Source organism: Drosophila sulfurigaster, chromosome 2L (genome assembly GCF_023558435.1).
Source record: "Drosophila sulfurigaster albostrigata strain 15112-1811.04 chromosome 2L, ASM2355843v2, whole genome shotgun sequence".
NCBI lineage: Eukaryota > Metazoa > Arthropoda > Insecta > Diptera > Drosophilidae > Drosophila > Drosophila sulfurigaster.
The window spans coordinates 13,335,171-13,578,963 of NC_084881.1; the positions used below are offsets into that span (position 1 = coordinate 13,335,171).

Consider the following 243,793-nt stretch of genomic DNA (forward strand, 5'->3'; position numbering starts at 1 on the left):
CCACTATGTACAACAACAACGAAGGCTTCAAAAGCAGCAGCAGCAACAGCAGCAGAAGAAGAAATGGCAGCTCAATGAGCTAATGGCATGCAACTGCAACTGCTGTGAGAGTTGTTTACTACACATAACATTATATGAGTACTATGTATGTATGTTAAGCTGGCAGCTACTTTTCGTAATGACCTCTCTTCACAGATCAGACTCCTAGTAGCACATTATAAGTAGAAATGTTTTGATACCCACTACTATTTTAAGTTTAATAGTATACAAAAACCAAATATAGCCTTCGGTAAATTTTAGTTTTTTTTATATATTATTTTGGTAAAAATAATACCGAAAAGGCTAGCAATCTGGTATATTTTAAATGTATTATTATCTCGATTTACCAAATGGAGCCTTCGGTATATTTTTATTTTAGTATTTTTTGGCATATTCATTTGGTTATAATCATACCGCACTGTGTTGCTTTTATTTAACAATGGGAAACTTTCTTACTTGATAAAAATACCCGCTACAATCTAGTATATTTTAAACGTAATAGTACATCAATATTCCAAGTATAGCCTTCGGTACATTTTAGTATTTTTTGGTACATTCATTTAGTAAGAATAATAGCAATTTCTTACTTGATTAAAACAAGTTTTTGTTTAAAATAGGTTTTTTGCAAAAATTAACAATTCTTTTAATCGGCAAATTCCTAAATTTGCAATATAAATTTAATTCGTTGGCAACGTGCCGATGTCACAGCAAATTTGCCCAAACTTTTTCAAGGCTAACGAGCAAGGTGAGTATTAGCTATTGTTGTCTTTTTGTATTTCTTTTTGGGTTGGTATTGCAAGCAAATGACTTTTCCTGCCACTTGCCAAATGGTCAACATTATACTTGCTTCACCAGCTCACAAAACCAGCTGGCTTTTGTGCATTTTGTGTGTCTCTATTTCACTACATTTCTTTTTATTTTTTTTTGGGTGCTCTCTTTTTGTGTTGCATGCAGTTTCCGGTTCCGTTTGGCTTCCACTTGACTTCCGTTGTGCTTGTCACTTGTTTTGCATGTCGTCACGCGCTCGTTCACTGCACTTTAACTGCACTTATCTTTCAGTCCTCAGTCCAGTTGCTTGGACATTGTGTAGCTGCTTTGTCGAAAATGTCAACAAAATGCGAACTGAACCCATAAGATAGCACACATTAGCCAACATCTACACGTATTAAGGAAAGATGGTGGCGAGGGCGAAGGAGTGTTGGCCTTTTTTTATGTGCTCTTGCCACATCATCAATTACACATTTTACAACTTCTGACTAACTGTCTGGGGACGGCAGAGCGACGTGCTGGGCCACTGACAAAACAGACATAAATCAAACATTTCCCACGTTGCGAAACAATTTCCGGCTGCATGGCAACTCAAGACTGCCACCATGTGTAGCACGCTCTCGCTCTGTGTGTGTGTGTGTGTGTATGTCTATCTTTTTGCTGAATTTTATTTATGGCATCCGCCAAAACACAGACAGCAAGAGACAGACACACAGAGGCAGACAGACAGACATATGATATATAGACAAAATGACTTCAGTTAGAAAATTTACAATTGCTTTTACTTGATACATAATTGTTGTTGTTGCTGTTTGATGTTGTTGTTGTTGTTGTTGTTGCTGCTTTTTGCTGTTGCTGGTTTTGGCGCTTTTGTATTGCATTTTGATTTGTGGTTTACAAGCTTTTGTCTGGTTCATAAATTTGGCTTATAACATTTTGCATGACGTTGTATGGTTGGTTTAATGGCAACTGATAGCAGTCCAAAATGTTGCAATTCTAAATGAAAATCTCTCGAAACTTTTGTTACTTCTGCTGCTGCTGCTGCTGCTGATGCTCAACATTGCGTATACGCAACGTAATTTAATTCAGCTGAATTGATATTCAATTACATTTTGTGCAGCAGCAGGAATTGTTGAGAAATTGAATTTGTGTTGAATTTACTATGATAAATTTATGTTTTTGTTTCAGGCACGAGCGCACAGCTCAACAATTGCTGCCATTTGTGGCAAGTTGAAGCCACAGAAAGTTGCTCAATTTGTCACACAGAAAAGCGAGGAAACTTTAACTTCTCGTCTTCTCGCCCCTCCTTAATAACAAAGTTGTGTGCGTATATATTGCAAGGAGTTGTGTAGAGTGAGCTCAAAGAATTCTTTAGTTTGGCCACCTTTCGCATTGCCAATTTACGCTTTATATACGAGTCTCGTTCGGGCCATTTGCGACAGAGCAACGCAGTGGGCAAAGGCAAAGGCAAAGGACCACAAACTGAACCTGAACCCAATTCAATCCGCCCCAGGACCTAGAGCAACTCACAGCTGCCGCTAATAGCAATGTGGTGTACTTTCAGTACGGGCTTGTCACTTAGGCAGATACCCTGTAATAACCAGACTCCTTCCTAAATTTTCGTTTGTTAAAGTAACTTAATTTCACGGAATTAAATATTTTATTTCCCCAATTTTATTGCCACTTTTGTGCAGGGTATTCAAGTCACATTTCATTTGATTTGTTCATTATTTTCATTATTGGTCACATTTTATGATTGTTTTTGTTGTTGTTGTTGTCGTTGCCTTTTTGCTTTCTTCGATGCTCAAAATACTGACGGACTGCCGTGGCTGAGGCATTTGTGGCATGCAACATAATTTAATATGTCTTCCTCTCTCCACTCGAACCTTGAGCTGCTGTTTTTATGTGCTACCTTGGCGTTCACTTTATTGTCCCGCTTTATGTGTTTATTTGGCTTGAAAGGGTTTTGCTCTGGGATTCTCCACTTTGCACGTGTAGCATTCCAATCCAGAGTGCTTAAATTATTTATTAGACATATTTTGCGACAGCTTACACACAGCCTTGACTACGTCGAGCATTATTATGATTTCCAGAACGAGCACATGGCCAGGGTCAGCACATAAATTATGAGCACTTTATCTGACCCTTGGACCCAAAGCATCTAATCAGCAACATGAAACACACAGCCTGTGCCCAAGTGTTCTGCAAACCACTTTCTTTCGCCAGACAGTAAATTGGCGAAATGGCCGGGAAACTGTTTCACTATTTAGTTTATAATTTAATTATTCATTGACCCAATTATTTGCACATTTTTGCCAATTAAGTTGACAGCAAACAGGTGCAATTGATATGCTATCTATCAATATTTAATACCTTTAAACACATTGCATGTAACAATATGAAAATGTCATAAATTGCAAAAAGCAACGAGTGGTTGGCATAATTGACAATCGAATTTGTCATAAATAAAAGCAAATCAAGTTTTACGTGAAATTATTTTTCCCCCCTTCCTCTCTCTCTCGGTATGTTTTTCTGCAGTTGATTTTAATCAAAAAGGGACGGAGTGAAAGAGATGTTGTTTATGAGTCGAAAACAAATTGTGGCAGTAAATTGCAAGTTGATTTCATGAAATTTATTTGCTTTGTAAAAAGCAAACTCAATGCACACAAACAGACAGAGCAAAGGATTGCACTAAGGCAGAGGAAAATTCATTGTCTGACTATGTACGAGAAATTTAACATATCTTAATGCACACACATAGAGAGTCAGACAGATATATGAATGAAGCTAACTTCGCAGTGAGCTGCACTGACTTAACTGGCAAATTGAGCAAATATTTATTTGCATTTTTGTGAGGGCCCGTGAGAGTGCCTCAAGGCTGGCTGAGGGCCGAGTGAATTCTCCAGACAATCTGAATGTGAATCTGCCAGATACGAATATGTACGAATGCGAGCAGCAGTACTAGAAGTAGAAGTAGTCCGTGTTTTCTTCCATTTGCACCTGCACTCCGGCACTTAATGTTTATTTTAATTGAATTGCCAACTCAAGGCTCTTTGCCCAAGGACACTGGCAAGGTTATCTAGCCCAGTTTAGTTGAGAGTTCAGTCGAGTTTGTCGGTATCCAACTAGCACCAGATATTTACTGTCCAGCATAAATTAGCAGCTGCTCTGGTAATTTCGTATGCAAATTGAATTTTATATGCCATGACAAATGGCATTTAAATCATAATTTAAATACATTAACTATTTATTTAGTTTGACCACACTGCATTACCTTGTTAAATCATTAAAGCGCACGAAAACAAAATATTCAATAGAAGCGAAATTAAATACAGGGCACTTGATTATCAAATTTAAATTGAAAACAATTCTCTTTCAAATTGTACAACTTTCATATGTTATATAGATAGAATATTTATATGTATTTAACTCCCCAGTTTAGATTTAATCTATTTCTTAATTTAGTTCTATAATAAAGACTTAATTAACTTTAGGTTCCATAAGTCTACAAATTAACAACTACATCAAATAATTGATAGTAAGAATATCAAAACCCAAATGGACAAACATAACTAGCTGCTGTTAGGTGCAAGATATTTCTACTGCAGTTAAGTAAAATATTATAAAGCTGAGGCAATTTCCGCTCTGTGATGCTGGCCAGCTGCTCACTTCGACCCAACTAAGGGAGGCCTCAAAATGTCCATCAAAACGTCAGCAGGCATAACTGTGGCCGGCGCAGTCAAACTGATAAGATATGAAAAGCAATTTACGTAAACTGTCAACGACAAATTCGCTTTGGCAATGGCCAGTCAGGCATCCTGGTATCCTGGCAGGAAGAACGTACAGGACACAGCCCAGAGCAGACCGCAGTCAATGGAATTAAATTACAATACCCTTCAAATTGGGGGTATATGGAGTAAATAATCACCATGTCATATATTGCCCTTTATAATTATGACAACTTAAGGCCGCATGACTGTCATGACAGCCATCGCGTAAACCCGGCTAATTGAAGCGTCTGACAACATGATCGAAGAAAATGCATTGACCATAAATGCTGGAGGTGAATGTGCTGCGCGTAGCATTTCTCGTGTGGCTGCAATGGCAACCGGCGTTGACACAGAGGATCTTGTGATCGCCGCGATGCATCATCAGCAAACTGTGCGCTCCCTCTGCAAACACCTGAAAGTTGTCGCTGTCGTTGATAAGTATTCGATTCTTGTTCCAATCAAAGAAACTCAGATGATGCGCTTGTGGCATTAACTTGGCTTTGCCCTCGAATATGGCGGGCCAATTGACATAGTGCTGTGACATTTTAAAGCGTGACTCTCTAAAAGTCTGCTCCAAGTCAATAAACCCCGACACTTCAAGGCCCTTCTTCGAACGCATCAAAAGAAAGATAATCGTCTAATGAGGAGGTAAATCAATGACAAATTCAACGTATATTTTATACTTGCCGCCAACTGTTTGCTGAGCAGTGAGAACTCCCGTTTGGCGAACTGCTGCAGAACATGATCGTTGCCATTGTAGGCTTGACCAAACAGCGTATCCTCGCTGATGGCCCTTGGGTGCATAATATTGTCCAATTTCTTGCGCTGGTCCGTGAACTCATTGCGACTCAGCAAGCGTCCCATACAGTTCTTGCCACAGGCGTTCTTTATGAAAGTCCTGCTGACATTCAAGTTGCGAAGATAGCGCACATCGTTAATGGTGATAAAGTGATCCAAGTACTCCTCATACGACGCAAAATCCAGCACATTCATGATCAAAATATTACAACATAAAAATCGAGAACAAAGAAAACAAAAATCAATTCATATGTAAGTGTGTTTGCGTGTGGAAAACAATCTGAAAACTTTAAACTGCCAGCTGACAACAAAATCATTGCTGAAGGGTCCAAAATTTTGTGTGAGCCTTTATGGCATTTTTGCTTCGTGTGGCACAAAATAATAATTAAATACTATTGAGCACACACACATATACACACACAGATGCACACATGCAACATTTTGCTCGTGTTGCAAATTTAATAAATGGAAAAACTTTACAATGCCCCTCGCCGAAAAGTTGTGCATATTTTCAATTACAGTTTTCTATGTGCGGCACGAAGCGACGACAATTGATGTAAGCACACACACACACACACACACACACACACACACAGAAACATATATTCACGTACACACTCACACATTTGCGCACTTTGGCGCATATGAAACTAATTACTTCATCAACATTTTAAAAGAGTGCGCCATGCGAAAATTTCATGTTCAGCCTGAAAGTATGCAATATTTTTTTATCAAATCATTTTTCGCCATTTTGCACAGATTCCGCACACTTCCGGCAAATAAAGGGCGTATAAACTGTTTATTCAACTGCTAATATTGCGCAGATAATCGCGCTTTCAATTAATTGAATTATATTTATTTAACTTCAATTTAAATTAATTCCACTGTTTCATTTGTGCAACTGGTTAGTTGCACCTAGTGTTCCAAGTACTCCTCATTAGAGTAGTCACTTTCTCTCTGACTGATTTGTGGTTACAAAGAGAGAGAAAGTGACTACTCTAGGCAACACTAGGCACATTATTTTGTGCACTGAGCTAGACACAATCAATTGAGTAATCAAAATTAGCATATAAATTGAGGGATGCTTTAACACAGGTATTAGAAATTGGAGTTTTTATTATTTAAAACACAATTCAGTTTTTCACATAAACGCATGAATATATTATATCTACTATTAATATCTTTGATGCTTGTTTTCATAAATTTTCTCAAACTATTTTGATGTACAATTAATTAATACTCTAGTATTAATTATTGGGAATACCCTTACTTCATCCTTTGTTGTTGTTTTTTATAATTTTATTTACATTTTCAGGGAATGAATTGTATAAACTCTTTGCTATAGTTATTGCAAATATCCTTATTAAATTGTTCAACTAAAGCTTTCATACACTTACACAAATGTAATACAAGTTTATTAAAGCATTTTTATTATCTTATTGCTAAGTACCTAACTCTAGTCTACCTCATTTATTGCACAAATTTACAGGGTAATTCATAGTGCAGTTTTATTATGCTTGCGCGCTTACTTGTTTTCAATTTGAGAACAATACAAAAATGCTGGCATGCTTTTTCAATTGTGTGTGCGAGTGTGCATGTGTGTGTGTATAAGTGTGAGCTGGGTTCTGAGTTTGTGTGCGTGTGTGGGTGTGATTGTGCGAGAGTGTGCGTGTACTTTTGCGCTATTTAAACACGATTCCCCACTGTTTGCTGTTGTTGCCGTCGCTGCTGCAATTAACATGCTGCTGCTGCCATTACAACTGCTGCTGCTGATGCTGCTGCTGCTGTTGCCTCTTCTCAACACTTGAAGCTGACTCTGTAACCGTTTCAGTGTTGCTCCTGCCTGCTCTTCCTGCTGCTGTAGTTGCTCTGTTTTGCGTGCTTTGTCACCATCTTGCAGTTAGCCGCCGCCTTGAGCGCGTAAATTGCTACTTCGCGGCGCCCCCCAAATCCCCCTGGACATTTTCCTCCCCCTTCTTCCAACTCTCTGACATTCTATGCTGCTGCAGTTTTCACTTTACTTCAGTTTACTGCGACTTCCCCTCGTTGAGGAGACGCCATTGTTTGACTTGGTCATTAGTAAATGTACTTTGTCGCAGCGTAAAAAGGAGTTAAGTGTGCACTCTAAGGATTTATGCGACTCTCAGCGTGTGTGTGCAACTGTATGAGTGAGTACGTATGTATGTATGTGTATCCAAGAACTGTTGAGCATCCAGTGCTCAGCAGTCGCCTTTACACTGCGTTAAGTGCGCATTTGTGATGAATGGACCAAAATGCTTGCTGTTTAGCCATTTTGCAGGAGTTTGAGTCCTGTGGACTCAACTTGAGGTTGCTGCTGCTGCTGGTCACTGTTTCAATTATTCTCATTGGTTTATGGTCATCATAAGCTTTATGAATACACTCACTCAACCAGCAGCTGAGCACACAAATAGCGAGCTGGTTGCAAATCTTTTAGTCAGCAAACTGAAACGAGAGTGGCGAATGTTTTAGTTTGCGTTTATGATTTAATTTTAAAGAAATGAATGTTGCATTTGAAATGAAGTTGGTTATAGAAAAGTGGAACTTTAATTCTAGTTTCATTCTGCCAATTTCCCTTAGAGACTCACTTCGCTTACACTAGAAACGCAGCTCTGAGTGGTGCTAACTCTTATGTCACAAGTAATTTATGGCAATTTTGTACCCTTCTCTCACATTCTTCGCTTTGTTCTTTACTGCATCTTGTCCGACACAAATTATGAACTAGTCGTAAATTGCATTCTACGTCTGTTGCCTGAATTCTCTGGCCCTTCATTGAAATCAAAGTCACATAAATTGTACAAATAATTCAGCACATTGTCTGTAGGCTCCTCCCCTCAATCCCGCCCAGCCTCGAGCAGTAAATATATGGATGGACTCAAGTAAGTGCAGTGGCTGAAGAAAACAAAAGCACAGGAAGGAGACAAAGCCAAAAGAATCATCACTTGGAGCTGACCGCAATGCCAATAGGATGGAGTGAGGGGAGAGAATGGGTGAAGAAGCATTTGCTGGAGTTGTAGTCCGCAATCGATCAAAAGGAATTATGTCTCAACACAATTGTAAATAAATCTTTGCGGCCATGTGGACATTATGTGCATGCTGAGGCCAAAAGGCTTGGTCATATCGCTGTTCTAACCACAGACACCGCAGAGCGAGCAAAATAGAGAAAGATGGAGAAAGAGAGAGAGAGAGAGAGAGAGAGAGAGAGAATAGAAGATGGGGAGCTTGGCATGTGGATAAATCCTGCATATCACATATATGAAGATTGAGTGGTAATGTGTGCAAATCTAAACCTCTCTGCTGAGGCTTTTGCCTGCTCCAGCTATCGCTTCTCTTGTTGCCGTTCCTGCTCTAGCTGCTGCTGTTAGCGTGTCCTTGTGCTTGGCCGTTGACATGTTGGTAAATTGGTCCTTAGCCGATTGCATCGATTGCTGCCACACATACAACGCTGTCTACCTCCCTCCCGCCCCTTTGTCTATGTCAATGCATGTTCGGTTTTGGCCCGAACAGTGTTCAACATTTTGCAAACTGGGGAATTAAGTCTAAATGCCGGAAATTAATCTGCCCAAAAGACACAAATACAATATTATTGAATGGTGATTTTACAAGTGTCGTTGTCATTAGGAAATTGCCTCTCGCAGTCCGTTTTTGTCGGCGACATCCAATAGCCTGCGGTTGTGTCTTCGCAGTTCAAGGCGAAATTTATAATGCGCATCGATAATGATTTGTTATTTAAAGCTCAAACAAATATCCGGCACTTTTAATGGCCAAAAGGAAAAACCGGGAGAGACGCGCATAAAAAAAGTACAATTTCGAAATGAAATAAAACACGCGCCAAAGATTCTCGAGTTGCTGTTGCTGTGTCTGTGTTTATTTATCATGCGGCACGCGAAACCACAAGAAACTTATCGGCACATAATCACAAGTCTGTGCCTCAGTCTCACACTCAAATCTGGGGATGAGGATGAGAGCGAGTCTGGGACTAAGGCTGAAAAAACATTGAAGCATTTTGTGTTCTTTTCAACATTAATTTGTTTCTTCTGCAAATGCCAAGGGCTTTGTGCAATCAGCGTGAACATGAGCTGAACGACGACGAAACGATGTCTTGGCAGCTCAGGCTGACGCTGGAGTCGAAGCCTTTTGATGCTGTCGAGGGAAATTTGGAAATTCGATAGCAGGAAATGAGATGGCCGACAACGTGGCGTATGTGCAATGTGGTAGCAAAGGCAACAGTCGAAAAAAAAACAGAGTTCAAACAGCAGCTGATAAGCGACTCTTGGTACACGTACTCACATGTAATCAATTTTCAAAATGTTATGCAAAGCCCACTCTTGGGGCTTTGCTTTCGAATTTCATTTAAATTCATCTCGACAATAATGGAAAATTGCCTCAAAACCAAATGTGAAAATGTTATTGTTGTTCTTTTTTAATTAAATTTGCATCAATACTATTGTCAATTTTTGGTTTTACAATTGAGAGTTATGTACAAAAATAACCAATCCAAATGTGAAATATCTTTGGCAATTTGAAATTCGATACAGAGCTGAAGTATAAGCTTACAGCTGTTGAAATACGATTCGAAATAATCGAAACTGTTGCTTTTCTTTTTATTCAATAAATTCGTTTGCACTTTGCAAGCGGCTGGCAACTTATGCGTATGAAAAGTTATTACGAATAAATGGAATTTTTATTTTGCATTTTATTTGTATTGAGTTGCTCTTTGATATCAATTGAATGCTCGACTCAATTGCAATTTATTTATTTGTGGAATTTTGTTGCTCAACTGTAAATTGCATAAAAATTGATCGCATTTTCGATAGTTTATAAGCGATACTCAAAATTGTCAATTTTCGGAATGCTCCATTATAATATGCTCGGTTGGCTAACAGTACTCAGCTTTAAGTACATTGAAGGTATAGCAAGGGAAGAGTAGAGAGGGAGGAAGAGAATCTTAGTTGGCAGCTGCTGGTTGTCAATTCTATTGTTTGGCAACGGCTGCCTGTTGTGTTGCCTCGTGATGTTGGCCATTAAAATGGCCTTGCCTTATGTCGGCCATATTAATTTTTGTTCCACATTGAAGAGCGGAAGTGGGGAAGGGGCAAGGGCAGGATCGGGTCGGGTCGGTCGGTGGCATGTTATGTGCTGCACATTAAACCCCCTTCGGATGCTGTAACGTGACACGTGAGCATCGCTTACGTGGTTATGGTTATCGCTTTTACGTAATTTGCTCGTTTATAGCACGCATCATTGTTGGAGCAATTGTTGTTGTTGTTGTTGCCGATGTTGATGCTGCTGCTGCTGCTGTGGCTGCTGTCTCTGTGGCTGTTGCATGCCCAATTAGCACATGCGGCATCGTGAAAAGCTGCTTAAGGCTTAATAGAAAATGATGTGAAGGCACTTTTGATTGCTAATTTGCTGCAATATTAATTTAGTTTAATACAACTGTGAGCTGGTTATTGATGCTCCTTACATTTATCTCAGATTAAATTAAATTCTAGCTTTAGATATGAGCATCAAAAGGAAGATAAATGGTATGAAATTAGGTGCTTAGTTTAAGTAACTCAATCGTTGCAAGAATGTTTGGTACAAATTGCAACTATATATCTAATTTAATTGTGAGAATACAAACTTTATACAAATTAAACTGGCAGTTGTGAATATATTCTAAATAATTGTCTGCTCACCTAAAATTATTTTCGATAAAATCTAAATTTTATCAGAGCAATTAAAGCATACAAAATGCTAATGACAATAAATGAAAACTAAATATATATGAGACTAGATAACTAGTAAATACTCTGTGATATGTTTCAATTGAGTTGCAGAGTTTTAAAGCATGCTTTTCTTAGACAAAACTTTTCATGTTTCCATTTGATTAGAAATTGCAAGAGACAGAGAGAGAGAGAGAGAGAGAGAACAGAAAGTGCGAAACAAAAGGCAGTTAGCCGCTTAAACTAACCACAAAAGTTTTGGCAAGCAGTTTGGCTTATAATTATTTACAAATGGCCAACGAAGTCAAACGAAACGAACGAAGAGAGAAGGCGCCAGGAGCAGGCAAATCCTTGCAGCTAACCGCACAATTCTGTTATTTCTGTGGTGTACTAAATTTATCTAACTTGCTGCAAAAGCCGCAGCAGCAAGAACAGCAAAAGAACGAAAGGAGCATTTTTCGTTTGCTGTCAGTGCTCATTTGGTTTAGTTTTGCGACTGGACAACCAAGAGCTGCTGCAGCTAGGGACATATATGAGAGAGAGAAGCCGAAGATAGACTAGGACAGGGAGTACTCAAGGGAGCAAAAGAAACGTCAAGAGGAAGGAAGCGAAGCACATCCGTTTGCCAGTTTATTTTGGGGCATTTGCGGACTATCAAAACAAAAGTGAATAAGTTGTTGCCTGTGCAATTTATGTTGTGTTTACTTAAAACTGCAGGACACAGTCACCAGAGGCAGCGACATAGGACACTCCGGCCATAGACCAGAGTTTTCCATTTTCTTGCTGTTGTTCTTGTTGTTGGCGTTGAGACAACACATACATAGATACGGATGTAAAGTGGGATTTGGGGTTAGTTTTGATGTCAGTTTAGGGGCCAAAAAGAGCACAAGCGATGAACATATTTGCTTTTAAACTACATTACATTACATTTTGCCTCCTCTTCTATCTACTCTTCCATTATCTCTACACTTGCTTTGGCGTCACTTAATTTACTTTGCTCAAGTCGATCCTAAGCTGAGTTCAAGTTTTTGGCTGGCGCCGTCAAATGTCATTTTAATCATATTTCTTGATACACCCAACTTCGCCTTTGTGGCCTAATAATGCCCCAAAGCGTTTTACCAAAATTGAAAACTCGTGCAAATAATTTGCATAATGTGCGATGCCACACACACACATTCACCGACATATATACTTAGAATAAGCCGCACTCAGACAACGAGCAAAGTCTTTGTACTTGACAACAAGACGGCGAAATAAAAGAACGAAAAATATACAACAAAAACACACACGAAAGAGAAAGTAAAACTGAGAAACTGGGCTGTCAACACGCTCACAGCATTGGCTCGCCAGCTTAGCTTAGCTCATATTTATATTTTGTATTATTTATGCATATATAATACGTTTCAAACGATGTACCATGGGCGCAACCAACTACTATTTCAATAAAATTTACAAGTTATTCTTAGTTTTCATAATTATTTTCATAAAATACTTTTATATATAGTACACATTTCTTTAACAAAAATAAGACTACTTTCCAAAGTTATTATATTGTCATAAGTAAGCTTCAGTTTTTGTTCTATGCAAATGGTACGTTAAATTTGGGTTTCCAGCATATAAAAACATCCCTCAGCTCTAGGGTATTAAAGGAATAAATTACAGGTAACATTTGGGCTGTCAAACAATATCATGAATACATCTCCTGCATATGCAACGGATTTTCTCTACATTTCCTCCACTCTTCAATTAAAATAATGATTATTGATATTTGCATAGGATAAATTAACGCATTGCAGAAAGTGTGTCACAGACTCTGCTATAGGGGAAACTACTATGGGAGTTGACTTACCAATACATTCATTAAATACTCAGCATTATCAGCAACTGTTCCACCGTCCACCCCTTCAAATTATTCTGTCTGCAGCTGATGATAATTTAAATTCTTCTTTTACTATATTATTCCTTCTTCACTCTTTGCTATACAGTGTTGTATTTCAACCCCATTTTTAAATTATGAATATGAAATTGACGCACAATTTTTATCGACAATGGCATCGATTTGTGCCATAGTGCGTGGCAAGAGGCCTCGCATTAAATATGCAAGCGACGGCATATTTCACTGGGAAAACGAAATTAGCCTTAAATTGTTCCCCGCCAAGCGACATGGTTATTAAGTGCTCCACATGCACTTTATACACACACACACACACACTGACACTCGTATACATGCACGCATACGTAAAGTTTGATATACTTACGCGTATAGATATGGATACTTTATTTATGGCAACGGGTCGTATTAATGAACATGTCCCAAGCAGGCAGTTTGTTCGAGTCCTTGCCGGTGTTGTTGCCTTGCCAGTCTTGTCATTATTGTTGTTGGGATTGCTGTTGTTGTTGCTGTTGTCATTAACCTCAATTTATTTATGTGTGGGGTAAAAGCTGTTTCTATCTCTGCCTCCTTCGACGTCGCTCGCTGCGACTCTTGACTCTTTGGCATTGGCAAGCTGCAATAATTGCTGCCAAATTGCAGACAACCTTCGGACCTCTGCCTCCAGTACTCCGTCCGACTGTCTTCCGTATCCGGTGTCCTGTCTTCTGTCTTCGCTGCCTCCTGGCTTGGGCAAATGGCCAAGCAGCCTTAAATGGTCTCGAGAAGCTGGTCAAGCGGGAAGGGGCAGGCTGCCGGCAAACTTAATTGAAGTGTAAGCCGTTGAAGTTGAAAACTACGACCATCTTTCCATTGGCACAGCCCCTTTTCGGGGTCTTCTATAGCTTCGACTGCTGCAATGGCTGAAGCCATTGCCAAGTCACGTCAACGTCACTAACAAAAAACTAAAGTTGATAACTGAAAGCGAGGAACTTGGAGGGGGGAAGGTGGCCCAGAGATCGAGGGAGTCTGCTTCTTAATGGATTAATTTACTTTGTCGCCGCTGCCAAAGCACTTGAAGTTGAAGCCCCTGCGCTGTGAGGCAGCGGACCGTGTAAAAGGTTTTTGCGGCATGCCACGCCCGACTTTCACGCTTGCTTTACGGCGCCCATTAGAGAGGTGAATAGCAAGAGAGAACGAGCGGAGGGACGTGGAGAAGGAGCTTTGGGTAAATGGTGCATGCCGCATCGAACCTAATTGAAATGCTGATGAAAAGAAAATTGTTGTTTCGAAAACAATAATGAAAAGTGAAATAACAATAAAACGTTTGCCAGAGACACACACAATTCTCACACACATACATATGCACACACACACACACACAGGCTTACACTTTCAACCATGTGCTGATAAAAAAGAGAAGCGAAACTGAAACGGAAACTGGAACTAAACAAAACAAAGCCAAACAACAGCAAAGCGGAAACAATGTTGCCCGTGTTTCTGACACCCTGTATTGTTCATTGAATTAAAAGGGGTAGACGAAGCTGCTGTTATAGTGCAGAAAGGCTGTCGCTTCACACTTCCTAACAGAGTTTAATTGTTTACTGCCGATATTGTGTATATTAGAAATTTTCAGAGCTCAAACTAAAGCTAAAATATTTTATACATTTTTATATAAAAATAAAAATAAAATATATTTTTGACTTTAATTTTAACTTTAAAATATTAATAAATATTTTGATTATTTTATAAGCTTTATTATACATATTTCTTCTTCGAATTCTCTATCTAATCAGAGTTATTTTGTTGTGTTATGGTATTGATTACCGGTTTCATTTAGAACTTCGACTCCAATTGTTTGTTAAAGTTTTACTATAATCCCCCTTGGAATCTTAGTGACTTTATTGTGTGGTAACCTGAAGCCGAGCATAGTGTCACCTTTACAGCAAAACGCTTATGCTTTGCCAGCGTGTGTGCCCACTGCTGTTGCCGTTGCTGTTGCTGATGTTGTTGTTTGTGCTAGCGTCAGCTAGCTAACCAAGGCAGACACCCTCAGCCTCATATCCGGCCTTCTTCTCCTGCTCAGGCATGGCAGTCTGTTGGCTGAGTAGCAACAAAAAGTGGCCCCCGGTTTGGTCCCGTTGCCATATGTTGGTCAAAAATAAATTGAAGTGGTTTCCCCCCAGTCGACCTACATAAACATATTTTAGCCACTCAGCCAGCGAGTTGTGTATCTGTGTGGGTCTCGTTCGCTCGGTTTCTGTCTCTCTGTTTGTGTGTGTGTGTGGTGGAAACATTTAGCAAGCGGCGCCTTAACGTATGCAACATTATTTCAAACACTGAAATAAAAAGCCCAACACTATGGCCACAAAGCGAAAGAGAATGTGAAGGGAACGGGAATGGGAATGGGAATGGGAATGGAACTGTGGTGATGCCGTTTTAGCATTAAATTAGGTGGTTGTCTGGCAATGTGATGGCCAGGTGCGAGAGCTTAGCCGTCGTCGTTACATGTTGCCCGCATGTAAAGTAGTTTTTATGCGACCCTCTTGTCTCTGTCTGTCTTTCTCTCTGTGTGTGTGTGTGTGTGTGTCTGGGTCTCCATTGCCCGCCGCTTGTTGTGAGTGCATCATTAATTTTAATTTGTATAGCCCAAGTCCGCCAACAACATGGCCATCAACCAAGCAGGCAGTCAGGCAAACAGCCAGTCTGCCCGTGCGTTGCAGGCAGAGCAAGGACACCCAGGACACTTAGCCAATTCGAAAGCATTGCCGCCGCAACCGCAATCCGACAACGTCACTTGCAACGCTGTTTAGTTTCACTTAAAGTGCCTCGTTGTTGTCTCCCTGTCACGTTTTCCCTATCTCTCTCTCTCTCTCTCTGTCTCTGTCTCTCCTCTATCTATCTTTCTCTGTGGCCTGCAGCTGCTGTTGGCCTTTTTGCCGCCGCTTCGTTTGCAATGCGTTTTGCGGTTTGCTAAATTATGAATTGTGATGAAAATATGTAGCTCAAGTTTTTGGTCAGTAAATTATTATTATTTTTCTGCTCTTGCTCTTTTTTTTTGTTTGCTTGAGTTTTCACCAGTTGCACAACACATTTTTGTGCAATATTTATTGCACTTTATTTGGCCGCAAGCTGGAAGCAGAAAAACACAAATATTTGGCTAATATTGCTCTATGCAATAAATTTTATGATTGCTTTTTAACAGCAGATTAGTTATTGTGCATGACAAAAAGATGCCCTGCAGTTAAGTGCAAAAAATAATAATATCAAAAAGTTCTTTGTGAACAATAATTAAATAGTGACAGCATTTAGAAAGCAAGTGGTAAATTAAAGTTTTATAATTTCTTTGTACACGTTTTTTTATGCATATGATACCCACTTATAACTTTTTAGCTAGAGTATATTAAATGCACATTTTTTGTGTGTGCTTTAATTAAACTATACGCAATGCTCCAATGAATAAATAAACTGCCCAGAGAACTCCATAACTTGTAGCCTCTTAATTATTTGTGTGTGTGTGCAACCACAGCTATTTATATTAGGCAAATGCCAAACTAAATATTCATATACTCGTTCTCGTATTATTTGCTTGCTAAAACTAGCAATTAAAATAATGCTCAGTCGTAGACATAAAAATTAGTTGTAACACCTTTTATCGTCACAGCTTCGCACCAGTTTCGCAGGCAGCAATTAGCTTTGGTTCCACTGCCAAATATTTAACAGCAATTTCGCACATTTTGGCCCACTAATTAGCCGAGTTCCACTTCCACTTCCACTCTTCCTCCTGCTCACAACTCTCCAGTGGCCTCAGTCAACCGTATCCACTTGACGTTGCTAATGCTCATGAAGTTTTTTCCCCGTTCTCCCCGCTTTTTCTTTTTTGTTTTACTTTTTGGAGCGGTGTTTTAGGGGATGTGGAATGCGAACTACTTAACTACCTTGTATTCAAGCCTATCCTTGGAGCATAAAAATCCGCAACTAATCACCGCATAAACACAGCCGAAAAACTTTTGCTAATGTTAACTGCCTGGCGCATCACCGACAGCTGCATAAAAAGGATACATTCAGAGAGCGAGAGGCTCTCATGTTGTGCCCAGCCAATTAGTGTAGACTGCTGCTCATATACATAAAGTACGCACTTCTCATATACCCTACATTATACGGATAAGTATCAATAAAAACTAGAAATTTATGTGACTGTAGCAGACTTCTTTTATAGAGTTTGCTTTCGGGAATACAATTTATTTATTTTACAATATAGAATTTCAACAACAAGGCTCATTACAAATAAGAATTATTTATTTAATTTTGCTTTATTATTCAAGCTTATAATATGGTCTTCTAATCACGTTGCTTCTTTAGCAGGGTATTCATCAAGCTGTGCTCTTTACATATCCTTCGACAGCCCACAGAATGAAGGCGGTGCTTGGTGGGAAGGAAGAGCAACTGGATGAGGGGACTTGAACATGAACTGCGCGGATATAAACTTGCAATCAGCGGTTATGTAGAGCGAGGCAGCCCAACCCACACACATGCAAGTACACACACACACACAGACGCTTACACAACACAGCAACATAATTACACTTGTCAGTTCATTGTGCCACAATGAGCAAGGCAACACGAGAGCAAAAGGAAGAGGAGAGTAGAGAGGGGCACACGCATTGTTGGCATTCATGTATAGCGAGTGGCAGGCAGAGGCAGAGGTCAGTGTCCGAGAATGGATTTTCAAAAAGGAAACGCATACTCATACGCATGTTGCACGTGCCGCATGGTCAGCAGCGAGACGACATCATCATGATGATGATGTTGCTTCTGCTGTTGCAACATGATGGTCATTTGTTGTGGCTAATTGCGTTAAAACCGCATGGCCAGCCATTGAAACGTGACACATTTTTGTGTCATTTTCGGTTCACGACAACAGCAGCAACAACAACAATAGCTTGCAACGAAATAAACAACAATAAAATGTCAAAATATGCATAAATCACTGACCAGCAAAACACGCAACACATACACATGCCACGCACACACAAATTGTTGCCACAATATTATGAATACTATGTGCGCCAACAAGCCAACAAAGTTGGGCTGATGTGGCTGACTAGATAGTCTGATAGACAGACGAACGCAATTGCTAAACGCTTTCAGCTTTTGGCCACCTTTAGGCAGCTTTGAACACCTCTTTGGCTTTCCTATTTCCATGTCCCTCACCAGTCAGCTAAATGTCGGCTTCAATCAGCTGTGCAGTCAGTTGTCGACATCGCACATCCGCCCTGTGTTCGCATTGCAACAATTGCGACCGGCAATAAATTTATCAATTTTTTTACGTTTTGCTTTTTATTTATTACCCACGTTTTTCTTTCATACGCTTTACGCGACTTTTGCCAATAACGAAATGTAAAAGCCAAGGCAAAACAAAAAGAGGGTAAACAAAAGCAAAAAGATTTGTGGCAAATACAAAGTTGAAATGCTCTGCTCGGCAGTTGAAGCAATTTTGATAACGTTATTAAATATAAATATTAATGACTTTTATCAAATTTGAAATATTTTATACGGAATACAACTGCTGTATGCCCTCTCATTAATAAAGTTTTCATTTAAAGTATGCTTCAAATTTTGTATTGGGAAACCGCTTAGATTTCTCACTTTATCACGAACTATTTCGTTGCAAACGGTTCAACAATTCCGTAATTCTTTATGCCATTATGGCTTCGCTCAGACAATGGATAATAGAAACAACAACAAGCCATGTTTTTGGGTTCGATGTGCTGCATGTTGATAGACACAAAACTTTATTCACTGCCAATGTGCCGCCTGTGAGGCATGCCATGATTCAAATACCCTGTCTAAAAATGAGACAGCGTATTTAAATTCTCAAAATAAATTGCATGTATTTTCATAATAATTTGGCATAAGTTTTTATATCAAGCAAACCTTAAAACTGTATATATTTAATTGCTTGCTATGGAGAATAATGATAAATTAATTTTACAATTCTACGAACTTTTTTTGAAAATGTTTATTATTAATATATTTAATTAAAACGTAGTATGCATTCTTATCATTATGAATCAAATAAAATAAATGAATATTTAATTGGGTATCTTGTAGTTGATCTTATTCAAAGTTGGCACAAGCCAAAGCGATTTTTCTTGCACGCGTGTGTTAGCATGTTAGGCTCACATATTCACACACTAACACACCCACACACACACTATATTGGAGCAGGAACAGTTTGTGCCATAAATAAAATTTAAGCTACACGATGACGACGACAGCCACCGCTATGTGTGTGTGTGTGTGTGCGTGCGTATATATATGAGCACTCAAGCAACAAAAGGTAGCGCAGTGGCATTTGATTTATGATTGCTCAGCCAGTGAGGTTAAGACTTTGAAAATATTTTCACAGACACACAAAATACGGAGCACAGCAACAAGAGGCCGAGGGGCAGGAGACGGGCCTATAGAATACCACAGTACAGCATGAAGAATATAAGAGGGAGTAGAGACGATGGAGAGTCAGAGTGGAGCCCGCATTGTGCTCATGGCAAGCTCAAAGGACATACAACGTCACCCGAGTCTCCATGTCCTTGGCAGTTTTGTGTGTGGCTGGCATAAAGCTTTTATTAGTTGCGGCTTCAGCTAACGCTTAGCATAATGAAAGGCCACACACATACACACACACATCCCGACACACACTCATATGCTGGTGTTCAATCTAATATCGCACATGTCAAAAACTGTGGAAATTTGCTTAAGAATTTCGCACGTTTCACAAACATAGACACAGACTTGCAGCCGGCCTGCATTTCCAGCCCCAACTACGAGGAGCTGACAGTTCGTGCCTGTTCGCCTTATCGGGCCAATAGCAATAACAACACCAGCAGCAGCAGCTGTAAGTTGAACTACTGCGACTTTTGTGCCATAAGTTTTGGACTTCGAGACTGCAGCAGTTGTTATACCCGATACTTAAAAGGTAAAAGGGTTATAACTTTGTAGAGGCAACTCAAAACCCATGATATTATATAATATATAAACATATATGTATATATTAGAGGTGGAGAACTATCGATGGCACTATCGGGACTATCGATGGTTGGCCACTATCGACACGCTTTCGATAGCGGCGCCAACTCTCGATAGTGGTCAATCGCTATCGTCGATAGTGGTCGATACTCTTTCATATATCTTTGTATACCCGCAACCTCGGTAGAGTCGGAAAGGGACTTCAGCAAAGGGGGACAAATCATTTCAAATAGGCGTTCAAAATTATTGGTCGAAATAAATATATAAATAGCAGTTAAGGTAAACCTAAAAAATAAAAAATCATATTATTCACATAATTATTCTTTATTATTTTCAGATAAAGATTGGAAAACCATTTCATAGTCTCGTATTTGAAATAAATATGGATTACTTCAAAAACTAATTAAATTATGTTCTTTTACTGCACTATCGACAACTATCGACGATTGATGTCCCTTGCTATCGTCGATCGTTTATGGAAACTATCAAGCACAAATTAATAATGATTTATTGATAGCACTTGTTATTATTACGCGCAGAACAAATTTGTTTTATTGCACTTCCGCAAATCGAAAGCAACCTATAGCAAACTCTTGATATATTTTTGTAAATTTTTTTTCAGAAAAATAAAATGGATAGCGGGTAACTCATAGTCGATCACACTTGACTGTAGCTTTCTTCCTTGCTCTTGTTGTGTGATACTGGCCAAATAAACTTGCATGTGCTCTGCTCCACATCAAGTTGTGGTGCCTTTGTGCCTGTTCATTCGGCATATTACCAACTTTTCGCTTTCGCTTCGTATCGCTTCGTTTTAACTGCCAGCATACCAAAAATAAGGCATTTTAGCTATGCGACACACACATACACACATAAAAGTACTTTGCCAGAAGTGCAATCCAGAGGGGAAACCTTTGGTAAAACAATTAAAGTTCTATTAGGCGGCAAATGCAAATGCAGCATTGTTTTTCTCAGTTTTCTCTGGCATTTTAAGCTGTCACACACATAACTGGCGCCTAAATGTTTTTGCCAGTTTAGTGCATAAGCCGTTTTAATTGTTTCGTTAAATGAACCAAATGCCGCCGCAAGCAGCTGCAAATAAAACAACTGAAAATTCCAAAATCTCTTTAGAGTAAATGAAATGCAGGCACTCTTTAAATTTTAAAACAGATTAAACAACATTTCTTTACTCAGTATAAACCCCTTGCAACACTTTCTGCCAAATCCAGGGTATGCACAGAAAGTCGTCAAGCAGCATTAAAAGTTGTTGCATAAAGCGTTGTGCATGTTCTTTTATTAGAGCAGATATAAACGGCTTTGCAGAGTGAAATTGAGAAAGAGCACGATTGCGTTTTATTTAGTCTTCAGCTAAATTGTAATTGCAATCGGAATACTTGCATAATTAAAGAGAAGCTTTACCGAATGAATACTTAGAATATGTACTTGAGTATAAGATAGTAATTCAATAAGTTTGAAATTAAATTAAATGTTCTAAACTAAAACTCCATTAAAATCCCTAATTAAATTTTCTGAGCAAAAATTCCATTTCAATCCGTAAATTAAATTTTCGAGACTAAAAATCCATTTCAATATCAAAATCAAAAGACAGTTAATATAATTTTAAAGTGCATAGTTTTTACCCTTTGACAATTTGTCACATCAATTTCTGTTGTTAGCCTCTTAAAGAAGTTCAACAACTTCGACCCTGTCAAAAATTGACTCAATCAAGCAGGAGGACACACAGACAGACAAGCAGACAATCAATCAATGATAATGCAAATATGTATTCATTGTATTTAATTCAGCATTTAACATGGCATGTGAATATAAACAGCTGCTACTCATTCATATTCATATTCACATTCTTATTCTTATTCATTGATATTTGCACAAAGGAAACGTTGTCAAATGTTGTGTCTCCGCTCGAGTTATTGCCACTTGTGAATCGCAAGTCAAGGAAAAAGACTTCTCCGAAATACTTTTGACCAATGTGAAGCCGTGTGGCACATAGCAATTGTGCTGCAGCAACAACAATAACAGTAGCCTCAACATATCGGGACAATGGAAATTGAACGTTGCCAAATGTAACGCAATTTGTTTAGAGTTCAATTCGGCAAATGTTTGTCAATATGTTTTATCTAATGCCAACAATATTTACACATGCATAAATTTAACTATTCCAAGAATGCCAAGTTAGACGATAAAGTAAGAAAGAGTAATATAGAGAGAGAGAGAGAGAGAGGCAGAAAAGAAGACTCGTCCATTCGGGAGTTTTATGTTTGTGTCAATAAAGTTTTATTTTATTATTTGCTTGTTTGTGGAGTGAGCTGGGGGGGGAAAAGAGGCAGAAGGGAAGGAGATGGGTGTCTGTTGCCAAGGGGCCTGACAACAGCAGTCGCATGTTTGCGCTATTGAATTTATGTTTCTCACTGCAAACACACACACACTCACACACACACCAATACACCCCACATTCACTTACTTAAACACACACACACACACACACACTTATACGCACATTGAGCGAGCAAATAAAACATGTTGCTCTCTCGGTCTGCTGCCCGAATTCAAACTTATCGAATTTATGTTTGGCTGTGTATTGAATTTTAATGCTCCCTGGTATTTCCAATTGTGCTCCCTCTCAGGCCCCTCTCTCTGTCCCTGCCACCCTGTTCGGCCACCCGCACTCGCATTGAACTGCCACAGTTATCAACATGTACGCACAAAATGCTTGAGGGAATTCACTGCAAAACTACTTAAAATAAACTCATCCTCAAGCTTCGTTCCTTAAATTGGATTTTGTGTAGCGCATTAAAAATGGAAAAAAGAAGAGAGAACAAGAGAGAAGGAAAATCTGGAAAATCCAGCAGGCAAATGGAAGTGAAACGAAGTTGTGCCAAGTTGCTTTGGAGTAAATACATTTTGTAAAAAATATGTTTACAAATTTTTTGCAATTGCAACCGCAATCAAAACGGACTGCAGAGCTGATAGAAAGGATTTTGCTTCAACTAGCGAGATGCAGGTGGCGAGGAGAGGAGAGAAGAGTTCCAAGCAAGGGTGAGTTGCAATGATTGCAACTTTGCCTGGGTGACATTTACATGAAAAGGGAAGCATCAAATGCAGCCACGCCCCGCCCTTAGCAGCCACCACATTGCCATTAATGCAAGAATTTATGGATGGCAACTAACAACAGCAGCAGCAACAGCATCAGAGGCAACAACAACAGCAACATCAACAACGACAGCAATAGCAGATCTGACAGAGGACAACAACAATGCACAATGTTAACGCCATCGTGCGTTGTTAGCAGTTTCAAGTGTCTGCTCTGCCTTTGGAGGGGGCGGCGGTGTGGGAAGTAGCAAGGCGAACGGAAGCAGCAACAACAAAGCAACAAGACAACAACTGTGCTGATAACCATAACACTGAGTGATATACAGCACCCCAGCACCCAACTCAATTTTCAAGCTGGAAAAATCCACAGCCATGAGCAGGAAACTAATCCAGACTGTCCTTTGACTTCACAGGCACTTATGCTAATCTATATTTTTTACGGTCACAATTGTTGAACCTTGCAAATACTATTAATAAAAAGTATTATTATTATTATATATATATATATATATATATATATATATATATATTATTATTATTATATATTATTATATATATATATATATATATATATATATATTATTATTATATTATTATTATTATTATTATTATTATTATTATTATTATTATTATTATTATTATTATTATTATTATTATTATTATTATTATTATTATTATTATTATTATTATTATTATTATTATTATTATTATTATTATTATGATTTTAAGTATTATTTATTACAAAATATTATTTATTTTTCTCATTACTCAAATATTTCCATTATATTCTCTATTTCTTTCATTTCCTCCATTTAGCCACATGCTAGTTACCATTTTCAGGTTCATAACTTATGTTAAAGGGTTCGTAACTATATACAAATTGCAACTGGGATGTTATGAGCATAAGTGCATGAGTGTGCGTACTTGTTGGGCATGTGCATGTGCTTGTTGCCTTATTGCTTAACGCAGCAAAAGCATGGGCGCAGGCATTGCAGCGGAACATGTGATGCATCCCTACTAATTTCTGCTGCACTTGCAGTTTTTCCCCTTTTTTTCATTCTCTTTCTTTTTTTTTTTTGTTGTCGCTGTCTCAGTCACGCATGCATACACATATCTCAGCACCTAGATCTCCTGCCTGCTTGTCTGCACTTGTGACAGTTTTTTAATACGCTTTCCGGTTCATAGGCAGCTCTTGCATTACGTTGAGTTACGGCTTGCATGAAAAGTGTTGATTGAAAATGAAGGAGTTGATAATTGAGATGGAATTCCACAACATACGAGTATATGCCATTGGTTGTACATAGACATCATATAGTATTCTTAATATAGTAATGTAAAGGATGATTGATTCAGGATTGAAATAAGCTTAACTTCGTTGCTAGCATTTTTATTATTGTCTCAAGTAGGCGACGAAATTGTAAATTTTTCAACTAACACTTTAGTTACGAGCTCTAGCTCGTAGTTGCTAGAATTTTTATTATTGTCTCAAGTAGGCCATGAAATTGTAAATTTTTCAACTAACACTTTAGTTACGAGCTCGCATTAATAGACTCTCAATTACCGAAAGACTTTTGATTGGCAACAAAAACTGAGAAATGGCAAATTTCATACACAATCCCATCCAGCAGCGATGCTACTTCAAGAAGGACGTTGCGTACACTGAGGATCACATTGTGGTGAAGAAGCTCTTTCTGTACAACGTAGACACTAAGGTAAATGCATATTTATTATTACTCCAAATGTTTTTTCAATTTGACAACTGCTTCTCCATCTTAGCTAACCATTCCAGATTTGCAAAAGTATTTCGAGGACTTTGGACAAGTGCTGCGCTTGCAAATATTTCCGAGCAGATCTCGAATAGGCAGCAACTGGAAGCGAAGCAAGAGCCTGCGCTTGATGACTGGCTACGTCTTCTTTGCCCAAGCCAAAGATGCAGCTGAAGTATTGCGCAACACATCTCACACAATCAACAAGCTGCGACTGTCGGTGAAGCCCAACGATAGTTGGCATCAGCCCGATGCATATGCAAAGCCGGATAATCTGAACGAAGAGAAGAGCGAACAATCGGCTGTACTCTTGACTCTTAATGATCATTGTCTGGAGCACATAATGCGGCAACTGGAGCTCCCCGATCGCATTCGCTTTGCACGCACCTGCAATCGCCTTCGCAGTGTCTACGTGCAGGCTTCGCCGGCGTTGAATCGCTCAATAAGCTTCGATTCATTTGATGGCGCAACCGACTGGGATATGCGTGACTTCTTTACGCTCTCGGGTGCGCATGTACAGGACATCGAGGGCAATGTGCCGCCGGCTCGCTGCCAGCGACTCTGCGAATACCTGGGACAGCACTGCAGCAACTTGCGTTCAATGCGCGCCACGGCCAGCTATCTGAGCACTCGGAACATGCACAAGCTGTTCGCTCGCACCCATAAGCTGGAGGAGCTGCAGCTGCGTGCTTGCCAGCTGCTCAACGATGGACTATTGGCGCTCAGGCACTTGCGGCAGTTGCAACGTTTGGATCTATCGGACAATCGAAGGTTGACGGGCGTCAACATGAACTTGCTTCCTCCCTCGATTGTGTCTCTCACTCTGGTCAACTGCAATGGCTTTCAGTCGAAGTACATGGCAAAGATTTGTCGGGCGCTGCCCAAACTGAGACAGCTAAACCTGCATGCCGTGTACACGATCACCACGGGCTTCCAGCAGTTAGTGAGCAGCAAATGCGGCAATGCCATCGAGGAGGTGATCATTAGCAGCAATCCAATGCATGAATACGAGTACATAGCCAAGTTGCCGCGCCTCAAGAAACTCGTGCTCTATTACGTCGAGCCTGGCATTACTTTCCGACGCATGCTACTCACATGGCTGGTACAGCACAAGGCGCAGCAGCTGCAACACTTTGAGATACGTGGCCAGAACTGCATTGACGGCGAGCTGTTAGCCGAGATTGGCAAACTTGTTGCGTTGCGGACACTCGCCTTACCACACAACAGTGTGATTGGAGAGCGTGAACTGGAGTCACTCAAATTGCCGCAATTGGAGCAACTGAATCTCAAGTATTGGCTAAATTTAACCGATGCAGCGGTGTTGCGTCTGCTCGTTGCCTGCCCCAAGCTGCAGCTGCTACACGTCGAGGAGTGTCCACGCCTCACCGATAATTTGCTCCACGATATCATTTTCAAGTTGCGTCTGCAGCAGAGAGCCAAAGAACTGCAACGTCAACTGCCCGTTGAGTTGCACGTCCATGGCAGCCGGATCAACGGGCTTAATGTGCATCATCCTGATGTGATGGCAGCCAAAGATGTTCTCGATGTTACGCTGGCACCTCCATCGTCCTCTGATTTGTACTTGGTAAGAACGCCCAATCTTTTCCAATTCGATTTCTATCCCATTGACGAGGATAGTTTTGGATCTGAAGATGAATTTGGTCCCGACTATGATCGCTACAGGTATAATGCTGGTTTTTTCAGTGACTTTGACGATTTCGATGAATGGGAATATCTAGCAGACTTTTGATCAAAAGAATTCCTATTCCTATTTCTGTTATTTTAATAAATAAAACATAAATAATAATTCCGCAAGCATAATATTAAAACTAGAGCATTTAATAATAAATGCAGTCTATGATTTTTGGTTGATTGGATGCTTCAGTCGAGTCTTGATTGCCTTAGTTGTAATGGTATATCGATATACTAAATTTCTTATCTTTCAGTAGTTTTTCGGTATATTAATTTGGTCTATTTTAATAATAAGACCGCATTGCTGGGCTTGTTATTATTTTAAGTGAAATTAAATGCAACATTTTTTTACTTTGTTTATTATTTAAGCTCTTAATAAATGTCGACTTTATTGGAGGTGTGACGTCAATTGATATTCATGTAAGCACTTTCCACCCTTGTAATTATTGATAAAGAATGTTCTCCCTATTCAAATATTACAGCTTAAAATCAACCATATCAAAGTTGTATCATTATAATTTATTTACTTCCTCCGTTGATTTCAACAACTATCGATATAACTCAGCAAGTTGGCGCTTCTGCTGATGGCTCCTGCTGTGAACTGTCAAAAAAATTTAAGTCAAGTCATATAGCAAAACGTAGTATATATACTTACGATTATAGTAATATATAAAGTAAATGTGTATGGACATTATAAACAGTGTGTGTGGAGACATTGTGCAGTTCACTCGATTGCTGCACTCGCATGTAACTGGTTGTTATTTTGTATTGCTTTTGGCATTTTTGCCAACCAGCCAGCCAGCAAGCAAGCCTTGTGGTAAAAGCAACTACAGCTGCAGCTGCCAAATGTCTGCCAAATATATAGAAGTCTATTAAGTTAATGTCGCGTAATTTAACAAACTGTCAAAATCGCTGGCAGAGTAACGGCAAAAAAGCACACGATACCAAGTCGCATTCAATAAGTCTGCTGCATTTTCTTTTGCTTTTCCCCTCTTTATTTTTGGCATGACAGCATTTTCCATTCCTTTCTTCTTTTGCTCGTAGTCTGTGCTGTCACATATTGGAGACAACGCCAAATTGTATGCTCGTTTCTTGTGTGCTTCTGCAGCAACTCGAATGGAGTTTTGCGTCAAGGTTTTTATTGCCACGTTTGACAAGTAAATCAAATGTTGGCCCTCCGGCTTTAAGTTAACAAATCTTAAAGCCAACTTGCAGCAGCAGCAGCGGAAAAATATACATGAGTGTGGTATTCCATTAGACCACGAACACACACCGCGAAATGTTAACCGCAGCAGAAAGTTCAGACCGGAAAATAACACGACTTGCAGTTGTTATTATATTCGCATTTTCCCCGACAACTTTAACGCGGAAGTTGCGACGTTGCGTGAATTACATAAATGTCGACCCGACAAACACACACACACACACTCACAGTTCTAGTTGCCAAATTATACACACAGCTCCCACACACATCGTATATGAACACCCAATGCTTAAAATTGTCCCATGACATTTATAATTTGTTTTGTCACAAACAAAAAAGAACACGAAAGACGCAAAAAGTAACATTTTGTTTGAGTGAAACTTGAAATATCCTGGATATTTTTTTAACATCCAGCAACAGAAAACAATGACAAACTCCATTTGAAAAAGTAAATCATTTTAAAAGCGGCTTACAACTGATGCCAATGTGAATGAATGAATATGCTCGCCTTTTTGCCAACTGTCATTTGAGTGTGTGACTGATGCCCCGTATAGCTGTCTACCTGTTATATGAGGTATCAGGCAAAAGAAAGCACAGCACAGTCATCAGATAGTCCGAAATGTATGCAAAACATTTGAATTATTTACCATAAAGTTTTTTCCAACTTAACCGACAGCAACAAAAAAAGAGGAGTGTGGGAGAAACAGACAACAACAAAAAATAAAAAGCCTTTGTGCATGTTTTTCGGCATTCGTTTACGTTTTTCTCTTTTATTTTTTTTTTTTTTGAAGAAGAAGAAGTTTTGTGTTTTGTGCTTTGTTTTGTTTCATTCACAACGCTCAATTGCCGTTGATGCGTTCAAAGCCGTCGTCGAAGCTACGCTCGCGCTATACAAATTTCATAGCATACTTTACGGGCGCTTCCGTTTTGTAAACAAGCAGCAAACGGAAGGCAACGACGACGACGGCAAAGCGAAGCGACGCAACGGTCGGAAAGCGGCAAATAGCAAAACGAATGGCACGCAAAACTTTATGCGATTTTTATTTGAAAAATACTAAATTGATTTTATGCTTTTTTTTCTCTCCTTTCTGACACACGTAGCAATAGCATGTGTTGCAGCAGCAGCAGCAGGATCAGTTTGCTCACATTACTTTACTGTTTCAGTGCATGTAAATTGCCGGCAAGGACATGTGTATCTGCATTTGCATTTGCACTTGCACTTGATGTCCTCTACTTTGTTGTCCTTGCCAAATCAGCTACTGAATGCGCTGAGTGCAATTCGTAACCATGTTCATTTACTATTAACATTATTATTAATAAATCGCATTAGGCTATTTATTTGCTTTTGCTATACTATGCAAATGGATTTGTTGTCAACTCTGATTTTACATTTGTCATTATATTGTTAATTGCAAATGCGCGCTAACAAATTTATGCCATCAGTTTCTATGTATTACTTTCAAGTAAATGCATTTATGTCGAGTGCTTAGATGCATTGAAAATGTTGTTTATCATTATCGCTCAATTGGCAAATGTGTTCGAATATTACATTAATTCGCCCCAAATTATGCTAATCACATCAATGCTAATTTTCGTTGTTGTTCTGATTATGCGCTTTTGCATGCCAAAATATATGCACAAAATATCATCAAATTCAACCGGAGAGTGCTTTAGGATAAGCCATAATTGAAGCACAACTTTAATTTCATTAGAAACTCCGACAAGTTATTAAAGACAGATACAAAATTTGAAGCAAAATTAATTGAAAAGCAAAACACAGAATACATGTCGAACTGAGCGCATTAGCGTAGCTAGCTTTAATAAGGACATGAGGAAACTTGGTATCATTGACTGGGAAACCTCATGCTACAACAGAACAATTGACTTTAACCGTTGAACTATGCCTTAACGACAATCAATTGTTTAATTTACTCACAATACTTGGAAATATTTCAATATTCTTATGCACACCTATTATCTTCTTTTCGAAATTGCTTCAATTATTGTAATTAATGTGACAACTCTTTGTGTAGCTGCAAGGTTTCATCTTTTGAGCTTAACCTGCTGAGTGCTATTTACATCGAGTCTGTTGTGTCTGTCACGCCTAATCCGTACACCGCCCATCGTCCACATCCTTTGTTTAGCGCCCAAGACGCTGCAGTGCATTGTCTGCGATAAGGAAGGAAGGAGTGAGAGCAGCACACTATTGTTGCACATGCTAATTAGCTTTGGCTCTAATGCCTGAGCTCTGCCCTCGAAACAGTTGGCCAACAGCTTTGTTAATCAGACAGCCACAAGAGAGGCAACACCACACCTGACTTGGATTTGAATATCCAAATAGCCGCAAGTTGCAATTGTAGCGAATGCTGTGGCAATACGAAAGGACAACATTATAGGAGTTGCTTTGTCTTGGCGTTCGCTAACATTCGATAAAGTTTGCGGTCGACGAGTGAATTGAACTAATTAAATATTGACAATAGTCCAGACACTTGCCAAAGTCAGAGTACACCTATTTTGAACTTGGTGAGTTGCAAGTAAATGCGATCGCCAAATTATAAGTCAAATTTTGTTGACTTTAAATCATGCGGCCAGTCGCAAAAGGTAGTTAAAGTTCGCTATGATAAATGTTATGGGGCAATAGCCAGTGGAGCAACAAATCACGAAAAACTAGCGAAAGTTTAATTTGACTTTCAAGTTGCGCGAAAGTTTGTCGCAGTTCGCTGCAGTTGCCTGTCTGTTTTCTTTCTTTTTCATTCGTGGCCTTTGTCTGTCGCATGTTATGCGACAAATGCGTGGCAATTACTTTTTAAAACCCAAAAACAAATTGATTGCCACTCGACGTAGACGTGCCGAAAAACGTGTAAGAGACGAGAGAGAAGCGGCAAGCCTTAAAATAATTCACATCGATAATGGCGCTTTAATCGCACAAAAACTTCCGGCAATTTCCCAAAGAGTGTTGAGTGCTCAGCGCTGAGTGTTCCCCGCTCTCCCTCCGCTTCCCTTTCTTCAGCTTGACTCGATTTGTTGATTTGCCTGAGGCATTGGGGTGCTCTTTATGCTGTTTACATGCTGACGAACATGGCTGGAAGACTGAATGCCTCCACTTGACTCTACTTGACTGCGCTCCTGTTCTAGCTCCCGGTTGAACGCCTTGCTGCGCTAATTTTGTTAATGTATCCTGTGTGCACACACCCACACACACACACAGTTACACGCCCACATGCACACACACAGGCACGCACACATTTGTAAAGAGTGTTTTGTGCCTTCTTAATTTCGTGTTTTGCTTAACTTTTTTACTGTGCAATGGTCTACAAATCCGGCGGCTTTGTGCAATCAGCGTTAACTTGTTTTTCCCTATTTCAATTTTTCCCATTCGTTACTTTTTTCTCTCTGTTCCTCTTTCCATTTGGTGCAGCTCGCTTTCTCGATTTCTCGACCAGACCAGACCATTGAGATAAGCAAAATCCCTGCCAGCTGCGCGACGAGATATGCAAATGTTTATTTAGAATTTCGTTTAACACCGGCGGTAATGGGAGTCGCACACGCTGCGTATGCGTAATACCTTGAACACTTCATTAGCACAAATGCTGTGTGTTAATGTGTGTATATATATTTCGGGCATATATTTCAAGTTGTTGCACAAATTTAAACGACTCGCAGGACTCTTGAATCTATTTCAATAGCCCACCAACTGAGCGCATTAGCGTAGCTAGCTTTATTGAGGACATAAGGAAACTTGGTATCAATTGACTTTAACCGTAGAATTATGCCTTAACGACAAAGTCATTGCAATTGCATGACAATCAATTGTTCAATTTACTCACAAAGGACCGTCATCGTCACCGTCGTCGTCGTCGTCGTCGTGCTCGCCAGCAATTAAGTAATTGAGAGCTGCATAAATCAAGGCGAACGACTTATACATATAGAAAGAGAAAGGGAATGCGAGAGAGAGATAGAGTGAGATGGCATCAAAATCAATATCAATATTGTGCTTGCCAAGTGGTCGGCGTAATGCAAATTTCATAATTGAAAACTAAGTGCTGAACAAAAAGTTTGGCATAAAGCACTTTCGGCTATAAAGCCGGCAAACCCGTTCCCCACCCCACGACACCCCCCTTTTCTCGATCATGCTCTATCTCACTCAGTGCCTTTTCGACTTTCTCGCTCTCGCCGTAGTCGAATTATAATTTGGCCCATTGGCGTGAAAAAATGAAAATAAGCTCAACTTTAGCGCTGAGCAAAACTTTGCCGCACTTACACACACACACACATACAAACAATTGACTTTGAAAGCATTCGATTTGCTGTTAGCAGTTGAAGGGAAGAAGGGGAGTAGGTTAACAGCAGGTTGGGGGATTGCCCCTCACCCTTTAAAACCTTTGGCGCAGCCATTCAATTAAACTGAGTGTAGTTTTCAATAAACTGCGCGCTGCTTGAAAAATAGCAAATAAATGCGAGCGTTTCGCACACAAGTCAATGAAAGTAAGAAAATGGGGAAATAAGAAAATAAATAGATATTGCAATTGCAAAGTGCGTGATCGAAAGATACTCTGTAAAAAGATGTGATATTATTTACAATTAAATGAGGCATTATCTGTAAATTTAGAGTGAATTATTAGACTTACAAAAGCGCTGTTTATTATTCTCGTTCATTTTTAATGGAATCCATTTTAGTACGATAAAATAACTTAACTCTATTATCACATTTGTGGCATTAGCCGCGCTTTCACTTGCAGCTTAGCATACCCCGTTTTGGTTTTTATCTCAGATTGTTATAAAGTGAACTTAAGTAGCCAAGAGGTGAGCAGAAGGGCAAAGGGGTCGCCAGCAGTTGATACCAACATGCTGAATGCAATTTGTGCTCGAGTTACAGTTAAGCGGATTGCAAAGCACTAAAGCACTGGGCACACATCGAATATTTATGTATAGTACGATATACTCGTATGTATTCTGCAGCTTACCAAGACCGAGTCCGAGACGGTGTGTGTGTGCGTGTGTGTGGACAGTGGCTACTAAGCAGTGTACAATTGTATTTGTGTTGTGTGTGGTGTATTGTGAAGTAGATTCGCAAACACAAGACAATGGATTGGGTAATTGTGACTGCCAGAAAAAGCGAAACGCATAAAGTATATGTAGGATACCCATGGCTGCTGCACTGAGAGAAATAAACGTGAAAAAAAACGAACCGCTCTGTAAATTTCAAGTTCATATTTTGCTGCAGGAAGTAGTGTATTTATGGAAGCCACTGTCACAACTGGTTTTCTATCTGAAAAGTGACTTGTATTTTTCTTATCTGTTATTTGACTCACTTTCTTTTACCGAGCTGTTGTTTATCCAATTGTCTTTTGTATCTCGCTGTCTTACATGTGTTTTCTACGTTATCTACTTTGCTTCGGGGATAAGCTCAATGTTGCGTGCTCTCCGCTGTGCGTTGGGTCGCTGTCGCTGTCGTTTTAGCTGCCCCACGTCCATGTCGCCAAAGTTGATGTCAGACCACGTTGAATAAGCGATGTTGCGTTCTTATCGCAAAAGAAGCTAAAAAAAAAAAAAAGAAAACTTTGTTAACAAAGTTTAGGGTAGAAGAAAAAATAGAACTGAAACTAATTGTTTGGCAAAGTTAGTTGGGGCACGTGACTAAAATAAAGCTTCAAGCGATATCAATTACCCGTCGGCAATGAGGCGTCAAAAAATCGTTATACACGCCCCCCTGAAAAGTATTGCAGCAACAATTGGCAAACGATTGAAATGCCGAAACAATCGCTCGTCACACATCATCAATAAAAGATTTTGTGAATAAAAACGTAAACCCAAAAATTGTGGCCAATTGTTGGCTGCATGATCACGTTGTGGCCACAGCAAAGCTGAAAGGCACAAAATGGGAAATGGTATTGAATTTGAGAGGAGGTAAGTGGATATAGCATAAATCAATCACTTCCTGTGGCTCGAGCAATTGCCCTGTTGCCTCTGCCTCTGCCTGTTGCCTGTGTGTGAACCAATGTCTGTTAAATTTTATTTATGGCTTGCCAAAGTACACACACACACACACGCACACAATCAAACGCACAGACGTGCATGCGAAAACAAGTAATTGTTTTTTGGTGACTATGGTTGAATTTGTTGCATTTTGTGGTCGCCTTTCCAACAACAATTGTTCTAATAAATGTGATTTATGTATGCGGGAATCATGTCGAAAACGGAAGCACATTGTCAACACTGCCAAAAATGCAGCAAAGTTTTGCGACTCCATAATGAGCTGCAACAGCCCAAAAATTTTAATGTGACTTTTCAAAACAGCCAAAAAAAAAATAAAAAATGGAAATTTCATGAACTTCCGCGAGTCGGCAGTGAGTACATCAAATTTCTGGCGTGAAAAGTTTCAAGTTGTTTCACATTTTTGATAGACTTTAGCTGATTGATGGGCGGCATTCGATGGCTCATTGATTGACATTGATTTATAGCCATAAAACAATGGCCAACATGCATCGTATATGTCATTTTCCTCTTTTAAAAGACTTGTATTTGTATGTTCGTATTCTCTGAAGGGAACTTCACGCTTTTAATACGTTTGTTACTCTGAGTTAAGCATACGAACATTAACTTTGCTTTAATTCTATGCTGATCATTTTGCGCTTAGATTACCCTATGTTTTTTTGATGCAAATCGATAGATTTGCTTCTTTCGACTATGGGTCCTTGAAAATGCGGTAGGATAAGACTAAGAGGCTAAGATATGACAGGTTTTCATATGGTGGAAATACTTTGCATGTGTGTCCCTAAAAGTGTGCAATACAAATAAATAAAGCGGTGGTGAACAAAGTACACTTTAGAATGGAATTTAAATTTAAATAAACGTTGGTTCATGACACTTCAAAATAAAGCTGATTTATTTATTTATTTATTTAAGGCAAAGACTATAAATTAATATATAACCTAGCGTAAATTTACTAGCGCTGGCTGCTTTGGCCTTTGGCTAGAAATTCTGATTATTTAGTTAAACACTTAGTAATGATTGTTGTTGGACAATTGTAGTCGACGAAAATGGGGAAACAGCCCCAAATGCTGAAGTGCAATACCAGGCGAACAGAATTTAGCAGCAAGCAGTAACACAGAAAATCAATTGCACAACGTGCTCTGAGAAGATCATAGTATTAAAAGCAGCTACGATTTAAATCCATTTGCTGCTTAAGTATGTTCGCCTGGTACTTTAGCTGCTTCACGTGTCATTTTACCAGAACTTCGGTAATTTTCTTTCATTCTACTAGGCCAACAGAAGTGCTTAAGGAGGTGAATGTAAACGAAATTAATTGCATCGCGTGTTTTAATTCTGAGTAGTCAGATGCTCCCGTTCTCCCGCTCTTAGGATCCACATTCAAGAGCACACGTCCTGAGAAACTGGCCAATGGCAGCAAGGCATATTTCTAGGCATTTCTAGATTAATCCACTTACTACTCTATTATGTTGGCCTGGTATTTCAGTTCCTCCATGTTGTATTTTAAAGATAATCTTGTAAATATTTTTATTGTTGGTTGTTTATGACTTCAACTCGTTACGAACACCGATAAGTGCCAAGTCATCATGGAAAATACCAGGCGAACATAAATCAGCAGCAAGCAATAATAAAGAAATTCAAATCAAATTCAGGATCAAATGCAAAATCGCAAACTATTGCTCCTACTCTCCTCATACGTCGTGAGAAACTGGCCAATAGCAGCAATGCATATTTAGCGGCATTTCTAATTAATTAATTAATTATTTTCGCCTGCTATTTCAGTTCCACTACGTGGCATTGTGCAAGGAATCTCGTCGAAAATAAGTATTACAGTAGTTGTTTGGACTTCAACTCGCCACAAATGCGAAAAATTTATAAATCATTTACAGAAATACCAGGCGAACATAAATCAGTAGCAAGCAATAATACAGAAAATCAATTTCACAAAGTGCTTCCGCTCTGAGAGGATCACAGCAAACTCTAATGCTCCCGCTCTTAGGATCCACATACAAGAGCACATCGTAAGAGAAATTGACCAATCGAATCAAAGCATATTTGGCTGCATTTCTAGATTAATCCACTTTCTACTCAATTATATTCGCCTGGTACATCAGTTGCTCCAAGTGGAATTTTACAGGGGATTCCGTCGAAATTGTTGTAGTTCTTTTTGCAAACTGAACGCCTGCAACCAAATGTGCATGATGAAGGCAACAGGATGGTGGGGGGTTCACCTACCAATTATGCCAAGTATTTCCCTAAGTCCAACACCAGTTCCCTATAGAGTTTTTGTGACACAGTTTCTTAAATGCGCATACTTTTCCCATGCAAGAGTTTTTAATATAGCTTAATTAGTTCTAATACTACTTCTTACTATAATCTAAAAAAATGGACATTATGTATTCTTAGTCAGTAAGGCGATATAGTCCAAATGTAGGTTATGTAATAAAAACTATATAAACTAGTTACACGAAACTTTGTGGAAATATTCGCGTTAGTTATAGGCAGATAAAATGAATTTCGACTTTAGCCACAACACATTTCACCCTCAAACGAAGTTATGTAAATTTTTTTTATAATTGTCTTTAATTTTTTTTTTTTTTTTTTTTTGTAGATACTATTTTTTATGTTATCATTTTAGTATTGTTAACTTTATTGTATCAGTTAACACGATTATATTTTATTTAAAATTGCATAGAAACACATTTCAGTATTTAATTTCATTCTTTAATATTTGAATTTATTTAAGGCTTAAATAAAATTGCATTCAACTGTTTATTTTAGGGTGGCCCTCTTTAGTCTTGATTAAAGGTGCATTTAAAACATGTTACGGGAATCTAAGCTAAACATTGCAAGGCATTCGTCCTTTTAGCGTCCCCTTTCCTGGTTTTTGCACCGCATTTTACTATATTATGCACTTTCAACACTCTGCAGCTCATTCATTTTATTTATTCTGCACTTCAAAGCCGTATGTTCTCAGTTCTCTCGCTCTCTGTTTTTCTCTCTGTCCCCATCCAAACAGCGAACCAGAAAGCTCAGCTCAGTTGAACTGTGGCAAAGGTGAAGTAAGGTGAGGAGAGCAGACGGCATTTGCATAAAACACAAGCATGCAAAAACTTGGCACTAATTCATTTCAGTTGTTGTCACTCGCTCGCATGGGACTATCACACCAAACTGGGTGAGGATTTCTAAATGGAAAAAAAAAAACAAATGTTACAAACAAAAAGCATTAACATTGAGCTCACAGAATAAAGGAAATCATTTGTAAGAAATTTGACACTTTTATGAATAGAGTATTAAGAGAAGAGTATTAAGATTTTGATGTGTGCAGTGCACTTGTTTTCATTTTAAGTATTTTATTGCGTGTGTTGAAGACTCGCGACATTTGGCATCCACAAAACACTGTTTAAAAGCGCATTAAAGCCGTATGTTTGAAGGCCAACATTATTAATAGCCAAGCAGACGCTGCGGTGCATTTAAACGGAAATTTAATTTCATTTAGCAGCTGCTTTCGCCGTTACTGCCATTGCTGCTCATGGCTTGGGCTGCAACTATTTTTCGATTTACCACAAAGTCGTTTCACTTGTCGGCCGTTTTGGGCTACATTGCAACATTTCTAGTTCATTTCCGGCTAAAAATGAGCTGCTGTCCGGCTCCGGCACGTTGTGTGTTTCTTGCCCCAGCCAGAGCCCAGAACCAGAACCAGACCCAGACTGCCTCGTATGTGGCCCCGTTTCTGGGTGTTGCCATTGAACCATTAGATGGAATACATTACGAGTCTCTTGGCAAACTATCTGTGTCTGTGTATGTGTCTGTGTATGTGTTTGGGCAATTTTGGCTATTTTCTGCACGCCTTTGTGCATAATTTTCCAATTACTATCAATAAATTCGAACGTTACCAGCTGCCAGAAAAAATAATTGAGAAATTATTACGCTGTCCGTAAGTTTGTTTTTTGAACGTAAATTGTCAATTTTGGCCATCAGCTACAGTTACGCTTTAATTACCGTTTAGCATTTCACATTTTGGCCAATTTGGTGAGCAGCTGCTTCGATCAGGATAATGCTGCCTGCTGCCTGCTGTCTGCTGCTGCTGCCAGCACATTGCATAAATCGCACCGGCAATGGCAAATAAAATGTCCCCATGGAATGGCAATCATTGCCTCCATAACTTGGCTTTGGCTTGGCCATAAGCCAGACATCCACCAACTCTTTTCGTTCTTTTTCGATAGCTGGACGGAGATGTGATTGTGTGAGCTGCAATTGCTCCAATTTGCAGGTTGAATCTGTGACACATTTCATGGCTTCAAATTTGTCATCCGCTTTGGCACATAAAACAATCAGAGATGTCGAGAAATATTCTATATTATTTATGCGGCGACGAAGGCAGAGATGCAAAGTGTTGCAATTAGAATGGATGAATTTATAAATATAGATTGAGAGTTTGTTCATCGATAGATGGAATACATTGAGGACGATGATTACCATTGAAAGCTTAACTAAAACTTACTTTAGTATTCTTTATTATACTCAGCATGTAATCACTGTAGATTAGATATTGTATTTAATGTTGTTCTACCTTATTCAGTTGCATTGCAATTCTCATCATTAAGGTGCTTAGTTTCCATATTCAGCAGCTTCAACGAGCGATTAAAACTGATTTTGCTGAGTTTATGGTAAAACCGGTGGCCATTAGCATTTACCAGCACAACTGTCGCTTCAATGAGCTACGTGACATGGAAACATGCAGCAGCATTCGGTTTCCCCCTTCAGTCGCTTTGTCATGCTCAAGTCAGGCAACTTTGATGGAGCCCTTCTGCAAAGCGCGCAGCCTGCATAAAATCAAATCACAATCGTCAACAGCATGCATCTCTCTCTCTCTACCTTTCTCTCTATTCACTATGCTCTTTTACTCTTTGTTTCACCTTCTCTTAGCTTTTTTTTTGTTTGTTATGCAGCACAAAAGTGCAATATGCATTTTGTTACCGTTTCGTCTTTGACATGCACATGAAATGAATGCACAATGAGATACAATCCACACACACATGTCTGTCATGCACGCACACCTGCGTCACCTGTTGCCGCTTAGTACAGCCACAAAATGCCGCCCACTAATTGGCCAGGTCAAAGCGAAAGGAAGGCAACGCCAGCTGCAGCCGCATGGCAATTAAAAACTTGCCACAACACCGCCACCCGAAAAAGTAGGCAACACTTAAATTGTAATTTCAATGCGAAAGCTAGAAAAGTCAATAAAGAACACAACTTAAAACTTAAATGCAACTAACAAACGAAGCTGTCGCGCTTTCTCTCTTTTCCGCTTTCTCCATCCTTAAGTTTGGTGTGTTTTTCTCACTCAACTTTTCATCGAAGTTTGACTTGCAGCCAAAGTTTGGATCTGCTTTTGGCATGCTTTACTCTTGGTAAAAGTATTATAAATGTTGCTCAATGTTCGCTGCAATGCTGCTTAATATCTATAAAATGAAAATCTGAAGAAACAAGCAAATTTATTTATTGGCTTTTGCAAAACTAAGTTTTGATTAGTTTGGTTAAACGAAATATGTTTTTTGAAAGCCAAAAGCCAACATACAAATAAATATTTCAAATTTTAATTATAAGTCAATACGTAATTACTTACGCATCTTATAAAATTGAAGTATAGTAATCCTTTATTATGAAAACACACTTTATTTAAAAAAAAAACTGAGCTGTGAACATATTTAATATCCAGCAGCCAGAGCATCGAAGCTTCGATGTACTTAGACATTTTTGCAATGTTTTTCTACTACTTTCCTCTTGGTCATTGCTCTTTTTGTCGTGTTGTTGCGACAACGACAACAAACAACAGCTACAGCAAGAGCATAACAATCGCATTTGCCAACTTCATTTATTGTTTTGTTAAGCTGCTAACTTTAGTTTATTGCAGCCCATCAGCACCAGCCAGAGCAGCAGCAGCAGCAGCATCAAGTGAAAAAGTTGGCTTATTGTTGTTCTTGCAGTTACCTACAACTTTTATTCCTCACTTTGCTGCCCCTTTTCTGCACTCTGTGCCCCGCCTGTGCTCTGCCTGCATATAATTTGTCATATTTTTAATGACTTTGCAAGTGAGCATGGTGTGCACAGTAATTGCAAAGAGAGAGAAGCAAAACGAAGCGAAATGAAAGTCAAATAGCGCAACAGTCACACAATAATAACAACAACAACAACAATAACAAACAAAAATAAGTTCACCTTTTTGTTTCAGCTAATCTCTCGTTCATTTAAATGTCTCTTTCAGTTGCACACGTGGCGTATGTGTAATTTGCGGTTACCTCTGCTGCACGAACTCTGCTTTTTCTATTTGCATATCATATTTTTTGTTACTGTTGTTGCTGTTGTTGTATTACTCTTGTTTGCCTTTATTGTTTTGTCTTCTGTTTGTAATTTATTTGAAGCTGGCGCATTGCATGACCATTTATTATGCAAATTGCCGCTGGTGTGGCCAAATAATTTTGGGGACAAACACACACAAATCATTTTCATTATTTCGCTACCCGATATCAAAAACCACAAAATGTATATTTATCGAACAACATTTGGTAGCAAATCAACCGCAAGGCATCAAAATAATTCCAAAATTATCACAATTGTTTTAATTTGATTATTATTGATTTTGTAACCGAAATTTGTTGATTTATTTGTGCAAGTTATTCATTATTTTTAATTGAGACACACAATAATGATGCACTGCTTTGTGTGTTGAGTAATTGAAACTAATCGTATTTTAAATTTATATAAATAAAACAAAATCATTAAAAGCAAATGTATATAATTTAATACCAAATTAAATATAATTGCATTTTAATTTATAGACTATTTCAATTCAATTACTCGACGTGTTAATTTCAGCTGGTATCAAAAAGTGAAAAACTATCAAAAATAGAGGTCATCGGTTTGCAGAGTTGTATTTGAACTGTGACTTAACCCAAGCAAAACCAAACAATTTTCTGAGCTTTGCGGCAAACACTTGCATTTGATATTTGATTTATTTCGTTGTTGTTGTTTTCTTTTTCAGGCTAACCGCTGTGTGAGCACGTCAAAGACAATCCCACAAAACTGAAACTCAAGCTCAGTCTCAGTTCAGAGCACATTAATGCAGCAATCATACACACACACACACACACAGAGCAGAGTCAGAGTCAAGCAGAGAGAACATTTATTTGTTGCTCTCACAGCCCGCGGCTTGCCAGCAATGTCAACGCAATGGATATGAACAAGTAGAAATGAAATAGTTGCGTTAGACAGTGCGAGAGGGGGCCAGAGAGAGAGAGAGAGAGAACGTGACATTGCTGGCGCCACAAAGTATGCTACACTTTCTGCGGCGACCATTCTGACGCCCATTCGCACATTTCTCTGCATGCTCCAAGTGATTCTCTGCTTAACTTGTGTGATACTCCTGTCTGTCTGACTGCGGCATTTGGCATACTAATTTTATCTTTAGCTTTTAATTTCCCGCACAAAGGGAAGAGAGCGTGGGAGAGAAGACAGCCCATAGCAATATTCAATTAAAATTCCAACTGTAACTCATTATGAAACTCAAGCAGGCATAAAGTTCCAACAGCTCTGCACATATCCGATAACGATACAGAGACAGACACGAGCGCCGCACGGAGACATTACGCATACGTAATATTCTTTGAAATTGCGCTCAATTGGTTTTTGAAGTTGAGCCTGGGGCGCAGTTAAGATGTCTGCAGCTCTTGTCGGGGGCCAACAGCCACTTGAAGCACCTTCAGCACTCACATCTTTATTGATAATATTGTCGCTTGGCAATTTGAACAGCTCTGCCACACACACCTTTTGCCACTGTGTAACATGTGTGTGATTGTGTGAGTGTGGGTGGGAGAAGAACACACCGCACTTGCTGCGAGGCAACCCTTGCATGTCTGTCGAACTTTGGCACCCAGGCCAGGCAATTTCTGTAAAGTTTCACTCACTCGCTCCCTGTGGCATTTGGGTTTTTCCTTTTTTTTATATATATATTTTGTAATAGGGCAAAATCCCAACAATTTTGTCGTTGAACTTATCGAAATAGTTTTTCGAACATGACGGCAAACTTGCGTGTCGACACGGACCAGGAACCGAAGCCGCAGAGGCAGGCGAAGAATGGCAACGAGAACCACTCAGACATGCTTGTAACTGTAGTTTTGATAGCTATATTAGTTTATATGTAGCATAGTAGGTGGGAATGGTGGGAACCTCCTCTTATATCCGCTTATCGACGTGCTTACACATCGAATGACGCCCAATTTTCGAATCGCGCTGCCAACAATAATTACCAAATGCTTTTATTAGTGCGTCAACTTGATAACGAGGCCGACACACGCCTCCCTCAATACGAGTATGCAATGTAAAATGTATGCTAATGGGTTTCTTTTTGTAGACTAGACTTGACCCTTTTTGGCCTTTTATCATCTGTTATTTATAACGCCTGTAAATAAAGTACGATAATAATTTTATAGTGTTAAATGGTGCACAACATCTGAAAACAGTCGAAAAATGTTAAGGAAACCCTTTGAAAGCCCCGTCACAGTACATTAACTTTGCCAGCGACACATTTCGCCTGTCGAGCACATTTTCTTATCTAAGCATAACACACACACACACACACACATCCGCAGCCCTCACACACATACTCACACTTGTGCGCTTTGGCCGCTTTCCGGTAACATATTTCATTACACACAGCGCATAAATCATCAGAAGCCAGCCAAAAATTAAAAAATAAAATGAGAGAAAATGCTAATTAACCATTCCCTCTCTTGGGAAGAAAATCTCACTCAGATTGCAGCTTACTTTACAGTTGGCAGAAACGTCGCTTTGTCGACAATTCTCTTCGCTTTACTTCTCTTCTTTTTTTTTTCTTTTTTTGGTAATTTCATTTGGCAGCAATAATTTGCGATGTGTCCCAACAGCAGCCAGAGCAGCCAGTTGGGGAAAGGCGAAAGTTAATCGTTTAAAATTGTTTTATGTACAAATAATGAAGGGGAAGCTACAGCCGTTGGCGTCTGCACTGTGGTCTGAAATATATTCGCATAAATTAGAAAAGTTTGCTTAGCTGCAGCATTAAGTTAAAGCAATTCTATTGAGCAAAATAAACTCATAAAGTTATTTTTATAAAAAGCACAATGGATATATTTAGCAAAAGAAAATGGAAACCACAAATTGTGCAGAGTTCCTCAAATTATTATTAAGTATTTTACTGTGATATTTTTAGCTATCTATTCTATTGCCTTAAACCATATTTTATGCTAAAAATGAAGTACTTTGCTTTATTTTTATAAAAAGTCTATTCTTAGTCGGTTTATCTATAGCTCTGTATTCTAACCACAAATTGATCAGATTGCCCTTGAAGTCCAATTTATATTTCCGATTTGGCGAGTGTGGAAACAATTTCACCATTATCGCCGGCTGCCGCACATTGATCACTTTGTGGTCACAGTGGGCGCTATTTAAATTGGCACCAGCTGTCTGTAGTCTCTCTCTCTCTCTCTCTCTGGACGTTAGCTTATTTAATGGATGTCCACGTTGGCAGCGATTGCAGTTTGTTTGCGGAGCTCATTAAGAAACCATCAGGCAGCCCCCAAAATGGTAACTGAAAATCTTTGCTGGCCAGGTTCCGCTGCAGGGCGGAAAGAAGGGGGAGGGCAACGAAAGCATGATTGCCGTCGGCGTTGGCGTTGAAGTTGAAGTTGCCAATGCAGTTGAGTCTATGTATAGTATAAATGAAATCGGTGCATGCAAAAACTGCGAAATGCCATTGGAAATGGTCATGCGCTTGTGTTTTATGCAAATTCAATTGTTTCCTGTTGCATTGCAAATGGCAGGCACTGTAGTTATGGCCTGCCCAGGCAACAAACAGCCCATCTCCCACTCGGACCTCACTGCCAAAATGCCAAATTCATACAGCCTGTCGATGCGATAGGGATATCTCCCTGCGTATGCGATATGCATATGTATGCCAAGTGCTTGAGGCTTTCGAACTTTCAACGCTGGCCTCCAAATGCACAGGACAAGCGATGGACTCTGCACTCGAGCTTAAGTCAAACAATGAAGAGGAATTGATGGCTTCAATCAACATGCAGCACTCAGTTTGTTATTGACTACTGAAAGGGGGCTGATGCTTTCATTGCGTGAATGAAAAACCTTAAGTCTTAAATGAATGTACCTGTCTACTTTATTAAATATTATTATATAACTTCTTTATATTAATAAAGTAATAAACTGAGTAGTATTTAAGTAATGAACTGAGAACATTAATTAGCTAAGTAAAGTGCTGCCAAATAAAGAAATTTAAATATATTTACACTTGACAGCTTATTTAAGTTAGAGAGCGCATTAAGTTTGCTTTCAGCTAGTGTCATTGCGGCCTTAACTTTTGGACCAACTGTCGCAGCGCGGAGTTTGCACTAATTGTTCAGTCATTACATCTGCAACTCACGCAACCGCAAAATCTGTGTGTTCCAACACCAGGAACAACAAAAGCGACAGCAACGAGAGAACCACAAACACAAACAAAAGCTAAGCAAACAAATTAAGCGTCAATGACATGCAAGTTTAGGCGCGCCTCAGAACCGCAAACACACACCACACACACACATTTACATACACACACACATTGACACACACTTCGCACACTTGAATTTATAGGTATTTCTTTCTCTTTTGCGCCTGCGACTCTCGGTTGCGTGAGTTTGATAATTTGCATAGAAATGTGCACACAAAATAATAATACCTGCCAATAAAAATAATTGACAACTGACAGTAAAAGCAAACAAAACGTATACACACAGAACTACACACACACACTCCTTCGAAAGTCCGTGACACGTAAACGTACTTGGGTATGCGGAAGACGCTTAAGCAAACAAATATTAAATAAAATATGTGCTTTCTACAACGACAACGACAACGACAACGAGAACGCGCATAATACGCAAGTAAACTTTAAGCTTACGAACAACAGCTGTCAAATGATTAGGGAATTGCTGGAGTAAACGCGCGGGAAGCACACGCGGCGTATGCTTAATAAAGTTTACACCTCACCTTGATTTGCAGTACGTGTTCGCTAAGGGTGTGTCCGCTTTTCCGCTACAACTCAGTCTCTGTGTGTGTGTGCGAATGTGTGTGGGAGTGTGTGTGTTGCTCTCGCACGTGATATTCATTTTAAATCACGTTTAAATGCTGCAATTCCATGTATACCTGACATGCCCTATAAACAGCTTCAAGTTCATGCACCCGAAACACAGAATTTGGCATTAAGATTAATTAAATAAGCCGATAAAGCTCGATTGATGGCTAGATTATGATACAACCGTGATGAACATGACCTCAAGTTAAATGGATATTGGAAGTTAGTTAATAATCGATTCGGAAATAGCTTCAAGGCATTTGCTCTCTGCTGCTCCAAAAGAAAGTCAGCAAATCCACTTAAGCCGTAAATGATTATTAATATTGTTATGCTCTTCAGTTCAAGTTCTTAGCGAACTCGAAGCCAAGCCTTTAACACACTGATTTGTCCGCTATAATTGCATGTGCTGAACTCTATGTATTTCATTTTAACGGCAGCTTTGCCTTTTGCCCGACAAGCGAAGGCGGCAATGCGAAGGCATGCATTAGCGGCGGCTAACCTCATGCCTCATAAACGCGCATAACCCAGCTACATCCGTATCCGCAACCACACTCGCATCTATATCTACATCTATATCTGCAATCTGCATCTAGATCTACTTTTGCACACTTGCAGCCAACTCTGGCATAATTTCACTGCGCTTTCTCAACGCGCACAGCGACCACCACCATGGTCATGGTGCACTCCATTTGCTGTGCACTCACACTCCCAGTCACTCCCTTGTTCCCTTGCTCCCTTCCTCCCTTGACTATCCCTTCACGGTGATTTTCCAGTGGCATCAACTTGTGTTATCCTTATGACGTGGCATTCTCACTGGCTCACACCCGCGCTGTGGCATTAAAGTTAACAAATAGAGCTTAAAAACTTGCTGCGTGTGCGCCACAATCCTGGTTGCAATCCCTCTCCTCTCCTCTTCTTCCCCCCTCTGCTTACCATACGTCTCATGTGTGTGCGCTCTCAACTCCCTGGCGACTATATATATATTGGTTTAATTAGTTTACGCGCTGTATAATTAAAATATGTATTGTAAATCTGCTTAAGCTGCTTTGGCTTTGGCAAAATTGTTAACTTAATTTTATTAACTTGCTCCGCTTTAGTCGCAGTTGCTATTACACAAGCACTGCTTTTATATTCACTTTATGCGTACTTTTATTTATTATTTAATTATATGCTAGCTGGCGCAAACTAAACGCATTTAATGCCACTCGGATAATTAATTAGCTGGGTGTCCTCGGCAAAAAGTGTCACAGTGTCACAGCTTTTGTAATTGACATGCCATTATTGTAATTAAAATAACTCATACGCCGCGTGGCCCGCCCGCACTTTGCGCCCTCATGTGATCAATTTCAGCTTTCGGTTCCGTTCAGTTTTTGGCTTTCATTGTTGAACCCAGAATTTGTTGTTGTCTGCATATAAGCATTTCACTGGGTCATAAATCAAGCCGCTCTGCCTTATGCCGCATGCCGCATGCCACATGCCACCAACCGCCGCACGCCGTGTGTGTCCCTGTCACGTGTAACCTCACATTTATTTATAAACCTTCTACAACAAAAAAATATGCCAAATAATGTTTAATATTCTAGTTAAATACCCTACGACGATTAATGAATATTTTAAGCATTTTCTCATTAGTGAATTCCTCACCAAAGTTTTGTGAATATATAATTAAATATTGTACCTGATACTAGCAAGCGTATTATACCCCTTTTGTTGAATTTATCCTCCTGCAGGGTATTACAAATAGCAACAATCTCTGCTCTGCTGCTAGCGCTGTCATTTGTTTTGACTCTCGTTTTGATTTTTGTGGCAAAATAATTGTCGTTTAGGTAATAAAATTTGATTTATGTGCTGTGCATTTCACACACACTTTCATTCGCATTTCTCTCTGATTTTAATGACACACAACAAGCGCAGGACACGCCTCCCGAAAACGAATCGCAGTTTTATATCATGCACAACAAAATAACGAAATAAATTAAATATATAAAACATTTTCACTCGCCCTAACGAATGCAAAGCTTGTATTACGTTTCACAAAATGGTCCCAAAACAACAATAATAATCATGGCGGCAGCCACAACAACAACGAGACGGAGACGACACTTAACGGCGACAACATAACAAGCCTGAAGTGTCAGGTGTGGGTTCTTTGCTCTTCATTTTTTATGCCTGCTGTGTTCATTGGCTATTTTAATTATGGCCAGCGAGGCGTCTAATTGCCGTAAAATATGAACTTGCCGCTGCCGTTGGCAATGATTAATGCGTGCCATCGTATGCGTAATATGTCATGCGTATACGTAATATTCTTAGTTACTTTGCCTGACCAAACATACAAGTGCTTAAATATGCAAAAGGAATCGGTCATGTGATCTACTTGAATATTGATTTTCAATTGAGAGCCACCAAGAATGTAATTGTGTGTTTGATTTTGATGTTACCCTATAAAAAAAGAATAATAAATGCAGTCTTTATTTGATATCCTTTTCTTGGTAGAGGGTATCAATTGAGTGAAGCAAATTTACACGCATTCACAAACCACAGTTTGAAATTTGCAATGTGTTTGCCATGTGAGCAGCACTTGATTGCAGTTCAAGTAAGTTAGCTCAGCGGTTTGGCCGACAAACTCAATTCAATTTACTTTGTCAAATTTCATCAAACTAATTAATTGGATTTGGGGATTTGTGAGATACGAAAGAAAGAAAGAAGACCACGACGAGGACAACGATATCAATAACTGTCCGGCTGATAAATTGTGACGCAATGTGGGTAATGCAATAAACTTGTAGCAAGCGAAAGAAATTCAATTAAAAAATAGTTGACGCTGTTATTTAATGGGCTACAATTTGTTATCGAATGACTGAACGAGCCAAGAGAAATCAGAGCAAACAAACTTGGCCTCAATTTGTGCGCGGAACCAAACAAATTGGTTAAAAGCAAAGCAAGAGACTGCTGCTGCTGCTGCCAACGGATTGCGGCCGGACTGATTGCCATTCCCCTCTCTATTTAACCCCTACCCGCCACCCCCTTTCATAGTCACGTGCCGTGCACAAAAAATCGTATTAAAAGCTGCCCGACGGCAGCTGCACAAACAAAAACAATGTCCTCAACCACTCAGTAAGCCACCAGCAAACCGTCCAAACGCCACCCAACCATCCAACCATCCAACTATCCAACAACCCATTCATCCGCCGTCGCCAACAATGACAACATTTGCTGCGGCACACAATTTTTCACTTAGTTTGCAGAAATTGCAGTTTGCTGGCATCGTCGCATCCTCTTTAGCGCGCTTTTTGCTCACTTTTTCTTTTTCTATTGCTTTTGATTTTCCTTTGCTTTGCTTTGTTTTGTTTTGTTATGTTCTGTCTGCTCTGTTTGTTGTTTCGGTTCAGCTGTGTTTTGCCTCGTTTCACGCCCGTTCTGGCCAATCACGCATTCGGCCGCAACGAACATCAGCGCAGAGACAAAAGACATGAAGCGCCATTCTGCGACTAAAAACAGGGAGACGAGAGTGCATCGACGGATTTTTAAGGCCGGAACACAAAAAGCATAACGAAAATGAAAATGAAAACGAACAAAAAGCCGGCAAAGCCAAAGCGCGTCAACAAAACGAACATAAAGCGTGCGATAACAAATACATATATTTGATAAGTGTCTCTGATGGAATGCAGAATACTCATTAAAATAGTAAAATAAATGGAATTAGTATAACAAACTTGGAAAGTGAAAACTTCATCATATATATATATTTTATTTGAAATCAGATAATTTCTTTTTTTTAAATTTAAACATTATATGATAAATTGTATCATTTAATTATTGGTTGGTTGGCATAACAAACTTGGAAAGTGCAAAGTTCTTCATATATATATTTTATTTGGAATCAGATCATTTCTTTTTTTAACAATTTAAACATTATATGATAAATTGTTTCATTTATTTATTGATTAAATTTATCAAATGCTCAATACAATTACAATGACAATGTTTTCGTTTTTATTATTTCATAATGTAACACAATAATAATGAAATTCACAAAAAACTAAACTCAATGCTCCACCTTCCACAATCATCTTTCGATAGAAATCGTAAGAAAAATAAAGTAATGTATACATATTTCGGTATACTACAATACATATTTTGAAATATCTATTTTTTATATAGGTTATAATAAAATTGGTAATTTGATTCAATTTCGAAATTTCTTCCATACTGTTATCAATCTAAATGAATTTAGTGTCCATAAAATAAAAAAAAAAAGTATACATTTATTTAAAACAAAATACAGTACGCTTATACCTTTAACCCAATTTGTTGCAGAGTATTTTAGTGGGAGAAAAACCAAATCGAATGCAATTTATTTTCTAGTTACTGTTAAGCTGATTGCAACGACGATGACGATGACGATGAAGCTGGCGGTGCACAGAACGGAGCCGTGGGAGGGCAGAGAGAAGGGCAACGGCGCTGTTGTTCGGAAATGCTGGCCAACCAGCCGATGGCAATGGCTAAAACCTTTGAGCTCTAAGTCCCAGAGCCAGTGCAAGCAGCCCTGACCCTTACTCCCCCTCCCCCTCCCCCACCCACTCCCACTCAATAAAAAAAAAGATGAAAAATAAATAAAGGCGAGCCGCGAGATTGTAGTCGAAAAGGGGGAACGAGACGCTTAAAAACCATATCAACAGCGCATAACTTTGATTGTATTTGCCATTGCAAATACCATAGCTGTTACTATTATTGCTGTTGTTATTGTGTAGACACGAATAGAGGGGAATTTGCAGTGCTGAAAACGAAAAAAATTCCAATTTAAAAGGCGCGTCACAATTGCAAATCAAAGTTTAGAAAGCGTCACTTTGAGTGTTTGAATGTTTGTATGAGTTGCTTGATTGAATGCATGATTGACTGAGTGTCGACTAACTGTAACGACCAGTGAGTGGGCAATTGACAAATCGTCACGACTATTCCCTAACTGACCCTCTCCCCCTTCGTTCGCTACCCTTTAAAATGGGACAACGGAATTGCAAAACGGTCGGTTAATTTGAGGCAATCACAAACCAAATTGAACCTACAGCTAAACTACCAACGTTTCCACTTCCATTTGCTGCTGTTGTTCCAATTGTTGTTGCTGTTGTTGTTGTTGTTGTTGTCTCTCTAACCGTTGCCCCGGAGCAGTTTTATAGTTTAGGCCAGCATTTTGAAAGGATCAATCAATGCTGGCAACTGTGCCGACATCGCTAGCTCTTTTACCAACCTCTCTCTTTCTCTCATCTGGCTAAATGAGCTTTTGAATGTTGACTACAAATGTCCCAATACATTGTCAGATAGAGCATCAATGGCTGACATAAAAGGGGCACACACATCAAAAGAGCATTGCGAGACTTCAGCATACTGATGGTCAGCAAACAATGGACAATTTAAGATGATTTTCAAGTCAGAAGAAGTGTGAAGAGTCATGTTTTGCATAATTTCAAACTCCTATCAGCATTTAACAAAATGGAGTTTCTATTAAAAATGCCCAAAAAGCGTAAAATTTGTTGATTAAAAATTAAATTGAATCAAATAGCTAATCACCAAAAAACAGGAACTCAAAAGCTTTAGAATCGTTGATGCCTACTCAAAATCATATTTTATCAAATCTAAAACGAAGTTTACTTTCAGTTGGGAGTATACTTTTTCATTAGTCAGCGCAAACAAGTAAATAAATAGGAAAATAATTGTTTTCATTCAGCAAACACTTGCGTTTGTTTTCAGTTTCCGTAAAAACTTCCACAATTGCCGGCGACTGATAAATCTCTTTGCTGCTGTTGCTCTTGCGCTGGCCACACAAATTGTTTACTAATTTTGAAAGCAGTCAACAAAGGGAAACAAAAAAAATATAGGTTAGCTGGCGAATGAATGTCCTTTTCCCTGTTCCGAGAGTCGGCAATCGAGAGTTGAGAGTTGAGAGTTGAGAATGAGCATTGAGCGGGCCAACGAAAACTGGCCATTAGCACGTGCTGTCCATGTCAATGGCTAAGCCATTTTATTTGAGCAGACAGAAATGGAGCGAATTTTTGGGGGACAGCGAGGTCGTAACGTGCATGTAATTGTGTGTCGCAGGGGACTGCAGAGCCTAAGCCGGAAAGTTAAGCTGAAGCTGGCCCGTGGCCACTTTTGCTGCTGCCACTTAAAAATCCACTTAATCCCGACGTCTTAAAAAAAAAGCCAAGCAAAGCAAAAGCAAAGAACTTGTCAAAATGCGAAGGAAGATGGAGAGGGGAGCGAGGGCAAAATCCTCATTCAACTCCATCGCCGAGTCTATGATGTATTCAAACTGCAAGTCGATTGTTATTTTTACGCCCGAGGCGGATGTCCCCCCGCGCCTTACCCCTGAGTGACTTCGACTCAAGAAACTTGCAAGACAACTTTGTCGATGGCGATGGCGAGGGCAAGTCAAAGTCCTGTTCGGAAGTCTCAAGGAACAGCGAACGAGCAGCGAACAAGGCGAACAAGTAAGCAAGAAAAGAGTAGAGATTTTTGTGCCAGCGTTTGCAAAAGTTTTGCTGCCTAAAAGTCTCGGTACTAAGTCGTGTACTGCCACGAATACGAAGGGCAGCAGCAGGTAGAGGTAGAGGGCTGCTATTATTGAAAGTGCCCGCTGAGTAATTTAAAAGTTTAGCAAACAATCGACCTTCTCCTCCTCTTTCTTAGTCCTCCCTATTTGTAAAACTTGTGTAGTTGCATTAAGGTCAAATTGATTCTTTATAATAAGTATGGATTGTAGTCGACTTTAAATCACTTTTTATTAAATGTAATGGCCGAGTGACCTGGTTTTGTTGTTGCGACTACCACTGCCAGTGCCAGCGATGCATGCAACTGATTGGCGCCTTAAGTACAAAATTCTTCAATGCTTTCGACTGCTATAAAGTTCCAGCGCAACTTTCGTACTTCATAAAAGAGCAATGGGCCATGTTTCTAAAGTCAGTCTGTCCCCCAATCCGAAGCCCAATTTCGACCGTCCGCCAGCGGCCAGCTCATCCAGGCAGAACCCAAACAAGATTTGTGAGCGCCTCCCTAAAAGAAATCCGCTTTTATTGCCCAACGAGAGCAACACATTAAATATTCCTGCGTCATTGCACAGTTCGACTCAAAAAAGGGGAAAGCGATTGGAGGGGATTTGTTTTATAATTTAGTCACGCGTTTGTCGCGTTTCGTTTTTGTATTTTGTCTACCTTTTTTAATTAATTTTACTTTGGCTGCGAGCAAGCAGCATTTATGCGCTTCAAAGGATAATGACTGAGGCTGTCTCAGACTCGAATAAGCATGCAAATCAAAATGGCGACACGTGCGCTTCCGCTTCGCCTGCAAATTTGTCGCATGCGTTAATTTATGTTTACTTTCCATTTCCACTTAATTAGCCTAAATAACTGTTATTGTTATAGTCCTCGTTGTTGTTGTCCGCTATTCGATAAGTCAGAAATTGAACTTTGACTTTTGAATTGCTTGTCCTAGGCACGTTTCTCTCTTCTTTTCGACTACGCATATTCGATTAACGATTACTATTCGAAACTATGGTGAAATGATGCAAATTTTATGGTTCTATTATGAAATTGACAGCTTCAGGGGTTGAGGCAACTCAGGGATGGAAAAGCTGTCGAGGTGCCGAGCTGCCATTAAGCGCTGTGTCTGCTCCCTAAGGAATTGGGTATTGGCATTTTACGGTTATTGTGAGTATTAATGCACATCTGAGCTGTCGAAGAGATCAAATAATTCCCATTTTAGTTTGTTTACAGTAAATCTTTAAAACCCTATTACTTATTTAAGTGTAACTTGAACAAAAAAGGTGAAAAGTATAAATGCAAATGTGTTTTAAGACTTTATTTTCTAAGCAATAAAAAATAATGAAAAAATACCAAATGAATTTTAAACGAATATTTAATAATTCAAAAGAAACATACGAGTTTTTAATCGTGATATATGGATGGCCTTTTTACCACATAAATTAATTGGACAGATTCCGCAATCCTTAGCTGCATAACTATATGCAAATATTGAATAAGAATTTGTTATATTTTTTAATACTCTTTAAAATGGATAATGCTTGAAAAGTCCAAAACATATTAAATTCTTAGCCAGTCACAAAATACTTGCTAGCAAAAAAGCCAACGCTGCCTCATAAAGTACTCAACTTTAATGCAACATTCATTAACTGCTCAGAAAGCTAGTTTTTCTGGTCCACAGCCTATTGCGGTAATATTATCAACACAGACACACACACAAGAGCAAGAAATACTTGTAGTGGCTGCCAAGCAAAAAAAGTTTAGTGCTTCTCGACAGGAAGTTATTGACAAAGCCCAAGTCGGTTGCACTTTGGCCAAAAGTTGCCACAATTTTTGATAACTTAAGTCGTTGAGTAGTTGCATTCAGAACTTGAGAAGCTTTTCCTTTTGGCCATTTCACAACATACTCATACTTACTCATACTTACTCTTATTCGTTAGACACGCATTCAATTAGAGATAGCCAAAAGAAAGTTTGCCAAAGTTGAATAGAGGAAATAAAGGAAAATTGTGTGTGGGTTTTGATAAAAGATTGCATCAATATTAAAAGTGAATAAATCTCTCTTCAGAGAACAAATACCACACAAAAAAAAGAAAAACAACAAATAGAGAAAACTAAATGAAACGCTTGTCAGCTCTGCCATCAAATTTACCCCTTTTGGCCAACTGCAAAAGTTCTGCCAAAAGGTGGGAGAGGGGAGAAACTAGTAGCCAGCCAGCTGTGCAATTTGCTGGCAAAACTCGACAATTTGTGTGTCTCAAAAGCATAAGGCGTCGCAAGTTGTTGTTCAACATTCGCTTGTCCTCATCCTCATCCTCGTCGTCGTCCTAGTTGTTGTTCTAGTTCTTGTTTGGTTCTGTTGCAGCTCCAGCTGTGAAGTGAGCGTTGCCAGTTGTTGAAACTTTGCAATGCGAATTGCACAAGTTGCCAGCAACTGCAACAGCAACAGCAGGCAGCAATCCAAGTGCTACTCTGATTGATAATTTATGCCTCTGACGCGACTGTTGTTGCTGTCCCACCGTCAGAGACTTCTCCATCCTCTGGGCTATCATCCTCTTGACCAAGGGCCAAGCGTCGCTTCAGGCGATTCCTTCTCATCAGTTGCTTGCTGAGCGGATAATTCATTCGACGCCCCACAAATTGCACATCCTTCTCGTCGTCCTGATCTTGATCGTTTGTTAGATCAATAGCAGGCAACGGCGGTGTCTGCGGTGTCGGCGGTGTCGGCGGTGTCGACGGTGTTGGCTCCCTTGACTTCTCCACAAACTCATACTGACCGTTGGCCTTGGGCAGCCAGAAGACGGTCATCACATCGCTGCTGACAAACATCGCCATGTTGGGATGGAATTGCAGACAACGCACCGGATGCAGACTGTTGCTCATTAGCACAGCCATCAGCTTGCCCGAGCTGGCGTCCCACGCATAGATGCGACCCGCATCTGCGCCAGACAACACCAACTGCGAGTCGGATGTGTAGCAGGCGGGCAGTGGCAACTGCTGCTCGTTGGAGTAGCCCGAATAGCTCTGCTGGAAATCGCCGCTAAAGGCATCCACGCTGAAGCACCACGAGTGATCGGTGCTTATCAGAATGGAGTCGCCATTGGGTGCAAATTGCAGCTGCGTCCAATTGGCAGTGCTTTTCAGTTTATAGTTGAACTTGTGACACGGCTTCTCGCTCAGCATGCGCACGTCGTGGATCTCAATGCGATTTGTTTTATTCGAGGTAGCAAACACCAGACCAGTGGGATCGTATGCCAACAATGGATTCTCCAGATGATGAAATCGCTGAGTGTACTCCCTAGTGCGCAGATCCCAGATCAGCAGCTTATGATCCCGACCAGCACTGATGAACTGCTGCTCGTGGCCAGGCCGAAAGCTGAGGCAACGCACGCAATCCGTGTGTCCTTTAAAGTGACGCACATGCTGACGGGTTGTGAGATCCAGGCAGCGGATAGCGAGGTCGCTCTGAAAGAAAAGAGAAATCAATTTGTAATGCTCCTCAATTTAATTGATTTATTATGGATTTTCTATTGTCATTGTATTCATTAGTCAATTAATAATAATAACAATAATAACTCTAAATAAACAGTAATAAAAAATGTATACATCAAACGATTCCAAATGTGATGTGTGCATTATTAGTTTTATAATGAATTTATTTATAATTGAAATCTGTTATTCAAAGAACTGCAATTAACAAATAAATTGTTATAGCATATTGAGTTAAATTAAGTTGAATAATAATGGTTTTTTTTTTGTAAATGCCCTTTCCCCCAAGAAAATCGATTACATTATCTTTCAGACATTGCTTTACATTCATTTTTGTGTAAGTAAAAAAAAGTTATATTGGCCTGTAATTTAACTTTTGTGGTACAACATTTTTACTACAAATTTCAAATCTTGTGACATATTTATATTTTTCTAAAAGTAATTCTTATTGACTTTGAATAATTAAGTACATTTCCTGCTCCTACATAACTCTTTCCTCAAACAGAATTTCTTAAATTTATATAAATAAAATTTGTGTTAACTTACCTTGGTACAGCTGTGCAGCAATCGGTCGGTCCGTGAGGTGAAGCACACCACTTCAGGATTAAACTGATGCATCAGCACCTGGCATCGTTGCGTCATCGCGGTGCAATCGTAGACAACCAGATTGTGATGATCGCAGACCAGCAAACGTTGGCCATCGGCTGAGAAGCACAGCGATTGCTTGTGCTCATTTGATTCCCGAAAGATTTTGGCCGCCGTGAACTGTTGCAATGCCTCGCCGGTAAGTTTAATTTCCTTGCTGATTTCCACAGCCATTTCTCAATTGCTTCTCAACTCGTCACAATATTAAATCATAAGAAATAATGAAAGCGAAGTCAACGCCAACTTGCTGCTAGAAAACTTTCTACTCGTTCCGCCTACTTCGACTTAATTAAATCAAATATATCCAGAGACAACCACGCCCACTTCGCCGCCCACTGTCACAGCTGCTAGTCTATGGTGCATTTCACTTAATTTCCATTTTGTGGTCTCGTTGTTACTCTCCATTGCGTCTCATTAGTGCGCCCAATGGGGCAAAAAGCAGTCAGCAGGCAGAAGAAGGCAGGCGAAAGGACTTTAAAAAAATCGACTGTTGAGTTGGCAACACAGTTGGCAACAGCTTCAGTTACAGTTTGTGCTCCATTCTACATAGCTCTGTGTGTTTGTGTTGTTGACCAACTGCCAGCAGCTTGTTATTTAGGCCGACTCGCGTCATTAGCGTCACAACCGAATGCAACCAAATGTTTCCATCGCCATCGCCATCGCCATTGCATTGTTTCTGATCCCCAGCAACAGACACAGAGCCAAGTGCATATAAATTTCACTGGTCTGGTCTGAAAAGTTGTGTCTTGTGGCAACAACTGTCTGGCATTTGATTGAGCATTAAGCTGGTGCAACATCTGTGGGCAAATAATGAAGACTCCTTCCTTCCTTTCTCGCTCTAATTACTGCAGCTCGCTTGCTTGAGCCAGAGATGAGCTGACAGTCTGCAAGCTGTTTAGTTTGTTGCCCAACTTCAACTGCAACTGCAATTAAAAGAGAAATTCAATTAAAAGTCAGATAAGTATCGGCATCAAGGTAAATTTGTTTATTTTTAACAAAGTTTATTTAAATAACGTAATGGGTTATGTGCAGAGTATCAATTTACAAACTTATATAGTACATAATCTATTCACTTATATGCCCAAAAAGTCAATTCGATAAAGTTGATATACACCAAAAACATATATTTTTATTTGTACATTAAATTTTATCAATTATTGTTATTTAAATTTATCATTTTTCGATGACCTTCAATTAAATAAAAAATAAAATAAAAATTCTTTAATGCACTGAGAAATAAAAAGAAAAGTCATAATAATAGTAAGTTTATTTCTTCATTGGCTAAAATATTTAAGCAAGATAAACATGTTATTCTTTGCCTTGTATTTAATAAATAGTTATTGTTAGTTAGTTAGTCGCTCCGTTTCATCTCTTTGCAATAAGGTATTGTATTCGATATTATAATAAAAAATTAATAATAATAGTATCTAATAAATTGATTCACAATACGCTGTTTATTTATTTGCACAATTAATAATGTCAATATTTGCAATTTAATACTCCAAAAATACCAATTAGATGCATTTTTATCTACATATTTCAATTAAATAAAGCTAGTAGTAAAATAAGCCGTAGCTTTATAAGTAAAATATATATATTTATGAATAAGTAAATTCGATTTCCAAAACTCATTCAGCTAAATAGATTAAATGCAAATTTGAGCAGAAGTAGATCAGGTGTTAAGACGCCAGCTAAACGCTCAACCCCAACGAATAGCCTTGCTTTGAAGCCTGGGCCTGCACCTGGCTCATGCCACTTGCCACTTGCCACTTGCCCCACAGTTTGGTTCCGCTGGGCAAAATGAATGTAATTGTAATGTAAGCGGAAATAAGCGCGGCTGTCGCTGTCGTTGACGTTGCTTTTGCTTTTGCTGGGCGAGAGCTGTGCGCATTTTAATTAAAATTTATAAGCCTTGGCCGGGGACTTGGCATCAGGCTCGGCATCCGATACCGCGGAGCCAGGATACCAGGATCCCACACCCACACACCCACACACACACACAGCTTACAGTTGTGTGTGCTCTTCCTGCTCCTCTGCTGTTGTGGCGTTTTAAGCTTTTAAGTTGCGGTGGATTTGCGAAGCTATGTGTTGGATTTTATGTGAAAATCAACTGCGGTGCGCATAAATTAAAAATCAAGCCGCAAAAAACCAAAAACAAACTCTCCCACACACACATACGAATGGGGATGGAGGGGGGACAGAAAGAAGCTCCTTTGTGCGCATCATTTGTAATTAATTTGCAACATTAGCTTTTGGGCCAGACAGATATGCAAGTTACCCAAGGGGCAAGGGGAGCGGAGGGGGCGGCATTTGCATTATCCTGCCCCAGCAATATATATATGAAAAGTTTCCACAATTTGCGCCATTTGCGGTTCTGGCCTGTCAAATTTAATTATTTTATTTCAGCGCAAAACAATTTCCGTATTATTATTATTTATTTTAATGGATTCGCACAATCGTAATTGTTTTAGATTAATAAAATTTTAATAAAATCAATTAGAATTTTTTGTTCACACAGCACAACAAAAACAACAGCAACAAAAGTAGATTATAACTGACGCTAAACATATTTGTATAAACAGCAAATAAATTAGCGAGATAAACCCAAAAGTGGGAAGTATTCAACACGAAGTTACGCTGTATTCCACAAAGGGTTGAGCTATTGAAATCTCTTCTAAAATGTTTACAGAGTGTGTTTTCAGTCTGTAATTTAGCATGGCAATTATGAGGTTGAATAGATTAAACCACACTTTTACTATGACAATAAATGCAATCAATTCAATTCAAATTATTTGCAATTTCCTTGAAATTGGATAATTCTTTAAATTGTTGTGACCAAAACACGCGTGAAATTTAATTCAAATCGAAATTAAAATTAAATTATTAAAGCTTTTAGTTGTAACACAAAAGCAGGCATTAAGAAACTATCAAATATAATCGTTATTTAATTTAATCATAGTTTTGCATTCGTACTTAAAACTAATATAAAATTAGTAATATTTGCAGTTCACTATTTCTTATTTTTGAATATTTCACCATTTTTAATCTTTTGCTATACAAAAGTGCTCGAACCAATTTAAAATTGTCATATTAAAACTGACTTTGATAATTTAAAATTACTCAATTTTGTGTTCGTATTTATATCCACTTATTTCGCATTTTAATGCAATCATATTTATTCTGGCCCCGCAACGAGCTGGTAAAATTAAATTGCCTCGATTGCATTTATGGTTCTGCAGCTGTCTGCATTTTGCATCTGTATCTGGCGCTGTAGCTATAGCTGTAGCTGTAAATGTATCTGCGTCTCTGTTGACCACTTGGCTGAGCATCGTTTTTGGCCGATTTGTTTGCCAACTGTTTATTGATATTTTATGTGCCATTTTACGCTGCAAATTGTCCTAATTGCAATTTTAGGCACGTCCACTGCACTCGACATTTGCATAACACGAATTGCCTATTTGATTGTTGCCAGACGACGACGACCCATAAAAACCAGATTTCACTCATTGCATGCAACCCACAAAAAAAAAAACAAGTAAGAAAGCTACAGTCGAGTGTACTCGACTCTGAGATACCCGCTACCCATTTTGAATAAAAGCAAAATATTGCGGTATTATTTTCAAAATATACCAAAAATACAAATGTACCAAAAATATACCAAACCATATACCACATTCAAAATATACCATAGACGGCACAATATACCAGATTGTCGGCCAAAGTAGGCGTTTTTGTCTATACAAAAGTATTTCTTTAATAACTCCACAATTTTTATCTGATCACAATCAAATTTTCAGAAATCATAAATGAAAAAAAATTAGAGCTCTATCTCTTATAGTCTCTGAGATCTAGGTGTTCCTACGGACGGACGGACAGACGGACAGACACACAGACAGACAGACGGACATGGCTAGATCGTTTCGGCTGTTCATGCTGATCAAGAATATATATACCTTATAAGGTCGGATATGCCTCCTTCTTCGTGTTAGATACATTTCCTGCCGGCACAAAGTTATAATACCCTTCTACCCTATGTATACCGGGTATAAAAAGGGGACAGATATATAAAAAAAAACTGAATTTTTTTCAATTTGTTGATGCAGAATAAATTTGCTTCAATTTTGTGTGTATGTCTTGAAAATATCGGAATATGCTGATAAAAATTTAATAGTTTTTGACTTCAACTTTCATTATTCGTAGGCGGTAAATAAAAATTGTTGTAAGTGTTATTCGTTTTCGTGCAGACTTAAATTGAAACATGTTTCTTGCTAAAACTACATATTAGATATTTTTGGCAACAATTTGCATTATTTTCAGGCGGTAATCAAAAAATTGTTGTCGATGTTATTCGTTTTCCTGCAGACTTCAATTGAAACATGTTTTATGTTAAAACTAAAATCGATTGATTAAACATTGTGCTTGAGACTGCTACTAAAATTGTGCTTGTGGCAAATGCAAACAACTGTCACATGATTTCTGTTGTCCTTGTTGTTTTTATCACTGAGCCAAAGTGCAATTTGTTGTCAAGTTTTGTATGAATTTCTTAAAAGCGAATAAATTTTACAAGCACTCCGCAATGGTGTGAGGAGGGAGGGCGGATGGTTTTGGCTTTTTCGGGTACGAGTTCAAGTGTCAAGTTTATTACGGACAAGACATGCAAAGAATCAGTCAAGTTGTCTGCACGACACAATCAGTAGATGGAGGAGCAAGCGAAGGAGGAGGGGAGGAGGGGGAACAACTTAAAACGGTAGCACAGCTAAAAATTTGTGCAAATTTTTCAATCAGCGTGAGAGACGTTCATGTCAAGTATGTCGAAAGGGGGGGACAAGGGTTTAGGGGAGTGTTGGCAAATCGTAGGTTTTGCATTTGACAACTGCAACAACAACAACAAAACGAAGATGGTGAGGACGACGGCAACCAACGGACAACAGTAGCAACAAACAACAAGAACAAGAAGAGCAGGCAGTCGATTGCAGTTCACACGAAAGCAAAGTGAGTCAAACCAAAGCCAAAGTTCAAACACAATTTCTCAAATATGCACAAGCATGTGCCTTCATGTATATGTGTATGTGTGTGTGTGTGCGTGTCTTGTGCGTTGCTCAGGCAGCTGCCTGGCACCTTTGAAATTGAATGGGTCTCTCTCATGCCGTAAAAGAAGATAAATGACACAAGTGAGCCGTATCAGCCACAGTCAGCAGCCGAGTCGCAACTGGCAGCTGCTTTGCATTTGCATTTGCCACATGCAACCCAATCCAACCACCCAGAGAAGTGCTATCAGTGGAACAGAAATAATGGCAACCGAGAGAGAGAGAGAGAGAGAGAAACCCACGTTAGACACATATACATACACATACACAGACAGACAGAGTGCCATCTTGAGGCCTGCAATCGTCAGTTGACAGGCTTTGGTCCTCGCTTCCTATCTCTGTCTTTTTCGTCCTTCGTCTCAGCTATGCATTTGATTAAAAACGAATGACCCTTCTGATGAATCGCACATGAAAACGAACACTGAGCGAGCATAACAATGAAATGTATCCAACTGCACTTTACCATCACCTTTAAGCATGCATATCATCTCATATGCACATGTCTTCGAAAGAGTTTTTCACCAAACCTGACACCAAAGGACTCAAACGGCGCTCGTTAAATAAATGAAAAAATACTTCAAATGCAGCCAAGCAAAAGGGCCGAAAAAGCTGCACAACGAAAATAAGAAAGACAGCATACAAATTTTCAACAGCTAGCCAAAAGATACCCTAATGAAAAATTGTGAAATATTGAAATATTATTATTAAATAAAATTGGTAATCAGTTATAGGAAGTTGCTTAAAGAATATATCATCATTAACAAATAATAAATTTAATAAATAATAATAACTTTATTTAAATATTAAAGTTACTCAATTCAAAAAATAAAATAAGATTCAGCTAACATTATCTAAGTAAATTTCGAACTGACAGAGAAAATTAAAATGTGCTCAACTGCAATATGCTAAACAAGAATAAATAAATATTCCATTATTATTAAATAAATAATACACATATAATGTGCAGTGAAATATTTTACATACTTGGAGAAGACTTCGCGACTTATTCAACTACTAATCCCCTCAGCTTATCGCCAATTACGATTCACCAAGATTCACAATGCTCTGACTGGGTTCAGAGTTGAGAACTCTCTTTCTCTCTGCTGGCTGCTGGTTGCTGGTTTGTTCGCATTTCCACCGCGAAACGTCGTCAGACAGAAGCAGCAACACGATGCGCGCCCAACTGACGGTGGAGCATGAAAATTTATTACTTTTGTCGAGTCTCGTTCTGAGTGCGATGCCGTTTTCAAGTCCGAATCCATTGCGCATTAAATTTGGTGGCGTCGGTGGCGTTGTTGGCGTTGCTCTGGCATTGGATGGCGTCATGGATGCCATCTCGGTGCCATCCAGCATAAAACTGACAAAAGTTGTGTGTGCCAAGGCAAAAGTTTCGCTGGCGCCATGGCAACAATGTCCAATACTCGGCAAATAAAAATTATACGTACCGAAAAAAACAACAACAAAAAGTGAGCCACACAAGAGGAATGCAACGCATGGACTGAAGTGCATATGATGGTGATGCAGCAGTCTGTGTGTCCAATATTTATATGTATGTCTGTATGTGTGTGTGTACCGAGTAAGTGTGTAACTCGAAATATATAGTTTTTAATATTCATAAATTGCACACTTATTTTATTTCGTTTCATTTTCAAGCACTCTACAAAAGAGATTAAAGAACGGTGACGATCCCCCGAGCACATATAACAGTTAAAACTAAAAGATTCTTAATGAAAAATAATAACTGAAATTTAATATTTGCTATAAGAAACATTATTTTGACTTTTTGAAAAACTTATTGCACAATTTATTGCATTTTGAATTAAACAAATATTTCAAGTTTCATTACGAAGTAATATATTCAAAATAATAACTGAAACTTAATACTTGCTTTGACTTTTTGAGAAATTTATTGTATTTATTGCATTTTGAATTAAGCAAATAATTAAAGTTTCATTACCAAGTATATTCGATATATCAAAATCTCCTTCCTTCTTTGTTATAAGTAACTTTATATAGCATTTTCAAAACATTAAATCTTCAAGACTTGACCGATACATATTTTTCAAGTTACACCATAATTATTATTTGTATGCTCCAGTTTTGTATTTAAATATTAAAAATTAAATTATTCTAATTCTAATCCAAGAAACCAAGAATTTTATTCTGGATGTTTGTATATCAAAATCTGTTTAGACTCAAACTAAATATAATCAGTAAATCTTTTAACACATTTGTATTTACTTCAAGCTTCGGAGACCTTATCTTTAAGTTTTTGCAAGTTATGACTAAAATGTAAATTCTATTTTTCGGTCACAGTTAGTACACATTCAAAGGTTTTTTTAGGTCTTGTGATTGACCTCGTTCTCCAACGCGAATCTCAGTCAACTGAGTGCAACGATGCCGCAACGCAAAGCGGCGCCAGTGACAAGAACTGCTTTAAGTGTAGCGCTTATCATGTATGGCCATGACCATTTTTGCAAGTGCAACATGATTCATATTTAAACAAAAAAACAAAAAAGGAAAAAAATATATCTTTATGAATTTTCAGCAGAGCTGAAATGAAAAAGCAAAGCTGACAAAAGTTAAGAAGTAAAGCGGCTTGTGTCCCCGAGTCCAAAAGCGAATGCGAATGTGAATGTTTGTGTGTGAATGTGAATGTGAATACGTTGGTCGTTGGTAACAGTCGCCTATTCCCGTCCTGACCTCCTCCCTTCCTCCCTCCGTGTGCTCTGCAATGTCCCTTTGGCCTGATGCCTCTGTCCGTCGTGACAGTTGGAAAAACGCTTGATAGCTTTGCCTCCAATGATAGTGCACACCCATGTGTCAGTGTCTGGCTATGAATGAGTGTATGAGTGTATGTGTGTGTGTGTTGGTGTGTGTGTGTGTGGGAGTGCATGTGACAGCTACTCCCGCGAAGCGTTGACAGTTGTCAATGTTATTAGCGACATGTGCGGCGGCGAGCAGAAATTGATGACAGTGGAGCAAAGTCAGCAGCTTTCCCCACGGCACTTCAAAATTTTTCGTCAACTTTGCAAGGAATGCACACTAATTGAGTTGCACAAGGCAGACAAGGGTCGATACAGAAGTCGATACATTGTCATCTGGCAAGTCGAGCTCCATAGCTATAGCTTCATTTATTTGTACACCAACCAAGTCTTAGCTCTTGCTGCAAACTGTTCGTATTTGCTGATTTTGTAACAAATATTGACAACAACCGAACCAGGCTCTGTACCTCTTCCCCTCTGCCCCACTTCTCACTTCCCACTCATGGCTCAGCTGAACTGTTGGCTAGTTGTCCAGTCGAGTCCGCTTGGTCAGTCCATGGGGACATTTGTGCCATATCATGTTCCATGTTGACGCACCAGCACAAAAGCTGAAATTATATTTAAAAGTTCGTTTTTTTTTTGTACTCTTCTCCCTCCTCTTCCGTCCCTCACACACACACACACACAAGTCTGTGTCGTCGAGTTTTCTCTGCTGCTATGTTCCAGTATCTGTTGTCTCCTGCTCCTGCTCTCTCAGTTGTGGTATGTGGCACGTTATTTACTTTTGTGGTCATTGTGCGACATTTGGGGCTCCTAAAATCCCCAAAGTTATAATTCTTAAAGTTTTTATCTGCCACACAGACACAGAGACATAGACGTAGTCATAGAAATAGACAGTAAAGAATTCTGTCTGGCTAGCTGGCTGCTCAAGTGGGCGTATACGTAATATTTAAGTTGTATATTCAAGTATATACTATACAATGGCTCTCGCACTTTTGCATATTAATGATTTATGAATGGCTCGACATGACACAACAACAACAACAGCAACAACAACAACAGCAAATTGTGTAGAAGAAATGAGGGAAATAAGCTACAACGTTTTGCTGTCTATTTTCATTTAGAATTCGCTTAATATTCATTTGCTTCTCGAGCGAAGCGCTAATGAAAATCTTAATGTGCCACAAGTCAATAGCACAGCAAGGGGGCAGGAGGCGGGGAGGCCGTAGGCATTACGAAAGGGAATTACGAAACAAAATTCCAATGACTTTTGGGTATTTTCAATTTTAATTAAGAGCTGACGCCTATCGAAAAGGAACGACAACGACATCAAAAGCTGAACTGACTCTGACTGAGCTGCCTACATACTTATTGCCTACTTTTAGGCGATTTACGAGCAACAACAAAATGGCAATTTGTTAAGCTAATGATGCCATTTTTCGAAGCAAATTACCTGACCATGAGCAACGCTCACATAACAAGCAAATAAACAAACAAACTGCCAACACACACCGCACAACACCCTCAGGCACATGTGTGTGAGAAAGTGTGTGTTCAGCTAAGCTAAGCAAAGCAAAGCTTGAACTTTGAACCAGTTCAATTGATCAGAAATCAGAACACTTACCAACAGACTGAGAGCTTGATAAATGCTCGACAATTTACATATAATAAATTCTTTATGACTCAATTTATGATGATATTATATAAAATAAAGGAGAACGATTTAAGTATTGCCTGCAAATATTCGTACGTGAATTATTTATTTCTAAGGACAACTTTAAACGAAGTAAAGTTCTTATTACCATTTGAAATTTTTATTTTAATTGCATTAAAATTCAATAAATTAAAAAAATAAACTATTTTAAAAGCAATTCTTAAATTTAAACTTCACTTCGTTTAAAGTTGTTATCACTATTCATGTTTTTCAGTTTATTTGCATTTAAATTTAATGTTATATGCAATTCAAATTAAATTAAAAATAAACTATTTTTAAAGCAATTCTTAAACGTTCCGGGTATTGTATTGCTCGTAAACCAAAGTAAAAGCAACTTTAGCGATAAATGGCAATCGTTAAGTCCGACGTCTGTTTTCGCACAGCAGCAATAAACTGAACTGATTGAGCTAGTTCTGGCAAAATGAACCACTTAACGGGAATGGTCAGCACTCACATTACGTATACGTGCAGTGGGTCAACAAGTTTTTGTTGCAAGTCAGCAAAAATTTGGTTTGCTTACACACACAAATACCCACCTGTCATAAAGGCAAAGTACTTTAATGCTTATACACAAGGCTTAAGCTTACTGAACATTGCCTTTGACTTTGGCGAAGATGCTTACGCTTAAAGTAGCTAGAGTCGGGAGACTTTGCCTTAAGCTTAAGGATGAAATTTCATTTTAATTAGCGCAGCGTTGCAGAATGCAAGCAATGCGAAATCAACGCTTGGACATCGGGGCTGCCATCGGGCTGGTTGCCAACTGTTGCCGGCAATAAAACCCCAAAGTCTATTAAGCATTGTGAAGCCAAAATGGCAGCGTAACGTTTTGGGGGGGATTTAATGCCAATAAACGGCGTGAGGTAGACAGACAGCAGGGAGAGAGAGAAGTGCAGTAGTAGAGATAGATAGTGAGCTAGATAGAGAGACTGTGTATAGGGGAGGTACTTGTATCTAAGCTAACCAAGCAGAAACACAGACAGCACCCCAACACACGCACACACGCGCACACGCACACCGTACAGAGTAATCGCCAAATGCCCAATGCTGCATGCAACGAACTGCTGCTGCCGCTGCTGCAGCTGTGTGTACTCTGAATCCGTTCTCGCCCTTTCGGTAAAGTGCAACATGCCAATGCACATGATGTGTTTAATGGTTAAATTGTTGCTAATTCCATTAGCCGTTTCCTGGCTACATTTTGCGTTTGCTATTTGTGGCCAAAGTGTTGCAATGCCAACAACAACAACAACGCAATCACCAACTTTAGCTGCAACTACTGTTTCTGCTGTTACTGTTGCCAACGAAATTCCAGGCCGTCACAGACACGAGCAACCCGCTGGCAAATGGAACGTGCGCAAATTAATGTTGGGTTGACGCAACGCCAGCATCCACAAAATATCGTCGCTTGCCACCCGCCCCCCGCCCGCTCAACCTGCTGTGACACACACTATCGAGTGCACCTCCAGCTAGGCTACAAATTGGCACATTGTTTGCCCTCTCAACTGGTCTGTCAAACGTTTGTTTTTGCCTCGAGGCGACCAACTGCTGACTATCTTCCAACCAACTGCCAACTGTAAACTGTAAACTGGCAACTGCAACTGCAACTGTGCTAATTCGTTGTCCCGAATGTGTTTAACTGAAAAACATTAGTCTCATATAACGGCTAATAGACGAGGGCGTCAATTGGCGTAGTCATTTAGCCTAGAAACAAAGTGTGAGTAGACAGAACAAATGAAAACTGATAGAAACTCTATCTGGTGTTCAAATGTTTCTACTTCGAGCAATGTCCGAGTAATATAAGTACTATAAATAGTAAAATGAAGCCACAATTGAATTCGATTGATTGCCATAATAAACATTATATTACGTATACGTAACGTATATATAATTTAATAGAAAATTTTCTTGAAAAAAGTTGGTATAATTGGTATTGAAATTAGTATATTTAATACATGTGTATTACGTATGCGTAACGTATGTTGTTAATGTCATAGACAAATACTTGATGAAACATTTTAAGTAATCCAATTACATATTTGTACTTAATAATCGGCTTTAGAATTAGAATTCCTAAGATACTTATACGCATTGGTATATTGTAAAACAAAAAATAATGAAATACATTTAATATAAATAATCAAAAACTATATTAAATACATATAAAATAAATAAAATAAAATATTATATAAATATATTATATTTAATTATCTGAGAATAATATTCTGCTTAAGAGTTCAAATCCCAAAATTAATTGTATCCATTGTAGTATATTAAATACATTTACATTACGTATACGCAACGTATGTTACATTGCCAAAGAAAAATTACCTTAAAAGAGATTTAAAATAAATCAATTATTATACCTTAAAAGAGATTTAAAATAAATCAATTATTTGAGCATAATATTCTTCTTAAGAGTTAAAATCCCAACAATAAATTGAATCTCTTGTGGTATATTACATTTATATGACGTATACGTAACGTATATTTTAACTTAACGTGTATTTCAAAGGAAGATGACTTGATGGTAGATTTAAAGTAGATCAATTATATATAAAAATAAAGATATCTATTGGTACATAAAATAATTATGCTACATACCTAATGGTGTAACATCTGCTGGCTTGCGTCTGACAAAAACTTGTGTCATTCCTAGAAATATTAAAACGAGATTTCTTATAATGTAAGCTTTCACTCCAATGTCACGCATTCGTACTTACACTGCTTAAAGGGTTAAGCACAAATTCTGATGTCTGTCATATATACTAGACTAGATTACTTTGCTCAAATTACAGGCCATAAATTCTTTAATTTTGTGCGCTATCATTCTTTGAAGAGCTCCTCCCCCTGCAATTTGCACTAATGCAACTTTGGTAAATGAAATGGCACTTTGGCGCTGGCTGAGACGGGAGCTCAAGTGTTTTAGAGTGAATATTAAGCGGCGTCGCTTTAATCGACATACTGATGGCTTTTTATGAGTCGCCATCTAAATTTATCACCAGAGATTTCCCACATTTCCACACCGCTTGGCAAACAAATGCCTCCAAGTGACACGCTCTTACACGCTGCCTGCAACCCGACTGCGAGTGCGAGTGCGGGTAAACGCATTAAATTTGTTTAGTAAATGTACTAAATATACAGCGACAGCGACTGTGAAAGGCGTCCCAGATGACAATATAACCGTATAGCTTTAGAGTGTGGGATTTGAAGTGGAGCGCGGGGGGGACGTTTGCTTTCTCTCTCATTCAGTTAACGCGACAGCAGCGATGGCGGCGTCGTAGTTGCCACTTTTCTATTTATTTGCCCATTAACGCTCATTTGTGGTTATCAGGTAAATTGGATAAAAGCCAACGTAGCATGAAGCCTGCCACATGCCACAAGCCAGGCTACACCAGGTACAACCTCTGCCACGGGCTGCGGCATGTCCTTGCCACTGTTGCTGCTGCTTATCTTCAAGTGTTGTTGCAACATAGCATGAAGGCTTCGGTTTCGGTTTTTGCCTTCATCTCCAGACTTCGACTTTTCCCTCGTTTTCGGCTGTATTCATTTCGCTTCGTGTTAACTGCGACAGTCATTAACTTTTTATGACCCTGGGCTGTGTTCGCGGTAGGCGTGGCTGCTTTGTAGTGTCTCCTCCCGCCTCCCGCTTCCTCTACCTCCATCCTCTGCCATCTCCGCTTGCATTCGCATTCGCATTCAAATCGAATTCAAATATTTGCGGTTATGTGAGCTTCAAATTTATTTAAGCCACAATTTGTTTAGGTTAATAAATAAAACGGCGACGATGCCGTCATAAAATTTAATTTCCACTCCCACAAACACATACATATGCATATGTTTATTTACTTTTATTTTTGCGATGCAAAAACTTTTTTTTGCATTTTCTGCTGGTTTTAAAAATAAAACACAATAGAGAAGACTAAACCGATGTTAAACACTGCAATACAAGCAAATCCCCTGTAGCTATATAACTCTAATAATTGATATTTCTTGTTTAGTTTTTGATTTCAGAAAATTATTTAAATATGGCAAATATTCAATTTTAATTGTAAGCTGCTTTTAGCTTCTAGCAATAAAATGTTACCGCATGTCATAAATGAAAATTGTGTTTACCCACTGCACATGCTTTTGCTTAAATGTTTACAGGGTATACAAAAACGAAATTTAAATGCGCCATATTGCAAGCTCAAATGAAATTTTGTGGCTTGTTACAAAACAAAGGCAACAAAAAAATACAAAAGAATCCAATGTAAATAGCAAAAACTGTAACTAACATATGATTGAGTGTGATTGATTGTCGCATACCCTATGCTTAAGTAAAAACTATAAAATATGTACCAAAATGTGGAAATAGTAAATATTGTAGATATTTAAACTACTAAGTAATTCAATTAAAATACCAATGGAAATGTTTAACTGTGCTATTAAAAGCAATTACATAAATATTTGCTTATTAAGGTGTTTATTCATGTTGTTAAGGTACTTATTAAGTTTGCACAGATTCTACAGTTAATATATATTTAAAGAAATTATATTTATTTTGATTTCGATTTATATTGATGCTCTATTTACAGTAATTTATTTATATTATATTTTTAAATTTATTAATTTCGATTGGGACTTTTATTTTCATTTACATTTATGTTTATTCTTTATTTATTTATTTTATAATTTTAATTATAATTGTAGTGCTTTGAATGATTTGAAAGTTAACATAGTAAAGGAGCAATATCGTAGTTATACAAATTTGGTAAGAACTTGATGTTCTTCAGGTGTTCTGTTAATTCATTTGCAACTGTTCTAAAGATCAAACAAAACACTTTAAACAACCCTTTTGACTACAATTCTACAGGGTATTTTGAAATGCAGCCTCTGCAGCACAACACAATACGAGTCCAACATAAATACACACACACACACACACACACACACACACTCACACTGTATGCACATGCTGCTGAACAGAGTTGCATTGGCGATGCGACGTCCACTGCATGCGGTCGCTCAATATGAATATACATGCACACACACACAGACACAACACACTACCACATGCACAGTGAGCATTAAGTTCGGCGGGTTTTGTGCCCAGTTGAGGGTCACAGCGTTATTTTGGAAAAGTGGCAGCCCAGTGGCAAGTGTTTGAAACAGACCCAGCAGCAGAAGGGGAGCAAGGGGTCAAAGAGGCAAAGAGGCAAAGGCACATGGGGCACATTGTGTCGCCTTGGTGTCAGTTGGTCTGCGGTTGGTTTGCGCTAAATTAAATTTTGCTGCGGTTGCCCCCAAAAAGTCGGACACATTCGAGAACACAGTGGCAAGTGTCGAACCCAAAAACTACTGCAAGCAAACACTTACAATTGAGATACCGAGTGTTGTTAGTGTTTTATTAATTACAATTTTGTATACTTCAAATTGACATCACCGTTCAAAAACATTCCCATGCCCGTGTCCGAGTTGTACTCCAATTTGTTGGTCTGCTCCACTTTGTATTGCGAAAGAATTCGCAGCACGCCCATTTTCACACTAAGCAAACCAACTCGCATACCTGGGAAAAGATTGTAAAGCGGTTTACGATTAATCAGAATATGTTATTATATTACATTTTGATTATAGATTATAGGAGAGATTGTTTCAGATCAAAGATGTGAGGTGAAGAGCACAAAAATACTTGAATTCAAAGCAAGCGAAATCCATTTAAAAAAAATAATAATAAATAAGCTATGTGTAAGAAATTCTTACTAAGAATGGATAATATTATTTATGATTATAATTCAATGTAAGCAATGAAATCGTTTTGTGATTCACTTTTCATCCTTAGAATTCAACACCACAACTCGAGACAGAACACGATAATTTCTTCAACCCAATTTTACCTTTAACAATATGAATTATTAAAGCACATTTTGTTTCTTGATTATAGAAGAGATTGTTTTACATCAAAGATTTAATATATAAAGAACGAAAATATAAAATTTTCTACATCAGCTCAACTTCCAATATAATTAATAAGAATTGTAATTTGCTTCGTTTTCTATTCTTGTTTGCCTCTTTAAAGTTAAAGCAAGTCTGTTGTTCTTTTATTATTAATGAATCGTTGTAGAAAGGTCTTCTTTATTCTTCCATTATCCTTCTAATTTTTGATTGATTTATATATATTTTTGAGATTGGTTATTGATATAGATTGAAAAGAATAATCCCTCAGCTTAGGAAAATGTAATTTAACTAATTCCTTCCCTAACATATTTATGACAAACAAGCCAACACTAAAGGCATATTTTCTAGATATCTGATAACTTATTCAGAACTGAAAATACTCTTCAAAATAAATCTCTCAACTCACCTAAGCAAATGCGTGGTCCGTCGCCAAAAGGCAGCAAACAGCCGCGCTTGTTAAACTCGCTGGCAGCGCCATTATCGAAGCGTTCCGGATTGAATGCCATTGGATCGGGATAGTAGCGCTCATCGTGATGAATCTGATAGGCGGGAATGGCCACCGTGATGCCCGGTTTCACATTCACACTTTTGCCTTCACCTAAATCAATTGTTGTGGGTTTCGTGCAGATCTTGATGAAGAAACCTATTGCGCTGGTCATGCGCAATGATTCTACGAAGCGAAGCAATAAAAAGTGTTAATTAGGAAGTAATATTTTCAAGTGTATTATCTTGCACTCACCATTGACACACTGATCGAGATAAGGCAGGGCATTGAGTTGCTCATAGGTGATATTCTTATCAGCGGCCAAAGCATTCAATATTTCAGCGCGTAACTTTGACTGCGGCTCTTGATACTCGCCCAGCTGAGGGCAAAAGAAAAATATAATATTTTGAAATATGTTACTAACAAAGCCAGCTGGAATATTTACCGTGTACAACAAATGATAGAGCACCGCTGCTGAAGTCTCGTAGCCATCCATGAGCAGGGTCAGAGCATGACCCACCATATCATCGATGCTGGCGCCCTTCTGCTCTTGCAGCTGCAACAAATGAGCGAGATAATCATTGCGTGCTGCACCATTGCCCGCTTGACGCAGTTGCGCCGCATCTCGTGTCAGCTGGAGGTAGAAATCATTATGTGCCTGTGTGAAGAAACGCATGCGCAGCAATCGTCTGATTATGGGCGCAATTGGTGTCCTGTTGAACTTGCGCATATTCTGAAAGGCATTGAATGCCCACGCTGAGGATGTCTGCTGCAGCTGGCTAATCTCATTGACGCCGCCGCTCAAGGAGCCCGAATCAATGCCCCAGATAAAATCGCCCATGGCATTAGCCGTATAGCGATAGCACAGCTGTCGAAATTAACAATGAAGTAATCATTAAATTCCTTATTTATTGCTGTTTACTACTCACATCTCGCGTCTCAATCACGTTATCCTTTTCCTTAATATAGCGCTGCATGTAGTCCAGCAAACTTTGTCCACTCTGCTCCCAGATGGCAAAAGCCTGCTTCAGTTTGTTAGCCGTGAGTCCAGCGCCGCCTTCTGTGCGACGCTTCTTCCATGCGTCGCCGGCACTGAAGAAGGGATTCCTGGCTACATACTTGTCGTAGTCCTGCGAGTGCGTCACATAACTACTCGTGACTGTGTCCCGAAAGTAGCTGAACTTATCCACCAGCACTTCGTGAGCCAGCGAGGCATCGAGCACCAGAATCTGCGGTTGTCTCGTCAAAAATACGCCCACAGCGCGCTGCTTGCCTTTGTATTTACTTAAGAGAATATGAACTAATTAGATAACATAAAAATATAGCATTAAGCTTTCACTCACTTATAAATCGTGCTCAAGTCCTTAATAAAGTTCGAAGTGCCGCCAAAGAGTCCTGGATAGCTGCCAAGCAGCGTCAGTGGCTTCGCTGTGACCAAGCCACGTTTATCCCAGTATTTGTGATGCCAGGTGAGATACAAATAGACAACCGCAAAGGCGATGTGCACGAATGCCAAGAGAAGCGCCACAAGTGTCCACATAACGCTGCTCGATCAGTCTTCCAAACGCAAACGCAGCCAGCTGAGAACTGTTTCCTCAATGCTCCAAAGTGAGGCTTTTTGAGCACTAACGATTGATAAGCCTGAAGCGTCAAGAAGCCCTATCATCAACAAATAATATAGTACAACGATCAGAGAGATTGTACTTAAACCAACTAAAAGAGGCACTAGTTAATACCCTATAATAATTTTATAATAATATTCGCTTTATACAGGGTAATTTCAGCTGAGACGCTTATATTGAAAATGGTAAGTATTTCAACAGTTTTGAAATTAATTTCTAGAAAAAACAGAAGTACTTTATTTTTATTTTCATTCCACGCTCTCTGATTAATAAATTTATTGATAAGCCGCATCCATTAAGTTGATTTATAGCTTTAATGTCGAGACGACCTTAACACTTCGTGAATCGTTTCTGAATGTGGCATGCAACTAGATTTAACTGGTCAAAAACCTAACCTAGGTCAAGAAAATCTTTTTTCGCAAATACTATAACAACAAGAATTCTAACAACACTTTTCAATTATAGAGTATTTTTTATTTATCTTTATTATTTTAATGACAATAATTTCACCATTGATACATTTTCTTACGAAGTTGCTACCAATCTATTTTAAGAGTCGACGATACTCGAGATTAATGTTTCCCTGCAGAACTACTCCAAATCCGGAATCTCCCGCAACTTTTATCTGCTCATTGCCGCGAACAACTTGATACTCGCTGATAATGTGAAATAGGGCCGACTTCAATGTCAAGAGAGCCAGACGCATGCCTAGACCAAGCAATAAAAATAATAATAAGATAATCAAATGAAAACCATAAAGATAACAAATCTCAATCGATATGAAATCGATTAAGCAAAGAGTTTACTAGATGTTTACCCATGCAGATGCGAGGTCCATCACTGAAGGGCAATAGAATGCCCTGACGAATGAGTTCGTGATGAGCGCCGTTGTCGAAGCGTTCTGGGCGAAAGACTTCGGGATCGGGAAAGTATTTGGCATCATGATGGAACTGGTAATTGGGTATCATAATGGTCATGCCCTCCTCAACTTGAAGACTTTTAAACTCAGAGAGCTGAATGGTCGTTGGATGCGTGCAGACTTTGGTGTACTGTGGTATCAAACTACTCAACCGAAGGGATTCTACAAAAGTCAATTAACAATTAACTACCTAATTTGAGTGAAAGTTTATTACTTACCATAGACAACCTGCTCGAGGTAAGGCAGCTCACACAGTTGATCAAAGCTGCAAGTTTTATTTGCATCCAGACTTCGCAGAATTTCATTGCGCAACTTTTGCTGGGCATCTGAATGTTCCGCTAGCTGAAAAGTTATTTATAAGTATAAATTTGAATAAATTAATTTCACTACTCACATAATAAAGCGCATGCAGTAAAGCTGTTGCCGTCGTATCGTAGCCATCCAAGAGCACTGTGAGCGCATGTCCAACGAGATCATCATGAGACATTTCCTTCTCTCCTCGCAACTTCAACAAATGTGATAGGTAATCAGCACGTTGCAACTCTTCGCCAGTCTTCAAACGCAACTCAATTGATTCTTTAGTGAGATTCGAAAAGAATTCATCCGTATCCTTGGGATAGAAACGGAAACGCAGCAACCTTCGGCAGAAAGGCGCCACAATCGAGGCCATAAAAATGGAGATCATGTAGAAGGTATAATTGGTCCACTTGGTGGCCATTTGTTGCACCTTGTTGGGCTGCTCGCCATTGACCGTCAAGGTACCAGCCTCAATGCCCCAAATGAAGTCGCACATCACATCGGCCGCGTAGCGAAAACAAAGCTGAAGGAAAGAAAAGGGCAAAATTATATGAGCTGCACTTGTTGCTTGCCCCAAAAAGTATGCTATGGAAGTTTTCAATGTGATTTTAGGTGGAGAAAATCTAAGAAAACCTAAGATTTACTTCTAGTGAATAAAAAAATAAAACTTGTAGATAAAAATGTTTAAATTATAAAATAGTACAAATGAACACCCTAACTTCCCTCTTTTGGCCAAGCTTAACAATTATTTTAGATGTCTCAAATCACTATAAGAAACTGTAAATATTAGCAGAAATTTCCATGGCTGGCCAAATTAATAATTAGTAGATTAATGTATTAACTCAAAAATTAAAAAAATATAGCTGCCAATAGAAAGTTCATTGAACTGTCGAGCTTCTCCTCTATATAATTTTAGAAATTCCCTTTTTCCTTTGTGTAAATTCAATCTTTTTCACTTCTAATCCCATTTCTACTTACATCCCTGGTCTCCACGACATTGTGCTGCTTGCTCGCCTGCTGTGCCAAGAAGCTAGTCAGCTTCTTGCCACTCTGCTCCCAAATGGCGTAGCCCAGCTTCAAGCGATTGGCACTTAAACCTGCCTGAGCTTCGCTGCGCAGTCGTCGCCAATAGTTGCCCGAGGCCCAGAAAGGATTGCGGCCCACATACTTGTCCAACTTAGCATGCTGCATATACGAGCTGGTCAACGAGTCGCGATAGCAGCGAAAATTATCCACCAACACCTCATGAGCTAGCGCAGGATCAAGCACAAGAATTTGAGGTTGTCTGGTGACAAAAACGCCAACTGCGCGATGCTTACGCTTGTATTTGCTACAAAGAAAATATGAGAATGATATTATGAAGATGCTCTTGCATTATTTCCATTACGCACTTGTAGATAGGCTGAATATCCTCGACCAGATTGCTCTTGCGTGTCAACAGTCCAGGATAAGTGCCCAGCAAAGTCAAAGGTTTGGCGGTAATTAAACCGCGACGTTGCCAATAGCGATGATGCCAGGTCAGATATAAATAGACGGGCAACAGCAGCAAATGCAGCAGCAACAACAGTACAGTGATCATCAGATACATATTGCCGCGTTCTATATTCCGACAGCCCCAGCCGCCGATTTTATACTGATTATCGGCTTCAGCTGGCCATTGGAAATTGTGATCAGCCTGCGGCTGTGCCAGCTGGACAGCGTCGTTGATAACGCTCATTTGATTAGCAATTGCTTGCTCTCAGTTTCCAAAAATTTCACTTCGATTGTGTTTATTTACTTGCGAGTGTTTGTGTATTTGATTACTAAATCTTCCAATGCTATTTTTAAAACAACCTCAAATTTGTTTATTTTAAAATTTTATTATTTATAAATGTTGTAGAAAATTTAAAGAATATTCATAAGATTAGAAGTGAAATATGTTTTTTGTTTTATATTATGTTTGCAGCTTAGCTTATATTTTAGATACTAGTCCCATGAGCATTTAAAAGGGAGGTTCACATTTTTTAAATATAGCTGATAAGTATATTAACGCCATAAAATATTATAAAGTATTCAAAATAAAAAGCTACTAAAAGTTATTTTAAATATCGTATAAAATAAATGTGTACAACGATCATATAATTGAAAATCAAGCTGGCGCCATCTATTGCTCGTTGCATTCAATCAGCTTCCATTTACATACATTTATTCGAAATATAATTGACGTAGGTCTGACTTCACCACAGGGTATCTTAGCATCCCACACGCTTAATCGGTTTTCCCATTTTCATTTAATTTATTGACTTCAATGCCTACGTATCTTATCAGTTCCCCCAAAAATATTCCACGCCCACACGCTTTATAGTTGACCACACTATCAGTCAGTCGACCTTATCAAAAACATATTTCGACTTTAAAAACAATCAGCTGATAGTAAAGTGAGCAGCAATTATAAATGAGCTGCATACCCTGTAATCGATCAAATTAATAGTAAGTTAAGCAATAACTCGTTGATATCTACTCAAGGGTACAGAAGTCATCTTAATTACAGGGTATTTTCCCAGCATTCATAGAAATCTCATTTCAATATGCAACAACAATGTTTCTAAATTGCATTCGAAGTCGAAGCTGCAGCTGATTCGCATTTACGATTGCGATAATTAACGCTGATTAGCAAAGCCTCAGCTCGAGTAACGTTTTCCTGCTCCAATTATCAGTTAGGTGATAATGATGATAATGATATAGATAAGCTAAATAGAGATAGTTTCATTATTTATTTTTTAAGGGGTAAAATAAAAGCTGAGACAACGGAAGAATGTGTCTAGGGCCATATTGTTGAATGGCTGAATTGTTTATGCATTTTATCACGTCTGTGTAAACAATTGCGGCTCAACGCTGAGCTGCTGTAGTTTAGTTTTCATGTCTTATCGACAATGCGGCTGACACGTTATCAAGCGGTTAATTTATGACCATGACCGATAAAAATACGCAATGTGAGTTTAATGTGTGCTGCGTTTTCTGATAAACAAAGGCATTGTTATTTATACTTTTCATAATTAAAAAAAAAAAAAAACTTTGTTTTCGTTACTTACACTTATTGACATTGAGCTGCAGCTGAGACCAGGAAAACAAATTAAAAAAAATCATAATTATTAGAAATACATTTTCTTTTTAATTACAGTTCGGATTATATGCATCAATTTGTTAGTTAGTTAGTTAGACACACACACAAAAACCTGACACAGAAATCTGCAACCGAATCTTGAACTCAATCTCCTTTTCTTTCTTTGTTGGATTCAACAATAACAATAATTTCAAAACACTGCAATATATAGCATAACAATCAATGATCCTCCTGCTCCTTGGCCTCCTCCTCCTCCTCCTCTTCCATCTGCTCTTCCTCCACTAGCTGTGCTCGTACTTGCAGATGACGGCAAACATATTATCGCCACCCAGATATTTGGCCAGCCAACGATTCTTAATCACGGCCAGCTTTAAGGTCTCGCACTTGAAGTGCGCATTCAGATTGGTGTGCAGTGCCCTGCCCATGCCCTCAATAACCAGAAGATCAGTCTCATTTGCCGCTATGGCATCGCACAGCTCCCGCGGCAGACGTCTCATGTCCAGACACGGTCCGCTTTGTCCATTCGCATAGACAAGCAGGCGACCCGAACGCCACGCGCTGTCCAAAATGCTGCACTGGCAGGCGCAATCGTCGAGCAGCTGTCGCAACTCCCGACTGGTCACATCGTTGAGCGAAGGTTCACTGTTGGCACACAGCAGCACCTTGGTGCCGCGCTTGAGCAGCTCACGGACAAAGGGCAGTATTCCAAGCACCACATCAACGCCACTGTTGTCCACAAAGACCACAGCGCATTTGTGTGGCAACTGTTGCTGTCCCTGTACGCGTTGCAACCACGCATCCAGATTGTCCAGCAACCAGGGACGTTGCTCGATCCGATCCAACGCCGCATGCAGCCCAAAATTACTATCCTGCTCAAGAATGTTAGCTATGGCCTGGGCACCCCAGTCAAACATGTTGCCCGCTAGCACTCCACGCACAAGCTCTGTCCATCGCTCGTCCTCGCGTTCGATGGCATCGATCTCCTGCAATCGCTGCTTGAGACGCGCCTTGGCGGATGTATTCTCTAGTTGTTTTTGCGCAAGCCAGGGATCGGTAAAGCCAAAACGACGCAGCATAGTCTCGTTAAGTTGCAGCAGTTCACTGGTGCCCAGAACTACTTTGCCGCTGTTGCTGGCAATGTTGCGCTGATACTCATCCAATTGGCTAAGATATGCGGCCTGAAATTGCGTTGCTCGCTGCTCGGAGGTGGCATCGTCGGGTTGGCTATTGGCCGCTTGTTTGGCAAACTTCACAATGAGCTCACGAAAACAGGGGAACCAATATGCAGCCGCCTTGGCATCTGTGTTGAGATCCAGCGTATCCGGTTGATAGTTCGCCTCATCCTGTAGGAGCGTACAGCTGTGCATTGTTGTTGTGCTGTTGGTTCGACGACACAATTTCAACAGTGTACGCTCGATGGGGCGATGCAAACGAGACAAAATGTTGATTGCCGTGGTTGTGACGTTGCGAAATGCGCACTAATCTTTTTATAACGCTTCTTCAATGTAAATTAGTTTTTGTGTGTTTTTATCACAAAACCGCACATTGGACAGCACTGGCAATGTAACAACAAACGCATTTTGCGACCACAGCTGATTGCAGCGTTCACACGTGAACGGCAACTATTTCTTGCGGTTTGACTAAATCTTCAAAATAATGACCTACTACACACACTACCCAATATTTTATATTTTATTTTACATCTTTTAATTCTTTTGCACCCAGTTCATTGTTTAAATTACGCTTTAATGTAACTTATCTTCTTTAATTTATTTAAATAATGTGCCGCCAACTCATAACAGCATAGCACTCAGCTTTTGTCTGGTACATACATTATCGCAGCCAACTTCACGCTTTTGCGTTGACAAGCCGTCTCTTTCCTGTTGAATTTTTTGACAAATCAACAACACAAAAATGGTACGAATTCGTAAAAATCGTTAAATATATATGTAATCAGTGCACTTTGTGAATTAAATGTACGCTCTTATGCACAAATAAACTGCAAACTATTAAATAACAATTGAATTTTGTGTGCCAAGTGTATTTAAGTTAGTTAAACGAGCATCGCAAATATTGTGTACTAATCTGCATATTAATCTGTTTTGTGTGTCTGTGTTTTTTTTTAGGCCAAGCGCACCAAGAAGGTTGGAATCGTTGGTAAATATGGTACCCGTTATGGTGCCTCCCTTCGTAAGATGGTCAAGAAGATGGAAATCACCCAGCACAGCAAATATACCTGCTCGTTCTGCGGCAAGGTGAGTGGAGCTCTCCATAGGAGGGAGAAATTTCTCCGATGCAATACAAATGCTAATCATATCATTTATTTTAGGACTCGATGAAGCGCTCCGTCGTTGGCATTTGGTCGTGCAAGCGTTGCAAGCGCACCGTTGCTGGTGGTGCCTGGGTGTACTCAACCACAGCTGCCGCCTCCGTGCGCTCCGCCGTCCGTCGTCTGCGTGAGACCAAGGAACAGTAAATTATTATTAACTTCTGATGTGGGGCTGCTTCAAGTGCTCCCCGCTATGTTAGTAGTATGTTCCAACCCGTAGATTATAGACAACGCGATTACTTCTGTGGTTTGCGCCGCGCCGGTCGACAAAAAAAGAGCCTGTTCTGCTTTATTCCATAAGCAAACGTGAGAAATAAAAAGAAAATTCTGTTTTACTTTTAACAGTAAAAATTGCAAGTGATGTTTTTTTTAATAAGCTTTGTGATGACCGAACAATGCAATGTGCTTGCAAACTTGTGGAATATTTAATACAACAGAGGTAGAGGTGTTTTTATAGATTCCTTCGAATCCAGATTACGTTGCTCACGATGGCCTAGAAATTGTCTTATGATAAAGAAAAAACGTGCAATGGAGATAGTTTTTCGTGACTAGTGTAGAATAAATCCATATGAAGAATACCACCATATATTGATAATCCCATTTATAAACTTTTCAGTAAATAGTCTAGGTAATTTGATCTATTAAGATTGCTTTACGAAATACTTGTAGATTTTCCATAAAGGTTACATGGTAGCAGCATTCCCATATGGATATTCCCTGTAGTAATATCAGATCAACACTTCACACGAAGCATAAAGGCTTTTTGAAGACAAATCTTCATGTAACTTAATTCAACTGTCTTCAAGGGTTCTGTTGCATAATATCGAAACTTAAAATATCCATAAAAAGGCATAACACTAGAGATATTTCGCTTCCACCTATATATTCAAGCCAGTCCATATCAAGTATCATTAATTTTCCGTTGACGGTTTCTTAGGTAATTTAATGTATCAAAGGATTCCAGTGCCTAATATTGAAATTTAAAAGATCTTTGAAGGCGCATAATAGCTTCAACTAAATCTATGTGTCAGGAAATCATAGATGATTTTAAGCATAATTCAATTCTTAATTATGTAGATTTGTAGTCCCAAACTAGTTAGCTGGAATTTATCTCCACTAAGTGAACATCCAAGTTATATTTCTCACTTTTTCAATTTCTTTCTTTTTTATTTATAAAATTTAAAAAGTTTCTAATTAAACAAAAAAAAACATCATCTTAAAACTTGTGGCTTAGTTCAAACGCTTTGTGGTTGTATTTTTTAATATATTTGTTTTTCTTTTTTTTTTGTTTTGGGAGATTTCACAATCGAAAACAATTACAAATTATATTTAGCTAAACTAAATAGGAGATTTTGGTTGAGGGGATCGTATTCCCCTTGATTCTCTATGTATGATTGAATGTTGTTGTTTACTTTATTATTTCAGTTGTCTTTGCTAATTTAATGCTAAAATTAAAATTGCACCGTCACCAGTTATAGTATATATATCATCTCTATTACTATATATGTGTATATGTATATGGTTTTAAAAAATTAATTTAGCTAAAAAGTTTTACTTGGCTTTTACACGTGTTGTTGTTGTAGTTGATTAGTTTTGTTTTTTGTTTTAGGGACAACATTGAAGTCAGTTATTTAGTTGTATCAGGTTGCATTTTGATTAAATATTTGATAAATATTTACACAACAGCAAATCGAGTAAAGTGATTTCTTTTTGAGCACATACATTTAAATTTAGTTGCTTGTAATATTAAGAGAGCTGCTGTTGTTGTTGGTGTTTTAGTTGTTGTTGTTATTGTTGAGGATTATGTGAACTACGCAAAACTTCCGACTAAGTCTAAACTCTAAATTCGAACTTAGAGAATTACTTAAGTGCTAAATGCAAATTTTTATAGTACAAGTTTTGCACACACACGCATTATTAACTCTTCTCATTCACACACATACACATATATATCCGTTATGTATAAATAGTTATTTTAAATGTATAATTTTTATAGCTAATCCTCTCTCAATTTATATACAACACTTTTCGTTTACGTTTTAGTTTACTTTACTCATAAATATAGTTTTTGTTTTGTTTCCATTTTAATGCCTAGACTATGTATATTTGTTTTTAGTTTTCAATTTCTTTTTTTTTTTTTAGTTTTTACACTGTATTATGATATGCGTGCAATTGTTTTATTACGAATTTTGTAGAATGATTATGGTTTTCAAAGCAATTTTCATTTGTTTTCCATGTGATATGCAGCGCCCTTTTTGTGGTCTCAACTCAACTCGAAATTTGGTACAAAGCGAAAAAGTTTTTTTTAAGTGGGGTAAAATTGCCAAAAGCAGCAAATTAAGCTTAAATATTAAATGTATAGAAAAAACACAACTCAATTTTGTATTAACTAAGGGAATGTGCTGGGTACAAGATACTCTTTCATATACATACATATCTCTATGAGGCATTTATCTATCCTCATTGCAATTCAGAACACGCCTTTTCGCCGACATTTGCGACGCTCTCCTATGACACATGTTAGTTACAATTATAGTTGCTGTTTTATTTTTTTTAGGGGGTTTCTTGTTGCGAACAATGTCATTTAAATGCCAATTTATTGGTACTTGGTCGAGGCTAGGTAAATACATATATTACAATAATATATTCAATTGCAAAAGGATTTGCATAAAACTAAACACACACGCTCGCATATAACACATACATATGTAGATATATGTATGTGTATATTCACTCACTCAATTGGGAAGACATAGCGCAACACACACACTCACACATGCGCTCGCACACACAGAGATAAAGTTGGGATAACTATCTGCTTAGGCTAAACAACTTATATTGCATAAAGTGTAAACGAAAAATGCTTGAAAATCCTTGCTAATAAATCAGCAGCTCCTTTTGCTTTCTCCTTTCTTTTAACATATGATATACTGCTGGCAACTTAGTTAACAGTTTCAACACAAATTGGAAGTTCTCAGTTGTTAGTTTAGGTTGTAGATTGGTTTTTTGTTTGTTGGTTTGTAACTCCTTGGGGTCTGTTAGTGCGCCTGCCATTTGAACTTCGACTCCATGAGCCATTGTTGTCCCTTCGTGTAGTTGCAGGGCCTCAGCAACGGTGTGCTTGCATCATCCCGCGTTGCACGCTGCAAACACTGCCCCGTATTCGTATGGCGTATCCATTTCTCCTGCAACACAAAATGAATTCGATTAATCACCGATTGATTCATAGTATTTACAGTCACATGCACTTACCTCCGCATCGTAGACCCATTCCTGATTGCCGCCCATGTTGTGGCAGCGCACCATGTTGACGGGACCATTCGAGCTGGACGCATCGAGGCACAGATCATCGGACATGATCTGCTGACGCTTGGTGTAGGCAAACACCTGATTGCCGCCAAGACCGTGACAGTAGCTAATGCCAACCTTCTCATTGTACTTGCGACCCATGGTATCCAGGCAAGTTTCCGTTTCTGCATTGCGAATCTGCAGAAGACATAGTTTTCAAAGTTCGAATTTATTCCTAAACTTCATAGGCAAGATATTGCTGTTAAAGTTAGTTTACATTTTAATAATACAAATTACAAAATATAATGTTTTTCTGAATTGTATTTTTAATTGAAAAATAGCTAATTTCATTGATTAAAACAAGTGAAACAAGTAAGAAAGCTACAGTCGAGTGTACTTGACTGTGAGATACCCGCTACCCATTTTGAATAAAAGCAATATGTTTTGCGGTATATAAGACCCCCAGTAAGTAGGCGTTTTTGCCCATACAAAAGTATTTCTTTAATAACTTCGAAAATTTTCTGATCGCAACCAAATTTTCAGGAATCATAACTACTATAGTAATTATTATTTATACCAAAATTCGTAACTCTAGCTTTAAAATTACGTTTGTTATTCGATTTTTTTGATTTGCGGGGGCGGAAGTGGGCGTGGCAAAAATTTGAAACAAACTTGATCTGCGTGCAAACATAACAAATGCTGTCGAAAAAAAATTATAGCTCTATCTCTTATAGTCTCTGAGATCTAGGTGTTCATACGGACAGACGGACAGACACACAGACGGACAAGGCTATATCGTCTCGGCTGTTGACGCTGATCAAGAATATATATACATTATAGGGTCGGAGATGCCTCGTTCTACCTGTTACATACATTTCCTGCCGGCACAAAGTTATAATACCCTATGGGTAATGGGTACAAAAATATAATGTATTGTATTTTTAATTGAAAAATAGCTAATTTCATTGATTAAAATATAAAACAACTTTGAAATAAAATGTAAATTTTGATTGTTATTTAAAAATAGAAAGATTTGAAATATTGAGGATATAACTCAACTTACCTCGCCCAGATAATAATAGTCCAAGGGCATTAAGCTCTCGGGATAGACGTTCTCTAGATACCAGCGGAAGCTTTTGCACTTGAGACGATCGCGCAGATTCTTACGATCGCTAACATCACCAGCCGAAGCTTTGCGAGCACCTGAACAAATCGAAGAACCACAAGAGAAAAGGGGAGAGAAAAGATATATATTGAGTAAGTTTTATGGAATGATTGCTTAATGCAAACATCTATGTTAGTGTGTGTGTAAGTGTATTGGAGCTACATTGGTGTCTGTTAAAAGCAATATACAGCAATATATTTATATATATAGAGTGAGGTTAGGTCAGCAATAAGGATGTGCAAAGATGTCAAATATATTTTAATAAGTAGCATATAAGTATATATGATATAAACATAGATATAATACAAACACATTCAAAGCATGCAGAGGTGGAGCATTCATATCGCTGAGGTGCTACAAATCGAAAACAATTGGGAACAGCATTACAGGGTATTCAACTCATAGAGAAACCCACAAAAAATAAGAAATACGTGTGTGGCGGGACATAAAACAGACATCTTGGTGAATTTCGGGACAAAAACAATAAGAATAAGAAGAAAAAGGAACTTGAATCGATAAGAAAGAAACGGGCAAAGACACAAGAGAAAGAAGAGCTGAAAATAAAGAACAATTATTGTTGTTGGTTGGGGTTGCGGTTGGGTGATTGATTGATTGATTGATTGATTGGGTGGTTGGTTGGTTGGTTGGTGGGTTCATTGATTGGCCATGCCGTAAATCATATTTATATAAGTATATATTCGACTGATCATTCGGTATTTTAAATAAAGAATATAATATATGTGTAGAGTATTATAGGACAGACAATTGCAAAATGCACAGCGTGCTGCTTGCTCGATATATATATACGAAACAGATAACTATATAATAGAGTGAGAGAGAGAGAGAGAGAGAGAGAGAGAGAGAGAGACAGAGGCAAAGACAAAGACATATAAAGACAGAGGCAAGTGAGTGAGATAAAATTATATAGAGAGAGAATTAAAGTGAAGAAAGCATTCGAAAGTATTTTGTTTTTGTATTCATGTTTTTGTTTGTTGTTGTTTGATTTGTTAACCTGGATAAAAACTGTAGTAGAACTCTTTCCAGTCGTCCAGCCAAACCTCAACTAGACGCGCATTATTGTGATTCACAATCTCCGTGGTGCCGCCTGGGAAGGTATACGGCGTTGACTTGCGAAAGACATGACCGACTCGGGAGCAGGGCGCTATCTCGAGGACACCGCCACACATCCACACCTGGATGGGGGTGGGGGAAGCGACGAGTGCGGTATTTCATTGATTCATTGATTGATTGATTGATTGGTTAAATGCGAAGTCAGAAGTCAGTTCAAAGTAATCGAGCAATGTTTAGTAGTGGGCGAGAAAGTGGGAGAGAAAGATGGTACACATATACATATTTTGTATCAACAGATATCCTATTTTTATCAAATCATAAATGCATAGATAGCCAAGCGCAAACGGGCAAGTTCCCTTTACTTAAAGTGGATTAACTTAAAAAGAATTACTTGTCTAAACGAACCCTAACAGCTGACATGGGCAGAAAAATGTATGGCTTCATCGGACCTGTTCACACTTGAATCGCCAATTACGAGAACGAGTGAAAGCAACGATTAGTTGCAGAGGTAACGAGTCATTGAAGCTCTTATAAATAACGAATGGGTAACAAACAGAATTAAGAATAGTTATAACCAAATTTTGCAGAGAGTAGAGCAAATAACAAGTGCAGACTCGTTGATTTCTAGCCAGAATTACTTTTAACGAGTAACATGAAAGAATCACTCGTTTCGTTCGTTGTTATTGCCGCCCAGTGTTTGACGAGAGACAGGGCATCGATCTTGCCACAACGAGAGGCGCTTCAAAATACGTATATATAAAGATGTAACGAGTAATAAGACCACGAACAAAAATATTAGTAACAACTTAAGCGAATTAAACTAAATACTAAAATTAATTACCAATTAGTGTATTTGATTAACAACAAAGTACTTAAATCAAAATGGAAATCGTCAATTAAAAAATAAAGCAACGAGAGTAAAGTACGAGTACGTTTTATGTACGTTAAGTATAGCTTAAGTTCAATGTTAAGGTTTCAATACAACTGTTATATTTACTCGTATATACGTTTTACAAGTGTGTTATATACTCGTTAATATAACGCTTTTAAGGGTTCAATGTGTTGTTATACTGTTGTTTTTTTGTTTTATATAGTATGTGGTTATTGTTGGTTAGTCTCATTAGACATGAGCATGAGCACAAAATTCAAGAACATTTAGAAAGAGTTTTGTTAAAAACAATCAAAGAGCACACTAAATAAGTTAAATATATTTGCAGAAAACATATGCCAGTGTTATACGATAGCAGTGGCATTAGTTTTCGAATTGCTATCACTGTTATACATTATATATAGTTATACAGTTACATATACGAGTATGTACGTATTATTTGTGTTAACTAGTTGGTATTACGAGTAGATTAAGATTCATTTTAATATAGAATCAACTATATAGATCGAATATAGGTATCGAAAACTTGATGCTGGTTTTAGTTATGCTCAAAACAAAGTCAATTCTTGTTTTTGTGGCAGTTGCTGTTTGTGATTATTGTTGTGTTAGTGTTTTAGTGAACCTTTTGTTGGGCTTTGAAACTGTAATGCACTTGCAGTCGATTCTGATTTACGAGATATTAAAATACGGGAAATTAAAGTTTAATCCTGAATTACGAGAGAATAGAAAACAGAAAAACTGTTCTAATAGCAAATTCCGATTCAAATATTTAAAAAGTTATACGTTACTATTTTTCGTGACTGTCAAATTAGGAATTCGAAATAAATTTCAAATAGAATAATGTATTCAGCAGAATCTTCATCCAACCTACTGCAAACGCATTTATATCTTCGGTCAACCGAAGTTAATTGCAATTCATTGTCTTTTGTTATTTTTTAGTAGCGTGTGAAAGCCAATTACAATCAAAAAATTTCGGTATAATTAAAAGAGTTAGATGCACGTTATAAGTATAAGTACAAAGTTGTATTAGAGGCAATTGTTTGTGTGTTTTTATGTAGTTGTTGTTTGTGATTTGTTTTTCATATTATTATAATTAACATTGTTGTAGTTTTTAGGTCTGAATTTTTTGGTTTTTTGTGGTATTGTTTGGTTTTGTTGTATATTTGCGAACCTGTGCTCATTGCATAATAGAAATCACGCCACTCGTCCAGCCAAACCTCGGCCACCCGCGCCGCATTATGCAGCACAATTTTGGCCACGCCGCCCGGGAAGGTGTACGGCGATTTGTCGCGGAAAACGTGGCCCACATGCGAGCAGGGAATAATTTCTAAAATGCCTCCGCATTGCCATATCTGAGAATTGTCATGGATTTCATTTCATTTGGTTTGTTGTTGTTTGTGTTGGTTGTTTTTTTTTGTGATTAGAAAATATTACATTATTTTTTCGTCTTTTTCCTTTTTTTTAATAATAACAACAAAAAAGATGGAAAAATAACGTTGTAACTTAAATAAAGAGAAATGATAAATAATAAATATCAATATCAATATATAGAATAGGCAACACTTTTGTTTGCGGCTTGGCTTTTGGTTGCTGTAAGAACGAATAGAAAAACCAAAGAGGCGAATATGAAATGAGTTTGTCTTACTCTAAACGACATCTCCAGATTCTCGCCACCCCAAATGTCCATGCCTTCGTCGTAGGAGCCAATCTCATAGAAGTAATCCTTATCAATCGAGAACAGTCCACCAGCCATTGTTGGTGTTCTTAGCGGCGCAGTTCTATCATTGTTTCTCCTCGCCATTTCACGCTGTGGCACACGATACCTGCAAAATTTTGAATGTATTAATAAAGGTTGGATTAAAAGATGTTCAATTAAAAGAGAATTGATTTGTTAGCATCACAATTTGATAGCTCCAGCTTTTGTTTTATGAATTTGCAGTGAGTCACAGCTCGATTCAAAATTTGAAAAAATATGGACAGACAGGTAGACAAAAGCATTGAACTCACCATCTGAAGTTGAGCTTCCAGTTGAAGCCACCCCACGTGGAGTCCGATGCGGTAATGTATTCGAATGTCTCATCCGAGATGACATCAATGATGGGACACACAACTGTGCGACGATTCTGAACAATGCGCGCCAGCAGCGGCTCCAGCCAGCCCTCGGTGCACTCACAATGGGCGTCCAGGAAGGTGATGACCTCACCGGTCACATGCTCGGCGCCAAGCAGACGAGCACGTATCAAGCCAGAACGCTTCTCGGTGCGCAGCACGAATGTGCGAACTGGCAATTGAGCCACATAATCCTCCAGCTGTTTGCCCAGGAAATCTGCAGCAAGTGCAAAGGTGTTAGTTGAATTCTATTAAAGTGATCATCGAGAACTCACCTCTTTCGCTGGCATCGTCGACGAGGATGATCTCCTTGAGCAGGGAGCGTGGCGACCGATTAATGACACTCCACACGGTGCGCAGCAGCGTCGTCCATGCCTCGTTATGGAAGACTATCACAATGGAGGTGGTGGGCAGCTTTGAGGGATAATGCTTGTGACGGCAGCTAAAATTTTAAAATTAAATAATTAGTTCGACATTTCAAAAGGAATTATATGCGATTGTACTTACTTATCGTGCCGCACATCAGTGAGCGAACGATTCAATGAGATCATATCACTGGCCAGTAGATTAAATTGATTCTCCTTGAACTTCTCCTTCATGAGATCCTTCATGTCGGCGGGTATTTTGACGGGTTTCCCCATCTCGCCCGGTTTGCCCTTCGCTTCGCGTACTGTGGGCGCTTGGAACCATTTCTTGAGCAAGATGCTTCGATATGTCATCGAGATGCCGCCCGAAGCAAAGCCCTGGCCCATGATGGGTGCAACGCCAGCGCTATCACCATCCAGAGATTTTTCTGTATTGATTTCATTGTCATCCACCAGCTGGTTATCGTCCACCAAACGCTCAGCATTGGGCAACTGCAAGATATTCAGATATATTCTCAATTTCTGAAAGATATTTGTATAAATAATTCAATCTTACCTCCACATCGTATTCGCCGGCTCGTTTACAGCGCCAGCCATCCTTGCCTATGCAGTCCGAGTAGTGAGCAATGAGCACAAAGTCAAAGATCACCCAGACCAAAGATGTGAGCAGCACAATGCGACAGGTGTTGGAGCGCATGCGTCCCCGCATTTTGCGTGTGAATGTTTGAAATGACATGTCTAACTTGTTTGTTTTTTTTTTTTTTTAGTATTTGTTTACTTAGGTTGCGTGCGACAAATTTGATTTGTAACTGTCAGTCAGCTGGTAGAGCAATCAGCTTTTGTCCGTCTACGAAATTGTGTGAGAATGTTGGTGCTGCTAATAATGTAAACTGTTCTTGGCTATGTTAAGTTGCGAGCATTCTGTTAAGGTGTGCGGCGATATGTTAATATTATTTGCTGGTTTGTTTGTTGAGTTGTTGTTGTTGCCCTATCGTAAAATGTATAACTTTTCTTATCAGACTTATCGTTAGACACGCGTCGGCTCACTTCTCTTTCTCTTGACTTCAAGCGTGAATCGTTATTAATTAGTTTGCTGTTGTTGTTGTTGTTGTTTTTTGTTTTGTTATTACTACTGTTATGGTTGGTTGGCACATATGTGGAGCAGTCGCTCTCTCTGTCTCTGTCTCATACGATGTTGTTGCTCAACTAGTTGCCCTTCTTGCTGCTGCTGCTGCTGATGTTGTTGTTGTTGATGTTGATGGTGTTGTTGGTGGTGCCGCATCCTCTCACTGCTGTTGTTGGCTGATCCATTGAGACGACGTCCAATTCGAGTGTCGCCTCGGCCAGCTCATGCCTCAACCAGTTTTGCGCCACTTGCCTCTCTACTTGATTTTCCCTTTCAGTTCCACGCACCACGGCAAAAAGACCTTGAGATATTATTCAACTGCAAAGAAAGCAAAAAAAAAAAATCAACAAAATTAATCATAATGAAAGAAAAGAGCCACTACTATTATGTAAATATGAAAGTTATTTTTGGGGTTTCTGAGGAAATCAAATCTTGGAGCCATGACTTGTAATTGTTTTCAACTCTTTCACACCTTTAATTTTTAAATTTGACTGATTGCGGCTGACTGACAGCGTAATATCTGATGTTCGTTTGTTTCTTTGCTGCTGGTGTCTGGTTGTGTATGCAAATAACAATAAATTCCATAAAAGTAACAAACATTCAATACCTTTTTTCTTTGCTGTCTGTCTGTTGTCTCACCGCACAATCCTCGTTATGCTGTCAAAACAATTCTGCACACAAAAATGCAAAAGCAGTTGACGGAAAAGGAATCCACAGCACAGCACAGCACACTCGACAAAAGCATGAGAGGGACCCAAATACCATTGACAAAGGTCATAGTCACAGCACTCCTAAAAATGCCACAGACAACAAGACTATAGCCGAAAAACCGGCAACGAAACGAGATGTCAGCGCTGCTGCTGCTGCTGCATCGAAAATATCATGAGAAAATGTTGGACAGTGAAAGGAGCTCGACTGGCCGCATACCCTACCCTTGTGGTAGGGTACTTCAAAACTCAAGTGCTTATTAGGCAACTTGACATTTAAAGAGAACAGTGACATGAAAAGCTCTCTTGGCAAAAGTCAATCAAGCTGACAAGAGAGATGCACACTCATCTTGCTTAAGCTCGTTAAGGTGACAAGCGGCGCAAAAATACAAATGAGTTTTGTGAACCGAATGGACCCGTTTAAAGCTCACTCTACTCCGTGGGGTATAACAAAAAGCGCAACAACTCTTAACGGTATTTTCTGCCATGCTTTTTTCTTTTTCTCTTTTTTTGTTTTGCACAGAAAAACATGCATTTGAATCATTCATAAGGCATGCGACGACTGCCAAAGCTTCTCCTAGACAGACCCCAGAGCATGATAGAAGAGGACAGAGAGGGAGAGCAATTGATGGAGGTAGAGAGAGCGGCAAAGCGCATTCAAAACCAGTTTCCCATAACATGATGCACTCGCACACTCTCACACATACATACACATACACACAGAGAAGTTGAGAGCTCGTTGAGATGACTGGCTGCTGGCTGTCTGTGAAGAGCGGCGAAAGGGAGACGACGGCCACTGTTAAAATATGCAATTGCATGTACGGAACCGAAAAGAGGCTAAAAATGAAGTGGCAAATGACAGGCGAGAGAGCGAAAGAGCAAGACAGCACACACACATGCACAAACACTGTGTAGTGTAGTGTGCCCTTCAGCGTGGGCAGCAGGGCGGCGACTCGTCAATAATGCATACCATATACAATATCACAAGATACAAAACGAGTTTCCAGTTGATGCGATTGAGTTGTACGCACGCACACACACACTTATATACAATTATTATTGCAAAAGCTTTTTGTTTAATGCGTTAAAGGCAATGGCAATGGGACAACGCAAACGCGAACGTTAACGTTACGGGCAAAAATTGCACATTTTTAATTGATACATTATGCAGGAAGTCCTTTTGCGCCATGATTTTAATTATTCAAAAAAGAATAATGCATAATTAAAACCAACACTTTTTCAGATTCATTGCCCAAAAATAATCAATTTCAACTGTCATTTTCAGACGTTAATTATGCAAATAAACGTTACTGTAATGTAATTACAGTCTTATTATGTCCAGAGATATCAAATATAAATAATGCCGTTATAATAGCCAAATAGCTATACAGCTAATCCATCATTGCATAATCCTTTGAATAGCCCCCAATTATGACCGAAACTGAAATTGTGATTGTATTTATGTTGACGCTTTGAAGGTTAACGCTACGTTGGTCACAATACCTAAATCATTTTATATATGTGTGCAATAAATGTTGAGTATTACAAATCATATTAAAAAAGACTTTAGGAAATGCGTACAAAAACGCAGTTCAAAAATGTTATGCTACTCTAATTGTAATATTTGCTTTGCAGTTCATAATTTATTAAACAGCTTAAAATTACATGAATAAAATATATTATCAACACAAACCTTCTCGCTACTGCACTTCTTATCGTTGTTAGTTACAATATTTATTGTATGAAATGTATTATAGTATTATAGTATACTACAAAAAAAATAATGATAAGCTTCAGTGAAAGCTTATAATTTCTGTTATTATAATCTATGTAATCTCTTATCACATGATTTGCATGACCTCTTAATCGCTTGACCACAGTACTTAAGCCTTCAATCTCGTTGTCAATTGTCTTTGTGAGATTTTCTGTGCGCCTCATACTTCAGTCTACAGTGAAGTCGGTAATTTACTGCACCACCGTCAAGGCCTCCAAATTTGAATTTAAACAGCTGACGTATTGCGGAGTTAAGGCTGCCAAAGCACTGTATCAAATTGGCATTTTTGCAATTCGACAGCAGTTTATAAAATCGTTAGCACAAAAATCGAATTCAACATAATCATGACAAAGCATGATCCGATTTAAAGTAAGCAACTTGGAGTTTAGTCACAGCTGCGACCTCTGAATCTATATTTCTACGTTTAGCTTTAAGACTTCCACAACTGAACTCCTTCATATGAAGCTGCTCTTGATTCTGGTAGCCTGGTATGCTCCACTGAAGACACTGCATAGTGAGGAGTGATGAGGGATCAGCTACACAAAATACCAGGTCATCAGTTGCTGATAGTGCTAAGGCATCAATGGATGCCTTGAAATAAGCTAGATAAGAACCCACAGAAAATTGTAATATTTTCTATGACCCACTCCACTTACATATTGAAGTCTTGTGACAAACTTTCTTGTTTTTTGAAACACACAAAAATAAATTATGAAAATAGGAATATTACATAGTGTCGTTAACAGAATTCAGAATCATTTTAGAACTATCACATATAAAAATTCATGTCTAAATTAAAATCAGAATATATAAAATTTAAAAAAAGTATCTTCAACATTTCATAACTTAAAAACTCACTTTATAAAATGGTTCCACTATACTGCAAATTTACCAAATGTACGCCTCCTCTACCGCTAATTGCAAGAATTAACAGCTGTTACAGCTAATGGGCTGCTAACGATCGTGTGATCTGTGTAGCAGAGTCATCAAGTGGCGTTCTTCTTCTGCACGTAATCAGTGTAACGAGATAATTGAATTTGCACTATTAGCGACAACAATATTAATAAAATAGACACATTACCAGCACTTAATTATAATTCAATTCAAGGCAATTGAAGCAAAGCATAACAATCACTCAACTCATAGACTCCTCTATCAGCAATGATGCCGGTTAGAATTGGAAAGAACAGCGCAGAAAAAAATACTACAATGTTAACAGCAGACGAATGTAAAGCCCCACACAGAACATTAGAGTAAGAGAGAAAGAGAAAGCGAGGGCAAACGTACGCCTCCAGCAATAACAATTGATGAGTTATAAATGTATGTTTGTGTGTGTGTGAATGAGAATGTGGGTGACGCTAACGGCGCCGCCTGTGAACTAGTGCTCTGATTTGTTTTTATCGTGTTTTCTCCCTCTCACTTGGGTGTGTGTGTTCGCTGGATAAGCTTTAGTCAAGGTTTCGGCTATGCAACAGTGCGCGTAAATTTGATTTTGTATTTTAATTAAAAGTCGCACAGTCGAGGCGCCCGAGCAATGTTTCGAAAAGTTGTCAAAGTGTCATAAATTGAAACGACGCTCACTTAACAGCGTTCCCTCACTCACTCACACACACACTCGCTCTCTTTCTGTTTATGCAGCCAGCAAAGCGGAAGCAAAATTTTTATAAGAGCAGCAACGCGGCGGCGACTGTTGCTGGAGCTGTTTATTGCCACTGATAAGCGTGACATGGCAGGCAGCTTGTGCGTGTAAGCGAGAGTTGTCGGCACTTGAAGCACACAGAACACTTTAGCACGCTTGTTGAGTGCACCGCACTTTAGGCAACCTCCCTTCCTCCCACAACACCAGCCAGCAATTAATTTGATGAAAATCTATGTCAAATTTCACGTGAAAAAAAGTGCCGGTTCAGATAACATAAATGTTCCCCGTTCGAAAAAGCTTTGAAGCTCTGCGAGCGCAATTCATTAATGAATTGGCGCGAGTTGGCAAAGGTCGTGGCAGCAACAACAATATAAAGGCAAAAAGCAATGAGTATAATGGGTACAACAATAACAATTGCAAATGAAACTGTAACAGAAATTGCAATTAAGAAACGGCAAAACAAAAGCACAGCGAAACCCAATTTAAAACAAAAAAATTACAAAAACAAATCGCAAGCAATTAAATGCAATTAATAAAATTGTCAAATTGTGCAATTACAAAGCGGCAGTGGCCAGACACTACCAAGTTAATTGACATCGGTAGAGATGTTTGTTTCCCATGCGCATTTAACATTGCGCTGTTAAATATACATAGCAGAACTATGTAAACGAGTGATCAGCTGTTAAATTAACAGAAATGAAATAGCTCTGAATGCAATTTTAATCTAAATGCAGCCCACATCTCATTTCTAGCTGTAAAAGTCCCACACAGCCAGACAATGGCATCCACATACACATAAATTCATCATTCAAAGGCCCCAGTGCGCTTCGAAAATAAATCACTTGCTGTTAAGTCGAGCGCAAATACATTTTGTATAATTAAGCACGCGCATTTGGCGCACACTCGAAACTCGCACACAAACACACACACAGACACAGCACTCCAAATCCGGCATAAAAACAGAGCATCAACAAGAACAACAATAACAAAAGTCCCACAAAATTTCGCATAAACATGCGCCGCATTAGAGAGTGAGCAAGAGAGAGTGTGAGCGTGTGTGTGTGTGTGTAACCCGTCGCTGTTACCCGTGATTGAAATGACGCAGCAGAAGCAGAAGCTGATGCACGCAGTCCCTGCACTTGCCCTGCCTTGCCTTGCCATGCCTTACTTCGTCTGCCTGCCTGACGCTTTAATGATCCGTGATGGCCGCCAAACCGACAACAGTTTACAGAGAGTCGCGACCTGGTTCGCTACTCGCCGTTTGAGGGAGCCACTTGAGAGGCGCGTAATTTATATTGCGCACAAATAAAATTTATTTCAGTTACATGTTGGCATGCACAGCCGCCGGCACTGATACAAATTAGTCTGCTATAAATACGCGACACACACATATACATACACTTACAATTACACTCTCAAGATACAATCCGCAATTGGACAGCGAGTCAAAGTCATAAACACACAAACGACGCGAGCCGGCAAAAGGGTTAATGAACTACGCGACGTCGCAACGATGCTCAAAGAAACAATTTCTACTAATCAAATGTTAATTTGCCAACCGGCTTTGCCTTATCGTATTTTTATTAACTGTACACCTTTAAACCAGATTGAGTAGACAGACACTCAAAGCTTTCAATCGCGATCAGCTGTGCGATATCTAAATTTAAATGACAAACTATTCAAGGTGAAAGAGTGACTAATCTGTAAATTAAATCATGGGCGGGTTAAATTCCATTTAGAAAGAAGTTTACGAGTTGTTGAAGCTATTTAAGCGAACTTCTTTAAACAACAATTATTTCTGATTTTATAAAAACCACTCAAAAAACAACTTCAGCTACTTGCAAGTAGAAAAATAGCATTCCTCTTAAACGTTTTTAGGTGTCATCTTATAATGAAATTTATTTCCGCAAATTTGCATTAAAATTCAGAATGATTATATAATTTAAGAAACATTTTCTAAGCATCTCCCACAAAAATTGATGTATAAATTATATACTGGCTATTATTCCGATGACACATTAGTTTCAAATAAAAAAGAAACAATCCTCAATCAAAGTCGTATTTAATTAAAGATGTTTTATTCTAAGAGTTGTTTAAAAGGTTGAAGATTAAATTTAAATATGCAATAAGTTGAAAGTTTTACTACATTTGCGAGTGTCGAAAACAAACAAGTTCTTGTGCACTTCACTTATTGCTGATGTCAGCCAAAAGTACACAAAGAAAACTATACTATTTGAAGTATTTGCATTATAAATATAACTTGTTAAATAGACACCAATAAACTGAAACTGACACGTCAAACTAAACATAATAGAGAAAAACCTGCACAAATACAGTCAACAACATACAAATAAAAGCATGTGAACATTATGTATTTCCAAAGCTATCCAAAGTCGTCAATCCCCAAACAGCTGTTCAAACAATTCTCATTCTTATCAATATAAAAGGTAATTTTTCAGCTGGCTTAGTTGTAAGTTGCTGGGTTAGCAAAGCCCCAACCCAACCCGAAGAAAAGCTAAGGGCATCAACGGAACATTATTAACAATTTATATAAAGCCTATGGAAGAGGCGGCAACTGGGGACTTCTGATTAATATCCAGCCGAAAGAAATCCGGCAAAAGCGAGACACGAAATTAAAGAAAAATGGGCACAGAAAATGTGCAAAGAAATGTGAGAAATGCGACGACGAATTGTGCGCGATTGACAAGTGAGCAATCTCGTATTTTCTCCCTCCTCCCTTTTATTTATGTGGCCAGTAAAGAAAGCTGTCGTCATCGTCATCATCATTATCATGCGAATCCCATCAGTTATTCCGAGAGCGTTACTTGTCTCCCAGCAGCTCATAAAGCGAGTGCTGCACTAGAATCTTTCGTTTGAGGCAAAAGTTAAAAACAAAGCACGATGAAAGTTAGTTCATCAAATCGAATATTAAATACTCTAACGCTATAAGATTAAAGACTACTATATATTTATAGAGAACTAATGTTATATTTAAGGAATTACGAGAAGAATTACAATAGATTTCGCAATAAAATATATAATTCTAACAGATCACTTGAAAGCATAGTTATTAGAGATGGAGAACTATCGATGGCACTATCGGGACTATCGATGGTTGGCCACTATCGACACGCTCTCAATCGCTATCGTCGATAGTGGTCGATATTTTTTCATATATCTTGGAACTTCAGCAAAGGGGGACAAATCAAATAGACGTACAAAATTATTGGTTGGTTAAATTGCTTGGTTAAATATATAAATAGCAGTTAAGGTAAACCTAAAAAATAAAAAATCATATTATTTGAATAATAATTATTTATTATTTTCAGATAAAGATTGGAAAACCAATTTCATACTCACATATTTGAAATAAACATGGATTACTTCAAAAACTAATTAAATTATTTTCTTTTACTGCACTATCGACAACTATTGACTACAGATTTTCCTTGCTATCGTCGATAGTTTATGGAAACTATCAAGCATTATCGATGGCGCGGACTATCGATAGTTCTCCACCTCTATTAGTTATACCCTCTAAAAGTAGAGCATAAAGCATAGAAATTCAGAAATCAACTTCTCTTAATTCCATCCATATGCCTTGACAAATTGCAAATACCATCTGCAAAGGGTATATAAAAATTGCATGACACGCATTTTAATTAAAATCAAATAGAGACTCCAAAAACGTGTGGGATGGGGCATAGTCCGCGCTAATTCCAACAATTTGTATGGTAAGTTGCACGAGTTTCCCCATTCTCATGCCAAAAAAAAACATAAAAAAAAAGTACAAAGAGAAAGAGAAAGAAAATAGAATAGCAAAAAAAACAAAAAACCTTAGGGAGCTGCCCCATAATGCCCAACGGAGTAACCCGAGTTGTGTGTTGATTCGGATTGTGATTCGGGTTCGAGTTTGAGTTCGAGTTCGAGGGTTTCTATGCGGTTAAATGTACCAGATGAGCGCGCCCCCCTTTTGGGTGGGTTTGGGGCGTGGCAGGCAGTGCGGTTAGAAAGCAGAAATATGCTAAGCGGCAACCGTTTGCATAGCAATTGCCCATTGCTCATTGCCAGTGTGCAGACAGTTAGTTGAACATTGTACACAAAAAGTTGCCCAGTTTTCGGCAGTTGTAAACTTTCTGCTCAAATGGTAAACAATTCGTAAATGGAGCATGCTAACAGATACTCTGTAAAAGAAATAATCGATGTTCTGGGAAAATTTTTATTAAATTTAAGCCTCAATTTAACATTCAATATCAATCAAATATCCATATCAATTAAACATGTTATAATACCAACGAATCAAACTGAAAGCAAGAACATCATTAATTTTCAAAGTGTTATCCAAAAAAATCGATAGTAATAAAGTTTTGCAATAAATTACAGTCGAGCACAAGCACTTAATTAGCTTAAATAGACGCCGAAAGCCCTCATATAATTATTTTATCGCGTTGTAATTTCAGGTTACGACCCATTCTTTTAGCTTTTTAACAAGACGTTCCTTTCTCTTGGATCACTTCTTGGCATTGATGTGAACTGGACAAATTGAAGACACCCTTTAGTGTCGGTCGGTAAGTACAAAAATGACACAAAATACGCAAAGGAAAAGTTTTTTTGAGGTTTGACATTTGGTCCATGGCCCTTTAATGTAATGTAGCCCATCAACGAACGGTGGCTCGCCTCGACTCAACTCGACCCGCATCATTAACTTTTTTCCATGCGCTCATTACAAGAGCAACGTAGAGTCAACAATGCTAGGGGTTTATGCCAAGTCAGCAAATCGTGTTTACACAAAACTGAAATTCAAATTATCAAAAGAAATCGCAAGCAGAAGAAATTTAAAGTAAACTTTACAAAGTTTTGACAAAAACTTTGGTTTAATGGTCCAAGAATATTTTGCCTAGAACTGTTATTAATTGCTATTGCTTGCAACATAAATTTATTGGAAGAAGAAAATATGATGCCATACCAATTTCTTTGATTGTCTATAAATAACTTTATTTATGAAGAATTTTTATCATCAAACTCTACTTCATTAAAAGTTCTGTATCTATCTAACAATCTCTATATGTACATTGTACTCATCATGAATTTCAATTTAGCAGCACACTTTGGCACTTTCACAAAAGAAATTTGATTAAATTTTGTGTTTTTTTTTTATTTTTTTTGTGAATTTTATCATTAAGAACATCACAGTTGAAAGTTTGCAGAACAGCGAACAGTTGAAGCTGCGAATGTTCGTAATGTTATTAGCCATAAAGCGCTTATCACGTTAAAGCCATTTAGTGAGCTGCCAAGTTGTCATCGGGCGTTTATCACAACAACGTGCACGCATGAACATTAACAGCTGTTGACATCATTCGCTTGTCTTGCGGTTTTCACAAGCAAAACCCCAAAATACTTGTCATCTCTCTCTTTATGCTCGCTCTTCCTATCGCCCCATCCGTCTCAACTCCCTTTGCTCACTATCTCTCTTTCTTTTCTACTTCTCTTTTATTTTCTTTGACTGTAGGGGCCATTAAAATGTTATTTCCTTATTATTGCCCTTAGCCTTAATCGCCTTCGTCGACATCAGCAGCAGCAGCAGCAACGGCAACGGCAGCAACAATAGCAACAACGGCAACAAACAACAGCCAATGGGGAGCACTTATATAGCAGGCTCAACATGTGAATGACTGACTGACTGACGCACTGATTGACTCAATGACGGACATACAGATGGACGGACGGACAGACGGACGGACGGACGGAGTGTGACAATACAACGAGTGTGTGTGTTTGTGCTGTGGAGCCCAAGTTGTCTGCGTGCCAGCGACAATGGCCACACATTTCTATGGCATGAATTTCTGAGACACGCCACGTAATCTTCAGACTTGCGTTGAGTATGTGGCGCCACATACACGCACTCCAACACACACACACACAGACACACACAGTCATAAACATGAACACCTCCTCACCACAAGAAGCCACCCTCTCACAATATATGTATACCCTATCGCAAGGGCTTAAAAGGTATGATAAGTTGGTGAGAATCGAAAATGTAAAACTACAAGTAATTATCATATATATTTCTTGAAAATGGGTTTATAAATTTTCAAGTAATGTTTCAAGTAACTATCATATATATTTCTTGAATATTGGTTATTAAATTTTGAAGTAATTATCACATATATTTCTTGAAAATTTTCATTTCATTTTCAGGCAATACATACAATAGCCAATTTTCAATAAGTATATATGATAATTAGTTATTAAATTTTCAAAGAATATATATGATAATTACTTGTACTTTTGCTAAACTTAAGAGTTGACAGTTATTTTTGTAAGTATAAATTATTAACGTAAGTTTCATCGTAATGAATTTAATACAATTTTTCAATCAAAATATGCATGAATTCATAAAATAATATGTAATATTCAAATCTCAGATTTAAAGATATTTACTTAATTTGAATTTTGATTTTTAAAATTTTGAAAAGCAAATAAATCTTTATTAACGGGTATTTTGCAGTCATGTCTCACTTCCCAGCTGAATTTTCGTGCTTGTGTTATACTATAGCAAAACTGCAAACAAGAAATATTTGTAGCTGCGTCACGTCTATTATGATTATGTTTATATTAAAGCAACAACAGCAGCCGCAGTCGCAGCCTCAGCTCTTGTATTCGTATGTATGCAAATTTTGCTTGAGTTGCCAGTTTCCAGTTAAAATCGATAAGAGATTTAAGTAGAGTACGCCCCCCGTTGGCCCGTCTCTCAAAACTGTTGTTAAGTTAGTGCCATATGCTAGCCGGGGGCGTCATTGCAAAAACATTGAACTAATTAAGAAGTTGCGTAACTTTGGCCCGCCCCCTCAACAGGGGCATAAGGGGCACAAGGGGCATGGCCACTGAAGAGACCTTCGACTGGCCATTGGCAAACTTGGCAATTAGTTTAAGTGCAGTCAAGCATTACACAGACGTACCTCAAACACTATTCTCGTCTGTGGCCTCTTATCAGCAAAGACGACAATCAATTTAAGATATGCACGAACAACAAAAACCTAGACATAGACATCAACTACGACATCGTTTGTGTCTCTCTCTTTGGATCTGACCTGGACCACGTTTGGCACCTGAACGTCGTTAGTTTGCTGTTTATTTGCTTTTATTATTTTTCAATAGTTGAGTGCAAATATATGTTGAGCAAATACTTCAACTACAATTGATGTCAAGCCATCTGTGAACACTCTAGTTATGCTTCCCATGCACTCAACACGTGGGTTGTACATTAAGTAATGAATACAAATTGAGAACAAAATCAATCTAAAAGCAATTTAGAAAAGAAATCATTTGATTTGTTTGTGATGTAAATGGTACACTTGGGATTTGCAAAATGCAATCATATTAGTAGAATATCGTTTACATCGCTCTGATACTTAATGATATTTTAAAGGAAAAATCTTTTGTAATTCTTGACTAATCATTCTACTTCATTATTTTTCTTAAAGTCTTAAAAATTAACGAAATTTTAAAATTAATTCCTTTATTCTCTATGATATTTGTTATACTTTCAGCAATACTTCATTATTTTCTTAGTCCTTTAAAATTTAACGATATTTTAAAAGTAATTTTCCTATTCTCTATGATATTTATAATACTTTCAGCTTGGGATTTGCAATCATATTATTGCTTTATTGTTAAGATCAAAATATCGTTTACATCGGTCTGTTACTTAATGATATTTTATAGAAAAATTCAATGTAATTCATTCATCCTACTTCATACCTCTTTTAAGACTTTTAAGAATTAACGAGATTTGAAAAGTAATTTCTACATTTTCTATGATATTTGAACAACTTTCATAGACGCAGTCTAGAAGTGGAAATACTGATTAAAAATAAATAACACAAATCGTGCAGAGTGTGATTGATGTGTTTAAAGTAATCCATGTTTACCTTGGAAGAATGTGTCTACATTTTATTGTTATTTAAAGCATTCATTCCTCCTCATTTATTCCATAGTCTTATAAAAATTTTTAAGAAAAATCTATTGTAGTTTCAAATATTTATTCCTCCTAGTCCCCTAGTCCCCTAGTCTTTTAAAAATTAGCGAGATTTTAAAAGTAAATCCTTCATTCTCAAAAATATTTCCACTACTTTCAGCGAAACTATTTTTTGCTTGAAGCTTTTGTCGTAGACGCAGTCTAGAAGTGGAAATACTGATTAAAAATAAATAACACAAATCGTGCAGAGTGTGATTGATGTGTTCAAAGTAATCATGTTTACCTTAGAAGAATGCGTCCACTATTTAAAGCATTCATTCCTCCTCATTTATTCCATAGTCTTATAAAAATGTTAAAAAAAAAACCTATTGTAGTTTCAAAACATTTATTCCTCCTCATTTATTCCATAGTCTTTTAAAAATTGGCGAGATTTTAAAAGTAATTCCTTCATTCTGTAAAATATTTCCACTACTTTCAACGAAACTATTTTTGACGTAGACGCAGTCTAGAAGTGGAAATACTGATTAAAAATAAATAACACAAATCGTGCAGAGTGTGATTGATGTGTTCAAAGTAATCATGTTTACTTTTGAAAAAAAAAAAAAACCCAATATGTCTACACTTTAGTGTAGTGTATCTTTGAGCACGGAAATGCCTGCAACCTAATTAAAGACAGGTTCTTATCTATCGCTTGTAGTCATGCGACAAAGTTGTGACTGCAACTAATTACTTAATGAGCAACCCTCGGTGGTGTTGTCGTTGATAGTTTTCAACATATTTTTTCCGCTTGTTAGTTGCGTGGCAGGCGAGTTTCATGCGCTAATAGTTGCCAGCCCAGCGCAAACAAACAGTTGATCAACATTTATGGGGTCGCTATTGTTGTTTTATAGTTAATGCTGTTATTGTTGTTCTTCTTGTTGTTGCCACTGCTGCTACTGCTGCAACTTTGAAGCTGACGCAGCCTTGGCAAAAATGCTGCGCTTGCTGTGCCGCGTTGCTGCGTTGGCGTTGACTCCGACGCTGTTGCAGCTCCAGGGCTTTGTCAAGTACGACGCCGAATGGCCCTGGATCTAGTTTTGGGGGCGTTGTTGCAAGAGGGAACGACGGCGACGGCGGCGACGCAGCAGCGCATGGCTCATAAATTTCTTGCTGCTTTGCAATATGAAATATTTGCAGCATAATTGAATTAAGTTGCGTCTGTCTGTGTCAGTGTGTGTGTCTCTCTTTCTCTTTCTCTTTGTGTGTGTGTGTTTTTGTTTATTTTGTGTGCAGTGCACTGTTAATTTTTAATTTATGCTCATAAATAAGCAAGCAATTTTCATTAGACAGCATTTGAAAGATGGCAAAAAGCACAACCAAAAGTCAAAAGAAAACGACGAATATGCTTTATGAATGCAAAGAAAGCACACACACAAAAAGGTCGAAAATTTCTATGCCCTTGTATATTAACAAATACACACTCACAACACTTATTCAGAATATCTTTGCATTCGTAATTACATTTTCAGCTACTACATAGAGATTATCAAAGTAGAATTAAAGTGCTGTCAGCTATGCAAATGTTAAGTTAACATAAATCCATGGATAGCTATGTTAATGTTAAGTGGTATGTTAATCTTTAATATATCTAAAAATGAGCAATATTCAGAATATCGTTGCATTCGTAATTACATTTTCAGCTTACTACATAGAGATTATCAAAGTAGAATTAAAGTGCTATCAGCTATGCAAATGTTAAGTTAACATAAATCCATGGATAACTATGTTAATGTAAAATGTTATGTTAATCTGCATGTTATATTAGCCGAAAATTAACAATAAACACGCTGTTGACATGACTTTAAGTGTCAAATGACACTCGGGTCTCCATAACTCAACCGGGTTTTTATTTCCCTCCAAGATACAACTTTCTGCAACCACAAAAACTTAAAGTCGAGCAACGACAGCTGTCCAAAAGAAAGTATTATGTGGTTATAAAACAATTTCTTTTTGAATGTGTGTTAAGTTTACTTTTCCCTATCCGACTTGTTATAAATTTGCAGCACTTTAAGCTATTGTAATATTTAAACCGATTAAATGCTTATTTAAATGGACAAAACTAATCAATATGTTTAGCTTGTGCCCAACCATCATGAAAAAAATATGCAAATTTGCATAATCAACTATTCAGATCGTTTAAAAATATGCTGTTAGGTGTCAGATTATTCATGCATGAAAATAATTAAATTCACAAAGCGATTTGATAAGCGTGATTTAATGAATGAACTAGTTTTTTTATTAGTTATTATTATGTGGGTCATTTCAATGTAGTTAAATGCACAATTTCTAAGTGAACTTGCTTCACAAATAGAACAAGAGCAAACAGTGTATTTAATCATAGGCATTTGATACTTTTTGGTTTTTATTTGTGGAATTTACTATTGCTTCGACTTAGAGAGCTACTTGTTTTTGTCCGGTTGTAAAACGTTATACTCTAAAAATAGACAACTGCAAGAGCTTTAAACGTCAGGTTTATAAGAAGAACATGAACACGAGCTTCCACGAGCTGATCATAAAAAAGAAAGAAAGTGGGCGGCACATACACACACACACACACACACACACACACACATAGAGTAGGCAACGGGGCAGAACGGGGAGAAGAAGGTTGCGCATGACACGGTAAGTGAAGTTCTCAAGTCACAAAGTGGCTGTTAAAATGCTGCGTAATCATTTTCGGAAGCTTTCAAGTAACTCGAGAACTGCCGACAAGATGCAAAGGGGTGAAGTGTCGAAGGGGGCGGAGTGGGAAACAGAGAACGAGAGCAAATTGAGTAAAAGCTGTGCAAATACTCATAGGCGGCTACGTCAGCTGTAGATGAAGCTATGCGTGTGAGTGTGTGTAAAGTAGTGCAAGAGAATGTGTGAATGTGTGTGTGTGTGTGGTAGACATTCCAAACAATAAATGAAGGGGGGAAGCAAAAAAAACAACTAGAAGTAGCAAGCAATAGCTTAAACGAAATAAGGCCAATGATGCTTGTAATTGTAGCTAGCAGAGTAGACGTCAACTTGACAACGATGATGATGTTGATGTTGTAGTTGTTGCGGGCGTGCAGTTAAAGGCCTTGCAAAAGACTCAAGGCAATAATATCGCACTCTTTGGTGTGTAAGCGAGATAGAGAGCGTCACACGCAAAAGCACAAATCTACACAAAGCTGAAGAAGAAAAAAATCTCACACACACAAAGCAGCATGCAATGGGCAAGCTTTGCAAGTGATTAACGTTACATATGTGTGTGAGTGCGAGTGTGTGAGAGAAGAGATCCGCCGCCGGCTGATGATGAAGGCCCCCCTTGAAGTCAATAAACAAACAACAAGAACTGCTGCACAAAGAAAGACAGAGATGGGAAGATGCAGCAAATGCTGCCTTCAAAGCGAAGAGAAAAAAAGAACAGAAAAGCTTTAATTACAAGTGAAAGACTGGAAGATATCCTATGCAAGACAAAGCTTAGTTTATCGTTAATAATTCTATTATTTAAATAATATTTATATGAAATATTCGCAGCACATTTTTATCACATCTATAACGCTTAACTGCTCATCATAACGTTTGTGGTAATCATAAAGCAAATTCCGTTTGGCATATTGTGAAGACTAGATATGTACATATATGAATCATTGAATCTATTGTTTTTTGGAAGCTAAGTAAGGCCGCTTATATAACCAGCATATGTTATCTATATTGTTCTTGAAATTATTTTTCACAATGCAGCTGGCAATTTTAGCAAATTTTTTCTCTGCCGTGGCTGCAGTAATATATTAATGTAATTAAAAATATAATTTATGAGCAGCTGTATTCGTTATCAAAAAAAGCCAGAAGTCTGTTAAAAATCTGTTTTCATTGCAGAAATTGCCATATCCAACACATTTTTATATATATAATATTTGCAGGACCTCAATATGTTATTCATTTGCAAGAATTTCAAATTTATTTGCACCGTAGCATTAACTTTTGATAGAGTGACAAATATTTAATCCCTCAAAAGCTGTCCTATGATGACTTAATTCTCTTTCCTGTTGTGGACTCTTATGATGACATCTTTTCAGCAGCAGAACCAGCAGAAACACTCTTGACAGGCTACTATAAAATCTCTTCTTGCACATTTATAACATATAGCATAGGATAGGGAACCACCACAGCAATGGCAACAGCAACGACAACCGCATGTCGCACTGTGGGGAAATCTAGACAGCAGCATCCAGAGTTGTTTAGTTGTTCATTTGCTCTTTGGGCTTGTTAGTCGTTTTTGCTGTTAATCTTGTTGCAAGTTGTTCTTGTTGTAGTTGTAGTTGTAGTTGTTGCAGGTGTCTTATGTGTTCGAGTGTGGTTGTATTTCTAGTTTTAGTGACTGACTCCGGGGGAATAGCGCGCTTTTGATGGCTTTCTCTCAAACAACTTTGGACATTGCAACAACAATCTGGGCATATTAAAAGCGGCTAGTTATCTGTTTGTGGTCAGTGGCATGGCCCACTTTTATAGCTTCATTTGGCCACCAACAACATGCAGCAGCGGCAAGCAGCATCATCCAGCAGTGGCAGCCACAGAAACGATGTACATCAGCCGGCGCTTAGGCAATTAAGCACTTCACCCCAGCCAAGTACACTCAGCAAAAAAGTCATATAGGCAATATTAAAAATACGACAATTTCTTATTGGATGTTTGCTATGCAAAAATCCGTCTAGATTAATATATACATATATATGAAGCCAGCAGTAGAGTTCTCAATTTTACCACATGTGATAAAATCAAATGAAAATTTTGTTAAATCAAACGGAAATATTGATAAGGCTGCTTTTGCTTCTGCCATTTCTTTTGCTTTCACTCTCTTGTAATGGGATTTAAGGATAACTTGACTGGAAAAAAACAATAGCACAACGGGTGGTTAGCTTTGGAAGCTCCCACAACGCAGACAGTTGCTCCTCAAAGCTTAAATGAAATAATCGAAGGGATATAACGAAAAAAGGATGAGAATTTATTAAAAACAACATGAGTTTTTCTATGCAATGTTTTGAACGATTTCTAAAATGCATTTATAAACAAAAATTATCAACTTTTCCTCTGAAAATTTCTGGAAAGAATTTCTGGAAAGAATTTATTCTTTTTGGATTACACACAGCAGCTAGATAATTCGTTTATCTGCTGTGCTTACAATCCGGAGTCTAGCCGGAAATAAGAAATCATTTCTTTTGTATGAACAAAAATTAGTTAAAATTTATTGCTTTGAGGTTTGAACCTTCATTATAATTGTGTGATGTGAAGTGTGCTGTTTTATAGCAAGCGGCTTATACTTATCATTGCTTCGTTTGCTTCGCTGTGCACTTCCATTAAGAACATTAGCTAACATTTCAAAAGAAAGTTGCTTTTTTTTTGCTGAGTGTAGAGAGCAGCGATAAAGCCTAATGCAATCACATCGTTACCTTTTGGCCCCCCTCTTGACCAAGTGAAGAGGGATGAGCACTTAACATTAATTACAGCGAAAAGGCAACCTTAATGCTCTTTTGGTTCCACTGTGCGCGGAGCATTCGTTCGCTCGTGCAGTTGATAAAAAGTAAAATGAATCGCAACAACAACTACTACTGACAAAAAAAATAGCTCACATTTGCAAAGTCCCCCTGGCGGACGATAGCAGAAGTAGCGGCAGCAAATGAGTGCATAGAGCAGAGCAGATAAAAGAAAACCTGCGACAAGTAAAACACACACACAAACACATAGACGAAAAGCCAACAAAAAGCGGAATTGCAACTGCTGCTGGCTGCAGAGGCTGAATTATAGATGAGTAAGAAGAAGAAAGTGTGGTGTTGATGGAATGGGGGGAATGCGGGTCGAGCAACGGAACCGGTTTAATTGAGCGACGGCCTCCAATAAGAATCAAGTTCAATTCCAATTCACAACATTAAAAACACACACTAAATAACAGCAATAAGATTTGAAGTGTGCAATTTTCTTGTTCGCTTACCTTAGACGTTGTGCAGTCGGCGTCTCAGCTGGCGTCGTTTTATGTTAGCAGCAGAGCAGTGTTAAATATGCCTGCGAAATGCAAAAAGGAAACAATCGTTGAATTTGGGAGAATGGGGCAACAGAGGTAAAGGCATAGGCCGGGATTAATGCGAACGCCGCGTTCCACACACACAAACTCGCAAAATGTGGGCGACCCGGTTTATTTACACGTTGTATTTTATACGAAGACGAGAACCGCGCCTGCTGCTGCTGCTGCTTCCTCTTCCTCTGCTGCCGCACTTTCTACAACTACAACAAACACAATGTAGCTTATCGTAGGTATCAAGTGCCTGCGCACACACACTTGCACGCACGCACACACACACTCACACTTTTACGCACGCACAATACAAGAATTTCTAATAGCATCGAATGTGTGGTGCGTTTTTTTTTTAATTACAATAATTAAAGCATAATGCACAAAGCGCAATTTACTAACATTTTCATTGCATTAGCCAACACTCAATTTTTCACAAATTATGTACATTTTTTTATAAACAAAACACTCTCCGGCACTAAAAAATTACAGCTGCTTATTTTAATGGTTGTCTGTTATTATTTTTTTAATGCGTGTGTATGCCTATTGATTATAATATAGTGTATTTATTGTATGCAGCCGTTTTTGTTTTATCACGAAAAGAGTTGAGCAAACGCTTAATTTGTTGTAAAAATACATACGAAAACAGACCACGCCACGCGTCCGCACAGTTTGTTGAGTCGAAAAAGAATGAGTGAAAAAAAGTGCAGAGCTATCGATATATCGATAATCAGTTTTGCGTTGACTATTCGGATGTAAACATTGCTCTTAGCAACATGTTGCTTGGCATGTTGCACTACACTAGCAACTACGCTTGCACACCGTATCGTTCAGCGTGGGTGCGAGCGAAACAGAACGAATACGAGTTAATGTTGCTCATTTCATGCAAATGTGTCGATACATATGTGGCTACACATGGAGAATGTTGGGCTACACTTAGTGATGGTATGAATAAACCTGTTTTCGATGTTTTTATTTTATATCGATGACTTGTTTTTGTGTTTTCTGATTGGATTGGGTATTTGTGCTACAATATATTACTTACTTTTGGTATCGATATTATAAAACTTGACGCGGGCAACGCAAAAATGCAAAAGCAACCGTTACATTAATTCAAATATACCGGTATCGCAGGCAACGCGCCAACTTGAAATCCAATTTGAACTAAAACTTTTATAAAGCTCAGCGAAATAAAAATATCAACTATTTAGTATTTTAGCATTTATTTATCATTAAAATTTCACTGAAACACGATCAAAACTAGATGTGATTTTTGCTTATGCCTGAGTTTAATCTGACAAAATGGATGTACACTATTTTAAAATAAAATTGTCTTTTGTTTTTTATATTTGTATCGCATTTTGCATTTTTAGAGGACGTACTCATTTGCTTAACACAAAATTCGCTAAATTAATACACAGCTTCTTATTTATGAAATTTATACAAGGTTTTCTCTTCTTTCTTCATTCATTTCATTCTTTTTTCTTTCTTTCTCTTCGTTGCTCTTGTCGCCATAAAACAAAAAGTAGGGTACGTCTCAATTTATCAAAATTATTTTTGACAAAAAATAAAATTGAAAATAAATTCGTTAAGTTGAACAAGACACAAAACAATGAATTTAGCGACACTAAAAAATAAAACATTATTTTGCTGGTTCTATAAATAAAGATGGATGATAACTTTATCCGCTTAATATTTTTTTTTTTGTTTTGTTTACTTTGGCGATCGTGCTTGATTGATCTTTTGTTTTTCGTCGTCGGTGAACTCCAGAATGCTCTCGATGGCCTGCAAATGGCCCTGGGAATTCTCCTTATCCGTTAGAAAGTAGAAAATAGCGCTTTTAAGGAACTGCAACGTCACTTCTGGATCGACATGAGTGCGATTCTTTTGGGCCTCCAATAAACGACGATATATCGTCTATATATGTATGTATTTATGTGGATGTTGGTTAGTTTGAAAGAGGAGAGAAAGAGTGCAAAAAGAAAGAGCTCGAGATTAGTAAACATATAGATTGAGAAATTAACAAAAGTGAGGTTAGATCTGGTATAAAAAATATAATACATAATTTGTAATGGTATTTACATAAAATCGATTCATTGGTGCTTATGACATATGAACATTTAAATTATGTATATGTAACACTGAAGATTTAATGGGGAAAATGTTTAATATATACGAGTATATTTAGAGTTTGTGGGCAAAAGTTGTTTGCTACGGATATAAGTATGTATTTAAATGGAACCGCATGCTATATGTTTGTTACTTAGGTATATTTAGCTTTTTACGAGTTTTTACTATCAGTATCAGTTGCTCATGAGCAACGAAATTCAACGTTTAGTATTTAGTATCTTAGATTAAAACATACCTCTAGTTACCACTAAAAATACCGACAATTGTCGATTGATAGAGTGAAGTGAATATCGACAAGAAGCTTGCGCAACAAAGTGAAATGGCACACGTTGCGGCGTGATTCGTGTTCCATTTCACACGTTCCAACCCACAGCCCCACCACCCCTTTAACCACATGATGATGGCGCGAATGTACATGAAATGCTTTATATATAGTTTTTCGGGATTGTGGGAATAGATGAAAGTCCAAAATGTTCGATATAGCCAATGATTCAAATCAAAAAAGTAAAACTAATAAAAAAAAAAATGTAGTTATCTTTTGTTTTGTCGTTGCAAATAAATTAAAAACTTTGTTAGGTACAATTTGAATAATTTGATTTTGGTTTTTTTTTGTTTGGGAGGGTTTTACGGATATTACAAACCTTACGCGCGCCAAGTACCCACAAAGAAATCGCCTCCTTTGCAGTAAGGAGAGCGTGATTACTGCCGCACTCCCTCACTCTACACTCTGATGCCTACAAAAATAGTTGGTTTGTTGTTTTGGTTATACGACAAAAGAATATATGTATATATATATTTGTATAGTTGTAGATATATATATATATAGAAAATATATAGATTGATTGGAAGAATTTCAAAGAGATTTGCCAACGAAATCGTAAGTAAAACAATAAGGAAAAACACTAGATAAATCAGCTGATCAATTCGAAAATTATAAATATAAAATAGTATTCATATAGAAGAAGAACATGCAAGAAAGAATTCTACAACATGCATGTATAGATAGTAATGTAATGTAATTAACTCTCTCCGCTACGATGGTGACTGTACTTTGATTGCTAACGCGCAATGGAAACGGAACGAAACGAAACGATACGGAATGGAATGAAACAAGCAATTAAACAACAGAAAAAAAATTCGTGTATTTTACTCGAAATCAAAACGTTGCTTCTTTTTAATGTAATCGAATGCAGTTTGCAACAAATTGTAAATGTAAATGTTGTAAAAAATTATTAAATTAATTAGATAAATGTTATTAATTATGTTACGATTACTTAGAGCTAAAAATGAGAATTGCAAATTGTTTGAATTATGTATTATTAGAAAAAATATGTTGATTATTTTGTTTGTTTTTTGTTTTGTTTTGTTTGACGACGTCCATCTCAATTAACAGCAGCTTTAACATTCAAGCAAAGGCGCCAAATTGAAATGTGACGTTCAAAACAGACACACATTAAGATTGAATGCTTGATTGATTGATTGACGTGTGCTTTGTTGTAGTCGAGTCGTTTTGTGGTTGTTTGTGGAATGAGCCGATCGACAAAATCACGATGCAACAAAATGCAACACACAAAACAAAACCGAAAATAGGATTAGAAATATATTGAAGAATCTTACGCGTATATTCTCCAGCTCATCCTGTGTGCTCTGCAGCTGCTGCAGCAGCTCATTGATGGACACCTTACTATCCGGCTGACGCTGTGCCAGCTCCAAGGCCTGCAAAACAACACACGAAACGGAGCCAATTAAAAATGATCTAATCAAAGTAGTATACAGTCAAGAGAACGTAACCTGATCGGCACGCGAAATGCGCTCCGCTTCCTGACCCTGTTGATACATGTGCAAGTACATCTTATTCTGTTTCTCCTCGTGCTCGATCAGCTTGCGCTGCAGATCCTCCAGCTGCTTCTCCAGCTCCCGTATGCGCTGCTTGGCATGCTCATAGTCCGGCACAATGTCCGAGTATCGTGTGTTGCACTCGGCCAGCTTCTGCAGCAGAGCCTCGACTTTGTCGTTGTGGGAACGTTTCATGTCGCTGCTCGCACTGTCCTGGCTCCGTATCAGCTCCTCGATGCGTTGCTCGTACATCCGAATGAGCTCCTGTCGCTGCAGCTCGTAGTTCTCCAGGCTGCTGGCCGCCGCCTCGGGTGTAATTTCACTCTGCGTCTGCGAATCCTTTGAGTGTACCGACGACATCGTCAGATCCTCAAAGTGTCCCGAGTCCGCATATGAACTCTGCATCTCCGACGACATTTGCATTGCCTGCAGCTGTTGATGCTGCTGTTGTTGTTGCTGTTGATGTCGTGCCAGGTGCCGTGGACTGCACTTGGCCTCATCCACCATGTCCACAATGGGCGACACATCCTGTGACGTCTTCAGCTCTGCCTCACGCACTGTCACCGCATCCGACGAAGCGGAACGCTCTTCGGGCGAACTCAGCGATGCCTTGAACAGTCGCAATTCGACCACCTCCCTGGTGAGTCGCATTATCTCCGTATCCTTGGCCTCCAGATCCTGGCGAGCAATGCACAGCAGCTCCTTGAGTCGACGTATCTGACGCTGCGCCCGCTGCGTTGGCGTCAAGTACTCGGGTCCCACCTGACCCGCATAGTTGGAGCAGTGCACCACGTACTTCATCTTGCGACCACTGAATGTGGTGCCGTTTCTGCAAAATTCGAGATAATTAGTTAAAGTTTTCATTTTTGAAGGAATTTGGAATGATTTTCAATTGGCAATTTTAGGGTTTTCTTAGCAACTTTCATTTAACTTTGAACTAACTGAAAGACTACAAATTAATGCAGATTTTAAGCACACTGTGCAAATTTTATCTTTCTCAAGAAAGTCTTAGAAGAAATTTTAATACTTTAAGTTATTTTTTTTTAAATCAAAACTTTGATTTCAATAGAAATTGCATAATTTGAAATGTGTAAATCGAAATTATAAAGTATAATATTCAAATTTATCACATTTATCTTTCTTGAGTGTTTTTTCTAATGAATAACGGAATAACTATTTAAAGTTTTCTGCATTATTTTAGGTTTAGGAAATTCAGATCTACCATAAATGTAAAATAGTACAATGAATTGAAGATTAAATTGTCTTGATTTTGAAATGTTGCCTTTCTATATTTGCTAATTGTTTTAACCAAATCCTTTTCATGCACTGTTCTCTCACCTGGCCACGTAGGGATGCTCGCAGGACATGGTGGAGCGGCCCGAGGTTGTGGTTGCGAATGAATACATCGAGTCTAGATCATCATCCAGATAGGTGCTGGGCGAATCCGGTGTCACTGGCGGCGTCTTTGGCGATATCTTAGTCTCTGGCACCGTCGACAGCTTCGTGGCTGTGGCCTCCGGTTTCCTCAGGCTCTTCGAGGAGGAGGAGGAGGAGCGAGCACAGTGCGAGTCTCGCACACAGCTGTGAACTCCTGAAGCTCCGCCGTTCAATGCCGGCGTCGATGGAGTCTTGGGTGTCTTTGGCGTGGACGTGGATGTCGAGTTGGTTTTGCCAGTTGTCTCAGCACTGCCGCCGTTTAGCTGCAAAGACTGCAAATGGAAATATGTTTAGTCGAAGCGATTAACTGTTTAATTTCTTTCTTTTTTTCTCATTTTTTGCTTTCGCTGTTGTTGCTAATCTCTGCGGTTGTTGCGTCCAAATCTCTCAATTGCTTTGCTGCTCACTCGTGCATACTTCGCAATGTTTGCAAAAACAAAAAAAAAAAAAAACACCACACAACAAATATCAAAAGAGATCGTTTCGTGACAGGGTGTCTAGCAGTAGAGAGAGGGAGAGAGAGAGAGAGGGGTTAGAGGGGAAGGGCAGGGAGTCTCAAGTTGTAGGGAGCTGACTGGCTAGTGAACAACATCAACATCAGACAATACCGAATACCGTAACGCCCCGAAAACCAATTTGTTGTTATACATTTACAAAACATTTCGAACACCGCAGCGCGCGTTTTGCTGACTTTCATTGTAGACCTTTCCCCCCTGCCTTCCCCTCGCAGATTTGCAGCCACAGCAGCATTTTTGTGGTCAATTAACCGCCTATTACACTCCCCTATTACTCTAGAAGAGGGGGGAAAGAAAACCTCCTGAGGGCAGCAACTATTACGTGGTTAGACCACCAAATCATAACTGAGTTACTTTCTGCACCAATTACAGAATCTTTTGCAGTTTAGCACCTTTTCACAAAGAACTGGGAAATTGGTCAGTTTAGAGTTACGATCGACTCTACGATCATTTTATTGAAATATCAATAGAATTGAATAAATACAGCTGTGAACTTTGGAATAGCAATACGTTTAAAATTGAAAAAAAACTGTTATAAACACAACATCCAGCCACTTCACTGATTCCCCAACTTAGCCCTGCTTTAATGTCCCTAGAGGATGCAAAGGGATTAGTTTAGCTGAAGAGCACTATGCATCGGTCCTCTAAAATTGTGGTTTTTCGTATCGCACAGCGGTTTTTAGGATTCGATTCATTATTTATGTTTGAAAACCATTTTGGTAAAACATTTTAGGCGTCACAGAACTTTTTTATACAATTTTGCTCCTTCCTAAGCTCAAGAAAGAACCTCCTGTCTACCTTCGACTAGTGAGGTCCTTTTTACATACTAAAATGAATTTTTATTTCATAGTCGTATAATCTACAATAATAAACCAAATTAAACTCACTTTTCATGAAATTAAAAACAATTTCGGCTTTTTTCGTGAAAGAAAAGACAAAAACTGCTATTCTAAAGTGCAGCCCAAAAGTGTAAAAATATCAAAATTTCAGAAAAACTGAACAAATCTAACGGGTTTTTTGCTAGTTTCTTATCTATATGTTCCATTTTACAAAAGTTATGTGCCGGGGATCAACTAACAAAAAGGAATATGCTAAAAATCACAGCTGTATGTATCATGGAAGTGCAGTAAAAATAATGATTATCTTTTTGGAGCGATTCAATTGTATTCAATTTAAAATGAGTCATTACATATTCTATTAAATATAATAAAAGAGATTTAATCACTTAACTTCCATCATTTATATATTGAAAATTCTGTTATTAAGCCTTTTTCAGCCATCTTCTTTTGACATGAAATATGATTTGCAACACATTTTATATGTTGAGTTGGTTGGCAAATTTAAACCTAATTTAATTGCAAATTTTCCTTCCTTCCGTTCCCTTTCTTAATATTTAACAATTTGTTTCTAAAGTGTTAATATCTTTCAATACTTTGACCAATTTCAGCTTTGTAAAATAGAAACCCAATTTTCAACTTGATTTATCAGTTTGCAAACTGAAGTTAAAGAAATCTGAATTAAATATAATTTAACGATCTTAATATTTACACTTTAAATTTAGCTTATTTACAAATTTGTTCCCAAAAAGGTCATATTTAAAAATAGCTCTTCAAGCACTTAAAACTATTATGAGACCACACAGAAAAAGAGTTTCAGTTGTCATTTCAAAGAAACAAAAAAAAGAAGAGAAATAAACGCTTGTCTGGCAATTTGTGAGTGACCCAAATGGAAATTGATTTAGAATACACTATGAGAATAGTACTATTAGTAGTAGAAGAACTATATGTGGAGAGGGACAGGGAAAGTTGTTCCACTCTCGAGTGGGGGCAGTCATTGACCAGCTCGTCATTGATTATAGTGGGCGATAGTATTGTCAGCACTTTTAGCGAATCTGGTTAACAGCAGAGTGGGGAGGAAAAAGCCTAGAGTTGAGGGTTTAGAAGGTGCGCTAACAGCACGTTCCTCATGCATATTTCATAATCATACGTGTAATGAGTTTCTTGCCCTATTTTTAATTGTTCAACAGCTGCGGCAAAAGAATACTGAGAATACTTCATGGCATTTCATGGCTTTAAACATTTTACGCACGAGAAGACAACTGAGCAAAAGATATACCGAGTATATAGAAAAAAAAGAGAGAGACTATCTCCAAGTAAAACTATCTTCTGCTGAACAACATGATTGTTACTCGAGCCCAACAAGTCAGCAGTTAACTTGTTGTGTGTAGCAATTGCGTAAACTTAATAAACAATTGAAAGTCCCCGCTCTACAGTCACGTCGCAGCCATTAGGCCAGTCTCATTTGGGCCACAAATATCACTTAAGAAAAATCAATAGCTTTGATTTGAGTGCTACCTGTACTACGAGTACTTATTGCCCCCCAGGTGTGAGGTGCCTTCCACTTTGCTGTTGCAGTTGCAGTTGCAACGTTGTGGCCATTAAAACCTAGTTGGATCACTGCCAAGACTTTTTCCCCAGATGTCCTATTGCAGGCCGCTTTTTTTTTGGCAAGCATTTCAATATATTTTGCCTACTTTTCAGGGTCACTGAAGGAAAAAACAATTTGTTATTATGGCACACTATATGCGGTCTAACAGTCAAACTTCGCTATAAAGAACGGATACAATACATTTTAAAAATAAATAAATCATTAGAAAAATTATAATAAACTAGTTAAAGTTCATAATCGTTTTTTTCAATTAACTTATATAAAAAAATACATTACTTAATTTAATAGATTGCAACATCACGAAGTATCCAAATTTAAAGTTAAGATATTTTATAAATAGCTCCTAATATATAAAAAACTGCAATTATGCCTATTAAATATTTAATCGATATTCATCGCTTTTAAATAGGAAAGTATTATAGTTATTAGTGGTATGAAGTTACAAAGTATTTTCCTTAATTGTTGACTTAATTGATTCGCTTCAAATTATCAAATCATTTCCTGTACTATTTTTAAAATAGTTTAAATTATTGCAAAATAATTATGTGTCTTTATCTTTAATTAAACATTGGCTAACTTTCTTTTATTGTTAACTTTACACACATTGCCGTTCGATTTGCAGATTGTTTTTTTTTGTTTTAATATATTTTATAAGCACTAATTGCCGCTTTATTATTATTAATTTTTCAACATTTTTTGCACTTCCCTCTGTTGGTCAGTTAATCATTCACAACAGTTGTATTCGGTTCAGTTGAATGCACAACATGTCAATAATTATATTTTATTTATGCATAAGCGTTGTTAAAGGGCCAACGAACTACAATTGCGGCTAAATAAAGGCCAACATGGGATAATTACCATTTAAAAAGCACGTTAAAACAAGCCGCAAGCACAAACACAAGCCTCAAAGTCTCAAAGCTATTGCCATTGCCTACAATTTTAGAATGCGTTACACACAGATACTATGCATGTGCATGTATTCGTTATATACCTTGAGTAATGCTCATTCACACGAAAGCCCAAGTTTTGCTTAATTAAAGTTCCAAACAATAACAAAGAGCTTTTGCACGCGTTCACGTTGAGCATAAAAAATCAACTGAAACGCAAATCGCAATGGAGCGAAAGAGCGAAATGAAGAAGATGCCCAAAAAGAAGCAGCCAAGAAAACAACACCAGCAACCCTACAAAATGACAGCAAGTGTGTGAGAGCGCTGCCAGAGCATAAGAAGAGAGAGAGAGAAAGAGCGCACGATTGTATGTTGGGATATTGTGTATATGTGTGTTTGTATGGGGGTGCTACTTGCTGGTGTATTTGCTTTTCTAGTTCCCTTTCTTGTCAATATTTGCAAAAGCTGCGATTTGCCCACTTGCATTTCCTTGTTGTGGCCCTCGTCAGCTGTTCGGCATGTTGTGTACACTTTGGGCATGGAACAAAACGCATGTTCCATACAAATGGAATTGAAACAGCTGCAAAGTGAATGACTACGGTTAGAGTACTTCGTTGTTCTTGTCGTTTTTGTTGTTGCCCACGAGAGATTATGCAAACTTTGCTCTGTTTACAAGCTGAGAAGAGAAAGAGCAAGTCGAGCATTCACTTTCCCATACTTAACAAAACACTTGGCGTTTACTTCCACAAATGTGTAAGACTCGTCGTCCGTCGTATCTGAAATCTTTTGCATATAAAATTGTGTTTCAACGGAGGAAACAATGGAAAAGTTTGACGTATACGACGACACACATGATAAAAGTAGTTGAATATTCAATGAGATCAATTACGTTGTTTTATTTTTAAATTTCTATTGAATTGCAAGTAATAATAGAAAATTACATGTCCCTACGACAAACGAGGCAAGTCAACTTTTAGCGGAAATAAAGGAGAGCGCTATAAGCTGCATACATATGCTACACATTAATTATGCAGAGGATAGAAAGTAAACGCGACTGCGGTATACTCTACAACAACATATTTGAATGTTAGTAGCACTGCTTATGCAAGCAGTGTATGGTTACACTTTGTGCAAGCAGTGCAACTTGAAGTGGCGCCCTTTAATTTATTGCTGATTACAGTTTGTTGTATAACTCTGTAATTTATTACTCAATTGCTGTGAAATTTGTAGGATAGTAAGAGTTTATTAAACTCCATAAGGTAAATGAGGTATTCACGAACTCGAAAACTGAATAGTAAAATTGAAGTGTATATGAACAATTCCCTTTTCCCTACTTGAGGGCTTTAGCTCCCTTTACGGCTTTTGTCTTACTTACAGTTCTGGTACGGTTAGCAATTATAATGGGAGCAACGACAGTTCGTTTGAATAGGATATATTGTAGTACATAGGCCCTGCTTAGTTTGGATATGATATTAAGGATTTATGGAACTGTAATTATAACCCAACAATGACTGCCAGAATTATAAGAAGTAATTGGCTTGAATTTCGATGGATTAACATTAACAGCGTAACATTACATAACCAGGAATTGTAACACCAAAGATTCCTAATAGAAATATGTTGACTATGAGGAACAAATCCTTCAACGTATTTTTGGAACATTAAGCAATGACAGAAACTTGGAACCTTTCCCTGACTTAAGGAATTTTCCACTGCTTGCTAGGATAATCTTGCATACATAGTAATAAATAAATAAATCTAGATTAAGCAAAGTAAAAACTTAAGCTTAATTTAAACGGAATTTTCTACTGCCTTTTAGGGTATGTAAAATTGCGGGAATTGTAATAAAAAAAGCGAGCAATGAGAGGTTTGCTGGGGTTGACAAGAGTCCCACAGAGGGTGAGGTTGGCGTTTGGCGTTTCATAATGAAAGTGGACATGATATTGACATGACGTGTGTTACGTCTGCTTTCAGGGGGGAGGTTTTTTTTGTTTAAGTTACGTAGGTCAGTCAGTCGAAGCAGCAGCAGCAATTGCTGAACTGCGCTGCGGGCGGAATAATAAAAATCGATACAAGTACAAAATGTATGCCAGGCAAAAAGACAAAGAAACAAAGCTATAACTTACCATATTACGCGACTTGGAGGCGGACATGTCTAGGCCGTGATTAAACTCAGATTCCTGCTGTTGTTGTCTCTCGGTTAATTCCAGGCACTGTGTGTCGCTGCATAATGCAAGCTCCCCTGCTGTCGATATCGCTGTCGATGTCGATGTCGACGTATCCTGCAAAGATTTTGACGTTGTGTTGTGTTGGCCTAAATTGCACCAGCTGCGATTACGCGTTAAGCGACGTTCCGAATGGGTGCCAACTGAGGCAGACCTTAGCGACGATGGTGAGCTGCTCTCGACGAGCTTGGCGCGCGGACTGAAAGCACCGGCAGGAAGGCACGACGATTGTGGTGTCGATGATTTTGTGCCGCGCAAGCGCATGGAGGCGGAACGGCGCAATGGAACAATTTGCTCCGAGCTGCCGCCATCGCCATTCCCATCATTGGTTGAGGTTGGAGTGGGATGTGGTATGCGTGTGGGTGTGGGTGTTGCATGTAAGCTCTTTGACTCCATCTCCAACTCCAACTCCAGCTGCTCCGTCTTCGGTTCCTTTGATGACGTATCCATTGGCAACAAGGACGTCATCGCTGGCGCTGTTGTTGCTGCTGACGAGCTGTGGAAAGTGAAAATATCAAATGCAAATTAATGCAATTCAATCATTTGTTTGTTGCCTGTAAATTTGCGATTGTCTGTTGCACTTTCAACAGCAACAACAAATGAAAAAATTGAGCAATTTTTCAAATGAATGCACGACTTAAAAGCTTCATTATCTTAAACGCTCGCCGCTCCACCAAATAATTAAAAACTTTCTTCAGCTAAACAATTAATGAGCTACATCTTAGCCTTCCCCCACCACACTCCCCTTCGCTTTGCCACTGCATTTTTCCACAATGAAAAGTGAAACTAAAGTCGATTGCATGTCGCACGTTGTTGTTATGAAATTTTGTTTGAAAAGATATTCACAATATTTCTGCGGCTTTTGGTTATGAATAGCTGCGTGTCTCGTTAACTCGGCTGCAGTGTTCTAGTTGCGTAAACCCCATTGCCAAGACTTGGTTAAAGCCTAAAACGCAGCTGTGCACACATCTCCAATTGTAACCAACACTCCCACAACAACAACAACAACAACTACTCTCTGTGTTGCAACTACTCTTAAGCATATGTATCTAGTTCTCTTGAGCATTTTCTTTAATTGGTGAAACTAGTTTGATTGCTACCAATTAGTTATGAGTCGACAGAATCTGCGAATACTTGCAAATCATTTGAATAATTGTTATATTTTATATTTACCTTATATGTTTCTAAGTGTATCAATTATTTGATTTGAAATGCAAGGAAAACTTTGGAATTCAAAAGAATTCAAAGTAAACAATCTTGAGGAACAGTGAAATTATAATATTGATAGAGTTATAAACATCTTCAGAGCCAAACATGATTTTAACAATGAGATAAATATCCTTAAAAAAATAAATTACAAATTATTATTATTTAAAAAGATCTAAATTCGTAACATACTCGATATTATAGTAAAGACATACAAGACTTTTTAAGAAAGTAATATTGATACTATTACTATATAAAAAAAAACTATCATGTTTCTATCTCAGTCAATATTTATATATTCTTCAGGACTGACATTTAAGATAAAAAATTATGTCAACATTGCTAAAAACAAATCCCAACTTCACTTTCAAACAAACTCAATTTTATAATTAAAGGCTTTTCAGACGAAAAGGTCACATGGAAACCGAATTCCAAAATATGAAAGCAGTACGAATTTAAATAGCTCATATTTCTGTTGAGAAATTTGACAGCTATAAAGCTCAACTAACTTCAATGAGAAGAAAACTCGAACGAAATGAAATCACATTTTAATCACCTTTGATTTTCAACACGATAATTGTGTATATATAATTAACCATTCGCATACTTCAACAGATGTGCGCTGTTTATCTCACATTTCGAGTTCAGGTAGAAAAAAAAATGTGATGATAAAGCGCTTTTGAAGATCGACAAACTGGTGCATGTTGTGATAAGTTCTTAACGTTTTCACTGGCCACATAATCGATGAGTAGTCGGCAAATTAGTGAAATGAAGACACAAATTACTTTCGACCCAACAAATTGAAGAAAATTACTAAAGAAAACGACGTTCAACTCTCCATTAAGTGGGCTCTGCCAAGGGCCTGATTATCTTCACTTTATTTTTTTTTTTTGTTGGCTTCAAGACTTGCAGCATTTCTTAAGCTATCATTGTAAAGTATTTCCGCTTTTGCTTATGGACGGACGACAAGCCAAGAAAAATACAGTTGAGTTTAGTTTAGGCTATAAAAGGTCAATTTCACAGCTGAACAAACGTGTTTTTATTTTTGTTTTGTACACACAAATGGATTTGGGCATATGTACAAATTGTACAGCTTTAGTTGCCGCATGTAATTTGTCTCAATACCCTGTAGTTGCAAGAAACAGGTCTATCAACTTGGATAAACATTTGGTGGCGGTCATGATATATCAAAATAAATATATGCAAAGGATTAACGCTCAGCTCAAGTTGCTATATAAGTAAAAACGATCACAAGACAGCATATAAAAATGTATAGTGTAGAATTGAATAAAATACACATTGTAAAAAGCAATTTACATTTTTTAAATAACACTAAATAAACAAAATAATAATAACAAACTGGGTTCATAAAACACTTTTTCTAGCGAAGAATTGAATAACATACAAGTTGTTTTTAAAAATGTATGTATTTCCAAAATACAAAACTTTATTTTGTACAGTAATATTCACATAAATGCCAATTAACAGGGTAGCAGCTAGTCGCCTATGCGAAAGTATTGCTTCATCTACTTGTTTCGGCTTTTGTGTTTTGCCACGTTTTTAACGAGATTTTATGACGATAACTGCAAAATGCTTTTAAACGCATTTCTTTGAACTCGACGACAAGGTCAACGTTAGTCCATCGTGTTATCGAGAGCAACGTGATGGCATTTGACGATGATGAGTAATTGTTATCGAGATCTTTGAACATAACTGTTTCTAATACGCCCTCTTGCGGAAAGTGTTTACACAGCCCCGTGTTGTTGTCGTTATTATTATCAAACAACAACAATTTTGACTGCGTGCTGATAAGAGAATAATAACATTGACAGCGAATTGCTTGAAACGAATACATATACTAAATTCTTTTACTTTGTTCAACCTGTGCATGAATATGTGTTAATAATATTTTTAGTTACCCCTTTTTCAGGCTGAGTTTGCGAATATTACACGAGTTGACGCGACGCAAAACTAGCGTTGATAATTAAACTAATTAAAAAACTGTCGGCGTGGTTAAAGTACGTTATACAAGCGCGTGGGGCGAACGACAAACTGCAACTGAAAAGCTGCGACGGTTTGACGCGCTGTTTGCTTTTTGCTGCTGCTGTTGATGGCAAACGGAAAATGTTTGTTGAAGATGGAAAAACTTTTATTATGGCCGCGCTCTACCTTCTTAAGTGCAAGCGAGACAGAAAATGGAGTAACAGACTGATCGGCGGCGGCAAAAGCTATAGAGGAGAGGAGGGGGAATAGAGAGAGGGAGCCGCCACCTTTGACTTGACGACCTGGCATTTTAAATGATTGTTCATAGGGCTGGGAATTTGTGGCATTTGAATGAAAATAGGCGGGCGTTAGGTGAAAGGCAGCAGCATTGCAATTAAATTGCCAAACAATTGTTTTGGTTGTACTCACCGTGTTTAGCCGGTCGCCCTCATTGCAGCAGCAGCAGCAACAAGCACCGTTTGCTTCACATGGTATTTATAATTTTAAAGGTAGGCCAAAAAGTCGTCTCACACCCAATAACTGGGAGTCGGTCTAGCGTAACGCATTGCAACTTTTAGCTTAAGATGTGTTGCATTTTTAGCGCGTTCTTTTAAAACACATTTAAAACAACATTCACCGCGAATTGCGCGACGTATTGACCAAAGAGCTAATATCGATAGCATCGCGCAATGCACAACTGTTATCGTAAACATTGTGCAGTCAATAGTTGGCCACACTTTAACGGCAGACAGCTGTTTTTATTTAGCAGTGTTGAAATCTGGCTTGTTATCGATAACACAAGTATTACTTGCACTTTGCCGACGCTGACTGTCAAAAAAAAGCAAGAGCAAGAAACTGCTTTGTGTTAGTTGTTGCTGCCAGCAAAATTCAAGATAAAATTAAGTAAAATCTTGCTCCAAACACACGTCGTTTACATACTAATAAGGTGAGTTATCCCATGCTTTGAACAATTCGCGTTTCAACTAACGTTTAAGTTGTACACTCGGCAGTTGAAATATGGATCGTTTGCTACGTCTTGGCGGCTCAATGCCTCAGGCCGCACCACCAACAGATGCCCCCGTTGTGGACACAGCCGAACAGGTATATATTTCCTCGCTGGCCCTTCTCAAGATGCTGAAGCACGGACGCGCTGGCGTCCCTATGGAGGTCATGGGTCTCATGCTGGGAGAATTCGTCGATGATTACACGGTACAGGTGATCGATGTATTTGCTATGCCACAAACAGGCACAGGCGTCTCCGTGGAAGCCGTGGATCCCGTGTTTCAGGCCAAGATGTTGGATATGCTTAAGCAGACGGGTCGCCCCGAAATGGTCGTCGGCTGGTACCATTCGCATCCTGGTTTCGGTTGCTGGTTGTCAGGCGTCGATATTAATACGCAACAATCCTTTGAAGCATTGTCCGAACGCGCCGTTGCCGTTGTTGTGGATCCCATACAGTCAGTTAAGGGCAAGGTTGTCATTGATGCCTTCCGTCTAATCAATCCTAACATGCTGGTGCTCGGCCAGGAGCCGCGTCAGACCACCTCGAATCTGGGACATTTACAAAAACCATCGGTACAGGCACTCATCCATGGCCTGAATCGTCACTACTACTCCATCAGCATTAATTATCGCAAGAATGAACTGGAGCAGAAGATGCTGCTAAATTTGCACAAGAAATCGTGGAAAGATGGCTTGACACTGGCCGACTACAACGAGCACTGCTCCATCAACGAGGACACAGTGGCCGAGATGCTCGATTTGGCCAAGAACTACAACAAGGTAAGCTTAAAGATCTCAAGTATAACCAGATAAATTCCATAGAGAATGTTAAAGTAATATGGCAAGTATTTCATCAGATTAGAAAAAATGTAGAATATAGGGAATTCAATCATTAATTAATTATATTTTAGGCAAAAGACAAACAATATTGCTCTATATTCAGCTTAGAAAGATTCTAAATACCTATATAATATAGAGTAGAAAAATAATGTATATATTATTTCATTTGAGAACTTTAAAATTTAAAGATAAACGCATAGTTAAGGAATATGCATTTTACAGTGCTAGTTTTGAATATCACATTGAAATATTAATAAAATATTTAAGTGATTTGTTACTTCCCAAGAGTCAATCTTTAAGTACATTTCAAGTATTGTCGATAAACTATTTTCAAAAAAGTGGCAACGTTGTGCTGTAACCAAATAAATGGAATGGCAACGCTAGCAGCTAGCAATACGGATCATATTTACATATAGAATGCATATTAGAAATTGAACTAGTTCCGAGAACTACGAATGAGTCATCAAATATTGTGTGGCCTTGGGTTTAACCCTGACATCCCTATGGAATAAGGAGAAATAATAATATAATAGACTACTATTAAGCTGACCTATGACATACAAAGGGAATATTCCTAGCATAGTGTCTTCTAGGGATCCTAAGCGGTGATTTCTATTTAAACAATCGTTTTAAAAGTCAAAAATCATAATTAAATCATACTTAATATATTACACACTCGAGGCTATATACATAATGGATCTTAAATTAAATACCCAATGGCGCTAATCCTAGCGACGCAATTTTTTTCACTCCTTATACTCGCCACATTCTTATACTAATTCATAAAAATTTTCCCATTTTCCTTTTCCATTATTGCAGTCACTCGAGGACGAGGAAAAAATGACGCCCGAGCAGCTGGCGATTAAGAATGTGGGTAAACAGGATCCGAAGCGACACTTGGAGGAGAAAGTAGATAAGGTTATGCAGAACAACATTGTACAATGCTTAGGAGCTATGCTCGATACAATTGTTTTTAAATAAATCAAATTGCATTTGCTATTAACTGGAATAATAACAAAAACAACCCCTAAAAGAAACCTACATCAATCACACCCAAAATAAAAAGAAATAAAAACTGCTTTGTTTTAGAGCAAAAAGTTTTACACAAAACAAAAATGTATTTTTATTACACGCACAAAATTCGCATAGCATTTGCTTTTTTCTTTTTTTTCTTGTACTTATATTTTAAGTAGATAAAAGTATAATAAATCTTATGAAACTTAAGACTAAGCGGCCGCAGCAGCTGCGCTTAACGATGCGGATGTCGACTGCGCAGGTTTTGTTGTCATCTTCGTTGTCGCTGCCGCTGTTGTTGTTGGGCTGTCTGCTGCTTTGCTAATTAAAGATGGCGGACACGACGTTGTTTAGGCGCGTTCACCACGGATACGTCTGGCCAACTGAATATCCTTGGGCATGATGGTGACACGCTTAGCATGGATGGCGCACAAATTTGTATCCTCGAAAAGACCCACCAAATAGGCCTCAGATGCTTCCTATAATTAGAATCACTTTACATTACATGACGAAATTGACAATTACAAAAGATAAAATTTCCCACCAATTTACCCACAACATTCCCGCCAAGTTATTCTCATAACAATGTTGTTGTTGGACTTACCTGCAATGCGCCAATGGCGGCAGACTGGAAACGCAAATCGGTCTTGAAATCCTGAGCGATTTCACGCACCAAACGCTGGAAGGGCAGCTTGCGGATGAGCAATTCAGTGGACTTTTGGTAGCGACGAATTTCTCTCAGAGCCACTGTACCAGGGCGATAGCGATGAGGTTTCTTCACACCGCCAGTGGAGGGGGCAGATTTGCGGGCCGCCTTAGTGGCCAATTGTTTACGCGGAGCCTTGCCTCCAGTTGATTTACGAGCTGTTTGCTTAGTACGAGCCATTTTGCTTTTTGTTCACAATGAAAAAGAATTTTTTCACTATTTGCAATTAAAGTTTTTTTTGTTGCGTTGAGATAAAAGTGACGTCCGAACTGTACGATAACTTTTCAATGAATGAAATAAGCGAGGGGTCGGGGGGAGGCAATACTGCTGGATTATTTTCACCATTCGAAGAGTATCGATTACCGATAATACATTAACATTTGCGTGATATCGAGTACCAGCAATTACGCAAACTAATTTAAGCGCATATAATAGAGAACTATTTATTTTGAAAATACAATTTTGCATTTTAAATTATAGAATTGATTAATTTATATCATGTATCTCGATACTATTTTAATGATATTTCACGAAATATCGATACGACCATATTGTAAATCGAAGAATCACGTGAAAATATCGTTACAGCAAATACTACCAATCATCTCTAGAACGAGATTTTTGAAGTAGCGGTACTTTAAAAGCTTGTAAGTGTAAATGGAATCATTCAGATTTGTAATACAGAATCGTATTAATTATACTTAATTGCAGTACTTAAAATAAAAATATGGCACCTGTCCTTACAACAAGGAGCATCGCATTATGCTATATAAGATGCCTGGGTACATAATTAAATGCGCGCGCAATTACAAAGGTCCTCCACTTGCAATTTGCAAATATAATGTAACTAATCCTTTGCTGGAAGAGGAACTGGAGGAGCATTTCTCAAAATGTGCAGATTATCATAAGCATCATGAGCGGAAATAGCATTGCAAGCACGTAAATCCCCACTATATTACTAATTTTCATTTGAGTAAAATAAAACCTTTCTTCCTTACCGAAAGTCAATTTTTGAAAATGTGTTATGTTTATTTACGGAAACGCTATTAAAACATACACACAACATATGTATGTATGTATGTTACTACATACAATGATGGAACGCTCGCTTTTCGTTTAAAGCAAATGTTTAGGCACTTTACTGCACTGCAACACTCTAGAAAAAGGCAGTGACTGCACTGCAACACTTACAAAGGGCAGTGACTATTAAGTAGCGACCTATTTATTGTTAAACTATATTATCCGTTTCCAAGTCCGTCTCAACCTGCTGCTCATCCAAGAGCTTCCGCTTGTCTTCTCCCTCCTTGGGATGAGGAAAATTATAAGTCAATTTCGCTGAAAACAGTTCACGACAATTGGACATTGCAGCTGTTTTTATTTTATTTGTCAGTCAGCGTGGCGCTGTTCGATTAATAAATATAAATGCTTTGTTTTAGAGCAAAAAGTTTTACACAAAACAAAAATGTATTTTTATTAAATTCGCATAGAATTTGCTTTTTTCTTTTTTTTTTGTACTTATATTTTAAGTAGATAAAAGTATAATAAATCTTATGAAACTTAAGACTAAGCGGCCGCAGCAGCTGCGCTTAACGATGAGGATGTCGACTGCGCAGGTTTTGTTGTCATCTTCGTTGTCGCTGCCGCTGTTGTTGTTGGGCTGTCTGCTGCTTTGCTAATTAAAGATGGCGGACACGACGTTGTTTAGGCGCGTTCACCACGGATACGTCTGGCCAACTGAATATCCTTGGGCATGATGGTGACACGCTTAGCATGGATGGCGCACAAATTTGTATCCTCGAAAAGACCCACCAAATAGGCCTCAGATGCTTCCTATAATTAGAATCATTTTACATTACATGACGAAATTGACAATTACAAAAGATAAAATTTCCCACCAATTTACCCACAACATTCCCGCCAAGTTATTCTCATAACAATGTTGTTGTTGGACTTACCTGCAATGCGCCAATGGCGGCAGACTGGAAACGCAAATCGGTCTTGAAATCCTGAGCGATTTCACGCACCAAACGCTGGAACGGCAGCTTGCGGATAAGCAATTCAGTAGACTTTTGGTAGCGACGAATTTCTCTCAGTGCCACGGTACCAGGGCGATAGCGATGAGGTTTCTTCACACCGCCAGTGGAGGGGGCAGACTTGCGTGCCGCCTTAGTGGCCAATTGTTTGCGTGGAGCCTTGCCTCCAGTTGATTTACGAGCTGTTTGCTTAGTACGAGCCATTTTGCTTTTTGTTCACAATGAAAAATAAATTTTTTCACTATTTGCAATCAAAGTTTTTTTTGTCGTTTGTTTTGCGTCGAAACAAAAGTGACGTCCGAACTGTACGATAACTTTTCAATGAATGAAATAAGCGAGGGGTCGGGCGGGAGGCAATACTGCTGGATTATTTTCAACATTCGAAGAGTATCGATTAGCGATGATTCATTTACTTTTTCATGATATCGAGTACCTGTAATTACGCAAACTTATTTAAGGGCATATAATAGAGAACGATTTATTTTGAAAATACAATTTTGAATTTTAAATTGTAGAATTGATTAATTTATATTTGGTTTGGTTTTGCATCTAATCGCACGATCTACTAAGCGCATCACTCATCTCGATATTATGTTACTGATATTTCACTAAATATCGATATGACTGTATTGTAGATCGAAGAAGCACGTGAAAATATCGTTACAGCAGATACTACAAATCACCTCTAGAACGAAATTTTTGAAGTAGCGGTACTTTAAAAGCTTGTAGGTGTAAATGGAATCATTCAGATTTGTAATATAGAATCGTATTAATTATACTTAATTGCAGTATTTAAAATGAACGAATTTCAATATGGCACTTGTCCTTACAACAAGGAGCATCGCATTGTGCTATATAAAATGCCTGGGCACATAATAAAATGCGCGCGCAATTACAAAGGACCTCCACTTGCAATTTGCAAATATAATGCAACTCATCGTTTTCTGGAAGAGGAAATGGAGGAGCATATCTCAGAATGTGCTGATTATCATAAGCATCATGAGGAAATTTACCAGGAAATTGCATTGGAAGCGCGTAAATCCCCACCACATTACTAATATTCATTTGTAAAATAAAAGCCATTGTTCCTTACCGAAAGTCAAGTTTTGAAAGTGTTTATTTATGTAGTACATGTTGAATTATTATCTAAAACGGAAACGCTATTTACACATACACATATGCTCATACATACAAAGATTGCACGCTCGCTTTTCGTTTAAAACAAATGTTTAGGCACTTTGCTGCACTGCAACACTCTCTAGAAAAAGGCAGTGACTGCACTGCAACACTTACAAAGGGCAGTGACTATTCAGTAGCGACCTATTTACACTATGAGAAGATTGCGTTATTGTTAAACTATATTATCCATCTCTAAGTCCGTCTCATCCTGCTGCTCATCCAAGAGCTTTCGTTTGTCTTCTCTTTCCTTGGGATTCGTTGTAGCCTCACTCAGCTGCGTCAGCGGACGCACTTTGCCCAGATTAACAACCGGACTCTGCGTATACAAATAGATGGCATATGAGACTACGGCAATTGCCAGCGCCGTATTCATATAGATGGGTATGGCGAACAGGAAATAGCAGAGCACAGCCGTGAAAAGGAGTTCCAAAGCGCTGGCGAATGTTTTGAGGATCGAGTTCATGTACTTGAGAAAGAAACTCGTCACAATACCAATGGCCGCATTGTTCACAATTATAATGATCACACTGAAGCGCATAATGCTTCCCAAATTGTGAGCACTAAATGCATTGAAAAGTTCTCCACGGAATAACAGTATAACCGCATTGCAGACAATCGAATCCAGATACATAAACACGTTCTGCACAAAGATATTGACATCAGCGCCTTTGTCTTTTAGCAGGTACTCATTGTAGACACCCGCTAAGCATGAGAAGATCGTCTGCGCCAAGATGAACACCGCACTGATACTAAAATCAAAGCCCGTCATATTTTTAGCTACAGGTTTAGTTGTGACAGCCGCAGGGTCGCCGCCACCTGCTTGAAGTGCAGCAGCTTCGCTATCGTCATTCGCATCGCTGTAGAAGCTATTCAAGTCTACCTGCTTCAGCATGCAACCGAGCGTCAGCAGCAAAAGTGAGATCCATTGGCGACGCGACAGATACTTCTTGAAGATGATTTGAAAGAGGACGCCGGTGACAACGACGCGCAGCTGCAGTAGCAGATAATATGTGGTCGGATCGAAGGTGGCGAGATTCACAAACGCGAGATTATTGTAGAGGCAATAAAGAAATGCGGGCACCATATAAAGCGCTAGCACCTTACGATCTTTGTGCACATCGTGCAGTAGCGACTGTAAATTGTTTCTGCAATTGGAATTCGTTAATTAATTAACAAGTTGTTTCCCAAGCGACCCTGGCTACTTACTCCCTGCAGTAGAGGCAAGCGGAGACAATTAGCTTAAGGATTTCGGTGAGCAGCACAACGGTCACCGTATTATAACTATACGAATTATTAGATTCCTGCGATGCTGTGACAAATATGCCTGTGAAACAATTGTAAGAAATTAACTGTCGATCCTTATAGATAGATAATAGTCAAGATACCTTGTCCAATAAACAATGACATGTACAGCAGGAAAATGATGAAAGTCAATTTGGTTGGAAATAGTTCACGCCAATTGGACATTGTTGCTGTTTTTGTTGTATTTGTCTTATTTGCCAGTCAGCGTTGTGTTGTTCGACTAACCACTCGGTATCAGTACACCCTCGTTTCTTTCCAAATTCTGTCAAAGTCAGCAATTACATTTGGTTGAATTTTCTGAGATAAACAAAAAAAGAGAAACAAACACTTTTTTGTATTATTTTGTTATCGCAGTCGGCACACAGCAACAGCTGATATCGTTCAGTGCTGTAAAATTGAATTGCAATCTTCAAGTGTTGGTAAACATTTAGTGTTGGCGGTGTCCGCGTACATGTGCAACCAACTTCACGTCTTTTCTCTTTCTTGTCGTCTTCGTTGTCAAAATGGCAAACCGCGGTGGTCGTCATGCTCGTACCGAGGATTCGGATAATACTATCAATTATGTACAATGCGACGGTTTGGTAAGTTATTAACAAACTGCAATGAGATAGGGACAAGTGCAATTAAAATAAATGCAACATTAAAATGATATTAAATGCCACACGCTGTGCCTAAAACTTGGTTTGCATGTGTGTGTGTGTGGGTGAGTGCGTGCAAATTGTAAGAGAGCGCGAGAGAGCGATGACAAACGTCATGTAGAAGAAGCACAATTATGTTTGCTATGATAGTTAAACATGAATATTCTCCTTTTAGGCCGTCATGAAGATGGTGAAGCACTGTCATGAGGAATCTAGCAACATGGACTTGGCCCAGGGCGCCCTGCTCGGCCTGGTCGTTGACAAGTGCCTGGAGATTACCAACTGCTTCCCATTCCCCAAGAGCGGAGACGAGAACATGGACGAGGAGATGTACCAGCTTACGGTGATGCGTCGCCTGCGTCGCGTCAATGTCGATCACTTGCATGTGGGCTGGTATCAGAGTTCCGATGTGGGTAACAGCCTGTCAATGGCACTGCTGGAATCCCAATATCACTATCAGACCAGCATCGAAGAGTCTGTGGTCGTTGTCTACGACACCCAGAAATCATCTCGTGGCTTCTTGTGCCTGAAGGCCTATCGCCTCACACCGCAGGCCATACAAATGTACAAGGATGGCGACTTTACACCTGAGGCATTCCGCACCTTGAAAGTGGGCTATGAGAGTCTTTTTGCCGAGATTCCCATTGTCATCAAGAACTCGCCGCTCACGAACATTATGATGAGCGAATTGAACGAACTGTTGCCCGAGGATAAGGGTCACAACTTCCTGGACTTGGGTACTGCATCCGTGCTGGAGAATCATATGCGTAGCCTCATTGAGCGTGTGGATGAACTCTACCAGGAAGCCGTGCGCTACAATAAGTATCAGCAGGTGGTTTTCAAACAGGACACGGTGAGTGGTTGATTTTACTATTATACAAATACAATAGATTTAATAATTGTTTTTCACGATTTTAGGAAAAACACCGTGCTCTGGCCAAGCTGGCCGCGGAGAATGCTGTGCGCACCTCGAAGGGCGAGCCAACGGTGCCCGAAGAGGAGGTCATCAAGCAGTTCCGTCCCATGCCGGTGCCGGCCAGGTTAACGGCCACCATTACTTCGGGTCAGATCAATACGCATGCCCAGCATATTGCACAATTCTGTTCGCAATCGCTGGCTAAACTTTTCATTACGGAATCACTGCAGAACGCCAAGGAAACTAAGGAGATCAAGTAATTTAGTTGTATGTTAAAGAAACCAATTGAGTAACAAATAAAGTAACCCCAACTTTGTAGCTGTGTGTAAACTGCACACAATGTACCACACAGCTGAACGAAACTATACTCTCCACCACTATTTTTGGAATACGTATATTCTCTCAAATTTGAATCTCGCTCTCTCTTCAATGTCGCTGGGTGGTGGATTTTTCTTATCGGGCTGCTGCTTTTGTTTGTGCGTGTTTCAGTCTCTTTTCGTGCGCTTTTCCGGCCAGTGCGTTTTACAAAACATTTTCGTTGCATTTAGTTGGATTATTTGCACATTTTTGCAGCTGCTGTTTTGCTTACAATACAATTCAATGGCAATATGCTATCCTACGATCTCAACGAACGTTTGCTGAGCGCCGTTCATAGCGGCGACTTTGGCCAGGCTCTCAACTGCATCATCGAAGGTGCCCAGGCCACCTATGTATCCTCCACTTGTGGTCGCACTGCGGTCGGCACAGCTGCTCTGCTTGGTGATGCCGAGCTTCTTGAACTCCTGGTGCAATCCTGCGAAGAGCCGCAGCTGAATCTCTTCCAGCCATGTAAGTTGAACGACACGAAGTGTCGAAGTGAACACACGGGTTCAGGGCCAACAGCTGGTTGAAGAAAATCAATGGCAGAGTTAAGTTGCCTCTCAGTTGTCGCGTCGCGAATTCAATTAGGAAAAACCACACGTTTCAAATTAGTTATAATACAAAAAAATTGCGTATACATTTGTCTTTATATTAAATTAATTAAAATATAGATATTTAGATCAGAAATTTAGTAATTCTCATTTAGAGTTAAAAGTTTTTTTAGAATTTTTCGAATCTAAACAAACAATCTGAATCTGTAGGATATTTATATTTAGAGCCGAGGCCCGTGCATTCAACCAAGAAGTGTACTTTTTCAACTTGTTATAAATTTACAAAATTTAATTTACAATTTATATACTTCTTAAAACTAAATTTTTATTTAAAAATTGAACTTAACATTTTTTGATATTCGAAGATTTGAAAAAATATATGAAAACTTGTTTGTGATTGTTAAAAAAATCATTTTCAAACCTAGAAGTCATCCATTTATTATTCGAATTTAATTTTATTTTCTTTTTACCAAATGTTACAATCTTTTTAAATGCAATGAAAAAAGAAAAATCTATTTTGTTTAAAATTGTATTATTATTTTTAAGTAATTTACGAAATTAATTTGTAGGCTTAAAATTCCAAATAGTAAAATATATACGAACGTTTCAGTTAGTTTTACAAATTAAAGCATATCTACAATGTGCTGAGTTTCTTGTGGTGTAGTGACCAATGACCCAAATTGATAGCGTACAACGACGATCGAGGGAGGGGCGGGTGAGAGAACCGGTTTTTATTTGAAGAGCTGAGCAGCAGTTTGGGTGTAGCCCAGTTGTTTGCTGAGTCGGAAGCGATCTGAGACCGTCTCAGTATGCAGCTGTCAGTCTGTTGGCCAGGTAGACAGCAATGCATTGCATTTAATGTCAGAGTGTAGAGAGTATAAATCTGTCAATCTTCTTTGCTAGCTCACACCGATACGTTGGAGATGGAGAGCACACCCGATGGCATGGAGAAACTGGAATGGGTGGATGAATTTGAGAGCGAGGAGAACGATTCGGAGAATTCAAATGGCGGTGGCGAAGATTCGCAACTATATCATTACTATGCCAAGACCTTTGAAAATACCGGTGAATTCTTGACGCAATGCTGTCCCAATTGCCGCCAACAGGATCCACATCTCTACGACTCGGATTTGGCGACGCCACTTCATTATGCCGCCGCCTGGGGACACGCCGAGTGTGTGGCTGTGCTGCTCAAGCATCAGGCACCGATCAATGTGGTCAACAGCGAAGGCTACTCGCCACTTCACGTTGGCGCCGGTTTCGCGGAGGTTACGCGACTGCTGATCAAGCATGGCGCCCTGGTCAATGCCAAGACACTAAGTGATGGCAAGACAGCGCTCCATTTGGCCATCGAGAATCGCTGCAGTGCCGCAGCACAGCTGCTGCTGCAAACGAACATCAATATCAACGAGACCGATGACGAAGGTGAAACGCCGCTAATGATGTCAATTATCTGCAATCTTCAGGAGCTCGCAGTGGAGCTAATCAAGCGAGGAGCACGCATCAATCTGCAGGATAAGCGCGGCAGCACAGCTCTCTACTTCGCAGCCATCGGACGCCATTTACAGTTGGCGCAGCTGCTGCTGGAACGTGGCGCCCGACGACTGCCCTCGCATCATCTGTTGCATCATTGTGTGGGGCCACGAAGCGTGGATCTGGCTATGATCAAGCTGCTGCTGGAGCATGGCGATAGCCTGAGTCTGCGTGACGACGACAACTGCACACCCATCATGCTGGCCATACATCGCCAGCTGCCCAAGTTGCTGGCTTATATGTTGGATGAGGCTGATAAGCAACGTAGTCTGGGACTTTACACGGAGGCGCAGGACGAAGGACTGTTGCTGTTTGCCGTGCAGCAGATCGACGACATCACACAGTTCAGCAGCATTTTGCGTGTACTGCTCGCCAAGCTGCCCAGTGCTAGACGCGATCTCTACAGCTGCAAGGCGCCGCCCACACTGGTCTGTGGGTTCGTCTACAGCGAAACACCGTTGGCGCGCGCCATCAGCTTGCATAAGCTGGACATGGCGCAGTTGTTGCTACGCGAGGGCTGCCATCTCTCACAGATCTGCGCCGAACAAGTGATCAACGAGCTGAGCTCGCTGGGCACGCCACAGGCATCTGTGTTGGCTCAACTGCTGGCAAATGCCGGTCTGAAGTTTCCTCAGTCCGCCACAAATTATCGACAACTCAGCTCGGAGCCGCGTTCACTTCAATCGCTGTCGCGTCAAGTGATACGCCAGCAACTGTTGCTGCCGTTGCAACAGCAACAATCGTCACTCCATCAGCTCTGTCCGCCCACAGAGCAGAGTTCCACGCTCTCCCGCATTGTCGAGGAGAAACTATGCATGCCCGCAACGTTGAAGAGATATGTGAGCGAGTACTCGGAAGTGCCGACAATACGAAGCAGGCAATTGCCGTTGAATCCGCTGTTGCGTTCAATAGAGTCCTGGGATTAAGCACAGTGCAGGGTTCTAAAAATTTATTTAGATTTATAATTATGAATGATGTATTTGTAATGTTGTAATAATGTATGTTAATGTATGGTAGCATAAGTATGTTTAGATTGTATTGTATATTGCCCCTTAGTAATAGTTAATGTAATGTCAAATTGCAATTTTAAAATGGTTCGAGTACAAGTTCTTCTCTAGTCACCCCATATAGCATAGGCATACTTATACAGTAAATATCTATCATATTGTTCAATAAGGTTTAGAATTCACAATGCCAATGAACTTATTGGACAACGTAAGATTTCTCTTTGAATCGTTTTTATCATTAATTTCAATTAAGATGTATTCAGTGCAAGGCGGGGTAATTATAAAATATGAATAGAGTTTTCTCTTACAGCATTCTTGTTAAAGTTGTATTTTAAATTATTGGAAATTTCGAGCAACGTTGCTGTATTTTGTAAACGTTTTTTAGCATTTCAATAAAGATTTATCAGGGAATGGATTATTGAAATATTTAAAAGGAGTATTTTCTTACAACATTTATGACAAGATTTATCTGTTTTTAAAATGGAAATTTCGAAAAACGTTGCATATTTATATATATATTGTTGTTAATCTTTTTTGCATTACTTTCGGAAAATTAAAAATTATAAAATATGAAAAGTTTTTCTTACAACATTTTTGCGCTTACAGTTTATAAAGAATTGACAAACATATACATACAATACTACAAATTGAAGTAATTGCCTACAATCTAACAACAATATTCATACTATATTTATATATATATATATAGCTTGATTTTAGGTCAATTCGAATCCGCCATATTATATTAGGTTTTGTTCAGAAACTGATTAAGGCTACGAAAAGTTGCGTATTGATTTGAAGATTTCATGATTTTAGGGCTTTAGAAGCAGCTTGAAATCATCGTTGGCATTCTCCATAATATACTCGAATGCAATTTTATCCTTCTTGTCTTTGAGCAGCTTCAGTTCGGGCTGCTGCTGCAACAGATATCGACACACTTCCAGTTGTCCACGCAATGCCGCACGATGCAATGCACTCTGACCGCACTCGTCTTGAAGCAGCAGATTCACCTTGGGCTGCGTTGCTAACAGCTTAACAATGTCAAGATGACCTGGAATGAATGAAGCAGCAGCAAATTTAGTGAATATTGCTAGACATAAAGATGTATCTAGATTACCCATCATTGCAGCACGATGGAGAGATGTGGCGCCCGCCTTGGTCACCGCATTCACGTCCACTTTGCCCTCGTCGAGCAGAAGTTTGCAGATCTGCTCGTGGCCATTGCGTGCCGCATAATGCAATGCCGTATAGTCGCAGTCATCCCGTGCCATGGCCTGACCCTTCTTGATGAATTCGCGCACGCGATCCACCTCATTGTAGATGGCTAACAACGAAAAAAGAAAGCATTCAGCTTGACTATCAAGTTGCAGTTGATGCTAATGAAAAGTTACCTGCATTCCAGATGCCACGATCAAAGTCCATGTCGGAGAGTGTTTGTTGTGCCGGCTGCGTTTGCTTGTGGCACTTGCAATTGTCCGCGCTATGCTGATCCATTTTCAACGTAAATAAAATATACAATCCTTGTCTGTGATAAAGATGATCGATGCGATGGTCGTAGTGATAAGTTATGTATGTGCTTTTCTTGTTTTTTTTGTTTATCCTTCAGTTTTATGCTTTCCGTTGCCAATTTAAACTTCACGCTGCATGGTCCAACAGATTTCGGCCTCGCCGCAACTGCAAATGACTTTATAGCTGAGCTGTGCCAGCGTATTCAGCATAACCATCGGCGGCACTGCAATCAGAACGCCATTCACACAATTCTTCACCGACAAACGTTGCGAGAGAGCCTGAACTTCTGCCTGATTCAAGCCAAACACAGTGCAAGTGTAATCATGCAGTGAACCTTTCACAGTGACGTAGGCAAAGGTGCCTTCCGTTTGCAAAATGGGCACTGGGATGGTCACAACGTTGGCTGGACAGCCGGCAATGGAGGTGGCCGATGGTGCAACCGCTGCTGGTGGACACTCGCAATTCAATGTGGAGTCCTTGGGTGCTACTGCTGCTGCTCCAGTTGTTGCCGTTGCCGCTGTCGCAGTTGTTGCTGTTGCTGCTGTTTGTGTTGCTGCTGCCGCTAATGGTTGTTGATTATCGCTCATGCTTTGATTTTGCTTTGGTTGTGTGGAAAACGATCGATTGAATGCCGAAAGTGGACTGTCGCAGTAAGGTCTAGTTTTCTGCTTTTATATGTGGTTTAGTTTTGGTTTCGGGTTGCTATAGCTTTTTTTTTCTTTCTTTTCTATACAATTATACACTCACACCGACACACAAGCATACACATACAATATATATAGAGAGAGAGTAAATGAAGAGAGTTTTGCAAATCAAAAAAAAGAAAAAACAAAACAAAAAGTAAAGTGGAAAAAAACCAGCTCTCTTTACTCCGGCGAATCAACCTTGTGATAGTTGCCTAAACTGGCGGCCTCGCGACCAATATTTGATAGATTTTCACGGACAACGGATACAGTTTCAGACTCGGGTTCGGGTTCGTCGAACTCCTTGCGCATCGTCCACATATATTCGTTATAATCCTGCTTCACTGCCGTCGATGAACTCGCAACCACACGAAAGCCCAAAATCTATTTAGATTCAAATTTCGATAATTTATCTATTATTGATAGTTAGTTAGCTAATTAATCGATGCCGCACTTACCTCTAGCGCTGACAAAATGCGACAGGGATGCACTAAATAGACAATCGTCGACTCATCGCTGTAGCCCCCACATGAAAATTTGTTCAACTGCTCGATATCGTCAGCTGCAAGAATGTTGAAGATTCATTTTTTTATCTAGAGCTTAATGTATGTAGCTTAATTTTTTACACTGAGTTGTTTATACAGTAGACGAGCTTGCACAACAAAGATAACAATAATAATAAAATGCTATGGGGCCACTGCATGACGTCAGCGCCCGGCAGCTGGCCACATTGTCTTTGACTGTGTGTGACGGTGTAATACTATAGGTGTGCGTTTGTATGTGTGTGTACTAATTAAACAAAAGTCAAGACCTGGCAATTTTGTGTACTATTTCTTTGCATACATTTACGGTATTATTGAACATATTTATCTCGTTGATTCTTCAAAGTGCATTGACTTGTCCATTAAAAGGAAAGAAAGCACATAACGAAAATGAAGTAAATATAAATTCTAGATACATATGTACAAACGTATGCGTGTGTGTGTATGTCTCACCATGCAATCTAGAGGCGTAGTTCAACTGCACTCAATGCGAAACAAAACGAAACTGACGACGACTCAATAATGCGCGACAAAGCAACAACAGTAGGGACGAGAGAGAGAGAGAGAGAGAGCGATAGATAAAACTTCATTCGCTTCGCAAGCCCCAACTCAAATACTCTTCCTTGACATCTATGCACATAATTATCACATTTCAAATCCGGTTCCATGCTATTTAACCAAAACTTGAGTGCAAATGGCAAGTAGTAAATATGTTTTATTTTTATTGTCTGCCTATTAAAAATTAAGATTTTAACATCGTATTTGCTAATCCCTTTTGCTACAAAATAAACTGACATTTTAAAGGAAAACTTTGCGGAAAAAAATTTACAAACAGAACTTACTAATACTTTATTTAAAGAAAAGGACATTAATTTATTCGGTGAGTAAAACTCATAATATCATATATGTACATATGTACATACTACATACATAAGTGACACATACACATACATATGTATGTAAATAAGCAGGTGAGGAAGTAATGGGCAATTGTTGCATTTGCGAATAAAAATAAGAAGCAAACTACAAAAGTGATAAGCAAATGCTCAGCATGCACAACATTTTTGGATGCTACTGTGTCTAATAAAGCCCTTCTCACACACACACGCACTCACGTATACGCTACGCATACATGGACAGTCAAGGCCGGGCCATTCAGAAAGTAGCTTGCTGCCTGTGCACACAAAGTGGAATAACCGAAGAAATAAAAGAAACAAACAAAAAAAAAACACAGACGCTCAAATTTGTGGGTGTTGAGCTTGGGTGTGTATGTGTAGGGGTGCTTGTCTATGCGTATGTGTGTGTATGACGAAGCACTCTTTAAATTAATTGTGTCGCAATAAAAAAAAATATAAGAGGACGAAAGTAATTCAACAATCGAAAGAGCCATTAAAAAAACATAAGAAAATAACGGTTAAGATTGTATAGTAAAGAGCCAACTACTTTGACTTTCTATTGTTTGCATTGTAGTTGCTTGGTAGTTTTCTGTAGTTGTTGTTGATTTACCTTTCAATCCAGAGACGAGTACACGCCATGGATATTTGTGACTGTAGGAGGCTAGATTGCCGCGTATGATAATGTACGGCATTTGGTATTTCTTTGGTATTTTTTTGTTGTTGTTATTGTTGTTGCTATTTAATTAACGCGGGCGAGGTCTGTAAGTAACCGGTTCAAACTAGTAATGTGAGTTGTTTGGTTAGTAAATGAATGAGACCGAAAATCAAACACGAACAAAAGCTAACTGCTGTGCTGACTGAAGGCTGGCTCACGACTAAATTTGGTTTTCAAAGCTTAGAGGTTTTCCTCGTACAGCAGCAAAGCGCGCAGTGGTTGTTGTTGTTATGCTTTTGTTTATTATTAATAGGCCTTGTGCTGCGTTGCTCTCGCGCGCTCTCTTTTGCTCTGAAATTGTTAGCAACTTTATTGGATTAACCTACAAAATGTAAGCAATGCACACAACACACTTAATAGATAATCCCTCGCTCTCTTTAGAAGGATAAGAGAGCACGCACACATACACAGAGGCACTCATATTTATACACTTGGGGGCTGACCAGTTGCATGTTAAGCACGATTCACCGCTGATTGAGCGTTTGTTTGTTTGTTGGCAAGCTGTGTAATTAGGCCCTCAGCACCACCCCAATCACCGAAATTAATGAATATTTCCGTAAGTCAACTAAAAATAGTAGCACCTGTGAGCAGCGGTCAACAACATCTACCTAAAAAGCTTCGACTTCGATTGGACCACAAAAGCACACAAACATATACTCGTACATGTACATAAACATCGCGCCCTTGTACCGTTCCCCCTTTACAATTACAACTATCGTTATCCTTTTGCGTGCTTGGCGCACACAAAAAAATAAATAAATAAAATGCGCGACAGTCGTAAACAGCGACACACACAGCCGCTAAAAATTAGGTGCTGCCTTCCTCTCAATGATGTCATTTGAATTTAATCAAATTTCAATTCCCGTTTTTTATGCTGCGGCTTTCAGGCTACGAATTTTTCGCTCGTTTATTTTACTTCGTCACTTAATTATTTTTGTGTTCTACTCACTTATTTCTTGTTTTATGCTTGAACAGTTGTACTCTGCAAAAAAGTACTGTCTACCGTTGTCTGAATAATTGTTGTGTATTTTACTTGTTTTATTTAAACTTTTCCAAATTTTGGCAAATAAGCGAATTTTTTATTTGCAATAACAATAGCTAGTGATGTGTAGCGCTGTATCAATATACCAGCCCAAAAGCAGTTTTGCGATATATCGTCTAAAATGTTTTAATGTATCGATAATATGTTTAGATTTTCGATAGCGCAGAAAAGATGCTGCGATTGTTGTCACCAGCCACTTTTACGCAAATAATAATATTTAAATTTGTGATTATTAGTTAAATTAATTAGTAATATAATTTATGGAACTCTTCAGCAGGTGTTAAAAAGTGAACAAATCGTGAGACATTGTTAAACATAACGTTTAAATGGCTAATTTGTGAGCGCGTCCTAAACAGCTGGTGAGTGAAAACATCAATTTTGAATGAAGATGAATTAGAACCAAACAATTTACATATGTATGTGTGTATATATATTTATATATACATATTTGTATATTTCAGGTTACGCAAATCCATCGACTGGGTTCAATAGAGTTCAACAAATTTTTTGGGACTATTACGTGTGTCGCCGGCGGCTAAAAGTTCAAGTGGTGTGCGTGAGTTTCTAAAGCAAAAAAAGAAAATTACAAAGGCTGCCAAAGAAACGCACAAAAAACTCTCAGTGTGTGCCTGACGATCAAACGCAGACGACGCTAGCGGAGCGTATATTTTGTATATAAACAAACCTTCAAAATATTCATCATGATGACGCTGTGGCCAATGGTTGTATTGACGCTGGCCATACTGGCTGCCGTTGGACCAATGCCCACCCATGGAGCTGTGGCGAGTCCCCACAAGCATGAGAAGCACACAAGCAAGGAACGTATTAAGGATGGTGTCTATGTGCCGCGCGATGCGCACCATCATGGCGAGCATGGCGAGCATAATGTGGAGTTTGATCATGAGGCGATTATAGGTAGGTTGTAAAGAAGGCTGCTAGCTGACTCACAAGTTGTTTTTAGCATCCACTTTAATAGACCCCACATATTGTTTATATCATTGTTTTATATCCATGCAGTACATATGTATGTTTGTATGATGGTATTTTATGGGATTTCCTCACTCTTCATTTAAATGTTGCGCATTTTTCTTTTGTATTTAATATTTTGGATTCTAATGTATGCGTCGTTGTCGTTTCATTGTTCGAACACGTTTCTAAATGCATTTTGATTTAATTTTTCGGCAGGCAATACAAAAGAAGCACAGGAGTTCGACACACTAACGCCGGAAGAGTCCAAAAGACGTTTAGCCATTCTCATACGCATGATGGATTTGAATAAGGACGAGTATATCGATCGTCACGAATTGAAAGCATGGATATTAAGGTCTTTTAAGTGAGTGTTGTCTGATTAACCCCCAGCAGCTTTAACCCATCGCTCTTGCCTTGCTTGGTTGTGTCTGCATGTAACTGTAATTCCAATCTACACAATTTCAAACAATACTAAATGTACTCGACTTTCAACAGAAAACTATCTGAGGAAGAGGCCGCAGATCGTTTTGAGGAAATCGATTTGGATGGCGATGATAAAATTACTTGGAAAGAGTACTTGCTGGACACCTATGCCATGGAAGATGAAGACTTCAAAAAGGAAGTAATTGATTTCGATAGCTACGAAGATGAGCAGAATATGATTAAGCAGGATAAAGAAATGTTCAATGCCGCCGATGTCAACAAGGATGGCGTACTCACAATGGAGGAGTATGTTTATTTTCAAAACCCCGAAGAGCATCCACAAATGTTGCCCATTTTGCTGGAGCATACGATGCAGGACAAGGACACCAATCACGATGGCAAAATCGATTTTCAAGAGTATGTTGGCCAGGCGGCTGCGCATCACGACAAGGAATGGCTGGTGACGGAAAAGGAGCGCTTTGATAAGGATCACGATATCAACGGCGATGGCATGCTGACGGGCAATGAGGTAGAACTCCTTTATTGTTGCCTCAAACAAAATTTAGGTAATAAACATCGCTTGTGTCTTTGCAGGTTTTGTCTTGGATTGTGCCCAGCAATACGGCGATTGCCAGCGATGAGGTCGATCATTTATTTGTCTCTACGGATGAGGATCACGACGATCGGTTATCGTATTTGGAAATCCTCAACAACTATGACACATTCGTGGGCAGCGAGGCAACCGATTATGGTGATCATTTGCAAAACATTAATCATCTGTCTGATGAGCTGTAATTCCCATTGGACATATCGCGATACATTTGCTAGAGCAATTGTATTTTATTCATTTAGTTAGTATAAATGTGTTTTATTCATGCCAATTTCTTCTGCTCTTCACACACTTGATCATAAGCAAAAAACTATATTGTATGTATGTATTAATTTATATAGACACCAAAAAGAGAATCTGCAATATTAAAACATAGCATACGAACACGTATTTAATAATAATTTTTACTAAATTATTTACCTGTTTGTGTTCTTACATGTAAATTGTTTTGTATTAATATTGTATGAGCTTAAATGTTATACATAGCTAAATTGAGATCGGTCAACATTTTTTCTTTTTGACTAGAATGCAACTAAAATCAAGTTTTACAATTTAATGCTATTAGCGGATTAATGGTCTACCAATTTTATACAATTTGGATTCCACACGTGTTTTCTTTGACTAGATTTCACACTCGTACCAAAATACATATTATATATTTATATACTTAAAACTATGTATTATTGTATAGCGTACTTATATTGAATATTATTATGTATATTATGCGTAAAAGTTGTATTCCTTTGCTATACCCATGGATGTGTTCTGGCTTCACACACAATTCTTGCTTCTCCTGTCTTATATCACAAATATTGCACCTAATTGGCCTATTACCGCAAAACATTTTAGCTACAATTGTCAACAAAAAAAAAACTATTCATATATATAAAATGCGAAACAAAATCGAAGAAAATGTAAACGAGGCAACTTGTTGGGAGTTACCCCGGTGAGTCAATTGGTATAATTATAATCATGCATTTGCAAGAACAAATACAATTTCAAACACAGCAGTAGCATACTTGAAATTTACAATTGAAAATCATTGCTATAATCGTTTTCCGTCTACTTCAATTGCTGCCCTCTTCAAAACTATGGCACAAAACTCAGTTTCACGGGACATCAAACTTACAAACTGCTTAATTCAGATCCATCATGCACATCTCGTAACCATTTACCTACAAATGTACAAACATTTACATACGCGTACTTGCTATTTCTGCCTCGACAAAGAGTCGCATCGAATCAGAAATGGAAACTGATACCCTGTTTAAAAATCGCACAATATATCATAATTGTCTACCTGACGTAGTGGCTCCTTATCATCAATCACTTCGCCTAAATATTCAGTAATTGGCAACGGCAACTTGAGTTTCTCCAGATCAGCAGCAGTTCGCAGTCGTCGCATTATCACGGCGCGACAACGATCCTGAAGATTAACAAACTCACGACGTGCACACTTCAGAGTCATCTCCGTCTTGGCCGCTGTGGAGCACACGATGGGATAAAGCGGCTCTTCTACCTGGAAATGCAAGTGTATTGAGCTTTAGTTGCATTCTATGAGATTCATTAATATTTATACTCATTACTAATTACTTAAATACCCTATTTAAGATTTATTTTCTATTTCTGATTATGCCCATTTAAGGTTTATCATGCTCTTTAAACGAGTTCGTTTACCTTGGGCATGAGCTAAATTATCGTACACTTTTTGTTTTAATGTTGTATGATTGTCTCACCTTGTCCAAGCCTCTGAAGGCCACGCCCAGGCACTTGCCATCCTTGTAGTAGGTCAAGGTGCCCTCGATGCCATCAAAGAGCACGCCAATTTGTGTGGGATGATTCTCACGAAAGCGTTTCGTATACAACAGCGCAACGCCCTTATGCCAAAGTACGCCTAAGGTAAATTCAAATTATTTACTTAAATTCCATACTATTGATAAACGTTCAAATGATTTAGCTTTACCTTTGTGCGACAATCCCCAGCCGTGCTCGTTTTCCCCAAGCATATTGCGAAAGGCATTGGCGTGTAGGCGACAATTTCTGGTGCCGATGCCAAACATGATAGAGGTGCCAAAGACACGTTGCGACACATGCAGCTCCCAGTAGTAGCGACCATTGTTTAACGGTCGTTTGCCCTGAATGCCGGCGGTGCCTTTGCTCCAATTGGGATGGAAGTGCACAGTACGTAAATTGGAACCGCTGAGCACAACCTCTTTAGACCGAAAGCGTTTGCTCCATGTCCAATTGTCTTCGATTCCATTCACCAAGGGGCAACGCATCAATATCGTTTTTTCCTGGCCATCGCCTCCAGCCATCGATGCCTGCTCAAGACGTGCCTGCTGTTGTTGGCGTCGACGTTGACGTGGTGTCTGCGCTGGCATTGGAGGTGATTGTTGTCCCACTTCAAGATCAGACATTGTGCGATTTTCAAAGAGTTGAATCGTTCGTCAACGGCTTTTGACAATGTCAAGCATTCACAGTGAATTTATTGATTAACCTCTTGATGTCGCCTACTTCATGCACAATCGGGAGAAACAACTCTATAAATGGCTCGTTATCAACTCTGGCTGACGAAGGTCCTCGAAATGCACCTCTAAATGCTCCTCAATTTGTCGTTCGTGCTGTTCTTCAAACTGCTCCTCGACCTGCTCGAATTGTTCTTCCTCAAAGCCCTCTTCGAACTGTTCTTCGTGCAGTTCCTGCTCCTGCCCTTCCAGCTGTAACTCGTCTAATGACACCGACTGAGAAAGTGATGCGTAACCACTGCTTACAGAGCTACGACTGGGACTCTGATAGTGCTGATAGCGATAGCTGTTTCTCGACTGCAGTTGCTGTTGTTGCTGCTGTTCCAGACTGCGCTTCAGTTCTCGCCTTATCCTGCGCTGCTGTTTGTAATCCTGTTCGCCGGAGTTGTACCCCTGGCTACCTGTCAGTTGCTGCTTGTAGAGCTGCAGATGGAAGTGATGACGACAATAGCCTTGTGGACTGTGGGCGCAGAAACGACACGCTTCAAGATTGACACCGGCACCCAATGGCAAAATGGACTCCAGTGTGCGACGCTTTTGTCGACGCTTGGTCTGCTCCAATTCCAAGTGCTCCAAGTGCTGAAGGGTCTTACGATCGCCAACGGTTTCGGCCACCTCCTGGATCAGACGTGCGTTCCGCGGAAAGCATCTGTCGTGGATGTGGAGCACGAGACGTTGGCAGTAGAGGCACAGCGATTGGAATAGTAACAACAGCACGATAATCATATAGAACGAAATGGGGTTGCTCGCCAGGTTGCTTCTTGGAGTGCTGGTAAGTCTGGACTGGGGGTAAGTCTGCCTGGGGTTGCACTCAAGTGGTTGCTCTTCCGGCCAGACTGCTAGACTAATTAGTATCTTGCTTTCACTTGTCACATTTTAGGTGTATATTTTTTCTCATTTTTCTCTTGGGTTTCTCGAGTTTTCTTTTCTTTTTTTGGAGTGTCACCTTTAATCCCAACTTGTCGTAACTGCCATTGAATGGTGTTAAAACCTCTTCGCACTTCGCACTTCGCCAGCTCTGCACTCGCCAATATCTCGATTTATTCTGCTCGACTCTTTTATTTTTTCTTCCAATTTGAATTCCAAAAATCTACCCCTATTTTTGTGAACAACACACACAGCTGGAACGAGAGTCGTTTTCATATCTTCTTTTCCACCACCAATTGGAATTATGTGTGTGTGCGTTTAGACATATCATTATCATATGGTATGGTATCGTATCGCATCGCATGCCACCCTCTGCTCTGCTCTTCGCACCGCTTATCAGCAACCCCCAATCTACAACCCACAGCCCTCAGCCCCAACCCCTAACCATTACACTCGACCATGCGCACAAGTGTCTAGTTGAAAGCAAAGTGGTGAGTTTCACTGAACATTACAAACGAGTAATTCTCTATTTCGAATATTGCATGATTTCTGGCTGTTGGCGTCATTGTTAACAAAATTATTTTGACCACAAACTACCCTTGTACCCACCCATCGCCAGCAACTAGCTTAAACAAATCTTGGATTGACTTTGCATATTAATAAATTCCATTTAACAATATTTGCTTCGCAAATCTGATTTCACTAAGCTAATCAGAAATTGTCTAAACCAGTGCGTTTTAAAGAAAGTCTTATGATTATCAGTTAAATTTCGATATTTATTTATTTTTTAATCGACTTTTAAGAAAAATTATGAAATTTAGTCGATCGAGTAAACAACAATAGGGTAGGCTGTTGGAGATTCATTATGTCAAATACGTTTTGCTTTTTAAACTTTCAAAATTAAAGGATCCTTTTGTTCGATGTATGTATTTATAAAATTTTCTTTATTTTTACCATTTTTTTGTCATAAACATAAAAACGTGTGTGTATGTGTGTTCGTATTCGCAGTAGCACTGGTTAAAAATAATTTTCGTTTATAGACAGTGAAACCATGTAGCTGGCTAGCTGGACACAAGATCGTAAAGAGTCGCAGAATTGTATTATTTGAACGAGTTGTGGCTTAACCCCTTTGTTGTCGTATTACCAGGCTAGTTTATTATTTGATCATTTACTTAACTTACACGTAACTAAAAAGCAGTTTACATTTGTTGTTTAGAACATTGTGGCAAACAATAAAATGGCAGATACAAAAATGGCATCGAGTTCCGCTTTGGATCGGAGCGGACCTTTTGTTTTGGTTTAGTTTTCTCATTGTTTGGTTATTTTAAGGAATTTGGTAGCAGTGTGTGTGTGTGTATTTGTGAAGAGTGTGTGTATGTGTCATATTTGCACGTTGTTGTTTTTCTTTTCGTTGGTATAGTTAAGGCATTACATTTAGATTAAAATTATTGCATGTGAGCATGATCCGCTTATGAGGAGTTCTTCACACAGACTTGACACCTGGAAACACGGGTCAGCAAGTTGCCGGCCTTGATGGTTTGTTGCTCGGGCCTCTGGAATTGTTCGCTTTCCTCGAGCGTGACCATCCAGAAGCTGGTCATGGTCTCATAGAAATGGCAGTGTCCCTTTGCACCATTGCACTCAATGAACGGAGTGGCACGGAAGTCCTCCAAACAGGAGCCGGGCGATTGCAGCGCTTGACCACCGCCACCATTGCCAACAGCCGTGTGCTGGAAATAAAAGTAGAAATTGCTGTTTTCATTTGATCAATTGTCATGCCTGGTTACACTTACCATGAGGAAACTGTAGCCGATCCAAAGACCTTCCCAGCCATTGGGACAATTGGGTATCGCCAAAGACTGACTGTGTACAGCAATCACATTGGCTGGCGCCTCACAAACGACGCAACGTGAAATATATTTGCTGATCTCGAAATCATTTACTGGCATCATCGGTATCGGTGCCGATGTTGATAGCCAGAAGCTCTTATCATTGCGCGATGCATAGTTGCAGACGTTGTTCTGTCCGCACGACATCACGGGCAGTGTTGAGAAACGCGGTACACAGGAACCGGGAGAGCCAAGATCTTGATTGGCCGCATAATCATTGCCATCAACATAGAGTAGAGAGTAACCGGTCCATAATTCAACTTGTCCTGCTGCACACTTTGGTACTTGATCGCTCTGACTATGACGTGTGACCAAAATACCGGTGAGATAATCTTGGGCAGTGGTACACGGTGCACCAGGCTCTCCCTTGTAGCCAATGGGACCGACCGCACCCTCCAAACCTATTACACCTTGCTCACCACGCTCGCCTTTGATGCCAGGTCGACCAACGGCGCCAGTAACACCAATAAAGCCGCGTTCACCTTTCTCGCCGCGTTCACCTTGAATTCCGATGAGACCACGTTCACCAGGAAGGCCAACATCGCCCTTTTGTCCATCACGGCCAGGATGACCAGGTTCGCCCTTCTGTCCGGGTGGTGGAACCAAGCCAGGCTCTCCCTTTTGACCACGCTGTCCGGGCAAACCGTCGCGGCCATCACGACCCTTGGGACCTGAGAAACCTTTCTCGCCTGGTGCTCCAGCTGGACCAGGGTGTCCATCCATACCCGGCAAACCAATGTCTCCCTTTAGACCAACCAATCCGGCGAGACCAGGGGGACCAGAAATACCTTGCTCTCCTTTGTCACCCTTCTGTCCTTCAAAACCAGCAACGCCACGCTCACCCTTCTGACCAGTGTAACCAATTTCTCCCTTTATACCTTGGGCTCCATTCAAGCCTGCAGCGCCATCGACACCAGGGGCTCCAGGCAAACCACGTTCTCCTTTAAGTCCTACTGGACCGATGGGACCGGGCAGACCAACAAGACCGGCATTACCCGGTAAGCCGGGCAAACCAGGCTCACCCTTCAAGCCAGGCAATCCAGGTGCACCTAAAAACAAATACGATATGAGTTCAATAATATTAAATTAATGCTGAGAGAATTTGTACCTTCACGTCCGTTTTTGCCAGCACGTCCAGGCAATCCCTTTTCTCCCTTAATAACAGGACCGGGATAGCCAGTCTCTCCTCGGAAACCAATCTCTCCCTTTTCTCCGGCTAAGCCAGGCAATCCAGCAATACCAGGAGGTCCGGTTAGACCACGATCGCCCTTCTCGCCACTATATCCAATTTGACCAGCTTCACCCTTGCTTCCCTTTTGGCCTTGCTGTCCATGCATGCCGGGTATACCGGCTATACCCTTTTCTCCCTTTATGGCGTCGACGATAGCGGAGCGACCTTGAGGACCCTTCTCGCCCTTATCACCCTTGATACCTTGTTGTCCATGGTAGCCGGGTTGACCTGGAAGACCTTGATCACCCTTCAAACCGCTTTCACCAGCTGGTCCTCTATCGCCCTTGATTCCTTTTGGTCCTGCATATCCAATAGGTCCAGGAGCTCCTTGTGCTCCGGGCTTGCCATCAAGTCCAGGGCTTCCTGGACGTCCAGGTTGTCCGTTCAATCCTTTCTCGCCCCTTGGTCCAGGTGCGCCTTGGAAACCTCGGTCGCCCTTCTCGCCAGGGCGTCCATCATATCCAACTTGACCATCATGACCGGCATCACCCTTTTCGCCCTGTGGGCCAGGGCGTCCATGTACAGCAATGCCCGGCAAACCCTTGTCACCAACCAGACCTTGTCTTCCAGGCTGACCATCTTGACCACGAAGACCGGGTGCACCAGGTTCACCTTTTTGTCCCTTCTCAGACGCATCTCCTGGTTCTCCCTGAGCTCCATCGAAACCTGGCAAACCTTGGTCACCCTTTTCGCCATTCAGTCCTTCTAATCCATTCTGTCCAGGCAGACCCTGTGGTCCAGTATCACCCTTAACACCCATTAATCCAGGTGGACCGGTAGGCCCTCTGGCTCCAGTCGGTCCATCGTTGCCACTTAATCCGCGATCACCCTTATCTCCCTTAATACCTATAAGTAAGACAAAACATTTTGTAGGTGTGGATTTTTTAAAAATAATTTAAAAAAAAAACCTACCGGAGAATCCAGCTAGACCAGGAGGACCTCGCTTGCCAGGAGCACCAACAGGTCCTGTGAATCCTTTGGGTCCATCATTGCCGGGTGCTCCACGATCACCCTTGTTGCCAGGCATACCAACAAGACCAGGACTACCAGGCTCACCCTTGGCACCGTCACGACCTCGTACGCCATCAATACCTGGAGTGCCTGGAGGTCCAGGACGACCTTCAGGACCGATTGGGCCAGGCTCACCCTTCTCGCCAACTGAGCCAGTTCCACCAGGTTGGCCGGGGAAGCCAGAGTCACCTTTGTCACCGGGGTAACCAGGACTGCCATCAGGACCAAGAAAACCAGGAGCTCCAACTAAACCTTGATCTCCCTTTTCGCCTGGCAAACCGTCACGGCCCTGAGGTCCAGGGGGTCCTGCAACGGTGTAGCCCTGCTCTCCCTTTTGTCCACGCTCGCCAAAACGTCCAGGTGGACCACGAACTCCATCTTTGCCATCGTTACCGGGAGCACCAAACTGACCGGGATTTCCTTTCTCACCACGGGGTCCAGTTATGCCACGAGGTCCTACCAATCCAGGAGGGCCCTGAGGACCAGTAGCACCTATTTCACCACGAATACCGAGGTCACCCTTTTGTCCCATTGGTCCATTGTTACCAGGCATTCCGGTGGCACCACGCTCTCCTTTGTCGCCCTTTAATGGAGCCTTTAGTTCGTCCGCTGCGCACGTTCCGGGCTCGCCCTTTTGACCAAGATATCCAGATGATCCCTTGTCACCTTTAATTCCATCGAATCCAGGTCGTCCCGGTTCTCCTTTAATGCTTATGCCGGGGAAACCATCGGCACCAGGACGTCCAGGACTGCCTGGCGCACCATCCGTGCCGGGTTGACCGACGTATCCTTTGTCTCCCTTTATTCCTATTTCTCCTTTTTGTCCTGGGAAACCGGGACTACCTGCGTCACCGCGTTCGCCCTTTACACCTGCCGCACCGGGATATCCAGACTCTCCTTTCTGACCCTTTTCGGTTACAATTAGGCTCATGTCTACAAATGCCGATTTTCCGGGAGGACCATCAGCACCAGGGGCGCCGGGAGAGCCATCCTGTCCTTTCTCGCCAGGGGGTCCCATCTGTCCAATAATTCCATCATCACCATGTTCTCCAGGGTAGCCACGTTCACCAGGAGGACCCCGAGCGCCTGGATTTCCAGGAATGCCGTTTCCACCACGGTCACCCTTGTCTCCCTTTAACCCAGGTGGGCATAAAGAACATTTGCCGCCGATTTCTCCCTTAGGACCCATAACACCCTTATCACCGGGAATACCAGGACGACCGGCATCACCTTGAGGTCCGGGAATACCAGCCTGACCAGGAGTACCGGGTCTACCTAATTTGGAATCGCCAGGTGCGCCAGCACTACCCTTATATCCGCGTTCTCCTTTTGCGCCTTTAAGGCCGTCGGCGCTTTTAATGGAAGAATATATTAAATGCAAAAAGCGAATGTGAGAAATAAGGTAGCGCTTACCCATTAAGTCCATCGTTTCCTTTGGGGCCTTGGATACCATAGCCAGGCGTTCCGTGCTCTCCCTTTTGTCCTTCGGGTCCTGGAGGACCATTGTGTCCAGTTGGACCGATTGGACCTTGTGGTCCTACGCGTCCAGCTATACCTTTTTTCACCCTTTTGTCCTGCAGGACCTTCATTACCAGCATGTCCTGGTAGACCAGGACCGCCTTTAGCTCCCACATAACCTTGAGGTCCTGGTGCACCGTTAACACCGTTTAAGCCCTGTGGACCTGGCTGTCCTGTATAACCACGAGGTCCTTTTGGACCAGGAGCTCCTGGTTGTCCATGGCCGCCACCGGGGGGACCTGGGGGGACCGACCAAACCTCGCTCACCATCATAACCAGCGCGTCCAGGTTCACCCTTCAAACCAGGCTGACCAGGCAATCCATGTAAGCCAGTTTCTCCACGATCACCCTTCTGTCCCGCAGGACCTGGTGGACCAAAGTTACCTTGACGACCCTACAGAATGATGGTTATGATTAGGATTACAAATTTAGAAGACAGTGCATCACTATACTTACTCTAGTGCCAGCGCCACCCGGCAAGCCTTTTTCTCCCTTTTGACCATCATGTCCTGGCTCTCCTGCTGGGCCCAAACCACCCTTTTCACCGGCATATCCGATTTCACCCTTACTACCCTTGTCACCTTTTGGTCCAACAACTGTCTCTGGGCCTCCAGTGGCAGGAACCTTTATTGCTGGGTCACCCTTATCACCTTTGTCTCCCTTTTCGCCGGGCATAGCTGTGGCGAAACACGCGTTGCCTTTTTCACCCTTGATACCGCGATCTCCTCGAGGTCCAGGTGGACCAAATGGACCAGTGTCACCGCGTTCGCCCTTCAAGCCGCGTTCACCTTCAGGTCCTGGGAAACCCGAGCGTCCTGCGAAACCGGGCTCACCTTTCTCACCCTTAGCATAGTCGCCATTCTCCTTGGCAGGTTCTCCTTTCTCGCCCTTTAAACCTGGTCCGCCTGGGTAACCACGTGGACCAGCCATGCCATTGAGACCTTGCAAGCCGCTCAGACCTTCAGTGCCATCGCAGCCATCTTTACCAGGAATACCGGGGAAACCAGGATTTCCAGCGGGACCTTGAACACCAGCTACACCGGGCAAACCGGGCATACCACGTGAGCCATGCTCGCCCTTATCGCCACGAGCTCCAAATGGACCTGGATCACCCTTTTGCCCTTTGTCACCGGGGGGTCCGTCGGGACCACTGTAGCCCATGAGACCCTTGGGTCCGGTAGGACCTTCGGGACCAGGTAAACCTCGGTTACCCTTCTCAGCTATGCATTTTGGTACACATCCCGCATATCCACTTGTGCAGTTCTTAGGTAATTGACCGTTATGGTGTGTACCAGCCGAATCTACGATATCATAACTATCATCAATCGAAAATGTTCTACCGGGATCTTCTCTAGGATTGTGCCGAACTGAATCTTGGATCGAGCCAGTGGCGCCAGGATTCTTCCAAAATTGCTATTGGGTATATGTAAGATAAATCAACTAGCCAATATTTTTTTTAAATTAATTCAAAAGGTACTTACAGCGTTTGTAGAAACTAACGCTCCAGCAATCACAGCGGCGAACAGCAGCCTACGTAATGAAACGAAAAGAAAGTTAAAATAATAACTCGAGAAAATTCAGCAGAATATTCGGTTATATTTGGAGCATATGTGGATGAGAGCGCTAAACTATGGTGGATCGTAGTGCGCACTGTGAATTGTCTGATAATATAAAGTCTCTTATCTTGCATGCGCGTTAATGGAGACTCGTGTGTGTATGTGTGTGTATACGTGAGAGTGTAAGAGAGTGAGCGCGGGGTCAAGAGAGTCGCATAAGAGAGCAAAAGCGCGCTCTTTTTATTAGCAGCACAAGTGAGAGAGAGACTTGCGATATTTAATATTTGAGAAGCATTGGACATGTTAAAAGGCACTGTTTTTTCATTGGTGATTTCCGAATTAAAAATTAAGCATAATTTTGAGAATTATGTTTGGTAACTTTATTTTGTTATACTTACCGCTTCCAGTGGGGCAACATCATGCCCTATGCACAATGCTGGCTCAGATAATTATTGCGATCCTTGTCGACTTAAAAATATGTTGCCGTCGGTGGCCTGTAATTTAATGTTGGCAGAAAAGTAGGCACTTAATTTTTGTTTCACTCTTATTGAAATATTAAAAAAGGGCATTTCAGCATAATATTAAAACAATAGAATTTTTATTTGATATTCATTTGCGTTTTGAATTTCATTTGAAGATCAAGCAGCACGCACTGTACAGTTTGAAAATCACTGGGGGCAACTCATGAAATTTTGCCAAAGTTACAAAATTTTGAAAGTGCTGATTTTATTTATAAGAGTGAATAAATAGCGAATAACATCACTATTGTCAAAATTTTGCTCTTCAATTTTCTTTTTCTTAGAATATTTTTGAAGTATTGTAATTTTATTTGTTGCTGTTGCTCCTTACGGAAATGTGATCTAGCTTTATGAATCGACTGGAGCGTACTGAAAAACCACAACCGATTCACTGGCGCAGCGAACACGAGCGAAACACACAACAGCAGCTAAGCAGCCAGCCAGCCAGTTAGCTGAGAACTAAATGACTAAAGACTGAATCGCAGACAGCAGACCCAGCCTACTTACTCGAGAAGACGGAACACGACTAATTATAGTATAAGCTCCAGCCATCCAAAAACCAAAACCAACCATCGCCCGACTGCACGATTGCCTCAATCGCGTAGCCGACGAGCCGATCCGAATGTCAACGATCAGCGATCATCGTTCGGCACATGTACACTATCCGTGTCGATGCTAGGAATGTACGTTTGTGTGCGTGTGTGTGCTTTGGGGCGGATGGGGTGTACAACAATGTAGCAATATAAGTAGCAAGACTAAACCAAGCTGCTTTTGTAGTTGCTGTTTGCTGTTGTTATTGTTGTTGTTGAGGGCGATATGGTTATTCAAACCGTAGTTGAAATCTTTGGATATGCCTTGCAGTATGCCCAATAGTACCATGTGCCTTATGCTGTATACCAGATTCAATGCCTTTACTTCCCCCTTGATTACCTCTGCTACATTCTTACACAGCTTTACGCTGATAGCCCAATTCTAAGATCGGGCACATGAGTTCCGTTATTGTGTGCCGATAGGGCTCGATCCGGTCTGGCCTGGCCTGGCCTGACTTCTGTGCTAAATTGCACGTTCTATTTCCTACACTTAAAGAAATCATAATTTACGTAACTTAACTTAATCAGACTATTGTTATTACACAAACTCAATTTAATTAACCTTTATCTACTCAAAAAGCTTATTATTTTGATTATTCATTGGATTTTCAATAGTTTTTAATGCCATTTTGTAATAAGTTTTTTTATTTTCAATAATTGTTATTGGTGGATGGCTGATGAATTTTACCAGCTTAAAGTTTTATTTGACAAAATATTTTGTTGTATACAAATTGGGTTATACAAATCAGTTTCACTTAAAATTTCCGAATTTATGGTGGCATTTTTAAGTCAAGGTAAAATGCCAACTAATTTTGAAAAAGTGTGATAAGGCTTGAGGCAGTCGCAATATTCTTGATTCAAATATTGTTTTAAGTGCAGAGCGCATGTAAAGATTTTTACAAATATTTTATAAAATTCTTAGAAACTAAAATGTAAGGATCATAGTTTAAAGATATTTCATCATATCAACATAGAATACTTAAAAATTGATCAACAAGTAAAAAGAACTTATATTGCAAAATAAACGATTTAGGTTTTAAGTATTTGAAAATCATCTAAGAGTAACAGCAAATAGTATCTTGAAAATATTAATATTATGATCATAAAATACCACTTGTATTTGAATAATCTTTAGACTTATACTTATATATTATATAATATAAATTATTATATATATTTTTATTTATATACTTTCAAGGTTACAGTTAAATGATCCTTAGTCCAAATTTCTAGAAAACTGTCAAGGACTAAAGGTTTGCTATTTTAAATAGACCCTGAAATGGTTATATTTAGCTGCCATAAGTGAGTGGTAAAATTTAGTCAGACTACTCTTAATTGAGATTAGTGGGTCGCGTACCCAAAACCAAATCGACATCCCACTGACCGACCCTGTCGCAAACCGATTGTGCGCCGTCGTTGTGGCGGCGTCTTGGGTTAATCTTTCCCAACGGACAAAAGCCTTGATTACGCTTGGACTTAGTTTCATTTGTGACCCCAAAAAACAAATTTGAAACGAAAAAAAATAAGCGAGTCAATGATACTTTTGAGGCAATGATCATTTCGTAAAGTTCTATTTTTATAAATCTGCGTACCAATTAATTAAAAATTTCGAAATGCTGAGCTGAATTTTCAATTGTATTCTAACAGGAAATACGCAACCTTATCAGGCCAACGAGCGTGAATGAAAACGCCTCAGGCTAATCACACTCCACTCCAGGCGGGCCGACAAAAACAAGCAACTAAAACTAAAAGCTAAGTAGGGAAATTATAATATGGAAAATATAAGAAAAAAAAAAAACTAGAACTTGCCGTTGCTTGTCGTTTCCTCATTTCAAGGCAATAAAGTGCTAAATTCAACAGGCTGCTGCGTAACCCAGCGAACCTCCAAACGCCCCTTACCCCACCGCCATCTGCCTCTCCACCAAGAACCCCCTTGACAAGCGCGCCAACCACTAATACAATGACATCTTAAAAGTTGCGCGTGTATGCGAGAGCCGAGCTACGAGCACGAACCGAAACTGAGAACGAACTGAATCGGTTGATCGGCTAATCGATTCGGCTCCTGCGTTCGGCTTGTATACGAATTCAAATTTCTTTTGTGCGGCCCGATTTTAGTAACACTTTGAACGCTTGACGATCTCCACATGTGGGGAGTGTGTTGCGCTCGACGATCGCAGCAGCACAGCAAATCAAGTGACGAACCCGCAAGCAGCAAGATTTTGTGTTAGTTCCCGTTTCCAATCAATATAAGACCAAATCTATTTTATACGAATATTCTCTTTGTTACATTAATTAGTCCAATTGTGTTTAAATTGTTCCACATTTTTAATTAATTATTTATTGCCTAGGAAAATCCTTTTCAAATTGTTTGTTTTTGTATTTCGCAGTTTCGTGTGTGTTCTCGCAGTGACAGTTTTGTATTTTGCCCAATTCGAATTTGGTGGTCAGGCTGAGGACCATGACCATGATGTTGCCCAGAGATCTAGTTGGTCTCTCGGGTGTGCTAGGCGCAGTTTGGCTGATCGCCAGCATTGTGTCCTTTGCCGACGCAAAGGTAAGTCGAAAATTAATTCTCATTTATTATTATAATTCACATCTAACATCTTAAATTTATTCAAATTAAAAAAAAAAAAACCTATTTCCATCAGTGATATTAAAACTGTCAGTATTTTCAACTGGTAGTGGCTTTAAAACTGTGTGTATACAATTTTGTGCTGCAGCGCAACTGATTCATAACCACATTAAGTATTATCTACAGGAACAAAAAGAAACAGAAAGAGAAGCAGAGTGGGAGATTCAAGAGCGGGAAAAGCTTGTGTATATAAAAAAGAAAATTAGGTCAGCATTGCGACATTTAATCAGCCCAAAATGAACTCCAGACATTTCCTTCAGTCTATTCTCGCATACCATTAACTAATACTACATTATATTTCCGGAGCAATTGCAACTCTTCAGTCACTGCATTGATAAAGTAACCCAGAGGCGGGTTGTGTTGAGTTCCTTGATCTAAGCTCTTCACGAGTTCAATCGATGTCATACCGCAATGTTATTATATCATCTTTGATAATTAATTCAGCTTTAGATTTGGCAATCTTCAATTACAGGCAAAAGGTTAACGCGTGCTATCAATGCGTGATAACCCCACAGTTTCAACTAATTATGTTGCTTCGCAATTGCCATTGAATGTTTCCGGTTAGCAATGACACCAAAACTAGAGAACAAAACATTTCTGCAAAGCCCATCAAGTCATTACGGGAAATGGATTAGCTATAAGCATTATCTCTGATGGTTTTGACACAGTTCAAATTGAACTAGAGCGAATTTCCATTGTGCTCATGCCCCTGGAACTATGCTATGAAAAATAAAATGAACAAAATCATTAAATTGGATAGTAAAATGAAGATACATTTTTTATATTGTTTGACTTTGTCAACTTTTGTGATTTTGTTATGATTTAATTTTGAAAGCTATGAAAACGGAATTCCTTATTTACTTAAACATATTTCCGGCTCTTAACCTAAATATTTTAGTAAGTAAAGGATTTTTTTTACTTTTAAACAATTATTTCGTCATTCTTTCAATTTAGAACTTATGCAAACTCTATTTCTTAGCTGAGATTTCAATTGGAGTGCCTTATCTGTTTTTTTGCCGTTCTAAATGCGTTGATGATGTTGATGATTCTAGTAGAAATCGTTGAAATTTAATTAGGTTTATTGCTATGTTGGCGGCATTGATAGCTAAGCTTAGTCTGCTGATTGCGACGCATGTAGAATCGGATTGAAAATAGAATTCTAAAGTGTCGCCAACAGAGCCAGAGGCTATCGCCGTGACTTTTGCCAACACAAACATATACATAAATTTATATTAATTCTTATACATACACAGTTATGTATATTTACATATATTCAGTGTGCAGTTAAGGCCGACTTGAAGAGACAACTCACGTGTTTCAGCTTCATTTGCAGGCACTTTGTTATACGATCTGCACTTTTTTTCGCACTCGGTTACGTGGTCAATGCCATGGAAACAATTTCCAACTGCTAACTCGCAACTCCAATTGCAATTGCAACTGCTTAGTGAGAGCGTCAACGTCTTGTGGCTTACCGCAGAAACGTTAACAAATAAACTCGATTTGTGCTACTGTTTGGTTATTGTTAGCCAGTGGCTCTCAAACTGCTCTCCAACTGGTTTCATGCTGTTGGCAAACAGATTTATTGCGCTACATTTAACAGCGAAGTGATTTCCTTTTCCGTCTCTTACATTCATGCACACTTATGAACGCAAGCGCACCAGCGAAGAGAGCGACTTTGTAAAGAGAGCACAATTCGTAGGCGACTCGCATATTTGATTAATATTTAAGAGAGCTACTCTGCTGTGAGTACGCAACAAGTGCGCCTTTGTATGTGTGTATTTGTGTGCACTGCACTTCGCCGGTGATGACGTCGACGGCGACAGCAACAACAACGAGCTATACAGTAGCAAGAGCAAAAGCAACAGCAACAGAAACATCGTCTGCCTTTCTATGAATGAATTTTGATAAATTTACTTTATCAGCAACGACTTCGAAGAGCTGCAGCATCTGTGTGTTGAGAAAAGAATGAAAGCATTTTCAAAGCATTTTTATATGGAAATTTCTGAGTCTACATGTCTGTCTTACACTCTGTGAGGGTGTATTGGTACATTGGTGTCTTATGTGTATGTGTGAGTTTGTTCTTTTCTGCGGCCGACAATTAGCAGCTCAAGTGTTTGGTGGAGAACAAGAGGGGGAGGCTAAAGAGTGCAGCTGCGGCGGTCTTTGACGCTCTGGCTCATTTCAAATTGGAATTGGAATTGAAAGTTTGTTATTGTTGGCTGCTGCTGTCGATTGCTCTAACTTCCCTCTCCGTTTCCTCATTCCCCAAACGTTGCTGCTGATATTCGAGATGCTCATTCCAATTTCATTGGTTCAGCTTTGTTTATGCAAAAGCAAGAGCAAAAGAAATTGAGTCGATGTCTCAGTCTTTAGGATGACCCCACGCACACACACACACACACTAGTACACACATAAATCAGTGACCAGCTGTAGACAACGCGGAGCCCGCCCAAGTAACAACAACAATGAGTAGAAAAAGGGGAGATGAAGAACACTACTCGGCTTTCTTTATGATGGAAGAAGTTTATTTGCGTGCGTCTTGAAAATTGTTTGGCGAGTTGCATTTCAATTTGACTCAATTATTTATTTATCTGCAACTGAATGCGGAAATTATGCGAAGTGCTCTCTCTCTCTCTCTCTCTCTCTCTCTCTGACTTGCTGCCTGGCAAGTGCATGTGAGTGTGTTTTTGTGTGATATGAACAACATGTCGTATAAGTGATATATGATGGCAACTAACAACTGGGCATTACACAGTGTGAAAATTGTAAATTAAAGTGATTATTTGATGTTGTGCTGTTCTGCATTCATTGCGCTTAAAGCAAGAAATTGGGTTATCAGCCATCTCAGAGTCAGCCTCCAGTCTCAGTCTCAGCCTCCGATTCAGACTCGGTCTCTGCTTCTGTTTCTGTTTCTGTCCCAGTCACAGTTTCATTCTTGTTGTTATTCTTGTTATCAGTTTGATTTAGTTGCAGCTTTTTGAAATTGAAATTCATTAAAACTCATCAAAATATATGCACATTCGTATCGCTCTGTCAATGTGTCACTGTCCCACTCTCTCTATCTCTATCTCTTCCTCTCCATCTCCCTCTCTCCTTACTTTTGTGCGTCTAACATCATTGCTAAAAATACTCGAATATTATTCGCTTTAAATTCGTGATGTCGCTTTACTGTTTACTGTTTTCTTTTTCATTTTTATTTATTTTTATCAACAATTTGAAATAGTTTTTGATTTCATAAAATATTGTCTAGTGTCAACTATAAGGTTAACAGCTTTCTGATAACGTTCAACATTTCAAATTTCTATTTATATTCTTTTCTAATTAATATTGTTGCGAAACTGCTTGATTTGAAATGAAGAATTTGAATGGCTTTTATTTGAACAACAAATAAATTGTTTGTAGTAATTTTTTTCAAAAATAATCTAGTCATTGTCATTATTTTTTTTACAATGTTAGAGATTGTATTAAAAAGATATTTGGTTTATTTATATTAACAATAATTTGTTGTTGAACTTAAAGAAGCAATGTAATTTTTTGAAAATATGTATATTAAATTAGCTTTGCATATCTATACTAAAAATTTGAATGCAATTACCAGTCACTGTCGATGTAATCGATGACAGCTTGTGAGCTTTACAGTTTTAGATGCATTAGAAGGGCTATCAACACGGCTGGCGACAGTTGGGGAATCGCTGTGCTGTCATTTGCGTGTAATTTGAGTGCGCGGCAATTAGTTATCATCTGTCAAGCGTTTGTCTAAACAATTATGCAAACAGCGAGTGAACTGTATGTTAGATTGTAAACTATAAAATACAACAATTTTAGCATTGCTATTTGGATCGTTCTCTCTCTACCTCCCTCTCTATTTGTCTCTATCTCTGTTTCGCATTCAATCTCAGTCTGGATGTTTATGTGCAAATTGTGTCGTGTGCATGTGCAGATTTCTTCGTTCTTCTGTCTACTGTCTTTGGATCTTCGCGCCTCTTCTTTATGATGTCAAAAATGATGTCATGCTGCAAGAGCGCTACAACAATAACATTAACAATAACATCAGCCAGAGTCCCGGACTTGTGCAGTCCAGATGTCCAGATGTGCATTCATTATGTTCTATAGTCATTCTCTGACTCTGTCGCTCCCACTATTTGCGAGTGTGTGTCTGTGTGAGTGTGTGGGCATGAGATTTCATGTCAATCACACGTTGCTCATATGTTTGCTCCATATACAGTTCCATATACATACATGCTCTGGACTCATTAGCTTCTTGGGGTATTTAAATGTAATGGCTTTGAAAAGATGTTTAGTAGAGAATTTTTAGTTTACAATTTTAGACAAGACTTTACTGCTAACAAAGATATATGCAATGAACTTGAGTTTTAAATAAAAATGCATAACTAATTATTAAATTAACATTTCCTCTTGGTTCATTATTAAGTGTAATGATGGGATAAGTGTTAACTGATCTAATCTTGGAAGGTTCCTCATATACTTCAAATTTTTAATAAATTTCTTCCTTTATAGAATCTTTATTGCACAAGTTTTCGAATCACATACATAGAATATAGATATAGTTAAAACTGGTTTTTAAACTGTATAAGCAAAATAAAGAGCCAAGATCAGCTCTACAGATCAGCTCTTGTGAAAAGCTTACACGCTTCTTGTTTTATAGTTGTAAAGGGTATAAATCGGTCGACTATCCTTGTTGTTGGCACACTTGAAACACTTTTGTGTGATGCCACGCTGTGTGATGCAGTTGAACACTTGCATATTGCAATTGTAGTCGGACTATTTAGATGATGATCAAATGTTGATTGATGGCGCGTGTTGTTGCATTTCGAGATCGTTTGACGAATTGGGTCAATTGTGTGTTGTATTGTGATGTGATGGACAATGATGAAGCTGACAGGACTTCGTTTGCAGCTTGCCTTCTCCCTTATATTTGGCATACAGTTCACATTGAAACTTGACAGATAACCCCTTTGTGCCCCTTTCCATTCATATTTAATTCGTAAAACAAAAAAAGCATACATTTTAATACATATATATAAAGAGTACAATTTAATGCCAAATTAACGCACACACACACACACACACACATAAAATGTATTAATTAAAATGCCAAGCTAAGAAAAAAGCTGTCAGCGGTCTTATCAGCCATGATTTATACTCGTACTCAGAATTATGTGTACTATATAGAGTATATATAGTATATGTATATATGCCACATCCGGGGCTCGCTTTGCCGCCATCTTGAGTGCGACTATATACTTAGCATGTTGATTATTATGGGCAGCGACTATGTTACTTACTAACTGATTCAACTTGCTCTAAATTCAAGTGCGCCAGTACTCCTCTCTTTCGCTCTCTCTCTCTCTCTCTCTCTCTCTGTCTTTGTCAAATTCAGTTTGTTCATTTTGCTGCGCTTTGCATTTTGTGCGCACATATTCTTTATCAAACACAAGAACGGGGTATCACTGACATTTCTTTTTCAACGGAACTCGACTTGTGAATTCCAGTGTCGAACGTCATTAGACACTCTCACACCTCACCTCTCTGACAGCCCTCTCCGCTGCCAGCGAACCCTACGAGTTGGAGTCGCTGACCGCGACAAACACGTGCACTGTCCCTAACCTTACCACCTTCTCTCTCCCCAAATCTAGACTATAGTATAATATATATACGTAGACTAGTGTGATCTGCGTTTCGCATTGAATGTGTGTGGGCGGCTGTGCCAATTGTCGGTCTCTGATATGCAACGGCGTGCGGGGGAGAGGGATGCCAACTTTGACCTTAAACTGCAGCCTGAGCTGCCGCACTTGTCTGCAAGTGCGAGAGAGACGACAAGGCGCGGAATGAAAGAGCGGCGAATGCAACACAATTGACATTAACATGTGTAAATGCGCTCAAGTGAGCCACTGACACAGATCATGCCAGAGACAACAACATATACCCATATAGTCAGGGCAAGCTATGTTTGCGACCGACTTTTCGCAGACACCACGTGCATTATAACGGCACAGTGGCGTAGCAGTCAGCTTTTTAGCGAGGAAGCCAGGCTTAGGGTAGTACAAAATTAAAGTCCATTTTATTTCTATTTGCTAATGCAATTAAATAATGATAAATATTGAAAATTTTAGATCCTATTTTGAGTAAAAGGTTGAAATATATTTTATACAATTTTGTGGATATAAAAGTAAGTGCATTATTAATTAAATTAAAAAAGCCAGATATCAGAGGATCAGCTAAGGGTCCACGTAAGCTTGCTTAAATTTTTTCCTGTACCTATGTCAACTCAAAGTGTTCAATTCCCAGGCCAATAGACGCCGCTCCGGGGACTTGCCCAGGTCTGTGTCTAATAGCTGACGTCGACAAAATCGGTTTAGCATATGAGCACATAACGTACCTCTCCATAAACCCACATACAATGTTGTGGTCGTAATAATCAAATCGGACAGACTGTCGTTTGTTTTTTACTTTTATTCTTGTTTTCTTTTTTTTTTTACTTTGTTTCTCATAAGTTACAACCCGAGCGGGTATTCGGTAGTCCCAAATGTGATATATGTTTGTCTACCCCATATTTGGTCATTTCTATATATGTATACTATATATTTAAATGTGTGCTTTCAGATATATAGTATCATGCTATTTGTGTTGCTTGGCAAGTGTCAAGTTCAAGGAAATTGCAGTGTTGTCATTTTCTAAGCGTGTTTCCATTCGACAAGCGACAACGAAAGACTTGAGTCCGAATCTGAAATTGCAATTTGTGAATTCTGTTTATGGGCAATTGATTGAATGAAATTCGAAGGTTTCACCTGGGTTTCGATTGCGGCTTTTTCAATTGAAGGAATGCATGAAATAAAAGACATTCATTACCATATTGCCTTCTTAGTTCGGAGCATGTTGCCAACCAGGTTATTGGGTCGACAAATAGTATACATTTTTTTGTTCTTTTGTGTTGCAATAAATGCAGTTATTAGAAATACAACAATATCATATGAATATTGAACGTGGATATTTTTTAAAATAACCTATGTAGATAAATAACAGAAAACCAAATTATGTTCGTTAACTAAAAAATAAGTCAGTGTACAGAGTAACAAAGAGTTGAGCAGTCTCGCTTTGAGAATTCCGTAAGTGCAATCGCATCAGCCTTACATACATACAGAGAACGAACACCTCATTTAATTTCCAGAAATTGAGTGCAAAGACTGCAATTGTTTTACAGACTAACTATGGCACACCCACACACACTCACACACACACACACGCACACACCTTTAAATACTCTTGTATAACTCATACACCTGCCATATGCATTGTGCATTTTATTTTTGGTCCTCATCTGCGTTCTCTCTCGACTTGTTTTCGGTTTGATGCCTTTTCTTTTTTTATTGAAGCCACGCGAAAACAAATTTTCTTGGTTAACCACACGGCGAACAGTTTTTCCTCATTTTTCCGAGTTTTCTTTTAGGTTTTATTTTTTAGTTGCTTTTGTTTATGTTTTACGTTCTGATTTTCTGATTTACACGTCATGTGCATATTTTGCTAACAGATGGTTTGATCTCCCAATTTTCTAGGAATTCCCCGGTTCATTTTCAATTTGGTGCTTTGAACTTTTGATTAGAAACCTGTCGACTGCATTACGAATTGCACTCGATGTTTATTGCAATTATAAACAATGTTGTTAAGTTAGCATTTGCAGTTTTTGCTTTCTTTGCAAATATTTGACATTAATTTTTCCAGGCGGCAAACATTAAATCCATTTCGCTTTTGTTATTTCTATTTCCAACATTTTCTTAAACATGCGTCCAACATGTGTGCTGACTTTATTTTTTTGGTTTTTGTTTCATCTGAAAATTTGAAGAAACCAACGACGCTCAAAGTCATTTTAATGAATCGAGCAATAAATTTTGATTTTCAACTAAACGGAATTATGTCAATTCTATTAATAATTGTGTCTGCGTTGGCAATACGAGTATACTATACAACAAATTAAGGATGTTTATAAACTCTTTTACGGTACATACATATGTCACCAAACAGTTTACCCATAACAAGCAGTGGGGAAAGAATTTCCATTTGTTGCAAGTGCAACTCGGTCAGCAGCCAATTATTTATGGCTAACACGTTTATTTAATGAACACTTCCAGTGCGTCGAGGTCGCAAACATAATATGTTTTTATATGCTGCGGAATTTAGAAATTATTTCGGGTTTAAGTACATACTTAAAATAATGCAACACAAATGTTTGATTTTAATTACGCATACTTAATTATTTAGCAATAATAATTACGTATACTTAATTATATAGCATATGCCTTTTATTGTTATATTATTATTATTATACAACAAATAATTATTAGATATTGTCATTAGCACTTAAAAGTAATGAAAGAATTTATATGTGATCAAGATTTTAGTCATAGTAAAGATCTTAAGGCTAATGAATCTAAGTTTATTATGATTTATGTAAAAATTACCAAGACTCGATTAGATGTTTGTGAAAATTTATAGAAGACTCATATAAAATTGAAATTATTATATTGTTACCAGAGAGATGGCTTGACATTTGATTAATTATGAAGCAAAGAAGCCTAGAACTATTTTCTATAGTTTGAATTCATAGCCGATTAGCAAGAATTGTATGTGCCTGGAATGATTTCTACGAATACGACTCTGAATGGTAATTAGTCAGCAAATGAATTAACTATCAAAACTGGTAAATAGCTGGAATTAATCCAGAAGCAGTTTACTAATTGCCTTGTGCAATGGATAACTCAATATATATTTATCAGCAGTGACTTTGTTTGAGGATTAAATTATTTATGGGTCTGAAACCATCTCATGCTTAGCTGTGCTCCGTCGAGTGCTTCGATTCCTCAAACCGCTTGTAGACGCATCAGTGACCGTGTTCTATGAGCTCGGATAAATTGTATGCTGCTGGCGCAGAGAAACAACATAAAGGCAGCTGCAAGTGAGAATAGAACAGAACAATGGAATGGCAAATAACAGAAAGCAAAAAAAAAACAATATATAGAAGATTATCTCATTGCAACGGAAATAGTGCAATTAAAGCAAACATTTCAGTTGCAACTACAATACGAGTGCGAGTGCGAGTGCAAGCGCAGTGAATGTGGTACTTGCCACAAGTTCCTTGCAAAATTGCACCCGCAAATAAGCATGTTATTGTTTTTGTTATGACTAATACCTAAAGTGAGAAAAATGGGGAAAATATCTAAAGTGCATAAAGCATAAAGAGTTCAGCTATTAACCGAGCAATTTAATTTGCACTTGCTGTTGCTACTCTTAATTCAAATTAAATCTATAAATAAAAACAAACATTTGTTAATCTTAACGTTACTTAAAAATGATTAGTAAAAATGTATGGCAGATAGTATTATTACAATTTTTGTTCAATGATATAAGCATTTATATAGTAACTGATCATAATAGGAAATAAAATGTCTGACGTTCTTTATACGTCAAAGTTGGAGGAAGCATAGTTTCAAATGGACTTCAATTAAGAATGATGACCATTGAATCAGCTGGAAATCAAAGTGCTAATCAATGATTGCCAATCAAGAATCGTTCTGGTTTGTGTCAGTTGTGAAATTGAATTATATTTTAATGGTCAACGATTTTTTTTTTTTACTTTGCAGGACTGCAACACAACGATATGCGACTGTAAAGGCATTAAAGGACGCATTGGATCGATTGGAGGTCACGGTGTTCCCGGACGTGAGGGTTCACCTGGTGATATTGGACCATTCGGACCACCCGGACCCTTAGGTGAGAAGGGAGACTTTGGCGAATATGGAGAACAGGGTGAAAAGGGACATCGGGTAAGTTTTGGATCCACACCAACTTAAGCATAATTAATATATCTATATATTTTTGTAACGTTTTAGGGCGATGCTGGTCTGCCAGGAGAGAAAGGAGGGAGAGGCGCACGCGTAAGTAGAGATTGCAATTGTAGAGTAATTAGAACAAGTTATAATCGATATGTTGCAGGGTTACCCTGGAGAGGATGGTACACCTGGACCACGGGGAATCGATGGCTGTGATGGCCGACCTGGTGCACAGGGCAAAGCTGGTCCACCCGGTGAAAATGGCCCGCGTGGTCCGATGGGTAAGCCGGGCTTGGCTGGGGCACAAGGTGATGCTGGCGAAGGCGGCATTAACTCTAAAGGCACCAAAGGTAATCGCGGAGAGCGTGGGCCAGATGGTGCCAATGGACTAAAGGGATTTGGTGGCATCTCTGGTCTCAAGGGTGACACAGGATTTGTTGGCATCGAGGGATTGAAGGGTGAACAGGGTCCCCAAGGTTATAAGGGTGAACAAGGCGTACCCGAAAAATATCCCATACTGCGTGGCATTGTTGGCGATAAAGGTGAACCCGGTGATGGTGAAGGAGTCGGGTTAACAGATAATCAAAAGCAACCCGGCCTTCCCGGTGATCACGGTGATCTAGGCGCAGTTGGTCCACTTGGACAAGAAGGCGAACCTGGACAATTTGGACGAGATGGTTTGCCTGGTGCCCGTGGTGACATTGGTGAACGTGGCGAGCGTGGCAAACCTGGCCGTGATGGCGGACCAGGCGGACCTGGTGAGAAAGGAATGAAGGGAGCTCCTGGCTACGATGGTGAGGATGGCCAAGATGGAGGACGGGGACCGAAAGGCGAACCAGGATTTAATGGCACACCAGGTATTCAGGGACCTGAAGGCCCACCCGGTGCCTATGATCCAAATTTGGATAGATCCTTGCCTGGCCCCATAGGACCTCAAGGTGATGTCGGTCATCCTGGTCAGCCTGGATTGCATGGCATTCCCGGCAAACAGGGACGACGTGGTCCCCAAGGACCTCCCGGTCCACCCGGTGATGAAGGTCTTCGAGGCAATCGTGGTCCACCCGGACGCAGCGAGAAAGGTGACGATGGAGATTATGGTTTGATGGGACCACCTGGCCCACAAGGTGCACCTGGTTTGGTAGGCCCATCAGGTCGCGACGGCTACCCTGGCGAGCCCGGCCTTAATCTATACGGACCTAAAGGTTTGCCTGGCCAACATGGTATTCCTGGCTCCATCGGCTATCGTGGTGATCGTGGTGAGGTCGGCATTACTGGTGACAAAGGTTTGCCGGGTGAAGGTTTGAATATTGTTGGACCTCCCGGTTCACAAGGTCCTCCTGGTAAACGCGGCAGGCCTGGCATTGATGGAGTACCTGGATACCGAGGTTACCCTGGTGAAAAGGGTATACGAGGTGACGATTGCGGTTACTGCAATGCTGGACCACGTGGCATTAAAGGATTACTGGGTGATGCTGGCTATCCAGGCGAGCACGGAGCCCGGGGTTTGGCCGGTATAACAGGAGCTCGTGGTCTTAAAGGTGCCCAAGGTAGGCCAGGACTACGTGGTTTCAAGGGTATGCAAGGCCCAGCTGGTATTCCCGGCGAGGAAGGTCGAGTCGGTAGACCAGGTCCAAAAGGAATAGTTAACGTAGTCGGCAGTTCGAAATATGTACCGGGTGATAATGGTGACAACGGACGTCGTGGTGAACAGGGCGCTCAAGGTGATCGTGGTGCAAACGGATGGAACGGTGTTCCCGGTCTCAAGGGTGAACCCGGTCTTCGTGGTGATTTTGGTGATATTGGGCGACCAGGTTCAGATGGCAAGCCTGGATTTGATGGTCAGGACGGTAAACCAGGTGCACCGCCAAACATACCCAAGATCTACCTAACAGGTGAACCCGGCTATAACGGCCGCAAGTAAGTGTTAATTTGTACAACCAAATCTAAATGCTTTAACTGATATTTTTGTTGCAGGGGTGAACATGGAGATGTTGGCAGCGAAGGCTTTAAGGGTCAAAAAGGTGAACCACATCCTGGAGAAATAATTGAAAACCGAGGAGATAGAGGCGATCTAGGATATCCAGGGGGAGCCCGGCTATCGCGGACCAAAAGGTGAAAGGGGCGAAGTGGGCTTGAAGGGCGAAGCTGGTGCCATGGGTATTCCTGGTGAAGTCACTCCGGGACCTCCTGGTGCCAAGGGTTACAAGGGCGAAACAGGTGACTATGGGCTGCAAGGCCTTACTGGCAATCCTGGTCGAGATGGTGAACCTGGCCTGCCCGGTGTTGCTGGTCAAAAGGGACAGCGTGGAGAGCCGGGACAATACGTACTTGCTGGAGAAATTGGTGTGCCTGGCCGAAACGGAATTAAAGGACTTGTCGGTGATGACGGACCCATTGGATATCCTGGAGCTAAGGGTCGACCAGGACCAAAAGGTGCCAAGGGCAGCACTGGTGACGAGGGTCTTTGGGGCCAGAAAGGTTTACCAGGTAACAAAGGACAACGTGGTGACATTATTGTGGGCCCACCAGGTCAACAAGGTGAACCCGGTCGCGCTGGCAGTATTGCTTTGCATGGAGTTAAGGGTCAGAAGGGTGTATTCGGTTATTCGGGACAAGTTGGTAAAACTGGTGCCAAGGGTAGCATTGGTTATCCTGGCCGTGTGGGACGAGTTGGCGATCCTGGACCATCAGGTGTCCCCGGTGAACAAGGCGTTATCGGTTTAGCCGGTATTCCTGGCGAGCAAGGCGATCGAGGAGAGATTGGTTACTCTGGACGTACTGGAGATTTGGGACCCCGTGGTGCTCCCGGTAACTTTGGATTGAAAGGTATATAGCATTGTATATAATTTATATACATTTCAAGATTAATAATATTTTTTTTGTAACAGGCATCACTGGAGAGATCGGTCCATTCGGCTACCCTGGTGTGCCTGGTAGAGCTGGTCAAAAGGGCGAACGCGGTGCACCTGGTATTCCTGGAAGGCCCGGTGCCAAAGGTGTAGGCGCTTATAGTGGCATCAAGGGAGACGTGGGCGTTGCCGGCTGGCAAGGTCCGCCCGGTTATGATGGTGCACCAGGATTCAAGGGTGAACGTGGTGAAACTGGTGAGTCACTACCCGCTGTCGATGGTCTGCCAGGCGTCAAGGGTGAAATGGGTATACCTGGTCGCAACGGATTGCCTGGCTTAGAAGGTCTCAAAGGTGTGCGTGGAGACATTGGATTGAATGGTAATCCTGGCATAAACGGTGAACCAGGTGTTGATGGCCTGCCCGGCTACGATGGTCGCCATGGCGCTATCGGTCTGAAAGGAGAATCCGGCGAAATTGGTCCAATGGGTGCACCCGGTGAGTTTGGTGATTTGGGCGACGTGGGATACCCCGGTGCACATGGCCTGCAGGGTGACAACGGGTTGCCAGGTGAATTTGGTGTCCAAGGCCCGCAAGGTGAAGTTGGTGATATTGGTGACATCGGTGATGATGGTGAAATAATTTACGCTGACTTGACTATGGCTCGTGGAGAGCCCGGAACACCTGGTTTCCATGGCCCAGAAGGACAACGTGGTGAGCCTGGTGACATTGGATACATCGGATTGCAAGGATTGCGTGGCCAACAAGGTGATATTGGCTTGGGCGGACAGCCTGGATATGATGGCGCGCCTGGTGTCAAAGGTTTGCAAGGAGATACTGGTCTACGCGGTTTCCCCGGATCACGTGGAATTGCCGAACGTGGCGAAATTGGTGACACGGGTTATGATGGTTTACCCGGTCGCCCAGGTCGTGTGGGACAAAAGGGTGCACCCGGTGAGCAAGGAGAGTATGGATATAACGGTGCTATTGGACCTCAAGGTCCAGTTCGTGTCGGTCCTCCCGGTGCACCTGGTGACTACGGCTATCAAGGACCTCCCGGACGCAATGGCCTGCATGGCTTGAACGGTGCGAAGGGAGAGCGCGGCGATTTTGGCTTACAAGGCGAAAGAGGTGAAGCTGGCTTTGCCATTTGGGGCAGACAAGGTGACAAAGGTGAGCGCGGCGAACAGGGACCAACTGGTTATATTGGCGCCAAGGGCGAACAAGGTTATAGCGGTCGCCCCGGACGCACTGGCTTCATTGGACTGCGTGGACCACGTGGCGCAACTGGTGATGCAGGATGGAGCGGCATCGATGGTATTGATGGTCAAGACGGTCAAAAGGGTGAGCAGGGTGTCACTTATTCGTACACGTATGCACGTCCCGGTGATCGTGGTGAGCCCGGTTTGGATGGCTTCAAGGGCGAACAAGGTGATCGAGGTGCTCCTGGTTTTGAGGGCTTAATTGGTCTTCGTGGTGAGGTCGGCTACCGCGGTGATGTTGGTGAAGCGGGCTACCAAGGTCCAGATGGCGTTCAGGGTGAGCGCGGCGAAATCGGTTTAACAGGCTTAACCGGTCGTGACGGATTACGTGGAGCACCAGGTGCACCGGGTGACCCAGCGCCACCACCGCCACCACCCAAGAGCCGTGGCTTTATTTTCACACGTCACTCACAATCCGTACGCGTTCCCGAGTGCCCAGCCAATACGAATAAACTGTGGGATGGTTACTCACTGTCCGGAAATGTGGCCAGCAGCCGAGCTGTTGGTCAGGATCTTGGTCAATCAGGATCGTGTCTGATGCGATTCACCACCATGCCCTACATGAACTGTGACTATAACAACGTCTGCAGCTATGCACAAAATAATGATGACAGCCTCTGGTTATCGACTGCTGAACCTATGCCGATGACAATGACTCCCATCCAATCCAGGGATGTCATTAAGTACATTTCACGGTAATATTAATTTGTTTAGAGTATCAATTTTTGAATAAGGTGCTTATATCTAAATAACTGTTGCAGCTGTGTCGTTTGCGAGACCTCGACGAAGATTATTGCTTTGCATTCCCAATCGATGTCCATTCCCAATTGTCCTGGTGGCTGGGAGGAGATGTGGACAGGCTTTAGTTACTACATGGTAAGCTTGATTTCAACTGCTTTCTCAACAACATTTACTTTTATTTCTAATGATTTCTTAATAGACCACATTGGATAACACGGGCGGCGTTGGTCAAAACCTGGTTTCGCCTGGATCCTGTTTGGAGGATTTCCGCGCTAATCCAGTCATTGAATGTCATGGCCACGGTCGTTGCAATTACTATGATGCTCTGGCTTCCTTCTGGCTGGCTGTTATTGAGGAGCAGGAGCAGTTTACCCAGCCCCGTCAGCAAACCCTCAAGGCTGATCAAACTAGTAAGATCAGCAGGTAAGTTTACCATACGCACTAATCCACCTTATGGCGCACTTAGAATTGTTTGTGTTTTGTAGATGCACTGTGTGCCGTCGTCGTGGCGACAGCTTCATCACGCGCCAGGCTTCTTCGTCGTATTCCGTCAGCACAGGCTCTGGATCACGCACTAATTCCGGATCCAATTCCGGTTCTAGGAATAGCGGAGGATCTGGCTCGAGTTACGGCGGAAGCTATGGTGCAGGATATGGAGCAAACTATGACGGAGCATCTCGACCTAGCTATGGAGGAGAGTCTGGATCCACCTATGGACAGGGATTTAACAATGGTCAGGGCTCCAGCTACGGATCGGACTCCAACAATGGACAAGGTTCGAACTACGGCCAAGGTTCTAGCAACGGCCAGGGTTCAAGCTATGGCTCAGGTTCTAGCTATGGCTCGGGCAGTGTAGACAATGGCGCTGGCTCTGGATCAAGAAGACAGCCACAGTCTACCTATACCAGCTGGTCTAGCTACCCAGGTTTTGAATATCGTCAAGCACAGCCGCAGCCAGCATTGCGTCAGCCACAACAGCAATCACAGCCTCAGCCGCCTCCAGTTAACTACTACAATCGTCAATTGCCATACCGTAATTCATACCAAAGTTCTGGTCGCCAGAATACCCGTCGGTATCCGCGCGATGACACCCACGCTCCTTAGATGCCACAGTTCAGTTTAAATACTAAGTAGCAGTTAAATAATTACTAAGTCTAAGTTGCTATCACACTCCGTTAACAACACCATTAAATCAAACCACAACGACAACAACACACCAAAAAAACAACACAAATAATCTTCTATCTTCGATTATGATGACGATAATCCTTGAGCCAGTGCCATTTTCGAGATCTGATTGATTTTAATCTAATTTTGTATGTAAATCGAAGTAAACCAAAAATATATATGAATAATATAGTGTTTCAAGGAATAGTTGCAGTCGATATCGAAACCAACTATACCTATTAATTCACTGCCTCGAAATGTCATATAGCTACATTTGGATTGATGATATAAGGATTTACAACTTAACCACCAAACGAAACAAATCCCAGTTTTTGATAAATAAAATGTACACATCATTAAAAAAAAGCGAAAAGTTTTCTCGTCGAACATTTTTTCAATGACGTGTTTTAATTTTCCAAAAGGAAAGTTTAAATATTGTTTTACATACCAGGTGTTATTTCCAGACAGGTTTGAACATTAAATTTTAAGAAATAATAATTTTGGAACTTGCTTTAAATTTGTTTTTGCTAACAAAAATGTCCATAGAAAAAGAAATGAAACACATTTAGTTGAAATTGATTGAAAAAGGATACGCCCTTGCATATACATATATATATTTTGTTGCTTCTGCTATTAACAATTATTAAATGTTACATAATTTGATGTTCGTATTAAGCTATAAAACAGGGCAAATGTACGCTAATACAAGATACGTTTGCATGCAGACTTGCATCCAATCCAATACTAATAATTCCCAGGGATTGATTCACACCAAACGTGCCACATTTGGTGGCATCTATTATACATACACAGTCATTAATTATTTATACTATATAGCTGGGAGCGGGAATTTTGTTTTCTTTTTGTTCTTGACACAAAGTAATTAAATAGCAGCTGTTAAAGTAGTTGTTGCTGTGGTACATAAAAGGTGAAAACAAAAGTACATTAAACTATTTACGTAAGTTCGAGACTGAGAAAAAGAGTACAACAGTTGTGTTAAATCTAATCGCCCTACATGTCCTCTTAATGTATTACAGTTTTGTTTCGCTTATTTCTCCGTCTCTCTCATTCTATTATTTATTATAGATTTGGTGTTTTCTTCATTCTATAGTTTTCACCACCACCAGCGCTGCTCGAGAATGGGTTGTTGTAACTATTATTTAACAAAGTCTGGATTCTCCTGTACCTTTTCAGAGAATTGCAACTGATTGTCGATTATCTGGAATAGTACTTCAGGCGCTGGAAAGCGTCCAGTTTGTATTTTCGACCAAACCGGCACATCATTAAGAGTTATCTCAAAAGCACCTGATGAAATCAGTTGACCTTCGATCATGTTTCCCAAAAAGAAGATCATCATACAGGCGTAGATTTTGTTCGATTGCAGATGAGCCCACCAGCCGGGGGTGTTAATACCCAAGCATGTGAAAGGACTCACTGAGCTGACCACAGATACAATGATAATGATTTTGAGTGCGAATATTAGCTTTGAGAGATAATAATTCAAGCCTGGGGGATCGTAGTTGGCGCCATGAACCTGAATCTGTGGATACTTTTCGCCCAGAATGTTTACATAGTCCTCGAATGCCTTGCGATACCCGCACGAGTAGCTGTACAACGAAAAAATTAAAAACAATAATAGCATAACATACGTAGTAATCAGAATGCGATGAGTGTGCTATCGCTGGGTGCGAGGGCTGCGGCTAATTTATACACTTACCAATAAAGAAAAGTCATCGTTGGAGCAACGCTCTGTCCAAATTTCGTGGCCGGTATTTCTTTGCCCCCTTCAAATGCCAAGGCATAGCAGGCGCACAAGCAAAGCACAAGCAGTGCAATGTTCCTGCCATTAAGTGAGTCCATTATGTGTTTTTCCTAGTTTTACTTCGATCGAAAAATTGTCGTGCAACGAATTAGCAGCAAATGTAAAAATTTATTATCTTCTTCTTCACAATCTGTCATTTGCTAGTAGCAAATTGCTACGAGTGTTTACGATTGAAATTTATCGATATATTTGAATGACGTGTTGGAAGTCGACATATCGATTGAATGCCAATTTATTTCTATCAAAACTGATGAAAAAATTAGATGATACTTTATTTGCACAACATATAATCGTTACCCAGAACAGTGGAATCATTTATTTTGCTTGCATATTTTTCGTCACTATATGTACGTCGTCTGTACCCAAATGTCAATTAATATATGTATGTAAGTGGTATGACGAACTGCTTGAACGTGCTGCGTCTCCACACAACAAAACAGCTGTTGTGACATAACCTGCATTTCTTCGGGAAAATTGAAAATGCTGCGCCGAGTAAATAACAATACCGCTTATATTTGTATTTATTTATTAAAATTATATTTTTTTACAATTACAGTTATTGCCGTCACTGCGCCAGGCGTTGCAGCAGACGACCCCAACAATCACAGCTGTCCGCCCTAGCAGTTACAGTGTCTATGAGCCAGACTATCTCGAGGTGGGTTACAGCACAATAATACTCTGTGTTTATTGATGTTTTAATAAGAACGAACATCTTGCAGTCACTCAAGCCTAAGTTTCCGCAATACGAGTGCCTAAATGTTCAGATCAAGGGCTACGATTATCCGTTGCTCGAAAGCTATCAACGATTCCTGCACAGCGTTGCCGAGTATCTAGATCTGGATGTCTCCGATTGTTATGCACTGCCGCCGCAGCAAACGCAGGTGCAGCGGTTGCGTCCCAATTCGACGGTCGTCGAGGCTGATTATAAGCTGACCACTTACGAGCGTAATCTGCAGCTATCTAATGTCGATGCCCCCATTTATCCGCAATTTCTGCGCATTGCCCAAGCTGCCCTACCTGAGGGAGTGCATCTTATGGTGGCTGAACACACGGACGAGAGTGATGAGCGTCGCTATGTGCCCGACAAGGATCTGCTGGACTTGAAGGCGGAGCTGGAACGCATGGGCGGCGCTACCCCTTCAAAAAAAAAATAACAGCTCAATTGTCAGTTTTTTTTGGCATATGGGTAAAACGTTAATCACTAGTTTTTTATTGAGTATAAAATAAATCCTGTGTATAAGAGAGATATAGTATAGTGAAGAAATATTTAAAAACAAAACGTTCCTATTTAAAGCTTTGCACTATATGGACGGCAATGGTTACACACTTGGAAGACAGCTCTCACTAAACTACATAATTAATTGCACTATCAAATATTCGCTTAGACAACACCAAAATGCACCACCTTGATGGATGATGACGTCGAACTAGGCGCCGATGCTTTAGTCGATTCCTCATCGCGGCGCCTCGTTGGCGGCTTGCTGACATCTGTAAATTGTTCCATACATATATTTAGCGACTGTTGTGCATAAGTTGAGTAAATAATGCTTACTTGTTGTGATTGGATTAAAGTCCTTCAAATACTCATCATTTGGATGGCAAAGTGGCAAACTATCAGCTAACTCCTTTCGCGGATTCAAATGCCGCGCCGTTGGACGTGAATAGCCATTACGCTTAGGCGGCATGGGTTTGTCCTTTCGTGGAATTTCCTAGCACAAGAGATGACAATAAATTATGTGTTCGATTTGAGTAGGCACTTCGAGACTTACTGGCACAACAGCCACCTGTATGGTGTCCGAGAACTTGACTTTGTTCTTCTCCGTGGGCGTCGCTTTGACGCTGGGTGCTGCAGCAGGTTCGCCATTAAGCTGAGCGGGGGCAGCATTAGATAAAATCGAAGCCGTGGGCTTTTTAAGCAAAAGACGTTTCTGATAGTCCTCATTATTAAGTGTTGGCATCGGCAGCATTGCTGGAATGTTCCCAGACACAAGTGGATGCTGATAAAACTTGGGCTGATACGGTGGAATAGGCTGCGTCTGCATTGTTCCCAGAGGCGGCAGTTGTGTGGTAGGATCAGCAAACGATGCGGACTGCAGTCGTGGCGCTGGACTGCTAGGCATGGGTAAGCCAACAGTTTGATCTGGTACATCTTGAGACCAGACGTTGCCTGCAAATTAGATTGCGTCTAATATTATTCAAATCTATTTGCAGTTGTGCTGCTTACCATTGGCATTAATTGGCCTTGCAGGTGTTTGACTGCCACTTTTCTGCGCCAACGCGACCAGCGACGTGGTTGTGGACGCGCTGCTCAGCTTGGATGTACGCAGCTCTGGCAATGGCGGACGCAACTCGGGTTTAGGTATATTGATCTTGATCATTTCGGCATTAAAAATCTTGGACTTGAACGAGGGCAAAGGTGGCACATAGTTTTTCAAGGCCTGCTGACTGGGTGACGAGTAACTGGACTGTGAACATGCGGAATCGGGACGTAAATCGCTGGCTAAACTCATGCTGAGATGACCAGGTGACACGGGATCCTCTCCATGGATTATTGCGGCGGCCTGACTAAATGCGGCTTGGGCAAATTCACTTAGGCTGGCAATACATTTGGTCAGATTGTATAGATCCATAAAAAGATCATAGTCCGCAACATCCTGAGCCATCTCAAAGGCCTCGTTGAATAGGTTTTTTCTTCGTGAAAGCATAAAAAGCAATTATAAATAAAAAAGTACAAAAAAAAAAACGGTGTCAAACTTACCGCAGCAGAAAGAAGCAAAAGCGTCGCTTTAAATCATAGACCTGATCGCTAAACTCATCCTTCGTATCTTCGGAGAGAGTGTGCGCAAAAGTGCGCAGTGCTCTAGCCATCAGGTCGCAACGCGCCGCGCGCCTCTGGTCGCCCGCAAAGAACACATAATTGGCAATCTTATGCAGCGTTATCAGACACATTGCACCATACGTCTCCCAGTTGAGCGAGGCGAGCACATTCACCGCTCTTTCCGGCTGCTGCAGTCGTAAATACTTGTCCGCAATCACATCGGCCGTTAGACCCGAGTTATGGATATCACCGCGCATTCCGGCGCCACCAAAGATACGCATGCATGCCAGAGGTCCTTGATCATATAGCATTAGAAGCAAACAATCCGTTTGAGCGTAGGTGTGTGTAAAGCTGCCCAGATCGGGTTTGCGGCTGAAGGCGATGCTTAGCAGTGTTGGCTGTGAGGCAAAGTAATGCGACAGATCCAATAGACTCAGAGGGGTCACACTCTCGCTCAACAGCTGGTTGCCAATGGGTGCTAGCGCCAAATCAAAGCATTGCAGCACTGAACGCTCATTGGCCACGCAAAGCAGGGCGGAGTCGCAGTGCCAGGCACATTGAGTGGGCACAATCTCAATTTGATTGACATATTTCGTGGTCTGCAGTACCAGATCGTGCAGACAAATGTTGCGATCTACACTACCTAGAAAGAGCTTTTCCTGGTCCGGACTGAAGGCAAACGAACATATCTGTGTGCCCAGCGCAATCGATGTAATTGCCGTACGTTGCATTTTCCCAGTGGCCAGCTCATAGGAGCAAATCTCGGCGCTGATGTCACCCTTGCGTGACACCTTCTGTTCGAGTGTGATAATTTGATTCTCAGAGCTGCGCAAAAAATCCACGCACAACGGATCGTTCTCGGACCAACAATAAGCAATCGATTCCAGCTGCAAGCTACAATTAGAAGTGGAATTAATGAATGTTTAATGAATGCATCTTGTATTTTATTTGCATAATTAGCTGACTTACCCTTTGATCTTGAAGATGTGAATGTTAGCACGATCCTGATCACGTATCGTGGGTCGCCATGGATACACTTCGTTCTGTGAGGATTGCGTCCAAACCACAAACAAATCAAAGCTGCCGTTAACCGTAAGATGGCGTGCCAATTTACGCTCCGATGCGGCGCCCGGTATGATCACATGAAAGATACGTGGATCCATGTTTGCAATCTTCTCCGGCCCCAATGGCCGGGCATTGGGACGCTGCAAATGCACCACTGTCAGCTGGTTGGTATTGTAGGCCAAGACGATGTGGGAACGTGTAAAAAATGCTGAAGAGTCGAAGACAAAATGCATAAACAAAACATGAAAGCGCGAGCACAGATTAATTAAAAATTACAATAATTGCATGTGGAATGTGTGTTGTTGTCATGTCAGTATATGTGTGTGTGTGGGAAAGTCGCTAAGTCGTTATAAATGCAAATTTCTCTTCAATGGAGCCATCGACACACACGCACACTCGCACACACACACATACTGGAATGTATCTCACTCACCATCGGTAATGACCTCGGCGGCCAATTTGCCAACAAGATACTTTTCAAAGACCATGCGCAATATGTCGCCCGTATAGATGTCCACACAAATATGCGCCATGTGCCCATTGTCGAAGAGCAGCAACACTTGGGCCGCATCTTGCCATTCGGAATGCACCAGTTTGTGGGAGCGCAGCAATTCCTCCAGCTTCTTCAGATTATCCTTTAAACGTCCTGCCGCTTTGCGACTATTTTTGAGCACTGCAAGACCATTGCGTCGTTCGGTATAGTCCCGTTTCGAGAGCGCTCCTAACTCTTGGGAAACTTCGCGTTGCCGTACATATCGAAAGGCACCGAAATCGCTGTTTTTGATGCGCACCTCGTCGCGCAGCGTTGTCCAGAAGTGTAGCTCGCTGAGCAGCATCGCGACGAAGGAGTTCAACGCATGGCCGCAACGCGAACGCAAATAGAAATGAGCATTGGTTGGACTGGTGGTATAACTACAATAAATTGTGTAAATGGGTGTCGTCCAATTACAGCAGTTCACAATCTCGTCGATTGGGGGCAAGCAAGTGGCGCATGCGCATGCGTTCTGTACGTCAAACAAATGCTGCGCACTTTGTTTTACCGATAACTTTATGTAAATAATAAAGTGTTTTTGTAATTTTGTGTATAGGAACAGTGCAAATGAGTTTATTTGATGAAAACACGACGCACGCAAAACGTAAACACTGAAAATTCGTCAGTGATGTGCAGCGTGACCACACGATCAAATTCGAAGTATACTAGTATATTTCGAATACATAAATATACCACTGTCACAAGTTTGGTCACGCTATCCCAGTGGTGGGATTATTATCGTATTGGCGGCATATTTGAAAAAAAATATTTTAAAAAAGGCATATACAATCATTTCCTACATATGGTCACTTAATCCCAGATCCTTGTGATATCCTTATATTCTTGGAAAACTTTAGCTAAAAAATGATTTTTTTTAAATGTTAGCAATATTTTGGACATAACATAGCGTATTTTTAAAGTATGCATGAACAATTTTTATAACCTTAGACGTGAATAGGTATCAGACCAACATAGAAGCGGTACACACTGCAGAATAGAAAAAATTTAGTAATAACATATATGATATGTTTGCATAGGAAAAATGTGCGCATTTAAGAAACTGTGTCACAAAACCTCAATGGGGAACTGGTGCTGGCCATAGGGCAAAATGCAATGTTATCCTATCAGTCCATACTTGGCACTATTGGTTTAGAATTTTACCCCCAAACACACACACACACACATACACAATCTAGAAATACACGGAAATGTGCTGTGTTTTGATTGGTCAATTTCTCATATGGTGTGCTCTCGTATGTGGATCCTAAGAGCGGGGCATGAGAGTATGCTTTGGTCATCTCAAAGCGGGAGCTCTTAGTGTAATTGATATTTTGTATTGATGCTTGCTGCTGATTTATGTTCGCCTAGTACTTACCATGATGATTTGGTACTTTTGGGAATTCGTGACTAGTTGGACTCCCAAGCAACAACAATCTCCACGAGTTTCCTTGCGCAATACCACGTGGTTGAACTGAAATACCAGGCGAACATAATAGAGTAGCAAGTGGATTAATAAGATAATTCATCCAAATATGCCTTGCTGGCATTGGTCAATTTTTCAGGACGTATGCTCTGGTATGTGGATCCTAAGAGGGGGAGTATGTGAGCTAACTGTGATCCTCTCAGAGCAAATTGATTTTCTGTATTATTGCTTACTGCTGTTTTATGTTCGCCTAGTATTTGCCATGATGTTTTGTTAGTTTTGGAAATTCGTGTCCAGTTGGAGTCCCAACAACAACTATAACAATCTCGACGAGATTCCTTACACAATACCACGTGTATGAACTGAAATACCAGGCGAACATAATAGAGTAGCAAGAGGATTAATCTTGCAATTCAAATATGCCTTGGTGCAATTGACCTTGACTGTATTATTACTTGCTACTGATTATATAATCACATGGAACAACTGAGATACAAGTCAAATACACTAAAGTAGTAATGGTATCAATCCAGCCTTTGCTTTTTTTAGGCAATCTCCCATTTTTCAGCCATTTATGGCAACTGAATAACGGGTGAACCTTTTGCGACGGCGATCTCAATTCTCTAATTTAATGAGGCCCTCCCTACTAAACAACGTCTATTTTATTTACATTTATATAAAGTTTGATATATTTTTTAATTACAACAAATAATAATGTTATAATTATTATTACTTTCTCACTGCTAATCAATAGGGTTGGTTATTGGCTTATAAAATATATACCTATATATGATATATACCATATTTAAAAGAATTTGCACTTAATTTCCCTAGGTAATCCCCGTGTCTGACGGAACGTGCTATTCCTTAATTTCAACTGTAATGATAATTTATTATCTTCTTGATGCCTCTTGAAATAGTGGACTATGTTCGTTGCTCGGCAGACGTTGCTAAGATAAGATTAAAGTAATGCGTGAACGCTACACCCTTGACGGTTGACCGACTAATATATTGGTTGTAAACATACATTGGTTATTTTTAAACAAAAAATTGTATTTATTGATTTCACCATTCAATTAGATTGTTATCAAATATTCACAGTACTTTTCTTTCGTTCTTTGCTCGTTATCAATTAAATACGATTAAAGGCACTATGCAATATAGTGGCAATATCATTACATTATAATCAACTAGTTAATGCACTAAATAAACAGCAACGTATCCGATAATAGTAATGATAGCATTAATTGTAACTAAAATATATATCGCATTTGAGAAAACTTAACACAACAAATTACGTATACGCTGCGTGGTGCATACCAATTCTAAAAATACGTTACGTGTACGAATTAAGTAATTACAAATAATATAAAGTTAAAGTAGTATATAAGTAGATATGGCGGCATCGATGTGTTTGCACAACTGATTTGCGCGCCTAATGACTGCGACCGCAGGATGTGTGTGTTTGCATATCCTGCGGGTAAACTAGTACGGATTGTGCTTATTGCTAAGAACTAATATGAAGGCAACGACAAGTTAAATCATAAGTGGGCTTCTCTATTTACATATACAACAGATTCCGAGCGCTCTCCCTCACTGAACGTTGAATTTCAACTACAATGTACAGCATAAATATTTAGATGTATTCTACATTTCTATTTACAAGTGAATAAATATCAAAATATCAACCACATTTCATTTATAATTTGTAATTTTAACATTTTAACTAATTAGCCTTTTGCAGATTTTGATAAGGTTTCAGAATCGTTTCAACATAAGTGAAGTCATTTTCAGTTTTCATTTCTCAATTTTTGTTTACATACATATTATTTTGTTTTCTTTTTGTCCTTGACAATAATAATGACTACAGATTATAGAACATAATTCGTGCGTTCAACGTTTAACGTCTCTTTAAGTCTCTCGAGTTCGTTGCCTTAGGAGCTAATTAACGAAATTTTGCGCTCGTTGGTTAAATCGTCTAGAAAACCGCATTAAAATTAATATTTCAATATGTTTAATATTACATAATAAGTTGCAGCAGTCGCGTCTATATATATGCACAGATTGGGTTCCTCGCTGTTAACTAGTCCTTTATTGGGGGCGGGATTAAATAGGCGTGGCATTTGGTTCACTCTCTCGTTTTCTTGTGTTGTTCTTCAAAAATCGTAAAACTCATTCGACTTGTTGTTGAAGCGCCGCGTTAACACATAAACCACCGCCTCATATGTGGCCATCATAATGGCTGTGTTTGGAATTTGTCGCACCAGTTGAGTGGCCAAGCCTCTGCGGGAGAGAAACGTCAAGGCAATAATTAGTTCAAGTCCAAAAACTATTAATTAAGATTTTCACAAACATCAATTATCAGTTCTCATGAACTTCACACGCGTCGCGGTTACAAGTGATAATGAAATTAGTTGAGGCATATAAAAATGCTCCACAAATAGATACAAAATGCGTCGCAAAAGATTTCTTTATACTACTTGAATATAGAGGGGCGCAAATCGTGGGTGCTTCGTTATGATAACAAATTAGCATACAACAAACATGAAATTCGCATTCGCATTTTTATAAATACAAAAAGCAAACGTTTGAAATATTTATAAATATAAACGATATTTGGCAAGTAAGATTTATGAATGATCATGATGATAGGAACTGAGTTTATTGTGTTGTTTTTAAACTCTGAGAATCTTTAGGGAAAGTACTAAGAAGGGGTCAATTCAGACAAAACAAATGTCAAATGGGATTTCCGTTGGCTAATCCATAACGATTAACGAAGCATGATTGTAAATTCCCGTAGGCCTTAGGCCTTGACTCACACCTGTAGAGTCCGGCGCGTCCCTCCTCCTTCCACACAGTGTGCAGTGTTTGCCAGAACGAGTTGTATTTGTTGCCCTCCTCACGCAGACGCGTTCGTGCCACCTCATGAGGATACGCTATGCAGGAGGCAATCGTCTTCGAGACGGCGCCAGCCATCATAAACTCAAGGAAATCACGTGAACCCTTTGTGTCCGTATGCCTTTGATTGCGTTGCTCCAACTGCAAGCACAGTTAATTGTTGAATTGCTTTCGCAAATTAAATGGTATTTACTTACCAGCTTGGACTTGATGAATTCGTAGATGACAAAGTGTACCATTGTCTCGCAGATGCCAAAATAGCTGGCCGTGATGCCCTTGTAGAATGCCGCAATGCCGCCCTGGGCATATACACGTTCGATGCACTGTTTCACAGTCATTTGCACCTTGGAGTTGTAGTCCAGTTGCATTCGCGTCTTGACAAACCAAATGGGATTCGTCGCTGTGGACGAGACAAAGCCAGCACTGGCAGCACTCATGATGTGCACTAAAGGTGAATCCCGCTCAACGAAACTGTAAATGGAATGAAGATAGTATTTAAATGTGTTTTAAGTCTCATAGAAGTGATGCACTTACCCCAAACTGTTGAGTGTATTCTTTGTCTGTGAGTAGGCGCAAAAGTAAATGGCACGCGAGGGCGCAACGCCCACAAGATTCGGACCCAGGCCTTTGAATAGAGCACGCGGACCTTCATTTTGGACAATGTGTCTGTGGATAGAATGGGTAATACATATAGATAGGTTTACAAGATATGAGTGAGAAATAATACATTTTTCACAAATTCCAGTGTTGCGCGTTGAACTAAGTTGAAGTTCATTCGAGTTCAATTTTTGAGCAAATTAATGACTCCAGAAATGACTTTGGAAGTGGAGGAAGTGGGTGTAATTCCAATTTGGATTGAATGACAAAAGTGGAAGTCGAACTGGAAAAACAGTACAGCAATAGCACATGAATGTCCCTAACAGCAAATTTGTTCATTATCAAACACTATCATCGTTGATGCCCAAGCTTAAGCAGACTTTTCTGATTAGAGCACACTTTCAGAGATAACTTGCAAAGACTTACCGCAGACACTGTACAATGCTCATGGACTTTGGGGTGGTCGACGAGATGCCGCAATGTGAAATGGCCATAATCTGCAAAAAGCCAAAGAGATTGTTAACAATATATTCAACAGGAGATTCGATGGAAAAAGCAAATGGTCATGAAGTGTTGTTTGCTGCTTTTGTTTGGTCGATTGTTTATCGGCGATCCATTAATGGCAAATAGCAAATAGCAATGGCAAATAGAATGGCGAGTGATCAGTGAGTGATAGGAATAAATAAAGAATTTGGTACTACCCTACGCACACCCCCAATCACCTGTGGCTGTGATCTGTTACGTAATATCGTTGTGCTTAGCTTACGTCGTTGTTCCGGCCTCAGCAGCTCAGAGGCGCCGCCATTTGCCGGTCCGCCAGCGGTTTCAGCAATTCGTGTCGACGGCGCCAAGAATGCCGTTGAGCTCTGTAGACGGGTCTTGACCACCTCCAGGGGACATGTCACCACCGCACCAACCGTGCCCGCGGATCTGCAAAAAGCAAGAAAGGAAAACAAACAAATCATTTAGTATCGCTTAAGACATTATCTAAAAATACGCTCAAGAAAATGATATTTTCAAGCGATTCTAACAAATTTCCTGACACGCCACAAATGTGCCAAATGTCGAAATATCAAGTTTACTTTTAAAAATAAATCCCATTTGGCAATTTCACTCTAAACATATGTAATTATTATTTCCTTTTTTCATTTCTCCATAGCTTCCCTTAATTTATCGTTTCCATATGAAAAATGTTTGAATTGCGCACGAAAAGAAAACCCAAATCACTTATTGAAAATGAATTGAAAGAATTTCTATCGATACACGCTGCATTTGGAAATGCATTTGAGAATCAATTTAATTCGCTACTCTAACAATTGTTTACCACTTTACTTTGGCAAATTGCACGCTTTCTTCGTCAGTCATTATTTATTGTTTCCAGTGCCATCGATTTGGATAATTACTTGCATGACTCAAATGGTATTACAAATTCAGTATAAATTAATTACAAAAGTGCATTTAGTCTTCATAGTATTAATCATTCAATTTAAATTGAAAACTTTACGAACAATTTAACTACAAATATTTATAAATCTTTCATACAACCAATCACCATACAAGTTTTGGTTGGTTTGCAGCAGATTTCCACCAGAAATATTTTCATTTTGTTATGAAAATACATTCGTTCTTAATGGCCCAGACCTTGGCTAATAAACCTAGTGAAATAATTGTATTTGTTGTGGAAAGGGAACCTGTGATAAAGGAAAACATTGTTATCTATGGCAACAATGTTAACTCGTGATCTAAGCTACAAATTGATTAAAGCATTCGCATAATTGGCGCTTGGCAACCAACAAAACGTGATGAATTTCCGTTGGCGTCAAAGTACAAACACATTCCTGTTATAATACAACGTATATACTGTATATACTGTATATAAATGTATTTTTGGCACAGACAAAAGCCCTTATGTAAGAGAGATAAAGGAAAACTTTTGTCGTTGATTGCATTTTCATAAATTAATAAATAAATTAAGGGGAAAGTTTGATCGATGGCAGCCAAACAAAGACTAGGAAACCATCATTTAATGACTGACACGAAAATCTCCTTTAATTCCTCGGAATAAATTCCGTTATTTCACTATGCAAAACCAAAAAACAAACACTTCACGCTGAAAGCACACAATTCGGATTATATTTGCAACAGTCAAGTAGCTCTCTTCAGGTAGCATTCCCGTAATCTAAAGTCAAATACTTAAACTACCATTTATAACGTACGTATACTTAATGCGTAATAAAAGATATTTATATAATATAGATTAAGATACGTTTAATGGCAGGCAACCTGTTTAAAAGCATTAATTGACAAAAAAGTAATATAATTATATACATATATATATAAAAGGCACTTGTAGATAGGGTTTGGCATCTGTTTCAATCAATAATAAGCTATTAACACAATATTAAGTATACGCCAGTGATAACACATTTTTGCATTATATGCAATTAACCCAACTTAATCGTCTTCGTATATATATCAGCAAAACTAGTAAACAGTTTCATGCATCTCGGCGAGATTGCAGCAGGGCCAACTGGAAACCGGTTTGCACCGGTCTCACGTTGACCCAATGATGATAACCTGCGCCTAGGAATGAACTATCATCGTCGTGTGCTTATCAGCAACGTCGCCGGCCATCGCTGAGGTTTAGCATATAAATATATGTATAGGAATAGATTATAAGTGGAATACTTATAGATGCAGGAGCGATACAATTGAAATCTGGTCTGTGTCTATGACATAATTGCTTTCGAAAAAACCGGTAAGAACTCACGCCATATGTGTCTGAGATTTTTGTGGACTGCACTCCGCTCATCATTTCTTTGACCTCGGATGCTGAACTGATAGCGCTACAATCCCAATTATTCCGCCAATTGAATTAATAAATTAGCGCGGCAGCATTTCAGTATTGAATTTCATCATTAGCATGGACTGAAAGCTGTCACATCCGATGCGAAAAGCAGAGCGCGTGCTTAAGTCCCCAGACAGTTGGACAAACACGGATGACGTTGTGGCAATTGCCAGACAATTGTTAAATCAGTTGAATGTGAAAAGCAGGACTGACAAATTATAGCACAAATTTAATGTTAAACAAATGAAATACATATATATAGATATGTCAATTGCAGTCGAATGCGGACATCATTTTGCGAGCTTCCTCGTACGTTGCCAAAGTACAAGCGAGTCGAGTCTGTCTGTGTCTGTATCTATATCTACCGACTCAATGGCCTCTGCTACTGCCACTCGTGAGTGTATTTTATATTATATGGTAAACCCAACCGGTTAATGGTCGATTTAGCTGTTTTTTGACTGAATCGCAACGCATTCGGAATACGCCACACGCGCCAGATAAGAGTGGAAAATTTGGCAGACCCAAAGCAAAGCAGGTGGCACTGAATCCCAGCATGTTCTCTACTAGATTGTGGTGCGTCATCTTCGGTGGCGACTTTTACTCCCGTTGAAATTGCGACACTTGATATAAATGCGCCTTTGGTGGTGGGCAAATCTTATCAACACATTTTATATGCTTTTTTTTGCTTTGGCGTTTCGCAGACTTTTAATGGAATTAATTATCAATGACAGTCTATGCTACACTCTTTTGTCATACAATGGATAAAGTCCATTCGTTATTAGAAAGCGGAAGGCAACTCAGACAACATTATGTTAAACTAATTCAAATTTGATAGAAGAAACTTTAATTCGTAAGATAAAGCCTTCGTTTCGTTGCATTGTGAAATGCTCAAAGATTGAAAACAATTTCGTAATACACTTTTATTGGAAATCATATGTTTAGCAAGGTATTTGCGAGTCGAACATTTCTTTGACTTGCTTAGATTACGAAATCGATGGAAAGTTTCGCAAGTTTCATTATTTGTATGTGGGTCAAAGAGTGTCATGCAGTTGCCTCAAGAACATGTGAACGCAGAGATAACTATTGAGTAAGAATATATATTATATTATCAAATAGTTTATGGTAGAGTTCATTATAGAATGGAAATGATTCACCTTCTATGCTAACTATGCTATATGTATGTATGTTACCTTCTACATTGAACTTGGCACGAGACCTCCTCTCATTCTTATCGATATACTATGTACCATATACAAGTATACATGATATTTTATTTTGTAAATAAAATTGTCTTCTTCTGTCCGACCAGACGGAACTTGTTTATTGAATGTGCCAAACAAATATGTATCATCTGACTATACGTATCTTATAGTATTTATGTATTTAAATGAGTTCTACACATCGAATGATACAAAACGTGTGCCCTTGACACAATTTGTGCACAAATCATGAAATTAGTCGCGTTCCACATTAGCGAAAGAAAAGTGTTGCTCTTTTTAAGTATATGCTCGGTTTAATGCCCTTCCTTAAAATCACTAAGCGAGCGAGCGAGAGGGAATAGTGGGAAGTGTATTTACTGAATTGCGGCCTACGTGCGTCGACGCATGCAAACGAATTCATAAAAGAAACCTGATGAACAAAAAAATGAAAGATGCACGCACCAACTAAACAAAATATAATATAAAATACAAATTCATCTCATGGATGCCCCTGCCGACTATCTATCACTTGGTTGCACCTAATGCCGGGCTGGTCTATAAATAGCTCGGCGAGATCTATTTAATCTTATATAACGTGTGGCATTGTTGTTTTGTCCCACGTCAAACTCGCACCGGTCACGCTCCCCGTCTCTGTCTTTCTCTCCCTCTCGCTCTCTATCTCGCTTTAGCTGCCGCTAAGTGCATCTTATTAGGAATGTTGTTATTGCGGCTGCAGCAGTCGCCTTCAAATGAGTCAATGTGCCAGAAAGAGTTTGTTTGCCCCCCAACAACGTCAACGTCGACGGCGACGTCGACGACGACGACAAAAACCAAAACAAATCGAAGACCAGACCAGGCCAACGTTGCCTTCTTTGTTGATTTCATGATATAAAAGCAAAAGTTTTACCAACAACAGCAACAAAGGCCATTCCAATGTTGTTGTTTACACTGTTTAATTTTAGCATACCCTGTACTCGAGCATATCATTGAGGTAGGTGACAAACATAAGTATTCCACTATATATATTCAAATTTTGTTAACCAAGTTCTAGTCTTCAAACTGAAGTAGTTTGATAAGATATCTGAGGATACTTTCAATTGCTGCGCATTTGTAGAAACACCTCCCCTGCAACCTTGCTGATTACTAGAGTATAATCAACGAGATTATTGTGTGCAATCCAAAAATACCCAATTGAATATAAGCAACAAAATATGTCAACGAACAAACATTAAACAGATCAATGCGTGACACAAAAATGATGCACTTATATATTTAAAGTTAAAAATAGCACAAATTCGACTCAACTATATCTCCCATCAAGATACAGATAAATGAACTATAGAATGTATATTATAGACAGGCAATTTGTCAAATGCAATTTGCATTGTGTGTCGTGCATTTCACAATCTTCTGCAACGGGAATAGGCACATGGATGTCTGTCAGTTTATTTATGCATGTCGTATGTGTACAATATATATATAGTAAATTATATCGATAAACTATCTTTATGCAAGTGGGCAGCTGCAAGGTTGTTTTTTCCAAGCAGCAGCGATAGTAACGTGTGTAAACACGAGATACGGCTGAAAATACTTAGGAATAGATAGGACAACACAACACTCACTGCTTCTCTACTTGTGTCGCACAGTTGGGTGTTGGGTAATCAGCTCAAGTTGCCAATTTGCGGGGGGTTGCAACAACTATAACAACATCAACAACAACTAGATGCACAACAAGAAAAACAACACAATGTGCAACGTGATTCCGTTTGTAATTTGACTTTTGCTTTGCATAGTATCCAACATGTTTACAAAGCAGATACAGAAAACCACGGAAAGACTTACTACTATTATATATACCAAGCACAGACAAAGTAGAGAATGAATACAAACTGCAGATAATACGTATTAATATCAAGCCGGCCGGCCGGCAAATAGTTTTTTAGATTTTGCTTTGCATAACCACCGAGAAATCCTAGAAGAACTCGACAATGGCATACCCTAGTTGAGAACGTTATATCTATCTTATTAATAAAAGTATCTGTTGGATAAAGTGTAAAATAAATGAATATTATGATTGACACTAAATCTGGCTATGGTTTGTATAAAATTGACTATATACATCTGATTTTCCGTTGAATGCAGTCTCAAATTTCGCTACGACTACAGTGTATAAAATTGCATTCGTATTGCCCCAAAGAATAATTGCGTTAACTTGAACTTGAGTAAGTGAAGTTAAGCAGAAAATTACGTTTAACTGAAGTAGCGAAAATTAAGGTAAGCAAAGATTGTGAAATGCAGTATTACCTCTGGAAAATACTCGAAAGAAGTATTTCGTAAAGATACAAATAATGTTATCTCAAATATACAAAATAAAATGACTGATATTCCCCAAGTCATACATATATGTATATGTTAAAGTACATATGGAGAATTGGTACATCTGGAGAGTGATTTATCAATGATCTTGGCCAAGGACAAATCAATTTACGCTCGGCTGCGAGAATTCGCCCCACTTGCAGTTGCAGTTCTCCTGTAAATTGTTTGTTAATTTGAGTTGACAGAGGTGTGTCACACTCTCCAAAGTTATTTACAAAACTGTTGAATAAATGCAATTTTAAAGGTTGCTCAACCGAACCAACAGAGCAACACCCAATTGAACTTTAGTTACATGGCACGCAATAAGAGGCTCGTCGCACACCCGGAAATAAACCTTCCAGCCCCTTAATTCTCGGTTTATTTACTCGAAATGTGAACAACAGCGAATTCCAATATGCGCTATACAAATAAAACAGAACGTCAAACCGGATTCGCTTTAACTAAAGCCGACTGACAACTGATATGCCAGCTTGCTGTGCCTGTGTAGGGTGCGTAATAAAACCAAAAAACAATCACGAAAACAAAAACAATTAAATTAAGATGCAATTCTAAAAATAGGAACAACCAATGAGTAACACAATATAATAATAACAATACAATGAAAGCTTGTTACTCGCAAATCAAATTAAATTCAACATCGCCGCACACAATTGATTTATGTGGGGTAAACTTAAAGCCCCGCCCCTTCCCGTTCATACGAAACGAAAATCTTTTAAACTTATCTGTTGATGCGCTCCCCAAATTTGTGTATTTTTTTAAACTACGCAATATGCTTATTTTGTTGTTCTGAAATATTTGCAAACTCGGCAAATTCTTCATTGCTTCGAAAAAATAGCAGAAAAGTGAAGCAGAAAACAATCTAATCGATATCGATATATGGTTTACTTCAATTCGTTCAGCACTCGCAAATAGAACAGTAGAAAGTTCAACAAGTGGTTCCAAATTGCAATTGCATGGTTCACAAAATAGTACAAGGTTAGCCTTCTAATGACTCCACTCAAGAGAAAATAGGCTTGACTTTGAGAGAGAGCGGAATGCTGAGCTTTTTACGATCTTCTTCCTTTTCGGCAATGTTTTGGTTTTGTTTTGTTTTTGCATCTGGCCGTTTTAATTGACGACTTTCGTTGTGTGACGTTTATCTTGAATTATTTTTGCGCAGCGTGGGACGCAGCAGTTGTCCCAAAAATAATTTGAGCACGTGAACCGTGCATGTTGTTTCTACAGATGATTTTTATCTGCATACATAAATGCATGAGTATTGGTGTGCTTGCTGTTTGTCAGCTTTTCCTTCTTTTTGTTTGCTTTAATTTTTATTGTTTTTTTTTGGCGCCATTGCCAACTTTCCCAATTGCAGCAGCAGTTCACACGTACAAACACATTGTAAGTATGTTAGTGTGTGTCTAGCTAATCGCAATTGCGACGTTGCGTTTGCCCAGCTCAGCTCAGATCAAGATTCCAACTAAAACCGGTTTCTAGTTTCGCCGAGGGAGGCGACAAGAGATAAGGCGCAATACAAACAAAAACAACAAAGTATTAACACTTACCCGCCGGCTATCAAATGTATCAAAGTATCACGATTTTGGGACATAATCGAATTGTTCTTCTTTCTGTTCTCCTTTTTAGTTTGCTGCGATGCAACCACACGACGAAAACTGATTGGATAATTAACGCGCACTTGAACTGCTTGTGAGCGCCGGCGGGGGGAAAGGCGGCTCTATTCCCGGCGGCTACGGCCGCAACACCGCAATGGAATTTTTTATTTTCGCTCTTTACGCGTTTTCGCTTTTGGTTTTTTTTGCACAACCAAGTTACTATATATTACTTCTGTTACTTGTTATTGTTGCCTTCGGACGTTCTTATTTTGGCGCTTACAATGGTCACGGGTTATGCAACTATTTTAACAATTTTCGTGAAATTCTTATCACACACTGATTACTTTGCAAAACGGCGCACTGCGCTTTTATTAATGTTGGAGCACTGTTTGTAAAACAATTCCACTTTCGTCGATTTTATATTTCCTTGTTTTAACTAAATTCTTACGCTACACGCAAACTTGATAAATATTTTTGTGCTTCTTTCGGCGAATTCAGAGGTCAGAGCGAAATGACGTCCATCCAATTTGGTTTCTCAAAGTAGACTGAAACTTAACAGTTCGCCCATGGACTTAACAGCACGCCTTACATTTTGTTTACACATTCTAGTGCGGACTTCAGGAAAACAGAATATTAATTTAAAGTTAATGAATTAATTATTGCGATGTATTTATAAATAAGAAATACTATTTTTAATGGTCACTTTTAAGTCACATTAAATAAAATTTAAAAAGCTTTTAAAGAACGTGTTTTGTTTAACAGATTTGTTGAGGTGTGACCGTTAACATCAAATAAACGTCCAAAAAGTTATACTAAAATTCAGTAAGGCCGATACTGATGGTCACACTGAGGCTTATCGATTTCAGGCGGATATACGATATTATGAGAGCGCCGATAACATAATTTGATTTTCTACTAATAATAAAAAAATAGTAAGAACCGCGATTATTTCTTTGAAATTACGCTCTAAATTTACAGTTCGATTAAGTGATTAAAGTCAAAGCTGTATACGTTTGCAATGCATAGTGTTAAATTAAAAAATAAAATTAATTTAACGGAGAATACGCAAATTGGTTAGGAGAATATAATTAAATAATTTAGATAAATTTGTAGCGAAGTTTAAAAAATTGTGTCCATCACGATGTTTAAATTTACGCGGGCACTTTGAGAAGTCGGAGAATGGTCACTTTGTATACTAAATATTGCATTGGCGCCATCTTCTTTGCATCAATATCTAATGGCCCAATAATTTATTCATGATGCTTTTGACCATTTTGGTGCTGGTCGGGATGTGTCGTTAAATAAACATTCCCCCAATTGCAAATGAAAATAACTCTAATTGCCAACTGGCAAGTCAAGGTCGATGCTTTTTTTTTTGTTTTTTCTTTGGTCATGCTGTCACAGGCACGTGTGTGAGAACAGTGAGGGTAGAGCACAGTGTCCCCAAAGTGTGCAGCTGTTCTCGCTGTCAATTGCCTTTAAATAAATACAGCTAGAAACAATGTATTTGTAGAGGTAAAACTGTACTTTTGTTGTACGGTGATTTATGCATATTTGCAATAGCGCAACAATATGTGTATATTATATTCATATTAAATAAAATAGCCGATACATGCATGCAATGCCACTGCGGCGATTTACTTGACCCTGACATTAAGAGCGTTTAAGCCCGCTCCTTCCTCGCTGACGAGTTTGCCGGCTTTAATGTGGAAACACGTGCCAGTCATGCACGTTTGACCATACAGTATTCATGCTGGCCAACAGGCACAGTTGTCCAACAGTTTCAGTTCAACTGAAACTGAAACTGAAACAATGGTAGAAAATGGCAGCAGTGCCTGCTTCCGTTTTGCCCGCTCAACGTTACGTATGAGTAATACGACAGCGATTGCTGCTAAAGCTAATTAAAGGCCAGCCAGTCACCAAACTCCACGCCAGGCCTAAGGCACGGCCTTGGACGCCAAGCCAAGTCGACAGTGGCCCATAGTCGTTTGTCAACCGACACTGACGACGGCCCTTTAATATATTTTGGCCCCCATTCGAAGCCAGCGAAGGATATTGTTTCTTTTTACTGGGATTGGGCTTGTTGTGTATGGGCATTTCATTTGGCAAAGCATTTAATAAACAAATTTGGCACATTTTACAGTCGAGTTAAGTGCGAGTTTGAGTTTGAGTTGGAGTTGTAATTCAATGGAGAGAGGGTTGAAGGACACGCTTACGCAAATGCCAAGCAAACACCTGCCAGGCCCATGGCCCCAAACTCTGCAGAGTTCTGCTTGTTTTATATGCTTAGTTTTGCCTTTTACGACTGAAGTTTCCTTGGAAATGAGCGCATCGAATAACGATTCGCGTATCTGTTATAACAACGACAACGACAACCAAACACACTCATTCGCTCACACTAGAGAGGACGATCAACACCACGCGTGGTGCGAACTGTCGGCAAAAAAAAATATATACATATATACTATATTGTATTTTGTTGTGGGGCAGGAGACATTGTGGTGGCACTGTGGCGTCATTTTTTTGTTTTGCGTGCTAAGAGCTGTGGGGCTTGCGTGATTCATGATGCATGTGGCAAGGCGACTTGTTTGCCAACTCCAATGCAACACCCAGCCTTCTTTGGCGCGTCTGTATGTCTATTTTAATTACTGTAACTGAAACTGGAGCTGTGACTATGACTGTGTCTGTAGCTGGCAACTGGAACTCGAATAGTTTTTGAATGTCGCCACTTAAAGCCAATAAAAATGTCAATCTCGTAGAGACACAGCTAAAGACACGCACACCGCACACCGCACCCTGAACACCGCATTCCATAGTGACCTTGAGCCGACAAACCCCCTGCAGCAATTGGTCATCCATTTGAAAGTGGTTCCATCCTCCTTCCCCTGGGGTCAAAAAGAAATGTCGATTAAAATGATTTTCGGCTGCTGCCTCACAGCTGTGCGGCATAAACAAAACAAATGAGCATGAGCGGAGTAAGAGAAAACAAGCAGCAAAAGAGAGGAAAATAAGGAGGAGAGAGAGAGCGCAAGGTAGGATACGGTATTTGAAATTTATTATTTTGAAGTTTGTGTGGGATTAGATTCCACATACACTACTCTCCTTTCTCTCTCGCCGGCGACACGTGCACCTCGTGATGGCGGCGCTATACGTGGCGTATACGTATTGCGCTGACGCCGTGGCCATTTTGCCAAATGTGTTTTGAAAACGCATGCAAAATTGCCGCTGTCGCTGTTGTTGCTTTTGTTGCTGTTGTTGCTCCTGCTTTTGGGGTGTACAGTTGCGCTAAGCAGCGCAGCGTGGCCAGCGTGAAAGCAAAGCAAGCCGAAACTCCCTAGCCCATGATGTGAAGGAGTCAGACGGGGGTTAGAGTTATGCGGACATACACTCGGACGATTATTGTCGTTGTTGTTGTTGTTATTGTTATTGCATGCAGCAACAATGCCGAACTCTGCTGCTGTCGCTCTCGTGGTCTATGCGCTCGCTCTCTTTACTGAGAGAGTTGCAGAGTGAGAGCGAGCCAGAGCGAGAGAGAGTGACAGTGAGAGTGAGAGCAGCTGCGATGTGCGATGGGCAACATGTGAGCGCGCAAAAACACAAACACAAATGCAGGCGGCATTTACATGTGCTGGTAACATGCATAAACAACTGGCCAGCATAAAACGAAGACACAATACACTAATAGGGTAAAGGGACTAACTACTTAATGTAAAGCAATTATGCTTTCTAATAAATGAATAAAATAATAATGGATAAATATTACAATATTTCAATTGGAATATTACTTGCTTAAGACATCTTAGGCCATAATTATAAAAGAAATGTAATCAAATATACATATATTTAATTACATTATGCATAAATACAACACAAAAATTCAAGTTACAAATTTAAGAATTCTTTCTACTGAGAATTTCAGTTTGTAGCCTAAAAGTAGGCAACGAAAATTGGGAACATTTTCCTACAGCATTGAACTACGGCAAATTGACAGCTTCAGACTGATTCAGGTAGCGAACGTGGGCAAGATGATTAATACATAAGATTGTTTACCTTAAGGGCGATGGCAAGCAGCGTGATGTAGTCGAAGCAGCCACAGTGAGAGTAGGAAAAACAAACCGACACGCAAAACACGAGACGAGGACGAAGACGAGGACACAGACGAGAGCCGAGAATAACGACAACGACAAGAGCGACAGCGACAGCGACAACGAGAAGAACGGCAACAACGACAGCGGCAACAAGAGCACCAACAACAAAAGGCAGGCGTCGGCAATACGACGATGACGACGACGTTGCCACGTTGCAGTGTCGATTCGCAACACTCACACACACACATACATGTATTCGCATACATGTACATAATTATAGAAACTTGTGGCAACATCTGGTTGTGCTCCTTGGATTCAGAATCAGTTCGTTGTCGTCAGTCAGTCAGATTAGTTCGGTCTCTTTTGCGAATAATTCCAGAACCACAGAACACAAACACCTCTTCTACATCCAAGCACCACACACAGCCACAACGAATTGGAACGCATTGCAAAAAAATATAAGAAGAAAAAATAAGAAGAAAGAAAAAAGAGCAGCAGCAACGAAAGTTAAACACACACAATAAAATTAAGACAAATTCAATTTCATCACGAGGCAAGAGTTGAAGTGTGCGTGTGTGTGTCTTTGATTTGTGTGTGCTTGTGTGTGCGCCGCGTGTGTGTCTCGTGTACCCTCGTGTGAGTGTGTTTGTCTTGCCTCTGTGTGTCCAAGTGGCGCGTCCTTGGAGCGAGCCAGCCTACCATACAACTTGCAACTCTTTCTGAAGCCCCCCCTTCCAAAAAAAAAGCAGGCGCCGCACAAGGATACCCAAGGCAATTACAAGCAACAACAACAGCAACAGCAGGAGCACCAGCAGACAGCAGACAGCGGCAACAGTGAGTTCAGCTGCAGCAGCAAGCAGAGTAACCGCAACCTCAACCAGAACGACGACCACAAGCTGAAGCTGAAGCTGAAGCAGAACCAGGCCAACAACGCAGAAAATCAATTTTCGTGAAAATACATAAATTGCAACGAAAAAAAAACGTACTTTCAAAAGCGAGCGAGCGATCGAACAAGCGACAAGCGAAAAAGTGTGAGTGCAACAACAAGAACAGCAACAACAACAGCAACAACAGCAGCAGCGGCAGCGGCAGAAGAAGTCAACAGAATTGCCATCTCCATCAACTGCTACCTCTGGTCGTCCTCAGCCGCCATGCTGGACTAGCACACGCCTGTTGTTGTATCTGCTGACGATACACAATACTACAAGCAAAGCAAAAGCAAAAACAAAAACAAAAACAGAAACTGAAAATCACACAAACAAAGATACAAGAACCAACAACAAGAACCTAAACAACAAAATCGGGCTTGCCTCGCTGGTTAGGCCTGTCTGTGGAGGAGGTGCAACGGGGGCCAAAACACAACAACAACAACAAAACACACACATACTAAACGACGCAAGGGTCTCGGCAACAACTCAATAACAATAGCAGCAGCAATAGTAGTCAAAGCATCCGCAGCAGTCGCAGCAGCAGCAACGACAACAACAAAAACAACAACAGCAGCAGCAGTAGCAGAACTTCAATACTTCGCAATCGCATACAAAATCGCATCGTGTGTTCGTCTTCGTATCGGATATCGGCCTGCCTCCATTCATGAAGGCCTAACCAACAGAAGCTGACAGACAAAAAAAAAGACACAAATTATATCAGAGACCCAAAAATAACTACGGCAAGGAAAAACCAAACAACAACTAACAAAATCTCAATAACAACTTATTAAAAATAAATATTACAAATTACTCAAGAACAAATTTTTGAAATTCACAAATTCGAAAAGCACTCGACAACAACAAACAAGAACAAAAATTTATAAATAATAAAAGAGCATCTGTGATTCGCATATAAAAATAATAATTATAAAATAAAACTTATTTTCATACTGCACGTTTTTTTCCAAAACTAAACTAAACAAAAATAACAAATTATTTAAAAACAAATTTTGAAAAAATATATAACCAACATTTGCCATAACTATAAAATTTAAAAAGCTCAAATATTAATTAAAGCAGCACAACGGATTGGTAATAAAGGGATTGCCAGCACCGCAGCAACCACAGCAGCAGCAGCAGCAGCTACAGCCACAACAACAACAACCGCAACAACAACAGCAGCCGCAACAGCAACAAATTCATACAAGGTCAACGGAATTAATATTTTGTAAGTGCTTTCACTGCATTTGATAACCAAACTCTCAGCATTAGACCCATATTTATAAGAAATGCATCATCCAAGTTCTTTTACAAAACTTGCATTGCATTCGCAAATTATTGACAATGTCGCGCAACATCCCCTTCTCCCCCTTCTGCGTCTTTGTGTGTGCTGTGTGTGAGCACATGTGCATGTCAATTAGTACTTTCTGTTCGCCCATGAACATCATGCTATGCTATATCGAGAGTATCTGCAGAAAGCAGCAGTTCATCGAAGGATCGAAACGCAAATACTCTTTAAAAATGCATCAAGTTATTTAGAAGTGATCTTAATATTTTTAAATAACAGTTTCTCATTCAAAATTTTAAAATCATCAGTGCAATAATATTGCATTTAAGAGCATTGAAAATACATTTGTATTTTTAAATTTTCTTTAAAGGTTTTCAAAATTAATTGTACTAACTTGTACAAATTGTAAATAACACATTCATACGCAATAATAATTATAAATTTGTATAGCGCTTTGTTAATAATGTTTTTGTCGTAAATTCAATCACAAATTGATCGCTTCACTAATCCTGCGTCAAACTGCGCTTGACAAAAACTCGTTTAAAAAAAACGTTGCCTGCTTTTAGGCGACATTAAAAAATTGATCCTTCTACCCTACAATTAGGTTACCAAATCATAATAAATTAATTAAATAATGTAATAACATGAAATACTTTAGGTTGTTGAAGCGCAGTATTAATATTATTTTAGTTACAAACTTCATTCAATTGAAAGCTTAATCCAACATGAAGTTGCTCATAAAAAAACCTAGAATGTTTTTAAGCAAAATCAGAAAAAAACCAAAAACACTCAACATGGCAATATGCCGCACGATCCTGCTACCCTATGGTTAGGGTATTCGAAATTAACGCATCACAGGCACCGCACTGCAATAATTGGGCCAAAAACAAAAATTAATTGGCTGGCAAGTGCGACGCGCACAGCGGGAGCTATGGGGAATAGCAATGGTAATGGGAATCATTATAGGATTGAGCCATATATCTGAGAATCGCAATCGCAAAGGTAATCGCATTCAGTCTGGCGACGCGCCTGCGTCGCCGTTGTCGTTGTCCCCGGGGTGCCACTGCACTATGTTGAATTTGACCCGTTTTTGTGGCCAAAATTAAAAATTTTGAAATTAACAAGATTTTTGAATGCCGGTTTCTTGTATAATAAAGGTTATTGCTATAGGAAGGTATTTTAGAAAAGTGGGCGTGTCAACGCCCACATAAATCGAAAAAAGCGAATATATAAATCAATTTTCAAGTTAGAGACCCGAATTTTGGAACACATGATGAATGTCCTATTCCAAATGCGCCCTGAAAATTTAGTTCAGATCGGATAATAAATATGGAAGTTATTCAAGAAAAAAAAATCGCAAAGGCCTTACCAGTTCTGCAATTCTGAACAAAATGTTGCTCCCTAATAATTCAAATTACGCAAAAAACCGCAAAAAACGCATAATGAGCTTACATATTATGAATTAAGAATTGATAGATCTACAACATGTATATGGACACTCACTGAACAAATTTGAACATTTTAGTTAAAGCCTTTTGGAAAGTTCAACTTTCTTTCAAAAAGTGACAAGGGGACAACACTTGCTAAATATACAAATTGTTAGAAAAATACGAACAAAACACGCAACATATTAGTATCAACACATAGTAATAACTTGAGGAAGTAATATTCCTTTTGAATTTTATTATTTAATGATTTTTTGTGGGAGATATGCCAATTTGAAACTGCATCGCAAATTTAACATTTAACACTGCACGTATTGTCTGCTTGCAACAGCTTACTTTAACAGCTGTTGTTTTAACATTAAACTGTTAAGTTAACATTTTAGGTATACAATATCACGATTTGATCATTTCTCAACATGGTAACATTAAAAAAACGGAAATTTGAATACTTGCGAAAAATGAGTTTTGGCCACGAAAACGGGTCAAATTCAACATAGTGCACTGTGCGAAATGTCAACGGTATTTTTATCGGCTAAGTAAGCAAAACAACAAAAAAAAAAGTGGCGGTAATATGAACAGATGTTCGGTCGGGTCTGTTGTCTCTGATGATAGCAATGCATCTACTACATACAATCCCTGACGTGCACACACACACACACACATACATCTTTCAGCTAACACACCTGCCACCTGCCTCGACGGTTCTTCTCACAGCCTGAACATCAGATTAGCAATGCTTTGTATTGATTTTGTATTATGAGCACCGCACAAATACGTCTGTGATCCGTTCCGGAGATGTCCTTCCCCCATCCGTCCGTCTGTATTGTCTCCTTTTACAGCAACATGACCGTGTCTGAGCTGTACGTGCAAATATGCAGACACATCTCGCCTCTGTCCGAGTGTCTGACCTGACCTGCAGCTGCGTGTCCCACACAAAAACACACACACTCACACACACACACCTACACTCTGAGTAGAGTGGCTGCCTCGCACATCCATAAGTATTCGAGAACATGACTAATACTAATCCTCAGACTAATTTCAACACGCCAGCTATGCAGAAAGGGCATTTCGTTATTACATATTTGCGCCTTGTTGGGCGTCGTCGGCGGCTTCGACACAAATAGCTGGTAATAAATAGTCATAGTAACCCAGTAACAGGAACTAGAAAACAACGGCAAGACAACGTCAATATTATATTCGCTGTTTAGGCCAATCAATCACATCATCCATCAGTCAAATAGTCAAACAGCCAGCACAGTTAGCATTTAGATAGTCAATCACCGAAAGAATAGTGTGAGGGGGCAAATAAATTGCGGTCGCACACAACATAGAGAAATGTATATGAATTTGAAATTAAACACTAGGGGTACTTTTTGATCTTTCGCGATCGTTGACACAACACCCCCAAAAAAGCAGAAGACATTTGTGGTGAATAGCGAAGAACATCGTGGTGAATTTGAGAAGACGGGCTTATGCTCACGGTTGCCACTTTTGGTACATTTTTTATGCGTTGGTACATTGGATCACTTTTTTTATATTGTTACATTTTCAATATGCCTGGTCTAGTATTAAAATTTTTCATAAAATTTTATGTTGACACATATTATTTTAACAAATGGCTTTGTTCCACCAGACACAAATTTTGTATTAGTTAGAAATTTAAAAGTATAATTGATGAATGAATTTGGTTACTATAATTTGAAGAAAAAAATTAAGTATGAAATAATAAAAAATAATTTTAAAAAAACGTTAACAATGTAGTATTAAAAAATACCGAAAAAAATTGTGGTATATTGTTGCTAAAATTGGTACATTTTTTTCAACATTTTGGTACACAACATTTTTTTGGAATGGCAACTGTGCTAATGCTTGGCTTGAAGGAAAATAGATCGACAGGATCGAGTGGAGTGCGAAGAGTACGAGTGAGTGCGAGATCTCGAGGGATTTGTTTTATAAAAGTTGTAGTTTATAATTTTTAAGTCCAAAATTCTTTTGTTCTTATTTTACAAAATAATATCAGCTATTTTTAGTACTAACCAATAGAGAACAAATCAGCTACCTACTAAACCATTAACTTTGCTCCATTTTAAAGGAGGTCGATTGGACTCCTAAAATTCTTGCTAGAATTTGCGGCAGGAAATTAAGACCTAGCTCAAGAATTAGACACTTGAAACTACATTTTGTGGGTTCCAAAAATTCGTTCATTTTGAATAGAACTATTTTTCCATAGGCTTCAAACAAAACAACTTAAATTAGGCAATTTACAATTTATTTTGTATCTGAGGAATTTCATGCAAAGGTATTAGGCAAATTAGATGCCGTTGCCGTTATACACAGAACATTTTTTAATAGTTTTGGAATTCATTAATTTGTTTTTTTTTTGCTAATTTAATAATTATTATTTTACATTCTATTCTATTTTACATTATGCCATTTCAAAAATATTTTATATCACGTGTTGAATTCATAAATATTTCATGAATTCTTTAACGTTGAAAGCGAGAGTATTATGTAAATGAGATGCCAAAGCTAACTGTTAAATTGCTCCAGTTAACGTGTCATAAAACCTAATTGGTTTCGACTTGAGATAGAGAGATGATGGCACTCGGATCGATTGATTATGACGAAGGAAGTTACTTATTACATATCCGAGTTGGGAGTGCTGTCAACGGATATATACTATTAGCTCAAAATGACAACATCATCGTCGAAATTGTATCTGTCATCAGCATTAGCTTTGCATCTCTTTCCCCTAACCGCATTTGATTGTGGGCTTTTTTTTTGTGGCCTTGGCTAAGGCCAAAACGTGAGACCTTCAAAAGGGACACGACGTGGGCGTCATTCAAAAATAGAAATAAAAATAATAATAGAATAAACCTACTGCACTTAGACTTGATAAACATTTGCGATTATTAAATGCTCGTCATCGCATAAATAATGTTAATGTAATATTCGTATTTCAATGTATTTATCTTTTGTTTTGTTTTTTATTTTACAGAAATGGAAATCATTCCTGAAGGTAGACACTTTCGTTTGGTGCATGAATCAGAGCTTCCAGAAATTTTGGTAACTTTAGAACGCTATCTGCCGGAATCATTAAAGGTATGTTCTTCCCTCTCCCCTCCAGCGTACTCAATTCAGTATCTTTCATCTAGTTGAAGAGCGCATAAATAAATAAGTACGAGTATTTTTTCACACTAGACACGCCCCGTTTCTCAGATAATTTAAGCAATTGTTGCTGTTTTACATATAAACGGAGTTGCAAGTTACGAGTTGCGAGCTACGAGTTGCCAGTAACCAGGGCTGGGCCACATAGACCGCAAGTCATGCAATCTCAAACCTGTGTATCTGTATCTGTATCTGTATCTAAATCTGAAACTGAAAGAGACCCATCGCTGATGTTTGACCTGTTTTCGCTGTTTACGCCCGTTTCACTTCAATTTGTGAAATGCCCTCGCCATTTTTTCGCCCATCCCTCGCTCCCGAGTCTGCAGTCGCCATCACGTGTTCAAGTTCGCCTCGTGCTGCTCATGCCGTTGCATTGTTCGCAATGCCTTGTGGCAACTAGTAAGTGGCAAGTGGGCAGGCCCCTCAGAGGAGGGTGGCAGCTCGACAGCTAAACTATTTGGCTTGGCACCAGTTTCAACAACAATTGGGCCGACATTGGAGTTTGCTTCTTTGCCTTGCTGCTTTGCTGGTTAAAGTTTCGATTTTTCGATTTATACCATGCTATATATACTATATACACGTTCATATGCCAGGGGGAGTGCTAAAAAACGAGGCGAAAACAATTTGCTGCCATAAAAACGTACACTAATTTTGAAGCTAATCCTATTACCAAGTCTGACCTAACCCCGCTTGGCTCCGACACCGCCTACCCTGGCCTCTTATATTAGCAGCATTTCAAGAGAACTTGAAGCTAAAATATTCCACGTAGAAACAAAATTTGAATAGTGTATAATCAACAGTAATCCTGTGTTATGAAAAGCCATCTTTGGAATGCAGTTTAGTTACCCTTTGAATATATATTAAAATAAAGGCAAGGAATGGAAAACTATTGATTATATATTATATATAATCAGTAAAGTTCATTGCGTACCATAATTATAACAAAGTACCCGCAGAACATGACACATCAACATTTTAATAGGGGAAAGTTTGTAAAGAATTTATGAGGAAGTTTAAGATGTTAAAATAGTATTATTATAGTACATATAATATAAAACAGGTTCTCACTGCGAAGTTTCCAATTTATATCGGAAGTGAACTATTAGATAGTATATAACATAGAAAGATTTATATAAATTGTTCATATTGTTTGCTTGCAGTTTCATCAAACCATTAAAACGTACCTGAATGATCGTATTTGGGATTTCAAGTTTTATGTTGCTAAAGATTGGCCCGAAAAACCGATAATATTACATTTTCCAGGATGCACGCTTACGGTAAGTATAATCGAATAGCATTGCATAACAACATATAGTATATGAACTAAATAACAATCATATAATCATCATTATTTAGCCCTACAACAATATATACCAAGCTTTTGGCATATTTTGTCCATCCGCACAAATCGAGCATGTCGATCTGATGCGCACCGAAGATGTACTTATAGATTGGCAGAAGCCATTGTACCTGAACTTTACGCACATCGCAATTATGAATCGCCTGGATGATTTCTATTCGAAAATTGGGCTGATGGAGCGACTAAGTGGTGATATCTATGTGTGTAACAAGCTCAACACGGACCTCGAGCTTGACCCGTTGCCCGACGATGCAGAGATGCGACTGCTGACACTCGACAATGTCCAGGGCATACACGATTTATATCCGGCCAATGAAATCGAATGCGTCAAATTGTTTGATATACTCGTGCGTGTGCTGCCCGGTTTGGGAATCTTTCGCAAGGATACCAACGAGCTGGCCGCATGGATGGTCCATTCATACTATGGCGCAATGTTTTCGATGCAAACACGTCCAGACTATCGACGCATGGGGTGAGTAGATATCCGAGAGTGAGATTCCATTAAGATATACGAGTTTTACATATACTTTTCGCTTTGCAGTTATGGCATCCGTCTGGCCAAAGCGTTGACGCAGCTTGTGATTGAGCGCGGCTACACACCGTTTGTTGTGATACGTCCACATAATGATGCCTCGAGGAATCTGTATACGAAACTGGGCTATGTCAAGGCATACGAGACATGCCGCGTCCGCATGACCCCCGATTGCTATGAGGACAGCACTGTGGGCACCATCAGTAACACATCCTATGCCAAGTTTCCGCCGCTACCTCAGGCCAACGACGACGACGAGTGTGTCGTCCAGCTGCGTCGTGTGAAGCAAGTACCCGGCGAGAGTCAGACTGTTGACGACGAGGGCATCGAGGATATGTTGGCTGAAAAATGTGATATCAGCAACGATGAGGCTAGAGAGCGTAAGACCACAACTGATGAGGGCATCGGCGAGGATAAGTAGAACAAAAACAAAACAAAAAACACATAAAACACAAAAAAAAAAAAACAAAACAAAAACAAAGCGGCTCCAAGAGCTTTGCGCCCCCCTCAATAACAGAGAGTTACAGATTGAACGATTGAATGCTATATATACACTTATAGATATGGATGATACGAAAAAGAAGAAAACGGAGATATATGGAATATGTATGTATGTAAAGTTGTAAGCACCTAGATGTAGGCACCTTTAGGGGACAGGACAGGATTGTGACGTCGCGTCGTGTCGATTCAACTCGAAACATTGCAAGGCACAAGTGGCGTTAATTTTTTAACAATTATATTAAAAGCTAAACAAAACACAAATGAATAAGAAACCGAAACAAAAACAGAACCGAACAGAACAGAAGTTTATAAAGTATCTACATAGTATTTACATTTATCTATGTACGAGTATATTTATAGATGGTAAATGAAGCTTCCTCACACAAAAGCGCAGCGTGTTTTCAGTACGATCAATTTGCTAATCGAGACGAATGTTAGTCAGAAAATGATTTATTTTATATACATTAAAAACAATTGAAAACTAAATACAAAAAAAAAAAAAAAAACAAAAGACATAGGTGAGTCCAATGAATTCTACGTAATGAACTAAACAAAAATAATAAAGGAATAAAATGTACACCACGGAGAACACGCTGGAGATCCGATTTTAGAAAAGAACAAACACAAATAATGAAAGAAATTTTTAATTTTTTGCTAAAAATGCTTTTACAAAATGAAATCCAACAATTGTAGCAAGACGATGACGGCTAAGTGCGAAATAAAAACAAAATCAAGGAGCGTATAAATTTATTATAAACTATATATATAAATATATCTATATATCAAATTGTTAAAAAAACACACACACACACAAAAACAAACTAACACGACAACAACCAACTACAAAGATAAACAAAAATAACTTCTCTATGGCTCCACGCAAACTCAGAACAGGTAAATCAATTATGTAAAATGATAAAACGGTTTTGGTACCAAATATTTTACGATACTCGTACACTTCTCTATTTATGGGCCATGTACAACACTCTACTCCCTCCCTACAAATCTTTATAGTAACTCTACTTAGCTTTTGACGATTTCAATTTAATATTTTATTTGATTGTACTCAAATGAACATCTCAATTAGCGTGGCCCAGGCGAGACAATGCTTTGATTTTGAAAATACATTTGGATTTATAGGCTTTTTCAAATTTATATATATACCCAAAATGACAAACAAAAACAAAAGCGTAACAAAATGAAGAACAAAAAAAAAACACAAATATATATTTTACTATTATGAAATTTTATTAAACTATATGCAAAAAGAGTACTTAATGATTTTTTGCTCCTACATAAAATAAATATTTTTTAGCCGAGAAAGAAACAAATGAATGAATGAAAATAAAAACACGCCAAAGATGTCTTCTGCTTTATTTTAAGTACGTACTTATTATGCAAAGGTAGGAAATAATTAATAACCATGGCTACAACTTGATTACACAAAACTGCAAAAAGTTTCTCAAATCGTTGATCGCCGAGTAATAATTCATTTTTGCCTTTGCCTATTGACAATTTTCCATTATGAAAACTCAAAAAAATATACGCAAAAAATCAAATTAAAAATGACAAAATGAAAACTAAAAGAAAAATTAAAAAAAAAAACAAACAAACAAAACAAAAAAGAACACGTTATATATTACAACTGCTATATTGTATGTACTCGAACTAAACAAAACTGAAGAAAATGAAGCAAATTTAAATAAATACCAATATTGAGACAGCAGCACTAAGTCCTCTAGTTTTTATCCCACTGCAGCAGCGAGAGATAATAATTGACGCATAGATAACACAAGAAGAAAAAACTAACTTAGAATGCGCTCACAATTATCTTGCTAATTGTTAATGAAAATTACGTGTTCAAACACACATACAACACAACCTCGATAGTTGAACAAATATTGGGCAAGAAACATTGGAAGTTGCCTTGGCGAGGCTCTATTCAATGTATCATAAAATAGCTAAAAATCAGACTAACTCGTAAAGCGTCAAAAGGTAAGTAAAATTGAAAAATCATACCAGTAGAACGTTTAAGATCGTCGATTTAATATTCCGGAACAGTCAAAACACTTTACCAACTGTTATGGTCTAATATGGTATGTATTTTCAATATAAACGAGGTCTGCGGTACGTACATTGTTTAGAACTCAGCATAAGCGGCGCGAAGTTATTACTCTATTCCGCTGTGGAAGGCTTGCTTAGCTGTGTCTTCAAATGCTCGGCCACATAGCTCCAGTACTTGCGCCTAATGACATCATGTTTGCTGGCCATGTCCTCACACAGCGTGTAAACCTTTTGTGCCAACTGATTGTTCTCGCTGGCCTGCTCTTGATACAAATCGATCAAGAAGGCGAGCAGATACGGCGAACGATTGCCGGCCGTGTAGAGACCCTCGCTAAACTGCACCACTTCAGGGGAGCTATTAAGCTTTCCACTTGGACTCTGACGCAGCACGCCCACCAAATAGTTCCAGGCACTTTCGTTGTTTTTGATCACACGTATGTGATTCATAGTATATAGAAGTTCACGTTCGATCACCTCTGGTGTGAAACCCAAATGCTTCAACACAAAAAAGCGCTGATTCCAGGCAGAATTATTACGTTGATCCTCGCTGATCAAACGATTCACAAACTCCAATTCATCATCGTAAAGACTGCAAGCGAAAAAACGTATTGAGTTGCAAAATAATTCAGAAGTAAAGAACCCAAAACTCACTTAAAGGTGCGTATGGCCCACTGACGGTGCTGCCAGGCATGATAGTTTTTGGCATTGCCATCGTTGTCTAGTGCATTCTGTGTCAACTCGAGCTCCCATTGAGCGCAGTTCATCATCTGAACGATGACGCGTCTATGATGCCAGACTTGATAGTTTTTGGCATTCTGTCTAATCACCTCGTCCAGATAGTCCAGTTCATCCTGTAAATCGGCATCTAGTTCCCGCAGTATATCGCGTCTATATTGCCACACAGTATAATTGGCCGGATTCAAGTTGAGTGCTTCTGTCGTTAGTTTCAAGGCACGTTCCGACTTTTCGCCTTTGGCGATAATCGCTCGCATATAATCAAACACCTCACGAACTGTAATTGTAAGTGATTAATAACTATCGTTCTCATTTAATATAATGTACCTACACTTGGGACTGTAGGCTATGGACACCACGGGATTGGGGCCATCGTCCTGCGGCAGCGGTGTCACATCGGCCCAATCTTCGCGTTCGCTATACGGCAACCAGTCGGTGCCCAAGTTCTCCTCGTCCGAACTGTCGCCCATCTTCTCGTGTATAATAACTAATTAGGTAGCGCACTCGCACACAACTGCACAATTAGGCGGAACACAGCAAAATGGTGGTGGGAATTTATCACACGACAAACTAGATAATTTTCAACAATTTACGATTGTGCTTCCCATGCACTTTTAGCTTTGAAAACGCAACAGCTGACTCATTTGCCATTCACAACGCACAACATAAATTCACAATACGCAACTCTCCATTGGTTTGCCATTCACAACGCATACCAGCGAACACTAGCTTAAATTTAAATTGACAAGTAGGATATTTTAGAATTAAAATCAAATATACAAGTTTATAATGGCATACTTTGTTTTTTTTTATTAAAAAAAAAACTTTACACTAAGAACTGTAAAAGTCTAACACTTATAGCTATTCGAAAAGATAAAGATGCAATCTTATATTTGTGACTACAAATATGATGGATACGATAGTGTATATAAGAATGTTTTTGCGGGGATCTTTGTAATACAAATGTTAATGTAAATTACTTTTGGATGAAGCCAATTAATAACTGTTACTACTATGAGATGTATACAATTGTATATACAATAAAATTCTGATCTCTTAAAATAAAGGCTCATTCTCTATCTTAACATCACACTCTATAATGGAACACTGAGCAGCATAAATGCTGCCATTAGTTTGTGTGTTGGTTCCATTGTACTTAGAGTTAGCCTGCTGATGATAGCCATGATTAGTTGACGCTGGTGCTGGGGTTAATTTGGGCAGACTTGGCGAACTCTGTTGGATGGTTTCCCGCTGCATATCCTGCTGATTGAGCTCCATTAGTAAACGACTAACTTCGGTGCGGAATTTCATATTGTTTAGCGTCGACAGCGTTTTCATATGCGGCAGCAGACTAACAAGAAAGTTATGATCCGCATCATCTTTAGCCACATCGGCAGCAGCAGCAACAGCTGATGTTGATTTTTGGACTGGGGCTGGGGCTGGGGACATTGCTCGACCATTCGCACATCTGTATGCATCTGCGGAATTCCTGCGATATCGCTTCCGCTTCGCTGTTGGCGCTTTTGGCAGTGGTGACAACAATCCGGGTGAGGTATGCATATCTGATCGATTGTGAGACAATGCAGTGGACATATCGTAGTTGTTGTGCTTGGCTACTAATGACATATCGGAACCCGAGTCAGCGCCTGTAGCGTCGGAAGTCTCGCGCTTGAAAATATCACCCATGATCTCAAAGTCAAACGAATCATCGTTGTCCACATCTATGACGAAATCATCAAGTTTCTGCAGATCAGCGCTCTCATTGCAATCGCTGTCAATGTTAAAAGGCAAAGGTGCAAATGGAACCATTTGATCGGGATCGAAAATATTGCGCAGGAATTCCAGGGGTCGAAAGTAAGGCCAGTTGGAGTGATCAATACTTCGCCGCTGTATTTTCCGCACTTCGGCACGATAGCTGTCGCGCAATCCCTTAAAGCGCTTCTTGCAAGTGCTCACTGAAATAACATAAAATGAATAAAAACCAAAAAAATACATACACATGTATGTATATTAAAAGATAAGCATACCATCAGTTCCCATAATAGAGGCCACCTCGTCCCATTGCATGTTGCCCACATCTTTGCGTTGTGACAACTGCATGGTGGAGTCCCATAGCGCACGTCGTCGTCCCACCTCGACGATCAAACGATAATTATCCAGTTTCATTGCATTCAAACGAATTTGTGGAGAATACAAAATGGGAAAGTTTTGCTTGACAGCGTGTAAACAAAAATGCAGCGTTTTTAGCCAGGGCTGGGCTGCAACGCCAAAGGCACTCACGATAAAACGTGATATTACGTATATTGCCGGTAGGTAATTAAACACCAAACATAAATAATCGAACACAATCTTGAGAAATTCTTCGAAAGCTACAAAAATAAAAATTATGAAGTGAACCCAAAAGTACCAGGGACACAGAATCTTGTATCGTACTCAAATCGCTAGAATAGTATTGCAGAACGATAACAATCACATCGCCATCCCTGGCCATAACAGCTGTTTGGACTATCGATATTGTGAATCATATTTGCGGGAAACGAAATAGAAACGAAACGCTGAAACAGTAGGGAAACCGAAACGGTTCAAGTTGTGCTTTGTGTTTGTTGTGCCGGCTGTTTGAAAATTCCTTGATTTAATTAATAAAACGCAAGAATGTTGCAAAGCGACGATGTCAAGGATGAAGATTTGCCGGCGAACACCCTCGAGCTGTTCTCTGAACTAGACCAAGTGCTGGCCATGATTGACGCCATGAAGCCCATACAAGACCGAAGCTTCGAACGTGAGTTTGAACAATACACCGAAGTCTTGTCGCGCTACCAGGAACAACCCCATCTGCTGGATCCCCATTTGGAGTTGCTGCTTTCGCGCCTCCTAGGCAAAATCCGACAATCGGAGTCGCCAGCTGGTGAACGAGATGCCGCATTCAAGTATTTGTATATTATTAGCAAAGTGCGCACTTATAAAGTGCTTGTCAAGTTTATGCCTCACGAACTGAGCGATCTGGAATTTGTGCTGCAACTGCTGAGTCAACAGGATCCCAAGGAGTTTGCCAATTGGGAGACACGCTATGTGCTGCTTCTCTGGATGTCTATACTGGTGCTCAATCCCTTTCACATGTCTCGCCTAGATGCGTATGCAACAACGCCTGTTAACAACTGTGTGGTAAACCATGTGAATGTGCCGCAAGCTTCCTCCAAAATGGAACGTATCTTTGAGCTTTGCAAGCTGTATGCATCCACCAATGACACCTGCAGCAACATGGCTGCCTATTTGTCGGCAAAGTATTTTGTGCGTGCAGACATCAAGGACTTGTATTTGGAGCGTTTTCTCGACTGGGTCATCGAACAGCATCAAGCTGACACCTTGCAGGTCAAGTTCGGTCAGCTGGCTGCTGTGGCAGCTATATTAAAGCATGGCAAGCGCGAGGATCTGCTGCCATATGCGGACAAACTGTTGCAATGGATTGTTGCGTGTCAGTACAAGGATGTCAACGATTTCCTCAAGTACAAATACTACGTGAAGATTGTGCAGCGACTGGGGTTGGTGCATCTGAAGCCACGCATTGCCAGCTGGCGCTACAAGCGTGGTAAGTAATCATCTTCACTTCATAGACTTTTTAATTATAAATGAATGATTGCTGAGCAGGCACACGCTCGTTGGCCACCAATCTGGGGCAACAATCAGGCGCTACTGGCAACGCTGCTGCAGTGTCTGGCGCTGATGATGAGGCTGCTGGCGATGGAGATGAGATTGTCGTGCCTGATGCTATCGAAGAAGTGATTGAAGAGCTGCTGCAAGCGTTGCGCAGCGGAGGCAACGATGTGCGCTGGAGTGCGGCGAAGGGATTGGGTCGCGTCACTAACCGCCTGCCCAAGGAGCTAGCCGATGAAGTGATTGGCTCCGTAATTGACATACTTAATCCACTGGAGCCGCATGAGGCGTGGCATGGCGGCTGTTTGGCTCTCGCTGAGCTCGCCAAGCGTGGACTGCTGTTACCGTATCGCTTGCGTGAGCTGGTGCCCTTGCTGATGCAAGCGCTCTTCTATGACGAGATGAAAGGTTACATGTCGGTGGGGCAGCACATTCGGGATGCCGCCTGCTACATGTGCTGGGCCTTTGCACGCGCCTACAATCCCGATGATCTCAAGCCATTTGTGCAACAGATCTCATCGGGTCTGCTAATTGTGGCCGTTTTTGATCGCGAGATCAATTGCCGACGTGCGGCGTCGGCTGCTTTCCAGGAGAGCGTGGGTCGTCTGGGCAATTTCCCCTATGGTATTGAGATCTCCACCACCACAGACTTTTATTCGGTGGGCATACGACAGAGTTCTTATCTAAACATCAGTGATTTTATTGCACAATACGAAGAGTATCGCCAGCCGTTGATTGATCATCTGGTGCAGCGTAAAGTGGGACATTGGGACTCGGCCATTCGCGAACTCACAGCCAAGGCGCTGCATAAGCTAACGAATCGATCGCCCCTGTACATGGCTGCTGTGGTCATGCCACAGCTGCTGGCCAAAACGGATACCATTGATGTGAATGCTCGCCATGGCTGTGTGCTGGCCATGGGTGAAATTACGCTGGCTCTCAGGCAATTGGAGCTGACATCGGCTGCAGAAGGTACCGTTTATCTGTCCAATCAGCGCATTGCCGAGTTGAACGAACTGATTCACACATTTCTGGAGCGTTGCTGCTATCGCGGCATGAGCGGCGAGCTGATGAAGCAATGCACTGCTAACTTTATACGTAACTGTAGTTTGGCCAAGCTGCCTGTTACTGAGCAGTGTTTGGGTAAGTAGACAGTAATTAAATCTTTTAAAAGAAATGAATATAAATTGACTTGTATTACTTTATCGGAAACTAATTGTATCCCTTTGCTTAACAGGCAGCTGGCAGACTGTTATCGACATGTGCCTAGTGTCCAAAACGACACAAATCCGAGAATATGCCGTGGATGCGCTAGCTGAACTCTGCACTGCCTACTACTGTGAATCCTCGCGCCACACTGAAAATGAGCTCGTCATCAATGCGTATCTGAAGGGCGCCCACAATGATTTAGAGGAGCACATACGCATGGGATACCTAGCTGCGTTGGGTGTGCTTCCTGCATTTATGCTACGACCACACTTGAGCGCAGTGCTGGACAACCTGGTGAAGCATTCGCTGCCACCACAAGTGGCGCACGAGGAGCACGAGAATGTGCAAACCTATCGCTGGAGCGAGGCACGCAAGGAGAGCGTGCATGCTTTAAGGAAACTAGTTCAAACTGTGGGCTACGAAACCACTACCGGAGATTCGTTTGGCAATCGCCAGCACTTCAACAAAGTCATTGAATGTCTGCTGCAGGGATTGGATGAGTACACTTTAGACAATCGTGGCGACATTGGCGCTTGGGTGCGTGAGGCAGCAATGACGGCGCTTTATGAAATCATCACACAATGCCCCAAGGAACTGTTGTTGCCACAGCACGTACATCAAACAATGGTTGGCTTCATGCAACAGGCGGTGGAGAAAATCGATCGTACTCGCGGTTTGGCTGGACGTCTCTGTTGTCGCTTGATCCACGTCCAGCCAGCCATTCCCCATATACGTGATCACGAACGTCTGCTCGAGATATTCCCCAGCGATGAGTCGTCGGTGCTCTGGCTATTTGCGGATCATACATTCCCCCTTTTTTGCGAGCTACTCGCTTTACCCGCTTATTCCAAGCGAGTGCTGTTGGGTCTAAGCGCCAGCATTGGACAACTCACAGAGTCACTGGTAAGTAGTCAACGATATAATGTTCTGTTCTTCTTTTAAGCTTACTCTTAATATTTTACAGATCAAATACGCCTCCACAGCGCTATTCCAGTTTATGCGTTCGCATGTGGAGATGGTGCCACGTCTCTGCGCTGAAATTGTGCAAAACTTTGAGGCACATCTGCTAAACGAGCGTGTCACGTATCCCATGCTTAGTTTCCTCGAGCGCATCATCGCCTCTAGCACCATTGATGCAGTTTTGCATGACGAATCAAATCCATTTGCCGAGGACATTTATCGTCTACTCAATCTGGAGGTCAAGGGCTACAAAAAACTTTACAAGACTGCGAGCAGCATTAGCGCCTTCTGTCAACTCGTCCAGGTGCCTCGCTTAAGTAAACGAGTGCTCTCCAAAATGTCAGTATTCCTTGGACTACAGCATGTGCATGTGCGCAAAACAGCAGCCACAAAATTATATGAAGCCTTGGCATTACACGGCGATGTTACTGAAATACCCGAAGATAACATGGATGAAATCCTCGCTTTACTATCCGAAACCGATTGGACGTTGCCCTTGGTTGAGGTGCGTCCGCTACGGAATGAACTGTGCAATCTCATGGGCATTAAGCCGCCAGTGAGCGGAGCATCTGCTGCAGCTGTGGCCAAGACATCAACTGTGCCCGATAAATAAGCTAAAAGAATTTAATTCCCTTTTTATTTGACACGCACTTTTGCACAAACATAATATAGCATTTATTTATCTGCCTTGCTTAATAAATATGAAAAAATATTAATACACCAAATTTGAATTCTGTTTCTTTAGCACACATAAAAAAGCATTTACTAAACTGCCTGTGCCTAATAAAAAATTCTAAATAAATTCTAAATAAACACGAATTTGTGTTTTTTGAATTTCCGTTTTTCCGAGTAGCCCTGGTAAGCTGGAGCCAACAGTGTTTGGCAACTCTCACGTGCGTTTTGCTCTGTGGATATCAGTGCTGCAAAGCGCCAAACAAGTGCATTTGGTGTGTGATAGACAGTGATGTAAATTAAAAGTTGTGTTATTTCGCATTTAAAACAATGTGTGTTGTCATCCATTATCATCAAAAGTACTTGCAATCATATTCACTCTGAGAAATAATTCACTTGCTGCGAGAAAACAACAGAAAAATCACCAATTTATAGATACTATATAGAATACACACACGTTTCTACTATTCGTTGTTACACAAGAAAAGCCAATAGAATTCAATTCAGAATAGAGTTGTTGTTGTTCTTGTCGTTGTTGTCAAATCGGTATTATGAGCATTTGGAGTGTACGATGTTTGTGTCACAAGTTCTGTCGGCAGGCGCACATTTTGGCCCACAGACGCGTCATCAGCCCGCCAACCACAACAGCACAGCGTCTCCAGCTGGCGCTCCTCAACAGCGGTAAGTTCAGTTCGTGGGCATCCACAAAGTGAGGTTATGTGCCACCCGGCATGAATTGTAATTTAACAATTATTAACTGAATGACTATTGTTTTGCTATCTCACAGGCAGCGTTCGGCAGGCACACAACAGTTTATATCAAATGGTAAAGAAACGCACGCTCGAAGCGCGCACAAAATTACAAGCAAATAAATATCCAAATCAAAATGCCTGCATGCGAGTACCCAAAGCGGTTGAGTTTGTGCCCGATGTGGACGATGAGGTTGCTCAGAGTTCAATTACTAAGCTACACCACAGCAGCGAAGTTCAAGCGCAGCATGGCCAGAGTTATAATACCTTTCAAGATCCCCACTTTCGATTGGTATTCTTTGCAAATCATCCATTTCATTTCTACTACCTCGTTCTACATTAACAATATTACTCAATTAATCTTTTCTGTGTACTGCAGGGCTATGCTGACACACGTTCACACTCCACGGCCCAGGATGTGCTCAAATCATCGCAGTGCGAGAAGCCATCGGAGCCCGTTTCTAAAGATGTCTGCAAAGAACAGCCCGCAGATCCCTGCGAGGAATTCAATCGTTTGCGTCGCGAAACTGCTGCCGAAATGTTTGGCAGTGGCGGCGACTGTGCAGGTGGAGCAGGAGGTGGTGGCGGTGGGGATGACGACAAAAAGGCAGCCGAGGAGCGTTACAAACAGCTGAAGCTAAAGTGCCTTGTGGGCGCACTGGGAGCACTGCTCGCTGGTGGCTTTGTATGTATAGCGAATTGTTTTTCCACCACACATATATTAAAATACTGATATATACTCCAGATTGCTTGGCTGTTGTCGCGCGATTCCTCCAAGAAAACGATTGTCGACGAAACCGGCGAAATCATCGACAACTCAGAAGAGGCACTCAAACGTGCCAAGATCTCTGGCCTCATAACTAGTAGGTAGTCTAAAGACGGTCTAGACTAGAGATTACTAAACCTAATCTCTCCTTGTAGCACCTCGCAGCTCGGACAAGTTGCCATCGTCGGTTCCATATTTGATCATTGGCGGCGGCACAGCTGCCTTCTCCGCGTTTCGTGCCATCAAATCGAACGATCCACGCGCCAAGGTGCTGATGATAAGCAATGAATTCCGTAAGCCTTATATGCGACCACCACTCTCCAAGGAACTGTGGTACACACCCAATCCCAACGAGGATCCCATCAAAGACTATCGCTTCAAGCAGTGGACTGGCTCCGAGCGCAGGTAATTCAATTGATCTTGACTTATTGTTCCTATCGCTAATTAGTTTTTCTCATTGTGCAGCCTGTACTTTGAGCCGGAAGAGTTCTTCGTGGATCCAGAGAAGTTGGAGAGCAGCGCAAATGGAGGCATTGCCGTTGCCCAAGGATTCGCGGTGAAGAAAGTCGATGCACAGAATCGCATTGTCACGCTCAATGATGGCTATCAAATTGGCTACGAGGTGTGCCTAATTGCCACCGGAGCACAGCCAAAGAATCTGCCCGTTTTTCGCAATGCTCCTCCCAGTGTGCGCGAGAAAGTGATGGTCTATCGCACACCTGAAGACTTTGATCGACTGCGTCGCTATGCGCGCGAGAAGCGTTCGATTACCATTGTGGGTAATGGTTTTGTGGGCAGCGAGCTGGCGTGTTCGCTCGCCCACTATTCCAAGGAGAATGGTGGCGGACGGGTGTATCAGGTGTTCCAGGAGAAGGGCAACATGTCCAAGGTGCTGCCCAACTATCTGAGCAATTGGACCACACGCAAAATGGAGGCGCAAGGTGTCTGCGTCATACCCGACGCCAGCATCAAGTCTGCAAATCGTGATGACACCCAATTGAGGCTGGAACTGAACAATGGCATGACCCTGCTCTCGGACATTGTGGTGGTCTGTGTGGGTTGCACACCCAACACATCGATGGCTGGTCCCTCCAAGCTCGAAGTGGATCGCAGTTTGGGCGGCTTTGTGGTCAATGCCGAGCTGGAGGCCCGTCGTAACTTGTATGTAGCTGGTGATGCATCATGCTTCTATGATCCATTATTGGGTCGACGACGAGTGGAGCATCACGATCATTCGGTGGTCTCTGGACGCTTGGCGGGCGAGAATATGACCGGCGCAAGTAAGTAAATTCATATAAATATACACTTTGTATTTAACTGATTTCTTTTGATCACAGAGAAACCATATCAACATCAGAGCATGTTCTGGTCGGATTTGGGTCCCGAGATTGGTTACGAAGGCATTGGCTTAGTTGACTCCTCGCTGCCCACTGTGGGAGTCTTTGCGCTACCCAGTGATGGAGATAAACGTGCTGACACTCATAATGAAGTGTCCGCCGATTCGAAAACAACAGATACTGTGATCAAGGAGGGCAGCACCGGGGCCGATGTCACCTGTGATCCCAATGAGGAGGCCAACTACGGCAAGGGCGTTATCTTCTATCTGAAGAATGACAAAATTGTGGGCATTCTGCTGTGGAATCTATTCAATCGCATTGGTCTCGCACGCACGATCATCAATCAGAACAAGACCTACGACGATCTGAATGAGGTCGCCAAGCTGTTTGAGATTCACACGTAGTGTGGCCATCGAACATGGAGATGGACATGGAGAAAACGAAGTAATGCCCAACTTGCTATTACTATTGACTACTGATGCAATCATCCCCAAACGTTCCAAGCCAACCAGATGATGTATGTAATATATGTACAGCGAGATGAGCCACGACCAGCTGGAGATATAGAGAGAGGCAACAGAAATTTAGTGTTAATTTTATTATTTTGGTACAAATTGTTGTTTTTAGTGTAGAAGGACAACGCACACAGACACAGCGGAACTACATCTATGGCACGTTGAACTTCGATGATTATAAGAAGCAATATTTGATTAAATCGCACGTCACTATATTAAACGATCAGTGGCATTATTCTCTCCTCCGTTTCGCCGAATAGTTAGTTTTCCTTTAATTTGTTAAGCGAAATTTTGTTATGGCTGCCATATATATATAGACCAAAGTGCAAGATGTCTCTAGGCTGCACAGTTAATTGTTGTACAAATAAATTCGAAGACATTTTCTACAAACGTGCAAAATCTTGTTTCGCAGAATTGGATCATAAAATCTTTGCCGTACCTTCTGCTACTAATCCGAATAAGGATTCGGATTTACCTGTGCCACCATTATTATGTCGTTTGCCTGTCATTAAAATTGGGATATTTCGCGGATTTACAGTTTGCGACGGCAGCTGTCGCGGATTAGCGATTTCCACCAATTGGCAGGTAGACGCCCGTGGTCCTTAGCGATCCTTAATTCGCCAGGTAAATCCTTTGAGCTTCTATAAAATCGCGGCGCGCAGCTCAAGCAGCATCAGTCACATCGCATCCAGCAAGTGAACAACAAGTCACCAAGTGTTCCTCATCGCAACCAGTCAGTGAAAAAGTCACCAAGTTTTTAAACCGTGTAAAAAGTCACCCAGCTTCCAAACCGTGAAAAAAGTCACTAAGCTTCCAAACCGCGAAAAAAGTCACCAAGCTTCCAAGCCGTGAAAAAAGATACCAATTTTTCAAACCGTGAAAATTTAATACAAAAAATAAAAATATGAAGAGTGTTCAAGTGATCCGTCTGCAGCCTGATGAGTGGCAAACTCATGATGCCGTCGAATTAGACGCAGCTGCCGCATTGCTTATGCTGCGCTATCAGTACAACATCAAGATCCAAAGAGTTGGTGCTGCTGAATCTGAAGATTCCGACGATACAAAGCCGCCATCGCCAGCTTCACCGCCGCCACTAGCTCCGGTGACAGCCACTGTTGTGGTGCCCAAGGCAGGCATCTCTGCTGCAGCCGTCAACAACAACGGCAACGCAAAGGTAATCTTGGCCGGTAAACCAAATGTAGTCATCATAGCCAAGCCAAAAGCAGCAACAACTGTTGCACCATCCAATATGGTGGTTATCTCCAAGCCAAAGGCAATCATTGCTCGCCGAGCTCTGCCGGCAGCTACTGTCAAAGCATTCCCAGCTTGTGGTCCGAAACCAACAACAGTTGCTGCTCTCAAGCTATCTCCAAAGGCTGCTGCTGCTGCTAAGCCAATTACTGTTGCTGCTTTTAAGCAAGCTACGATTGCTGGTACCAAAATAATTCCAGTTGCTGTTCCTAAGCAAATTACTATTGCTGCTCCCAAGCCAGTTCCAAATGCTGCTCCTAAGCCAATGGCAGTTGTTGTTCCTAAGCCAATGGCAGTTGCTGCTCCTAAGCCAATGGCAGTTGCTGCTCCTAAAGTTGCGCCAGTCGTGGCAACCACATCGGCAGTCGCTGCTCCTACAGTTATTACAGTTGCTGCTCCTATTGCATTGCCAGTCGTCGCCTCCACATCGGCTGCTGCTACCGCCAAAGCAGCTGAACAGGACTACAACACACCCAAGGATCAAATTCGCCCAGCTGTCAAGGTCGCCTCATCGCAGCCGCTGAAGAAACGCGCTTTGCCGCCGTATTTGTTGCGTTACACCATGACTCCAGACTGTGCCACAACTGTGGGCGATAACATCAACACTACTCAAGCTGCTCCCAGCACATCTCAGGCAGCTGCTATCACTGAGATTCAGACTCAAACTCAAGCTGCTGCTACCACATCTCAGGTGGCTGTCACCATTGCACAGGCTGCCAACACTACTCAGGCTGCTGCTCCGGTTGTTTCTGCTCCAGTTGTTGCTGCTCCGGTTGTTGCTGCTCCGGTTGCTGCTGCTCCGATTGCTGCTGCTCCGGTTGCTACCACATACCACGTTGCTACCAGGAAATCTCTGGCTGTTGCTGCTGCTGCTAAAATTCAGATTGATGCTACCAAAACTCAGATGGCTGCTGTTAAAGCTCAGATCGCTGCTGCCAAAGCTAAGGTTGCTGCCGCCACCACTCAAGCTACTGCTGCTGCTGCTAAGCCAGCTCCGGCTGCCGCTGGCACATCTCGTCGGGCAAGCACTTCTCGTCCGGCTTCTCGTGCCGCTTCTCGCGCTGCCTCTCGTGCCGCAAGCGCTTCTCGATCGGCCAACACTTCTCGTGCCTCGAGCACTGCTCCTGCCACAAACGGCACACGTGCCACTGCCGCTGCCGTGGTCAAGGCCAAGGACAAGTTGCATGCCAAAGAGTGCAACACTTCGCTGTTGAAGTCGTGCCGCAACATGATTCGCGAGTTCCTCGAGAGTCAGAATGCCTACTAAATTGGGTTTGATTTAATTTGATTTGATTTCACTTTTTATTTTTTATTGCAAATAGAAATTTTTTCCTTTTTTTGTGTAAGTTGATTTTTTTTGTATACATACATATAGCATATAATCATAATCATAATCATAATCGTAATCATTATCATAATCAATTATCATCATTTATATATACTATTATCGAAAGATAAGGTTTTTCAATGGAAGAACAGGTATTGTGGCGACACTAAAGTGCTAATTATTAGCTATTGGCGGTGTTTAAACTTATGCGTTAAGAAAAAACAAACAAACTATATATAATATATCATCATATATAATCATCATCATCTCTCTCTAATATATCATCATAATCATCATACGTATACTTAATATGCAATATGCGCTAGTTTTGTAATCATAGAATAATTCATCATTGTAATTGTAATGCTACCATTTTTTTCTTGTATTGGTGTTGGTGTCGGTGTGTGTGTGTAATTATAATCAATAAAGTGCCTTTGAAAATGTACAAAAGAAATTGTTTTCATTAATTGTTGTTGCTGTTTGAACACCTTTCAACTTATCAAGTTAGGCAACTAAGAACTAAATACAATACATAAATACATATGTAGATTGTGTATGTGTGTGTGTTTGTTTGTTTGTTTTCAATAAATGGAAGCCAATTGTTGCAAAACTTTGTTTGTTGTTTATCACAATTTGAATGAAAATGAAAATTAAATGGCTGCATCCGAATTCGTTTCGATCTCCTCTTATCTTTTTGTTTTTTTTGTATAATTCTTTAACAATTTTCCAAATTTCGTTCGCTTTTCAATTTAATATATATATAATATTTTGTATATATGTTCATATATAGATGTGTGTAAATGTATATATATTGATTTTCTAACAATTTTGTTTTCCATGTTACGACGTGAAACCATTGTTGAGGCAACATTGTAAAGCTCAAAGGTGACAACACTTACATTCTAATTACACACTACTACATCTTAATGTGGGGCATGTGTGTAGGTGTATGGGTGTGTGTGTGTGTGTGTGTGATTAAAACTTAATGTGTATTTTAATGAATAATTAATGTTATTTAATATGTCGAAAATTGGCACATAACTCTGTATAAATCGTAAATCGTTGAAGGCTGCGCTGCGCCAATCAAAAAAAGAACTACTTACAACTCTATAAACAAATTACATGTAAATGTGTGTGTGTGTGTTGGTGTGTGCATATGTGGGTGTATTGCAGGCATGTGTGTGTTTATGATTGTGGGTCTTAGAGTATAAAATGTATTGTATTGTTAAGCTTAATAATTAATGCTAATGCAACTATTTATGCACTATTATTAATAGCAGGCTTACTTCTTGCCTGCTTCTGTGTGTGTGTTGTATTTACAAAAGGTGTGTATGTGTGTGTGTGTGTATGCTGGTCCCATGCGGCAGCTGCATTTGTTGCTCAGGTAAAGTTGTGGATGCGGGGGAAGTAAAAATGAGGGATTGGCTGATTGTCCTTGCTTGTCTTTGCCTGTCCTTTTGCTGCTTTGCCTTCTTAGACGCCGTCGCTTTCCATGGGCACCGCCTGCGAATGCTGTTGATGCTCCACAGTGGCATCCATGGGCCTTGGCGAGCCATCCTCCAGGCTGCGCTCCGACTTGGGCGAGAGCTGTTGCTCCGCATGCGTTGTCGTCGTCATCGTCATCGTCGTCGTCGTGATTGGCGTTGGCTCGTTGTAGCGTATCAGCTTGATGGTGGTCAGGCCGTCGGCATTGCGTATGAGCCTGCAAAGAGGTCCACATGGGATTAGCACAAATGCCTTTGGCTGTTTTTGTTGCATCGTGCTTACGGATAGCAATCCTCGTTGTTGTTGTTGTTATTGTTGACGCTATTGCTGTTGCTGCTCGCACTCTTGCTGCTCACACTCAAATCGGTGGGCTTCAGATCCTCGCCAGCGCTGTCCGAGCTCACGCCACCACCATTCTCCAGCTTCAGCGGATGGAACTGAAACTTGTCGCCCGTCTGTCCGGCAGCACCTGGCGTCAAACAGGCCACAGCCGCTGGTGAATTTGGTGGCGGTCCAGCGGCCGCAGCAGCCGCCGCATTAGCTGATAAATAGTGCATAAACAGCGGCGATGGTGGCTGCAAACCATATGCGGCAGCTGCAGCAGCGGCTGCCACCGCAGCAGCTGTGGGCAGACTCATGGGCGGACCATTCCGCGATGCAGGACGCTGTGGCGACTGCTGCAGTTGCTGTTGCTGCTGCTGTTGTTGTTGCTGCTGCTGCTGTTGTTGCGTCCAGTTGTTGGCTACAGCAGCTGGACTGCTGGGTGCCTGGTTGTTGCCCTGATTGGGCGTCGCTGGCGTTGCATTGACACCATTCGCTGGCGTCGTCGTTTGGCGCAACAGCGATATATTCTTGATGTTCTTCAGCTCGGTGGGATTACGCAGAAACTGATAGCAATGCCGTTCCCCCTGCACCTTGCGCAAGATGTTGACACGATAATAATAGCGCAGGGCGCGCGACATTTTGTCATAGTTCATCGACAAATGATTCTTCTGTATGCCCCACAGCTTGGCCAGACCGGCGGGGTCGACAATCTTGAAGACGCCCGTATCGCGGCATTTCCAGGCTATTAAATCGCTGTACTTCTGATTGCGATCGTTCAGCAGCTGTTGCAGAAAATCCCATAGCAGGCGGCCATCTGTAAGAGTAAGTGTTATCGATTAGTAAGTGATGTTGTTATCGACGTGTTTGAATAACGCGCCAAGTGGCGCCAGCTGTCGGCAATGAAACAATTTGAAAATGAAACGGGCAAACCAAAGCAGGGTTGGTGTGTTGCATATATAAATGTACCATTTCATAAATGTACCGTTTCATAAATGCACCATATGCTCGTCAGTTGTATTCAGTAAAGTACTAAAGTACCATGATTTGATATGTTATTTGTATTAAGTACTAAAGTACTCTTTTCGTTATACAAAATCTGTACCAATTAATAAATTTAGTTCTTTCTGCCAACAGTTGTAGTTTCAATATATAAAATTTTAACTTACTTGTATTTGGCTCCGAGTTCTCTGGGAAGAATTCACGCTTCGCTTTGTACATGTAACTGGGAGTCGTGGGCGCCGAGATGGAGCCGCCTCCAACTGAAGCTGGCACAGCACCAGCTGTGTTCTCCAGCGTCAGCTTCTGTGGCAACTGTTGCTGCTGTTGTTGTTGCTGCTGAGCGGCCTGTTGCTGTTGTTGTGCCGCCTGTTGCTGCTGCTGTTGCTGAGACCAGGAGTTGACAAAACTGTTGGTCAACTGCTGCGTCCAGTTGGGTTTCAGATCCTTGTGGATGGGTGTGCCAGGCGGACTGCCAGCGCTGTAGGAGAGCGCGCCACCTGGCAACGTATTCAGTTTGCTGCCATTCACATTATTGCTGCTGTTGTTGTTTGTTGCTGCTGATTCGGAGTACTCCTCATCGGAGTCGGAGTGATTGCTGCTGGCGCTGCTGATGCCCTTCATGGGTTGTACTCCGTTGCTGGCTGAGCTGCTGCCACTCGACGATGTGGCAGCTGCAGCGCTTGTCGTGGCTACCGATGATGCTGATGACGACGATGTGGTGGACGATGATGCAATGGAGACGCCACCATTTTGGGCATATGGCGTCGGCTGTGGCGGACTGCTGGCCTGCGAATCAACCGAAGGTGGCGGGCTAAGTGTCACGGAATTGGGCGCCATAAAATGATGCGCCGCCATATGAGCGGCGGCCGCCGAGCTGCTGCTATGGAAGGGATTGCTGCTGGGATCGGTTGGAGCATTCAATGGTGGCCAGGTGGGAGTCGGCGGATGACTGTGCGGCGACAACGGATAACGGCCGGTCGGCGTCACCGGACTGTTGGGTAAATGCCATTGCAGCATATGCGACTCAATGATGAGCATCTGGAGCACATTGTGGAGCACATCGCCAGCACCGGGACACCGATGACCAAAGTCAGCTCGGGTTAGCATACACAAGGCCTTGCCATTCATTTGGAAGAGATCAAAGTCGAGCTTATTCAGATCGAATTCGCGCACACAGAAGCGCAGAAAGACGAGCACATCGTCGCGACTCCAGAGCCGTGGATCCGACGGCAACGATGGGGGCAGTTGTGTCTTCAGTTCAGCCAATTGGCTGGATGGCGGTGGCGGGCAACGCCACATGACATCGGTCCAGATGTTTGGATTCAGTGATAGCTGTACTGGAAGCATTTTCATTTTGGACATGCAACGCGTTGGGGATGGAAATTTAGATCATGCCCAAAGCCACAAGATTCTTCGGATTAATCTGCAACAGAAAGAGAGCGCAAAAAAAGAATTTCGATTAGTTTTATGGCGCAAAAGGATGTGGGCATCAATCGACAATCGGCGATCGACTTCCGCCACTAAATAGCTGAGTACACACATCACCAAGATACACACATACGCACATTCACAGGCAGACAGACATTTGCGCATTCCAAGCAAATCAGATTTCTTAATAAACAAATAAGCTCCACAGGCAACGCATCCCGCAGCGACCGCAACAGTGAGAGAGGCAGAGAGCGCGAGAACAGCGCGTGAGTCAGAATCTATACACACACCAACACATTGACACGGTGAGTGCTCGCGTTCTCTCGTTCTCACCAACGCACACCCCCGCAGCCAATGATCCGAGCACACACGCTCCTTTTTCTTCCTCTACCTTTTGCATTGCATTCTATACCGATTTCGATGACAATTAACTGTCAAAACTTAAAAAAAACGATAACTCAGCGCAAGTGCAGCGCGATTATAGAAAACAAATATTGTAGCTGCTTGCCTTTTTGTTTTGTTTAATTATAATTGAAAATTTCTCAATATGGTAATTGCCATAAATGTATGCGTTGGCGGCGGCAGCTCTGCTTACGCTACTATGTTCCGGATGTATACAAAGCAAACACCGACAGCAAATAAATACATGAGCGCTGTACAAACATATAATATATATGTATGGATGTATGTATGTACATATATACAAATCGACAACACATGGAGCCCAGCACACACACACATGCGCATACACTTGCACATGCATGTGTAGTATCTTTAGCGTGATCAGTCGCTGTAAGATTTCAACATAAACGAATGTATTGATGCCGCTGCTGCTGCTGGGCAAGTGGTGAGGAGTTGGGGGTGTTTGTATGTATGTATGTGTGGCGAGGCGCTTTACGAAACTTGAAAGCCGTACCCATTTGCCCACTCGCAAGTCTGGGCTTGCCTTCTCCACCATCATATCAGTGCCAGCGGCTGCAGCAGACGTCGACGACGACAGCGGCGGCAAAAAGCAAACGGAAGTGCACATTCCATACACAAAACCCGTTTCCAACAGCAGCAGCAGCAATCTGGAGAAAGACGTTGGGGCAACAACGATGACGACTACGGCGACTAATAAATCCGCCAGTGGGTAAAGAGAGCAACAAGCCAATTTAAAGAAGCAACAACAGCACCCTGTATACTGGCCGTGATCAGACATTGCCCAGTCCCCACACACATACACTCATATGCATGTCACTCTCACACACGCTCAGACATTAAAATTTATCTCATCTCATGCTCTCGCTCTCACACAAGGCAGAAACTTCCTCATTCTCCGGGAAGCGTTTCAACAAGTGAGCGCGCAAAGAAATTTACTTAAAAGTTCAGACATTGAGACGTGCGCGCAAGCGAGATGGCAACTGCGACGACTGAGAGAGCGTGAATAATAAATATTGCTTGCCTGTCTTGTCTTATTGTTGTTGTTTGCGTTGAGCAAGAAGTAGGAGAAGACGCAGCCAGCAGGCACAACAGATGATGATAATGACTACGATGATGATGATGATCACTGCTTCTGCTTGTGTGTGTGTCTGTGTATATACATGAATATTTTATTGTGTACATGTCTTTTACTTAGAGGGGGTCTATTTGTTTTGTTTAAGAGGTGCTGCTGCCCTCTACTGATTATGAACACATACACAAGCATACATACATATGTATGTATGTATGTATATGTATGTGTCGACGATCCTACGTGTTATTTTGGTTGCCGCAACAACATATGGTTTAATTTGACTAAAATAAATTCATATATTGTACTACACACATGTTCGCTCGACGGGCAACGCGTACAACAAACAAATAAACATTCAACCAGTCGGTGGCACGTAGTAAAATGACAAATGAATGTTCATCATCCAACAACAGCAACAGCAACATAGTGAAAGAAGGCAAAAGCAGAACACAAAACGACGCACGCAATAAGAGAATACGAATATAAATACATACATACATGTGAATGTGTTTGTGTGTATTCTAAATCTCAGGCAGCAGCAGCGAAGAAGACGAGACGACGACGAAGGAGGCGCGGCTTGAAAACAGGCACAATAAGGGGCAACAAGGCACAGGTAGTTAGAGGTATGCGGATGATGGCGAACCGGTTTCAACGGAAATTACAAACGAAAATTATAAAACGATCAGTTTAGAAAAATGCCAGCAGCAGCCGCCACAGTCGATCTCCAAACAACAACAACGAATAAGAAATGTAAAAGGTAAAATCTCGTGAAAATGCAGCAGTGTGAGCGAGAAAGAAATGTCCGCATACTAGGAGGAATGCGTATGCATGTGTATGTGTGCGTGCAAAGAATTTTTGCTCGTGCAGAGAGAGATTTCCGCTTTTAGCGTATTTGGCGAATGCGATGGTTGGGCGTGGGATCGGAAATGAGTGTTGCAAAATGCCAACACATGGCAATCGTCCTGTACTATCGATAACAAATCGAAGCTGCCTAATTTAGTAATTTACATATACACTTAAAATGAAGGAATTTTTTTTAACTTGACGGCCTTGCGTTGCCTAATTAATTTTTCATCATGTTTTGATCAAATTTCATAAGTACTTTCTAAGTCTCTCTCCTTGCACTTAATACGACGTTTGATCTATCATGCAGCATGCAACAACAGTAACCATCCCCTCCACTTGATGCCACAGCAAAGTGCATCGTTATATAGTATGTTGCTGCGTCGCCAGAGAAGTTAATGAGTAATTTCCGTAGGCGCATCCTCCCTGGGGCAGAGAGACAAGATATCTGGTCTCTGGCTGTGCATCAAGTGGCTGTTGCAAGTTGCTGCTGCGCAGTTGTAAAGAGCGAAACGATGAGAAAATAAGAAAAATCTGATAACATAAAAAAGGCAGAAGCGACAGCCGCCACGGCGCATTAAGATTAACGGCCCAACAGGAGAGAAGGAAGGGATGTTGCCGATGCTCATGGTGATGGCGATGACGATGGCGATGCTGATGGTGCTGTTAATGATGGTCTCTGGTCTCTGCATTTGCAGCAGGTAGAGAGACGCAAAAGATGTGAGACGAGCTGAGAGGGGGAACGGATGGGAGATGAGAATAAGGAAATGCGTACCTGCGGATGCACTTTACATCTTCTTGTAGGACTTCTTGGAAACCCGCCCGATCTCAAATCTCAGAGTATATACACATACACACACTTGCAAAGGCAATGCACACAACAAAGCAGTCCCAACAACAACACAGTTGACATTTGATCTCTTTTATGAGGTCTTCTTTTCAGTTTTGTTTCGGATCTTTATTTTTTTTTTTCATTTGCAGGCTGAATTCTCAAGTGCTGTTGAGGAACAACAACCCTTATGGCTATAGAGGACCTTCGGGTCTCCCGCTTTTGTTGTCTTGATGATTTCAAGGGAAGCCATCGATCGTGTGTGTTGCACGTGTAGCTCAGGAAAAAAAACATAGGGCGAGATCGTGGAGTAGAAGATGCGGCAGTGAAGGAAATAAATCGTAGTAGAAGGAATACTAGTAGAAAAAATCGACGTAGTTGTCGAAGAATATGTATATGCGAATTCCACCGTATGTAGCAAGAATCGTACGCCATATTCCGGCATATCAAATACTCAATTAATAAGCACAAAAATTCAAAACCAAGTCAACGACCTGCTTTGCTTTATAACTGCTCAAAGAAACAGCAACAAGAACAACAACGATCGCTACAACAATGCTGAAGCATATATTTAAAGAAACAACAACTGGCACGTAGAGCTTGCTTCGCCTCGCTACAACTCCCCCGTTCCGCCCCGCGTCGAAAACCCGCTCTTAACCCAACCCCACACACATACACGTCCAGATATTGAGCTGATCATGCATAACAAGCGCGTGAGCGTGAGCTTTACGTATTGGAGCTCTTTTGGTATTAGTGATCATCGCATAAAAACCACATACTCGGACGAGTTGACTACGACAACGACTACGACGACGAAAAAAAAGACGCCAATTCCGGGTTCTTCTTCGCGCGATCGCGACAACAACAAAGACAGTTCCCCCTTCCCCTTCCCCAACACACTCTCTTCTTCTCTCGACAATTTTTGTCTAGATCGTCACTTTGCTGGTAGAATTGTTGATTTGTTGTTGCTGTTATTGTGTGTTTGGTTTAAGCGCCGTAGGCACTTTTTTGTGGAGCAACCGAAAGAAACCCCAAAGCCAGAAAACAGAACTCAAGCCACGATCACTGCGCGTCGATCAGCCAAACTCTTGAGCAAGCAAATCAATCATCGTTACGCACTTGGAGCTTGCGGTTGCCCAGCAGCAGCCGCCACAGCAGCAGCCGCCACAGCAGCAGAAGAAGCAGCCACTGAAGAAAGGCGGTTTAACCTGATCGCAACAACGATCGTTGGCCCCTTGCTCCCCCGAGGGGCGCTTTTGGGTTTTCTATAGAATTGTTGCTGCCACTAATGATCACAGATCCTCACACTTTAGTCAGTTATTAGTTTTTAGTAGTTGGAGATCACGCGACAAGATCTCGGCAACCCAAATATGTTCCGCATGTACTCTACATCATATATTTATATGGAAGATAGATTAGAGAAAACGCTTCAGCTGACCTCAAGCTAAATCCCCTCCCGAAAAAAACAACAACAGAGAACCCAATCTTTTATGATGTTCTTTTCATATACCCGCTAGCTGGAGGGTAAAGAAGGCTATATAAATTTTACACTAAATTGTTTTGTTGTATTTCTAGCAACAACAAAAAAATAGGTAGCGGGTATCTTAGAGTCGTGTACACTTAACTATAGCTTTCTTGTTTTGTTTTCTTGGGTTTTTGGGGGCACTACGTAGTGTCTATGTGTGTGTGTGTGTCTAGGCGTTACGTGCATGTTTGTTGTTCTAGAGATTCCAAGATTCAGCACTTGGAGCGCTCTTTGACTTTCTGCTGCCTCATTGTTCATCTTTATGCTTTGCGCATATCTTTTTTTTTGTGTTTTATTCGTTGTTTCTTTATAATGTGTTGTGTGCTGTGCTGTGTTGTGTTGTGTTGTGTGTGGGGGTTTGGGTCTCTAATGATATGAGGCACAGATATGCCGCCGACATATCTACAGACACACAACAGAAAGCTGAATACAAATGCTTAATGATATCAAACGTTCGATAACCTTTTGGTATTTTAATATGCAAACCGAAGCAGCAGCAGCAGCGTTGTTTTTTTTATGTTCATCATGATCAGCACAGCAGAGAATACAACACAACATTAGCATTAGTTGTGGAACAATAAAAGCACAGCATCATCATCAAATGATCATAACGATCGCCATCATGATCAGCATGATGATCGTCATCGTCATCGTCAACGGTAGCCACAACTACTATAAACTACCATCACATCTGAGTATCTTCTACCTACTCTCTCAAGCAGACCAATCATCGTAGTATTTGCCAGCGATGAGTTCATCAAACGCGCGAGCAGAGTTCACAATCGTTCGACTGCCACGCTTATTGTTCCTATGTATGTATGTGCAACAAGAGGCACATCAATGTTGCCACAGTCCGGAATAGATAGCGAGTGAGGGGCAGCGATGCGAAGGGACAACGCATCATTTGTGCCCATTACATTCAATTAGTCGTAACTGTTTGTTCCAACGTTTTTGCGATTTTCTCGCACTTGCAGCAATTCCCCCAACTCCTCCCCTGCACTCTCCACTCGTCTTTTGCTCCGCTTTAACCTAGTCTAACTTAATAAGGCCAGTTGTCGTCAGCAGTTGACTCTCATCATCATCAAGGGGTTGCTTGTCTTGATGTGTGAGTGTGACTGTGAGTGTGCCGCTTTTAAGGGGGTCGGGGTTAGGGTTCGGGGTCAATTGAGTTGGTTTCGATGCCACAGTCAGTTGCTTCCGTGTTTGGCATACCACAAAATTGCCATTAAGTAGAAGGCGGCGGAAAAAGGAGCTGCTTGGAAAGGCAGCAAGCAAATAAACAATATATAAAACACTTATTTTGACCATTAACTTGCGCTTTCTGTAATTGCTCTCCTAAAAACTTCCTCATTCTTTGCCTTGAAGACGCCCCTGAACCTTGTCCATCAAAACCTCATCTTTTTGTTGTTGTTCTTAGCGATAAGCAGCCACGCGGCAGGCCACTTGCTGCACCTCCTACTCCCCATGTGGGGTGGGGATGGGCGTGAAGCATTTCTTTTTTTTTTTTTGTGATATTTGTAAACTAGGATTACTTGTTGTCTTGGGGTGTCGACTCTTTTGATAGCAGTCATGATATGGACAAGCCCAGCGAGCGACAACAGATATATACAACATGTTCCGTTGTTTGCTTCTCTGTGAGAGTGTGTGTGTGTGTGTGAGTGTGTGCCACACTTCCACTATAAAGTTTAAATGTATTATGAAATGTTTACGATTTGCTTGAGTTCTTTTTCAGTAAGTTTATAACAAATATGCGCAGATAAGATAAGACGGCCAACTTATAGATATGCACAGACACAGTGAAAGATACAGCTACAGATACAGATACAAATGCAGATACAGATAGAGTTGTGGTCGTAGTCGTGGTCGAAGAAGGCAGCTGCTATATTTGCTTGTTGTCGTTGCCCGTTTGGTTATTGACTTCCTGCTCTGCTCCTCCACCTCTTTCTTCTGCCATGCCCCCGTTGTAGTTCTCTCTCTCTCTCTCTTTCTCTCGACTACGCTTAACTTGGCCAATTGATCTAGACAAGCGAGTCAGCTTCCTGTAGCGCAAAAAATGGTCAATTAGATCAGCGCCTCGGCACGGATGTGGCCGAAGCAAGCAAGCTGGCCAACGAAAGAATGTGATAGTCAAATACGTTCGCTCGACTATGAGATACTCGGCAAATGTATTTTGTGAAATTTCACGAAGAATGTACATATGCGAAAGGAAGCAGCTTCAGCTTTACTTGCAAATTTAACTTATTAGTAAGTACCTTAACATTGATTTTCATATTAAATTTGAAAATTAAAATAAGTTCAAGCTTAAGCTTGTACACAAAAAAGAAAAGAAAAGTTAATCTTCAAACTTAACTTGTAATACCCTTCAATCTTTTAAGTTTCAGGTATAACTATCGCCAAGTGCATGCCAAGACCGAGTCCAGTCCAATGCAAGACGCAGCCAAGTCCAAGTCAAGTTGACTCAGTCGTGTTGTGAGTCGCTGTCTCCTCGCTATCTCTGCTGTGTTGTATACGTATACATACATACATATATATATGTATATATTTATATATATCTGTGGTCTCTATCTAAACCGGTAGTTAGTATTTGCGCTAGTAATCAAGCACATTGCTTGAATCTAGGCATGCATGGAGCCAGCTACGTTTCCTCCCCACCATCACACCTCCCTGCCCTTGTCTTGTCTTCTTCTTCTTCTTGTTCCCCCTTCTTTTGAGCAGCAGCTCAGAACTTTGGCTTGATCTGATCGCACAGCTCGTTTTGTTCGCTCTACAGTCTATAGACAACGACGATGACGACGATCGCGCCTCGCATCTTAATTACAGAGCGCAATGCAAAAAGCTGAAACTGACAAAAGCGAACTAACAAAACCCGACTTGGAGTTACCCTCTGGAATTATCAGAATAGTTACACAAATAATTGAGCTGCAATTAGCATTGAAAGTTGAATACCTGGCATTATTCTTCACGATTTTAGGAGATATTAAAAATATGAAAAAAAGTAAACACATAATTGGTTTTGCCACGCCCCTTTCGTTGGCGATACACGCTTCAATTGCATTTACAGGGTATCGTAATGAGTGTGAAACAAAAACAAAGCGCCTGCTAAAACCTGAATTGTAAAAAGCGTTCTAAGCGAGCGCGGAGCGTGGAACGTAAAACATTTTGCGCGTTTTGCGCTGGAAAGACACTTAATAAATGCGGAAGCGGATGTTCGCAAAGGCAGAGACAGAGGCAGAGGCATAGAGTGAGAAGCGAACGAACCAAAGCAACAACCACTATGAATACGACTTGGAATACAACTAGTATTCGACTACTATAATCACAATCAAGTCAGGCAGGCAGACGAGCAGGAGGAGGAGCTTTTGGGGTTAACTGCTCGCTCGCACAAAGATTCTGCCAACAAGTTCTACAACAAGCCAACACAGTAATTGGATCGATTCACTTCCTCAGCTAATGCCAAAGGAAGTACGCTCTACAGCAAACACAAGTCAATGTCTGATGCGTAATTTTTTGTTAGAAGCACTTCACAGGAAATTGCCAAAAAACAAAATAAAAACATCATTGCAAAATCGCTTCTAAAAATAGAGAAATTCCACCTGGGAGGAAGAAACTTCAATTGTACTTTGTACTTATCTTTTGGAAAGACCCAAGTGAACTAAGTGTGGCAGACATCGAATCGAATCACATCAGCGCCCATTGCATTGCGCATCGCAATCGCAATCATTGGGAATGGGAATGGGAAGTAAATGACGAGTATTGTCTTGACATGCGATACGCGCACAGACATAAATTATTGATTAAATGAAAACACAATCATTACAAGAACCGAAACAACAACAACAGCTATTTCTTACCTCCCCTCTACACCCACAACAGCAGTGCGATAATGTCTAACAACAGTTCAACATGAGATCGTCTAACTGTTGCAGTTGAGGAATTCAGGAAGCGATCAGTCTCAGTCACACAATCTTAATCGCAGTCATAGATTACAGCGCTTTCAATTATTTACGAACTATGTATATGGGGAAGTCATTTGTTACACTCGATCTTTGTTTTCTCCCCACAGCGCAAACATCTTTCTCTTGACGACCCAATTGATCTTGGATGCTGATACAGAGATACTTGAGATCACTTTTAATTACAAGTATAATCTTTTGCAGTTGCATTCTGTTCACTAAGAAGCTCTTTCGCAGATACTCCCAAATGATCTTCCTTTTCTGCTAATAATTTCCTCTTTTCAATGATCATTTGAATATATTTCCCCAGTTCTATGCTCCTTTTGTAAGCGATATAATGGGAATTTCTAAAGAAATATCATCCACAGTTAGGTGCAGATTCAATTCTCGCTGTTTGCAATTGTAGGAAGCGGAATTGTGGATGAACCTAGTCATCTATTTTAGCTAATTCTAAAATTTTTAGCAAGCTCAACATTTTGATGACATTTGTCATAAAATTCAAGCGAATGCGCGACAACGTCAATTCCAAGTGTCAAATGAATAAACAACAACAACAACAAGAACAAGAACAGCAGTAACAGCAACAACAATAGACCCGAGGCAATTGCTAAGAAGCTGACGACACAACGACCCAACAACAAGTGCGGACTTCGGGGGGCTTCGAGTCCGAGTGCTTGATTCGGTTGGGGAAATGTGAACATAAAGAGCTGGGGGCGTAGCAAACAGAGAGAAAGAGCAAGATACAGCAAGAGAGATAGTAGAAGAGAGTGTGCGAGTGAGAGCGACAGCTAGAAGACAGAGATTATATTATTATAATTTCCAAGTAAAGCAAACAGAATGAAAACAAACAACAAATTGACACGAACATCACGTAGCAGGCAGCAAAAAAGAAAAAAGAAAAAAAAAAAGTGTGCTGTGAAGGAGCCAAAAGGCTTGGCCGCAGCTTCTAGAGAAGATGATGACGCCACCAGAAGTGATGATGATGATGCTCAAAGATGTTGATGATGATGAAGAGAAGTAGGATGTTTGCTATTGTCGCCAAATTCCATAATTAGCAAATGGTCTAAACATGCGACACGTGGCCTGTGGCAATGCGGCAAACAGTAAGCAGCAACTTGAAGTTGCAAGACGCTCTATTAGAGGCAAAACGTCACAATAGTCGTAGTTGCTTAATTGTGAGTGCAACTCATTAGATTAACTTAGCCACGTTCCACTCGAGCACTCTGTGGCTCTCACAGTTCTTTCTTTCAATTCTTTGCAGTCTCCCCCGAGGCTTATCATAGAGCTTGACTCACAGTCGCCCCCTCCTCATTTTTCTCGCTGCTTATTTTTATAATTATCATTTCATTATTATTATATGGTTATATTCTGTTGTTATTCTTGTTTATATGCAAGCACTCGACTTTAGCTTTGTTAGCGATGATGATGATGATGATGATGATGAACTCGCTGCTGCCTCTCTATCTATCTTCCTGCTCGTCTTCTATATTCCCCGTCTCGCTTGCTCTCGCTGGCTACGATAGACGCCTTGTTTTAATTTTTATTGCTGATATCAGCTATAAACTGCTATGGGGAAATGCAATAAAATAATAGCAAAATAACAACAGCTGTTAAAAGTGCAACGAACAAATCTCAATTCAAAAGGGTGCTTAGAAACAACTATATAGATCTATATATGTATGTATGCACTTGTCTATAGAGTCTATAGAGGAACACGTAGCAACCAGCTGCAGTCAAGAACTGCATCCGCTTATGACGTCGTCTGTCTCGAGATTAGAGAGGCAATCGCAATATTGTAAGGCAAACAACAGTTTCACTTTAACATAACATAAAATGTTAATGTCGACGCACCCACTGTTAACAGCAGCACATAACATAATGTTAAGAGTCGCGCAACTGTTAACGATAATCAAAAATTTGGCATTTCGAAAGCATAAAATGACTATTGAAATATTTAAGCAAATGTGCGCGTTTTTATAAAGTCAGCTGGTTCTTTAGAATTCCACCATTCGATGAAATTTAAATTTTTCGCATAAACTCATTATCAATTTTGGGCTTATCTGACCACATGCTTAATAATAACAATAATGCCAACGACTAATCAGTCACCTTTGGAATTTGTAGAGTATTTTTAAATATGCGCAATGATGGTCAGCAATAATTCAAGAGTCCTTCCCATTCCTTGTCCCTGACATAATGCCTGCTTTTGATCGAGTTTATTGAACACAACACAACACAACTCAAATACAAATACACAAATACAAATTGATATATGTGTACTTATCACGATTATGTGTGTGATGGCTTTAAGTTCAAGTGCTCATATTTTTTTTGATGGCTTCCTATTGGCGCAGCGTTTGTATTTCCAAATCTCTGAGTTGAATATTGTTGTATATATATAGAGCTATAATTGAACACAGGCACCAACAATATTAGTTCCCACTTGTGAACTGCGATATGATTAAAGAAATTGTACGATTGTTTTTTTTTTTTTTTTGTCTGTGCTACCCTAAGCTAAGGCATTTTAATTCGTCAACGACGTTCGTCACAACTAAACCTAATAAATTGGATACTATTTTCATTCATCAAAAGTAAAAGAGATAAAAATGCGATATTATATTATTAAATTGATAGTTTTACTAATTAATTTGAATACTGCGAAATAAAGTCACAAGACTGCAGCATAATTGAGTAGGGTATTTCGACCCAAAAGAGATATCTATTGTTCTGCCCATTGTGATTTGTTTCGTCTATAAATAAATAATGAAAATAATTTAAATTTACAAGTGCTGCGTAATCGTCATTGTATAAACAATAACAGCTGCAAAACATAAACTAGACCAAGTGCAAGGGTATCGAGAGGTGAGTTCCACCACAACAAATACAACCATAGAGCAATTGATTATGATTAGCACTATATCGAGGTATACGAGGCATTCTCGATTATCACTCGAAACTCCCGAGACATCGAAACCGAGCTGCAATTAAATATATACCGTTGTGCTGACGTCATTTCCGGTTAGTGCAGCCCCCCCTTCCTCACTTCCATAGCCACAATCATTCTTGCAAACCAACAATAAACTCCTTCTACTATATTGCTCCCCCTAATATTGCGACTTCTCTTCCTCCCTCTGTGTGTTTCTCTTGCCCGCGAGTCAAGCGATTTTCGTTCCGTGTTTCGCCCCAACTGGGAATTTGCAGCTCTTCCACTTGACGCTCTTATCGAACATTTGCCGCGATTACGATAGGAACTCACACACAAACTCACACTTCTACTCTCGTTGATAGTGTGTGGGCAACGCATTTCCTTATCAATGCTATCGGGCGCCGAAATCAAATTGATTTATGAACGATTTGCCAGTGCCAAAAATACAATTATATATAAATACAAATACTCATATACTACAACCATATACTCGCTACAACCATAATATAATATACATATAATAGAAATTTCTATTATATGAATTGGTGTTTTTGTAGTCGAAATTCACTTTGAGGACCGCCCGGGTAGCTTTGGAGTGGCAGCTTCTTCTTAAGGGTGCAGCTCAGCTGCAATCTTTTTGTTTCATCTTTACTTATATTGTATTGCGCTCGCTGCGTTTCGAGTGTTGTCGCTTTTCTTCCTTCCGCTGTGCCAGTCAGTTTCCACGAAAAATGTCAGGAAAAACAGTCACAGTCTCTCGAGGTTCATTGTGAATTCGTTGCGGTCAGCAAGGGGGCGTTTCGAGGTCGTAGCACTTGAGCACTCAACAATTAATAGCAGGAGGAGTGCGGACCAGACCACCTACAGTTTGTCGGGTCATTGTTCAACAGGTAAGATAAGACCGGCTTAGCCGGTCTCTAGGATATCCGAGATGCATTCTCAGAGACTCAGCACTTTAAGTAGGTAACAGTAAAACGCATTTCTAATGCACTTCAATGTCCTGTTCTGTCTGACTGTCTGTCCATTGATCTAAACACGTATATCTGTGGCATTGGAAACGCTTCAGCTACCAAATTTGCTGAGAGTACTCTAATAGGCTTCACACTGTTCAGGTTGAAGTTTTACGGAACCATTTTCCAAGATAATAGCTATATTAAACAATTCTACAAATCTCAACACGATAGCATAATATCTACACTCATAGTTACTGCATAACTCAGAGTCGAGCACACTTTGTCGCGTAACATTGCTAGTCTTGACACTTGACTGACTGATAAAGCAGTAGGAAGGAAAGGTCTACGTCCGGACTGATCATAAAAAGTGCATTGCAGGTGCATTGCATTCACAGCTATGACGCTGGCGATAGACAGATATGAACGACACCCAACTTCCTTTTCGGTCATTACGACATCGTTGGTTTCGTACTCCAAATTCACATATACTGACTGTTAGTGTTACGTTGTACGTTGAAAACCACGCAATGCAACATCGCGTTGCACACCCCGCTGTCCCACCAGTCCTGGGAGCTTGTCCAGTTCAATAGGTTTAGTTAGACATGCGCCGTAGAAGAGAAGAAAGAAATAAAATTACCTAATTGTGTTGCATCGACAAACGGCACCAGCAACAAGCAACAACAGCGACTTTTCCACAACATTACACTACTCCACTTCTTGCTTCAGCACGCCACCAAAAAGATCGCTCCCTCCAGTGGAGTGTGAGTGTGCCACACAACGTACGAAAAGGAAAAAGAAAATGTGCCAAGCAAAACGGCAAAATGTGGCGCATTTTTTGTGCTCTTTTCGCTTCGCTGTTGACTATGTTGTTCGTTTCTTTCTTTCTCTTTGGCGTAGTTAGATAATAGGCAACAGCAACAGCAACAGAAACAACAAGGCAGCACCGTTAATGCTACACCAAGATACACCAACCAAGCTGAACCCCGAAAGCCATTTAGTTGTTGTTGGTGCCGTTGCAGTTGTTGTGTCGGCGGTATAACTCAAGCAAGACTTCCTATATTTTGAAACACGTTACGTTACGTTCGTAACATAATTCACACAACAGGTTACCCACGATCGCAAGTCTCCAACATAGCAACAACAACAACTCGACAACTGCTCACATTTCACATGGCGAGAGTTTTGTAGACTCTGCGCAAACGGCCTTTGCTGGGAAAAATGTGTGAGTGTGAGTGTGTGTGTGTGCAGGGATATTATGGAAGCTTATGGCACTGACAAATTGTCAGATTGCCGTCACAAAGACAACTTCCCAATAAACTCAACTCAGCCACACATTCTTTAGAGCTGCATCTACATTTCCGCTTTATGGTTAGAGCTTATCTGCCCGTATTGAGGCTTGTTACATAAATTTGCGCAATTTTATTATACCCTTCTTATGGTCGCATAAAAAAGGTAATAAGCTTAACTGTTGTGGTAGAGGGAGCTTAAAGCTTTTTTCGCACGATCAACAGCGTTGTCTGGAGATGAAAGATAGCCGGCACACACATTGACACGCATTCATGCGATTCCAGCCAGATAGTGTAACAAACTAGTGTAGACTTTCATCGGAGACAGCATAAATGGATGCTGCGTATGTGTGTGTGTGTGTGGCCGCTAAACATTTATGGCAAATTCAGGTTAGTGTGATTTTGTGCACTATAAAATGGGTCGTCGTTGTTGTTGGCCGCACAAGTGGCTGCCATAATGCTGCTAGCTGCTATTCGGGGTGTAAAGTGAGGGCGTGGAACGTGTTATGGCGCATGATGTTCACACAATTCGTGAATGCATGTGTGTATGAGTAGAGCACATTGCAAAACATCAATATAGCACACATCAACAGCTCCAACAACAACAATAGCTACATCTGTGTTGGCGATAACAACACGCAGCAAGAAACTCAAACAACAACAACACCAACTACGAATAGCAAGCAAATACAATTGCTATGTGCGCTACTTCCGCATGCAAGTTTAAACAACTAAAAGTCATCGGCGTCAGCAAAAATAATAAAAACAAAAACTACGGCAGCTACAGCTAAAGACGGCGACGACTCATTCTCAATGCACTTTGCATGCATGTGTGCATTTGAGTATGTGTGTGCGAGTGTGACTCAAAGAGAGCGCAAAGCGAAAGAGGAAGAAGTAGAAGAGCCTCACAGCTGCCAAGCCCCAACAATGCACACACAAACATTGAGTGAGAGAGCCTTAAGCCCTTTTAGTCGCAGATCATTTTGATTTTATACAACAATGAGAGAGAGAGAGAGAGCTAACATACAGCGTCGTCACAATGCTTTACTTTTCACTAATGTTGTTGCTGGGCATTTTCTTGCTCTATCTGATGCCTTTGCCTTCGCCTCCTCCTTCTACCTGCTGCGATCAACACTTTTTATACCTGTTTGCTAGTCTCCCCTTCCCACTCCACCCCCTTTGTCATGTTATGGCTGCTCTAGCATGGCATACATACATGCATTTGGAATTGTATGTGTGTGGATTTGTGAGCTAGCCTGTATGTGTACGTTTGTTTCCCCAATTGCCATGCCATGCTGGTGACCCGACAGATCGTCGTCGTCATCTGTGTATTGGCGACGCTCTCTTTCGTGTTTTTGCTTCCGTACAAACTTTTCGCTCTTGCTTCTTACGTCGCGCGCACGTCTCTTACGTTGCCGTTGCCACACACTCACCCGTTACGTCGTTTGTGGAGCAATGCGGAAGTGAATTTAATTTATTGTATTTACGCTGGCTTTTTGCTGCTGCCACACAGACGACGCAAACAGACAGACAGACAGACACAGAGAACCAGGAAAGTTAACGGGTCTAGAAATCCATAAAAATCGCTGCTGCTATTGCTTTTCAGCTGGAAAGATTTCTGTTTGTCTGCTATATATGTATGTGTATTTATGTCTACATAGATATTTCAACGATTTGTTTCGTTTTTCGCTAATTGGAGAGCCAAGCATGTTAAATAAATAACACGCAAGACTCACACACACACTCATAATCAAATTTATCGACGGAAATCTGTGAAAGGGTGGAGACGCCAGAGTGTAGACTGATGTGGAGAGAGAGCACTGTGCGTGTGTGGGGGGACACGATCAGCATGATCAGGTGTGCTGCCTGCCTTCCTTTTTTTTGTTTTTGCCTTTTGCAGCCGCCACCCAAACAGCAGTAGAGCTTTTCGTCTACGCGATGTCTGTGTGTGTTAGTGTGTGCTGCTGCTGTGTGTATGTGTGTGTGTAGCTAAACCAGAAGCAGGAACTGTTGGCTGATTCGTTTCAGCTGCGCGGCGACAACAGCGCTAACGTTGACAGCGACTGCGACTGCGACGTTGACTGCAGCAGCAGGCGAACAAATAAACACAATTCTGCTGTTTTTTTTTTTTTTTTAGCAGCGGGTTCGTTTGCGATAAGATTTCGCTGACGTGCGCTTCGGCAGCAGCAGCAGCAACTGCCAAAGCGAAGCAACATCAACCTAATTGGAGCTTAACGCTCCGCTTTTGTTTCACTTCCATAGAAAAAGTGCATGCAACAAGAGACCCGTCGAACCAAGTCAAAACCCCCATATACATATATAATATATAACCAAGCAAACCAAAGAAGAAGCTTAAGATTTGCCTCCGATACAGTTCACCACATTTACTACGGATGGGTAATTTGTAATTAACAGTCGACTATGTTCAAATACGGGAAGACGGGGAATCATTCAAATGGCTAATGCAACGGCTTATTGTAACAATTAGAATAACTAACATTTCTAGGTTATGTATCCACATAATTGATCGGTAAATATTATTCCACCGAGGTGTGAAAACTACCTCGATAAAGACAACTTTTGACGAATGCAAAAAAAAATATGATTTTGCGTTTATTTTTATATTTTGCACTTCAAGATTGAGATAAAACAACAAAACCAGAAATATATAAATTTGTAGTTTGTAGTACAAGTCAGAGAGATAAAGATAAAGTGCCCTGCGCTAATGCTGTAAAGTAGTTCAACAACTAAACGATGAAATAATCTTGGACGCAAAGGGAATTATAATTTGTTGACCTCAACTAAGGCAGAGAGCGAGAAAAAAGAACTAAGAAAACGTTGTAAATGTCAGAGCATGACAGAAACAATAAAACGAATTGTACAATCCCAAAGATTAGCGTTAACATTTATCAACTGTTTTCTTCTTGTTATTATGCTTGAACGTGTGTGGAGCGTGAAAGAGGAGGGCCAAGAAAGGGGTAACGGGGGAGGCAGATGAACAGATTTATGTTTTATATTACGAGTGCGATATGAAAAGAAACATATGCTGCGAAGCTGAGAGAGGTCAGAAATTGTACAAGCAAATCGTTGTGTACAACAAAATATTGTAAGAAAAAAAAAAACAAGAAAAGAAAATGGTACAATTTTCGTGGCTTACCTGTTTGCTTTAGCTCCACTGTGCCGTGACGTAGTTCCTTGTTGTTGTAATACTTGTTGTCTGTTTTTCTGTCGTTCTTTAAGCTTTAAGCTTTTTAGCGACAGCGCAACGCGGAAGCGGATATGTTGTCCAGATCCAGAGAATACGCTTGTTGCTATTGCTAGTGTTGTTGTGGTTGTTATTGCCGGACAACTACAACTGCTGCACTAAGACGTAACGTAACGTAACGTGTGGCGTTATCGTCACGCAACGCAATGCATGCACTTTGTTGCTGCTGCTTGCTTTGCTGATTTCCTGGTTCTGCTTTTTCCTGCTGCTGTCAAGTGGCCATTGTGGAGACTCACTTCTGGAGATAGGTAGAGCAATCCTATGTATATGTGTGTGTGTGTGTGTGTCTCTTAAATTTGCTTCATGTGATGTTTCTTATTTGCCATGGCGCGCAGAGCAAACAAAAACAAAATGAAACAAAACGCAACAACAAAACGTTGGCCGGCTTTGACGTTGGCCGGCTTTGGCAGCAGCAACGACAGCCACAAAGAACCTAAAAAGTACTTCCGTCTGTTCCTGTCTCACACACACACATGTAAAACACACGCGCGTACACGGACGAGCGAAGGAGAGAGAATGACGGTCGCGATGCACTTGTGCTGCGTCTGTGTTTTTTGTTGTTTCTTTTAGCTTGGGCCCTTTTCACGTTTCACGTTGCGCTTACGTCGCCTTACTACGTTATGCTACAAGCGCGCACACAACGACAACAACAATGCTATAATAATCTGCTTCCTTTTTTCACTTGAACATGTTTTGTTTTTGTTGTTTCCCAAGTTTTTTTTTGTTTATTTCGCTTGTATTTTTATTTGTCGAGTACAACCACAAAAACAGAAAACTTGGCGCATACACAGTTATTTTTTTTATTTTTTATTTCTATGCTTTGATTCTCGTTCTTGTCGTCGGCTTTTCTTCCACAATTGTTGTTGGTTTTTGCTTTTTCTCTTTTCAATTTCAATTTCTTGCTTGTTATGTTTTGATTTCAATATCAAGATGTTTATTTATTTTGCGAACACTTGTTTATTTAGTAACGCTGCGGGCATTGAATCAAATTCAATGCGTTAAATACAATATTTTTGCACAATTACAATTCGGGAATTATTATTTTTGATTGTACAACAAATTTTTCATTTACTTTTTTTTTTGTTCCGCAGCAACACGTCCGCTCACCACGAAAGTTTCTTACGTTGTGACTCAAAACACAAGCAAGTAAGAAATAAACTGAGACCGCGCGCGCCAAGAGAGCGGAGCATGCGCATTTTTGAGTAAATGGAAAAGAGAGAGAGAGAGACCGTACAACAATGAGAGGCGGCCATAAAGACGACGGCATTTTTTAAGAGTGCGCTCAAATCGTTAGTGTGTAAGAGAGAAAGGTTAAGACAAACACAAGAATTTAATTTATTATTTTATTTGTATGTTCTTCTTCTTGCACACAATATTTCTTCCGAATATTTGCACGTTG

The 243,793-nt window shown here is 40.0% G+C and overlaps 34 protein-coding genes and 3 long non-coding RNA genes across 54 annotated transcripts; 15 read left to right on the forward strand and 22 right to left on the reverse strand.

Moving 5' to 3' along the window:
* Window positions 1-4,719: 4,719 nt before the first annotated feature.
* On the reverse strand, window positions 4,720-5,672 carry LOC133850442 (cilia- and flagella-associated protein 299). 2 transcript variants are annotated; one of them, XM_062286547.1, is made up of 2 exons: window positions 5,265-5,672; window positions 4,720-5,214 (listed from the first exon to the last, which is right to left on the reverse strand). In XM_062286547.1, exons 1-2 carry the CDS (start codon window positions 5,568-5,570, stop codon window positions 4,813-4,815), a joined length of 708 nt encoding a protein of 235 aa, XP_062142531.1. In that variant the 5' UTR covers window positions 5,571-5,672; the 3' UTR covers window positions 4,720-4,812. The 2 variants fall into 2 exon arrangements, with proteins under 2 accessions (XP_062142531.1, XP_062142532.1); XM_062286548.1 differs by having other exon boundaries at window positions 5,272-5,392.
* An 18,943-nt stretch (window positions 5,673-24,615) lies between these two features.
* LOC133849648 (uncharacterized) lies at window positions 24,616-26,697 on the forward strand. Its single transcript, XM_062285792.1, has 2 exons — window positions 24,616-24,820; window positions 24,885-26,697. The coding sequence occupies exons 1-2, from the start codon at window positions 24,704-24,706 to the stop codon at window positions 26,622-26,624; spliced, it is 1,857 nt and encodes a 618-aa protein (XP_062141776.1). The 5' UTR covers window positions 24,616-24,703; the 3' UTR covers window positions 26,625-26,697.
* Window positions 26,698-53,455: 26,758 nt separating this feature from the next.
* Window positions 53,456-55,838, reverse strand: LOC133844317 (WD repeat-containing protein 82). Its single transcript, XM_062278248.1, has 2 exons — window positions 55,491-55,838; window positions 53,456-54,920 (listed from the first exon to the last, which is right to left on the reverse strand). Exons 1-2 carry the CDS (start codon window positions 55,761-55,763, stop codon window positions 53,940-53,942), a joined length of 1,254 nt encoding a protein of 417 aa, XP_062134232.1. The 5' UTR covers window positions 55,764-55,838; the 3' UTR covers window positions 53,456-53,939.
* LOC133844325 (uncharacterized) lies at window positions 55,594-62,406 on the forward strand. Its single transcript, XR_009894596.1, has 3 exons — window positions 55,594-55,728; window positions 61,704-62,252; window positions 62,330-62,406. It is a non-coding gene; the product is annotated as an uncharacterized LOC133844325 (long non-coding RNA).
* An 8,103-nt stretch (window positions 62,407-70,509) lies between these two features.
* LOC133844309 (probable cytochrome P450 309a1) lies at window positions 70,510-73,173 on the reverse strand. The gene is made up of 6 exons (XM_062278238.1): window positions 72,914-73,173; window positions 72,500-72,854; window positions 72,016-72,438; window positions 71,826-71,949; window positions 71,493-71,756; window positions 70,510-70,697 (listed from the first exon to the last, which is right to left on the reverse strand). Exons 1-6 carry the CDS (start codon window positions 73,108-73,110, stop codon window positions 70,543-70,545), a joined length of 1,518 nt encoding a protein of 505 aa, XP_062134222.1. The 5' UTR covers window positions 73,111-73,173; the 3' UTR covers window positions 70,510-70,542.
* A 520-nt stretch (window positions 73,174-73,693) lies between these two features.
* On the reverse strand, window positions 73,694-76,214 carry LOC133834948 (probable cytochrome P450 309a2). The gene is made up of 6 exons (XM_062264740.1): window positions 75,800-76,214; window positions 75,387-75,738; window positions 74,506-74,931; window positions 74,330-74,453; window positions 74,010-74,273; window positions 73,694-73,900 (listed from the first exon to the last, which is right to left on the reverse strand). The coding sequence occupies exons 1-6, from the start codon at window positions 76,123-76,125 to the stop codon at window positions 73,737-73,739; spliced, it is 1,656 nt and encodes a 551-aa protein (XP_062120724.1). The 5' UTR covers window positions 76,126-76,214; the 3' UTR covers window positions 73,694-73,736.
* A 1,329-nt stretch (window positions 76,215-77,543) lies between these two features.
* LOC133834950 (4'-phosphopantetheine phosphatase) lies at window positions 77,544-79,083 on the reverse strand. The gene has a single exon (XM_062264741.1). The coding sequence runs from the start codon at window positions 78,876-78,878 to the stop codon at window positions 77,793-77,795; it is 1,086 nt and encodes a 361-aa protein (XP_062120725.1). The 5' UTR covers window positions 78,879-79,083; the 3' UTR covers window positions 77,544-77,792.
* A 193-nt stretch (window positions 79,084-79,276) lies between these two features.
* Window positions 79,277-80,197, forward strand: LOC133834951 (large ribosomal subunit protein eL43). Its single transcript, XM_062264742.1, has 3 exons — window positions 79,277-79,428; window positions 79,638-79,766; window positions 79,841-80,197. The coding sequence occupies exons 1-3, from the start codon at window positions 79,426-79,428 to the stop codon at window positions 79,985-79,987; spliced, it is 279 nt and encodes a 92-aa protein (XP_062120726.1). The 5' UTR covers window positions 79,277-79,425; the 3' UTR covers window positions 79,988-80,197.
* A 1,234-nt stretch (window positions 80,198-81,431) lies between these two features.
* On the reverse strand, window positions 81,432-108,761 carry LOC133834947 (polypeptide N-acetylgalactosaminyltransferase 5). Of its 4 annotated transcripts, none has more exons than XM_062264738.1 (11): window positions 108,669-108,760; window positions 107,950-108,020; window positions 89,284-90,171; window positions 88,870-89,219; window positions 88,638-88,804; window positions 88,261-88,579; window positions 87,899-88,076; window positions 85,306-85,486; window positions 84,192-84,331; window positions 83,093-83,326; window positions 81,432-83,025 (listed from the first exon to the last, which is right to left on the reverse strand). In XM_062264738.1, exons 3-11 carry the CDS (start codon window positions 89,461-89,463, stop codon window positions 82,879-82,881), a joined length of 1,896 nt encoding a protein of 631 aa, XP_062120722.1. In that variant the 5' UTR covers window positions 89,464-90,171; window positions 107,950-108,020; window positions 108,669-108,760; the 3' UTR covers window positions 81,432-82,878. The 4 variants fall into 4 exon arrangements, 3 of the variants coding, with proteins under 3 accessions (XP_062120722.1, XP_062120721.1, XP_062120723.1); XM_062264737.1 differs by lacking the exon at window positions 85,306-85,486 and adding an exon at window positions 87,425-87,605 and having other exon boundaries at window positions 108,669-108,758; XM_062264739.1 differs by lacking the exons at window positions 85,306-85,486; window positions 108,669-108,760 and adding exons at window positions 87,425-87,605; window positions 108,430-108,600.
* A 472-nt stretch (window positions 108,762-109,233) lies between these two features.
* On the reverse strand, window positions 109,234-123,307 carry LOC133845060 (protein quick-to-court). 7 transcript variants are annotated; one of them, XM_062279413.1, is made up of 8 exons: window positions 123,124-123,307; window positions 119,407-120,001; window positions 113,332-113,702; window positions 111,949-112,822; window positions 111,775-111,873; window positions 110,799-110,891; window positions 109,745-109,944; window positions 109,234-109,683 (listed from the first exon to the last, which is right to left on the reverse strand). In XM_062279413.1, exons 2-8 carry the CDS (start codon window positions 119,971-119,973, stop codon window positions 109,500-109,502), a joined length of 2,388 nt encoding a protein of 795 aa, XP_062135397.1. In that variant the 5' UTR covers window positions 119,974-120,001; window positions 123,124-123,307; the 3' UTR covers window positions 109,234-109,499. The 7 variants fall into 7 exon arrangements, with proteins under 7 accessions (XP_062135397.1, XP_062135391.1, XP_062135385.1 ...); XM_062279407.1 differs by lacking the exon at window positions 123,124-123,307 and adding an exon at window positions 122,631-122,761; XM_062279401.1 differs by lacking the exon at window positions 123,124-123,307 and adding an exon at window positions 120,679-120,793.
* Window positions 110,891-111,469, forward strand: LOC133845223 (uncharacterized). Its single transcript, XR_009894714.1, has 2 exons — window positions 110,891-111,034; window positions 111,117-111,469. It is a non-coding gene; the product is annotated as an uncharacterized LOC133845223 (long non-coding RNA).
* A 175-nt stretch (window positions 123,308-123,482) lies between the features above and the next one.
* On the forward strand, window positions 123,483-125,987 carry LOC133845142 (26S proteasome non-ATPase regulatory subunit 14). The gene is made up of 3 exons (XM_062279512.1): window positions 123,483-123,640; window positions 123,705-124,476; window positions 125,356-125,987. Exons 2-3 carry the CDS (start codon window positions 123,712-123,714, stop codon window positions 125,515-125,517), a joined length of 927 nt encoding a protein of 308 aa, XP_062135496.1. The 5' UTR covers window positions 123,483-123,640; window positions 123,705-123,711; the 3' UTR covers window positions 125,518-125,987.
* LOC133845193 (histone H3.3A) lies at window positions 125,830-126,442 on the reverse strand. Its single transcript, XM_062279581.1, has 2 exons — window positions 126,155-126,442; window positions 125,830-126,029 (listed from the first exon to the last, which is right to left on the reverse strand). The coding sequence occupies exons 1-2, from the start codon at window positions 126,434-126,436 to the stop codon at window positions 125,901-125,903; spliced, it is 411 nt and encodes a 136-aa protein (XP_062135565.1). The 5' UTR covers window positions 126,437-126,442; the 3' UTR covers window positions 125,830-125,900.
* LOC133845113 (UDP-galactose transporter senju) lies at window positions 126,370-130,993 on the reverse strand. Of its 2 annotated transcripts, XR_009894697.1 has the most exons (4): window positions 130,854-130,993; window positions 130,675-130,792; window positions 129,421-130,613; window positions 126,370-127,299 (listed from the first exon to the last, which is right to left on the reverse strand). XR_009894697.1 is itself a non-coding variant. In XM_062279477.1 (3 exons), exons 1-3 carry the CDS (start codon window positions 130,933-130,935, stop codon window positions 129,641-129,643), a joined length of 1,173 nt encoding a protein of 390 aa, XP_062135461.1. In that variant the 5' UTR covers window positions 130,936-130,993; the 3' UTR covers window positions 129,111-129,640. The 2 variants fall into 2 exon arrangements, 1 of the variants encoding a protein (XP_062135461.1); XM_062279477.1 differs by lacking the exon at window positions 126,370-127,299 and having other exon boundaries at window positions 129,111-130,613.
* On the reverse strand, window positions 127,887-128,614 carry LOC133845186 (histone H3.3A). The gene is made up of 2 exons (XM_062279568.1): window positions 128,212-128,614; window positions 127,887-128,086 (listed from the first exon to the last, which is right to left on the reverse strand). Exons 1-2 carry the CDS (start codon window positions 128,491-128,493, stop codon window positions 127,958-127,960), a joined length of 411 nt encoding a protein of 136 aa, XP_062135552.1. The 5' UTR covers window positions 128,494-128,614; the 3' UTR covers window positions 127,887-127,957.
* Window positions 128,755-129,392, forward strand: LOC133845215 (uncharacterized). Its single transcript, XR_009894712.1, has 2 exons — window positions 128,755-129,014; window positions 129,079-129,392. It is a non-coding gene; the product is annotated as an uncharacterized LOC133845215 (long non-coding RNA).
* Window positions 130,994-131,215: 222 nt separating the features above from the next.
* LOC133845131 (eukaryotic translation initiation factor 3 subunit H) lies at window positions 131,216-132,686 on the forward strand. The gene is made up of 3 exons (XM_062279502.1): window positions 131,216-131,351; window positions 131,584-132,261; window positions 132,327-132,686. Exons 1-3 carry the CDS (start codon window positions 131,274-131,276, stop codon window positions 132,582-132,584), a joined length of 1,014 nt encoding a protein of 337 aa, XP_062135486.1. The 5' UTR covers window positions 131,216-131,273; the 3' UTR covers window positions 132,585-132,686.
* Window positions 132,687-132,782: 96 nt separating this feature from the next.
* Window positions 132,783-136,262, forward strand: LOC133845099 (poly [ADP-ribose] polymerase tankyrase-2). 2 transcript variants are annotated; one of them, XM_062279459.1, is made up of 2 exons: window positions 132,783-133,152; window positions 134,139-136,262. In XM_062279459.1, the coding sequence occupies exons 1-2, from the start codon at window positions 132,933-132,935 to the stop codon at window positions 135,692-135,694; spliced, it is 1,776 nt and encodes a 591-aa protein (XP_062135443.1). In that variant the 5' UTR covers window positions 132,783-132,932; the 3' UTR covers window positions 135,695-136,262. The 2 variants fall into 2 exon arrangements, with proteins under 2 accessions (XP_062135443.1, XP_062135451.1); XM_062279467.1 differs by lacking the exon at window positions 132,783-133,152 and adding an exon at window positions 133,837-134,069.
* A 101-nt stretch (window positions 136,263-136,363) lies between these two features.
* Window positions 136,364-137,303, reverse strand: LOC133845170 (ankyrin repeat domain-containing protein 39). Its single transcript, XM_062279543.1, has 3 exons — window positions 137,167-137,303; window positions 136,893-137,099; window positions 136,364-136,826 (listed from the first exon to the last, which is right to left on the reverse strand). The coding sequence occupies exons 1-3, from the start codon at window positions 137,267-137,269 to the stop codon at window positions 136,588-136,590; spliced, it is 549 nt and encodes a 182-aa protein (XP_062135527.1). The 5' UTR covers window positions 137,270-137,303; the 3' UTR covers window positions 136,364-136,587.
* Window positions 137,304-137,352: 49 nt separating this feature from the next.
* On the reverse strand, window positions 137,353-137,873 carry LOC133845177 (uncharacterized). Its single transcript, XM_062279555.1, has one exon. It carries the CDS (start codon window positions 137,869-137,871, stop codon window positions 137,404-137,406), a length of 468 nt encoding a protein of 155 aa, XP_062135539.1. The 5' UTR covers window positions 137,872-137,873; the 3' UTR covers window positions 137,353-137,403.
* A 44-nt stretch (window positions 137,874-137,917) lies between these two features.
* On the reverse strand, window positions 137,918-141,261 carry LOC133845201 (uncharacterized). 2 transcript variants are annotated; one of them, XM_062279594.1, is made up of 4 exons: window positions 141,070-141,237; window positions 140,016-140,164; window positions 138,426-138,529; window positions 137,918-138,351 (listed from the first exon to the last, which is right to left on the reverse strand). In XM_062279594.1, the coding sequence occupies exons 2-4, from the start codon at window positions 140,095-140,097 to the stop codon at window positions 138,151-138,153; spliced, it is 387 nt and encodes a 128-aa protein (XP_062135578.1). In that variant the 5' UTR covers window positions 140,098-140,164; window positions 141,070-141,237; the 3' UTR covers window positions 137,918-138,150. The 2 variants fall into 2 exon arrangements, with proteins under 2 accessions (XP_062135578.1, XP_062135586.1); XM_062279602.1 differs by having other exon boundaries at window positions 138,169-138,380; window positions 141,070-141,261.
* Window positions 141,262-141,348: 87 nt separating this feature from the next.
* On the forward strand, window positions 141,349-143,429 carry LOC133845123 (reticulocalbin-2). The gene is made up of 5 exons (XM_062279492.1): window positions 141,349-141,521; window positions 141,624-142,077; window positions 142,348-142,495; window positions 142,627-143,083; window positions 143,149-143,429. Exons 2-5 carry the CDS (start codon window positions 141,864-141,866, stop codon window positions 143,347-143,349), a joined length of 1,020 nt encoding a protein of 339 aa, XP_062135476.1. The 5' UTR covers window positions 141,349-141,521; window positions 141,624-141,863; the 3' UTR covers window positions 143,350-143,429.
* Window positions 143,430-144,115: 686 nt separating this feature from the next.
* LOC133845151 (SPRY domain-containing SOCS box protein 3) lies at window positions 144,116-145,676 on the reverse strand. Its single transcript, XM_062279523.1, has 4 exons — window positions 145,128-145,676; window positions 144,901-145,058; window positions 144,465-144,683; window positions 144,116-144,339 (listed from the first exon to the last, which is right to left on the reverse strand). The coding sequence occupies exons 1-4, from the start codon at window positions 145,579-145,581 to the stop codon at window positions 144,301-144,303; spliced, it is 870 nt and encodes a 289-aa protein (XP_062135507.1). The 5' UTR covers window positions 145,582-145,676; the 3' UTR covers window positions 144,116-144,300.
* On the reverse strand, window positions 145,630-146,745 carry LOC133845161 (zinc finger protein 853). Its single transcript, XM_062279532.1, has one exon. It carries the CDS (start codon window positions 146,413-146,415, stop codon window positions 145,705-145,707), a length of 711 nt encoding a protein of 236 aa, XP_062135516.1. The 5' UTR covers window positions 146,416-146,745; the 3' UTR covers window positions 145,630-145,704.
* Window positions 146,746-147,481: 736 nt separating this feature from the next.
* LOC133850293 (collagen alpha-1(IV) chain) lies at window positions 147,482-154,752 on the reverse strand. The gene is given in 11 exon segments (XM_062286349.1): window positions 147,482-148,286; window positions 148,350-149,494; window positions 149,554-150,522; window positions 150,589-152,039; window positions 152,101-152,246; window positions 152,248-152,451; window positions 152,453-152,599; window positions 152,662-153,618; window positions 153,687-153,735; window positions 154,160-154,255; window positions 154,611-154,752. Coding segments are annotated over 10 exon segments (5,352 nt in total). The 5' UTR covers window positions 154,183-154,255; window positions 154,611-154,752; the 3' UTR covers window positions 147,482-148,025.
* A 2,229-nt stretch (window positions 154,753-156,981) lies between these two features.
* Window positions 156,982-174,971, forward strand: LOC133850931 (collagen alpha-1(IV) chain). Its single transcript, XM_062287191.1, is given in 11 exon segments — window positions 156,982-157,092; window positions 157,257-157,423; window positions 167,159-167,341; window positions 167,408-167,452; window positions 167,511-169,264; window positions 169,322-169,427; window positions 169,429-170,173; window positions 170,236-172,150; window positions 172,217-172,331; window positions 172,396-172,619; window positions 172,682-174,971. Coding segments are annotated over 10 exon segments (5,802 nt in total). The 5' UTR covers window positions 156,982-157,092; window positions 157,257-157,327; the 3' UTR covers window positions 173,301-174,971.
* Window positions 173,939-175,343, reverse strand: LOC133850933 (thioredoxin reductase-like selenoprotein T homolog CG3887). 2 transcript variants are annotated; one of them, XR_009895716.1, is made up of 3 exons: window positions 175,081-175,343; window positions 174,322-174,970; window positions 173,939-174,275 (listed from the first exon to the last, which is right to left on the reverse strand). XR_009895716.1 is itself a non-coding variant. In XM_062287193.1 (2 exons), the coding sequence occupies exons 1-2, from the start codon at window positions 175,221-175,223 to the stop codon at window positions 174,520-174,522; spliced, it is 594 nt and encodes a 197-aa protein (XP_062143177.1). In that variant the 5' UTR covers window positions 175,224-175,343; the 3' UTR covers window positions 173,939-174,519. The 2 variants fall into 2 exon arrangements, 1 of the variants encoding a protein (XP_062143177.1); XM_062287193.1 differs by having other exon boundaries at window positions 173,939-174,970.
* Window positions 175,344-175,499: 156 nt separating this feature from the next.
* On the forward strand, window positions 175,500-176,431 carry LOC133850934 (large ribosomal subunit protein mL48). Its single transcript, XM_062287195.1, has 3 exons — window positions 175,500-175,677; window positions 175,742-175,840; window positions 175,905-176,431. Exons 1-3 carry the CDS (start codon window positions 175,666-175,668, stop codon window positions 176,337-176,339), a joined length of 546 nt encoding a protein of 181 aa, XP_062143179.1. The 5' UTR covers window positions 175,500-175,665; the 3' UTR covers window positions 176,340-176,431.
* Window positions 176,432-176,528: 97 nt separating this feature from the next.
* LOC133850932 (WD repeat-containing and planar cell polarity effector protein fritz) lies at window positions 176,529-180,228 on the reverse strand. The gene is made up of 7 exons (XM_062287192.1): window positions 179,502-180,228; window positions 178,973-179,276; window positions 177,944-178,897; window positions 177,410-177,876; window positions 176,955-177,352; window positions 176,738-176,894; window positions 176,529-176,673 (listed from the first exon to the last, which is right to left on the reverse strand). Exons 1-7 carry the CDS (start codon window positions 179,902-179,904, stop codon window positions 176,567-176,569), a joined length of 2,790 nt encoding a protein of 929 aa, XP_062143176.1. The 5' UTR covers window positions 179,905-180,228; the 3' UTR covers window positions 176,529-176,566.
* Window positions 180,229-182,843: 2,615 nt separating this feature from the next.
* LOC133840369 (mitochondrial carrier protein Rim2) lies at window positions 182,844-193,130 on the reverse strand. Of its 3 annotated transcripts, none has more exons than XM_062272177.1 (7): window positions 192,486-193,130; window positions 185,241-185,448; window positions 184,945-185,015; window positions 184,456-184,587; window positions 184,119-184,392; window positions 183,845-184,062; window positions 182,844-183,306 (listed from the first exon to the last, which is right to left on the reverse strand). In XM_062272177.1, the coding sequence occupies exons 1-7, from the start codon at window positions 192,527-192,529 to the stop codon at window positions 183,180-183,182; spliced, it is 1,074 nt and encodes a 357-aa protein (XP_062128161.1). In that variant the 5' UTR covers window positions 192,530-193,130; the 3' UTR covers window positions 182,844-183,179. The 3 variants fall into 3 exon arrangements, with proteins under 3 accessions (XP_062128161.1, XP_062128153.1, XP_062128170.1); XM_062272169.1 differs by having other exon boundaries at window positions 185,220-185,448; window positions 192,486-193,128; XM_062272186.1 differs by lacking the exon at window positions 192,486-193,130 and having other exon boundaries at window positions 185,285-185,427.
* A 3,807-nt stretch (window positions 193,131-196,937) lies between these two features.
* Window positions 196,938-207,475, forward strand: LOC133844399 (uncharacterized). Its single transcript, XM_062278355.1, has 5 exons — window positions 196,938-198,778; window positions 203,285-203,388; window positions 204,615-204,731; window positions 204,811-205,286; window positions 205,356-207,475. Exons 2-5 carry the CDS (start codon window positions 203,287-203,289, stop codon window positions 205,765-205,767), a joined length of 1,107 nt encoding a protein of 368 aa, XP_062134339.1. The 5' UTR covers window positions 196,938-198,778; window positions 203,285-203,286; the 3' UTR covers window positions 205,768-207,475.
* A 453-nt stretch (window positions 207,476-207,928) lies between these two features.
* On the reverse strand, window positions 207,929-209,310 carry LOC133844427 (protein farnesyltransferase/geranylgeranyltransferase type-1 subunit alpha). Its single transcript, XM_062278411.1, has 3 exons — window positions 208,978-209,310; window positions 208,563-208,923; window positions 207,929-208,500 (listed from the first exon to the last, which is right to left on the reverse strand). The coding sequence occupies exons 1-3, from the start codon at window positions 209,114-209,116 to the stop codon at window positions 208,023-208,025; spliced, it is 978 nt and encodes a 325-aa protein (XP_062134395.1). The 5' UTR covers window positions 209,117-209,310; the 3' UTR covers window positions 207,929-208,022.
* A 143-nt stretch (window positions 209,311-209,453) lies between these two features.
* On the reverse strand, window positions 209,454-211,074 carry LOC133844406 (uncharacterized). Its single transcript, XM_062278367.1, has 2 exons — window positions 210,674-211,074; window positions 209,454-210,601 (listed from the first exon to the last, which is right to left on the reverse strand). The coding sequence occupies exons 1-2, from the start codon at window positions 210,810-210,812 to the stop codon at window positions 209,703-209,705; spliced, it is 1,038 nt and encodes a 345-aa protein (XP_062134351.1). The 5' UTR covers window positions 210,813-211,074; the 3' UTR covers window positions 209,454-209,702.
* Window positions 211,075-211,194: 120 nt separating this feature from the next.
* On the forward strand, window positions 211,195-215,483 carry LOC133844363 (tubulin-specific chaperone D). The gene is made up of 4 exons (XM_062278314.1): window positions 211,195-212,232; window positions 212,292-213,440; window positions 213,535-214,409; window positions 214,471-215,483. Exons 1-4 carry the CDS (start codon window positions 211,299-211,301, stop codon window positions 215,077-215,079), a joined length of 3,567 nt encoding a protein of 1,188 aa, XP_062134298.1. The 5' UTR covers window positions 211,195-211,298; the 3' UTR covers window positions 215,080-215,483.
* On the forward strand, window positions 215,435-218,750 carry LOC133844383 (putative apoptosis-inducing factor 1, mitochondrial). Of its 2 annotated transcripts, none has more exons than XM_062278337.1 (7): window positions 215,435-215,819; window positions 215,926-216,179; window positions 216,267-216,572; window positions 216,633-216,750; window positions 216,809-217,058; window positions 217,119-217,933; window positions 217,991-218,750. In XM_062278337.1, exons 1-7 carry the CDS (start codon window positions 215,690-215,692, stop codon window positions 218,392-218,394), a joined length of 2,277 nt encoding a protein of 758 aa, XP_062134321.1. In that variant the 5' UTR covers window positions 215,435-215,689; the 3' UTR covers window positions 218,395-218,750. The 2 variants fall into 2 exon arrangements, with proteins under 2 accessions (XP_062134321.1, XP_062134329.1); XM_062278345.1 differs by having other exon boundaries at window positions 215,437-215,819; window positions 215,926-215,963.
* Window positions 218,751-218,900: 150 nt separating this feature from the next.
* Window positions 218,901-221,511, forward strand: LOC133847921 (calphotin). Its single transcript, XM_062283224.1, has one exon. It carries the CDS (start codon window positions 219,410-219,412, stop codon window positions 221,021-221,023), a length of 1,614 nt encoding a protein of 537 aa, XP_062139208.1. The 5' UTR covers window positions 218,901-219,409; the 3' UTR covers window positions 221,024-221,511.
* A 258-nt stretch (window positions 221,512-221,769) lies between these two features.
* Window positions 221,770-243,519, reverse strand: LOC133844371 (ets DNA-binding protein pokkuri). The gene is made up of 4 exons (XM_062278326.1): window positions 242,287-243,519; window positions 224,059-225,314; window positions 222,851-223,706; window positions 221,770-222,785 (listed from the first exon to the last, which is right to left on the reverse strand). Exons 2-4 carry the CDS (start codon window positions 225,251-225,253, stop codon window positions 222,557-222,559), a joined length of 2,280 nt encoding a protein of 759 aa, XP_062134310.1. The 5' UTR covers window positions 225,254-225,314; window positions 242,287-243,519; the 3' UTR covers window positions 221,770-222,556.
* Between the last annotated feature and the right edge of the window lie 274 nt (window positions 243,520-243,793).

What these genes read in the sequence shown, in the direction of transcription:
- LOC133850442 (XM_062286547.1), bottom strand. Translation starts at nt 5,570, where the DNA reads ATGAATGTGCTGGATTTTGCGTCGTATGAGGAGTACTTGGATCACTTT. An exon ending in TGCTCAGCAAACAGTTGGCG is followed by an intron (nt 5,215 to 5,264) that starts GCAAGTATAAAA and finishes CCTCCTCATTAG; the next exon opens with ACGATTATCTTTCTTTTGAT.
- LOC133849648 (XM_062285792.1), top strand. Translation starts at nt 24,704, where the DNA reads ATGGCAAATTTCATACACAATCCCATCCAGCAGCGATGCTACTTCAAG. An exon ending in TGTACAACGTAGACACTAAG is followed by an intron (nt 24,821 to 24,884) that starts GTAAATGCATAT and finishes TCTCCATCTTAG; the next exon opens with CTAACCATTCCAGATTTGCA.
- LOC133844317 (XM_062278248.1), bottom strand. Translation starts at nt 55,763, where the DNA reads ATGGCTGTGGAAATCAGCAAGGAAATTAAACTTACCGGCGAGGCATTG. An exon ending in TGCTGCACAGCTGTACCAAG is followed by an intron (nt 54,921 to 55,490) that starts GTAAGTTAACAC and finishes CTTTTCTTTCAG; the next exon opens with AGCGACCTCGCTATCCGCTG.
- LOC133844309 (XM_062278238.1), bottom strand. Translation starts at nt 73,110, where the DNA reads ATGTGGACACTTGTGGCGCTTCTCTTGGCATTCGTGCACATCGCCTTT. An exon ending in GACTTGAGCACGATTTATAA is followed by an intron (nt 72,855 to 72,913) that starts GTGAGTGAAAGC and finishes TATTCTCTTAAG; the next exon opens with TAAATACAAAGGCAAGCAGC. An exon ending in TCTCGATCAGTGTGTCAATG is followed by an intron (nt 71,757 to 71,825) that starts GTGAGTGCAAGA and finishes TTCGCTTCGTAG; the next exon opens with AATCATTGCGCATGACCAGC.
- LOC133834948 (XM_062264740.1), bottom strand. Translation starts at nt 76,125, where the DNA reads ATGAGCGTTATCAACGACGCTGTCCAGCTGGCACAGCCGCAGGCTGAT. An exon ending in TACTGCATGCGCTTTATTAT is followed by an intron (nt 74,454 to 74,505) that starts GTGAGTAGTGAA and finishes ATAACTTTTCAG; the next exon opens with CTAGCGGAACATTCAGATGC. An exon ending in TGGACCTCGCATCTGCATGG is followed by an intron (nt 73,901 to 74,009) that starts GTAAACATCTAG and finishes TGCTTGGTCTAG; the next exon opens with GCATGCGTCTGGCTCTCTTG.
- LOC133834950 (XM_062264741.1), bottom strand. Translation starts at nt 78,878, where the DNA reads ATGCACAGCTGTACGCTCCTACAGGATGAGGCGAACTATCAACCGGAT.
- LOC133834951 (XM_062264742.1), top strand. An exon ending in CCTGCTCGTTCTGCGGCAAG is followed by an intron (nt 79,767 to 79,840) that starts GTGAGTGGAGCT and finishes CATTTATTTTAG; the next exon opens with GACTCGATGAAGCGCTCCGT.
- LOC133834947 (XM_062264738.1), bottom strand. Translation starts at nt 89,463, where the DNA reads ATGTCATTTCAAACATTCACACGCAAAATGCGGGGACGCATGCGCTCC. An exon ending in ACTGATGTGCGGCACGATAA is followed by an intron (nt 88,805 to 88,869) that starts GTAAGTACAATC and finishes TTAAAATTTTAG; the next exon opens with CTGCCGTCACAAGCATTATC. An exon ending in ACTATTATTATCTGGGCGAG is followed by an intron (nt 83,327 to 84,191) that starts GTAAGTTGAGTT and finishes TGTCTTCTGCAG; the next exon opens with ATTCGCAATGCAGAAACGGA.
- LOC133845060 (XM_062279413.1), bottom strand. Translation starts at nt 119,973, where the DNA reads ATGACGTCCTTGTTGCCAATGGATACGTCATCAAAGGAACCGAAGACG. An exon ending in GCATTTCGCGTGCCGATCAG is followed by an intron (nt 111,874 to 111,948) that starts GTTACGTTCTCT and finishes GTTGTTTTGCAG; the next exon opens with GCCTTGGAGCTGGCACAGCG. An exon ending in GGGTACTTGGCGCGCGTAAG is followed by an intron (nt 109,945 to 110,798) that starts GTTTGTAATATC and finishes ATACATATATAG; the next exon opens with ACGATATATCGTCGTTTATT.
- LOC133845142 (XM_062279512.1), top strand. Translation starts at nt 123,712, where the DNA reads ATGGATCGTTTGCTACGTCTTGGCGGCTCAATGCCTCAGGCCGCACCA. An exon ending in TGGCCAAGAACTACAACAAG is followed by an intron (nt 124,477 to 125,355) that starts GTAAGCTTAAAG and finishes CCATTATTGCAG; the next exon opens with TCACTCGAGGACGAGGAAAA.
- LOC133845193 (XM_062279581.1), bottom strand. Translation starts at nt 126,436, where the DNA reads ATGGCTCGTACTAAGCAAACAGCTCGTAAATCAACTGGAGGCAAGGCT. An exon ending in CCGCCATTGGCGCATTGCAG is followed by an intron (nt 126,030 to 126,154) that starts GTAAGTCCAACA and finishes TTCTAATTATAG; the next exon opens with GAAGCATCTGAGGCCTATTT.
- LOC133845186 (XM_062279568.1), bottom strand. Translation starts at nt 128,493, where the DNA reads ATGGCTCGTACTAAGCAAACAGCTCGTAAATCAACTGGAGGCAAGGCT. An exon ending in CCGCCATTGGCGCATTGCAG is followed by an intron (nt 128,087 to 128,211) that starts GTAAGTCCAACA and finishes TTCTAATTATAG; the next exon opens with GAAGCATCTGAGGCCTATTT.
- LOC133845113 (XM_062279477.1), bottom strand. Translation starts at nt 130,935, where the DNA reads ATGTCCAATTGGCGTGAACTATTTCCAACCAAATTGACTTTCATCATT. An exon ending in GTCATTGTTTATTGGACAAG is followed by an intron (nt 130,793 to 130,853) that starts GTATCTTGACTA and finishes ATTGTTTCACAG; the next exon opens with GCATATTTGTCACAGCATCG. An exon ending in GCTTGCCTCTACTGCAGGGA is followed by an intron (nt 130,614 to 130,674) that starts GTAAGTAGCCAG and finishes TTCCAATTGCAG; the next exon opens with AAACAATTTACAGTCGCTAC.
- LOC133845131 (XM_062279502.1), top strand. Translation starts at nt 131,274, where the DNA reads ATGGCAAACCGCGGTGGTCGTCATGCTCGTACCGAGGATTCGGATAAT. An exon ending in ATGTACAATGCGACGGTTTG is followed by an intron (nt 131,352 to 131,583) that starts GTAAGTTATTAA and finishes TTCTCCTTTTAG; the next exon opens with GCCGTCATGAAGATGGTGAA. An exon ending in TGGTTTTCAAACAGGACACG is followed by an intron (nt 132,262 to 132,326) that starts GTGAGTGGTTGA and finishes TCACGATTTTAG; the next exon opens with GAAAAACACCGTGCTCTGGC.
- LOC133845099 (XM_062279459.1), top strand. Translation starts at nt 132,933, where the DNA reads ATGCTATCCTACGATCTCAACGAACGTTTGCTGAGCGCCGTTCATAGC. An exon ending in GCTGAATCTCTTCCAGCCAT is followed by an intron (nt 133,153 to 134,138) that starts GTAAGTTGAACG and finishes CTTCTTTGCTAG; the next exon opens with CTCACACCGATACGTTGGAG.
- LOC133845170 (XM_062279543.1), bottom strand. Translation starts at nt 137,269, where the DNA reads ATGGATCAGCATAGCGCGGACAATTGCAAGTGCCACAAGCAAACGCAG. An exon ending in TCGTGGCATCTGGAATGCAG is followed by an intron (nt 137,100 to 137,166) that starts GTAACTTTTCAT and finishes TTTCGTTGTTAG; the next exon opens with CCATCTACAATGAGGTGGAT. An exon ending in CCATCGTGCTGCAATGATGG is followed by an intron (nt 136,827 to 136,892) that starts GTAATCTAGATA and finishes CATTCATTCCAG; the next exon opens with GTCATCTTGACATTGTTAAG.
- LOC133845177 (XM_062279555.1), bottom strand. Translation starts at nt 137,871, where the DNA reads ATGAGCGATAATCAACAACCATTAGCGGCAGCAGCAACACAAACAGCA.
- LOC133845201 (XM_062279594.1), bottom strand. Translation starts at nt 140,097, where the DNA reads ATGCCGTACATTATCATACGCGGCAATCTAGCCTCCTACAGTCACAAA. An exon ending in ACTCGTCTCTGGATTGAAAG is followed by an intron (nt 138,530 to 140,015) that starts GTAAATCAACAA and finishes ACATTCTTGCAG; the next exon opens with CTGACGATATCGAGCAGTTG. An exon ending in GCATTTTGTCAGCGCTAGAG is followed by an intron (nt 138,352 to 138,425) that starts GTAAGTGCGGCA and finishes GAATCTAAATAG; the next exon opens with ATTTTGGGCTTTCGTGTGGT.
- LOC133845123 (XM_062279492.1), top strand. Translation starts at nt 141,864, where the DNA reads ATGATGACGCTGTGGCCAATGGTTGTATTGACGCTGGCCATACTGGCT. An exon ending in TGGATATTAAGGTCTTTTAA is followed by an intron (nt 142,496 to 142,626) that starts GTGAGTGTTGTC and finishes GACTTTCAACAG; the next exon opens with AAAACTATCTGAGGAAGAGG. An exon ending in GCATGCTGACGGGCAATGAG is followed by an intron (nt 143,084 to 143,148) that starts GTAGAACTCCTT and finishes GTGTCTTTGCAG; the next exon opens with GTTTTGTCTTGGATTGTGCC.
- LOC133845151 (XM_062279523.1), bottom strand. Translation starts at nt 145,581, where the DNA reads ATGTCTGATCTTGAAGTGGGACAACAATCACCTCCAATGCCAGCGCAG. An exon ending in CTGGGGATTGTCGCACAAAG is followed by an intron (nt 145,059 to 145,127) that starts GTAAAGCTAAAT and finishes AATTTACCTTAG; the next exon opens with GCGTACTTTGGCATAAGGGC. An exon ending in ATAAGGAGCCACTACGTCAG is followed by an intron (nt 144,340 to 144,464) that starts GTAGACAATTAT and finishes GTACATTTGTAG; the next exon opens with GTAAATGGTTACGAGATGTG.
- LOC133845161 (XM_062279532.1), bottom strand. Translation starts at nt 146,415, where the DNA reads ATGATTATCGTGCTGTTGTTACTATTCCAATCGCTGTGCCTCTACTGC.
- LOC133850933 (XM_062287193.1), bottom strand. Translation starts at nt 175,223, where the DNA reads ATGGACTCACTTAATGGCAGGAACATTGCACTGCTTGTGCTTTGCTTG. An exon ending in ACGATGACTTTTCTTTATTG is followed by an intron (nt 174,971 to 175,080) that starts GTAAGTGTATAA and finishes TTCGTTGTACAG; the next exon opens with CTACTCGTGCGGGTATCGCA.
- LOC133850934 (XM_062287195.1), top strand. An exon ending in ATGAGCCAGACTATCTCGAG is followed by an intron (nt 175,841 to 175,904) that starts GTGGGTTACAGC and finishes AACATCTTGCAG; the next exon opens with TCACTCAAGCCTAAGTTTCC.
- LOC133850932 (XM_062287192.1), bottom strand. Translation starts at nt 179,904, where the DNA reads ATGCTGCTCAGCGAGCTACACTTCTGGACAACGCTGCGCGACGAGGTG. An exon ending in CGCCGAGGTCATTACCGATG is followed by an intron (nt 179,277 to 179,501) that starts GTGAGTGAGATA and finishes TCGACTCTTCAG; the next exon opens with CATTTTTTACACGTTCCCAC. An exon ending in TTTTGCTTCTTTCTGCTGCG is followed by an intron (nt 177,877 to 177,943) that starts GTAAGTTTGACA and finishes GCTTTCACGAAG; the next exon opens with AAAAAACCTATTCAACGAGG.
- LOC133840369 (XM_062272169.1), bottom strand. Translation starts at nt 192,529, where the DNA reads ATGTCCCAAAATCGTGATACTTTGATACATTTGATAGCCGGCGG. An exon ending in ATACATTTGATAGCCGGCGG is followed by an intron (nt 185,449 to 192,485) that starts GTAAGTGTTAAT and finishes TGCTTTTTGCAG; the next exon opens with ATCCGCGGGCACGGTTGGTG. An exon ending in TGATTGGGGGTGTGCGTAGG is followed by an intron (nt 185,016 to 185,219) that starts GTAGTACCAAAT and finishes GGCTTTTTGCAG; the next exon opens with ATTATGGCCATTTCACATTG.
- LOC133844399 (XM_062278355.1), top strand. Translation starts at nt 203,287, where the DNA reads ATGGAAATCATTCCTGAAGGTAGACACTTTCGTTTGGTGCATGAATCA. An exon ending in ATCTGCCGGAATCATTAAAG is followed by an intron (nt 203,389 to 204,614) that starts GTATGTTCTTCC and finishes GTTTGCTTGCAG; the next exon opens with TTTCATCAAACCATTAAAAC. An exon ending in TTCCAGGATGCACGCTTACG is followed by an intron (nt 204,732 to 204,810) that starts GTAAGTATAATC and finishes ATCATTATTTAG; the next exon opens with CCCTACAACAATATATACCA.
- LOC133844427 (XM_062278411.1), bottom strand. Translation starts at nt 209,116, where the DNA reads ATGGGCGACAGTTCGGACGAGGAGAACTTGGGCACCGACTGGTTGCCG. An exon ending in CATAGCCTACAGTCCCAAGT is followed by an intron (nt 208,924 to 208,977) that starts GTAGGTACATTA and finishes TTACAATTACAG; the next exon opens with TTCGTGAGGTGTTTGATTAT. An exon ending in TGGGCCATACGCACCTTTAA is followed by an intron (nt 208,501 to 208,562) that starts GTGAGTTTTGGG and finishes TTTCGCTTGCAG; the next exon opens with TCTTTACGATGATGAATTGG.
- LOC133844406 (XM_062278367.1), bottom strand. Translation starts at nt 210,812, where the DNA reads ATGAAACTGGATAATTATCGTTTGATCGTCGAGGTGGGACGACGACGT. An exon ending in CTCTATTATGGGAACTGATG is followed by an intron (nt 210,602 to 210,673) that starts GTATGCTTATCT and finishes ATGTTATTTCAG; the next exon opens with TGAGCACTTGCAAGAAGCGC.
- LOC133844363 (XM_062278314.1), top strand. Translation starts at nt 211,299, where the DNA reads ATGTTGCAAAGCGACGATGTCAAGGATGAAGATTTGCCGGCGAACACC. An exon ending in CAGCTGGCGCTACAAGCGTG is followed by an intron (nt 212,233 to 212,291) that starts GTAAGTAATCAT and finishes ATTGCTGAGCAG; the next exon opens with GCACACGCTCGTTGGCCACC. An exon ending in TGTTACTGAGCAGTGTTTGG is followed by an intron (nt 213,441 to 213,534) that starts GTAAGTAGACAG and finishes TTTGCTTAACAG; the next exon opens with GCAGCTGGCAGACTGTTATC.
- LOC133844383 (XM_062278337.1), top strand. Translation starts at nt 215,690, where the DNA reads ATGAGCATTTGGAGTGTACGATGTTTGTGTCACAAGTTCTGTCGGCAG. An exon ending in CACTGCTCGCTGGTGGCTTT is followed by an intron (nt 216,573 to 216,632) that starts GTATGTATAGCG and finishes TATATACTCCAG; the next exon opens with ATTGCTTGGCTGTTGTCGCG. An exon ending in TGGACTGGCTCCGAGCGCAG is followed by an intron (nt 217,059 to 217,118) that starts GTAATTCAATTG and finishes CTCATTGTGCAG; the next exon opens with CCTGTACTTTGAGCCGGAAG.
- LOC133847921 (XM_062283224.1), top strand. Translation starts at nt 219,410, where the DNA reads ATGAAGAGTGTTCAAGTGATCCGTCTGCAGCCTGATGAGTGGCAAACT.
- LOC133844371 (XM_062278326.1), bottom strand. Translation starts at nt 225,253, where the DNA reads ATGTCCAAAATGAAAATGCTTCCAGTACAGCTATCACTGAATCCAAAC. An exon ending in GAACTCGGAGCCAAATACAA is followed by an intron (nt 223,707 to 224,058) that starts GTAAGTTAAAAT and finishes TTACTCTTACAG; the next exon opens with ATGGCCGCCTGCTATGGGAT. An exon ending in AACAACGAGGATTGCTATCC is followed by an intron (nt 222,786 to 222,850) that starts GTAAGCACGATG and finishes ACCTCTTTGCAG; the next exon opens with GCTCATACGCAATGCCGACG.